Here is a 288,358-nt window from a genome sequence, read left to right as displayed (position 1 = left end):
ACATTCCCGCTTTCAAGCTGGCCGCTCTAATTAGTCGCACATTACGCGGCTGCTAGATGAAAGGCGCGCTGCTTGGTTTTTCAAAACAAAGACCACCACAATGGCTGCTAGAGATCATAGCGCTGCTGATGGTCCGCGCATTTCATTTGGGAAGCGTGGGGCTTTATTACTCCCAAGCTCAGACATGTACCTGAATAAACTGCGCACACACTTGTGTTCAGTGAAATATAGATGTAAAAGCTACATGTGCGAAATGTTTTATTTATTTGTTTTTTCGCTCTGAGCTTACGCTGCCCTGACATCATGATCAAAGGTGAGAAATGCGTTGCCTTGGCAGCAGGGTCTTCCAGGGTCCTCCACGTGCGTGCGCGGTGATCTGTGAGAGAAATGGACTGAGAGAGGGAGCTCGGCATCTCCCACGCTGTGGATGGCTGTGGCACATTCGGCTTGAGCGTGGAAATGCAAGTATAAGAAAGCTGTTCGTAATAGAGAATGGTAAAGATCTTTTTCCTTTTTGCGGTGTACACATAGAGACTGCTGCTCTTGTAGAGCAATATGATTTTTGGTTTCCTGCTCTCTCTCTCTCTCTCTGTATCTCTCTGGATATTTTTTTTCTTTTGAATGAAAGCGAAAGAGCATGGCTAACCAGCTGGATCCAAGAACAATCAACACCCCGCGCCATCAGGGCCTGCTTTCATGATCCCATCGCCTCAAAAATCTCTAATGATGCCCGATTATTTCTTTATTTATTTCCCCTTTTATTTATTTCTTTATTTATTTATTCATGGTCTTCTTTTTGTGCTCCTTTGAACTCGGCTGTTGCGGACAAGAACAAACGCATGCGCGAGTGCTCTCTGTGTCGTAAATGGTCTGTCGATCGGCCTGGAATTTATCCGCGAGTGGGGGTTGCCGGTAGCCTTTCATCTCATCTTATCTCATCTCTCTCTCTCTCTCTCTCTCTCTCTCTCTCTCTCTCTCTCTCTCTCTCTGCACCATTTACTTTTCACGCTCAGCCTCCCACACAGCCCTAATGGACTCCTCATTATTCTGGGACGAAAGAATTCAGTTCCTCCGCGTAATTAGGAGAAAGAACCGTAAGTCAGAATCGGCGTGCGATTCTCAGTCGCGTTGAAACTGGATCTGCTTTAAAATGAGGAAGTGTCTGCCATATTTAATACAAGAATACAGGTGTTTTTTTATATATACTATGTGAAAGTCACATTGAATAACACGGATTATATTATTACAATGGCCCCTGTCAAGGGGTGGAATATATTAGGCAGCAAGTCACCAGTCAGCTCTTGAATTTCATGTATTGGAAGCAGGGGCGATGCCTTCATAAAACAGAGTGGGCAAAGCGTACAGTATGAAAACTGCTCGCCAGGTTACCTTGAAAAAATATTATGAAAAGAGTCTAATTCAAAGTTTCTAAAAAACTACTCTGTAAAACAATTCCACTTTAATTATTTTTATGAGTTTAAGTAATGTAAAAATATGTGTTACCGTGACTTATTGATCATTTCATTTTTTACAGTGCATAATAAACGCTTTAAAATGACTCTTTTATTGTGTTTGTCATTCACTGTAAAATCTATAAACATAGTTTATACAGTATATATACATTGACAAAATGTTTGTACATGTCCTCCTGCAATATTAGTCTGAGACGACAGAACTTCTGCTTAAAAACAGAGATAAACTCATCATAATAAAGTGTCTCTCTCAGTTCACGTTAAAAGAATTGGCCAGATTCATTGCTAGACTTTGTTTCTTGCAGCAGTCCAATTATATCCAATTTAGGCTTTTTAAAGTATTAACTGATTGATATTTGCTGTGCCATTTTGAAATTCAACTCCACAAAGGAGCAACTCTTTCTATTACAAGTTTTACAACCTTGCGTGGTAAAGATAACATTGTGGACGGGACTATCAGAAATAACGAAAAGTGGATGAAATGCACCTATAGGAAGAGGGAAAACTAGGAAACTGCATTTTACCATGGATCTTGTATCTAATCCTTCTTTTAACTAAATAAATACATTTATAATTAGACATTTATTATAATTACTATTGTTTATTAAATTATTTCATACATCTAATTGGAAAATGACCAACTTTTGATTGGGTGAGCCATAATTCAAAATTGGTGGGCCCATGCCCATCTGGGCCCACCCGTAGCTTCGCCATTGGTTTCGAAGCATGAATAATGGGCAAGCTAAAACAGAGTGACTTTGACAAGCTAGGGCCATATATTACTTGACTAGGCAAATGTGTCAGAGCATCGCCAAAATGGCAAGTCATGCGGTGTTTTCCCAGTATGACTTAGTACCAACCAAAAGTAGTGCAAGGAAGGACAACTGGTGAACTGGCGTCAGGGTCAATGCACATTGATGAATGTGGGGAAGGTTTACCCATCTGGTCCGATCACACAGAAGAGCTACTGTAGCTCAGATTTCTGAAAAACTTAATGCTGCCCATGATAGAAAGGAGTCAACTAGTCAGAGTGGCCATGATGCCGAAAGTGCCTTGTTTACTTAGTTACTGAGGTAAGGTTTACGGTGCCAATAAAAATCAATGCAAAAAGTGTGAAAATAGTTAAATGACTGTATTTAGGATACGTAATTGCTACCTATGAAATTTGCCCTATCAACACTGAAGAAGTCCATTTTAATCCAAAAATGCCATTTCCACCACAGAATTATTAAACCAATTACACAATTTGCATGTATCCTCTGGACATTGTTGGTTGACAAAATGAGTTAATGGAATTTACTTGCTAAAAGTCCACAGAGACAAAAGTGCTCATGAAACACTCACGTAATGTACAGTACATGCTCACCACAAAGCAAGACATTTTTTTTCTCTTAGGTGTTAAAATGAAAAGGCACTTAGATGTCACAGTGGTCTAGCATGGCATGTCCCATGGATACTGTCCCTATTTCAAACCCCAGTGATACAATGCTCAGGTCAGATGATGCTAGAAATAGATGCCCATGTTTCTGAGTGTGAAGCAATCTCAATCACTTTGGTTATTCCCACGAAGCACCTTTTATGTAATCTGAAGAATATATTGTAGCCTGCATGTTTGCTACACTCTCCTGGTGTCATTCATAAGCAATAGCTTAAAAGAAGCATATGGCTGCCTTTATTTGCCTCAGTGGAAACAATCTAGACTTCAAATGGGAAAAATACTGCTAATTATCTCCTACATGTTTCTATTGTTGCTTGCAATGGAAGTGGAGTGTGAAGATGTGACTTTTCATTCTAACATGTGCTGTCTTTCTCTATCGACCCTCCAGCCCTGAAAGATGCTCGATTCCAGCTGGTCAATTTCTCAGACAACGAGCTGCGTGTGTCGTTATCCAACGTGTCTCTCTCAGACGAGGGAAGATACGTGTGCCAGCTCTATACAGACCCCCCACAGGAAGCCTACGCCGACATCACTGTGCTAAGTATGAACACTCTATCATCTACCTATCTGTCTATCTATCTGTCTGTCTGTCTGTCTGTCTGTATATCTATCTACCTATCTGTCTATCCATTTATCCGTCTGTCTGTCTATCTCTCTGTCTGTCTATCTGTCTATCAATCAATCATTCTATCAATCTATCAATATATCTATCTAATCTCCCCAAGGTTGAGAACCACTGGACTAGACAAACTGAACCTTTTGTTTTGACCATCAGATTTCCCTTAAGGCACTTGCCGCATCAACAAACACCCACAGATACAAACATGCAGGGCTGCTTTGTTTCCTGAGGAATCCTTTTATGATCAATCACTAGAGCTGAGCAGCTTTTATGAGATGCTGCAGCAGTGTAGAATCAAGATATAGCCATTCATCTTCACCGAACAGAAGGCCTGAGACGCGGCCAAGCCAGATCCTGAACGTCGAGTCATTCATATTTCAGAATGGAGCCAGTGCCCGACATGTGCGCACACACACGTTCACTGCTGTTTGGAGGGGCTCCTGAAAGCTCTCTAAAATCTCAACAAACACTTCACCTGCTTGTTTCTTTTGAGGACTCAGCTGCATGTTGGGGCCATTCAGTGGAATTATTGTTTATGTGTTTGTGTGTGTCTTTGTGTACATGCGAACACTTTGCTACGTTCTGCGTCTTGACATAACTGCATGGAAAAATCACCTGCACTTAAAAGCGATTATTCCATTTTGAGAGCAGAGTTTAGTGTGGGGTGGATATTGAGGGAGCGGGATTGTAGAGAGCTTGCTGAATACTGTTGAGTGGCTGGTTCCAGAGCTTCAGACGCCCAAGCTGAATGCTTGAATGGAACCCTGCTGCTCAGGGGGTACAAGAAACCTCTGCTACTGAATTACCCTGTCCAAAAAACATTCACATTTATGTCAGATAGCTCGAAGGTTTTAGGATAAATGTGACCTTTTCAGGTAAGCATTTTAGACGTAGTGACCATTCTGGAAGTAAGGACCACTGAATACGAGCATGCTTTTTTGAAAACGCTGTTATCACAGCATATCCAACTGAGCGCCAATATAATTGATAAACTGATTCCAGCAACAAGCAATTTGTCTGTCCACACCAGATGCTTACGCGATGAAATCAATCGAATATCACAGCCAAACAGAAGAGCGTATGCACTTTGCACTTGCAATAAAATGAATAAATATTAAATCAGTTTAACATTAAAGGGATAGATCACCCAAAAACTCTCTCATCATTTAGTCACCCTCAAGTTGTTCCAAACCTGTATAAATTTCTTTGTTCTGCTGGGGATACAATGGTAGTCAATGGGTGCCAACGTCTGCATTTTTGGTCGAACTATCCCTCTAATAAAAATAAATACTTAAGTTACTGAAACAATCTTTGAATTTTAAATGGTTTGTTTACAATGAGTTCAAGGTTTGAACATTCTTCTTTTTTTTAAGATCTAAGGTGAATTAACTCTGATTAACATGGAAAAGATACATCGGACTGCTGTGTTGCGTCATGTCTGGTTAGAACACAGTGTTGCAGTACTTGAAAAAAGGGTGTATCCTTGTTATATTATGCCTGTGAGCATTCCCAATTATCCAGGTCAGTGTAGAATGTTCTAGTAGATTTATTCTAGTCAACTGGCTGTGTTGCTTTCTGTTGCACAAGATGTTCCATCACTACCCACGTTGTAGTCATCCTGATTCATCACAGTATGCACTTTGTTTAGGTACCTTCCTTTATGTCATTTGTAAAAGAGAATGAATACACTCACCCTTTCATTTTCTATGATGTGTCAATCCCTCAGTGTTAGTGCCTGTATTGGCTCCCAATGCACCCTGGGCTGAATGTGACTGTAGTGGTGCTTGATTTACAGACAGCCTTGTAAAATCTGTCTGTCCTCTCTCAGTCCCACCAGGAAACCCAATCATAGAGTCCCGTGAGGACATCGTCAGCGAGGGCAACGAGACGGAGATAACCTGCACCTCCATGGGCAGCAAACCCGCCGCCACGATCAGATGGATGAAAGGAGAAAAAGAGCTGAAGGGTGGGTCAAGTCACATTGTGTACGCACAAATGAACCAGGTGTTTACCAGGTTTTCTCTCCACTTTACAAACCACAGTGCAAGTTTTTCGCTGGTGCACTTTCCACTGATAATTTATATATTGAAAAGTGATACTTTAATTAAAAACACCATGTAAGAACATTCATTAATACTAGCAACACAAATTGTTACATTTATGTAATGCTTAGCAGATAATTTGTTAATGTACACTACTGTTCAAAAGTTTGTGTTCATTAATATTTTTTTACGAAATTGATTTTATTCGGCAAGGACACATTAAATTGTTTTAAAAAAAGTGACAGTAAAGACATTTACAATGATTTCCATTTTAAATAAACGCTGTCTTGAACTTTCTACCCTAGTGAAATGTATTTAAAATATATTTATTTTATACTAAGTAAACATGTACTACAAACCATTAACATATTTACTGACATATCGCTTGAGACTTACTGATTTAAATATTATAATATTTTTTTATTTTGAGTACTTCTTTATTGTACAATGCACATTTCTTAATATTACGACTAAAATGTGCCTAAAATGTGTTTTAATGGCACTATTATTAAGGATAGTATGATCTCTGTATAATGTCAGTCTTTAAAGGTTCAGTGTGTAGTATTTATGAGGATCTATTGACAGAAATGCAATATAATATACATAACTATGTTTTCAGTGGTGTATAAAGACCTTACATAATGTACCGTTATGTTTTTATTACCTTAGAACGAGCCATTTCCTTCTCCATACACCACGGGTCCCCTTACAGTGAACTTTCCATTTTGCACTGTCATGTTTCTACAGTAGCCCTAAACAGATGACGACATTTTTGTCCTGTGTAAACACAAACACACCAGGCTTGTTTGAGATGCATCGGTGCTGCGCAGACCAATCAGCGTATGATATCAAAATACAGCAAGAGCAATTCAAAAGCATGAAGAGTCGTATGCTCTCGTACTTTGATGTCATTCGGTCTGCAGAGCCCCGATGCATCTCGAACAAGCCTTCCATCAACAATGGCAAACGTTGCATTACTATTGATGCACATGGCTTCACGATCCTACATCGGCATCAAAACACAGCGAATCCAACGCATTCGTGCAACTCGCCGTAATTTGTATAGATAGAGATTACAATCGAGCAGCTATTAGCTCAATTAGCTGCTATTTCAAAAATGGCGGTCACAAGTTTGTGTTTGTCTTGTTGGTCATGGTAACCCTGCCCCCAGCCCCTGACTCAAGCAGTTCTTACTTATAGACCAGCAATGTTTTGGTGCTACTTAAGAACCACTTTTACTGGTTCAGAGCTAGTGCTTTGGGTGTCAAAAGACAAAGAACTGATTTGAAACTAGGCTTTGGCTCCGAACCAGCACTCCAACTATCAGTGCTCCGAAAGGGAGGGGGGGATGCAATTGACCTATCGGTAAGCCCCGCCCCCCTTAGTTACTGTTGCTAACTCGGACAAACAAACGGAGTTGCTATATCTTACAATGACAGCTGTCAGTGTGAAAACCTTATCCCAAGATGTTTTTGGACACAGAATGTAGCGGAGCCCGTCTGAAAGATGGCCAAACTTTACTGATGGTTAATGAAGTTTATTATGTCCTTTTTCACTCAAAAAATCATCATAAGAGCTGAACAAACAGAGCATAAGAAGTGCGCATTAACGTCTCATTCACAAACTATCTCACTCTGTTGCATTACCATTAACACAGCAAATTACACAAAAACACTCATACAACTAACAGTAAACAAACATACACACAGACCGTATGCCTTTTCGAGGGTGCAGTTAATAACTGGTAAACTTTGTATCTGCAAAACAACTCCGATAAACTGCGTGCGATCTCTCCCTTTCACTAACTTACCCGCAGACTATAATACCCATCAAAATAGGAGTCCTCCTAAGTAAGACAGATAATGTAGACCTTAAACATATCTAAAATTAAATTAATTTACATATAACCAGTTTAATATGGAGAGGCACTGAAATGTAGACCTTCGTGTTTTTGACCTACAGTGTTACATGACATGAGAACAGTTAGTTATTTCGGTTTGTATGTTAGCAGGGACTTTAATCGTAACTTAACGAGAGTATGACAAACAGAAAATCCTCTCAGGATACCTGGAATCGGTGTTACAGTACCTCAGGCACGACATTTTAGCATTTTTGTAGCATAAACACCATCAAATCGATGAGAGCTTCGGATTTTCCTTCGGATAAAGATGTCCGAGTTCCGGTCCCAGCGCAACTGATACTCAACTGCAATTGGCTCATCTGCGTTCAAGGGGGGGGCTTACCGATAGGTCAATTCACAACCTCACCGCTAGATGCTGCACTGCACACTGCACTACACTGCACCTTTAAATGCAAGATATTTAAAGTGTCCCTAAATTATACTGGACCTCAGAACATTAAGTACAATTTTTTTTTTTTTTTTTTTTTTAAGCAGACTTTAAGTATACCAATTTAGTATATCAAAAGTACAATTGCAGGGTATTTATTAAGTACATAAGTATGTAAATGTATTTGTAGTATACTTAGTATTAAATAAATGTATTTCAAATACATTTTGGCATATTTATTTTTCACTAGGGTGTTCTTCAACGATTCATGACCATCATAGTTCCATGAAAATATTAAGCAGCACAACCTACTAAGTGTTGAGCGTAATGCATAACTAGTAACACAATTTATGTCCTTTACAACAAAACTTGCATTACTTTTTTTAAGTAATGCAAGTTACTTTGTTTTCCCATTTATAGACTTACACCTCTCCAGTCCCGATGGGAGTAAGTGGCAGAGGCGTTATGTGCGCTGTGTAAACATAGTGGTTATTGTAGTTGTAGACTAAATGTGAGCATGCATTTACTCATCACACTTGCACAAAAATATTCCGTATTCCTCAAAATGAATAAAAACAGTGAAATGCAAAAATAAATCACAAACCTGCAATAATTCAATGTTAAATTGCACAAATCTACTTTATGCATTTAATCTCACTTTATTAATCAATGTCTTTGCTGCTGACCTTCATTCAAACACACTAATGAGCAAAAAATGGCTTTATATAAACATCACGTGGTTTTATTGCTGAAGTAAGAGTGTTGAATTTTCTTCTTCTGCATCCTATTCTTTTGCAATCCAGAATGGCAGCACAGCTGAAAGGTTTGTTTGAGATGCGCCCTCTGCTGGACAGGTGTGGATTTGCATTTTATTTCAGCTTTAGGCTAATTCATTACACATTTGGTGTGAAAGGGCCATTACATTGGCCAAAATATAATTTTTTTTTTTAGTTATAAAAAAAACCCAAGCAAACCCTGGCATACCCCCTTCCCACATACTTTAGTCCAAAGTTTCTTGATCTTTGAATGTCTTTTGAAAACAGATAGCTAATTTTGACAACAGTCATAATTATAAACTCACCAGCTCCTTTTCAACATCTGTTTACCTGAACGCTTCTCACAGAAGCTCGGCTCATTTTCCATATTGCTCCGTAAGGGTTAGTGAGAGGCCATACCCTTTGACCCGCAGTCGTCTAGACACAGGCAATTTGTGTATTATTATGTACAAATTACTGCATATAAGCTGTCCTAATAACAGCTACCCAAAATGAGACGGCTAAATTGTAGCCCTGGACGGATGTTTTCTTTTGGTAATTAGCGATAAGCTCAGTCAGGGGTCTCCGTTTCTCTCCGCTGGGAGTTTCAGCAGCTATTACAAAGCATTTTTCTGTTCATTTGTCAGTGGGTGTTTTGTTTTTCTGTAACATCAATATATTATTGGACAGTTGGACAAATGAAGCGCTAAAGAAGAACGAGTTCGCCTCAGTGAGATGGACAGCAGGACATGAATATTCTGTTCTTGTATAGCGAAATGGTTTGAATGGAGGAGGTGAAAGCGATTGAAGAAACCGAGGGACTCCTTTCCTGACAGGCAGTACAACGCTGGCTCTCACTGGCTGGAAATTGCTTTTGGCCTCTGCGCCTTTTCGGATTTATTTTTAATTAAATGTCCTCATCATTCAGCCTAATTACCTCTAGGATAATCAGGCTTTTTTAAATATCATTTAAAGGTTACACCCATACAGCCCCGGAATGTAAACTCAGCCGCCCCCATGATGTACCGCCTCATTCTCCCTCTCGCTCACGCAAACACAACCTTCCCAGTCTTATCCGTGTTTTGTGCCGTGTTTAGTACTTCTGTTTTACATCCTGCTCCATTGTTTATACACACCTGTCTCATAAGACTAGCTGAATGAACATCGAGAAACAATAAGTTGTTAATTTCCTCCTGTCAGACGACGTCGGCTTGCTCATTGTGTCATTGCTTAAAAATATAATCTCATTTCAATTAGCCAACTAAGCTCAGCTGAAACACAATGGCTCGATTCTAAATTTTTAATGGCTTTAAGGAAGTTTGCTAAATACTCGTTTGGCCCCAGATCTCCAGACTGCCCTCTTCGAGCGAGTGACTTTCCAATGGAAGGTGTTGAATAATGGGAAAAGAAGGGGAGGGCAAATTATAGAGCAAAAAAAAAAAAAAAAAAGTGATGAAATGGTGAATTCAATGGGGAACAGGATCTCTTTTTGATATTCAGCCCACTGTATCGCTGCAGATCGGGACTAATCAGAGTTCCTTTGCATTTCAAAAAGGGAGATGTTATTGAAATGAAGAAATGCCTGAATGACAGTGATTGACCTGTGATTATCTCTTTATCAGCAGTGACTGTGGCATTGTGAGGCAGAATACAGGCGTGCTTCTGGGCTCTCAATGAGCTCTGTGTCTTCTCTTATTTGAGATATGATTGTCTGACTATCCATTCATTGCTGATAATGCTGAATGCAGGGAAAATGAATGCTCAAGGGGGGGGAAAAAAATCTTGAATATTGAGATGTCCAGATTTCCACACTGCAGTGACATTGCTGGGCATTTCTATGATTTATTGTAAAATTAGCATTGTGGGTTATTGATAACATTTATAACACGGTCAAAAGATATATGTTATCTACACATAAATGGCAAAAGAAAGACAGAAACCACACGTAAATGGCAATCATGGACCAAGCAAGTGTTAAAATACCTTACCACTTTATTTATGTATTTTTTTCTGAAAGAAATTAATACAGAGAAAGGACAACATTAATTTGGTCAAAAGTGGCAGTAATAACCTAAAAAACCTAAAAAAAGATTTTTAGTTTTAGTTTTTTTTTTACTTTCTATTCATCAAACACATCAGTTTCCACAAAAGTATTAACCAGCACAACTGCTTTCAGCATTGGTAATGAGAGCTGTTTCTTAAAGGCACAATATGTAATATTTTTTTATTAAAATATCCCAAAAACACTAGAACAATGCTATATATTATGTTGACTTGTGCACTTACATTATCCAACAATGTTTAAATCCAGAGAAATAAGCGACTTTTACCAGGACCATGTCAGCGCGTCACCTATCAATGACACCATACCCTCGTTTTCTTTATTTTGTAGAGACCATTGAAACACCAAAGCTTTAATATGTGTATCTAATATCTCAAATTTATCTAATATGATAAAACAGTGCTGCGTTACCCCACATACGCATGACCGGATGAAGTATCAACAAATATCAATGTTTTTTTACTGTATTTTGTTCAAAGAACAAAAAGCATAAAAGACCTCTTTCAAAAACATGAAACAAATCACACCGACCACAAACATTTGAGCAGTAGTTTGTGTTTTTTTCGCCATGTTGTTCCAAAACTTCCCAAGCAAAAGAAGATATTTTGAAGAATTAACTGTTTTTATCCATATAATGAAAGTCAGTGGGGTCCAACAAGGCTATCTGCTGAAGGAAAAGGGTCATAATATTTGCTTTTCTGTTTGGTGCCACTAGTGGCACATAAACAACACATTTCACCTATAATAAAGCGCCATTTGTTTACCCTCCGTCAAACTCACCTTTTCGTATTTCTTTTAGTCTGTCACTCCCACATCTAATTCATTTTTTAATGGTCAAGTGGAATTTTTTTCTTTACAAAAACACAAACAGGACAATAGTTCCCTCTCTCTCTTGCCTTCTCGCTCACCCCTTCTCTTCTCCTTTCTCTCTTTCCTCCCACGCCTGTTTCTCTCCACAAGGCCAGAGCAGTAATTGAGTGATGGAGGTCTGTGCGGTGCTGCGAGGCTATTGTCTGGAGCCGCACAATGACTTCGAGTCTTTTGTGTTCTTCATGCCCACTTGATGCTGCTGAAGGAGGGCTGCGGGTCAGATGCGTCCACTACAGCCATTATATCTCACTTCATAAAGCACAAACACACCATCACAGCCCACACAGTTGCCAATGAGTGACAGCTGCATAACAAGCCTCGACAGGAAGCGGTTTAGGGCTGATTTTCAACCACATGGCCCCTCCCATATGGTCACATTTCAGGTGCTGCTGCAGGGGCCCGTTTACAGTACACATGTCATTGATAAGCTACAGTGAGCCGCCATATGTCACATATGTGCAAGACGTTAGGGGATCTGCTTTGTTATGTGGCTCACAGGATGTAGCATATACTGTGGCCTTCAATACATTTAGCCACCTGTGGTTGCTTAATAGAGATGATAATGAAAGTGATTAATTTTGAATTCTGTCTCTCATTGGTTTCTGTTTCTCACAGGCAAGTCTAAAGTGGAGGCCACGTACGACAAGATGTTCACTGTGACAAGCTGGCTGAGGTTTACCGTCACGAGAGAGGATGATGGGGTTCCCGTGGTTTGCATTGTCGACCATCCAGCGGTCAAGGACTTTCAGGCGCAGAAGTACCTAGAAGTACAATGTGAGTGAGCCGACACTTTAAGGGCCAGATTTAATAACAGCTTGCGCCAGTGCACCACTCTTTTAAAAAACTGCTGTCAGGATTAACTAAAGACACACTGTGAAAAATTAGCGCTGAAAAGGCGAGGACGCAGTTCTTTTTGCGGCTGACCTTATTGCATATGCATTTGTAGGGGAATTTAAATTATGCAAAGAGATTTACTAAGGGTTGCACTAGTCAATTTGCTGGTGTTTGCACCATTATTTACCGCCCAAAAAAGCATGTCTTAAATCAGACTCTAATTTGCGCTGCTTTTGGTAGATTGTGTTGGTCATTATGGAAATGATCCGGCTGCTTCTGTGTACTTTAATTTGCTTAGTAGAATATTAAATATTAGTAATTTAAATATATTTTAAATTATACACTGATAAGCCAAAACATAATGACCATCACAGGTGAAGCAAATATCCACAAAGCCACATTTTAAGGTTTGGGTAGATTAGATGGTAAGCAAACAATCAGTTCTCGTAATCAGCGTGTTGAATGCGGGAGAAATGGGCTGGGGTATCTGAATATCTGGATTTGAGGAGCTGAGCAGCTTTGACAAGGGACTAATTGTTATGGCAAGGCGACTGGATCAGAGTATCTAAGAAACGGCAAGGCTTGTGGGTTGGTTCTGGTCAACAGTGGTGAGAATTTACCAACAGTGGGCAAAGAAGGCTATCCCGGGTAGGTCTGAACCGACTGAAGGTCTACTGTAGCACAAGTCACACAAAACTTTAATGATGGTTATGGGAGGAATGTGTCACACTCACAACACAGTGCATCGCACTCTGCTTTGATGGGGCTGCGTAGCCACAGACCAATCAGAGTGCCTGTGATGACCCATCCATCATCTAAAGTGCCTACAATTGGCACGTGAGGGTCGGAACTAGACCTTGGAGCAGTGGAAGAAGGTCGCCTGGTCCGATGAGTCCCTTTTTCTTTTATATCACGTGGATGGCCATGTATGTGTGCGCCGTTTACCTGTGAAAGTGATGGCACCAGGATGCGCTATGGGTCAATGGCAAGCTGGTGGTAAGAGTGTGATGCTCTGGGCAATGTTCTGCTGGGAAACCCTAGGTCCTGCCATTTATGTAGATGTAAATTTGACACATGCCAAGTACCTAAATATTGTTGTAGGCCAGGTAAACCCCTTCATGATAATGGCGTTCCCTGGTGGCAGTGGCCTCTTTCACCAGGATAATGCACACTGCAAACATTGTTTAGGAAAGGTTTGAGGAACATGATGAGGAGTTCAAATTCTCCAAATTCCCTATATCTCAATCCAATTGAGCATCTATGGAATGTGCTTAACCAACAAGTTCAAACAACCTCCAGTTCAAGTCCACCTCACAACCTTGAAGGACTTGAAGGATCTGCTGCTAATGTCTTGGTGTCAGATACCACAGGACACCTTCTGGGGTCTTGTAGAGTCCATGCCATGCTGTTTTGGCAGTTATTTTATGTTTTTTGAGTACAATGTGAGCTGAGGACAGCATGACAGCATTTTAAATATATTGATATAGAATTAGTATTGTTGAATTAGTGTTATGGTAACATTATTATTAATTTAAATATATTTAATGTAATAGTTTTGACTAGATAACGGTGTTCCCTCTCTCTCTCTCTCTCTCTCTCTCTCTCTCTCTCTCTCTCTCTCTCTCTCTCTCTCTCTCTCTCTCTCTCTCTCTTGGATTTTTTTCATTATTATTATTTTTGTTATCTTTGTCCTTGTGTTAGAAATCAGTCAGGCCTATCCTTTCCCTTATGAGAGCAGACATTAGTCCAGCCATGTCACTTGGCCTGTGATGAAAGATTGTGCTTTGGTAATTCAGTCGTGACACAGAGATCCTGCCTCTGATTAGATGAGAGCCATGAGAGTCTTTATCCTCAGATACAGATACAATTTTTAAAGATGTTTAGGTCCTCAAGCATATTTTTCTTGAGGTTATTCTTGCCTGCCTTGGGGTTTAGAAGATCACTGGAAAGGCTGCCTTTCCTGACCTTTATCTGTCAAAGACAACACATCTCTAAAAAAATCTGGTACCCAACTTACAGCAGAAAAATGTAAAACCATTTTGTCTATGCTATTTAACTGGATTTCGTGCTCACGGGCAGCCTTTGTCATGCTCTGGGGAGAGCTGGTGCAAGAGTCATTGTCTGTCTGACTCACTCTTCTTTCAAATTGTGCTGCTGAAACTGGGAAAACAATCAATGTTAAAAATCATTGAGTGAAGGCAGCCTTAATGGAGTTCATTTTTACAATTGAAAATAGAAAAACATTGCTGTGGATATTAAATAAGCCAGAAATATTGATATCTACACCATGCAAACAGTTTGTGCAGTTCAGCAGCTTGAGGGAAATTAAACGCTCCGTGGTGGCGGTGGTAAGAAATGACAACAATATCTTCTGTCAATAATTGTGTTATTAGAATTAGAGTGACCTTTTCTGTCCGGCACACCAGCTAGTAAGAAACCGGAGGCCGGTGGCGCTGCTTTCCGTGGATTTAATGCTTGTGTGCCCAGGAGAGAGAGAGAGAGCTTTGGAAAGGAACTAATGCAGAGGAAGCTTCAAAGCAAGAAACTTTCACTCAGAGCCTTTCATGCGAAGAGTTTGAAGATGACAAGGGGAGAAATGGAAGGAGTCTCCATAGAGCTGAGACAAACAGGTGGATATTCCTCTTACAGAACTTCTGAGCGGACCACTCTTTTTCACTCTCTCTCACTTCAGACCAGGCTGTCCATCATGGACACAGAAATGTTAGCTCTGACAGGGTGTAATTTGGAAAGATAGAAGGCCAACAGATCACTTTTTGTTGATAGAAGAGGTCAAACAGGAAAGCATCAAGTGGACAAAGCACTCAACAAATTTAGCAATTGCCAAAAAGCCAGTTGAAACATCAGCCCCGTAATAATGTGATAAATCTTGTCAGGACATTGACGCTTTTTTCCCCTTGTGCACTTTAAAAAAATCCAAGATAGTGTGAAATCTGTGGGTCAAAGTGAAGTCACCATTCACTCAGGATCGAGTCCATTCAAAGTGCCGTAAGAGGCGGTGAAATTGAAAGAGTGGAATCGGGGGGTTATTGTGGGCGACTTTGACGGTTTCAGAGAAATAATCTTTTACCCTTAGAGTCCACAGGGACACTCAGCATCTCTCTGTGTGGATTTTTTGTAAATTCCTTGGCCCTTATGCATGACCTGCCTCCAACGCAAGGTCTGTTGCTTATCCTGATTTACGCATACTAATGACTCTGGACTATTTACATTACAAACCCACTGTTTTAGATCAGTGCATGTCTACTGTTTGACCCACATTGCTTGCCAAAGTGAGTGCAATGATGTCATTAAAGTTGCACGTGGGAGCAGCTCTAATGTCTCCCCCACGTCCGTGGAACGTACACACAGCGCTGTCGCATAACCATCTGTGGAACGCCACTTCAAGCTCCATTACTGGGAGAATATTAGATTTCGGTTCCTTTGAGAAACTACAGGGCTGGATTCCAGCCAGCGCTGGAATGGAGCATAGGACTGGAAAGGCATAGCTCAGCCATTACAACCTGTCAGTTTGAGAGGATGAATACCTCCAAGGAAGCAGCAGGAACCTCTGAGTACGCATCTCCTGTGGAGCCCACTTACATAACCGGGGTGGACTTGGCAAGCACACCATGGCATTCTATGAATCTTGGGAACTTTTAAAGGGATAGTTCACTCAAAAATGAAAAATCTGTCATTATTCATGTTCATTTTTAAGAATATTTCTTTGTTTTTGTCCATACAATGAAAGTCAGTGGGGTCCAATTGACTGTTGTTTTGGACTCCACTGACTGTCATTGTATGGATAAAAAGAAGAAAGTCATACAAGTTTGTTTTTGTGACATGAGATGAATGAGATTCATTCACAATAAAACCAAGAACATTCATCGAGAAAGTAAATGGGGTCAATTTTGATTTCAAGTTCAGTCCAAAATGGTCCTGGTATAGTCACTAATAGGTCTGTTTTTCTTATAATAGAATTACTATTGGCAATAGCTGACCTGGCTGGGTTTCTTCTTTTATTTTGGCACACCTACTGTTCCTTGGATCCATTATGCTTAATGAAAGGCCAGTAACACTTCCTTGCCTCTCAGTACTTTTATGTTTTATTTTCTTGCTACACTCTCTTTAACACAAAGGTTGCCATTTCCTGTTTTTGCCTGTCGTGCCTTTGTATGTAGAAACACTCTCAAACAGGAACCTATTTAGTATTTGCCTGATATTAGACACATTCTACAAAAGCAGCAGCGCGACAGCCTTGTGTAGTCCATTAAATGCCAAGGGTCCTAAATGCCTTATATAAGCTGTTTGCCATTAAGTTTCATCATGTCATTAGACTGCCAGACAGACCGAAAAATCTTATTAGACATCAGAAATTGGCACACAGGTATAATATGGTTATGTAACTGTTCGACACAAATGTGGAGTGAATGACCGGCCCGCATGGATGTGAATGTCAGATTCTACCCTTCGATGTTATTTGAGACATGCAGTGCTGGGTATTTCTACGTGAGAGAGTGTTAGTTATGTGTCCGACGTCAGTTTGAATGTCACCCCTCCTGCTGCACTGTACAAACACAGCAGGAAGTCTAATCCCAGCTGAATTGGAAAAGAACTGAGACTTGCCAAGGAGAAGTGCACATTTCATGCTAAATGTAGCTGCTACGGCTGAGAGGCAAGGCTGACGCAAGGTGCAAAAAGCCAGCAGGCTACCTGCTGCCAGTCACCGGAGAATAGAACCATTGAGCGGCCAGTCGTTTTAATAGATATGAGAAAGGGCAGTACTTACAGAGCAGAAAGGTCAATGCTGAGAGCAGAAGAGGAACGAGTATGAATATGGACATTCGTGATGTCATGACTTCTGACTGTATACACGGCAAACATCAGGGTGTATCGATTATGTTTAAATGACTCTAAAGGTTAATAGATAAATCATGCACACATTTTGCATCAAACAATGGTAATGCTGAAGAGTCGACTCAAACGGCTGAGAACAATCCAATAAGCATTGAACAAAGCCAAGGCTGTTTAAAGTTTCATGCAGCCTGGGGGCACAAGGCGCTGATGTGCTTTATTTTTCTCTTCCACAGATAAACCTGAGGTAAAGATCGTGGTGGAGTTTCCTTCGGGCCCGATTAGAGAGGGCGAAAGTCTGGAACTGACGTGCCAGGCTAAAGGCAAACCAGAGTAAGATGCATCTCTCTGCTGTATGTTCTTTCTCTGACTATGTATGTTGGCAACGTTTCAATGGTTTGTTCTGATCCGGATCAGTTTGTGTCATGGGGCTCTCATCCCTGAGGAGAACAGTCCTCTAACAAAACCCATAGCGAAACGTGTGACCACCATCAATACAATTTAAAAAAAATTATAATAATTAAAGCATTCACTTAATCATACAACAATTCTGGTCCTGATCTGATTAAGCAAGCTGCATTCCATGATATTTTGGGATATTTTATAATTGCATTTGAGCTATTTAATCAAAAAAACTTATTTAGCCTTGTTGTATGAGATTTCATTTAGCTTTCCTACGCAATGAAAATGAGAAGAATGCTGAAAAAAAATCTGAACTGAATTGCATCATGTGCACATGCACCAATACATTTTTTGGCTTTTTACTAAATATTGACTATTGATTTTTTTTTCTGGCATGTAACATGAAATTAATAACTGTATTTTAATTTAGTTGAGTACTTGGATGGGCAATACATGGATGGGCAATATTAGATTAAAAAAAACGTACGTTTCCAACGTATTTTAATTTGGATTTCTATACATCCGATTAAGACCAAAAGAAGAAAGTCATGTAGTCTCAACGCAAAAAATAATAAAAGTGATTGAATTTTAAAAAGAAAAGATTGCCATATTTTTTCCAGCACTATTAATTATTTATTTGGGTCATGATTGTGTCAGTTTGCATACAGTTGCCCCAAAATTTGCTCACTTAATCCAACTCTATGAATGTCATCACATATATCAGTATATCAAACTAAGTGGCATTTATTGTACATACATTAAACAAATACTTTCCAAGCTGAATATTTCACAAAAAGAAATTTGTAAAACAATAGATATATAGTTTCAAAATTAAGTTAGTTCTTAGAAAAGCTTTCTTAGCAATCTCTCTCTCTCTCTCTCTCTCTCTCTCTCTCTCTCTCTCTCTCTCTCTCTCTCTCTCTCAAATATTTTTGGGGGGCACTGCCCATGAGCCTAAAGTAAGTTATCAATGTTAGTTCAATGAGAGTACATGTAATGGAAGCCATTCTGGTGGTTTTACATTCAACAAGCCCCATAACATACCCAAACTGAAATGCTGCGGGCAGACGAGACGTCACCCGAATTCATTTAATAAAGATGAAAATACAATCAATACAGTGAGCAGAAAATTGGAAGTCATTTTCATTAAAGCTTGGAGAGGGGCTGCAGTCATTACTGTCAGACAGTGCAGGGCTTGGCTTGCCATCCCATTTGTATTCTCCGCCTCACGCCAGGTTCTCTGCAGCCCCTCCACTGTGTGTTTTTCCCCATGCCTTCCTCCCAATAAGGCACTTTTTCTAGGTCATTTCTCCCTTTCCATATCAGGAACGTCTGCATCTTTATGCTACGCATGTATATTTAACCTCAGATTGAGACTCTTTGAGATTCCCCACTCGCTGCTCACCATCAAATGTTGTTTTGCCGTCCTCAGTGGCCCGGGGATCAACTGCTATTGAACGCGAACCAATCCTTTGTTTCGAAGCTGTGAAGGTTTTGTTTTGTTTTGTTTTTTGTATTTTTCCCTCTCTCCCCTTTTAAACAGAGAGTGGTAAGTTTAAACACAGACACAAAAACCAGAACAACAAGGGAAAGCCTCCTCAGATGCTCTTGGGAAATAACTACACTGCAGCAGTGCCATTGAAACTTGTGAGAGCCGGCAGAGTTTAGAGCCTCTTTTATTTTTCCACAGTAGGTTTAGCTCATTCTGCTCATCACTGTGAAAGTAGAATGGGCTGTTGTGTGCTCGGCTCAGGTGTTTAGAGAACAAAAGGAGATAGCTCGCAGTGGCAGTTAATTGAGGCAGACAAGAGAAAATCACAGCCTTTCGCTTTTTGTTACTTTGCCAAAATGTTGTTCATTTGCCAATGCCGTAGGCTGCGACATTGGTCGAATCCCACAATCTGTGTTACTGACCGCAACTGATCATTTTTTTCTGAGGGTAGGGCCTGTTTTCAGCCTCAGACAACACACATTGCACATATTAACATGATAACAAATTGCACACAAAAACCATCAGTCTGATTTGCTGGATTCAGTCACAGTGCACAGGCATTTCATCTGCTGGAAAATAAAATAATCTACACAAAATCCAAGGCTGCTATAATTGTTGTTTCCAAGGAATTACTAGCAGGGTTGCCCACACCTTTTGACCAATACATTTCCATGCTTTTTCAGAGACTTCAGATTTTTAAATCTGAGGTAGTTGTATTGTTTTTCATTAATTACCTTAATTTGATTAATTCCATTGGATTGGTGTTGATTTACATCTAACAAGATATGAAAATGTTGAGTAATGTAAACAAAATCAGTGAGGCATTTTTATATATACACTCATCGGCCACTTTATTAGGTACACCTGTTCAACTGCTTGCTAACGCAAATATATAATCAGCCAATCACATGGCAGTGCATTTAGGAATGTAGACATGGTCAAGGTGTTCAAGTTTTAAACTGAGGTGATTTAAGTGACTTTGAACATGGCATGTTTGTTGTGGCCACATGGGCTGGTCCGAGTTTTTAAGAAACTGCTGATCTACTGGGGTCGTCACGCACAACCTTCTCTAGGGCTTACAGAGAACGGTCTGAAAAAGAAAAATTATCCAGTGAGCGGCAGTTCTGTGGGCGAAAATGCCTTGTTGATGCCAGATGTCAGAAGAGAATGACCAGACTGGTTCAAGCTGATAGAAAGGCAACAGTAACTCAAATAACCATTCGTTACAACCAAGGTCTGCAGAAGATCATCTCTGAACTCACAACACATCAAACCTTGAAGCAGATGGACTACAGCAGCAGAAGACACTCCAGGTGCCACTCCTTTCAGCTAAAAACAGGAAGGCTTCAGTTTACACACAGGCTCACCAAAATTGGACAATAGGTTGTTTGGATGTGACGTCACTGCTGTGGTGCGAAATGCAGATAGAGGGCAGGAAGTGATTTTCTACAGAGGAATCACTAACACAAACTCAAAATGCCTATGTTTTGTGTTGTTTATTGTTGCTCAAATCGATCAAACCGAAAAACCACAAAGAGCTTTTATCATTTATGTAACTTGTATTGCTTTACTTTAAACGTTTTTTAAACAGCCTTTTAATGCCGTTTTGCGTCTGCTGATAGTGAACTTAATACGGATACCGGCTTACCTTTGTTTTTGACTTGTTTAAACATTCACATTCTTCTTGGTATCGTTTGCAGTGAAGAAAATATATTTTATTGCATTGCATGTTCATTTGATGTTTTCACTGAAGTTTTGAAGAATCCGGTTCACAATGTTGATCTGTTTACCGTAAAAAATCAGTGACATTATTACTAGATTTGCTATCCAGCATCTTACATCATCTCCTCAACCTGTGTTTTTACACGAGGAAAAGGCGGAAAAGTGTATTACATTGTCCAGTTTTCCACCTGAACGATGATGTGAGTTCCTATGGCAATTCTCGATGCAGCATGAATAACCTACAATGGTGACATTTTTCACAATTACCAGTCGACAGAAAATCAAAATGACCTAAATTCACTAGCTGAAAGGCAGCACGATATAAACAAACCAGACCGGAACTCAACAAGGCGTGACAGCAGCTTCACGTTCTCTATATCAACTGTCTAGATGGCAGGAAAGTCTTCCAATTCTGTAAAAAAAATCGCTCCTCTTCATAACATAAGGATCACGTCCAACACATGTTGTGATTTTCTGCTCATAGCTTTCTAAATTTCTAATTTCCTGCCCCCTATCTGAATTTTGCGCGTAATCAGAACCACGAGATTGCAAACAAGCTATAGAAGATTGGGAAAACATTGCCTGGTCTGATGACCACCGTGTACCCATCTTCTGATGGCTACTTCCAGCAGGATAACAACGCCTTGTCACAAAGCTCAAATCAACTCAAAACTGGTTTCTTAAACATCATAATGAGTTCACTAATGGCCTCCACAGTCACCAGATCTCAACAGAGCACCTTTGGGATGTGGTGGAACAGGATATTCACATTATGGATTTGCAGCCGAAAAATCTGTAGCAACTGCGTAGTACTATCATGGCAATACATCTGCTATTTACAGCACCTTGTTGAATTTATGCCACGAAGAATCAAGTCAGTTCTGAAGGCAAAAGGGAGTCCAAACCTGGTATTAGCAAGGTGTACATAATAAAGTGGCCGTTGAGTGTATATGTGTATATATAGTCTTTTTTTCTTTTTCTTTTTTTTAAAGAAGTTGCCATGCTTTGAGTTGTTCATGATTCCAGAATAAATATTTTAAAATTTGTTTTATTTGTTTGTTCATTTATTAATCATAGCTAGAGCACTTTCCCAAAGAGCAATTTCACAAAAAAGCATTTTCCATGACTTATGCAGTTATTGTATATTTACATATACACATTTATTTACCATTTATTTATTTACATTTAATTTTCAATTAACACTGATATTTTCTAGAAATGTCCATATTTTCCATGGCCATGGCAATCCTGCCTAGACACTGGTTCATGGCATTGAAACTTAAAAAAAGACTCAGCTTTAGTTTATGATCTTTATTTTCTGCTTTGCTATCAGGTTTATGTACAAGTTTGGATTTACCTGCCGTAAAATGTCCCATAAGACATTACATGTTGGTCAGACAACCTCTTTGCCTAAGAGACAGGTCCCTTGGCCAGAAAACGATGTGATGTGAAGTAGACTTGATGGTCTTGCTAGACAACACTAGGCCTAAGTCATTTCTGCTCTGTCTCTTCATCCAGGCCTCAAAATGTGAATTGGGTGAGGGTTGAGGACGATGTGCCATCTCACGCGGTTATCACCGGCTCAGAGCTCTTCATTGAGAACCTGAACAAGTCCTACAACGGCACTTACCGATGTGTGGCGTCCAACTCTGTGGGTGAAGCCTATGATGACTACATCCTTTTTGTGCGCGGTAAGTCCAAAGTGACCGAGTAGTTCTGTCTCTTCGACCTCTTGCTCTTTCACTCACTTCACCGCTCCATCTGAGTCACGGGTCAATAACATTGATCTCAATGACATTTCCTTTCCTCTAGGACACGTTCTAATCTGACCATTTTCCTCCTGGAATTTACTTCTGATATCTTTTGCTGCTCTAAGTCTGTGGTGAAATTGCTGTCCTCCATTTTCAGAGTGCAACAATGGACTCAGAGCTTTTTTAAAAATGATTTGTGCTGCAATGAAGATCTTTAAGTGAACAGATATACAGTTTATGTCAGTAGCGAGGGAGGCAAAGCCCAACTAATTCAGATTCACTCCAAGTTGTTTTATCAAATGATACTGTGCATAAGCTTTAAAGAATCCAAACTTTTTTTGTGTGAGTGTGTGTTTGTGTGTGTGTGTGTGTGGGAACATTGCATGTTGTCGGTGGGTCGCCACAGAAACTTGGCTTCGCCTGGGTTGTGCGTGTTCCAAAAACTTGCCCCAGCACGAAGTGCAAATGCGCCAGTAATTGCGACAGGCTTTTCACACGTTTCTCCCATGAGTGGCTTGGCAGTCATTCCACGAGAAATTCATGACAGTTGAACCAACAGAATAGAAGAGAGAGTGACATAGCCACGTATGGTGCTGCGAGAGCTCAAATCCCTCCCCTATTAAAAACAGTGTCGCATATAACACTCTGTGTCTGATGCTGCTTTTAATATCTACTCAATTCAACCACATATCTTACATTAGAATTGCTAATGCATAAACGGGACTGCGCGACTGGGCTGTCAACATTTAATCTAGCATCATGCGTCTCCGTTGTGTTAACAGAGTGACACTCAAATATATTCAACACACACATACATGTGCACTCATAAAGACAGGCGCTGGTGACATCTGGATACTCTATAGTCTTATAATTATTCTTCCACAAATTAATAGGATGACATCTGCGTATTACAAACACAGTGGCCCTGACACATTCAGCAAGACCCACAGCGCTCCTCGCATACTTGGCATATTACGCCGTTCTGTCGAGGCACTGTTCAATTAAACGCTCTACTTTATAGAGATGTTAAAGGGAAGGCAAAATGAGCGTTTAGCAAGCTGTCTCAGTAAGGACACGTTTTCATACATTCGGCATATGTAACGCATGGCATATTGGAAGGGTAATTGTGAAGCTATTCATGCATGGCCTTATGTAACCACTGTAAGGGTTGTTAACTCTTTCAGCACTTGTATATGATAATAAATCTGTATATCTAGATGTAATTCAAGTGTCAAGTGGCACCATTCCATCACACGTCAACACTGTCCCAGCCATTTTCCAGCATGATTAGTTCCAGGAGGTCATGCACATATTTTGAAGGGGCGCCAGTACTGGTCCTGGCTTACTTAGTGCCCTAGATGACTTTATATAAGAGTTTTTTATTATTATTGTTATTTATTATTTTTGACAGCCAGTAATCACCAAGCATATATTTGTTTTAGTTGTTTTAACTTTTTAACCCACAGCGGATTGTGGGCGGGGGGTTTGACATGAGTGGGCGTGTCTGTACTTTTATTAACTTTTGTTTTATACTAAATATTCAATCAACTATCACAAACGATGCATCATTTTAAAGCTAAAACACTCAAGATTCATGTTCTGAACTTGTTTTTGCAATAAATAAACACCAGAGAGGAAAGGGTTAAATGAAATGTTGAAACACTCGCTATTTAAACATGGATATAATAAATGCATTACTCATCTTTCATCTCTTATCGTTCAGATCAGATCAGACGAAACCAAGAAACAGCAGCATACATGTCAGTGTAAGGGTCCACTCTTCAAAATGCATCCCACTTTTTTATCCAAAACAACAAAAAAATAGGGGAAAAAACTAAAATTCCTCCTTTGTTTGCATGAGTGTTTTGAGTTAGAGTAATCGATCATGTCCATTTTCAATGAAATATTGATTCTAATCCATTTCTGGCGATATCCCCTGCAAGATTAGAATCTTCCAGTATTGTTAAGCCCTCCCTCGTCTCTCTCCTTCAATCACAGGCTTTCTGATGACTCATTATATCCAGGAAGCACATTACTGGCTCGCGAGCTGTCAATCATTGCACCCGTGGTTTTAAGTTGAATAAAGGCAATCAATGCCTAGCCAGCAAAGTTTTGATTGATGGACCTAGTAACCAATCAAAAGGCATCATCTTGCGCAATTTTTTGTCAACAAAAACTGCTAATGCTTACGTCTTCATTCACATTCACAAACAGGCAGGCGCTTCTCAGTTTACGCACACACCGGTTAGGAGCGCACAGACTCTATGACAGACTGTTTTTATCAACTAAATGAGTTTTTTACACTTTGTAAATTCTATAAATAGTTGCTTTAGTTGTTCAGTAACTGTATATCCATTATAATTAGCAGTTTATTGCAGATCTATTTGAATGAAAAACTACTCTTTACAATTACAAATGTTCTGAAATAAAGGGCCTTTTTGAAAGGACGCCTAGACTTTTCTTGACATAAAAGCTTACAGAAGCTACATTTTTGAGAGTATCGTCCTCAAATTGGAATCAAAACATGATCAGACATTCAGTTTTATATTTAGGTTATTTTCAGGCCGTTAACATTAAAGTCTCATAGTTTTTTCCCTAAGTGAATTTCAATAAAAAATTCACATGTATATGTTACCTTGTTTTACTCACAAAATGTCAAGTGTCTAGTTTAAAATAAGACCAGATTTATAAATATAGACCATAGGGTTTAAGAGCTGCAGACATTTTTATTTGGATATGTCGTTTTCAGAAAATTCTCAAAAATAGGGGTGCAGGTTAAAAGGTTAACAGCAGGTAACACTTTAGAATACTGTTCCATCATTAATGAATAACTACACAGGAATAAATGTGCAATGCACTATTATCATTCTAGTAACTACTATTACCTAACAAGAAACTCTGATTAAGGGATTAGTAAGTAATAGCGCTCAGCTGAATGTGGTAGTTCACTGTTAGCTAATCAGTGACTACTATTTTTTTTTTCACTCCTCCCAGAGGACTACTAAATGTGAATAAAGCATAATTCAATGCATTCTAAAGTGAAGGTCATAGTAACCCATTAGTAATGACTCAAGTATTTCCACATTTCCAAAAGGAATTACTAATTATTTGGATCAGTATTCTAAAGTGAAAAACACGACTCTCCTATTGTCCATAACTCTCTAGTAATGACTGAAGTCATTGTAAACTTTTAAGGTTTTTGTAAAGTTTTGGGTAGTAATGACTGTTACTACATCCTTCTGAGTTAATTACTAATTATTTGGATCAATATTCTAAAGTAAAGATCGTGGTAATACACTAGTAATTGCTCAAGTGTTACCAAATCAGTCAGAAGCCATTTTCTCCAAAAACGTACAAACATCAAAAGCTTGAAAAACTTCAGTCATTACTTGAGATCTATCATGTTTTTTGCTTTTTGTTTTACTTTAGAATACTGATCCAAATAGTTAATTACTTCTGAAGGATTTGGTAATACTTGAGTCATTACTAATGGGTTACTATGACCTTCACTTTAGAATTAATTATTTATAATTCTTAACTATTATAATTATATATAAAGTTATATAGTTATATAGCTATTATAATTATATATAACACTCTAGTAACTAATATTAACTAACAAGAAACATTACTCATTTGTTCCTGTGTAGTTACTCATTAATGATGGAACAGTATTCTAAAGTGTTACCCAAGAGCAGCTTCAAAATAAAAAATCTTGAGCGTCATGCAAGTGGGTAGGTATAGAGTTTAAAGCAAGTCCCCCTGGTTTCACAGACAAGGCTTAAAGGGTTAGTTCACCCAAAAATGAAAATTCTGTCATTAATTACTCACCCTCACGTCGTTCGAGACCCGTAAGACCTCCGTTCATATTCGGAACACAAATGAAGATATTTTTGTTGAAAGCTGATGGCTGAGAAAGGCTTCATATAGGCCTCCATTGGCATTCAGTACACTTATACTCCCAAGACGGATAAAAGGCACTCAGAACATCGTTACAAGGTCCATCTCACCACAGTGACTCTACAATAATCTTACAATGCGACGACAATAGTTTTTGTGCGCAAAAAAAATCAAAATAACACCTTTTTCCAACTTGTTACTGCCTTCCGTGTGTGCCTCCACGACGCATGCGCGAGAATATGACGCAGATCCGGCGTTCGGACAGATGACCCAGAAGTGATTTGTTTACAATCAGAGGAAGACGCGCGTATCTCAGCTGTTGGATTCTACATTGATCATGCTTAAGGTCTCGGCGTAGTGCTCAAAATGGGGTTAGAGTGTGCATTTCATAGATTCTCGAACCCCGGCGCTACGTCATATTCTCGCGCATGCGTCGTGGAGGCACACACGGAAGGCAATAACAAGCTGGATAAAGGTGTTATTTTGATTTTGTTTTGCGCACAAAAACTATTGTCGTCGCATTGTAAGATTATTGTAGAGTCACTGTGGTGAGATGGACTTTGTAACGATGTTCTGAGTGCCTTTTATCCGTCTTGGGAGTATAAGTGTACTGAATGCCAATGGAGGCCTGTCTGAAGCCTTTCAGAGCCATCAGCTTTCAACAAAAATATCTTCATTTGTGTTCCGAATATGAACGGAGGTCTTACGGGTCTCGAACGACATAAGGGTGAGTAATTAATGACAGAATTTTCATTTTTGGGTGAACTAACCCTTTAAGCCTAGTCCCAGACTAAAATGTTGCTCTGTTTTAACTACAAGTAACTTCTTATATATCTTAAAATGCCAGTGCTATTGTTCTGTCACAAGATGCACACCAGTAATGTTTTTTTTTTCACATTTATAAAAGCTACTTAAATGCCCTAATTTGAACTAAGGCCTAATCCTGGCTTATTCTAAGCCCTGTCTGTGAAACCGGGCCATGATCTACAGAAGATGAGACTCAGTTGGACTGACCAAATTTAGACATGTGTATGCATGATTTATGCTACAACGTTTTAGATAAGTAACTTTATTATCTACGAAATTTGATCAGATTTATTTATTTTCTTTTCTTATCAAATTATTGATAAAAGAGATCAACTTTAATCAGTATTTCAAAGACGTTGGAAAATTACATTTTGTTTATTCATTCATTAAGTTATCATAATCATGTAACTTTAATTTTCAAACATCTTTTTATTTTTTATAATTTATTTATTTATTTATTTGGGTGTTTAAAATCTGTGCCCCCTCAGTTTAAAAGGGCATGACTCTTCTGTTCCACAGTGTCCACTTATGAATGAGCTAAAAAGCGTTCAGCACATTAGAGTCGATATCAGATTCTTGATTTCTGGTAGCAGAGCTTCCTGGGCCCTCTATAGACAGCCAGAACAGATGTACTGCAGAGGCAATTTTTCTCTAATGCGTTTGTTCCCCAACTGTTGTGAAGCTAAGTGATGGAGAACACTTGGAGGGTGGCTGGCACTAAACTGGTTATGGGGAAAAAATACATTCCCTGAGACACTTTTCCAAGGCCCCCATCCCAGCATGCCCCTGCGGGGGAATGAGATCTAACACACCAGCCTGTAACAAGTTTACAGAGCGCCTCTAACCTAATAAAGACTACCTTTGCCTTCACAGCCCTGGCCTTTAATATTGCGCACTCCTCCTCTGCCTGTCACCCTCGCTCACGTTTCCGCTCCGTAACAATTCCTCCATGCTTAGAGGGCTTTCCTTTGGTATCTCACAGCCGCCCAGCAAAAATCGATCACGGCAATACACTTCCTTAACTGCGTCTTAAGAGTGCCATACTGAACCCAAACATGATTTTGTTCTCTTGATGGGTCAAAGAATCAGGGTTCCCACAATAAAGTGTTTTCCAGGCCTGGAAAAGTTCATTTTTTTCTAATTACGTTCTGACCTAAAACATTTAATTGGCTAAATATTGCTCTTGTGTAGAGTAAAACTTTCTTTGCGAGTCGTGGTCTGATTTGTATCTATATTTTTTGGGGGGTTTTTTTGAGTCAGTTGTTTTCAATGAGTCAGTTTGATTGTATTGTAGAAAATGTTAGATGCAACTTGACAGTTGTCAGTTTTTATCAGTTTGATTTTTAATGATTTTTAATCTTAACCAATATTCTCAAATGATTGAAAGGTCTGAAAAAAGAGGTCAGAAAATGTGTGACCCCTGAAGAATGTGTTGTAGCCTTGTGGTTATGAAAAAGTAAGGCTAAAGTAAAGAATTGTACTGTGCTTCTAATGAGGGAATCCCCTGTGTGGTTGTGCAAATGGCAAGAATAAACAGATATTTGTTTTGGAGTAAACCTAAATTCTCAACCCTCACACACATTGTAGATTCAACACAGCTTGCTGAAAAAAACACATTGCGTAGAGATTGATAAACAGCCTGATTGTGTGACAATCCTCAGACTTGTTTGAGGCACCTAATTGTCCCTTATATCCAACAACATGTGTAGCACAAGAAGAGTACTGAGAGAGAACAGCTGGAGGAACAGCAGTCTTTCTAGCAGTGCATGTAACTCGAGAAGAATCCAGCCTCGGTCCAGCGAGCTCAACATATGTAGGGAAAGAAAAAAAATACAATACACTGCTGTCACTGTGGGTCCAATCCCATCCCTGTGCTGTAATAATGGAGCCCGTAAATCACTTCTCTCCATACTTTCCCTCCATTCTTAAAGCTTGCTTACTTTTATTCAATTTGCCCCATCAGTGTTTCCCTCACAATTCATCGTATTGGTGGGCGCGCACATTTAAAAGTCAGATTGCCCTAATAAATTTGGCTGCTGTCAAACACGGCCTCGGCAGCCGGCCGTTCAAAAATCTAGTCATCTGTGAATTCAGACATGCAAATATGTTGTATTAGAGTTGGCAATGTAAAATGTCCTACTGGATGTGTGAAGATGAAAGAATGCATTGCAAATGACGTGCATGCTTGCGTATTTAAGCTAAAACTAGAACATCTAAACTGTCATTCACATTGATTGAAAAATATGAAGTTTCATAACCATGGATAATTTGTCTGAACTCTGTGAAAGAAATAACTATACAATAGTTAGCAAGCAGCATGAACTGTGCGTACCATTATTGTGTGTGTATTGTATTATTTTATATTATTTTGTATTATTATAGATTATATTATTAATTATATTGTATTATATGATATGATATGATCTATTAATGATATATTATTATATTATATGAATTATATTATATTAATTATTAATCCCAATTTTCTTTTCAGTCAATAATTGGTCTGAACCTTGTGAAAGAAATAACTATTCAATAGTTAGCAAGCTGCATAAACTGTATGTACCATTAGTGTGTGTGTGTGTGTGTGTGTGTGTGTGTGTGTGTGTGTGTGTGTGTGTGTGTGTGTGTGTGTGTGTGTGTGTGTGTGTGTGTGTGTGTGTGTGTGTGTGTGTGTGTGTGCGTGCGTGCGTGCGTGCGTGCGTGCGTGCGTGCGTGCGTGCGTGCGTGCGTGCGTGCGTGCGTGCGTGCGTGCGTGCGTGCGTGCGTGCGTGCGTGCGTGCGTGCGTGCGTGCGTGCGTGCGTGCGTGCGTGCGTGCGTGCGTGCGTGCGTGCGTGCGTGCGTGCGTGCGTGCGTGCGTGCGTGCGTGCGTGCGTGCGTGCGTGCGTGCGTGCGTGCGTGCGTGCGTGCGTGCGTGCGTGCGTGCGTGCGTGCGTGCGTGCGTGCGTGCGTGCGTGCGTGCGTGCGTGCGTGCGTGCGTGCGTGCGTGCGTGCGTGCGTGCGTGCGTGCGTGCGTGCGTGCGTGCGTGCGTGTGTGCATTATAGCTATATTATATTAATTATATTATTAATCTAAATCATGCAACTTTTAATTTCAATACAAAATTCAATAAAATATTTTTTTTATATTATTTTTATCATTAAGTTGCATTAATAGAATTGATGAGTCTTGTTTTTTTAGTTAAAAAAATAGTTTGGCTTTGGCTAACTTTTTTAAAATGTAAATAAAAACATATTGTTTCATTGTATGATAATAATAATAAGTTGTTACATTTATATAGCACTTTTCTGGGTACTCAAAGCGCTTTACATATAGAAGGGGGGGATCTCCTCAACCACCACCAATGTGCAGCATCCACCTGGAGGATGTGACGGCAGCCATATTGCGCCAGAACGCCCACCACACACCAGCTTATCAGTGGAGAGGAGACAGAGTGATGTCAATCAGTATATGAGAATGATTAGGAGGCCATGATGGACAGAGGCCAATGGGCAAATGTGGCCAGGATGCCGGAGTTACACCCTACTCTTTTTTTTCCGAAAGACATCCTCTGATTTTTTAATGACCACAGGGAGTCAGGACCTTGGTTTAATGTCTCATCCAAATGACGGAAGAGATAATAATAATTATTATTATTATTATTATTATTATTATTATTATGGTCATTTAGTTGATTCCAATTTGTGTCTGCTCCACTTTAGAATCATTAAAATTGAATATACTTATTTACTAAAATACATTATTTACAGTAGGTCACAAATTACATTAAATTAATTGAACTTAAAGGTGCAATAGGTGATCTGGGAAATGCTAACTTTAGCCTGCTAGCTTTGAAAGCATAATCCCACCTTCCCTGCAAATGGCCGTCCAAAGCCACGCCCCCCTCCAAAACACATTACCGCGCACAGACCAGAAGCGAGACGACCAGAGACAGTGTTTTTGGATTACATCATGTGTGTATTCACCGGTGAGAGAACTTTACAGTACAATGAGTAACAGTACTACAATAACGAACGTAAACAACTGTTTGCCTGCCATTCTCGCCCTGTCTGCACAGTGTATGTGAACATGCTGATGACATATGATGTCTGCATGAACAGGCTGCACAGTGGTATGCAAACACACATTGAGTGACAGGGAACACATGGTATCATTTCATTTGAACCGAATGCAATGATTGAAACAAGCATTTTATGGTCCTACGCTTTCCACAGACGATACATATTTATAAAAAATACATTTAGACCACTTAACATAGTGATTGCTATCAGGATATGAGTAGACTTTCAACCCGCATAACAAAATATGTTTCTTTAGAGAATCACCATCATGTTTTGTAGGAGTTATCATACTGTGGGGTTGCTTTGTAATTATTGAGAAACATTTTATAAATCTCTCATAACGTGGTTCAGCTGGCAGATTGGATGGGTGCTGTTTTTAAGTGCATTCATGTCTCATGGCTCAAAGGCAGAGGAGCCTCTCCCATCCACACCCATTTCATCCCGTCTGCCAGAGTCATTAACAAGGGCCATCTCCTAAGCCCTCCCTTCATTAGCCTTTCATTGGAGTCGATCACTTCAGTGCTGCTGCCAGTGTCAGGTTTGCAGGTACTTATTGTTATTTTACGCTGTTCACTCACCTCTCATCCATTGATTCTACAGAGAGGAGGAATGTGCAGTCTATGGAGGAGGAATTCACTCTGGTTGAATGTATGCTATAGTAAGGCAAATGTGCCACTTCTGCCATTTATTGATGTAATTAAATAGTAATAATAAACAGTTGGAAGCAATTTCCATGCATATGCTTTTGCATATGTTTGACACCCCTGGAAATAGCATTTGATCGCCATGTTTTTTTGCTACACTTTTTTTTCTCCTTGATCATATTTGAAATTATGACTGATCTAATCAGTGCGGCCACTGCAATTTTGGCATGTAAAAATACTTTTTAAGATTATTTTTAAAAGATTGATTTTTCTTTTTTTATTGATTTAAAAAAAAAATTGTTTTCAGTCATTTGTTTCAAGTAACACCTAGAGGAAATGCAATGTACAGCCTCTGCTTTAGTTGTTAGTGTGTTTGCATGTGTGATTGTACTTGTGTTCCAAACCTAAAACTGCCGTATAGCCCTAAAATATCATCATATTTGGGTTAAGCTCCCTCCCCTCCTCTTGCTAGTTTTGCTACAGCAAGCGAAAATCTCCTTGAACAAACACGCAAAGCTGCCTGATGACAGAAGGTTGCTGATGGGCAAATCAACAGCCCTGAGCGCCCATTGCTAATCACACTATTACTCATGTGTGTTTTTCCCTCTCTGTGTCGTTCCTAAATGACTGTTATCCTTTAGGAGTCCCAGGACATGGCAGGAAATGCCATGCCGATTAAAGTACTCATCTAGTCAGCTCCTCATATGTACCTCGCTCTCCTGATACCCTTCTATGTCTCTGCGAGCCACTCATGCGTTGGTCCGCATCTCATTTGGGAGATGCAGCGTTTTAGCGAGTGGCTCAGCGAGGGAGAGAGTAAAATATGAGTTCTCGTTCTAGCGTTAGCCTTTGCGTATCTGGGGAATCGGTTTAACCGGCAGTATTTTGTAGTGTCCCGGGTTTAATGAGCCTGCTACACACACACACACACACACCCCGGCCCGTTGCTATAATTCATAATGTGCCGTGATAAACACACGCTGGGATGACATGGTAGGTATGTGCTGTGAAAGTCAATAAGCCTTGATACACCAAGGCATCGGTTTGCCTTCTAAAAAGACACCCTCCGAAAAATGTACAAAAACGGGCTGTTTCTAAACGCGGTGAGTTATAGATCCAATCGGCCTGCCAAGTTTTTAATGAGCTATTGACATCTGTGATCTCAAACATCTGTTGGGCATTCACAGTTCATAACGGAGTGGCTCCAATAAAGTTGCCACTCCGCTGAGTCGGATATGCCGAGTTAAAATGAACGTGAGTTAAAAGGGGGCTTCACTTTCTCCCGTCTTTCTTTATTAAAACATTTATGTATCTGCTAGTTCATACAACATTAAGCTTCTCAGACTCAGCTCACATTATTTAATGCAAATGTAGTCTATAGTGGCTATTGATCAAATGTGCTGCTGCTTTTAAAGTGAGCTCTATAGCGCTTCGTTAGTCTGTATTTTCCATGCTTGACTGCTCACTGAGTTTCCTTGGTCAGCTGTTTCCTTTTCCCTTTTTGCCTTAGAATATTAAGGATGACCAAGCATGTCAAAATATTAAACATTTTAGCCCATGTACTTTTAGAGAGATGCATGATTGTGTTTAAATCCCGCACAATTTGGCAGGTTCACTCTGTCCGCTGGTGTGCGGGCGCCAATTCTTCATCGCCGGCTGGAGAAATCAACATGGCTTTGCACTTCTGGAAGATGTCTGGGAGAGAAATTTTCACCTAGCTGCGATTTACCTTGTGAATCAGTGTAGTTTGAGACAGGTAACATTTTACCGCTGACGTCCTGTGATCCATTACGGTTTTTTATTGGCATGCCAAACATACAAATCTTTGAAAGTACCTTTTCCGTCACAAAGTGCAGTAAAGCCGTCACATCCGCTCCTGTCTCTTAAAGAGATGGACAGAGTGCAGTAGGGTATGCTGTAGTTTTTAAGTATTATAAAGAATAAATGTGCTTGCTTGTTGTTTAATCATTTGGTAGTTCATTAATTTTTTTATTCCTGTTATATGTCATACTTTTACTTTTGTTAAAAAAATTTGCTCAGGAAGAATGGTTTAATTTTTTTAAAAGAACAGAACACTACTTTTATCAACGATTGTCAAAGGTGACAGTAAAGACATTTACAATGTTACAAAATATCTGTATTTTAAATAAATGCTGTTCTTCTTTTTATTCATCAAAGAATCCTGGTGAGGATCTTTGAAAAAAAGCATCATGGTTTCCACAAAAATATTAAGCAGCACAACTGCTTTCAACATAAGAAATGTTTCTTGAGTAACAAATCATGATATCAGAATGATTTCTGAGGGATCATGTGACACTGAAGACTGGTGTAATGGCTGCTGAAAATCCAGCTTTTCCATTGCAGGAATTATTTTGCACAATGTATTTTATAATATAGTCAAATAGAAAACCGTTATTTTAAAATTGTAATAATATTTCACAATATTAATGTTTTTACAAAACAAACGTTCCCACTTTATATTAGGTGGCCTTAACTACTATGTACTTACATCAAAAAATAAGTACAATGTACTGATTATGTTCATATTGTATTTCAAAACACTTTTGCTACTATGCAGGTGGGATACAGGTAAAGGTAGGGACAGGTGTGGTGGTATGGGTAAGTTTAAAGGTGTAAGGGAAGTGTGGGAAGTGCTAATTACAGATGTAATTACATGCAAGAATTTTTTAAAATGTAAGTACAATGTAATGCATGTACACAATAAGTGCATTGTATCAAATGATTAATTTAAGTGTTAGTACATAGTAGTTAAGGCGACCTAATATAAAGTGGGTCCAAACAAGCTATATTTTTGTATCTCAATCTTGCTCTCTAAAAAATATATATATATACAAAGTTCTCATGGATTGAAATGATCACATTTATTTTTCTCTTGACCAAGGTAAATGTAATCCTGAGTTTTATTACTCCATGTTTCACACCAAATATGTTCCCATGCATTTCCACTAGTACATTAAAAATAATATGTCTTTTTTAAATGTCATGCAAACACCTTAGTCCAATGTGAGACAATTAAACATTGTGCAGTCTATATTTTGACGGATGCATTGAGACTGTATTCCAACTGCACATCTATCGACTGTGAATTTAGCAGGGGTAAAAGTGGACTTAGCAAGTGTTTAGCGCAGTGGTAAAAGGCCTGTAGTAGCATGACACTCAATACATAGCTGCCATTTTCTGAGTTATCTGTGTATCAGCAAAGGAGATGGAGGCAGAGTTCCTCTCTGCCCGCGCTTCATCCTGCTGGATGTTTATCATTAGAGAGTGGAGGCGTTTCTGGGCTCCCACCGAGCTCTTTTGATGGAGCACAGACAACAAAGTGGGGAGGGGAGACAGCCGAGCAATTTCCCCCACCACAGATGTTAACACAGTGGTATCTGTCTGGACGCGCTGGGCAAACAGTGGCGCGGGCCGTGTCACTTTTCACGCCTGTTATCTCCCATGCCCGCACGCCCTCCTTTCCATTCCTCATTTCATTAATGTTTGCCTGTTTGTCTCTCCGTGAAAAATCCTGATCACCCCACGCTCCGGACTGGCTAAAGCTCACGCTGGGTTAACTTGCCGACATCAAACACACTAAGCCTGTCACGACCGCCGCTGCTGCCTCTGGGTTTTATCAATATTGCGTCCAGCACTCCACACTACAAATTGCTAAATCAGAAGCAACATTAGTAGATAGAAGGGGGAAAGCGACTAATGAAGTGTGAAAATTCAAAAAACAAACAGGAGAATGTATGCCAGGACCCCTTCTGTGTGTCATCGCTATGGTCATTTGTTAGCATGGGCATTTTTAAATGCATAACCATCTGCATTTTATGTTTTCCTTCATTTCCAATCATTCCCTCATGTCATCATTTCATTTTTGTTCAGTTTCTTTTTAATTGTTGTTAAATGCTGTTTTATTCTATTTCCCAAACATTAAATCAGCAGTAAATGTTTACACACACAAGAATGTCACCACAGTACTATTCCCACAGTTACCTTGTGTAATGACTTCTTCACCAGAGAGGAATATTTCATTTTGTACAGTAGTTATGCTTGATAATTCACCATTAGTTTATAGACTAATTTGCCATCTGTGGAGTAAAGCTACACATAATACACAACACAAATCTGTCTCTCATTGTTGTTGATTTGATCATGTTTGGTTTCGTTTTTTCCTGATTTTCCCCGTATGTCATGTTTTTTTTGTTGTGTTTTTCCATCTAGATGCCCTTACCACAACCCCTAAACCCACAACCACCACCACCACCACCATCTCCGCCACAACCTCCCCTCCAGACATCATACAAGGTATGGTATGACCTCCATCCACCTGCTCAACCTGAGTGTGTTTGTGTGTGTGTGTGTGTGAGTGACAGAAAAAAGAGGGAGACGGATAGACCGCCAGCAGCTAGCCAGTCCTGATAAGATTCTCTCACTGATTATGAGAGGACCGTGTCCCATATGAGACCGGGCCAGGGCTGGGCCAGGCTCGCAGCGCTGTCGGTGCCACATGTCAGAGCTGGCTCTCTTCACAATTCTCTCAAATTTTAGCCCGGTTCGCTCCTTTAGAGGCCTAATCTTATCAGGATCTGGCGCTGTATCCAGGCCTGTCTGGTGCGGGGATTACAGAACCCCCTTTATGTTTCCTGTGGGCTGACAATGACGGCAGGGTCTTTGTAGCCAAGAGGAACCAGGATCAAGCATGTACATGCTTGGATTTCTCATTTACCGAGCCAACTACATCCGACTGCACAGGTATAATGATACAAAAATCATGTTTTTTCGTGTTTGTTTCATTATATCAAATTGCTGACCGTGCTACTCTTTTACTACTCTGGTATCCAGTGGTGTATTATCACATTTTGTTTTTGTTTATTCAAAGCGACTTAAGGTGTATAGTCCCTCATTATCTAATAATCCCACATTCTGGGGCCAGTTGCATAAACATAGCTACTATTAGTGTTGTAGTCAAGACCACCTAAACCGAGGCCATGTCAAGAAAAAGACCAGTGTGTATTGAGATCAAGACTTTGAGGGGTTAAGACTTAAGACCAGACCAAAACTTCTTAAATTCATCTAAAAAATACACATTTACGGCCTGAGAAATGTCTTATATTTAACTCTTTTCCTGCCATTAATGACATTTTTCTGCGCTATTACGCATCTTCAGAAAGAGTACAGAATCTCCAGATCAAAACACAGGCGAAAAAGAAGCATTAACAAGTGATAGCATATGTAAAACAACGCGATCATCAACATTAAACAGCATATAAATCAAAACTGCCTAACATTACCAAATGAAATGTTGACCCAGGACAAGGTATAGGACTGATCAAGCTTTGGGGGTGTTGATGGAATCTATCTACTCCATCTATGTTTTGATCATCATTCTGAATCTGATCTAGTCTTTGACAAAAATGCGTTTTTCTCAGCTTTTTGCACAAAATGTTTTTTTTTTTTTACTTACCCACATTCAAGTGCTGATAAAAAAAAAACAGTACATTAAGCTTGAATAAAAGTTTTTTTGTTTGTTTGTTTGCTCGCGGGGTTATAGTTAATACAGTTAGAAGAATAAGACACTACATAGAGCTGTTACCAATCAAATTAAATCACTAACAACTAAATTTATTGCTCTTGTGATATTGCTTCATTATATCATTTTATAATATTAAAAAACAAGATCCCATACTTGTACTTTTTTGCAATCATATCTTGAATTTTGTGGGCATTTGTATTGATTTTTATGTTTATTATTTGACAATCCTTCATTGATTTCTGACCCGGCACAACAGTAACAAAATAAATCATATTAGAAATAAGTTATTGATTGCATTTGAAGCAGGAGGTTTTGCATTAACCTTCTGAGGTCGGCAAAGTCGGCAGCGACCTCACCTCGTTTTTTTTCTTATCAGTGGGAAAGAGACTCAAAATATGTCTAATGTCTAAAGAAACGTTGAAATGTCAGATGTTTTAAATCATGTAAATCAAATTGAAAACAAATATTCTCTGTTAATGTAATCTGTTTGAAAAGAGAGATGTCAGTCGTTCGTTCTCATTATCCACTAATGCGGCCACGCCCACGGAGTGTGCATTCTTTTGAGATTCAAATACTGAGACGATCAATGAGAACAGTCAACGCCCACATCAACTCGAATAAACACATCAAGTTTAGAGAGATTCATGTAGGCTAGTTTACGTCGTTTTGAGACGCGGTGATAAATAATCCTGGAATAATTTACCTCGTTTATTTCTAAGAGCAACAAGGATTGTGAGGTAATTTTATTATGTCTGTGGATATTTAAACCGCAAAATACTGTTTAAATATGAATCCTGCTGCAACATAAAATGTCATAGACGTAAGAATGTTTAGACAATATTTCTTTGGCCTGTTTTGGACAGATTATGAAGTGTTTACTGTAAAATAGCCTAGTGCCACGTCAATAAAGCTTTTGTTCACAAATTATTGCTCAGATGCTATAAATACAGTAGCCAGTAAAACGTTTTGTCTACAATAGGCTTCTTCTTGTAGCCATTAAAACGTATTTTGTTGCATGTCCTGCATGTTCATAATTTGTTTGATTATGAAAAGTGAACAGTGCACGAGTAGAGAGGACACATCATAAGATGTGCAATATGTTGGGAGACATGGAGTTTGTCAGACATGATTTTGACCACTTCATTAAGTTTTGTTTTGTAGAAAGCCTTTCTTTAAAGTGAAGTTTGTATAAATTGTGTCTTAATTTTAATCAATGTTTCATCAACCAATTGCCTGGATTTAATAAATAAGACGCAAATATAGCAGACAATAGCCTATAATAGACGCAGGCACGATCATGCATTGCACGGCGCATGTCATAAATGAACCGAAACTCAAAATGATATTTGAGTATTGTGTATCAGATAGTTTACCAAATCAAATTATTCAGAACATTTTTGCCATTGAAATGACTGTGGAAAAAGTGTCCCAATCAACCTGAATTCACCCTATACTCTGAAATCATAATTGCATTGTTTTAAATCCCAAATATTTTACTTATAACATTCATCATTACTAATTATTCGGTTATTTGTATTCACTGAATACTGAATTGTGTCCAATGTTATTACTGTAAAGTTATTACTGTTTTTTTAGCATGAGACTTCTTTCAAAACCATTAAAAATAGTAATGTGAAATCTTTTGATAATTTAAAATATAATATGCCTTTGTAATGTGCCTTTGGCTCTCACTTTATAATGTTAAATATATTCTAAATAAACTACAACAAAATATATTTATTTTGGAAATTTTGTAAAGAGTTCCCTTTCTGGGTCATCTAACTCAAAGGCTCATTCATTATGCAGCTCATTATATGCCTCATTATGGGTTTTATTTTCTCCTCAGGCGAAAATCACAGCATTATTTATGATCACTCACACCCCTTTGCATACAGGCTTTGTAAAGAAAATGTAAATCAATATATTGTTTTATGTGAATGAGCAGGCACAATGATTCTGAGGCACAATGATGAAGCAAAAACTCCAGGGAACAACACCCATTAGTCAAAAGTCTTGGGGACACATATCTTTTGTGGCCTTAATTCAGTGACTTAATAATTTATGCATGGTATTTGAAAAAAAAAAAAAATTGTATCTCAGAAATACAAGCATGTACATACATGTTGCTCACATATTATGGTAGCCCAGTTTGTGCTGAATACAGTGTAATGACACTTTTGACATTAATATGTTTCTGTCAGAAGCACTATCGTCAAAGATGATAGACAATTAGCATATAGTTTAGATTGGCAGTATGGTGCTGTTCTGGGCAAGAACTCCCTGTGCATCCATGCAGCCTGGATAAGAGCAGGAAGAGCAGTGATAAACCCCCCTAAGGGTAAATAGAACAGAACCAACAATGTATTGCATATAGCATTGATGTCAATATTAAAATGTACAACCTAATTCGGGAATTTAGTCTGATTCAGGGGGACCCAGAATGCCAAATTCTGACTGATGAGAGGAGGAGCTGGGGATGGAGGAGGGTAATTAGCTCTGGTGAAACGTGATAGCAGCTGATAATACTGAAGAAGCTTATATATGTATGTGGTGATAGACGTTGTATTCCTATAGGTAGACGTGATCAGCAGACAGTCAGCTGCTGCGAGCTTGACTAACATGACCTGCCAGAACTAACGCTACGCTTGATTTATAAGCAACTGAAAAAGCACAAATGTCAGAGCATGTCAAAACTTCTAAAGGGCCCCAAAACTGTGCAGTCCTCTAGGGGTTAATGATTTTCACAAATAAATCAGAAAATGCACTGGCAATTTTGTGATATCCCTGCAGTTGTGGTATTGACAGGACTTGAGATAAAATCTGAGTACTCATAGTCTGAGGTCGAGACAAGACAGAGTACAAAAGCGGTCGAGACCGAGACAAAATCAATACCTTCGAAAAATGTTCTTGAGACTGAAACTGGTCTCGAGTACTACAACACTAGCTTTTATGTTAAGACTGTGTTTTCAGAACTTGTCTGACCAACTAGCAGTTAACCAAGGGGTAATCAGTCTTACATTTCAGATTCAAATTAGAACCATCTACCTTTTTATTTAAAAAAATTAGATGACTAACTTCATTCAATCAGTTTATGCAGCCGGCTGATCAAAGGGTGCTTTCATGCTCAGGTTGCTGCGGTCCGAATCCGAGTGTGATTGTTCCTGGTGCCCCCCGCAGTCAGTTTTCACACTCACTTGATTATTTTGAACCATGACAGTGCATTTGCGTCATTTTACGTTATTACAAATGAGTGTTGCGCATGAGAGAAAACAGAACGCCTGTCAATATATTGTGTTTTTTATTAATATGTTGGCATTATGCACAGAAGAGTAGTGCAACAACACTACCGTCTACTCTGTATGTCATATGAATGCAGCTTTCTGCTGCTTGCAAATAAACTCTTTTGAGGCGACAGCTGATTGCGAGCCATTCATTTGTTGCTCTGACTCCACTCACTCATATCCCATGTGTCATCCCCATGTGTCGGCTAAAATGCATACACATTACTTCCTCAACATGTGCGCACCCAAGTCAGAGTTGCTTTCACATTTACGCAAATTGTGCTACAGTACAAACAAACTCAGAACGCCTCCTACATGTAGTCTCGGGTTCGGTACTCTGGTCCGCATGACAGCTATCAAATTACTATGTGAAACCGTGCCCTGTTATGAACTAATCTGCCAGTGAACCCAAAATACTAGGTCTCAGAGAGTTTAATTTCATCCATAGGAATGATGTATGAAGCGGATACATAGTCAGAAAATGTTTGTTCCAAATTCTTAAAGGTCTCAATCACAGAGCGTTATGCAATGAATTGCTGTGTAAACTGATTTTGTGAAAAAGAGTAGAGCTGCACTCCTTTCCAGGTTTATGTCCAGTGGCATATGTTTGGAAGGCGTATGAGCAAAAAGCTTTACTTTGTTCTATTACTAGAACACATTAATGTTTTTCTTGAAACGATTTAATGTTTATATTACTTGCAGAGTTGTACATATGTTAATATACACTATCGTTCAAAAGTTTGGGCTCAGTGAGATTTTTCTTAATGTTTTTGAAATAAGACTTATTCTCTGCATTTATTTGATACATTAATTAAAATTATTATTTTTTAATTAATATATATAATCTATATATATTGGATATAATTATTCCTGTGATGCAAAGCAGCAATTACTCCAGTCTTCAGTGTCACATGATCCTGTGCGGATTTGATGCAAGACACATTTCTTATTATTATTATTATCGATGTTGAAAACAGTGGTGTTTAATATTTTTTGTCGAAACTGCTTTACTTTTTTTCTTTCTTTTTGGATTCTTTGATGGAATAGTTAAAAAGAACAGCATTTATTTGAAATAAAATAAACTTTTGAACAATTTAATGCATCCTTGCATAACAAAGAAATATTTATTTCTTTAAAAGAATCTTACTGACCCTTTAACTTTTTAGTGGCTGTGTACCAAGCACATGGCTGTATGGTAATATTTAGTCAATTTGTTTACATGCTATGATAAAGTGCCCACTGTTAACCCTTAGCAATCATTTACAAAATTGGACATAACCTGCAGGACTCGTGCTTCATTTAACAGCATCTAAATAGTTTGTGTGTTGATTAAAAAAAGACAGATGCATGACTGGGGGGGACAAATCTATGCATATGGCCAGGCCACGGACCACACTTAGAAAACCGGGCATACGTCCACAACGTTGTAGCTACAATTAACTGTTTTTGCACCGGGTTCGTCCGAACCTGCTTGTTTTATAATTGAGTAAACTCTGAATGTAGGGCCGGCTCTGTTTCCGAATGATACCAATGCCCCTGCGATACTGACCACCGCAAGCTCATTAGCTACTCTAATCCACTCTACTCAACATAAAAAGCACACAAAAGCTAATACGGCCCCAGATGATGGAAAGCTAAATCAATGTTGCTGCTGGTTTCAATCTCTAAAAGAGACCCTGATGTAATTTGCCCCATGTAATGATTGTGATATTGAAGCAACCGATTGAGATCGTTTTACTCTCTGTTTTTCTCTTTCCTCAAGGCAATTCTTTATATTACAGTGAAAACCGTGCAGATTGCTCGAGATGCGGCTCCGAGCTTTGTTGTGTACTCAAGAAACCGAGTGGGAGCGGCCGCCGGTTACGCGAGCAATCAAAATCTTGGACTGACTTGTGCGGATGATTTGAGGGAATCTATAAAGGGCTGAGAAATGAATCGGTCGTGATTAGGCTACATGATTGTGTTTAATGAAAGAAGCGATGACGCATACAAATGAGACACACCCTCTTTCTTCATTAGCGAGGTGAATGAATCTCGTTAACATCGCTGCCTGCTGCACACATTGAAATCCTCCAGAGGTCCAACCCGCAGGCATCGCTGTGGATAAATGGCCCTGATAGGGAAAATATTATTCAATTACAGTCATATTGCGTTGTTTGTGTGAAATAATTCCAGCTCAGCCTCAGCTCCAGATACGCTTTCCAAATGCCGGGCCGCGCAGACCTATAGCTCTGCTATATCAGGCTGCATTTTTATCGCATTTCCCTTAAAGCGCATCCTATTATGCCCATGTACTTCAATAGGAAGAGTGGGTCCTAAGCAACCACACTGCTCCCTCCTTCTGCTGATTTCATTTATCCTTTGGCTGGATGTGTATAGTTCAGGAACACCACATGGATTTATCAGTCTGCAGAGGTGGAGGCCACTTAGAAATTTAATACATTTTTGATAAACTGGCTATAAGAGAAATGGAATGGGCTATACTGCACTTTTAAAAAATCTATTAAAGCCCTAACGCAAGGCTAAAGTGCTCCACAGCTTCAGGAGGTGACATTTAGAGATGACTAAATTGCCATTTACACTGAAAAATAAATGGCTAAATGGAGAGGCCTTGCTTGCCACCATACGCAATGGGGACAGATGTCATTAATTTCTATTTGTATTGCCTTTTTTCTCCGCTAAACACAGCTCAGAAATGGATGTTTATCGATATTTCTGAGAGCTCTTTTATTTCCCACAAAGCTTTTGCAAATTTGATCAAAGATGAGGCATTTCTTCCTCTGCCGTGTTCTCTGAGGCTGACAACACAATCTTTCCTCCATCTCTCTTATTTCTCCCTTCTCGTCATTTACTCCATCTCTTTCTGTCCATTTATCTATCTGTGACTTTGAGCCGCAGTGTAAAGGGAAGACTGAATGAAGATTCTTTAGGTGTTAAGTCCTTACATATCCCTGTTGTCCCCAGACTGTTGTTTATTTTTGTAGCCAAGCCCATACAGTGGGGAGAACAAGTATTTGATACACTGCCGATTTTGCAGGTTTGCCCACTTACAAAGCATGTAGAAGTCTGTAATTTTTATCATAGGTACTCTTCAACTGTGAGTGACGGAATCTCATATTATGATTTTTAAGTAATTGATTTGCATTTTATTGCATGACATAAGTATTTGATCCATCAGAAAAGCAGAACTTAATATTTGCTACAGAAACCTTTGTTTGCAATTACAGAGATCATATGTTTTCTGTTGTTCTTGACCAGGTTTGCACACACTCCAGCAGGGATTTTGGCCCACTCCTCCATACAGACCTTCTCCAGATCCTTCAAGGTTTCGGGTCTGTCACTGGGCAATACGGACTTTCAGCTCCCTCCAAAGACTTTCTATTGGGTTCAGGTCTGGAGACTGGCTAGGCCACTCCACAACCTTGAGATGCTTCTTAAGGGGCCACTCCATAGTTGCCCTGGCTGTGTGTTTCGGGTCGTTGCCATACTGGAAGACCCAGCCACGACCCATCTTCAGTGCTCTTACTGAGGGAAGGAGGTTGTTGGCCAAGATCTCGCTATATATGGCCCCATCCACCCTCCCCTCAATACGGTGCAGTCGTCCTGTCCCCTTTGCAGAAAAGCATCCCCAATGATGTTTCCACCTCCATGCTTCATGATTGGGATGGTGTTCTTGGGGTTGTACTCATCCTGCTTCTTCCTCCAAACACAGCGAGTGCAGTTTAGACCAAAAAGCTCGATTTTTGTCTCATCAGACCACATGACCTTCTCCTATTCCTCCTCTGGATCATCCAGATGGCCATTGGCAAAGTTCAGACGGGCCTTGCGCTGCAGGATTTTAATCCATGACGGCGTAGTGTGTTACTAATGGTTTTCTAAGAGACTGTGGTCCCAGCTCTCTTCGGGTCATTGACCAGGTCCTGCCATGTAGTTCTGGGCTGATCCCTCACCTTCCTCATGATCATTGATGCCCCACGACGTGAGATCTTGCATGGTGCCCCAGACCGAGGAAGATTGACTATCATCTTGAACTTCTTCCAATTTCTAATAATTGCGCCAACAGTTGTTTCCTTCTCACCAAGCTGCTTGCCTATTGTCCTGTAGCCCAGCCTTGTGCAGGTCTACAATTTTATCCCTGATGTCCTTACACAGCTCTCTGGTCTTGGCCATCATGGAGAGGTTGGAGTCTGTTTGATTGAGTGTGTGGACAGGAGTCTTTTATACAGGTAACGAGTTCAAACAGGTGCAGTTAATACAGGTAATGAGTGGAGAACAGGAGGGCTTCTTAAAGGGTTACTTCAGTGATTTAGCATTAAGCTTTGTATTTAAACTGGGTCATTTATGCAGTAGAAATTTGAAATTATTTTTGAATTTGGTGCCTTCTAGACTGAGAAAAGACAGAAAATGTATTGTTGTCTCATGTGGATGAAAGACAACAATTCCCAGAATGCACTTGCTTCGCTGTCCTACGAGGCCACTCCGTACACCGTCGTTTTGATCTTCATAGTAATACAATCATTTCGTTCAGTTAGAGAATAAACACTACAATTAAAAACTGAACGTGTATTTTCAAAGTGTGAGTGAGCTGAACGAAAGTCACGGCACAGACACAGCAGTGTCAGATTTCATTCATCACGAAGAGCTGAGCAGAGCTGAGGTAACGTTAAGCGCCAGTCTGGCACGTATTCAGATCGCATATGGAAGCTAAACTATCACAGGAATTCATTGAAAAGTTGAAACACTCACTTTACTCTGCACCGCGCTCCGTTATGATTGTCCGTGCGGCCGTCTGTGTCTTACATTCTGTGCGTGAGATCTCTCCCCTATGGGCGGGTTGATAACATGCGGAACAGCTCCATCTAGTGGCTGTAGTCTTTAGCCTCTGGCCAAAAAATCCTCCGATGATGCAGAATGACGATATTTGCGTCATCGGAGGATTTTTTCCAGAAATGAAATGCATAATTATCTCGTCTCAGGGGGATATGTGGGGGGAAAGTACCATAATTTGAATATACTACCAGGTTTCTACTGATACAAAGCCTAATGCTAAATCACTGAAGTTACCCTTTAAAGAAAAACTAACAGGTCTGTGAGAGCCGGAATTCTTAGGGGTTGGTAGGTGATCAAATACTTATGTCATGCAATAAAATGCTAATTAATTATTTAAAAATCATACAATGTGATTTTCTTGATTATTTTTTTTAGATTCCGTCTCTCACAGTTGAAGTGTACCTATGATAAAAATTACAGACCACTACATGCTTTATAAGTTGGCAAACCTGCAAAATCGGCAGTGTATCAAGGAACTGAGTACTAATTGTACTCAATTAGCAGCTAGATATAACTAGAATAGTCATCCTTGCCTTTGTAAAAACTGATGCCTAGGTTTCTTACTGGCCCAAGATAAAAGATATGATATTCTGATCCATATGGCTCAGTCTTATCTTCAATATCTTCAGTCGGTCACACTTTAGTTTGGGGAACACATATTTAACTATGACTTTGCCTCATTAAACTCCTAATTTAGTACTAATTGTTAGTAAGGTAGTTGTTGTAGAGGTGACATTTTGGGATTAAGGGATGTAGAATATGTTCATGAATTAGGCATTAATATGTTCTACTAAATAGCCAATATGCTAGTAATATGCAAGCTAATTAGCATTCAAAAGTTTGTTTATGATGATTTCAGATAAGTGTGAGCAATAGTATTAGTGATAATTGCCCTAACAGCTAATAACAATATGGAATTAAAAGGATTTTTTAACAGGTAACACATTTTCTGTAAAATATTGTATATTCCTATATGTACCAATATAAAGCAAATGCCATATTCTGGATACATGGGCAATACAAAAGGCACAGCTAAAACAATGGTTGCCTCATTAATGGCATGCTTGGCCTTGCTAATAAAACACTGGTGAATAGATTTTTCTTGGCTTTTTTTTTTTTGTTGTAATTGATGAAAGAGCATAAATGAAGTCGGCATTCGATTCATTTTAGCAAGTAACAAAAAAACAGAGGGAGGAGAAAAAAGTGCTTTTGTCAGGGCTTAAATTGCATAAACACCATCTGGTAAACTGATTTTGGAATTGAACAAATGAATTGCCGAGCAAAAGCACTTGCGCATAAGATAGAAGTCCATTTCTCTCCCTGTCTGATTCCCGCCGCAGAATACAAGCCAGACAAAGAGAGATGGCTCGCTGGCAGAGAAAAGGCTAATTCACTAAAGGTCAATTGCATTACCACAGGGAAAACAACCACTGCAGTGCTTTGATACACAACCCAGGGAGACCATCCCCTAGAATTTATTGCACTTAGCGTCATGCAAACACAGAAATGCTCGCAATAAGTCTTTTTTATGTAGAGGTATATTGTTATGGGAGCTATGATTACATTCTATGATGGCTAACTGTATATAGGCTGGTAGAACAGCAGAGAATATTCAGCAAGCCAAGCCTGAACCTGCCTGACATCACAGGCTTCCTAAACACACACATATAAATAATACACTCTTAATGAAAAAAATCATACACCTTATGCATTTGCTCATTATTGTCCCAGTCAGTCATATACTTAAACAGGTGCTTAATATATCTTGCTACAGATTATACCAAGAACGCATTCATTCTCCATTTTGTTTAATGGGATATAAAATGTAAATATACAGACCATTCATTTTGCTAAGAACTCATGATAGGTGTCCTTGGACGCAATTGCCTTTGGAAACAATTGACAATTGCCCGTGGAAAGCAGATGACAAAGTAAACTCAATGGATATATTCATGAATAGATGAAACTTCACCTTCTGTCTCTTAGTAGTAAGTTTTAAAAGATTGCTAATGATATGTAAAGGGGTAGTTCTCCCCAAAATGAAAGATGTCATAATTTACTTAACATGTCGTCCCAAACCTTCTTCTCATCATAGATAGGTACAGTAGATGGGTATACAGACATATTTATATTTGTTTATAATTATTTTTATTATATTTTGCATTTGATTTGGAATTGTTTAATTGTAATAGTATTTTCAGATTTATTTAGCCTACAACTTTAAAGGGTATTTAGGGGTTTACATAAACAGCTTTAATTAAGCCTTCTTTGCACAATAGATTCATCACAATATGTTACTCTAATATATTTTTTTTCACATTTTCCATGAAGAGCTGTGTGCTGCTGAGATTCAGCAGTTGTGCCCTTCCCCTGGGCATCGGGCGCATGTTTCGCTGTCGTCTCCTGTGCCACACAAAGCTGTCGCAATTAGCCACGAAGCTGTGTGCCTATTGTCATCTCTGCTGATATCAGCTGCTGATGTAAGCAAGGACACTGCCTCAGGTGACCCACGCTGCAACAAAGGGCCCTGCACGAGGGGGAAGGCCATTGCTCATCAGCACACTTATTGACGGACTTCTGCCTGGACTAGTAATGGGCTTAGCAGGCTTCCAGAGGCCCTCTGATGATTGAGAGTTGGAGGACAGCTTAAAGATTCTAATACTCATTTTGGATCAGATCCCCTATATTTTTTTTCTGTCCCTGGACAGTAGTAAATAACGAGTACAGCTCCCTTACGTCCCTCCTGCTTTCTCTGTGTCTCCTCCCTTCTCAGCGAGAACACGCTCCAAACCATCTGCTTGATGGGAATCGCAGCATGCAAGGAGTGATGGAAACCCTCCACTTCCCTCTTAATGTCAAATAATAACCTGAAGATATTATTGCTCATTTTGATTGTGTTGTATTTGTAGGCCCATGCTTCATCTCAGGACTCTCTCCTTGAACTGTTCGCCTCAAGTACTCAGTGCCCACTTTAAGAGGAGCTGACAGTTAATGTTTGATAATGTTTCAAATATCTCTCCCCAATGGCGCAGTGGCTGGAAACTTAAACAAAGGCTTGCTGTGCAGCAGTAAGTGCAGTGTTATTCAAGTCTGATGGTGGAAGCCTTTTTGAAGGACCTATCGGCAGCGGTATGCTGAGAAGTTCCTTCAGTGATTATATTGAAGGCCTTGCTGTGCTTTTGTGCCAGATGAACGACTTTAATGATGGAGAGAGTTTTATATTTTCAGACCTAAAGAGCAGTCTAACACTAACACAGTGTGCTGATACGGGTCCCTGACTACCTGAAGGTTCTTTACCTAAGGCCTAACAGCAGGGATTGCTAGAAAAACTTATCTTGCTAGTTCTTGGCTATATGACAGCTTTTCTATGATTAGAGCATGGCTGAAGCATGAGAGCCTTTCACAAACCTCCTCAAAATAAATGCAGCAAATTTAAGAATAGAAAAATGTGCTTTTTTTTTTATCGAGTCATAGACTGTAATAAAAGACGGACGTTTTTCCATTGTAGTAAGTGAAGCAGCCAGTGTCCCGATATGGCGCTGACATCTTGAGTCTTGTATCTGCGCAGTAGTGAACTTGTAGCCTGAGCGTGAAGTGGAGCCGCGCCCGTGATATCAAGGTCCCGCCCACACTCAGAACAACTCATAATGTCGGTGTGAAATAAACAGTTGCTCCAATCTCCTCGCAAAGATCCAGAAAAGAGACCGTTGGCGCATCAGTCACTACTTCGCTCAGAGAAGCTGTCACATTATTGACTACAAACTATTACATTTCATGGAGAGGGCGGGGTTTATGACCTATACTGCTTCCAGCCACCTGGGGGCGATCGAGACTCTTTGGCTTGACTTTTCAGGACTCGTGTGGCATGCTTGGTTGAATAGAACTTGAATAGTTTGAATAGAATTGGCCAGGTGTGTTCATTTACATTAATTTGATCAGTTTCAAATGTGGCTTTTCTCTTTTCAGTTGACTGAGATAAGATACTAATTGAATAAATAATAATAAGTGCTGTCAAATCGATGAATCACAATTTAATAAAAAAAATTATAAAATCAATTAATAATAATATTAAAATAAGATTTGCTGGACTCTATCTCACACTCAAAATATTTTTATCAGTATTATTCTTATTATTTAGTGCTGTCTAATCGTGATTAATTGTGTATTAATCTGTATTAATATATATATATATATATATATATATATATATATATATATATATATATATATATATGTGTGTGTGTATGTGTATATGTGTGTGTAAAAGTTTACAAACTTTTATGTTAGATTAATCACGATTAATCTATTAGACAGCACTAAATAATAATAAGAATAATGATGATAATAGTCATCATCATTATTATTATAAAAATATTTAGAGTGTGAGAGAGTCCAGCAAGTTTAATCTTTTTGGTATGTTTAAATTTTAATATTATTATTCATTTATTTTATAACACATTTAATTACACATTTGGTTTATTTGTAGTTAGTTTCAGCAATAGTTTTGTGGCTTTATGTTCATAATATGATTTTATATTTGTTAAAATATTACTTGTAATCTTTCAAATGAGCTTTCTCCTTATAGTTGACTGAAACAAGATACCAATTGTTTTATTTTTTTATTTTAATACTATTTTCAACTGTAATTTAACATTTTAGTTTAGCTGGTGTTCATTTCAGCAATTTTATTGATATTAGAAGATGCAAAATGATAATATCCTTCTAATGTATATACTAATTTTATCACTCGTAATCGCTCACAGATTTTCTGATTTGCAGTCGTCTCAGTTTTTAGTCAAGAAATATGACAGATAAAAATGCTTCATTCCAGTTTACGTAAGAATAATGATCAGTACATTTTTACCACTCTATGAGCAATTTTTACAAAAAAAAACCCGGAATGCTCCAGTTCATTCCCATGCAATATTCTGTAAAATTAAGAAGGGCTGAGCTATGGTCAATTGAGGTTCACAACCCTCACCTGCATTGGTTAAAGATCTCATTTTGAAAACCAAAGGTCACAAGTTCAAACACTGGAAAGGGCAAACTTTAAAGGCCTGGGCCTGGTTTCCCAATAACGATGTATCTTAGCTCTAAAGAGCGTGTTCTACGAGCGAAGTTACGAACACTCGCAGCAATTCCACATGCGTTTCCCAAAAATGTACTTAACATGAACGCGCGAGAACGCGCTCTAAGTGCTACTTAATAGTCGCTGTCCATTTGCGAAGTTCTGAAATATAACCTTATATGGAATCGTTTCCTCTGAACGTTTCACCTAATAATTGTCATCTGATGTGGATTAGCAATCAAAACACGTCTATATAAAGCAACTACCTTCAGGCTGAGGCAAAAAAAAAACTAGAAAAAAAAACAAAACAAGAAAAGATACCTTTACAAAAGACGAAATAAATATCCTCATTTAATTCAGATGTTTATTTATAATTTTTTTTGTTTGTAACCTGCCCTCATAAAAAAATAAATAATAAAATCCAGTGATCATAAAGTCAGTTTCCACAATAATATTAAGCAGCAGAACTGTTTTTTTAATCAACATTGATAATAATGAGAATATTAAAATAAAAAAAATAATAAAAAAGTGTACAATAAAGTACAATCAAAACCTTATAGTATTATCACAATGCACTTGAATAAAGTTAAAGGTGTAATCTGCCGGTTGTCCTGTAGGTGACCTCATAACTCTGTCTTCTTACAATACACTTAGAGCTTTACGATTACTCCAGAGCACTCGTAGATCTACGATCATTTTCAAGTGCTACTTAAGTTACGATGCTTTTGGGAAACAGACCTTAATATTAAGATCACTCGTACGATCGTTTTTACGATCAATTTAGGCTTACGATGCTTTTGGGAAACGCAGCCCTGGTTAGTTCAAGGCCTAATTCCCCTGTCAAAAGTGCAGAGCAAGTCGCATTGGATAAATAAACAAGTAAAAACTAAAATGTTAATTCAGCATTCATAAAGTAATTCCCATTTGAACCTCTCCATCCAAAAGCACCCAGATTCTTTGTAGTGCTCTTGATCACCACCTTTTGATCCAATGAACGTGCATCACTCATCTACCTTTGCGAAGGAATGTCTTGGTATTCTGGGCACCCTCAGCACCACTTCTATCCATCAATCTCTGATAAATATTGAGGAATACTCAAATGAACCTGAATCATCAAAGCCAACAACTGGATTAGGACTAGATCCTATCTAATCGAGCCGAGAAACACCAAGTTATGCTTTAAGGGCAAAATTTGTGTTGCCTTAACAGTGATTGACATCTCTAATGTTTCTTCCCATAACGAGCACCTCTGCATCACGGCTCTCCTGGTGTGTTTGAAGTGCTCTCTGCCCTAAGGTAATGCACCAGGATAAGGGCTCACATTCCTCATGTTATGCACTCGCTTCCATATTTCAGTCGAGGCATTTCATCAGCTCAAAGCAGAAAGGCAGTCAGAATTCCTCTGTTATATCAGAGGAATTACCTAGAGCAGTAATACAGGTTTGCGCTGACTTAACATTTCAAAAAGTCTGTGGTCTTTTGATGCGATTTAATGACTAATTACGTACGATAGTTGTAAAGGCGTTCAGTGGGCATTCATATATTATTCTGCATCATATCCATATGTCATACACTGTATAATGGTGATTGTGGCAGTCCATGTGATTTGAATTTCCCACACTCTACTTTTAACTCAACAGCTGTGTCTGCAGGGAAGGCAAGCATATGAAAAGGTCATTTTATGTAGTTATTATTTATTGAGAGTTCTGCGGTCCCGCTATATTGATTTAGGGTGCCCGTAGTGATTGTCTGCACCATTCGAAAATGATCTACGTTTACAATGCAGCACACTGATTCAAGCGTGTCCAGTTTAGAAATTTTATGATTTTTGAGACCCGATTCTCCCTGCAGAATCATATTCCCTTTCTTCAATGCCAAAAAACTATGCTGTTATAGCTAATAGAAAGCGCTTCTTAATCACTTAATCACTGATAGGCTAAGCTGTTAACTAACTGAAAACAAAAGTAATTGAAATTGGAATAATATGACCAGTTAGATTTGGTAATATAATGTGAAAACCCAAAAATTTTAATTCTGCCGTCATGTATTAGTGTTTGATTAGAAATGGTACACTATGTAGGTTTTTATCATGAAAATATGGTATTTAAAGGAGAAAATATGATCAAGTATAGAAGCTATCTTTCACAGTATTTTCTTTTTTGGTCCATGCAATGGTACTCTCTGGGGTCCAATGTAGTTTTGGCCACATTGATTTTCATTGTATAACATTATTTAAAATAACTTGTGTGTGTGTTTTGCATGAGAAAGCAAGTCATACGAGTTGACATGAACAGGAATGGCATGAGGGTGAATACATTTTCATTTATGAGTGAACTATCCATTTAATTGCCATATTTTTAGGATTCAAAATATATTAACCATTTCTAATCAGGCAGAGTAGCCATAGAAATCTGCTAGTGAAATGTCTATGATGTTGAGGAAGGTGGATTGGATTCGGTGGGATGATTTGTACCAAAGTACCGCTGCTTTTGACACCCCTAGTCTTAGCTGTGAGTGAAAATGCCTTATTTGTTTGATGTGCAAATCATTTGATTTTGTTCTCTTGCCATTCTCTTGTGAGCTTGTTTCAAAGTGTTGGTCATTGTTGTAATTGTGTGTGTATATGCTTGCTTATCAGTTCCATTTGTTTTTTCCCCCATTTCTCCTTTTTTTGCATGCTGTTCCTCCTGTTTCCCTCCTCCTTCCTCCACCGCACCTCTTCTCCTCGTGTGCTCAGACGCTGCGCCCAGCACTGAAGCCGCAGCTCACGGTTGGTACCTCTCCCTCTTTCTTCTGCCAGCACAGCATGGCATTCTCTGCATGCCAGCTGAGTACAGTACAGCACGTAACGGAAACATGCACGGGATTTGGGAATGAAACTAATGTGGATTTGCTGTATTTGTGTCTGTCTGTCTGTCTGTCCGTATGTCACATCCTTTATCCCTATTGCCATTCACCCGTGAAGACCCACCTGTTCGCCGCGGCGCTCCTCTGGGAGTTTTAATCAGAGCATTCGCCGTGTAATTCCAGGCCACGTCGCACATCCATCTCTTCTGCATGAGCCCTTCTCGAGTCCTTGTTGGCATTTTTGACTTCTTTTCAAGTCCTCACACAGCTCCCAACAGACACTCGTAATCCGCCCGCAATCATTTTTCATGAATTTAAATGACGTCCAAATGGCTGTTTTTGATTTCTGAGAAATGAACGGAGAGCCTTTTCTCTACATGACGCAGATGGCATTGTACTCCACCTTGGTGCGCCAGCTCCGCACACAAATCACAGAACGGGGACCATTTGCATAGCTCACGGGCTTTATTGTGTTTTACGATATACCCCGAAAGCGCTTTCTCAATTCATTAAGCCCTTTATCCTAGCTCTCAGTTTGCAGCGGCAGATGCTTGTGTAAATGTGTTAGATTTAGTATAAAGGCTTTTCGTGATACTGTGTAATTATGTCACCTGTGCCTTGTGAAACACCCTCTAATGATTTAATTAGCCGTCATGTTGTGTGTCGCACCGGATCACACCTCAAAATTGACACTTTTCTGCACCCCCGGCCGACTCGCGAACGGCTCGATTTGGGGTATCGCCGTTTGTTTACATCTATCCGCAACTTTCCATATAGAAAAGGTTAAACCAAATACATGCGGCAGAACATCTAAAGGTTAGGGCTATTCTTTTGCATGTGCATAATTTGGACGTGCCTACAGAACGTGGTCAGGCTTGACTGTGTAGCAGAGCTATAATTGAGCTTTTGTACAGTTCACTGCATTTCTAAATACCATGTCACAAGGCCAGTGTTAACCTTGTACAGTTATATCAGCCTGGCAGTGATGTATAACTGAATCACTGTACGCTTTCCAATAATCCAAAGCAGTTTTTGATCCTACAAAAGGTAAGCGAACACAAGGTGAACCCAGGGGGCTTTGTCTCATGAAACAAATTGCTTTTAAATGTAGTGACTCTTATCTTTGTGTCGTCCAGGTGTGACATGGAGCTTTTTTAGTCTAGCTTTTATGTTGTTGCGGTACAGTGAAAAGGGTCATCTCAATGCTTCCTGTCTGCTCACTCCTTTTCGAAATGGACAGGAAACGCCTTGTTTGTAAAATGTCAAGCATGCTCCTTCAATCTTTAATCCGACTGTGGAGTTGATGTCCTAACCTGTTGCAAATACGAGTTTCTGCTAATGTTAAGATGCTTGTTTGTGTTGCAAACAGCATTCCACACCCTGTCGTATAAAATGAGCACATTGCACAAGAATTAAGTCACATTGTTTCCGTAATAAAGACATCTAGTCTAGTCTGGCACAGAAAGCAGCTCGTGATAGCAGAGCAAAGCATCTATGTTCCTCCTCAGAAGATCCTCTCATTTGCATCTTGTCACACCTTGTGTTTTTTATTTGGTTCACTTTTGTAGCTGATGCACATACACTGTTTATCATCTTATTTTCCTGGGTGTGCTACTCTCACTGTTCAGGAGATTTCTCTTCTCTCTGATAACAGTCTTTTTTACCCTCTCTGGTGTAGCCTAGCAACAAGCTGTTCAAGCAATAAGTGGGGTTTTCAGCAGAGGTTGAGGTAGGAGGCTGACATAGTGGGCAAGATTCCTTACTAGAACAGAAAGCTACAGCAATACCACGTCTTATTTGTGTACTATTGTGCAAAATGATCAGTGGAATTTGACAACCTAATAATTTAGCAAAATAGGTTTGAATATATTTTATTGCTGCTTATGATAGACAGCATCCAAAATGTATTCTGTTTTCATAGTCATAATGGTCTTATTTTGCACAAATTAGCATATTATTAACTAATCTTTTATTATGTTTTGTTTTGTTCTGTTCTGTCTTTTTATTTTCTGCAAAGTATAATAAAAATGAGAACTTATTGATAATATTATAAATAATACTATTATTATTAATCTGTTCATTTAATAATTGATATATTAAATGTATTAATTATAAATACACCGATCAGGCATAACATTATAACTAATGACTAATTGAATAGCAGTGATTATCTCTTCATCACAGCACCTGTTAGTGGGTGGGATATATTAGGTGTGTTAGAAGCAGGAAAAATGGGCAAGTGTAAGGATTTGAGCGAGTTTGACAAGAGCCAAATTGTGATGTCTAAACGACTGGGTCAGAGCATCTCCAAAACTGCAGCTCTTGTGGGGTGTTCCTGGTCTGCAGTGGTCAGGATCTATCAAAAGTGGTCCAAGGAAGGAACAGTGGTATACCGGCGACAGGGTAGCTCAAATTGCTCAAGAAGTTAATGCTGGTTCTGATAGAAAGGTGTCAATACACTGTGCATCGCAGTTTGTTGCTTGTCCATCGCTTACCTGTGGAACTCCATTATGGGAAGAAGGCAAGCCGGCGGAGGCAGTGTGATGCTGTGGGCAATGTTCTACTGAGAAACCTTTGGTCCTGCCATCCATGTGGATGTTACTTTGACACGTACCACCTACCTAAGCATTGTTGCAGACCATGTACACCCTTTCATGGTAATGGTATTTCCTGGTGGCTGTGGTCTCTTTCAGCAGAATAATGTGCCCTGCCACAAAGCAAAAATTATTCAGGAATGGTTTGAGGAGCACAACAACGAGTTTGAGTTGTTGACTTGGCATCTCAATCCAAACGAGCATCTGTGAGATATGCCAATACAAACAAGGCAAACCGTGACACCCCCCCCCCCCCCCCCCCCCCCCCAATAATATTAGCCAATATAATGATAGCTGAATTTTCACAATCCAATTAAATACAATTGCTAACATCAACATTTTTCCCACTGAAATAAGTTTTCCTTGAAATGTGTCCAAGTATGGAAGTTACATGTGTTGTGACAGCCATTTCATGTTGTCTTTAGCGGGACGTGCTGTGTGGTGTGGTTGAATATGAATTACACTGCAGACTAGAAGAAACATGCTTGGCAGGGTCAGATAGATCACATTCTTATCAGCGTGTCAGCAACCCTGTCAAACTCTTACTGTATCATCACACACTGGCACCCTCATATTAATCACACCTCACTTCACCTGACCCATTGCGTGTACGGTCACGCTCTCTTCTGCCTGCCGCTCCTCGAGCTGATTTATTGCCATCATGTCACTGTTTTCAAAGCAATATATGTAGATCCCCCCCTCCGAACCCACATTATCTGTAGTGAATTCAGATAGTGAGAAGCCCATTCAGTAGGTCCTCCATCTGGCTTTCTCTTTCTCTTTTCTCTCTCTCTGTATCGCTCCATCCAGGCGTACTCCTCATTCCTGTTCATTTCCAAGGAGGATGATTGAACACACTTCACTTCTTCTTGTCATTTCATCATCCTTTGTCCAGTGTCGCACCACAAAACATGTTTGAGGCTGGGCTCGGTAAACATGACGATAGCGTCTTTTGATGATGTGCTTTAAGTGACAATGCGGCAAAGAGCCTGTAAGAAACCAGGTGTAAAATAACCGCTTTGTTTGCCCGTGATTGCGACAAATGGAAAATCACTCCATTTTGGCCAACCGGTTTTGGAGGACTATTTGCTCGCACTTATAAAAGTAAAACTGTTCAGTCCTCGTTCTCAATATGACTGAGTCTGCCTTTTCATAAAGGAGCGGGTCTTTTCAGTAGGGATGTAATAATGGCTTTCATTTTTCCATTGCTGTGGCCACACCTCTGTCACACTTTTCATAATAGCAGAAATGAATTAAATCTACATTTTTGTCCTATAAATGCTAAAGAGAATGTATTTTGTGAAACAAAGCCTGTAAAATAAATAGCAGGCTTTAGAAAAGGATGAATGGAAATCTGTGAGTGTCACACATGGTGCCAAAATTAAGCAAGGGCTTATTTAAGCCTATCTCTCCCTCACTCTCTCACCGGTAAATCTAAGCCGCTGTTTGACATGAACTTAGCCACCTCTGATGTGAAGCTGTTTTATATGCCAATGTTAACTGCCTCTCCCTCATCCTCTCAAAGCAGTCGCCATGACGATTCCCCTGACCGTTGTGGCATAGTAAAGCCGGTTACTTAATGTCTTGTTTTCAAACACTCTGATCTGAATTCCCTTCATGCATAAGAAAAGACGGCACACAAGAAAAGGTCTGAATCTGAGAGGATGTACATGGAAATGAGAATGTACATCTACCAATTGCCTTTGCAAACAATTCTCTTTAGTTCTTGTCCTCTAAATTGATTGGGCGAGAGGTTTTCTGATGAATGGACTTGAATGTTTAACTTTGTATCACTCTGCTCTTTCCTGTCTGTGATGTTGAGCAACATGTAGCTGTTAATTCCGCTTCGGCGTTGACTCTTTTCATTAGTGGATCAAAAATGGACCAATAGACTAAATACCTATATTCTAAAATGCTACTCAATAATAAAGGGGTTAGTCCACCTAAAAATGAAATTTCTATCATTTATTCACCATCGTGTCTTCCACTTGTGGGAATTTATTTCCCTTGTGAAACATAAAAGGTAGTTTGAAAACAATTTTTTTTTTCAATGTTGTTTTTGACCCAATTGGCTTTCACTGTATGGACAAAAAAAAATTGAAACATTCTTCTGAATATCTTTTATGTTCCACAGAAGAAAATAAGTTTGGAACGACTTGAGGGTGAGGAAATGATGAAATAATTTTCATTTTCGGGTAAACTATCCCTTTTACATCTTTTTTAACTTATGAATCACAGTCATTCTGATATTCAGTTCAGTTATTAAATATTGTTGATACTTTTTGGCTTGTATTCAGACCTTTAGTGATTTTGAATGTTTATTTTCACCCCCCTGTGTCAAATGCACAATTTTTGCATCTTTGCTGTGATTATACTCATTGATGAAGCTCTGACAGACGGGTTAGATGTAGTGATCATCTGAAGCCTGGTCTCCTTGCGCCATCTCCAAAGACAAACATTTCTCTTTCTTCGCTCATCTGTTGGCAGGGTAAGAAAGGGCAGGGCCGTTAACAGCTCTGGAGCCGTAGCTTTAGTCGATGCCCCCCTCACTCTCTAATCCTCCAGTAGTCAAGAGGTGAACGGGATGGAAAGGACACACCTGCCAACATGCCTGTCAGCCTTAGCCCAGGAGGAGAAGATAATTGAGCAGATTCTAAACCACAGGGAGCACCGTAGCAGAATACAGTGGGATAATGACCACTTTGTTCCCAGCTGGACTGAAGCAGGTGAAGCAGAAGAGTTGGCGCCTTTAATGTCCCTGAATTGTCACATTTGGATGCCATCACGGCCAGGGCTTTCATCAATCAACAGGAACGAGTTCTTCTGCAGCTTCAAGGGTCGCCTCCTTTGCAGACTTTCTCTGCGTCTGCCTTTACTCCCTTTTACTCTCATATCTTTCCTCTCGCAGCCACACTTGCTTGGTTTGAGCGAGTGATGTATGGCTGTCAGTGGTGCTTTGCTGCGGTGTGTAGTGTTTCTGATGAGCAGGGTTTGGAGTAATGCTGGCGTGTGAATGGCTGAGGCAGGGCTCCGAGGCGCCTTCAGGACTGCCTGCAGGGGCCTCACAGGTGACGCGCATATGCTGCAGTAATTAGACTGAGTGTTGCACAGCATTAACAGAAGCAGAGGGTTTGGGATAGCAAATGCACACCTTTCTCCACTCTGCGCTTTTCTCCGCTGACTAGTAAATAGGAACATAGGGACAGCTCACATGGGCCTATCTGGATGGAAGAAATGACATGGGTCTGATGCGGCTTCGATCTCCCAGCAGACACAGACCGACACAGTCTCTCCAGCCTAATTGGAAATAACATTCCTCATTTATGCAGCAGGGCTCAACAATAATGATTTTTTTCTCAAAACAAAAAAAATTATGTATGTATATATTTATATATACACTGATCAGGCATAACATTATGACATTATGAGAATATCTTTTTTTTGCCCATATAATGAAAGTCAATGGGGTCTAATGTTGTTTTTTAGACCCAATTGGTTCTGATGCTCACGTACTCACTGTTGATGCTTTCGGCGGTGGACAGGGGTCACCAAGGGCACCCAGACTGGTCTGTGGCTATGCAGCCCCATACGCAACAAACTGCGATGCACTGTTTATTCTGACACCTTTCTATCAGAACCAGCATTAACCTGTTGAGCAATTGAGCTACAGTAGCTCGTCTGTTTGTTCGGACCACATGGGCCAGCCTTCACTCCCCATGTGCATCAATGAGCCTTGGCCATGACCCTGTCGCCGGTTCACCACTGTTCCTTCCTTGGACCACTTTTGATAGATCCTGACCACTGTAGACCGGAAACACCCCACAAGAGCTGCAGTTTTGGAAATGCTCTGACCCAGTCATGTAGCCGTCACAATTTGGCCCTTGTCAAACTCGCTCAAATCCTTACGCTTGCCCATTTTTCCTGCTTCTAACACACAACTTTGAGGACAAAATGTGGCCCCACTTTATATTATGTGGCCTTAACTACTATGTACTTACATCAAATATAAGTACAATGTACTTACTGTGTTTATATTGTATTGCATAACACTTTTGCTGATATTGAGGTGGGATATGGGTAGGGTTAGGGACAGGTGTTGTGGTGTGGGTAAGTTTAAGGGTAGGGTAAGGTGTAAGGGAAGGGTCAACTGTGAAATTACAAATGTAACTACAGAAATTAATTACAGATGTAATTTTATACAGGTATATTTAAAAATGTAAGTACAATGTAAAGACATGTATGTACACAATAAGTGCATTGTATCAAATTATTAATTAAAATGTTAGTACATAGTAGTTAAGGACACCTAATATAAAGTGGGTCCCAAAATGTTTTCTTGCTGCCTAATATATCCCACCCACTAATCGTAATCAATAATCAGTGTTATTCAGTTTACCTGTCATAATGTTATGCTTGATCGGTGTATAGTTATATATAGTACTGGTCAAATTGATTTATGTGATGCAAAGCTGAATTTTCATCAGCCATTACTCCAGTCATCAGTGTCACATGATACTTCAAAAATCATTCTAATATGCTGATGTATTATCAATGTTAAAAAGAACAGCATTTATTCAAAATAGAAATCTATTCTATTCTATCTATCACATTTTATCAATTAAACACATCCTTGCTGAATAAAAGTATTAATTTCAAGCTTTTTAACTGTAGTGTATGTTGTTGCAAAATATTTATATTCCCTAATATTTCACAATATTACAGTTTTTTTCTGTATTTTTGCTCAAATAAATGCAGGCTTAATGAGCATAAGAGACTTTCAAAAACATAAAAAATGGTTATGTTTCCAAACCGGTACTATGTATATATAATTTTACATTTAATAATATTTACATTTATATTAAGCCGTGGCCATGACACATTTGCCCATTATTTAAATGCTGCGTTTTCCAGTTTTCCCTTCCAAGAGTTTCCTGCAAAAATTGTTTGCCCAAAAGGCGCATTACCACTATTATTAAGTGAAACTATTTTGTCCATCCTGCCTCTTTTATCTAGCAATTAAGTGTCCTTTAGCATCAGTTAATCACATGAAACATTACTCTTAGTAATCCAGCTGGCTGAGGAAAAAATAAATGTTTGAACATCTATAATCTCCTCCCCGCTGTCTATATAACTATAGCCGGCCAGAAATCTCACGCTGAGCGCAGGGAAACTTTTCTCTCTCCAGCCCATGCATTGAAGCTAGAGGAAACTTCCCTTTTCATGTGAGAACTGTATTAGATGGACACCTGTACAGGCTTCCTCCAGTCAACCAGCCAAAGGTTTTCATTTACACCATCAGGAAGTGGTTTACCTGCTGCGTTTAGAGATACAGCATCGCTCCATTAGCCCTCAAAGCAACAGAAATTCGCTAGGAGCCACACAAAATGAGGTTCCAGGGGGCTTTGCCAGATACGTCCCACTTACAAGACATCGTATGACATTTTATTCAACACTTTCTCCCTACCGTCGCAAGGCTCATTGTGGATTTCAAAGCTATTTATTCACCGGCTCTGATAAAGTCAGCGAGAGGGCGGAAGGCAGATCTCTACTCTGTGGATGACCCCAGCCTGTTGAGCCGAGTTTGCGCCTGCGCTCTGCCCGAGGTGAACGGAGGCTGTCTAGCTCTGTCGGTTTGCTGGCGACTGAGGGGGAAGAATTAACACTGATCCCTAAGCTCGAGGGAAATGAGGGAAGCGGCATCTGAGGAATACACCCATCTCGCCCATGGCTTTGTACGGTTCCCTGGAAGGGACATCTTATCCTGGATTAGCTCTGACAAACTTCACTTCCCCTGCTTCTCACAGAATGGAACAACGCGAGTCCCTTGTGTCAAATGTGTTGTTCCCAGATTTGCATAATGCTGGATTGTTGTGAATGCGAGTTAGTCCACAAAAGCAGCCGAAGCAGCCTGAGGATTTATTGATGTTTGAAGGGCAGACGAGGAGAAGCCGAGGCAAAAACATGGCCCTACTGAAAGTACAAATGATCAAGCATCTCTTAACCAGAGGACCTGGTTCGTCGTCCACGAGTATGCCTCGGGCGCACATGTCAAGCTCAAAATCCATGGCATCTAAGCAGCTTGTAACGGTTGCCCTCATTCTATGTCCTGCCTCCGAACACCCCGCGTGGCCCAGTTCTGTCCACCTCTGTGTATTGTAACTATAAATCTGCTGAGGCTGCCGTATACGTCAGGGCTGACAGAGCTTGAGGCGGAAACTGACAAAGAGGAGTGTCCGCAGTAGCGGGGATGATAAACAGACTCGACCTGGAGATGTTCCTCAACTCCTCATGGGATGTTTCCAACCTATGATGCTTTTGACTCTCCAGACTGTTGCCATCATGAAGTTTATTTTGAAATAATTACATTAATATGTTTAAGTGGAAACCTTTCGGAATGGCCCCGGAGATTTTAGCAGAGGAAATTGAATGGAAATTGAATTGAATATAACCGGTGTTTGTCATCAACAATAGGCCACGCTTGAGTGTAATCGCTAATCATAATGATTTGTCTGAAGGAACCCGAGACACCCTTTATCTCAAGTGTCTCCATACAGGCCTTGCAGGAGGAAACAAAAAGTTTATAAGAGAGAGAGAGAGATTAAATCTTTCTGTTCATGACTTTGACTTAATTTTGTCTCTAGCAACATGATTGATTTTTTTCATTCAGACATTGCTGTGGAAATTCGGCTGGACTATGACTAGAGACTTTTATGTTTACCAAGTAGAAAGCGTCTTCTTTGATATGCCGATATCCATTGCCCTTAAAGCACAAAGAAACTTCCTGTTTTCAGAAATACTAAAATACCTCCAGGTAAAATACATTCAAATCCAATTTTATCGTGCAAGACCACTTCATATGCATTAGCTATAGCAAAATTGAGCATTATACATAAGCCTCCGATCAGGGTGACGGCAACACAGGGGGTCAATGAGATTTTTAATTACATTTCCATTACAGCACAGGACTGCTGCTGCTGGGCTGAAGGAACAGGTAAATATAGACAGGGTTTGCAATAACACATCTGTGATCCATCTGACCACAGGCCCAAGAGCAGAGTCTTTTCATTGCAATCTGCTCACACTTTCACCATGGCAATCACTTTTGCTTAATTACAAGATTAGAGGATATAATTAGAAGATCTGCTGTCTTTGAAATCAACACATCCTTTGAAATGAGACACTTTCATTGCCCAGAGGGTAGACTTTCCCTCCTTGTCAAATCGATTGCGCTTGAGTGAGTGCGATGGGTTCTGTTTGTTCGTGGATGGGGTGACCCTTCAAAGATTTCATTGTCTCAATACAGAAAGAAAACGCATTGATACAAGGCATCTTGGGAAGTCCGTCAACAACCACCTTGCACACTGATAGCTGTTGTAACATTATTCTTTTTTTGTAAGCCACCAAAGCCGCCATTCAATCTAGCACATATTTAATTGACCTATTACTTAGTCTAAGAGCAATACTTTGAAGTAAAAGTAAAACGCAGTGAAGTGCAGTATTGTATCTCCTCGTGTAGAGAGAGGAATCATGGAAATGGCGTATGGAGAGAAAAGAATTAAGAAAATTGCCACAGACGTTCCTTCCTTTTCAAAGTCAAAACATATAAGCCTGATGCAGAGTAACTGCCTTTTTTATAATGCTTCCATCTGATTTGAGGCAAGATTTTGGGTGTTCGGTTTTTGTCTGTCAGTATATTTCAGTGATTGGAAGCTTATTGAATATTACCTCGCTGCTTGTGTTTCTCCCAAAAGAGACATTTTGATGTGGATGTTTTGTGAGTGAGTAAAAGCTGGTTGAATTTAATGAGATTTCTGAACACAGCGCTTTATTAAACTTTATTAAAACGTGAAGGACAACACACAGAGCAACGATTGTCCTTTTACATAGCCATTAGTGATGTGAACTGCCAGCTAAATCATCACAAATCACCTTGCAGGTCATTCATTGCAGATGTTTGATTATGAAGTTCTTGGGATTACTGACCAAACTGTGAGGCTTTAATTGAGATTCAGTATGATAGTTATAGAGAAAGGCATGCTAAGACTTGGATCCATGAAATTAGACAATCATGTGATCACAAGGCTCTCTAAAAATTCATTATGTAATATTTTTAATGTTTTTGAAAAAAAAAAGTTGCTTATGCTGACCAAGGCTGTATTTATTTGATCAAAAATACTGTAAAAACAGCAATATTGTGAAATTTTATTACAATTTAAAATAACTATTTTCTATTTGAATGCATTTTTAAAAAAGTAATTTTTTCCTGTGATGGCAAAACTGAAACTAAATGCGGAAAAATTGCGTCACAGCAAAGTTCATTTCAAATCACAGTATCTGTTGCGGCTTGGGCTTCTTTTGAGAAAGTTATTAGAAGTGGGCAATGACCGCCTGAGTCCAAGACGATAAAACAACAGAAGCTTTTTCCTGAGGAAGTGAGGTAATTGACTATGAGTGCAAGATCAAGTGTAGCCACCGGCTCAACACATGAAGAAAACGGCAGCATATCTTCTCCTCGCACCTGTGCTAAGAACAGTAAGGCGTAAACCGACAGCGTTTGGCGTTCTCCAGCCGCCTTTGAACATTTTGAATATGAGCTGTGCACTTCGAACCTTTTGTCATGGCCAAAAGAATCGAAATCTTTTCTTGTCAATGATTGTTGTTATTCCTGTCTTCTCTCAAAAGATGAACTTGTACTGGTTTGAAAAGGAAGAGATGATACAATGATAGCGTGAAGACACAAAAGAGGCTTATTTTGGGTCATTCTTTAAAAAGTCTTCCACTCTTGAAAATGTCAACACTGGTGGAGACAAAAGGAGTGGAATCAATAACTGCTGGTACAGTATCTGGGTGTCTACACAAGAGACGACGTTACTTGTGCCCTAGTGGCCACAGACTCATCCATACCTTTGTTTTTGACTGAGAATCTTCCACAGTGGTGTTGATGGGACAGATGACCCTTGGAAGTCAATCCAGCTATCACACTTTATTGTCTTGGGAGATTTCTTCAAACCAGTAAGCATGACTTCTGGAGGAAGAGATGTGTTGCGGTGCTTCGGTCCTTAGGGTCCTCACCTCAAACCCCTCAGAGACACGTCCTGTCCTCCTTCAGTCCAGATTGCTTTTGCTGTGGTATTTCGCTCATAACTCAAGGTCCTGGCATCATGCAGAGCTTTATTTGCTCTCATTCTCTTTCCTCCACCTTTTGTCTTCATTTAGACTTTGAACGCCAGAATTAAATGTCAGCTTTGAGTTTTGGTTCTGCTGGGTGAAACAGGGCTAAGCAGTGATGGAAGGATGTTAGGCATGCCTGTTACATCAGTATTCTTTGATTTGTGTTTTCCGCCCAGTGGCTTTACTTTGAAACTCTGCAACTGAAGCAATCCCACAATTGTGATTTTTAATTGATTTGAGGATGAATTAGAGGATGTAGAATAAATTATAATAATACTGCTCTTTTAAAAAAGTAGCAACCATTTAAGCTATTAACAAGAAGTAGCTAACTTCTGATATTTAAGGTGGGCAACATATATTTTTATATATCATTATAAATATATATTTATAATTAACATTAATTTATATTAATTTATAAATAACTTATTATATCAACAAGAAGTTAACTGCATTGAAGGTATTTAAGGTAGGCAGTCCCACTTACATCAAAAGTACGTTATACTTGTATTCATATTGTATTGCAAAACACTTTTTCTGCTACTGAAGTGGGATACGGGTAAGGTTAGGGATGGGTTTGGTTGTATGGGTAGGTTTAAGGGGTAATGGAAAAAACATGTATATAAGTGCATTGTATCAAATTATTAATTTAAATGTTAGTACATGGTAGTTAAAGCCAATTAATATTAAGTGTGACCAGGTAGACACATTTTTGTTATTATGAATATACACCGATCAGGCATAACATTATGACGGGTGAAGTGAACAACACTGATCTCTTCGTCACGGCACCTGTTAGTGGGTGGGATATATTAGGCAGCAAGTGAACATTTTGTCCTCAAAGTTGATGTGTTAGAAGCAGGAAAAATGGGCAAGTGTAAGGATTTGAGCGAGTTTGACAAGAGCCAAACTGTGATGGCTAAACGATTGGGTCAGAGCATCTCCAAAACTGCAGCTCTTGTGGGGTGTTCCCGGTCTGCAGTGGTCAGGATCTATCAAAAGTGGTCCAAGAAAGGAACAGTGGTAAACCGGCCGACAGGGTCATGGGTGGCCAAGGATCATTGATGCACGTGGGGAACTGGACCACGGAGCAATGAAAGAAGGTGGCCTGGTCTCATGAATCTCGTTTTCCACATCACGGATGGCCGGGTGCGTGTGTGTCGCTTACCTGGGGAACACACGGCATGGTATGGAACACCAGGATGCACTATGGGAAAAAACCAAGCCGGCGGAGGCCGTGTGATGCTGTGGGCAATGTTCTGCTGGGAAACCTTGGGTCCTGTCATCGATGTGGATGTTACTTTGACATGTACCACCTACCTAAGCATTGCTAAAGAGACCATGTACACCCTTTCATGGTAATGGTATTCCCTGGTGGCTGTGGCCTCTTTCAGCAGGATAATGCGCCCCGCCACAAAGCAAAAATGGTTCAGGAATGGTTTGAGGAGCAAAACAACGAGTTGGAGGTGTTGACTTGGCCTACAATTTCCCCAGATCTCAATCCAATCGAGCATCTGTGGGATGTGCTGAACAAACAAGTCCGATCCATCGAGGCCCCACCTCGCAACTTACAAGACTTAAAGGATCTTGTGCCAGATACCACAGCACACCTTCAGGGGTCTAGTGGAGTCCATGCCTCGACATGTCAGGGCTGTTTTAGCAGCAAAATGGAGACAACACAATATATTACACCTGATTGGTGTATATATATTTATTAGTGCTGTCAAACGATTAAAATATTTAATCGCGATTAATCGCATTAATGTCATAGTTAACTCACAATTAATCACAATTAATCGCACATTTTTATTTATTCTAAATGTCCCTTGATTTCTTTTTGTCCCATTATTTTTTCTTATTTTAATGCTCGTATCAACATAGAAAAGTGGATCGGCTTGCTTTGTTCAAATGTTTGTTTTATTGAAAACAACATTGGCATACTTTAGTGTTCGATTTCACACCAACATTCTCACTTGGAGCAAATAATCTCACACAATGTAACACTGCCCATCAATAAAAGGGTGAAACAAATACTTTGTTGCACAAACAGCCCCTTCAACAGCCCTTTCTAAGGGATCAAAACAGGGTGATACAAAATAAAATTACAAAGTGCACATGCAAGGTAAACTAGGACTCCGCCTATAGTGCAGTTAAACCAGGGGTCGCCAACTAGTGAACTCCGGTCCGAATCCGGACCGCGAGATGCGTCCATCCGGACCGCGAAGCCTTTTGACATAATGAAACAGTTAACGTTGCAATGCTCACTGTTACTACGTTCAGACCCAGACGCGCGGTCATCCGGTCAAGCATGCAGTGAAGAAGAGACTGATGGTGCGCTCACACCGGACGCGAATGACGCGACATGCACACCGCTTAATCCGCGCCGCAGAATGTCTATTTGCGTCTTTGCATTGACTTAAATCACTCGCGCAAAACGCTTCATTCGCGTCTGGTGTGTAGGCTACGCACCATCAGAGCAGAAAGCAGCGCTCAAGACAAGCACTTTTAGTTGAAGACCCCTGAGTTAAACCATGGCTTAATACGTTTCTCATTTCGGCGTCTCACGCTTGCCATCCACGTCTACTCTTTTAATGGCCCAAACGAGTGCGGGCAGCCGCAGCGTGCCTGATGTTTTGTTTCCGGTCTAGCTACATCCGGAGTGGTGTTGTAGTTTTTCTAACGTTACTAGTTGTTGCAACAGCATGTGAAAAAACTACAAAGTTTGTTAGACCAAAAAGAACGTTAATCTCGCGATAAAAAAATTGACGCCGTTAAAATAGGTTTGCGTTAACGCCGTTAATAACGCGTTTAACTGACAGCACTAATATTTATGCATAATTTTTATTTACTCTATATAATTTTATTTATAAATCATTTGTATTTATATTAAAGGGTTAGTTCACCCAAAAATGAAAATTCTGTCATTAATTACTCACCCTCATGTCGTTGGACACCCGTAAGACCTCCGTTCATATTCGGAACACAAATGAAGATATTTTAGTGTAAAGCTGATGCTGAGAAAGGCTTCAGACAGGCCTCCATTGGCATTCAGTACATTGACACTTCCAAGATCCATGAAAGGCACTTAAAACGTCGTTACAAAGTCCATCTCACCACAGTGACTCTACAATAATCTTACGATGCGACGACAATAGTTTTTGTGCGCAAAAAAAAAATCAAAATAACACCTTTAACCAACTTGTTCTCGACTTCCGTGTGTGCCTCCACGACGCATGCGTGAGAATATGATGCAGATCCGGCGTTCGGGAATCCATGAAATACACACTTAAGCCCCATTTTGAGCACTACGCCGAGACCTAAAGCACGATCAATGTTGAATCCAACAGCTTAGACACGCGCGTCTTCCTCTGCTCGTAAACAAATCGATTCTGGGTCATGTGTCCGAACGGCGGATCTGCGTCATATTCTCGCGCATGCGTCGTGGAGGCATACACACAGAAGTCGAGAACAAGTTGGATAAAGGTGTTATTTTGATTTTTTTTTGCGCACAAAAACTATTGTCGTCGCATCGTAAGATTATTGTAGAGTCACTGTGGTGAGATGGACTTTGTAACGACGTTTTAAGTGCCTTTCATGGATCTTGGAAGTGTAAATGTACTGAATGCCAATGGAGGCCTATCTGAAGCCTTTCTCAGCATCAGCTTTCAACTAAAATATCTTCATTTGTGTTCCGAAGATGAACGGAGGTCTTACGGGTGTCCAACGACATGAGGGTGAGTAATTAATGACAGAATTTTCATTTTTGGGTGAACTAACCCTTTAACAGGTATTATATTATATATATATACAGTATATATATATATATATATATATATATTGTATATATTTTTTCCATTGAAGCATTTTAAGGTGCACAAAATATTTTAACATTCATATTATATGTTTTTATTCATAACAAAAAGTAGTAGCAGCTAACTGAATTGGAAAAAAATAAATAAATAGAAAAGTCTGAAAAATAGGGCACAATGTACTGTGTGATAATATGGAGGGTTTTTCCTTATAGTTTTTTTTTTTTCTTTACACGTATTTTGAATTATGCATTCCGTTGTGTTGATCCATAAACTTAACGGATAATGTCCAGGCAGAAAAAAAAGGGGGAAAAACTCTATATACCCATATACCTATATAATTTTTTAATTATATATTGTATATTTTAGTTGTATAGGAGAGTGTTTTATTTTTTCAAATTATTGCAGAGATAGCGTGTTACTGGAAGAGCAACAGTATTTTTTAAGAAGCTCAGCTAGTAGTGTCACTACTTTTAGTTAGATACTCCCCAACCATGGAGGCTGAGGCTGTAGATTAGATATTCTTTTCAATTTGCAAGCCAAAGCTGTAAACTACATTGAGGCAAGAAACAGGGAATCTAATGAAAAGTTACATAATGGTCTGTGTGTTAGAGTGTGATAACTTCATCTTAACGTAACTGGATTAGAGTGCGCCCATGCAAAATGAGAGTTTTTTTTATTCAGGTTTTCTGTATATCAGGTACCGAAGAATTACTGCATCGCTTCTCCTGGAAAAAACTGTTCTGCGGAACAGCAAAACTGATAGGATCTTTCATCATGTTTTCTCACTGTAGTTCAGCAGGTGTCCACTCCAGCCAGGTGATTTACCCCTATTTCAGGCAAAACAAAAAACATGCTTAGTGCATCGTCTTGAGACTGATGAAGCTCTTTCCCTTGCTCTCTTTCTCTCTCTCCTATCTCATATTCCTCAACACCACCTCCAGCAGCCTTAGGTGTGAACCCTGAGAGCTCACAGCAATCCTCCTTCACCACAGGAGAGATATTTTAGAAACTGGAGACTGTGGACTCTTGGATGAGTGTCAGACCCGACTAGCGATTCATTGTAGCTGGAGGTGCAGTACGATGCAACGGCACACTAAAAATGTAAGTTATCCTTTAGTGCTGACCTTGAATGAGCTTCCCACAAATGCCAATGCACAAAAATTGGACCCCATCTCAGACTTGGTACGTTTGGATCAGATCAAAGTCGGCTTTTATCAGTGCCCGATGGCACTCACTTTCTGGAGAATGCTTTCCATCTAGCTTCAGTTAATCATTCCTTCACTCACTCCCTTCACTTATCCGACTGGGTAATTGGGTATTCCAGTCTCCTATTCTGCAGTCATAAACGTTAAACAGGAATACTGTTTATGGTAATGATTCTTCCATAAGCACCACGCAATTCGTGTAATTATGTGACTCCGTCTAGTCAAATTGAGATGAGAGCAAATTTCTAGGGTTTCATTAAGATGGCAATTTCTTGGAATTACTGAATATTCCGGAGGCAAAATGGCTGCTGAGATTAGAGGAGGTTGCTTGAGAATTACTCATTTCTAAACCATCTGCTTCTCGAATTACACATTAGCCAAACTGTTGGTTCACAGTGGACTCTTATTGAATTACGGTTCAGTCATTGTGTTAAGGGTGGCCCGACACACCAGCGCACCTCTGAACGTGGCGTGATCACGGGCCTCAATCTTCTTTCTCATTGCTGTGGCTGAGCTCCACACACCCCTTCATTTATCTTCAGGCTGTAGAGGGTGGAAAGGAGAAAGAGGACATTAAAATCACTTGAAGCTGAATGGGAACAGACAGTCTTGTCCCTGTCTTCACTCCATTTGTTAAGTTATGTTAATTCCAATCAAATCCATTCAGTGAGAGAATGACCCAAGTAGGCAACAAGCCCATCTGCGTCTGTGGACAAACCAGCAATGGTATCTTGGAGCAAAGTGGATGGGGAAAGAGGTTTAAGAGAAAAAGCGATCTCTGCCATTGCTAGTCTGTTTATCCCTCCGTCCAGTACACATTAACATCTTAATAGGAATGTGTGTTAAAGCACGTCTTTAGACCCCTCCCTTCCTTTTGACAAGCCTGAATTAGGTGTCAAGCAGATTCCCTCTGCCTTTAATTGAATCTGCCTTCTCTCCGAAAAAAGGGAAATCTGAAGTCAAACTAGCCTATTAGGTTTATCAAGTCATGTTTTGTTGGGTTTGGCAGCATCATCCCTACATCCCACCCCCACCCTTCTCACATAGGAGTTGTTTATGAGGTGAGATTGGGTGGGATGTTGTACAAGCACACCGCTCTGTGCTTTCTCGCTTTTCGTTATCCTCTAATAAGTTGTGGCCTGCCGTTTTTGTTTTTTGAACTCCCCCAGGAAATCCCCTCAGCTCTCTGGCTCAGGCCACAGATGAGAGCGGGAGATTGCCGTGGGTAAACACGGGAAGGCTGATCAACTCCTCGTGACTGGATTACCAAGCGTCGGATTGCTCAGTCGAGACATCCTTCCCCTCGCTTCCTTTCCCTTCTCATCGTGTTTTTTTTTTTTTTTTTATCGAGTGAGATGTTTGGAGTGGGGATGAGCCCGTGGATTGATAAAACAGTACATGGACCGTGAGATGTAGCAGAGAGTGAATATGCTCTCCTCCCTGTTGGATGTTCCCAGGACTTGATTTTTATTAAAACTAAGAGATTTCAAGTTTTTCTTTTACGCTATGTAAAGGTCACATTCTCGAGTTACTCTTTATCATTCCTCCATTATTTATATTTGTTACTTTTCAGATGCATTTTATGTATAGATTTGATTATTTTACTCCCGTTCCAGACCCAGACTTTCAATATTAAAATATAAATCATCTAACTAAAATATTATACAAATTATATATATATATATATATATTAGTGGTGGGCCGTTATCAGCGTTAACGTGCTGCATTAACGTGAGACTCTTATCGGGCGTAAAAAAAAAACATTGCCGTTATTCTATTCTCAAAGTTGGGTTGGGAGCTGGGTCTATACTACGCAAGCTGTGATAACTTTCACCTTGATATTTTAGCGCGGATGGTCAGGTCTTAAAGGGACAGAAGTTATTTATTATTCAAACTACAAAAAGACAAACAATCACTTACAAGCACACATATCCTGAATGCCTTCGGCAGAATTCAAATGAGCCATTTTAATCTAGATTAATTCCAAGATTACAGTGAGATTAATCTAGATTAAAAAAATGTATCTATGCCCACCACTAATGTGTGTATGTATGTATGTTTAAAACTGTTATAATCTAAACAAATAGTGACATACAGTAAACATTTCAATAATGATTTGTGAAAATTATTTGTCAGTTTTTAAAAAAAAAATATTGCTAAGTCACTAAATAATTTTCTTGCAAAAAAGTATATATATATATATATATATATATATATATATATATATATATATATATATATATATATATATATATATATATATATATATATATATATATATATATATATATATATATATATAAACTTATTTCCACCTCACTCAACAGTAAAGAGGATGCTTGAGATATGAGAATAGTGATGTGTGGCGAAAAAAATAAGTTGTTGAGTTTTGAACTGTCAAGAAATGTTGTGAACAAAGTATTTTTGTGTCATTCCCTGTAATTGTCAAATGATGCAAATTATAAGTGTAAAAATATTGAATTGTGTGTATTTAGGATACATAAAATGCTAGAAATTAACATTTAATGTTAAACTGTCACTTCCACAACACAGTACATCAGTAAGGTGTGGTGGAAATGTTTAATATTATCAGGAAAAAAGACAAAAATTATCATTTCTAAAAATCGACAAGGCCAAATGAGCCAACAGTTAAAGAAACACCCCCTTGATCTAACCAGAAAAGTGTGGCGCAAATCTCAAATGTTGATAATTAACAGTTTTAGTGACATGAAAGATCTCCATGTCTTTCTTTGGCCGGCTCTAGAGCGATGTCTCCTGTCTATTTTCTCTCAGTACTTCTCTTCAAACACTTTAATTTCCGAGCCGAGTGCGAGATATTGATGAAAAATTTTGCTCCTCCTTTGCTCTGTGAAGAACCAATCAAGTGCACAAACCAGCATTAACTTTGGGTTGTCATGGATCCCTACACTTGATCAATAAACTTCACATATCATTACGCCACGCAGCCTCAGAGGCCTGCCTTGTTCTCTGGGTGAAATGGAATAAATCTTTGTTAAAAATCACACTTTTAGTCTTGAGGGCAAAGTGTATTTCTTTAGCTCTGGCTCCAGCTCACAGTTTGTGCCAGATTCGTTTGAGTTGTAGTCAGAACTGTAGTTGACACAAGAATATAAACAACAAGGCCTGTGTCTTCAGAGCTCCACTGTCACACTCGTAAATGTTTAAACTATTTTCACTCTCACGCTATCTGTTTGCATCAGTTCTGCTTGTTGGTGCCTGTCTATAGTTTTGAGGTCTTATTTCAGAGAGATGGATTTCAAAGATACTTGAGTTCCTATTGCAGGCTGTATTTAAAGTCTTTCACACATCTCACAAAACTTTTCTAACTACATACATGTTAATTTAACATGCATGCTGCTTAAATGTTTTACTATACGATTAAATGTTCCTCTTTTCCTAACTTAATGTTTTTATTTTACTAATGATTTACCTATTTTCAGTAGTATTTCCAGTTTCTCATTATAGCTATTCAAAATGCTTCTGAGTAAGAGTCTTTGTCAATTATGAAATCGCAAAATGAGCATACAGTGCATTCGGAAATCTATTAAATTAATTATTTTCCTCAAAATTCTACAAACAATACCTCATAATGACAATGTGAAAGAAGTTAGTTTGAAATCTTTGCAAATTTATTAAAAATGAAAAAAATCACAGGTACATAAGTATTCACAGCTTTTGCCACCTTTGCCAAGGTGCATCCTGTTTCCATTGATCATCCTTGAGACGTTTCTACAACTTGATTGGAGTCCACCTGTGGTAAATTCAGTTTGATTCTTAGACATGGTTTGGAAAGGCACACACCTGTCTATATAAGGTCCCACAGTTAACAGTGCCTGTTAACAAACCAAGCCATGAAGTCCAAGGAATTGTTTGTAGACCTCCGAGACAGGATTGTATCGAGGCACAGGTCTGGGGAAGGGTACAGAAAAATGTCTGCAGCATTGAAGGTCCCAATGAACACAATGGCCCCCATCATGTGTAAATGGAAGAAGTTTAGAACCACCAGGACTCTTCCTAGAGCTGGCCGCCTGGCCATACTGAGCGATCGGGGGAGAAGGGCCTTAGTCAGGGAGTTGACCAAGAACCTGATGGTCACTCTGACAGAGCTTCAGCGTTTCTCTGTGGAGAGAGGAGAAGCTTCCAGAAGAACAAACATCTCTGCAGCATCCACCAATCAGGCCTGTATGGTAGAGTGGCCACTCAGTAAAAGGCACATGACAGCCCGCCAGAAGTTTACCAAAAGGCACCTGAAGGACTCTCAGACCATGAGAAACAAAATTCTCTGGTCTGATGAAACAAAGATTGAACTCTTTGGCCTGAATGGCAAGCCAGTTACTGCTCATCACCTGGCCAATACCATACCTACAGTGAATCATGGTGGTAGCAGCATCATGCTGTGGGGATGTTTTTCAGCGGCAGGAACTGAGGAACTAGTCAGGATCGAGGGAAAGATTAATGCAGAAATGTACAGAGACATCCTTAATGAAAACATGCTCCAGAGAGTTCTGGACCTCAGATTGGGGCAAAGGTTCATCTTCCAACAGGACAATGACCCTAAGCACACAACCAAGATAACAAAGGTGTGGCTATGGGACAACTCTGTGAATGTCCTTAAAGGGATAGTTCACCCAAATATGAAAATTAGCCCAGGATTTACTCACCTTCAAGTCATCCTAGGTTTATATGACATTCTTCTTTCAGACGAATACAATCGGAGTTATATTAAAAAATGTCCTGGCTCTTCCAAGCTTTATAATGGAAGTGAAAAGCTGTTTCTGTTTTGAAGTCCATAAAAGTGCATCTATCCATCATAAAAGTGCTCTACGTGGCACCGGGGGGTTAATAAAGGCCTTCTGAAGCGAAGCGATGCGTTTGTGTAAGAAAAATATCCATATTTAAAATTTTACAATCTGTAATCTCTAACTTCCGCTAACTGTCGTTCGCGTATTCACGAGACTGGCGTTCAAAACAGAAACAGCCATTCACTGCCATTATAAAGCTTGGAAGAGCCAGGGCATTTATTAATATAACTTCTATTGTATTCGCCTGAAAGAATAATGTCATATACACCTAGGATGACTTGAGGGTGAGTAAATCATGGGCTAATTTTCATTTTTGGGTGAACTCTCCCTTTTAGTTGCCCAGTCAGAGCCCAGACTTGAAACTGATTCAACATCTCTGGAGAGATCTGAAAATGGCTGTGCACTGACGCTCCCCATCCAACCTGATGGAGCGTGAGAGGTCCTGCAAAGAAGAATGGGAGAAACTGCCCAAAAATAGGTGTGCCAAGCTTGTAGCATCATACTCAAAAAGACTTCAGGCTGTAATTGATGCCAAGGGTGTGAATAAATTTGCAAAGATTTCAAACAAACTTCTTTCACATTATCATTTTGGGATATTGTTTGTAGAATTTTGAGAAAAATAATGAATTTAATCCATTTTGGAATAAGGCTGTAACATTACACAATGTGGAAAAAGTGAAACGCTGTGAATACCTTCCGGATGCACTGTATGTGGTGTACCTTGTCTAAAAATGCCATTTGGTTGCACTAGAGCCTATTCTTATAAATAATGCATTAAAATATTTACCTAATAATTCACCTCCTAATCAGCTGTATATTATTTAACCATATTTATAATACAAATTATTCATATGATATTTAGCAAATATGTATCCAGTAGACCAAAAGCGACAGTCAAGACATTTATAATGTTACAACATATTTCTATTTTAATAAATGCTGTTCTTTTGAACAAAGAATTGTGAACGTTTTTTATCAAGGTTTCCAGCAAAACAGTTTTCCAACATTGATAATATTTTTAAATATTTCTTCAGCACCAAATAAGCATATCAGAAAGATTTCTGACACTAAAATTCAGCTTTCCCAACACAGGAATAAATGTCATTTTAAAATGTATTAAAATAGAAAACAGTTATTTTAAATTGTAGTGATATTTCATAAATATTACTGTTTTTACTGTATTTTTAGTCCAATAAATCAGCCTTGGCAAGCACAAGAGACTTCTTTAAAAAACAACAACATGAAAACATATTACCGACCCCAAACTTTTGAACAATAGTATACAGCTTTAAGATGTTATTATAATGCATTAAACATTATATACAGGCTTCATATGCAGTGTTGCTTACGATTTTCTGTTTGTTGTAACTGTTGCAAGTGACACATCATCTCTTGGCTCTTTCTCTCAGATTCACAAGCAGGAACAGAAGCACAGAGATCATTGGACCATGCGGTTATTGGAGGCGTGGTGGCCGTCGTGGTCTTCGCCATGTTGTGTCTTCTCATCGTTTTGGGACGATACTTTGCAAGACACAAAGGTAATTCAGCCCCCAGGCAGTCTTTCGGCACATTTCCAAGGTCAATAGACTTTCTAATTATTTTGGATAAGATTCTGGATAGGCGCAGAAGTCATTCTGCTGTCGAAGCTCTGCAGGTGCTTTGAATTGGCCCGTGGCTACAACCACATTAAGGCCACTATCCCTCTGAGTGCACCGCGCTGTTGTGTTCTGTAATATAAAGTGGGCGCAGCATCTCCGCTTTTCATCAGGGCTACTGCCTTCATTATCACGCCACAGACTGAGAGGATGAGAATAATCCCACTCGGAAATGAAGTTTGAAGTGGATTGCTTATTCCCACCACCTTGTAACACTTTCCAAGGTTAATTCTAAAGCACAAAGTCAAACCGAACCCAAACCTGGAGAGGATGATATGGAAATTTCCTGAATTATAAGCCACAAATAACACTACGTGTCGTCTCTTTCTTATTTGTTTTATCTAATAGCGCTCGATCTAGAGGGTCAGGTTTCATTTGCCGTGCTGTAATCAAAGTGTCTCCATCATGGGGTATTAGTTTGGGAACGTATTACCTGTTGTTCTCACACATAAAAGACAGTATAATGCAACCAAGTGCAGTGTGGGGAAATGAATGCCTTATTTATGGGCAGGTAAAGTCCCTTGAATCGACCCTCACTCTAAATTAGAGAAGCTGCTCCAGATGGTCTTTAATCTCTCTTTTTTTTTTAAACCCGCAATTGCATCAATCAGAGGCCCTGAGGTGCTGGAGATATTGCTTTTATCAACACGCTTTTCTTTGAAACCCACACAGGCACCTACTTCACACACGAAGCCAAGGGGGCAGACGACGCGGCGGACGCTGACACGGCCATCATCAACGCCGAAGGGGGCCACAACAACTCGGACGAGAAGAAGGAATACTATATCTGAGTCCCGAGGCCTCTGTTGTTCTTAATATTTTCTTCTGTTTTGTTTTTGGCGGGAGGGGGTGGGGCATGGGGGAACTGAGATTATGGAGTTTTTGTTTATTTGTCAGTTCGTTTGATTTTCTTTCCTGGGGATTGAATGACGTAGAATGCTACACGGGCAGCTGAGAAGATGTAGGTATTTGTGTTATACAGCGGGATCGGGGTCAGGGATGGGGTTTAGGGGTGGGCGGGATACCAGACGTTGCCAGATATGAGTGTAGAAAGCGTCACCACACAGCACCTCCCCAACTGCTGGTATTTTTCGTTCATTTCTCGACCATTTGCAGAAAATTCTGTGCCTTGTTCTGAATTTCTTTTCTTAGTCATGCTTTAAACGCCATCAATCACACCCGAGCCCCCCTCCCAAAACACACACACACACACACAGACCACCATCTCTGATTATCGACATGTTGTCGGCTTTCCTATGAAGGTACATGAGTGCACACCTCAATACATTCCCCTACACTGTGGGCATCTCTTTCAAAACATCATATCCTCTGTACTAAGAGCAGGCCTAGTCACATGACAGCGCTTTGATTTACTCGATCCCAGGTCATCAGCATCATGATCGGAAGTACAAGCAGCTTCCTTCCTTCCTTCCTGTCCCCCAACAATTTAATGAGACCGGTGGAGAAGTGATCCTGGACGTTGCACCTGTTTTCATTTTGACAGGCCGCGTCTGCATTGCTGCAGGCTGCTTTTATCCTCTGTTTACTTCATTTCCTTTTTCTTTTTTCCCCCTCAATTATACTGTATGTGCCAGTACATTTGAAGTTGGGAACGGGCAGAGGTGCAGACGAACGGTTCCTGCTACTCTGCACCTACGGAGGCTTATCGTCGTGTTCTGCTCAGCTAGACACAGCCGGAAGCCCTTGCAGTTATTTATTGTTTCAATATAATGATGTCTTAGGTTCTGTCTGCATTTCCATTCAGAAACGCACATGCCATAATGACGAAAGAGTCGCCGTCACTGAAAAAGGTCTAAATGCTGTGGCATACGTTTTGTTTTCTCGTCTTATGCTGTAATTTCCCATGCAGGGCTGCTGAAGGTGACCCTCTAGCACACGTAAATGACTACCTAAAATTGTGTCAAAGCGAGACGTTTTCTGCTTTTAGAGTCTGTTTTGTTCGACTCAAGGAGGAAGCGCCACAACCATCATGTTTGTAGATGTACAGAGAGGGAAGATTTGGAAATGATTTGATTACCTAAACTTTACTACCTTAAAATGCATTTTAACAGCCAAAAAAACCATCTGCATTTGTGTATCTCGTTTGTAGGTGAGTCAGTGAGGATGTGACATTGATGTTAAGCAGTCCAACAAGTGTGTAATGGTATATGATTGCCTGTCAAGTTAATTGCCTGTTTGTTCTTCCTCAGAGGAAACGGTGGCAATTGCAGCTAGCTTATCCTAGTGATATTAGTATATGAATATAAACTGCCCAAATATCCTAGACTCCATGGTGCGAAAAAGCACCACAGCAAAATAATTTCCTGTTGAAGTGTAAACAATGTATTTTATTGTTTATAATTGCTGTGATTTGCTCCTCCGGGTTCCTGTTTATGCACAGTAGTCCCGGGCTTGAAATGAGGTTAGTTTGAATGGAGAGTGAAACAGTCTTTATTACCAATAATGTTAAGTAAAAAAAAAAAGTTGAAAAAGCTTTTAATAACATTCCAAATATTTTCTGAAAACAGTCTGCAATGTAATTAGCCGCAAATGTGGATTTTCCCCTGTATTTACAGTCGTTGTCAACACATGACGCTAACCAAAAAGCTCTGCCGACACGCTCAAGTATCATGCTCTCTTCGCTCCTACGAACACATTCGACATTTCACTGAAGCCTAGCTACAAACGTAGCACCCGTTAAGGGTACATCATGTAAGGTGGTTAAGATGTCTAAAGTACTTTTCCTAAAGAGAAGTATTTCTTCTCATTTCCTCATGACTCTCACTGTAGTGTAAGTGAATTTAGATGCCATAGTTTAGACCCTGCTGAAACCAACCTCAGTGTGTAAATAAAACGGCGAGGTTGAGAGGGGAAAACACACTCTTGTTTGCTTTTTCTTATTCAAAAAAAAAAAAAAAAAAAAAAAACACGAGCATTCACTGAGACGTTTTAGAGTATGTGCATTAACCATGAGAAACACTTTGGACGCGTTTGTTTTTACGTAGAATACAAATCCGAGGGAATGTCTTGCAGCTTGATGGTTACCGTTGCAGTTGAGATATACAGTTGTGTGGCTTGTGCTTAACTAGTGAGCATCATTTAGCTTTGGTCTGGCAGCTTCTGAACAGGATTTAAGACATCCCTTCTCCTCTTTTGCATATGTGAGAGACATGACATCAGTATACTAATTTGTGGTATTTAGACTGGGCTGATGTACATTTTGTTCAACTTGTTATGTTAGACCTGTTTTAAATGTGATTTAATGTGGTTTAATCCACTCTACTAGGCGTTGGAGGACTTCAGATAGACGGTCGATGGGACGACGCAGTTATGCCAGTGATCTATTTCGTCATCTGTTTCTTGTACAGCAAGTCGAAAAAGGTTTAATTGAAAGTGTCCAAATATAACGACTTGTTTTGAGATGTGAACTGGGTTCGGTTTTAGTTTTGTCGTTGTGTTTGTTGTTTTCATTGATTTAATATTGCCCCATGTTTGCTAGTGCAACAATGTTAGTGCTGGAACTTGATTTGATTTCTTTTATTTGAACTTGACAGTTTCATTTAAACCCTGTCTCAGGTTCACGTACAACAAAACAGTATGTTTGCATCTCAGGTAGAATGCAAAGTCATGGCCCCCGATTAAGAAAGTGGAAAATAAATACAAACCGGATCAAGCTGGATCTCAAATCAAATGGAGAATTTGACATGTTTTAATTTTTGTTGTTGTCCTTGTTTGTTTGGTGCACTATAAAACATGTACGTAATGTACATGCTATGTTGAGTATTATCTTTTTTTAGACCTACTTCACACAGAGAGGACAGTAAAGGACCAACCCGATCTTATGAGAAAACGTAATTATTTCACGAGTTTTAGAAGGAAAAAAAAACAAAAAAATGATAGTTTACCCCTAAACCTGTCCCTCGGTGGGGATTATACCAATTCACCAAAACGTAAAATAGTTACGAATTGCCATGAGAGTGTGTTGGGGAAAACAGGTACCAATTTGAATTCAAAGTTGACATGTTTCTCGTTTTGGTTCCAGATGGGTTGGAAAGTTTTGAACGTTTATCATTCATTGTTTTTAGGTTGGTTATTTTTTTGTCTATCTGCTGTACTTGGGCAATGTTACTGTGTATTAATGAAGAAAAATGATATCCACATTCCCATACACATTTTGTATTTGTTCATATTAGACATTTTTACAAAAAAAAATGGAGAGTTCTTGTCTTAATAAAAAAAGAAAGATATTAATGTTCAAAGTAAATTTTGGTTTTGGTGGTGTTGTTTTTTTTCCCTGTGTTACATTAATCTTTTGAAGGTAAAATTCTAAAAGCATGACTGAAAAGACATCTATTTTGCTGTCGTCAATGATCTACACAGCACTGGGAACTGAATCCATTTGAAAACTGACAGCGTCTCTTCAGGAAAATGCGCTACGTTTATCTTACAGGATGCTTGTGACATTAATATTTGAGATTCACCATCTTCCATCTTTTTTTTTCCACAAGAGATTGTTACATCAAATATTCCTAGAATACCTTTAACAATTTGTCTATTCTCAATGTCCTGTCTAGTGAACATAACACCTACATAATAAAGACGCAAATACTTATATCACGTGATCATATAGGATTTCTGCGCACAGTCTTTGTGATGTATGCCACAACAAAGAGTGTTGAATTTGCTTACACATATACTTAAAGGTGCCATAGAATGTATTGATACAATATTTTAAATTGTTCTCTGATATCTACATAGAAGGTATGTGGCTTAGGTAAGGGCAAAAAATACTCCAGATAATGTCCATTTACAACCCTAGGATTTGGAAGGGCCATGAATGATAATCTTGAGCTCTGCTCTGATTGGCTGTTTCACGGCAAGGCTCATTTCAGTAGCTCACCCCTTATTTACTAGCCTGACGTCATCATACTCAGATTCTAGTCAGAATATGAGTCTGATACTGCTCCATTGGGCTGTTATTATGAGGCGTGTTTCAGGCGAACTAGGAAAGAAAATGCCTCTGCACTCAATTGACTGTTCGCAAAGACCCACCCCCTTTAGTTACTGTTGTTATGTCCGACAAGCCATGGCGCTCTCACATAGAGAAAATACATCGCTGAGCAAAGAGGACACTGACAACACACCGAAAGACAGGACAGAGCAAGTTACTTTTGAAATGAAACAGTCTCAACTTTGAAATTGTTTTTTTTTAAAGAAATGTAAACAATAAATACAGTTTTTAGCTCTTTAATGTGTCGTGATCGCTGTAGCGCCTCAGTTAAAGCTGCTTGTGAACCGATTATCTCTTCCTTCTAGTTCATTGATAAGCATCAAATAAACATGAATGAACACTAAAAGAAATGTTGTTTCAACCGTGGAAAGACGTCAGTACACACTGACTTTTATCCAAGTTCAAGTCCACCGACGTTAATCTACTAACTCTCCTGACTGCTCTGTCGGACAAAACGGTAGATTGTGCGATGTGATTGGTCAGATCGCCTGTCAATCAAACTTGTGGCGAAGGGTGAATTGGATAGACCTTCAACCAATCATAGCAAGTGATGTATGTTGAGCAACGCACGCTGGAAGAAGTAGAAGAAGAAGATAAGTGTAAACGATCTTTGCCGGTGTTGTAAAAAGAATTTACACTGAGTATTTTCCAACACGATCATCATTTTTGAGAGAAATAGTAAAGGTGAACGCATATACAAACAAGTTCTCCGTTTGGTAAACAAATTCAACCCAAGCACTCTTTCGTGACGTGGATGATAATGTTACTGCTTATCATCTGTCCATCATCGTATAAAGCCCGCCCTGACAATTTTGATTGATCTGAACAGCTCTGGTTTGAGCATAGTTGCTCCAGTTCGGGGCTAAGTTCGGCTGGCATCTCGGCTACTTATTTACGGCAAGTCAATGCTTGTGTTTACACCAGCCGCGCTGCGCCTATTTTTGACGGAAGCTGCGCCGAATACAAAATAAAAGTTACAAATCCTGTCAATTTTAAAATAAACACCCCGTGCAGACTCCGTACTCCGTCAGTTTATCAGTTCACTGTAATTAATACAACAGTATACTTTAGCATTCATTAACAAATTGTTGTAAATACTATAATATATACAGTATACTAGAATTTACTAGTTTTACACAGCAAAAACTGTAGTATATTTTCGTGTGGGATAGCAAAAACAATAAACAGAATTAAACTGGATAAAACAAACACTTAATGTTAGAACAAAAAAAAATCGTAATCACGTGGTCTCGCGAATCCTGTCGTTTCGCTTCTGAAAAGCTCCCTGGTGTGAGTTGGCATCGCGTAGAAGGAACAAAACCTCACCGCAGACGCATGCAGTGTTGATAAGGGGTAACAGTTATTCAGCAAACACAATCGCAAATAGTCGAGAGATCCATGCTTGGGTTTATTACAGCTCATCATGTAAAATGTCAAATGAAATGCAACTTACTTGTTTACTGGTGTTTTTAGATCATCCGCGGAAACGTTTGTGTCATCTCGTCTTGTCTTAGTCATTGAAAAAAAGGTTGTCATTGAAATTTTTCGAAATTAACACTAGTCAGAGCAAACTAACAACTTTGAATAAAATTGGTGCAGTATCCTGTTATAGATAAACATAAACCATGCCTGTGGGAAGGGTATGAAAAGTACTCATCCTCTGCACAGGCTGGAAGATAATATTTATATCCATGATCTGCCATTTTTTATATTGTCCTTATCTTCACAATACCTGCAGAACTGTCTGATGATTCTGCTGTTCCTGTCCACGTTAATACTGCCTGGCCTTGAGCATGGGCTGGTATATGCAAGTTTTGGGGGCGTAAATATTAATGATCCCGACTGTTACGTCAAAGTCGATGTTATGTTGGGATTCGCCCTATTTTCACTGTCCTTTTGCAAGCACAAGATGTTTGAGGCTCATGGTATGTCAGTTCCATGTACAAACTCTTATTATTCAACTATGCCAAGGTAAATACAGTTTTTCATTCTATGGCACCTTTAAGTAAGCTCATTTTATTTCTAAATACATCAAGACGGTTGCTAAAACACCCCAGGATCATTTACCAGCCTTTAAAGTTTACTTCTGCTTTAGAGCGAGTTCAAGAAATCCAGTCGAGGCTCACGCTTTCCCGTCTCCTTATTATCCTTGGTATTCTCCAGCTCTGTCACACTTTTGCATTGTGCTTTTATTCAGCTGATCTTTGACCAAGGCAGCCTACAGAAAGAACATCCCTCCAAGGTATAGCACGCTTCCCGCCGCTTCTTTCTCAAGCTGTCTCATGCCCGCACCCTGACCTCGCCGCCCAGTGGCAATCTCAGCGACACACTCTGCAGATGCTGACCTTGAGTTGTAGCTTTTCTTCTTTTTTTCTACCTCTATATGATGCCTGGTTTTTGATTGCCTGAGCAGGAGCTCAGCACCAGGGTTGTCACACTGCCAAGGCTCAAAGTCACCCTCTGCTCAGATAGGATGGATCTCAAGGTACAGGCAGAGAGGAGCACAGATGTCACGTGGAATCATCTCCATTCCAGAGAGAGACAGAACCAGGTCTGGGGGAGAAGAGAGCGCTTCGTGGCTCAAGGCGATGACAGGATTTCATCATGTCCTGTAGCTTTGCTACATTACAACAGAGCCTGTAAAGTTACACTATATCTGGATTAAAAATCACATAATACTTTTTGACATTTTCTTGAGCAAATTGCTGCGATTTAATGTGATATTTCACACAATTATGTCATTTACTCACCCTCACGTCATTCCAAACCCTGATGCTGTTAACTTCCATTGAAGACAAAAAGAGATTACTTGGGATACTTGGAAGCATATAGGTCCTGGTTATTATAAAAACAATGTTTGTCTGTTTTCACAACGATTTCATATTTACAACTTGATGTTTTTTAATACTACTAAATTTTGACTAGTGATCCTAAACTAGTTACCCCTCATCCACATCTACATTCAAACCAAAATGTATTCAGACACCTTCAACATTTTCTCACATTATCACGATGGCATTTCTATAGTTTAGAAAATGGTCATACAATATGACAAGAACTCAGAGTTAAACTGTGTCAGAGCAAATTCATCCTGATAATGGCAGAGAACTTTGATAGAAAGGTATGTAATGGATTACAATCAGCTGTCAGCTGTTAAATCTAAGTACACAATTAGATAATACCAATTTAGGTCACCCAATTACCAAGCAATGCTTCATTCTGTTCAGTCTGTGGTGTAAAAGGTCGCATTAGCAATTAAAGAAAAACACTTAAGCAAAACATGGTCAGGTCAAAGTGTCTGAATAATTTTGGTCCCACATTTTTATCAATTTGACTGGTAGTCCACTGTATGAGGAATTTGTGGGTATAAAATGTCACAGTTTACTTTATTTTGCTATCCTCACTTACATAAATGAACTATAGTGTCCTGCTCCCACTAGTAAAAAAATATATATCTGGTGTCTGAATAATTTTTGGTTTGAATGTATGTAAATCAATAACATTTGTTCACATCATTTATTGTCATAGTGATTGTGGTAACACTTCATTTTACAGTCTCCTTGTTACACGTTACATGTAGTTACTATAGTAATACTGTAAAATGATGCATAATTACAGTACGTGCAAATAACCCTAAACCATGTTTAGGGTATAATTACAGTGTAACAAGGACACCTTAAAATAATTTGTAACCTAAATAGCTGGTGTCCGCTGCAATCTTATAACCATTTTTTTTTAACTTTTGTTTTGTTTTGTGCTTTAATTTGAAGTGCAAAAGCATGATAATTTCTGCATGTTTAATTTCTTAAAAAAATGTCATCTATTGGAAGATTCTCTACATTTCCTACTATGGTAACTTCATTTTAAGATACAAGCATATGAAAAGAACTGCTTGCAAATTCACACTGAAGCAACAGCATACAGGTCTGGAGTGACATGAGGGTGAGTAAATAATGTCAGAAATGTAATTTTGTGTGAACTGATCTATTGCAATCTCATAGAGAGGAAGAGCTCACCTTTACAGAGTCTAAATTGATCCATTGAATGTAGTTGGAAAAGGGAAAGTCATTCACAGCAACAATAGTGTGTCTTAATAGCATTGGCCCTCCACTCACTGCAATCTGGGTCCACAGTTGAGAAGGGGACTGATTCCTGAAATTGCAAGAGATTTACAAGGATAGAGATGGAAGGATAATCCATTAAGGCCAATATGGGTTTTGTCTCAATACAGACTCAACAGACTGTGTGTTATGACATCATTTCTGACTCATGAAAAAATCTGATTCAGAGATTAATCATATGTTATTCATCTCACATTCAAACCATCGTCAGCATGTAACTGAAATCCCAAAATATGTTTTCAAGTGGTTCTGGGTCCCAGTTGTATGGATGTCCAAAGCCTTAAATCCCACAGTGGTGCCAAAAGTATTTGGACAATTGCGTCACATTTCAAACTTTTATGAAATAAAATATAGAAGCAAATGTCATTCATTTCAAAGAAAAGTTGCACATACACTCAAGCAAAATATCTCACAAAAAATAGTTCATTATAGGGTTCAATTATCAATTATAAAACAATAGGTATACTGTTTAAAATGAAGTACCTGCCCTTTGCTTGTCAAACATTAGTGGATGATGTTCATGGTTAATACGATGAACTGTGTGAACATGGAGGAATTACTTCATACATCCACTCAAAACCAATGTTAATGTTAATTGAAATTGTAATTGAAAAATAATGCAAAGACTTTCAGACATTTTTAAGTGTCCAAATACTTTACTCTAACAACTGGTAATTACATGCATGCAATAATAATGACCCTTCCCATGCCATTTAGAATGAATTACACATTCAGTTATAAATGCTACAACAGCGAAACATGGCTATACATTAAGATGCAAACTAGCATATTAGATGCTAAGAGGTAACGATGAAACACTTGCCCTCAATGTGATTTGCATATCTCCTTTCGTTCCTCTTCTTGCTGATTGAAATGGATTTTAATTCAACTGCTGATCAAGCCAGTCAGCAACATGTCAAGAAACTGCACACTGTTAGCAAAGTTAAGTACAGCAGACTTGTGTGAAGTCTAAAGCAGAGTTTGTGTACAGCATCCATTATTTCTATTTAATAAAAGACAAACAAATCCGAGCTGGTGTCACCTAAAACATCTCGCTAGTTGTGTCACAATGAGTAATAAGGCTGCTATCAGCATGTAAGCCACTGTGAACCTTATTTATGTCTTTGAAGTCTTTTTGGCTTGACTTTCTTCTCATCTCTTGTTAGCGGGATGCAGAGATTTCTGCCATGGCGACAGCCTCTCGGGGGGTCTGGGGAACAACAGCTCTTTTCTACGACTTCTTAATGATCTAGGATCTGTGAAACAAACCCCATATTCTTCTTATTAGTGCTGTGTTGTGCTCTAACTGCACCAACCTGCTTGCAAACTGCAGTTTCCCAGATGGCAAACATTTGCTTTGATTTTAGCCGAAGCGAGAGGGCGTTAATGAGACTTTGATGAAGGTAACAGTGTTTGTTATATAATACACCTATAGTACACCTACAGCAGTATAGCAGCAAATACTCTTCAGTAATCATCCTTTCAAGCTGAAATATGATAAAGAGCGGTGTTTGCATTTGCATTGCCGGTATGGAGTCCTCTCTATCAATCTTTCAAATGGCTCCGGATATCCAGATGCAAATGCTTCCTAATACAGCCAGCTCCATTTTTTTTTCCAATAACCTTGTAACTGCATGAATTTTTTTTTCTTCTTGTTTTTTTTTTACAAATGTAACATTCCTTAAAATCTATCTTTTGGACCTATGATATGATGGGTGTAATGGGTGCAATCCTGTTTCAGAAGTTACTATAAGAAAAAGTGATCAAACAAATGTTTTTTTTATTCATGGGATATTTAACTTTAATAAAATATGATAGCTGGATGACAGCTTGATTTTGACTAAATTGTCAACCCTGTTACCATTAATTTTGTCCTAATAACTTTTGTCTGTTTCATTTGGGTGTTTATTTGAAGCTAGGGTAGGCAATTTCCGAGAGGCTAGCAATAGCAAGTTAGCTTTGAAAGCATGAGACCCCCCCCTCCCCCCTCGCTTCAGAGAGTCTCCAAAGCCACACGTTGTCTAAAACATGACCGCATACATCAGATTCTGCAAAGCATCATGAGAGGCAACGTAAAAACGACCTCATGTCTCAAAGCACTAACATTACAATAATAATGAATGTAAATAACTTACCGAGCTCCAGTTGTACCACCTGACTGCTGCAGATTAATTTTGCCATTGATACTGTTGACATAGAAACGCATAAATCCTGTCTGAGGACGGGAACAGCTGTAATTATGGTTAGGACATGGCGTGAACGCAGCATTAAGTCATTGTTTTGGTTCAGGAGGAACTGTAAAAGGTGGCTGCTGTTTGTTTGTGGGCTTGGTGACTGTCTGTCTACAATTCTGCCCAGCCTTACAGAACACACTGGTGATGTGTGATGTCTGCGCGAGCAGGTGCACGGAGGTATGGAAACACATATGTTGACAAGCAGGTAGAATGTCGTATCTGAACAATTTTTGGTCCTGAGACGTCCACAGAAGATATATGTACATGTTTTAATATTTAGACCACTTCTATCATTGATTGCTATCAGGATGTGAAGAGAGTTTCATACAGTAAAGCAAAAAGTGTTCATAAAAACAATCGCCTACCCTACCTTTAATGTCTATTGATAGAAAATTACAAAATCACACAAATCAGATATGTTAACTGCTTTGATGCTGCGTTCCAGGCAACCCGTAACCTGTGTTTTTCCAACCTTCTACCCATAAAAGTTCACTGGAATGGCAGTCAAACCTGTGACTTCCCACCCGTGAACTTGTTCTAGATCGATGTACTCCCAGTTACGAGCTCTGACGTCACATAGCCCGCGAAACAACAATGGCAGCCCCTACGGATGCTGTATTTATGAAACAAATATACAAATTACGCAAAATAAAAGGTATGACAGCTTCTCTTGCCTTGTGTGCCGTTTTTTCTCCTCCGTTCCCCTCAAATAAGCAAGGAGTAAGCACCTTTGGCTATATCAATTATTTATAAATGATCTAAGCACCGTACGGTCTGCCATGCTTTGTTTACATAGCTACCACAATTCCTCGCGCTCAGGGATTTTGGCGTGACTTTGCCTGGAACGCTACAAAGTCGTGAGTCGTGGTTTGAAATTGTAACTTACGGGCTCAAAAACCTGCCTGGAACGCAGCATAAGACACATCCTCTTTTGGTAACAATAGCAATAACAATAGTAACAATAACAATTTCCACCGCAGGAACTTTCCCCAGGAACTAGGGTACTCGGTGTGTTTCGACCATAGGGACCAGGGTCTCAATGAAGTTTCCCCCTCGCAAGGTAGTACTTTTTCACAGTTCAGGAATGGGGGGGGGGGGGGGTGCTTGGGCACTGAACATGCTGATTGGTTGAGTTCACACTGTTCACCACCATTTTTAAAACTACGTTGCAGTGCGTGAGTAACCCCTCAACTCAGATCCTACTCGGCTCACTCTGCACGGACCCCGAACCCAGATCTCCGGTGTGTGAGTCAGAGACTCTAACAAGGAGGCTAAGGCCGTGTGTCCACCAAAGTGTTTTTTCACGCGGCTATCTGGCATATCTAATTGTTTTCAATGGGAGCTATTTCACGCTCAAGAGCTGAGCGATCTGCGGTTTTTTTTACTGGTCGCAGAGAGTTCAAGAATGTTCAGCTTCGAGTAAAACGCAGAGCAAATCGCTGTCACTTTTTACCCAGCCGACCAATCACAATGGAGGAGGGGTGGGACAAATACAACACCGACCAACCACCAAATTCTGCTTATACAACGTCAACAGATGACAACAAGCTGCATTATAACGGAACAAAATAATTTAAAACAAGAGCCAAAACAAATACTTTACATTGTATCAACATTTTTATATAGAATCAATACAGAAACAAACTATCTGTGAAATGAGAAGCGAGTTACACATCTGTGGATATTCCATATCATAGCAAGCAAGGAGTCTTAATCTCTCATGCGCTCACAGCAAGGAGTTTTCAGCAGAGCGCATAGCATTTTCAGCTGGCTAAAAACACTTTGGTGGAAGTCTACAATCTCTAGCGTTAGTTGCTAGAGCGTCTCTTGAGATCAGAGTGAGGTTTACTCGCACAGCCACTATAGCTGGCCTCCTTTTCACGTGCAGTAAAAGTTGTCTGTTATTCGAATCAACATTGGAGTTTTAAAAATACGACTGATGGACTGACAACAAGGTTCAGGCTTTATAAAGCTTATATGCGGAGGACGAAATCCAGCGGGAACTGGAAAGACGCGCGCAGTCCTACATCACCGGACTTATCTTCAAGGTACTTTAGAACGCAGTGGAAACACAGACAGCAACAGGTCTGTGGGGAAAAAAGTTCCTGGGCCAAATTGTTCCGGGTAATTTCGATGGAAACATTAATGAAAATTAAATTCTTAGAAATTATCAATTTGCATGGCCATTTTTTTTTTGCAAGGAAAAAATTACAACTGCATATTTTTATTTTAGTTTTAGGGCCTGTTTCGCGCTCTATTCATGGAAAGTGCTTGCCGTGCTTGTCACTGAAAATGTACTTCTAGCATAAGCCTCGCTAAAAACCAAAAAGATTCATTATGGGTTTTCCAAAATCTGAAATTTGTTCATGGGAAGCTTTCACTGGAAAAGGAAACTGCATTTTCATCTAGAAAAAAAGGTCCCACTTTATTTTAGGTGTCTTTAACTACTTTGTGCTGACATTTAAATGAATAATTTGATACAATGCACTTATTGTGTAGGTACACGTTTTTACATTGTATTATATTTTTTAAAAATACATGCATGTAATTACATCTGTAATTACTTGTGTTATTACATCTATAGTTACACTGTTGACCCTTCCCATACACCTTAATCCACCCTTAAACCTACGCTGCTACCCATAAAACCAAACCTGTCCCATAACCTTACCTGTATATCCCCTCAGTTGCAGAAAAAGTGTTTTGCAATACAACATTAACACGTACACATACTTGACAACATTACGGATGATGTATTTACATAGTAGTTAACGACACCTAATATAAAATGTGACCAGAAAAAACCCCATAATATTTATTTTTTAAAATGTTGCAGTGATGCAGTTTATTCTGTCCTAAACAGCTCACTGGTGAGGCTAGTGCATTTATGTGAAAGTGTGAAAATTGAAGAAATGTACCTCTAACCCAGTCATCCTACAAGGATTTATGTTTATCCACCTCCACAGAAATATAGCTTTTAGTCGCTGATAAGTTTGCAAATAATACAGCTTGCGCTGAGTTTTCGTTTGCCCTGCCAGTTTCAATAGAGCAGCATTATTAGGAGATTCCACTACAGCATCTCAGTGATGATTGGAATTGGCGTTCTCCAATGCCGCGGGGACGGTGAAAGCTATCGGCTGGATCCTGTTATAACAACTCAAATTGCGTTGAACCGCAAAGAGTTGACTGGAGCAGAATTGATTATTTGTCGAGGTGCTTTGAAGAATTACACTCTTACTTTGTTATACAGCGTTTTATTAAGTAACGCACTGTGAGTAAATATTGTTGTCTTTTATTTGTCAGTATTACACAGTGTGATGGTGCCGTTGATGCACTTCACGCTGGTTACTGGCAGAAGTAACTGCATATGACTGGCCATTGATAGCAGACCTAAGCCATTGAGAGCTCATAATTGGCTGAGCCTCAGCATTGGAGCATTTGCAATCTCAGGGGTCCCTCTCTGTGTGTCTTTCTCCACACACACACACACACACACACAGTCCATTTATGGAGGTTCCCATTGGAGCTCTGGGATCTCAGTAATTGTGGTGTGTAATAGCAGATGCCCCTCTGTCAACCCTGAGTACACATCACTTTCACAACAACCATGTTTTTTTTGCCTTCTCTCGCAGGGTTTTATAAGGTCAGATCGCACTCATGTTCTTGCAACAACATTTTTGTATTTTGTTGTTTGTATAAATGTCACCCAGTGAAAAGGTTTTGGTGAAGGGAAGTGGTACGGAATCAATTAATCTGTTCACCTGGTGGTGGAGCGTTAATCTCTCCTCCGGCTCCAAAGAGGCGGATGCAAATGAACTGCCGTGATGACACTTGGCGTTCTGTCTCTGAGACTGCATTGCTTTCTATTATGTTTTGTCAGGAAATCTACTTTAATTTACGTGATTTGCGCTTTGTAATAAAGCCTCACCCGGGTTTGGAATGCGTGCACACGTTCACATTTTTAATTGCCTGTCTTCACAGCGGTCACAACTCACGGTGGTCAAGTCACAAATAACATAAAAGGTATTTTTACCATCTTTTTTTTCAATTCGTTATTTTTAAAGTGATCTTTATCCACTGAATGTTTTTAAAGAATAGTGTTAATTTGGAAAAAAAAAACAACAACATTTGATGTGTTCACCATGGAGACACAACTTTCCCAATTATTCTAGAGTGAAAAGTTTGTGTCTCTGTGGGAGTGCAGAAATGGATTCTGCTCAATATCATTTCATTCCAAGAACAGCATCGAACAGCGTCTTCATTTCTTTCAGGCTTCATGCTTTACTAATGGTTGTAATGGTAAGACGTGTCACTTCCTTAATCTAGAAAACGGCATGATTTTTTTTGCTATTTGATCACGAGAGATTTACATGAAGAATGTTAGAAGCATTTTTAATACTACAAACTTGCATGTCAGTAAAATAAGTACATTTAAGATGCTGAAAATGTACTATTATGAAAGGACAAATTGAGAAAAAAACATACAGCTTACCCCACTCTCCTCATATGTTCATATTATTGTGTATTTATTAATTCATTTATTTAATCTCTTGTTAAAAATATGATGTCTTTATATGAAAGTGTTTCAGACTTTTATTGTGGTGATCTTGTGCTCATTCGTCCATGATGAGCAATCCGGCTGTTGAATGCTAGCAGTCATGGCTTTGGTCAAAACCATTTTCTGCTCAACAGAGTGAAATATTGATGATTTCTATTTATTTGTTACTGTTTCGATAGACACGGGAGGCATTTTAATGGACAATCCACGTCAACTAAACAAAAAGGGCATCACATTTCTTGGCAAATTTCCTGCAAGCATTTTATTTGAACTCACTTTTGACTTTGTTTTGCCACATTTGCAAAGTGTTCTGATGAAAATTTCATTTAAATATGACTAAATTTTAATTATTTTGGAACTGAGTTTCCTCTTCATTCCCTTGGAATATTTCCGTTTTACATATTACAAATTCAATTTCGATATGCAAGTTTCCACTGGTTTAAATTCAAGTCATGTTTCATGTAAGCAGTTCATTCAGAGATACACTTTTTTCCCTACAGCAAGGCACTGTGTGCTTTCTAAAAACATAATTATAAAGCAGAGGACAATCTCCACCATTTTGGTGCCTCATCCATGCAGTCTGTGATACATTCAGCTTCTAATTTACTCAACACAGATATGTCATAAACCACATGGAGGATCTGGAGTAAACTGCATTTTCACAGACCACCTGTGATGCAGTTGTCTTTTGCCCATCAGTGAAACTACTTTGAAACTGAAGCTTCGGCAGATTTAAGCTACTCATAATTTAAAGTTGGTAAACTTCATTAAATATTAAAGGGATAGTTCAGCCAAAAATGAAAATTCTGTCATCATTTACTCACCTGCAAGTTGTTCCAAACCTGTATGAGTTTCTTTGTTCTGCTGAACACAAAAGAAGATATTTTGAAGAATGCTGGTAACCAAGCAGATAGAGCAACCATTGACTACCATAGTATTTTTTTCCCGTTATGGTAGTCAATGGTTTCTCTCTCTGCTTGGTCTGTCAGGTTAGGGTTAGGTGTTAGGATTCGGTTGACATGACAGTTTCCAAAAAGCGCAACTGGAGGGACGTATGACGTCAGGTTAGTGTAAGCGTTTTGAACTGCGAGAGGTGTTACACTTTCTTTGTAAGTTCAATCCGGAAGGCGGTCCGCCTGAAGCTAGATATTTTACTTTATAACGTGTTAAATATGGATATTTTTCTTACACAAACGCATCGCTTCACTTCAGAAGGCCTTTAATAACCCGGATCCATGTGGAGTATGTTTATGATGGATGGATGCACTTTTTTAAGCTTCAAACTCGTGGGCTCCATTCACTGCCCCTATAAAGCTTGGATGAAATCCAATTGTGTTCATCAGAAAGAAGAAAGTCATATACACCTAGGATGGCTTGAGGGTGAGTAAATAAGGTAATTAAGGTAATTTTCATTTTAAAGTGAACTTATCCTTTATATTATACATAAGGGACAATATTTTTAAGATTCAGTTTTAAAATTATATATACATGTTTTACACAGATACATTTAACCATTCTTTTTCTGTTTAAGTCAAAAACATTGTGATGAACAGCATCATTTATCTAAACAATTTACTAACAAGAACACAAAAAACAAGACGTAAGTGGTGAATCAAATAAAATCATAAATTTTTTTTTTTTTAACCACTCGATTCACATGATCTATCCTAACGAATCGATTCTCTAAAATAAATTCCGGAGCAAAGTTTAGGAAAGCATTTTTTTGTTTTTTTTCATTTGTTTATCTGCAAAGCAAAAAAAAAAATAGGGTTTTGTCACACTGAGCCTTCATGGGAGTTGCTGGTTACTGTCATGCTGCTTAAAACTAGTCAGGTTAGTAGCTTTCTACTGTTAGTTAGTTCCTACCCAGCACTAGCCCTCATTACCAAGTCAAATCACATCAAAGGTCACCCAGAACCTCTTCTTATCTAATCAGAATGGCAAATCGGCATCTCTCAATCTTCTGGCCGCGGATGATAAGTGGAAGGCCGGTGGAATTAGCAGCCGAGGCAGTTAATGCCTCCATGAATCCTGTGCTGCTCACCCACAGGAGCTGAGAGAAGGATTTTTCGGAGGACTCAGAGGCCTGATAAAGGTAATGAGCTGAAATGCAGGAATGACGAGTCGGGGGGAAAAAATGCATGCGCGCCACTGGCTGAAACTTATCTCTGTGCCTCACAAAGCAGAGTGTCTCCACGCACACCCCATGGCCTAGCAGCAGACGCCTGTGAAGTATCGGGAGAATGCTGAGCACAGCCAGACTGTATGCAGATGCTCCGTGCAGCCATGAGAGACCGACTCATTGTGGAAGGTGCTGGGTGATGCAGTTACAGCTGCTTTATTTCATATGCTGCACTTTACTGCACTAAAGCGGCTGCAGAAGGAGTAGGTCCATCCATCCTGCACGTGCACCCTCAGATTAGAAGAAGATTTTTAATATGACGTAGATTGTTGATAATTAAAAACGCTTGTCTAAAAAGCGGTCACGCATCGACTATAAAAAATCTGGTCATGTGTAAATTGTTACAATCCAGATGCGCCTTCCACAGATCATTTATTTAAAGTTCTGTTATCTCCTGTCAGCCTCATGTCGCTGCAAACTCAAAATGGCTCTTTTTCAAAAATATTCACTGCTGTCATTTTTTTCTTGATTTATTAAGAATATTAAATTTATTATTTTTTTATTTAAATACAGTTTTGGCTAAAAGTGATGGCCAGAAAGGAACATTTCTTTTCAATGACCTGCAACTTCAATTAGGCTAAACCATCAAAATATGAGGATTTTTTACATTGTTCTATGTGTCAGTATTATTTATTTATTTGTTTGTTTATTTATTTATATTCTCTTATCACAAGTACAATAACAGTAGCCTAGAAATCTAGACGCACCCTAGCGGCAGAAAATTTATTTTGCCGCGAGTGTAGTCTAGCAACTCTTGGTAGACCTGAGAGCTGGAAAAACCAAACTCTGGTCAGGCCAATCACAGCGCGTGTAGAGTCGATGGGTGGGCTTAACATAATGACGGCACGTCACGGCAGAGTTGCGGAGGTTCTGCGGGTTACTCGTAAACAAAGCTGGCGAACAGCGGTCTTTTGAATCTCTTTGGCGGAATCGCGACTCTGGAAGACTTGGAGTTAAGCTTTTCTTTGAGAAAAGAACAAAGAACGGCACTGAAGTCATTCTTAAGAAAAGAAGATATGTTCGAAGTTTTGCCTACCGGATACGGCGAAAGTCTATCAACTAACGTTAGCTCGGCTTCACCTTCTTCTTTGCTCTGGTTGGTTGTGGCGCTCATGGCGCTATCCAATTGCGTGCAGAGGGAATTTGAAAGACAACCGTTTATCTCGCCCCTCGGATTGAGCCCTGTCAATGGTGAGTTTCCAGACCCAATATCTTGATGTGGGTCTGGCTTGTCAGGCTACAATAACAGAATATGTTTACAAAATTAATTTCTAATAATATTAGAATAAAAGGTCAAAATGCCAGTTGTCTTAGGGCGGACATTTTGGCCACTTGTATATTATATTATATTAATTACATATAATATTATATTAATTATATTTGTTATGTTATATTATAATTGATTATATTATGTTATACATATATTTATTTTATGAATTTGTTTACATAAATATTATAATAATTAGTATTAAAATAAATAATAATTAGTATATTATTATGAAAATATAATAAAAAATACTGTAATATAAATTATTATTAGTAGTAGTATTATTAGTATGAGTATTAGTATTAGTATTATATCTAGGCCAGGAACTGAACCTTGCACACTGAAACATCTCACAGTGATAAAACTCACAGGGGTGAAAATATAAAGCTACATTAAATATGTTATTTTTGTTTTATTTTTTTTAGCTTTGTTGATCTTTTTTTGTATTAAATGTACTGTTTCTCTCTTTTTCATTTACATTTAGTATAATATCTTAATACAAAAAGCCCTTCTAGGGACAGGTGTTGCGAATTAGCCTTTGGCTATAAACACTATGATGCTGGCATGGGATTGCTTAAAGAAGATAATCTATGTTTACTGTATCTGTCCCTATTAAATAAACTATAAATAAATAAATAAATGTTGTGTTCCGTATCAAGTGGGGATCCTCATCCTTGGATTGCATGACCTCTGTTCAGTCTGTGCAACATAAAGACACTGTTTTGTAGAATGTTATGCCATAATTAGGGCTTAAAATGACCTTCAGTACAGTAACCTCCCTGAACAGCATTGCTTGATCATGTAAACATTCATGTCCTCATAATGGTATCATTAAGAATATGGCATTTACAGTTGTAAAGCATTCAGCTGTATTTGTGCTGTCTAGAGTAGTCACACTTTGCTCTATTGTCACCTTTATCGGTCATATTGTCAAAATGTCAGCGTGCAGCAGAGTATAATTAGCGATCAAACAATATGCAGGAAAGAGATCTGTGAAGGAACAGTAGACACAAGCAAATACAGTTGTGCTCTTCTCTAATCTCTGAGGGACTGACTCATTCATTTAGCGCAGATGTATTTGAGGGTCTGTTATGTGGTTGTCATTCACCGTGTCTTCTCCCTCCTCCCCACAATGTGGCTTGTGCACTACAGGAACCTGAAATCACACAAGCGTTGGAGCAGCTCCTAGTGGAGGCCCTGAATACAAACACATTTTACCCTCAGTATCTGCAGTACTTGAATTACACACGCTGCCTTGATGCCTACGCTATCTTAATTACCCATGCTGAATAAACTCAGAGAATGGCTTGACACTATAAAATTCCAAATGAGGGCTGTGGGGGTGGTTTCCTCCATACTAAATATTAGGGAGAGGGGTTAGGACAGGTCACATGAATGAGTAGATGATGAAAAGTCAATAAAAGTACATTTCTTTTCCCTTCTTTTCTCTCTCACTCTCCTTCTCTCGCTCTCTTTTTCCAACTTCAAAAGACAACACCTGGCTTTGATCCCAAGATGAAAGAGCATTCATTTTAGTAAAAGACCGGACCAGATATGGCGTTGCATAATGGTGCTGTTTTGTTTTGCTATATGCCTTACTGTAAATTGAATAGATAGATCCATAACTAGTTTAGTTCGAGTCGTTTGTCCAGCTCAGAGATGTTGGGATGGTTCGACTACAGTAAACATGCAGTTATTACTTTTAGTCCGTAGTTTTGGTGGCGTCTGTCTGTTGACAGTCAGCCCAACATAGACCTATATAACAATCACTTGATAGATCTCGCAATTAAGCACGTCCTCAGGAATGAAATTAATCTGAGTTGACTGGCTTCTCTCTTTTGCTTCAGCCCGCATGAGGCTGCTGACATTCTTTTTGTGCTTTGATTAATGTCGAGCCCGGCACCCAGCACAACAACACCGGACTAAGAAAAATAGTCCCATAGATAAAGAAGGGCATGATCCATCCATCCCAATTTAGCTCCTTCTCTTTAAAGCCCTGCGAACAGACAGTGGTGCAATTAGAATGTGGTATTTCTCATTTCTTTATTGAATAAGCTGCCCGTGTCTCTTCACGAAGCAGACGAGGATGATGGGATTTACAAGCCTTTTTCTGACCTTTCACTGATCTGGTTGGAAGACCGAAAAGGTAAAAGAGGCTTCAAGTTCTTTTTGTTTTGGCTCTGCTGGGCTTAGGGGTGTGTCTGCATTGCGGAGAGAGGTGTTGGTTCTCGATGTGACCGCTCCACTTCATCTATCACCTCCCAGTCCCTCTGGCTCCTGCAGTGTTCACATACTCACAGGGGACCAGAGCGTCCCCGCTAAGCGAGATGAGCTCTATTTTTCAATTATTCCAGCAGCCGTTGGCAAGCTCCACAAAGGCATCAGGCAAAAGGCGGCATGTTGTTGGACATCTGGTTAAGAGGCTGGCACCGAGATGAAAAAGAGGAAGTGTTGAATCGCATCCAGGTTGCGACTTAACTCTCCAAATTCTCTGCATCTTTTGCATTCAAAATTACTTGCATGGGTAATTTGCGCCCTCCTTTGTTTTGACAATGACCACTGCCTAGGCTGTAGAAGCCCAGTTAACTCCAAACTCCTTGATCCACATATGGTCTTCATGTCTGCCCATACAAATCTGGCACCTGAAGAGGATCTGAGAGCTATTCATGTGGAATTCCAGCACGGTGATAATATGATGATGTTATAACCTTGAACTCAGTAAAACAAGATCTTGACATTTTCCGGGGCGTAAGAGAAGATGCAGAATTCTGATGGTCAGTGCACTGAAACGCTAAATCTGCACTTAACATTTCCAACTTAAATTAATAGAGTTCCTGCCAGGGCTCCTGTAGACTGGTGAAATCTGAATGATCTTTTCCTATATTGCATCCGTAGTGCTGCTCTAAGAATGATAAACCAAGTTTTAATATCTTTTAAAGGTCCCGTTTTTCGTGTTTTTTTGAAGCTTTGATTGTGTTTACAGTGTGCAATATAACATGTGTTCATGTTTCGCGTGTAAAAAAACACAGTATTTTTCACACAATTTACTTATCTGTATACTGCTGTTTTCACTGTCCTCAAAACGGCTTGAAAGAGTTCCCTGTTCTATGAAGTCCCTCCTTCAGAAACACGTAACGAGTTCTGATTGTGCCAGCGGTTCCCGTGTTGTGATTCGACAGCAGCTTAGGGCACGCAGAGCACACGTTACCGGAAAGGTCACGCCTCTCACCATAACGGGGATGCATGCGCTCAATGATCTCTAAGTACAGCGTCCCTGGGAAAGCCAAACAAAGATGACTTGACTCCGGGATGAAAATAACAGCGTCTCGACGACATGGCAACAAACAAACTATACGAACGCAACCGAACGCAACACTTCCTATTCTCCACGCGGGAGCAACAAGACCACGCCCCCTTTTTCGCGTGTTCTTGTGGGCGGAGGTTAGTCGACAAACTGCTCTACTGACGTAATTAAAGCAGGAAATACCAGGATGTAGTCCTAACCAGCCGTTCGCTGTAGGCTTTGAAAGGGAACTTCTGTTAAATAAAATATCTCGCTTGGCATTGAACTTTGAGCTTTATAATTTTACAGGTATTATAAATGCTCTAACAGCAACATTACACACTAACTAAAGTTTGAAAAATGGGATCATGAAGAACAGGACCTTTAAGACTTTAGTTGTCCACATTTTTTTTTTTTCATTTGCCCAGTATTCCAGAGTATTTATTCACACACACACACACACACACACTGGTCTGGTTCACTATCTCTGTGGGCACTCTCCATAGATGTAATGGTTTTTATACTGTACAAACTGTATATTCTATCCCCTTACACTAACCCTATAGCCCTGAACCCACCCATCACGCAAAACTTTCTGCATTTTTACATTTTCAAAAAATCTAATTCTGTATTATTTATGCGCTTGTTTCCTCAAGGGGACCTCAATTTAGGTCCCCACGGAGACACAAGTCCCCATGAGTCAGTGGGTATTCAGGTTGAAGACCCCACACACACAGTATGAACACATAAACAGTATGATTTATAAGCTGTTTTCCTCAAGGTGACCAAAAAATGGCCCCAAGGTCAAGGATTTTGGATATTGCCATCTTTGTGGGGACATTTTGTCCCCATAACATAGTGTTTACCTGGGCCACAGACACACACACTGACTGTATGGTGTTTCATTCCTGAATAAATCTAGCCTGGATGCCAGCCGAACTTAGCCCCGCCCACAACATTTGAGCTCGGGCAGTTCGGTCTGGACTTGATCCGTAGAGGAGTAATTATGCCCGAACAGAAACTGTTCGGACGAATGAAATTGTCAGGGCGGGCTTTAGACGATGATGGACAGATGATAAACAGTAATGTAATCATCCACGTCATCAAAGGCGCTTGGGTTGAATTTTTCTAATCCTTAACGGAGAACTTGTTCGTATATGCATTCACCTTTACTATTTCTCTCAGAAATTATGATCGTGTTGGTAAGTACTCTTTACAACACCGGCAAAGATCGTTTACACTCATCTTTTTCTTCTAACGTTACTTATTCCAGCCTACGGACAGACAGGGTTGCCAAGTTTTTACAACAAAACCCGCCCAATTGCTACTCAAAACTAGCCAAAAACAAGCGCAATAGCTTTCCGGGGGGGTTCTCTGGGAAAAAATGGCATTTGGGGGGTAAAATATGTGTTAATTTGGCAGGGCTGCCTGCTTAAATTTGCATTCCTGGGTCTGTATATCACATAATTGAGGTCGCTTCAACCTGCGGACATAGAAAAATCCGCAGACTTAGCAACATAGTGTGCAGTTGAGTTCTGTTGACATTTGACAACTAACGTTATGCGTCGTTCCGTTACTCTGATTGGTTGTAGGTCTATCCAATTGACGTCTTTCCTGATTCGGTTGAAACAAGCCCCATAATCACAGCCCAACGGAGCAGTATCAGACTCAAATTCTGACTAGAATTAAGTATGACGACGTCAGGCTAGAATAAATCTATATTTTTAACAAGTCATTTAAATAAATGATTCAATGACTAACTCATTTAGATGGCCAATATTTTGTTTCTGAACAAATCAACATTTTTGAAATGTTGATGACTCTGACTCACACATAGGCCTTGTTTACATCAGGTATTAAGATGCATTTAGGTTGATCAGATAACAAGTGGATTATGCTAAATACAGGTGTAAACAGGGTCTAAAACGTTTTGAACTTATCCACTTTCGACCACTTCCAGAGGTAGTCGAAAACGCATTTGACCGGATTGCTTTCGTAGTGTAAACTCTCATGTGGTCGAAAGTGTTAGAAAAACCACAAATGACCGCATTCTCTTCGACTAATGACTTAATTTGTAAACATTATGGTAAGTGCGCTAGCCAGAGAGGATATAAACTCTGTCGGCTGGAAAACAAAGTTTGATTAAAGATGAAAAATGTACCGAGCACAAAGTTCTCTCACCATTCCAGATTCTAAAACGCACTCACCACATTCACCATGTTCTTGCAGCTGTCAGAGCAGAACCGAAAGCTGCTGCTCTCCATATGTTTTTCCGGCGTATCTGATCGCGTTCATATGCAAATTGCACAAGATTTTTTTTTCTCCATTAGTTCGAAAGATCTGAAAAAACACATACATTTACACGCCCATAGACCGTCCCCTCTAGTGGTGGAAAGTGGACAAAAGAGACACCAGGTGTAAACAGGTATGTGTCTCCCTCCTCTACTTGTGATCCGATCGATCAAAACGCATCTTAACAACAGGTGTAGAGGTGGTCATAAAGACAGTCACTGGTCGCCACAAGAGATGTCAATGTACACAAATTCCCATGATCGATTGTCGTTTAAATTAACGATATCATCATAGTCAGAATGCATGACTCATGTTGTGCACTGCACGCAATGTTTTATTACAATGTTGTTCTCTTTATAATGTTATGTATTATGACAGTCCCAATCATAGTCATTACTAGTGCATGCTGTTGGAGCTGCATACGCTAAAGATGATCACCGGCACACTTCACTACTGCATTCATTCTTAACCAGATGATAAATACAGATAAAGAGAGATAAATGAGATAAATACACAAAATAAACACAATATTACAACTTACATTTGCACAAATCAAAATGCTGCGAATGCACACGCAAACTTGTAGTCAAGATGGTGTAACTGCATCTGTAAAATGGTCCCAAATATAACTCCTGCGCGCTCGCATCTTTTTTCCTCGTTTCTGATTTACGTTTCGCTGTTGAGCAGCACGTATGACCCTGATTAATCGATGAGCGATACGTTTTATTGATTAAATGTATTATCGACAATTAATCGATCGTCGATTAATCGTTAACATCCCTAGTCGCCACCTACTGATGTGTTTTTCAAACCAAAAATCCCCATTAATACACACATTAATTAAAGATACTAACAGTGAAAAGTCCCAGTGCTATTGGACTGTTGCATCAGTGCTCTTGGAATGCCAATGACAATCATATTGAGAAGTGGAAGTGTTGATGATACTTTTGCAAATGTGTAATTATGAAGTAGTTGTGTTCAAACGGTCAAGAGATATATCTGAGGATAATTAAAGCAGTGCTCTTCAGATGCTCAGACTTTGAGAGCATGTGTAATAGCATTTCCTTGCTTCCCTGTGCATTTAAGGCTCAGAAATGACCGAGCAGGGGATGTTTTAATAGACTACAAGAGAGATTTACTCTTGAAATGTACTTAGGGTAATTAGAAGACCCATTTTGTAAAAGCGTCTAGTGAGAGTGACAGTTTTCCGGGAAAGATTCCAAAAATGAACTTTTTTTTTTTGTGAGAAGGGGGAGAAATATTGTTGCATTTTCTTCCATTTAAGCTTCTCAAAGGTTCAGTCCAAGACCTTGTCAGATTAAAGCCTTGACAAGTGATAGAGCCACCGGCCTGCCAGCCAACAAGGTGAGTATTGAGAGAAAGCAAAAGCGAGTGAAGGTGGGGTTTCAGCAGAAAATATGCACTAAACACATCTGTTGTTTGAAACCACTTCCCACTGGTACCCTTAATGTCTGTATCATCAAGAAAATAGGTTTCTTAATTGCCTTCATTAGTCAAGCTGGTGCGACAGTAAAAAATCAATAATGGTAAAGAATTACTCCAATTCCACCTGTTAAAGAGACCTGGGTATTCATATGGCACATAAGCGAAGGCATCAATTGTGTGTACACACAGGGTGTCATCATAATTATAGGTTAGCGCGGAGGGTTTTTATACACCCGCATGCACAGATACAATATTTTAATTGAGTTTTGGTCAACGGTGACTCACTCCTTCCACGAGATTACTTTATCTAAGGATTTAACCGGCCTGCCTCCTACACCCACAGATAAGCTTTGTCACTATCTGTGTTCTTTTCTCCTCCTTAAATGCCAACATTCACCAACTACTATTTATGTGTCACTGCTTCCCCACAAACCCCTTTCCCCTCTGAATGCCCAAGGAGTGGAGAGCAATTGCATGCACCAAAAAACCTGTATTTATTGGAAACCTTCAGAAGTGGCACAAGGGGAATTATTTTTACCAGGCATTAACACGGGCTGTGACAAGAGCACTTTGACAAAATGGGGAGCTGTCAGTACCCGCGTCACCAATCACCACAAACAGCAAGGTCCTCCAGACGTGTGGGACAGCCAGACAGTCACTGGACCTCAGCTGGGAAAAGGACAGGAAGGCAGTGGCGGTAATTTGTAATCTTCCTCAGAGAATACTACCTCTGTCTCTTTGTCTGAAGACCCTTTTAGTCTGCTTTCAATTCCAATTTTATGATCCCAATGTCCTTGATATAAATTAATATTAGACTATTTCCTTTCTGTGCTGTTGCTTTTCATGAGAAAAAAAAAATCATATGCAAATATATTGAAAACGAAATGTATTGTAAATGTGTAAATGTGTGTTGCGATGTATTACTGTGAAACAAATTATGTTCCAAAATGCAGGCAACTTAGTAATTACACTGCCTTCTCAGAAACCTTGTTTAGCAAAGGCAGCATCAAAGGCATGTATCTTTAACAAAGAAGTAAACCCAGAGTGCAATGTGATGATTTGTCAAGTCAAAGCACCTTCATTTACTAAATAGCACTTTATACAATACAGATTGTTTTAAAGCTGTTTTACAGTGGTAAACTGTAAATTAATGATTCAATGATGCGAACAGAGATGAATTCTGCTGTAAAACAATAGTAAACTGTCATTATTCAGTTGAAATCTTGATTCAGTTTTGTTCAATAACTCTGTAAAGTTCATCAATTATGGAATGAGTTCAATTAATCTATAAAGCCGCTCAGACGAAAACAGTTATATCATCCAGCTCAGTTCAGTTCTCATCCAATAGTGTCAGTGCATTCCAGTTGAGATGAGCTCAGTCAAAATAAAATGAGTCCAAGATAAATTGGGCAAGGCAATAGAAATGTTGAGAATTAATTGCCTTTTTAATTAAAAGTCAATTAAATATGAGCCCTTTCACCAAGTATATGTCAATATTTTAGGCATATTAATCATGCAGTTTAGCAAAATGCTAAATGCAAACTAAATACAAAAGTATTAATTATAGAGGGTATGAACGTGACGTCATCGTCGGCTGGAGTCACTGCAAAAAGACTGAGTGGCAGCATTGGTTATCAGCGTGAATGCAGTGAAAAACACACAAACACACATCTAAAATGGGAAAGAGCTTTGAGATTGACTGTACAAATCAAGCCTGCAGCAGTCCTCTCAGAAACTGAAGCCTCCGCGCCTCGATCAGAGATTCTACATTTCTATAACTGTTGAATGAATTGTTCTGCATCTGTGAGAGTGTGGGCGGGGTTTTGATAATCGCGCCTCTACTTCCTGCTCTCTACTGCGCAGACTCCGTCCCAAGATGTCAGCGCCGTGTGTGGACCTACGAAAGCTTCAAATCTGGTCAGCAGAAGTCAATGAAGTCGCGTCGTCCATATTTTTTTACGGTTTATGGTACAAATAGATTTGACAAGAAATCTGAGGTACATTTTTAAAGACTGCCGAACGTTACAGAAAAGAGAAGCAAATGGATCACTGCAGTTCACAGAAACAACTGGACTCTAGGCAGCATAACATGGATTTGCAGTTATCATTTTGTGTCAATGTGTTGAATATTGGGGTAAAATCATACCCTATCTATTTTATTGTCATATATTGTATTGAAAATTCATCAATTAAAGGGGACCTATTATGCAAAATTCACTTTTATAAGGTGTTTGAACACAGATGTGTGTCCACAGTGTGTGTAAACAACCAGCCTATAATGGTAAAAATCCACCCAATACTTTTTTTTTATAATTCTCATCAGTCATTATCAATCTTTTCTAAAATACTGTTTCCCATTTCCCCCTACTCCTACGTAAGAGGTGTGTCTATGCTAAAAGGGCAGATCATCAACAGTCATGGTCTGGGTTTCCCTACTGAGTGAGTGAGAAGCACAGGGACCGTCCTTTCTGTTTACTCGCTGTATCAGCTAGCTAGAGTATTACAATGTCTGCGCCAAAAAACATTACAAATGTTCTGTTGTTGGATGTACCAGAGAACATGCAGGTCTCCATAGACTCCCAGCATCCGAGCCACTGAGGACACCGTGGTTACATTTCATTTTTGAAGGAAATGTGCCAAAGAATGGCGGTAAAATGTTATATATTTGCACAAATCATTTTACGCATGATGGCTTTACCAACGCTGGATTTGCGAAAAAGTTGTTTCTGAAGGACAGGTCAATATCCAGAACTTAATATCCAGAACAAGTAAGGATGGCACTTCATATTTTGTGAATGTTTGCAAATTTCCTTTCTGAATGAGCTTTCTAGAATGCTGTACGGCTAATGTGGCTAAAGTTACCATAGTCTGACTGTATTCTCAGAGACTAGCTATGCCATTCGTTTTATCCCGAAAACGCTCATCGTAATTCATAAACGCACATTTATTATGCATTGTATATGCATGTGGTGACGGATGTCTTACATTCCCACATGAGCACCTATACAACGATTTATAGATTAACATGACGGTACATGCTAGTCGATGAGTTGAATCAACGTAACTCCACAGCAACTAACGTTACATAAATTTATCCACTAACCATTCAGAAACATCCAGCTGCAGTCTAAAAGTTGCAACCTCTTCCTGAGTCTCTCCATCTGTCTCCGACTCCGGTTCAAACATGAATGGCTGCTCTCCACAACTGGCTATAGTTTTGTTGTTGACGTTGTATCTGAGGCCACATCCACACGAAGCCAGAGCTTTCCCTATCCAATATTTTTTTTCTTTGTCTCAAGAAATATCTACATACACATGAAACCACTGAACCTGACTCAAAACAATGTAGTATACATGTCAGACCAGTATGTGTATGCAATATACAGCTAAACGCCTCTCAATGTGGATGGTGCCTGAAGCTTGTGTAAAGAAGCCGCTGGAAGGGGGGCGGGGTAGCCTGACAAGCCAGACCCACATCAAGATGTTTGGTCTGGAAACTCACCATTGACAGGGCTCAATCCGAGGGGCGGGATAAACGGTTGTCTGTCAAATTCCCTCTGCACGCAATTGGATAGCGCCACAACCAACAGAGGCGGAGCTAACGTTAGTTGATAGATTAAACTCTGAATACATCTTCCTTTCTTACGAATGACTTCAGTGCCGTTCTTTGTTCTTTCCTCAAAGAAAACTTAACTCCAAGTCTTCGAGAGTAGCGACCAAAACAGATTTGAAAGACGCTGATCGTCAGCTTCTTTGTTTACCTGTAGCACGCAGAACCTCCGCAACTCCGCTCCGTCTTTATGTTAAGCCCGCCCACCGACTCTACACACGCTGTGATTGGCCTGACCAAAGTTTGGTTTTTCCAGCTCTGAGGTCTACCGAGAGTTTCTAGACTACACTCGCGGCAAAATAAATTTTCTGCCGCTAGGGTGCGTCTAGATTTCTAGGCTAGGGGCGGGGAGCAGGCCAGCATCATTTGTATTTAAAGGGACACACACAAAAATGGCACGTTTTTGCTCACACCCAAATAGGGGCAAATTTGACAAGCTATAATAAATGATCCGGGGGGGGGTATTTTGAGCTGAAACATCACAGACACATTCTGGGGAAACCAGAGATTTATATTACATCTTGTGCAAAGGAGCATAATATGTCCATTTTAAATATTTACCATCTTCTATTTTGCATAATTGGATGTTTTTAAATAAACGCAAAAACCATACAAGTTTTAGGGCTGCTCGATATGACGATATATATAACACTGATATGAGTGATCTACCATTTCGATCAACATTTGATAAAAAAATGAGCTATTTCACTGTACAGTGTATTTTTTTTGGCATTTTACTCATGCTCTTAGCTTAGCAAAATGCGAACCGCAAACTAAATGCAAAAGTACTGATTACAAATTATAAATTAAACATGCAATTTCAAGTAGCTATTTATAAAAAAATTTTAATAGCTATTTGACCTGTATATTTATTATCAGCAACATTCTTTACATTTGTTGAGTTGCTGCTTATGTGTTCCATATGTGGTTCCATGATAGTTAGGGTCCTACCTTAGAAGGCAGAGATACACAAATTTCATTTTTTACATTTCTGTAGCTGACATTACGGCGCTCATAAATGTATCCATTAAACATCTATTAGGAATACAAAGGACTCTGAATGATGCTTCCTGCAGACCAACGTTGTGTCACACTAGCCTCAGTGGGGAAAGCAGGCGATGTTTAAGGGAAGAACAGTGCAATGGTTGCTTGTGCAAGGCAAAGTATTTTTCCCTTATTAATTCTCCTTCATAATATGTCTTGACAGAGCCTCCCAAAGCTGATCCATAATGCAGTCCTGCAGAGAGCTTTGCCCAGGCTTGCCTTTTGAAGAAGTTATTGCTTTGATGTATGAGGGAACACATGAAACAGTGAGGGGAGTGAGGAGTAATTGCGTTGTGTCTACGGGGGGACAGTATTTAGCCCACACAATGACTTCAATCTCTGAGCTTCTCAGCCAAATGGACACTGCATCATACTCAGACTGCGGCAGAGGAATCCGGACGGAGTGATTCCCTTTCACAGGCCAAAGTTTAATCTCTAGATTGAGACGTGTAATAAAACTGTCGATTGTTTTGTTTCCCCTGCAAATGACGGCAATAGTATGGCGACCGTTTCTGATGAGATAGGTGAACAGGGGGCTTTTCTATTGATGGGGTAGTTCAGCACAAGGTCAGGACGCTTTGTGGTCCTCATTTTTGGGTCAAATCCTTTCCGTTTGATGGCCTGTCCGCCACGGAAGTGTTAAATGCGACTTGAATGTCAATAGTACCTGTCGGTGAGGACAGAAAAAGAACTGCTCCAGTAAACTACACATGCCTTAGCCATGACAAGGAGACGTTTTTTCTTTTTTTCTTTTACTGTCTGTCTATCCATCCATCCATCCATCCATCCATCCATCCATCCATCCATCCATCCATCCATGGTATTTTGTCCAAGGAGGCAAATGGATGAGAAAATAATAATTAATAAATAAAACCTGTTATCTATCCATTTTAGGACTATCTATCTATCTATCTATCTATCTATCTATCTATCTATCTATCTATCTATCTATCTATCTATCTATCTATCTATCTATCTATCTATCTATCTATCTATCTATCCATCCATCCATCCATCCATCCATCCATCCATCCATCCATCCATCCATCCATCCATCCATCCATCCATCCATCCATCCATCCATCCATCCATCCACCCATTCACCCATCCATCCATCCGGGGTATTAAAATAATAATATTTTTAAAATGTAACAAATATTACGAAATACAAGAATCAAGTGTATAATCATGTAGTCACAAATCATGTGACCACTGAACTTATTTTTTTTATGTCTATATATTTTATTGTATTTTATCCCTGCCTTTTTGTATTGTTGCAAATACTTTTATCGCTGTGGCATTTTGTGCTAGAGAGTAAGAAATACTTCAATACGTCAAAATGTTATTTGCACATTGTTTCTCTTTTCTCTCTCTTGTTGAAAAGCATCAATACAAATTTACACTACACATTTTTCTAAGGTGCCAACAGCAACACTAGTGGATTCAGAGGGAATCCTATGAGACCAGCGTGTTCTCATTCAGGTTTTATTGCACAATCATAAATGTGAATGGGGAAAGTTGAAATACCTCAAGAAATTGATAAATGACAATGTGAAAATGCCAGCCTACCATGTCTGCAGACACTTTGCAAACTGGCCTGAATAAGTCAAACTGGTGGAAAGGAAGACTGATTACATACAACTTTATTACAAAACACTTTCGGTCATGTCTGAATCCAAACAAAGTCAAATTTAAATAGCAATCACTCCAGTTGGTTAAAGGTACAGCTCCATTTTTGACTATTGGTCTGAAAGGTGGCTCTTAATAATAATGACAGAAATAAGTTTGTATTAATAAATAAACACTTTGAAATGCTGTTAAAAAATGTGTGTCTGATACAGATTTTGCCTACATTGTGTAGCAAAACAAATATGCGTGAGTAAAAGGATTTAAGGGAAGCTTCTCATGGAGAAGACCTCTGATGTACCTCTGTGCTCATTTCTACCCAGCATCATAATAGCGGTGTGTGTGTGTTTGTGCTCACAATTCACTGGCTTCACATAGCAAAATCTCTGCTTACAAACTCCTCCATCAAAAGCAGTTGGAGTTTGTAAAGCCAATTATACTCTCCGTTGTCTAATGCTGGTGTGTGGCTTTGTGGGCGATCACTTATAAAAAGATTGAACTGACATTAAGTGAGACAAATTTGACATTTTATATTTGCTTCAAAGTTAAACAAAGCATTTTAAACAGGCTGTATTCATTTTAATTGGCTGTGATCATGCTGACTATGGTCCAATTATGTTTAATATTCGTGCATGTACTCTTTAACTTAGCAGCTAATTATTAAAACACTTGCTGCATCCATATTGTGTTGCAGGGTTGTGTGCCGGCAGCTGAGTTTTTCAATCGATTGGTCCAATGACATAAACGTAAAAAAAAAAGAGGTCCATATCCAATACTACAAGTATGAACGAATTTTAAGAAAACCTATATATAACAACAGTCATTTATATAACAGTTTTTGTACTTTTTGTAACATCTAACTATTAAGGAGAACATTCAAAGTGAAGTAACCTCAGATAGATAACTTTAGCTGTTGTTTTCAACGAAATGTAAAGAGAGATGGCATCTGATTTTTTACCAGGACACTGTATATATAACCCTGTTTATTAGACATACAGGCCTAGTTGTTCAAAAATAAGCATTCATATGCATGATGGGAACCTGTTGATACCGTATGAATCCTTGTAACTTTGTCTGTCAAACTGAAACTCTAAAATCATAAGCAGCACAAAATTTCCAGCTCGGAGCAATATGATAAAACACAATTAGCTCAGGCAGAACAAAAAGTGTGCGATAAGAAGCTCCCAGTACAGGTTTTTTCTTATGTTGTTGTTGTAAATCTTCATTGACTGAGCATCTAGGGTACGTAGAGATTAAACTCACTACGCCACAGTGAGTATTAGCAGCCGAAGCTTAAGCAACGGGTTGGCAGTGAAGTGTTTATCACTCGCCAGATTTAATTAAATAAAGAGAGCGCGGCTCTCACGACCTGAACGGCATAATTGGATGAGCGCTTTCCATGCTCTGAGGTTACCAACTTGTGACTATCTCACAAAGAAGATGACACGATGCAGAGCAAGTTTAGGCCATTTCCCTCTCCGAGCATCAGTGGTCCCTTCTTACCTCTTGTTTCATCAGCCAGCTCTGCTGCAGTGGACCTGGGCAGCCCTCAGTGGCTCCACGTGTGACATGCCTGTCAGTCTAACCTCGAATCATTGCGAGTCACCAGCCAACCAGAGGCAGCCGCTGATAATTTAAAGCCGCAATGTGCTGTCACCAAGACAACCATGCAAAAAAAAAAAAAAAACGAAATATGATATGGGACGGCAAACTCTGGTGTTGCCTGTCACTGTCGCGGAGTAGCTATAGAATGGTGAAAATTGGCATCTTTGAAACACGATTGAATGAATGCACAACGGGGAACCAAGGGAGAAAGTCATGCCCTGTTAAAATTCAACAATATTAGACACTCTCTGCTCGGCGGAGCAAAGAAAAACAGCCTTATATAGTTATGGAAATTTTGTGAAATTGGAGGGAAACAAGCCTGCCTCGCCATAAGCTGAGGATTGATTCGGCTTTGTGTCTTCATCTTGAGCAGACCTGAGTCTCATGCAAAGTTGAAGCCAAATAGTGGTTAGAAATGAAGGTAATAACCACTTCGCTTCAAAAAGAGCTTTCCATTTTAGTGACTTTTGAGGAGCTTATGGTGAAATTCGTAATCAGGCTCAAATCTAGCTTGAAGAGAAAAAGAAATCTAATTTGATAAGGAGGTAATGAAGCCTCACGGTAATTATCCAAGATAACCTATTTTGTGGCACTGGTTGAGCAGTGATGAAAATTCTATTTAACATAGTTGGGTGATTTCTCTATTTTGATCAGTGCAAATCAAGAGACGGTGTGCTTTATAACCCTTGCCAATTTACTTTGAACTCCCCAAGATGCCAGGGATCATTACTTTAAGGATCCTCAAACACCCTCCTGTTACTAGGTAATTCAAAGCAAGAGGTTTGAAGTCACAGCTGATAACTTGGGTATTGTAGCCAAGGTGCTGAAGTATTGTTGTGGAGCATGCATATGAAACAGGCACTTCAGAGTGGACAGTGGAGCAAATACTTCACTTCTGCGTGGCCAGGGCTGTTATTTCCCTCTGATTTCGCCTGGCTTGTAACAAAAACAGAAGAAACAGAATATATTTTCAGTCTGTAAGCCCACAATTGTAAATATAGCAGCATTTCTGCTTTTGTTTGATTTCTGTGAACAGAAATAATAGCAAGCATCCACGTTAATTTGATAACTCACGCATTAAGAGCTCCGGTTCAATGAGTGTTTAGTGTTTATGGAACTGCACGGTTGCCATAGAGGTACACTACCTTCACCGCCAATAAACCTGCACCGATCTCCGTTGTTAAATGAACAGAGCTACTTATTAGAAGTGACATGATTAATTAAACAGACATAAATTAAAACATTACGAATCCATCAGATGAAAAGCGATGGCATGTAATTAACTGCAGAAGTTAAACTGCATACTGGTTGCAGTGTATTGTGTTGGCAGGGAAACATGTATAATATTGTATTGGAAAAGCACAAACTCTGCTCTGGAACTGTCTAACACTCTGTTCTCTAAAGACCGAATTATCATCTCAAATATGAGCAGCAAAAAGAACCTTGACTGTTGTGTTATCTCACTACATAAACCCTTAATCCTCATCATTGGAGAATTAGTTTAGTTTTTAAAAAAAAAGCATCTTTTCCACTAAGCAAGGATTTGTTACTCAACAGTTTCAGGATGTTCTGAATGGCTCTTGGTTAAGAATCTTGAATTTGGTTTCAACAGCTTTCTTCTCATTTACCTGCCCGTTGTTTTTATTTCGCCCCAGTACAAATGTATTCACTACCAAGTCCATTTAAATAATATAAGGGAGCAAATATCTTTCCGTTTTCTCACACATACCAGGCTGGGGAAGTTACTTTGCCAAGCTACATGTCAATCACATTTCAAAGTACTAGAACTCTTTTGATAACCACATTGACATAAGGGAGCATTATCTTTTTAAATACATAACTAGGATTAAAAACACATAGACTACTGTTCAAAAGTCTGGGGTCAGACGTTTTCTTTTTGTAAAGAAATTAAACTAAACTAAGCATATATTAAAATGATCAAAAGTGACAGTAAAGACTTATATATTGTTTCTGATGAACTTTCTATTCATCAAAGAATCCTATAAAAATGTATCACAATTTCCTCAAAAATATTAAGCATCAGGCTACTGTATTACTGTATTTTTGATCAAACAAATGCAGCCTTAATGAGCATAAGAGATTTAAGCCTGGTTTATATGTGCCATGTCAAAAATGACATTTATGACGTATGTATACCCAGACATAGTGTATGCATGTGCATAATGGGCCCTGGCAGATTGGGGTACACATCCATAAAGCTATGAGGTCATCTGCTTCATTACTGTATGGCTGCATGCGCACACATACATTCATACAGTCACTCGCACACAGAGATCACACACAAACACAGAAACATTCAGGAGTCAACTCTGCCCATGACTTCATTCAAATAAATGTAATCTTTTCGAACTACTTTATTTCAGATTTAAAGCTGAACTATGTAACTTTTCCGTCCATTAGAGGTCGCCTGTTCAAAACAAAGGTGTAGTTTGATGACGGCAAGTTTGAGCGCAGAATCTTGGGACGTGTGGTCTTCGCCTCAACCGGGGGAAAAGAATCGGGATAGGACTCGGGAAGAAATCATGTTCATGGATGCGATTATTAACGTTACTGTAGTATGGAAGCAGAGCAGGACCGAGTGTTGTGGAGCTGAGCAAGGCCGCTGGAGCGATTGTTAATAAGATGAACGCAACACACGCCTCGCGAGCAGCGGGACTTTAATTATGACACAGTCGCCGACGCTACTTCAGCTTTTCCAGTCATGAGTATGAGGTAACTCAGCTCTGTTTATCACATTAGATACATTTGAGTGTGCTGATGTTCTGACGTTACTCTGTTTGTTCGCTCAGAAACCGAGGGTAACGCAGATATGACGCAATCGTCAGGCGACTCCCTCACACGTCCCAATTCCTTGGTTAAAATAGCAATTTCTCACGATTTACAAATAGTTGGAAACATTTGGGATATTGTAAGTACTCAACTGCACAAAATATATAACACTGGCCTAGTGGTTTTTGGATATTTTACTGAAAATCTTTTACTTTGTGCACCTTTAATTCGCTTAATGCACATCTAGGAGTGGAATATCCCTTACTTATGTTAGTTCCGTTCTGGTTGGGAAACCGTTTTTGGATAGGGGTATATCACTTAAAGTTGCGTTTTATGCAGCGCTCATTGGTTTATTAAATGTATTAGGTAACTTGATTAATAGACCATTTTTGACTAGAACTACTACTAGCCTACTCTTGTGTTGGATCTGGATTGCCTGTCACTTTAAAGAGAGTATGTAGCCTATTTATCAGATATAAATGCCCTTTGCGAAGCAATGCGTTTGGTATGGTATTTTCCGATATGCTACATAAACGCCTCTTCATGGCACTTGTTTGTGGTCCCTTACATTTTTGCATATGGGCTCAGACTTGACATGACTTGCTACATCACTGGTCATCGCGGTGTGGGCGGTAGTGCATGTTGAGCGTGCGAGACCCCATTTCACATAGCAATGTGCACAACATTTTTTGTAACTTCGCACACTAGCTACTTCAAGGCGACTCTGGCCTCAGAGGTAAGTTCATGTTTAATATAAATGTTCATGAAATGAAAATGTTTAATAAAATTAGAAAATATTAGGAATTATTGTTTATATTATAATGTCATAGTTTTACTGGGTTTTGAACGATTCTTTTATAGTGTGGGTTTGGAGAACTGTACTAAAAATAAATATTGTCATGTGTGTCCTCCAAATTGACCGACAACCTAATCAGTTTATATGTAAAGAAATGTTAGCGTCCTGGACAGAGATGAACAGCTTAAACAGAAATGATAGCTTTTAGCATAAGTTCTACCAGGAAGACTCTAATGTCATGCCATTCATGCATACTAGTAAGTCTGGCTAATAACTGCTTAACACCTGGAGTAAATAAGCACTGAACTCTGTTTTACTTTCGCAGGTGATGACGCTGATGTTCCCCTCCATTCTCCCCACCACCAAGTTGGTCCCTGTCCATCCATCTGGGTAGGCTCCGCCCGCCTTCATCTTCAGGCAGGATCAGCCGAGTCTGCATCCCCCGGGATTTAGACTAAGTACAAGGCTGATGCCCAAAAACGTTTCTATACAACTAGACATGAATCGTAGCTCTCTACCGTCTGTTCATACTTTACGGAATAAATACTATGCAAACGGTCACCTGCTCTATGACTCTTTCTGACAGAACTATGATACGATCAGGGATTGTTCTATGAGCATTTTGGTACCTTTTATATAACAAGAGTAAATATAACTATAGGTTTAAGCTTTGTTTTATTACAAATGTTGTTATAAGGACTTTTACACCAATAAAAACATTTTAAAGCACAAAAAATAGACAGACAAAACAACAACACTGTTAAATTACTTTGGAGTTTGCAGCATTGACAGCTCTTTCTGATGACTTTCAGATGTCCAAAAACTTAAGAATGCTGCCTTCGGAGGACGCATTTCAAGGTAAGACGGCATCAAGGAACATCTGAATAAAAAGTTAGCTTCACTTCCTGTCTCTTTAGATACCTTCATCTGATGGATTATGAAGGCAGCATAGATGTATCCTTCGCTGCCTTTGATATTCCACAATCCTGTACTTTCTAATCTGTGAAAGTTGAGCTAAAAAAGAAAGATCTGAAAGTTGTGGTTGGTGGTCAGTTTGTGTAAATGTCAATTTTTTACCAATACTTTCCACTTCTGATGTCATTAGTAATTAAATATTTGCTTAGATTTTACAAACGCTTGCTCTATTTTGCTGTAGATCATTAATCTGTTACATTTCCTGCCTCAGGATTTTATCCGAAATCAGTTTTGTTAAGTATCTTCGTGCACAAATGCTGCCTGCAAACTCATTGTCTGATAGGGCAGCGAGGCAACAAGTCAGTTGTAGTGATGGGGAGTTGACTCCAAAAGAGTCGATTCCTCGACTCTGAATAGCCTAAGATCCGGGGTCGACTCAAGCACAGGAATCGACTCTGTTGCTGTGTCTGAAATCGCTCACTTGTTTACTGATTCCCTAATCCCTATATAGCGCATGGCAGTTGAGTGCAAGAAGTGAACAAAATGAAGCGAGAAATTCAGACACTGACGTAATACACCGTGTCAGAGAGCTGTCGCAGAAACGTTGTCGCAATCATTTATCTGTATGTGTACTGTATAGCTCACTTTAGAAATAGATAACATCCATAGAGACTTTCATTTGTAATTATACATAACTCCGTGCCAGCTTTAGTTTAATTGATGGTATATTAATGCAATAAATATAGATTTGGTTTTCCATGGTTAACCTTGTGTTCATTATCATAAAAAATAATAATGATAATAAAGTCATAAACTCACATAAAGAATAAATATCAATAAGTATTCATTATCGTATGTATTGTATACATTTTTAGTATCTTTAACTCTCCTGTCCACGCACCATTTAAGCTTTTAAGACAATGATCATGTGCGTTTAGTGCCATCACCCGACCATTAGCCTATAATAAGAATAATTTTTGGGAATGTGCGCGGAGGCTCGCGGTGCTAGGTATATACGTCCTAGCTGTGTGAGGACAGCAGCTCTAAGCCAGCAGTCTCAAACCGGTGTTGGGGTGGAGCTTATCACATTATTATGGGTATGTTTAGTTGTGGTGTGGGGTTGGGTTGGGTATTCGTTAAGGTAGAGCTTATAGTTATTAGTGCGGAGACAGGCGAAAGTATAAACAAGGCTTTAAGAGAGTACAGTAACGCATATCCCCATAATTTATTTTAGTATGTTTTGAAGTGATGAGAATGTATTTTAAAATATATAAAAAAATAACTTTTTTATTGTATTTTTGATTAAACAAACTATAGCCTTTATATGTATATAAAGCTATTGTAAAAACTATAGTATTTTTTAAAACATTTGAGCTACCGAAAACTAGTTTAGCGCTACTTTTAGACATTCGCAACACTGCAGACACCCTTAACTAGTTTCCATCCCATGAAACATATCAGTCCTCCAAGAATTAAGCCCAACTCACTGTAATATTACTTATAGGTGTTAAAATGCAATGACCTGTTTCAACAGAGTATATTTGAGATGGCCACGGCAACGTTCCCCCCCCCAAAAAAGGATTTTCTTTTTAATCCATTTCTCTTTTGTAAACGGACTGATGAAGTGGAGTCCCTCCACCTGCCAGTGTGTCATGACTGACTGGTCATGTGTCACAGTTAGAGCCAGCTCAAACACACTCACCCGGCAGCATATCTCTAATAGCAACCAGCTGTCTGCTCTGTGCAAAGAGAAATATTGACAGAAGTGTCTGCTGGAAAAGTATGCCCGTCTTATTATCTGCCCGTTGGCAGGAGCTGAAGAGTCTTGTGGCTCGAGGAAAGCTTCATTGCCCATATTTGTTGAGCTAACAAATCTGGAAGCTCAGTTAGTGCAGGATTCAGTGGAGCCACTATTGTCTGTTATATTTCTATGGCTAGCCCTGATAGCATACAGCTAGGCTGGCTAGGGAGCAGAGAAAAGATTGGATCACAACAGAAAGCCAAGTCCCTTCACAAACCTGGATCCCCCTGGCATAAAATGCCCCATGAATAGTCCAGTTTGTGTTTATTTGTTTGCATTTAATCATTCGAATGAAAGCTCCATGGGGCAACGTGACTGAAATACCAAGACTGGCTTTCAAAGTGGCCACACTTTAGCGTAGCCGAATGCCTCCATACCTTTTGATTTGGGTTCGAGGCTGTTACCGCATGCCAAATTTAGCCCGGCCGGGTTGTTTGGTTGCTAAATGAATGCACGAACATGCGCCGTCTTTGCTGCGGCAGGAACGTGATGTGGAGTGTGCTGTTCTGACATCGAGCAGGAGTCTACCTGTTATTTTCACTATATTAATATTCAGCAGAGCTTGTTGCTCTAGTGCAGGCAGCCAGTCAGAATGACAATGTAATTGGGGAAATATGGGGATTTTGGAAAGCGGCTAGGACAAAGTAATTCCAAACTGACAACTTTGAGGAAGATCAAGGTGTATTTCCTTGTTTTGGCAAGGTTCAAAAAACAATTGCGCATTTAGAGTTTCCATTTTATATCAGTTTAGTGAGAATTACAGTGCTTGCCCGACTAAACATCTTAGGCAAGGGGGTGTTTTGTCACAGCTGTTTGAGAAACTGATCTGAACCTCTTGACAAGACAAACAAATATCAAAACAGGGCTTTGTGGCGTGCGTGACAGGCACGTTTGCGCAAGACAACAAATGACAGCGCACTCGTTCTCTGCGTCTTGAAGCGAGACTGTGATTGTGCATAACAACGTGCAGAAAAGGAATCGCAATAAAGAGGTCAGTTAACGCGGGAGAAGATGAAAGAGAGAGACTGCTCGTTTAATGTCAACTGAAGGAGAGGCAGACGTATGGATGATTGAATTCTGCCATTACTGCATCTGGTCATGCTTGATTTCAAATAATGACAGCAGGTGCTTGGATATCAGCAGGATATATCTGCTGTTTGCAGTCTGTCAGTTGACAGAGGTGGAAGACAGTGACGGGAGCCAAACCTGGACGACAGGTCAAGCCATTTACACATGACAGTCAGGGCAATGACATGTGGGAGAAAGCGACCATTAGACAAAAAAAAAAAAACTTTCTTTCTTTTCATATGTGGGAATTTTGTATAGGAACCTGTCCTGTGAGATGATACACATGTAGATAATTAAAGGATTAGTTCACTTTAAAATTAAAATTAGCCCATGATTTACTCACCTTCAATCCATCCTAGGTGTATAGGACATTCTTCTTTCAGGTGAACACAATCAGAGTTATATTAATAAATATCATGACACTTCCAAGCTTTATAATGGCAGTGTCCATTGAGTTTGAAGCTCAAAAAAGTCCATCATAAACATACGGCTCCGGGGGTCAATCTGAAGTGAAGCGATGCGTTTGTGTAAGAAAAATATGTATATTTAAAACTAGTGTTGGGGAGTACTTAGCTACAAGTAGCGAAGCTACTAACTTAACTACATTTTTCAGTAGCTTGTCAGTAGCTCAGTTGCTTTTAAAACAATGTAGCTTTTCCAGTAGTTAACTACTTTTTCCAGCAAGTAGCTGTGTAGCGCGACCAAAAGCTACATTCCGTTTTGTGTTTTGACGAGCCTGCAATGCATTGAAGCAGCACAGCATTTTCTTCTTATTTTTTATCACATACGAAAATCGTGCGTTACCACTATCTATTGTTTCATCGCGCATCTTGCGGCTTTACGGTTCACAGAGAAGAGATTGTCTGATGATTATGTAAAGGACGTACAGGAGTGGGTTGATAACTTCACACGAATCGACTAGTAAAGGTTACACTTGATTTATACAAACAAAAGGTTAAAACGCTGTCTGCGTCGAAGACTTCAAGCACATAGAGGTTAATAATAGCCTTTTTAGATTGATTATCCTGCTATATGTATATCCGCCAGAGTTTAATCTGCCCCACCAGTCTTATAACGAACCTCCTGAAAGATCACTAATGTGGTGTTTGCGTCATTGCACTGGTAAAGCATCTGTCAATTGAACAGAAAACAATATTGCGATATAGTTTAGTGCACTTATCCCACGGCAAAGGTTCTGATCAAATTAAATAAGTTGTGCGGGTTTCAGAATGAAGTGCACTATGTTCACGCAAGCAGCGCATGATTTGTGTCTCAGAGCAGCTCTGATCACACACCGTATGATGCATCACTGCACGTGCTGTGAGTTTACCTGCATTTTTGTCTACTCCTGTGTATCAAACTTACAAAATCGCTACAAATGTCATGTCACATCAATGCAAGAACAAAATATAAGTAACTTGGAATCCAAGTTGCTTATATTTTGTTCTTGCATTGATGTGACATGACAATTGTAGCAATTTTGCACTTTGACAGTCAGTTTGAGAAGGCTACATTTGAGTATCGTAAATTTGGATAGTTTACAAAATAAAACTTTACTCTTATCATAATTGTATTGCATTGTGTTGTTTTAAACCCCGAACATTTAACTTAAAACATTCTTCATTAACGATTATTCAGTTATTTCATTTGTAAATATGCAATTTAATTGTAAAAAAGAAAAATTCAAAGTAGTTTCGATGTAGCTAGCTACATTTTGGTAGTAACTTGTAGTGTATCTAACTACTTTTTCAGAAGGGTAGCTTGACTGTAGTTTAACTACTTTAATTTATAGTTTCAGAGTAGCTTCCCCAACACTGTTTAAAACTTAATAAAGTAAAATATCTAGCTTCCGCCAGAACACCTTCCATATTCAACTTATGAAAAAAAGTGTGAGTGGTGCGATGTATGACGTCAGACGTAGTGGAAGCGTTTTGAATTGCGTGAGGTGTTTCACTTTCTGCGTAAGTTGAATACTGAAGGCGGTCTGGCGGAAGCTAGATATTTTACTTTATAAAGTTTTAAATATGGTTATTTTTCTTATACAAACGCAACGCTTCGCTTCAGAAGGCCTTTATTAACCCCCCGAGCCCCACTTCTCCTGAATGAGCGCATGCGAGAACCCATCAACATGCTTTGTTCGGGTTACGGGAGTTTCAACAATGTCAACATCAACAATGTCACTAAAGAAGTATGTTTCTGGTTGTGAGGGAAAGATAACCTTGTTCAGCTTCCTAAATAACCCAGCGTTAAGGAAACATTGGATGCAGTTGGTTTCTCCGGAGCAGCAATGGAGTTCTGCAAGTGTGTTTGTTTGTTGTGTTTGTTTGTTCCCTGTTACGAGTCGAAACCGCAGGCGGTGAGTGAAACTGCATCAAATGTCTGTGTTTTGTTGGCAATCGCCCGTAAGTGCATATAATGTAAACAACACAAACGTATAGTGAATATAGAAAGTTATCCAGGGAGGGATAATGACATTAATGTATTTTGTGTGCGTATGTTTGTTATAGGTGTGTGTGTGTGTGTGTGTGTGTGTGTGTGTGTGTCCCTTTAGCTCCGCCCACTGCACGCCTCCATGAGTTCGGCTGTTTTCGGAAAGAGTCAGTACATCTTATCTGTTTTTTAAAAATCTAATAAAACTAAAGACTATTTTGAGAAATGAAGGATGCAATACTATTCTGTACTCAAGGTACTCAAGGTACTCAAGATTAACATTAGATTGGCTGAAACTGTGTTACCCCCCATGGAAGAGATTAGTTTTCAGCTGTCTTTTGAATGTTGACAGTGATTCTGCATTCCGGATGGAGGTGGGAAGATCATTCCACCAGCAAGGAACAGTGAATGAAAATGTTCTGGAGAGTGATTTTATGCCTCACTGTGGTGGTACCACGAGGCGTCGCTCCTTTGCCGAGCGAAGGCTTCTGGTGGGGATGTAGACTCGTCGGAGCGAGTTAAAGTATGCGGGTGCTGAGCTTGTGGTGGATCTGTAAGCAAGCGTCAACGCCTTGAACTTGATGCGAGCATCAAGTGGTAGCCAATGCAGAGAGATGAAAAGAGGTGTGACAATGTGTCACAAGACAAGACGTGCCGCTGCGGAATCATTTGAAGCGTTTTGATCGCACACGATGGAAGTCCAGCCAGAAGGGCATTGCTGTAGTCAAGCCTAGAAATGAACAGGGCCTGGACAAGAAGCTGTGTTGCATTTTTCTGATGTTGTGCAGCGCAAACCTGCATGACCGAGCTGTCTTTGAAATGTGGTCTTTGAAGGACAGCTAGTCATCAAAGGTTACTCCAATGAGAAGCCATGTGCCTGTATGCTGGGTCCCAGTGATGTAGTGTAAATGGAGAAGAGGAGAGGTCCAAGCACTGAGCCCTAAGGTACCCCCGGGGTCAGTTGATGTGCTTTGGATACCTCCCCTCTCCAGGCAACCTTAAAAGACCTACCTGTGAGATAGGACTCAAACCAGTGGAGTGGAATTCCTGTGATGCCCAGTGATGAGAGGGTGGACAGAAGGATCTGATGACTCACAGTGTCAAAGGAGAGGAGAGAGTTGAATGTTCTAAAAAGTGTGCGTGTGTTTGAGGTGCTGTTGATTTTGTTGTGGTAATTTAGCCGTATGGACTTCATTTGAGAAGGATGAGAGAAGAGATTGATACTTACACAGGTCAGACGGGTTGTTTGATTTGCGCCATTTTCTCTCTATTGCCCTGAGTTTGGTCCGGTGTTCACGAAGAACATCAGATAACCAAGGGTTAGAGGGAGTAGTGCGTGCTGGCCTTGAAGATAGAGGACAGATACTATCTAGACAAGAAGTTAAGGTGGAACATAAAGTGTCTGTTGCAGTATTTACATCCATAGATGAGAATTGTGGGGATGAGGGAAGAGAGGATGACACAACAGAGGAAAGACGAGAAGGAGAAAGTGAGCACAGGTTTTGTCTGAAAGTAACTGGTAGAGGGACTGGTGGTGCACAAGTAGTAAGTTGTTGATGAAATGTGATGAATGAATGATCTGAGATGTGTAGAGGTTTCACCTAAATGTTATCTGTAATGCAGTTGCATGTGTAGATGAGGTCAAGTTGCTGGCCAGATTTTTGGGTATGTGTAGTGATGAGCCGTTTGAGATCCAATGAGGCTAAGAGTGAGTGGAAATCTGTGGCATAAAGGCCTGTTCCAGTGTTGGGCACGTTACTTTAAAAAAGTAATTAGTTATAGTTACTAGTTACTTCTTACAAATAGTAACTGAGTTAGTAACTGAGTTACATCATTATAAAAGTAACTAATTACCAGGGAAAGTAATTACTGCGTTACTTCTTTTTTTTTCCCCAAATGTTCAAATATGTCAAATAACTTGGATGCCCCCAATATTAGATATGTTAAATGAATGAATTGGACACTAAATAGAATAAATTATTATTAGAAAACATTGTACATTAATGTACACTATTGTAATGTTGCTGTGGGACAATGTGAGAGACACCTATCAAATTTAATGCATTATTGTAAACATTATAAGTAGGCCTACTATAGTGTAAATATTGTGTAAATATTATCAGTACTATACTTTCCTTTGGTAGTGGAGCTCACGTTACCACCTGGGTTTTTAGCCACTCATTTTGTGGCATATGATGATGTGAGGCGCTTCAGAATCACTTGCCACCGGCGTGGAGAGACTCTTTCTTCCTGGGCATAAGTTGCACATTACATAAATATTCTTACCTTTCACCTCAACAAGGGAAAAGTAGCGCTTATACTTCCAGTTTGCAAAAGCTACCTTTGAAGTCGTTGGACCATCGCTGAATGTGCATATGCCTGTGCGTCATAGGTGTGTGTGTGTGTGTGTGTGTGTGTGAACCATAGACCGTGAAAAAAATAGGTGTGAACTCAACCTATCAACTTCAACCTTGTCTCCCACCCACCAATCATCATCAGTTATGTGTACCACCGCACCCACCCCCAACACGCATGGCTGGTGCGCGCGCACACGCACACACACACACACACACGTTGCAGGTCCGACTGACAGAGAGCCTGTTCGGATGAAAAGCGCTTCAGTGAGCTCAATTATAGTAACGCGACTAACGCCGCATTTTTTTCCTCAGTAACGCTAACGGCGTTGTAACGGGAGAAACAGTAATTCGTTTGATTACTCGTTACTGAAAAAAATAATTCCGTTAGTAACGCCGTTTATCTGTAACGCCGTTTATCTGTAACGCCGTTATTCCCATCACTGGCCTGTTCACACCGGGACGATTTTCGCGCGTGTTTATCGCCGACGTTTAACGCCTCGTGACTAAACAAAGGGCGCCAATGTGAGTGTTCACACCGACGCGTAAAACGCCAGGCGTAAAAGCGTCATTTTAAAAAAAACGCCTCGGGTTCGTTTTTTTATTTTGACGCGGCGCGTTAAAAACTGGCCAACCAATGAGATCAGCGCTTTTGTTCACGTGCCTGGAGCTGCTGAAGTGACAGTAAAACACGACTTGGTGGCGCTCAAGCACAAAATCGGTCTTGCAGAGCACACATTGATACGAAGAAGAAGTAGTAAGTAGACAAAGAAGAAGATGGGCTGCTAATGCTGATTGCCAGTTAGCAAAAAGTGTGTGAATGGTTTTGCCATAGACAAAATATATCTGTGGTTTTGGCAAGCACGTAAATACTGTCTCTCCTTTTCTTCTGTGTGACAAGCGAGTGTCAGAAGTGTAAAGTGCCGCAGCACCACCTTGTGTACCGGGAGCGCATCTACTGAATGTGCACGTTCACTCGGCGCATCGCCAGTGGAAATCGCTTGGGTGTGAACACTCAAGACGCGCCGAAAAACGTCACGAAAAACGCTGGCGATAAGCGCGTGCGATATTCGTCCCGGTGTGTACAGGCCTTAAGGTTTGTCTATGATAACTATGATTGTGTTCATCAGAAAGAAGAAAGTCATAGGATGGCTTGGGGGTGAGTAAATCATCGGGTAATTTTCATTTGAACAAATCGGGTAACTAATCCTTTAAGAAGGTTTTCAGACTTATTGCTTGTCCCCTTGCAAAGGACTGATTTATAAAATGTAATATTCTCTCTCACTATACAGTATATAAAGCAGCCTGTATATTGTATAAAGACCCTTTAAAAATTTACTGAGATATTATAAAGTCAACATGTGTCCAACTTTAAATAAGTGATTTTTAAGGATAATATATTATTCAATATCATCTTCATCAGATATTAAAATATTAATTTACGGTTAATATTATTTTAATTTGATATTCATATTAATATTATATGTTTTGTACAAATTTTAAAGCATATTATTTAAATATGATCTGGAAAATATTTACCTCTGATCAACTTGATAAATGACCAGAACATTTTTCAGTTCATGCAACTGAAAATCTGTATCTTTTTAAGGCGGCAAAAGCGTCGGAAAAGCACAGATCCTTAAAGCTTTAAAGTTTACTTTTATAAACTTGTGTCAATGACACAACCAAGAGGTTTATCTTAAATACTAACATATTTCCCATGCGTCAAAAACGTCTGATTTTATAAATGATTTCATAAAAAGGCAGATATAATGGGTTTTCCTAGTAATACAAGCTGATCGTCAATGATATTGGATTGCTTTACTTCTCTGTGATTTGAGTCACTCAGGGGACTGTTTTTCTATGAAGTGTTTAAGACAGCTGAGAGTGTCCTGCCTATAACACAAATCCCGTTCCCTCAAAACACAACTTCATTGTCAACAAATACCAACACGACCCACACAACTCCTCACAGAAGTTAGACACAAGAAGTACTAAGAGTAAGTATTGCATACTATATCTATATAAAATTTCATGTGTATACTTGCCGACTATTTAATACAAAAAAATAAAAAATAATCATTCAGTACTTTATGGTTATAGTATCTAACAAATGTGGCATTACAACAGTTCCGTCCCCATTGTATTGGCTGAGCGGCGTTCCAAGTGTGTTTATTTAGTTCAATTTATTCACTATTTATTCACTAATTAACTATTATTCAAAAATAGACAAAGTAGCAGGCAATATTGTGTCTAAAATGTTTAATACTTAATATTAAAGGTACACTATATAACTGTTGACCCTCTAGCTGTCTAGCAGATAAAAAAACTGCATGCATTTTGTGGAAGAACATTGCTTTGGTTGTGCTTCAGCTCTGCGTGACTGTGTGAATGAATATAGTTCTTTATCATTATTAAAATAAAGAGAGACCTTATCCTACTGCTCTTAAAACATTCACTACTAGGTCTAAGAAATATAACCAGTTTAGATGGAAAGGATATCAAGCTGACTAGCTGAATACATTACTGTGGCAAAGCCCATTAATAGGCACGGTACTTCTTTGAAAATACATTTCAGCAAAGCACTATAACAACCATAATGAACTGAACCTTCACAATAGATAATGCTTTACAATGAACTCTATTAGAGAGCTACATATGGCAATTTATTTGTTCAATAAAATTCCTTACTCACCTGTTAATTAATAAAATGCCATTTCCGTGTCGCTTTTACAATGTCAAATATGAATAAAAATGATTCTGTGGTGAAGTAAATATTACAGAAAAAAACATGCAGTTTCTACATGAAAAAGTTAGTTCAGGCATGAATTAAAAAAAACTAAAATTCTATATTACTACTCAATTCTATATTACTACTCAATTCAAGGTTGTAGAAATTAAAGTGTAAATATAAAAGTTATAAAATTAAGTAAAACTACTCAACATTTCTGATACTGTTGTTCCCATCATGCACTTGGGCTTGAATCATTTATAATCATATATATTTAGATTTTTCGCTGTTTTCCAGCTGTATTTACACTGTTTTATCATTGATTTTGTTGTTAGGTTTAGTAACTTACCATTGTGTGACATTTGGAGTTCATTTTCTACTCAAAATGACAGAGTCATACCCATTGAATGTTACTGTCATTGTGTATTGTGTACCAAGTAGAGATATCTGTGTTCATATAGTGTTACGTCTAGTATGTAGATATGGGGTTTTACACAATATCTATCGTATTATTTAATTAGATGTTTCATACACTTTAAAAGTGTGGTATAAGTCAGTGTTATATTGTTTGGGTAAAAAGTATAGCAAAGGAAACTTCAACTAAGTAGAAATTACTCAACAACCTTTTACTAGCCAAGTTAACATTACTCATTTTCTTTGTTACTTTTACTTAAAGGAACACTCCACCGTTTTTAGAAATAGGGCTTATTCAACTTCTTTCCTACATTTAGATATGTGGGCAAATGCATTTATGTCTCAGTGCATGCATTGTTTTAGTCTTAATCTGCATCACTATTTGTACTCGTTGTGAATAAGCAGGCAAGAAGTAATTAGGTGGTTTTTTTTTTTTGATCACTTTTACTCGGGACATGCTAGCTGGCAACATAGGATTCCATTCATTATGCTAAGCTAAGCTAGCGGCAACCCTGCCAAATTAAAACAATGCATGCACTGAGACAAAATTGCATTTGCCCACATATCTAAATGTAGGAAAGATGTTGAATAAGCCCAATTTCTAAAAACGGAGGAGTGTTCCTTTAACTTAGTTAAATAGAGTTTACTTAATTCCATATGTGAAATTCACTTATCCACGTACAGAAAAAAAAAATCTGCATAGTAAAATTATTTTTACTTGTTTTTGTTTTTTTCAGTGTATGCCAGTGTATCAACACCATACACGTGTGTCAAAGTACACATTTTTCCTGCAAGGTCTAAAATATAAACACTTACAATAGGCTTACCAGAGTGAATCAAGGTTCAAGTTTTGGAAGAAGAATTGATTATGTATTTGAAAAAAAATATCAACAGTCAGCACAAGCTACACTTTTCTGTATTGCATAAATGTGACACTTAAACCTTTTAATTTTGTCCATTATTAAGCTATTCACATTTTTCTCAAGCTTAAAGATATTTTTAAAAATGCAGTCTCAATCCAGGTCTACTTAGGTTATCATTTTTGTGCACTTCACTGACAGCACTCAGGTATATAACCACTGACACCCTGGTCAGTTTAGATAAACCAAAATGAAGTCCATTGAGGAATATTATCAAACTTGAGCAGCTGTGCTCTGTAAAAGAGATACCCACACATATCACTCCATTTAATTGCGTGTGTGAGAGAGACTGTTTCCATGCCACCCTCCGTAATTTTCAGTGTGGCAGTGCCAGTGTAATCTGATGACCCCCAAAACAGATATTGCGTAATGTATAGTAATCTGTAGAGTGGGCAAGATGTGATTCTTGAGGTGTGTGATTGACAGCTCTTGAGCTTAGCTTAGCTTGGCTCCAGCATTTATTCAGAGCCCAGAGAGCTGCTCTGACTGCGCTGGTAACGGCGCTCAATGCAACTCTCTGCGACTGCTAATGATTTACAGAGGACTGCATGTATTCATCCTGCTATGAAAGAGGCATCAGGATATATGACATGACAGAGACTTGAGTATTCTCGCTTAATGAACACACTCCTTCTTCTTTTTCGTCGCGGTTTATCTTCTCATGAATAGTTCCATGTGAAGTCATAAAAATAATAACAGGGTATATATTTCCCCCCCATTGCGTCATCCCAAAATATCAGGGAACATTTCCATTTGAAAGATATTTTTCTCAGGGATTGGTGTCACTGAGTGTTTTTCAAGTGACAAATAGATGAGACATAGATAAAACATGTAGACTATCTCACCCCATCACACATCTCTGTCAGGGTTGAGCGAGGAAAATTACAGAATGAAGAAAACCAGACTTAAACTACTATAAGGTAAAGCTGTGCCCTTATGACAAACATAATTGTGAATTATTTCCATTGATGCTATATTGGGGATAATTCATTTAAATTAAAAACATTTATGTTTTATTAATATTTACACTTATTTTGTGTACAGAAACAAGAACTGTTCATGATTCTTCAGCATTCACTGTGAAAAACAAAACAAAAAAAAACAGAAAAATGACTGGCAGCTTATTACCAGGACATTATCCAGTCATTTTCCGTTAGCCTAAAACACAACGCAATGAAGTTCAAAATAAAAAAAAACAGGTAAAACGCCTGTAAAAAAAAAAATTTAAATAATAAATACAGAAAATTCCGTCAAATTAATACAGTACATTGTGCCCTATTTTTATGGATATTTTTGAGCATTTTTAGATATTTTTTTATATTTTTTAAAGCAAGACGTATTTTTTCACACAGTATACTGCATAAAAAAGTCTTGCTTTAAACTCATTACAACAGCTTACTGATTGGCCTACAGACTAATTTGAATATGATGCTCAACAGCTCCAAAAAAAGTGTAAATGTAATGCTGTATTCAACTATTTTAATTTTAACTCTTTTAATTTGATTAATTGTGCATCTCTACCGTAGAGGTCGTCTTTCGTCATGCTTTGATTTAAAGATGTCTTTGTCAATGCACGATCAATTCTCAACTGTTCGAGTCTGGCACTTCATTTTCATTTCATCTTCCATCTGAAGATATTTGAGAGCCACTTCAGACTTCACTCGCTTCCTTTTAAAATGAAATATCACTCTCACATAGAGCATCCTGGCATGTTCAACCTTTAAAAAAAAAAAATTCTGAGAACTAGAGAATATTTTGTTGAGTTGTTAGAGACAGAGAACCAAAAAAAGCAGCAATGCACGTATTCCTCTGAAATGATCAGGGGTGCTGAAGACTTCTGCTCTTTGCTGTGCTCTTCCTCGTTTTTATACCGTTAAACACAAGCCTTGTTGTGGGACGTGTTTAGCACTGGCACAGAATTCAAGGCAACTGGATGTCCTGGAGCAAGACTTGCATCCACAGAGAAGCTGAATCATTTTCCATACAGAGCATGTGAGCTTTCAGATGTGCAGGATCTAATTAGAATCACCTCCTCTGCCTTGTCAAGATTGGTTTGTGTTTGGGTGTTCAAAAGAGGTCTTTTCACAGTTTGCCAGGTCTGAGAAGCCAGCAGTTCAGGAGCCAATGGACTGCACACATGCCTAATCAAAGATATTCTCTCTACTGCAGCCAAGGAGGTCTATAATACCTGGAGACAGCTATCTGTTCATCTCAACAGCAGTTGTTCAGCTGGCGCAGGACTCCAGGAAGTACGTGATTTGAAATCTGCCATCTTTGCCGCCGGTTTGTTTTGGGCCAATCAGCTGAGCCGTGACTAATGAATCTAGAGCAACAGGAAAATGACATCATGGCAGCCCTGACTGAGCTGTGACTTCAAAGCAGGGCTATTATAGTTTTGAACTATAATTGTCTTACTTTCAGTTTCTTTTCTTTTTTTCAGTTGAGTTTTCTATTTTGAGTGTATTTAAGTTTTAACATGTTCATGTTTAATACAGACTGGTTGTAAAAGTTGGTAACACTTTAGTTTGTTAATAAAGCAACCTGGTCTCACAGAATTCCGTGAAATGAACACGGGCCCCTTAACTCAAAATCTGTGTCAGTTTCACGGAATCGCCGAAAATTCTGTGATGGGTCCACTGAAGTGATTCCTATGCAAGTCAATGACAGTAAAAAGTAGACATGATTTTATGAATATTTATAGGCTACTTTTATATTTTGGAGCAACTAACTCCACTCCTACCCTAAACCTACCCACTCTCAACAATATAAAACACATAACAGGCAAATACAAGTACAGTCACAGGTATTTATTGCAAAAACTTACCAAACAGTACAAAAGTACTAACTCATGTTGCATTCCAAGTCTTCTGAAGTCACATGATGTCTTCATGTAAAGAACAGAGTTGATCTTAATGTTTTAATCGCTAAAATGATGATCCCGCCGCTCCGTGAACACACTCATTCATATCTCATTCAAATAATACACACGACTCTTTAGCATGACGCTATCTGTCACGAGACACACGAGAGCCAATTGCATTTTACAATCAAAGCTGACGTAATGACGCAATTGGTCACGAGACATACGACAGCCAATGCTGTCAAAGCTGACGTAATGTTTCTCCCGGCGGTAAAATTTGAAATGTGTTTTTGATCTTTGGCGGGTGGACTCGACGCTGCTGATCGCTTTTGGGGATTTTCTTCACACAAATTAATCGTTTGGCCTCGGAACACTTGGAATATTTGTACTTTTTGAATAAATTGTGCCTGCAGTCGTATCTGCCTGTTATATCCTGTTTTTTATAATACACTTTTTTTTTTTTTAATAATTGTAAATAAAATTATGCTGGCTGATTAAATCGAGAATCACACTCCATGTCATAATGGCAAAAATCATAGTTTCATGATGATAACCATGCCCAACGCGTCTGTATACTGTCATTGGCTTACATAGGCATCACTCCCGTGGACCCATCACGGAATTTTCGACGATTCCGTGAAACTGCCACGAATTTAGAGTTAAGGAGCCTGTGTTAATTTCACGGAATTCTGTGAGATCTAGTTGTAATAAAGATTTCGATTTCAAATAAATGCTTTTTTTTGTACTTTCTATTCATGAAAAATGTATCATGGTTTCCTCAAAATATTAACTTTTTGCCCCATATTGATAATAATAAGAAATGTTTCTTGAGCACCAAAGAGCATATTAGAATGATTTCTGAATGAGTCATGTGAGAGTAATGATGCTGAAAATTCAGCTTTGCCATCACAGGAATAAATTGCATTTTACAATATTTCACTTGTTTTAAATTGGAATAATATTTCAGAATATTACTGTTTGTACTGTAATTTGATCAAATCAATGCAACCTTAATGAGACTAACTTCCCAAGGAACTAGGGACTTTGGGATGTTACTTGGTGTGTTTCGACCGCAGGAACCGGGGTCTAAATAAAGTTTCGGGTAAAAATGTCCCCCTCAAAATGGCCCTGCTTGTGAGGTAGCACTTTTTCAAAGTTCAGGAACTTTCTGCGGTGGGACTTGGGCGCTGAACATGCTGATTGGTTGAGCTCACGCAGCATTTTATTTCAACCTAAAAGTCTATTTTATTCTGTCGGTGCGTGCAGTAAGGGTTGTTTACTATTCGCATCAACAATGGAGTTTAAAAAATACGACTGATTATCCGATGACGAGGTTCAGGGTTTATTAAGCTTGTATGCGGAGGACGAAATCCAGTGGGAACTGGAAAGTCGCGCACAGTCCTACGTCACCGGACTAATCTTCACGGTACTTTAGACCGCGATGGAAACAGGCAGCAGCAGGTTTGGGGGGAAAAGAGTTCCTGGTCATTTCGGTGGAAACGGGGCTAAAGAAAAAGGGTATATGGATACATGGATATTAGATACCTTTGAATGGTTGCCAGTGAATAAAGATGCTTATTGCAGCTGAATGGTGTAGTTACAGCAATCAGCCAACAGTGCCATGCTAACCAGGCAGGCCTTGAGCCCTTGACTCCAGCTCACAATGTAACATGGATCTGCAGAAAAGCATCTGTCACAATAAATAAATAAATAAAAATATTATTTTGCTTATTCACTGATTTATTTCCTAGGCAAAGTATGAGCTCCGAATCAGTGGGGATTAGATTGCAAGACATGTCTGCCTCTTTCTCATTCCTTGAATGGGGACTCGAGGCCCCCTGATTATTGCATGTCCTTTATTCAGCCTTGAGCTCGCAGTCATGGTAGGACTTGTACATCACTCTTTTCTGATTTTGTAATAGAGACACCGAAACACTAAAGAATCCGTTTGATACACCATGGACAGGGCACATATGAGTAGCAAAAGCAGCGAGAGACAGGGTGCATTTTAATGAGAACTGAGCGGTGTCTCAGCTAGAAATTCAGAGAGAGACAGGGCCTGTTTGGCTCACTCTTCTCAGCAGTGCATTGCTCTGACAAGCTCCCAGTTTTACTGAAGTGTGCACTTGTAATAACAAAGCCCCATTTCTATCCAGTCACTTGGTGGCATGAGATCTGCCAGACTTGATGTCTCGCTGCCTTCACCTTTTTTCCTTTCTTTTTCCTTTTTTCTTGTAGCTCTGTGTGCGATACGACGTGTGCCGGAATCTCTGGCTATGCTTCATGTTTCTCCTATGTCTGCGCTGTCAAGTCGACACTGACAAACAGGATTTGACAAACAAGTGATACGTGAATACTAAAATCTGTGAGACAACTTCATGTGCCGATGAGCAGCACTTCCACTCAAAGCGGTGGAAAAAAAGATGTCATTTGCTGCATGAGGTGATTAGAAACCCATATAAAGTAACAAAAAGGACAGCAATCGAGTGACAGATTGAATACCGTAAGTCATTATTTCACAGAACATTACAGCACAGAGAGATGCGAAAATGTCTGTAATTTCTGATATTTATTCATTGACGGGAGATGACTTCCTAAAGAGAGCAGGAAATTGGAATTCTTCATGTCCTCACTTACATTAAATATGGATTGAGGAAGCGTATGATAGGGCTGCTATTTAAGTGGCTGGGGTTAAAGTAGGCAGTGATTGACCACCTCCTGTTCCTGCCTGACAAAACTCCATTTACATGCCACATCTGAAGACACGCTGATGTCTGGACAGAGACACTAATTCTCCACTTTAGCACCAGCAAATGACAGTAACATAAACGAGGAGATAAATGTCATGAGCAACATCTCGTAGACATTCCGTCATGGCATTTAGTGCACTATTTCGACCACACCAGTTAAGTCATTCAGACTCCCCCTGCGAGACCTTACTGGATTGATAACACTCATGGGCAGAACTAATATTGGAGATTGAACTAGGATGAAATTGTGTACTAACAGCAGGGAGTAAGAGCGATGGAGCGGATGGCTGAGGAAGACAGACAGCGAGAGATCAAATGAGACATCTGAAGATCCAAGGCCAACAATCTCTGATTTCTACCCCCGAGCGACTGATGATTTGCCAAGTCAAAGCAAACCTTCTCATCTGTGAGCTTAGTTAGCTTCCAAACCAAACCCTCATTTGGACGTCAGCAAGCCACTGAAAAGCCTATGAAGGCTGCCATTTATGGAAAAAAGAGATGCTGGTGGATACACGGCTTGAGACTTGTAGTTTTGCTCCTACTTTTAGCCAAGTCAATGAGAGGAAACAAGAGAAATCCCAGAGCATTTGTTTTCTAGAAGACTGTTGGTATGAATGAGGAAATGAGGTGCATTTACGTCATGTCGGAATTAATGTAATTACAAGATTTTAACTTGTAAAGGTATTCATGTCCTCATAGAACTTGTTATTACAACATGTAAACTTGTAATTTTCTGAGAGCTCCGACCTGATGGCTTCTGCAGTAAAATGTAGTTAAGTAGTTGTCTTATACCGTATTGTTCCAAATAGGACAATTTCTTAGAAATACATCTGAAAAAAACGGGTTTGTCTTATATTAAGGGTCTAGACTTTTACGTCAATGATAAAACAATGGGTGGTGCCAAATACGCGTAAAACGAGTGTGCCAAGAAATACAGTGTCAGAGTGTAATGTTATATCACCACAAGCACAAAAAGATAGTTTTAAAAATGCTAACAGTCAAAGAAAACCATCTAACAGCTGCTTGCGTGCCTCACTGACGGGACCAAACTTCCCCTGTACGTGATTTTAAAATGTAAGACAGTACCCAGATTTCACTGGTTACCACAATAAGATTTCACTTCTACTCTTAATGAAATGTTGGTAGGCGAAATGTTTTTCGCTATGAGATGGATAGCCTAATTGTTATATAATTCAGATGGGCTAGGATATTTTTATGGAATGCCAAAAAGTGTTTATTTTTAAATGTGATCATTTGTACATTTTAGCAGTATTTACCATACTTTCAATACAAAAATTTAAATATGCTATATGAAAAAAATAATTTCAAATAAAAGCATTGTCTTTATAAAAATGTTCTTTATATAACACAAGATTTGGTCTTCAAAAAGCCTTTTCCCAAAAGGTACATCTTGAAAAAGGGGGGTCGTCTTATAATCAGGGTCATCTTATATTCAGAACAATACGGTAATATTTCTGTATAATTCCTAAAATGTACTATTGTTATTGCCTAAATAATGCAGGAATAATCTGGAAAAAAAAAACATAAAAGATAAAGTATACAGTTTAATGTAGATAGCACAGAGTTGAATTAATATCTAATGTCCTGCTAAATAAAACCAGAATACAATAACATTTTTAAGTTGATTATAGTTTATCTATTGATTACTCAAATTATGCTAATCATTTTGGCGATAATAGTGATGCCACAGAAACGCATAATTCCGAGCAAGAGGGCATGAACAGCTGTCAAGGAGAACATCCAGGTTTATATACTAGATGCAGTAAATGCGCACAGCATCTTTATATAATGTGTAAAAACCGTATGCTAAAAGTTCATAAGAAATATAATTTAATTAAAAAATGATTGAATTCAGAAATGCATAATTCCGATTATTTGCTTCGATTTATAAGAAAATATAATTAAATTCAAAAATCATTTAATGTGCTCCAAGTTTAATTTGCTAAAGTTTTACATTGTACATTTCAATAAATATGCATCTATAGTTGCATGACATGTCGTAATGGATTAGAAAAGGTTTATTCTGGTTAGCTACCCATGCTGGTAGGATCCATCACTATACAGTGGTTTGGACCCACCCATTTATGGCTGTGAAAACTTTAAGAGTGGGGGGGCAAGAAGACTCACCGGCAGATAACACAGTAATTAAACATGGAACGGAAATGACAATAAGTAAAATGATCAGTACAGTAGACAATGGAACAACAACGCTGGCAGGACACACACTGCAAAGCTGCACTTGTGGATGGAAAAAGTTAACATCGAAGAAGGGTCTCAAGATCCATCAGGGCCGTAAGAAGTGTCTAAGAGAGCTTAGCGAGGGGGCTCGCATTGACCAATACTTCTTTAGTGGTAGGGAAAATAAGTCGAGTGAAGCCCAGTGGCAGGACAAGCATCACAGTCCACAGGGCATCAGAACCCCAGACAAAGCTACAACTAGTACAACACCACCTTCAGTCCTAAGCCCAGTGCCCAACTATTCATAACCAGCGTTGGAACGAAGGATGGATGGGCGTAAGGCTCAAATCCTGTGGCCTAAATCCTGCCAGAAAAAAGAATGGGTAACCATCGACTCAGACCTGGTCCGCCTTCTAGAAGGGCTGAAAGGAGATGTGGAAAGAAGGCTGGAGAGGATGGGGGAGATCATCTACAGCTACAGAGTGGAGAGATTTGGAGCAAGAAGAAACTGAAGACGACCAAGGAACCACCAGCTCATTGCAAGTCTAGAAGACAGCTAGAAATCGAGAGGCTAGTGAAGGAAAGTAGACAGCTGAGGAAGCAGTGGAAGAAGGCCACAGAATGACATCAGACAGAGCAGGGCAACGTTACGGTGAGCAGAGTGCTTGAGGAAGCAGCGGAAGAAGAAGGAGCGGGTGAGGGCTGCTTTTAACAGAGACCCATACAAGTTTGCCAAAAGTCTTTTTGTAAAGGAGAAGACCGGTACCCTAAAAGTACCAGTGAGAGATCTAGAGGAGCATTTGAAAAACAGCTGCTCCGATCATCAGAGGCATCCAACCACCAGTGAACCAGATGGATACAAGGCCCCCTACATGGAGCGAAGTTGAAAGCACGGTAAGGCGTGCAAGGTCAGCATCAGCCCCCAGACCCAACGGCATTCCGTAAAGTGTATAAAAATACTCCTGGCCTTCTGAAATACCTCTGGTACCAAATGATGTTGGCATGGAAAAAGGTCATCCTACAAAAGGATGTCCCCAAGTCTTGAGATGCCTAGCCTCTGCAATTGAGCATAAGATAGTCACAAACAATGCCATCCCAAATACCAAGAGTATCCTCCAGAAACCAATAGCCTTCATCCGAGAAGGGGAAATGAAGCAGGCTAACCCCGCACCCTCAGGTTCTAGCCCATTAAACGTAGCCAGGGACTGGGAAATGCGAGCCGACTTAGACCAGAGACTCACTTTCCCACCATCGATCGCTGTGACTAACCTGCGCTCAAACCTAGTGCTGTGCATCTCCTCCCATTGTGTTTTCATTGTTGAGCTATAACGGTCCCATGGGAAGATGCCATCGATGAAGCATATGAAAGGAAAAAGCTGCGCTTGAGGTAGGCTGCAGGGGCTTTATTTCTAATTATAATGCAAGGCTTCTAAAGGAAATGGGCATTAGAGGGCAGGCCCAGAGGAAGGCCATCAAAGAACTTGCTACATTTGCTGAAAAGAGCAGTCACTGGCTGTGGTTGAGAAGAAAGGAGATAGCATGGGGAATAAAAATGACCACTTGGTCCCCTTACGACACACAGCCTGATCAGTCTGTGGTGGGCCTGCCTCTAAGGAAGGTGTCTTGTGATAAATAGCTGAAACACCCAAAGAAGCCAAGGTGCACAAATGCACAACTGAAGATGTGTCGTATAGGAGGAAACCACAATAAGTGGTCACCATTGAAACCCTCCAACTTAGATGGTGCCTCAAAACCCACTCAAGGCAAGTATTGGACTGAATCATTTGGGATTGCAACATCTAGTCCTATTACGCAATCATAAAGCAGGTTGCTTCATACTTATTTATGTCAAACTGACAACTTGCCAACTTGTTACAGAGTGCACTGGTTAACCTGCATTAAAATAACAGGGTAACATCACGCAATGGGTGCTCCAGAGCTGCTGGGGGCAGCAGAGAGGGTAATACTGTTGTATTGGTTGCTTAGAAAGAGTGAGACATAAACATGTCACTGCTAATCATAAAGTAGTACTGTAGATAACATAGTTGCACTTCAGCAGTCATTGTTTATCGATATAGTGAGGCAGATCACTGAAGCTGTTGCATTCCTTGCACTGCTCTTTCGCATTTTGCATCATGCAGAGCAATCCTAGCCAAGCTTTCGGTCAGTCTGACAGTAATTTCCACAATGAATGTGTATGATTGCACAATTGAGCACTATGGTGTCATTCTCTGATATGGTGCCATTCCTATTGTATGTCACAAAATCCAGGCTGTTCTAAAAGATACAAAACAAATTGTTTGTATTTTAAAGCAGAATCTGTCTTGTGCTGGAGTGAGAGAAGGACGCAATCATTATCCACATCACCACATTTCATTGTGTCAATCACAGTAAATGTGAGCCCGCAGACAAAGCTAGAGAACATTTTAGTCATGGTGCAATGCTGGGAAACCATTTTAAAGCAAGGACAACTTTTGTATGTGCTATTAAATGTTATTGAATCCATGTAGTCAGTGTACTTTGAAAATGTGGGATTCAAAGTCTAATTTATAACTGAAGTTATTATTATTTTATGGTGATAGAAAATGCATCAGTAATATACTCTGTGCAATTGTAATGTGGATACTACAATTTTTCATTTAAAAATGTATTAATGCAAAACAGAATCATTTTCACTAGTGACCATTTTCACTTTGTGTGTTACATATCTGGTCATGCAATTGAGAAAACACAAAATGTGACATTTATATCACAAGCAAACATTGTCTTCTTAGTGTCAGATCCATAAGGGATGTCTTTCACCACTATAAAAACAAATATTATCTGAAAATCTCAGGCATGCATAGGTCAGAGAGTCAGTCAAAGAAGCTCTAGCTGACATTTAGTTGCACTGATAAATACCATGACATTTTACAAGATGGCCTTGCCTTAAAAGAGGACCTCCAATAAGGGAGTGTATCAGTCAAGCCATCACACTATGCTCAGCATGTAACAGATTTAAGTGTGTTTACACTGTATCCTGTTATTTACAAGATCAGGAGAGTGTTCCCTCCAATTACGGACAAATCAGCCAACACGCAACGCCTTGAAAGTGACGGTTTACTCCTAACCCGCTTCCCTTGATCAGAGAACAGCCCAGCTTTTATCCACTTTGGATTCACAAACAATATGCAAACTGCATTCCCACATAAAAGCAGTGCGGCGTCTTTGTTCTGTCACTTCTTAATGTCTTCCATAAAGGCTTCGCTTATTCATTAAGAAGGTTATCTCGCCCGCAGCAGAATTCCCTCAGATTGAGACTGCCACCCCTGCTGTGAGGAAGCGCGCAACTGACGCTGTGGATAGATCATTTTTTTAGAGTGGATATTAAAGAATGATGTGTGCCTCACAGGTTTCAGTGTTGACTGGAGGAAATAGCCAGAATTCCCAGGCTGATCACGCACTCCTGTAAGCTAATTTATGTCACTTTTATCCTCTGCTAACTCAAAATGCTGTCAGAAAATGCTCAGAGTGAACAATGAATATGAAGGTAGGTATTGATTATTATTGGTTTAATTCAACTGTTTGAATGGGGAAGTTGTCATAAATTAGTATTTTTTTCTCTCTCTTAGGACACACTAGACGATTTTCAAATCTTTAAAACTGTGGGAGACCACAGACATAAAGGCAGTTTCAGCCAATTTTTAGCATTATAATCAATAGGGCTGAATTCGAATTCACCCCCTATACCCTCAAATAGAGCATTATTTGAAGGGACAGCCATTTGCAGTGGTGTCTGAAACCATAGTGGACGTTATCGAGTGCACTCATTATATCCCACATTGCACCGCATTAACGAGTGTATAGCTGATGTACACTCAAAGGCTATATCGAATTTGCTCACTCGTTTTCATTCACTCCTTCAAATGAATTGTATAAGTGGACTAACATAGGGAATAGTGATTGAGGGTTTAGGGGGGCGATTTCAGATTCAGCCTTGAAGATTCGTCCAGACCGTGAGACCACACGTGTAACATTTTCACAGTGAGACGAGATCTCACAGAGACCCACAAGATCAAACGTGACTTGAGAAGAAAAAACTGCAAAGTTTCAGCTATAGAAGAACTTCCGGTTGATGAAGCCTCCCTGCTCTCATTGGCTATCACGAGTATCACGTCAGAGGCAGCGCGACCAAACATGTTTGATATTTAAGATTTGAGATCATGTGGGCTCTGATGCGATCGGGAGCAGTAAAATAATTGTAATGACGCCCCACAATTGAGGATTTTGTTGGACAAAAAGTATATAATTGGGCCACACCCCCCAGATCATTGAGGGTTGCAAATCGGGCCCATAATCTGGCTCAAAAAGTGTGGGGCCAGCCTTAGTTTATTTTAAGAGACTTTTATCTCTAGCGCATTCCAACTGCACTTGAAAAAGTGAAAAAATATTTAGGCCTAAATTTAAGATTTATGTGTCTGAATTGCATATAAAATTGGCATCCATTTTGATAACAGTTTTACAAAAACAAACTTAAAGGCCGTTTACGCTGCACCATTGACAACTAAACACAGAAAACTTTTTAGCCGTTTTGACCATTCATTTACACGTCAATGGCGTTTTGGGGCCTGAAAAAACTTTTGAAAATGATAACTGTAGTAAAGCTTGTTTGTACGGGAAGAAGGAGGCGGGAACCGGCGAACAGTCAAAACATTTAATCAAAATAAAATGGCGGCGACAGCCCCTCACGGTCGACTGCCGCCTACATACAAACAAACACAATGAAAATAAAAAGCTGCAGCCCCTCACGGTCGACTGCAGCAACACAAAACAAAACATAAATAAAACTCAACATAAAATCCAGGCCTGGTCCTCTCTCGTCCCTCACTGTTGTCGCTCCTCCTTTATAGTCCCTCACTCCTCCGCAAGGGCCGAGATCGCTGCGGCGCGCAGCTGGCGCTCATCCTCCCTGATGAGCGCCGCCTCGTCCCGCCCTCACGGTCCCTCGGCCTCGCTGCCCGCCACAATAACGTTATCATCTCCGTGTAAACTACAAAAACACGAATTTGTGAAAACGGTGACATCATGCGCATTCATAGTCCACATTCAGTCTATAGGCACGTAGTGTTTCTTTACAAAGTGACATTGCCATCTACTGGCTTGGCATGCATAAATACAGCATTTTTTATTGTTTTCACCGATCCATGTGAACGAGGATCGTTTTGACAATGTTGTCGTCTGTACGTGAAAAACTCAATGGAAAACCTTTCCATTTTTAGTACATCATTGTCGTGTAAACGTACCCCCATAAACTTAATGTGATGCAGTAATCTGGCAGTCATACATACATGAAACAGTAAGAATATGTTATTTGTGAAAAAAATTAAAAGCATTCAGTAAAAAGCAATATTCAATCACTTAAAATTAGAATTATTATCAATGATAAATATATAACCCTCATCCCTCCCTCGCATTTTGTAACAAATCCTTTCCTCGCGGGTCAAAATGATGAATGATTTTATTTACAATAAATAATCATTTAAGCACATTCTTCACATTCTTTCAACTTAAATACAAAATAACTCACAATTTCATGCATAACCCTTTCAATTCAGATCAAAATATCTTAAATTGGGTGTCTTTGCCGACAGAGTAGGATTGTTAGTTTGAATTTCAACTCTTTGTGTGCGTATGTGTGCGAGTGCGTGCGTGCTTATTCGTGGTTCAAGTACAACAAAAGTCCTAGGGTCTTGGACCACTCCGATGAGAAACTTTTTTATTTGGGATGAGGGAAAAACATTTTGTGTATTTAAAACAGTAATATATTTCATTTATGTATGACTATGCATCACATAAAGATTATGTTGTTTATGTTAAAGCAGCGTAATCGGAATGGATGGAATTTATATATGCAATTGTAAATAAATGCCTTTCTTGAGTGTGTGCACAATATTGCATTCCAGCTTTATTCAATCAACATGAATCATCTTCATTACTGATTTTTATCTTGATGCTAATTCATTGCAATAGTTGAGCTATTTACTGCAACAGAAAATGAAACATTACCTGTGGTTTTAATATGTAGATTATTTATTTATTGTTTTATATGGAACTAAGATATATTGATTGAATATAATGTTATTTTGTAAATAGTATGTGTAAATGCTGTTCTTTCCTTATAACTCAGTCTTTTATGTTTGTGAATACAATCAATTATCAGTCTAGCAGCACCGTTCTGTCTGGGTAGCACAGCATGGGCCGCGGAATTGATTTTAAAGGGAGGTCATTAACTGAACTATTAAATGAATTATGGTTTAAACATTTTTGCAAAATGCAAATCTGCACTTTTAATTATGAATCCACGAGCAACATGCACCCTCAGGGATATCACGATAGTGAATGTTACCCTCTTTATCAGTAGTTCAGCCCGGTGCTAGCAATAAACAAGCGTGGCAGTTCATTTCTAGTATATTAGATGCTCACCGACTGTATCAGAAATAAAAGTATACAACTGTGAATGCAAACAAACAAACAAACCCCCAAAAGAGGCCATTCCGTTTCAGTTTGATGCTCATAATAAATTCAAAATGACATCTCCAATTTCTTCACATTATAAAAGCGCTGCTAAAAAAGGAAGAGGAATTGTTCTTCATCTAAGTGGAACTGATAGACAACCTCAGGTGTTTGCTTTAGGCCTTTCATTTTTGATGAAGCAGGCAGAGCTAAAAGAGCTTTTTATACAATCCACTAGGGAAGAAGGCAGTCTTTTACATACAGTAATAACACAAACATGATCATAATCCTCAGGGATGAATGCCATCAGCACTTGTCACATTGTGACAACAGTAATTGTTATTTTAAAAGGCACCGTTGCCTTTGAAGTCTTAAATTAATACTTGATTGCTTTTAGAATAGTATTTATAGAAATGTTCACCCCCGCAAAAATGCTTTTTATTGTGATAATTTAAGACAAGAACTCAAAAACTGAATAGATGCCATTATTTTCCTCTAAACTCACATTTAGATTATGGAGCCATATATATTGAGTCTTCAGTCACATTGTGTGCAGAAAGTAATTCAGTCTTGTCCACGACTGAACATACTGTTGACGAACATATATTACAAGAAAAAACAAGATACAAAGAAACAGAAAGATGCTAAAAGTGCACTAATAATGTTTTCTAAAGAAAAGTCTAAAAGGACCATAACTGTTTGAAATAATCCAATCATAAATCAAAATTATGAACTATATGTGCCAGTATTTTTTAAGTCTTCCTGGGCATGTTTAAATCACTTTGGCAGAGCAAGATGATGATGATGATGATGTACATTTAAAAAAAAATAAAGCAAACCATGATAAACAAAGTACATCAAATTTGCTGTTACATTTTTATGTTTTTAATCAATTTATGGAGCCACTGTAAACTAAATTGTTACATAATTTCCAACACTCTCATATTTTGTGCATGCAATATAGCAATACAGAAGCTGCATCCATATGGCGTCCACCATGTTTTCTCACTGACACGCTCCCAACAGAAACTCAGGGCTCAAAGAAAATCCAGTTTCCTACTCGACTGTGGACTCAACTAATAAATACAATCTTTCCACGATGAATTTAATGCCCCATAAGTCATGTTATCAGGTGAATACATTCTATGAACAACCCACTAAAGCACAGACAGTAAATACAGTGGGGAGAACAAGTATTTTGCAGGTTTTCCTACTTACAAAGCATGTAGAGGTCTGTAATTTTTATCATAGGTACTCTTCAACTGTGAGAGACGGAATCGAAAACTAAAATCCAGAAAATCACATTGTATGATTTTTAAATAATTAATTCGCATTTTATTGCATGACATACGTATTTGATCACCTACCAACCAGTAAGAATTCCGGCTCTCACAGACCTGTTAGTTTTTCTTTAAGAAGCCCTCCTGTTCTCCACTCATTACCTGTATTAACTGCACCTGTTTGAACTCGTTACCTGTATAAAAGACTCCTGTCCACACACTCAATCAAACAGACTCCAACCTCTCCACAATGGCCAAGACCAGAGAGCTGTGTAAGGACATCAGGGATAAAATTGTAGACATGCACAAGGCTGGGATGGGCTACAGGACAATAGGCAAGCAGCTTGGTGAGAAGGAAACAACTGTTGGTGCAATTATTCAAAAATGGAAGAAGTTCAAGATGACGGTCAATCTCCCTCGGTCTGGGGCACCATGCAAGATCTCACCTTGTGGGGCATCAATGATCATGAGGAAGGTGAGGGATCCGCCCAGAACTACACGGCAGGACCTGGTCATGACCTGAAGAGAGCTGGGACCACAGTCTCAAAGAAAACCATTAGCAACGTCACAGATTAAAATCCTGCAGCGCACGCAAGGTCCCCCTGCTCAAGCCAGCACATGTCCGGGCCCGTCTGAAGTTTGCCAATGACCATCTGGATGATCCAGAGGAGGAATGGGAGATGGTTGTGTGGTCTGATGAGACAAAAATAGAGCTTTTTGGTCTAAACTCCACTCGCCGTATTCGGAGGAAGAAGGATGAGTACAACCCCAAAAACACCATCCCAACCGTGAAGCCTGGAGGTGGAAACATCATTCTTTGGGGATGCTTTTCTGCAAAAGGGACAGGACGACTGCACCGTATTGAGGGGAGGGTGGATGGGGCCATGTATCGCGAGATCTTGGCCAACCTCCTTCCCTCAGTAAGAGCATTGAAGATGGGTCGTGGCTGGGTCTTTCAGCATGACAACGACCCAAAACACACAGCCAGGGCAACTAAGGAGTGGCTCCATGAGAAGCATCTCAAGGTCTTGGAGTGGCCTAGCCAGTCTCCAGACCTGAACCCAATAGAAAATCTTTGGCGGGAGCTGAAAGTCCGTATTGCCCAGCGACAGCCCCGAAACCTGAAGGATCTGGAGAAGGTCTGTATGGAGGAGTGGGCCAAAATCCCTGCTGCAGTGTGTGCAAACCTGGTCAAGAACTACAGGAAACGTATGATCTCTGTAATTGCAAACAAAGGTTTCTGTACCAAATATTAAGTTCTGCTTTTCTGATGTATCAAATACTTATGTCATGCAATAAAATGCATATGAATTACTTAAAAATCATACAATGTGATTTTCTGGATTTTTGTTTTTGATTCCGTCACTCACAGTTGAAGAGTACTACCTATGATAAAAATTACAGACTTCTACATGCTTTGAAAGTTGGAAAACCTGCAAAATCAGCAGTGTATCAAATACATTTGCGCAACATTGTATCACAATTGTGACCTTATTATAATGTTAGGAGCTCTGGTTATTAAAACAAAAATGGTTTAACAAGTGGTGTTTTTGGTAAAGTTGTTACATGTTTAAATTTATATAAAATGTTTGAACATTTGTCTTAAAGGTACACTATGTAACTTTTTTTGTTTGTTCATATTTTGTTAATCAATAATGAGTTAATGCGTCATTAATTCTTCTTTCAAAATGTGTCTTACCCTGATTCACTATGGTAAGCCTATTATTATTAAGTATTTATGTTTTAGAATTGACTGGGTGGTTTTCGTGGGAAATTGCATACATACAGCACTCACCCGTCTCGTATATATATATCGTCATATCCGTAAATAGAGAAAAGTTGTTCTGGTCAAAAAGGTTGACATGGAGCACAATAAAACTTAAACCTCCGGGGATTCACCTGTTTAAAAAAAAAAAAAACACAGGACAGAGGAGAGTCATCTGGCAAACGCGACGTAGCTCGTAGTAAAATGAGAATCAGCACTGTCTTGGCTTTTCGGAGATGGCGAGAACTGAGGGATCTAAAATGTTGTAAAAGCGACATGGAGGTGAGGTGACTCAACAGGTGAGTAAGGTATTTCACTGAACAGATAACTTGCCATATAGAACACAGTTCATTGTAAAGCACTATTGCGAAGAGTCATATTCATCCGCAGAGCCGAAGCACAACCAAAACAACCTTTTTTAGCCGCTAGAGACAAAAGTTACATAGTGTATCTTCAATTCCTCATCAATTAAAATGATATATTCGTAGACTAAAACTAATGAATAGGACATGACATTTTCATTAAAAAACAACACCAAAAAACCTTGACACAATGACTTTCCGCTCAAAACAAAAACAAATCAGCATCAACCACCGTACTACATCTTAAATAGGATTTCATACAAATGAAATGAAAAGATTTCCTAAAGGTTTTACTTTATCTTATTAATTTGTGTGGAAATACATTCTGTGGAAGGGACATTTGTAAACAGCCTGGAGATATCATTAGAAGCCCAACAGAATGAGCATTGGTCTGTGCTGTAATTGAAAGATAGTGGCCGCAGCTGCAGTACAGCAAATCTCTGTTCAGCATGCAATGATACCGATTCAAATAAAGGGTGGAGATTATTCCAGGTAGACAGAAATACAATGATTAATTTCCTCTTTGGGCTCCGCACGATCATAATAATGGGTAAGAAAATGTGGCATTGTTGTGCACAAAGCAAAAGTGCTCCTGGTGGTACCCACAGTGTGAACTTTGAAATGATGTGTTCCTGTACCTCAGTTAGCAGCCAGGATACAAATGAGTCACCCAGCAACCCACGCCTGCATGCACATCCACCGTATAATAAAGCCATTTCACCCAGCATGAAATAAAAGACCATTTTCAAGTTCAGTGATTGGGTTCATAAACTCTCTCACTGCCTAAAACACACGCGCACAGAGTTCGCATATACACGAGAGCGTGGTTGCAAACTTACACACTGTGACGCCAATTTTAGACTAAGGGAGTAGCTCAAATAATCACATGCGAGATAAGCAAGAATTGCTACATAAATTAATCAAACAAAACAGATACATAAATGATGTGCTTCACTTTATATTAAGGAAATTCATTAAAAGCATAATGCCATCTGGTATTCACAGCATACAACCTGAAGGAACGCTGCTAGCCCACCCACTTCAATACATAATAAAGCTGCCAATTTCAACTAGTATCCTTATTTCTCTTCTATAAAAATGACTCCAACGGTCATGTGCCTTTCAGATGTGGTCATGTGTATCAAATGATCTGGGCTGACATCTAAACAAAGGTAAACACACCCAAGTTTGCGAGCATTTTCAACAAGTGATTCCACCGCCGTCACATCTTAGTTCAAATGTGACCCTTTGTGGCAATGCATTAGTCATAAAAATCATAAACTGTTACCATAGCCACTAATTAGCTTGCCAGGATGTTTTTAACAGGAGCTTGAATTCAATTTGCCTAACAATGCATTGCCTAGAGGTTTCTCTCCTCATTTAAATAACGAAGAACAAATACGGTTAATTTGAGTTTGTTTGTTTGACGTTTATAAAGTTGTATGATTATTCCTCCCCTCACGTTATTAACAAGAAATAAAATGGTTCTTTTGTGATGGAAATGTGATGGAAACTTGACAGAAAAACGGGTTATTTTGGCAATGTTGTCCTTTTCACTGCTTTGGTTTGTCAATAAAACTACATTTCTTCTGCACCTTTTGTTACTTCAAATCACAAATACCTGAATAATGTGTGATTCAACAGCACCCTCTTGTGTGCGCCACGATGCTCTACATGAACTGTTGCTATGCTGTGAAGGACAATAAAATGCCAGAGATTTCAAAGCTACAAAGTTCTGCATCAACAATCATGTAACACAAGCAATATTTGCTTAATTACATGACCTGACCTCAGATTTCCATGCACAATCGTACAACACCAATGAAATATACAGATACTTTTTTTATTTGGAAAGAATGTGCATTTCATATCAAAAGCAAACCACAGAATCTCTTTTAAAACAAGATTCACACCTCCTGGTCTCTGAACCCTTGAGAAGTTCATGGGTAAACAGAGCTATGGAGGAACTCGAGTCTTGTTTACTTTAACAATGGCATACAGTTAATAGAAAGGTGATCTGAGGTGATGTGAAGGGATGGTCCTGTCAATCTTTATGCATTCTTTGAATGTTTATGACTGCGAAATTATAGACGCTTACTTGACAGAAGCCAGTTCATTTAAGTCATTCGTATTAAGTTACACAAAGGCAAAAATACCAACAGGGTAGTCATAGTGAATGTTTCTATTTGGCAAAGATAGATAAATTTTTTCCCCTTACTTCCTTTAGGCAAGCATGACTGATTATTTTAGTGCTAAGTAGAGTCTCTTATGAATAGGGACATATTTTAAGAGCAGAAAACTTACCTTGAAACATACTCATGATGCTTTTATGTGCCTACCTACTCTTTCTTGACATGAATGCCGTTTTTATTATTATTAGTGTGGCCGTTTATGCTTTTTGAGCTCAGCTTCCCTTCTGCCACCAGTTTATTGATGTGGTCGTGCGGCCCGTTTCCCATCATGGCTGAAGGGTAGCGGTAAGAGCCTCCGATGCGGTCCCACAGGGTGAAGTACTGCCCGTAGTTGTAGTCAAAGAAGAGGTGGTGGTCAGTGTGGTGAGCTGAACCGTTGATGATTTGTTCTATCAGGCTGGGCACGCGGTAGTCCCCGTCATGGATGGAGATGGTCCATACGTTGACAAACACGTATAGGGCTAAGTACAGAACCTTGTGTAGAGGGAAGAGGAAGGGGTAGATGTGGTACGGTAGGCCCTGAAGAAATCCGTCCACGGGGTGGAAAGCGTGGCTGGCGAACGGAGAGGGAATCTTCCACACGTGATGTGGTTTGTGAAAATACTGTATATGAAGGAAAAAGGAAGAAAAAGCATGAGTATCACATATTAATGGGGACATATCATGAAAATCGGACTTTTTCCGTGTTTAAGTGCTATAATCGAGTCCCCGGTCCATTTACCAACCCAGAAAACGTGAAAAAGGACAACCCAATAACTTTGTTTTGGTATGCCTTTTTCAACAAGCACGTGAAAAACGAGCCACTCAGATTTCTCTCCCCTTCTGACGTTGGAAGGGGATCTTATTATAATATTACCACCCCTTAATCTGCACGTTTCCACCCACGGCGCTGACAGACTGTTCTGTATTAGCATAGTTTCCGCCAGTTGTACACTGTCCACCATTTTCTCCGCACTCAAGCTAGCGATAATAATGTCTTGTGAGTAGTACCAACTATTCATGATCCAGCTTATAGTCTCTGCAGAGATCCTGGCCATGGCAGTAATGAAAGGGAGAGTGTGCACTTCATAATAGTTTATCTGAGTTGTTTTACGGATATAAGGTTTACCAGTTTATTAACCCCCTGAAAAGGCATAAGGTCTGTATATATTTGTTTACTGTTAGTTGTAAGGAGTGTTTTTGTGAAATTCGCAGTGTATGCTGATGATAATGCAAGGGAGAGAGAGTGTTTATGGATAAGACTTTAATGCGCACTTCTTGTACGGGTTTTATTCAGCTCTTACAGTGATTTTCTGAAGTGAAAACAGACGCTTCATCTTTTGTGTGATAAACAATAAACTTCATCAAATTCATCAGTAAAGTTTTGGCCATCATTTGGACAGGTCCGCTACAACTTGTTTGTACTAATAGTGGATAAACGCAAGATGGCAATATAAGTTAAAACTGGAATTAAACTAAACTACACCTGGTCTATCTCCATGCAGCATATATTCTCTAGCTCTGTAGGCATTATTGTCAGAGTCTGGTTCAAACTGAACACCATTAGTTTCTGACATGTTCTGTTGTTGTTGTTTTTAAACGAGCTATTGAAGCTTCTTGAAAGAACAGGCAGGGAGCACTAGCTCATTTGCATTTAAAGGGACATACACAAAAACGGTGTGTTTTTGCTCACCCCAAAAAAGTGTCAATTTTAACAGGCTATAAAACATGATCTTTAGCTAAAACTTTACATACACACTCTGGGGACATCAGAGACTTATGTCATCTTGTAAAAAGGGGCATACTACGTCCCCTTTTAAGAAGGAATATACACCTTTTCTGAAGGGGAAATCTGAACAATTATAATTAATTGTATTAAATATGGGAAAATGTGTTATATGGAGCACCAGAAAGCAAATTCAAAAGCAGAAACATATATAGGTGTCATATTTTGACCCGTGCAGGTGGGTCATTCTTATTGGATGTATGGATGTTAAAATGGTGGATAAAATATACAAATTCACCATAAAATATAAATATCAGATGAAAAACGAACTGAACTGAAATAAATCAGTTGATGAACTAAAATGAGTAAAAACTAAAGCTTTACAGAAATTAAAAAAGCCAATATTAATAAAAATGACAAAAAAATTTAAATCACAAACTAAAACTGTAAAAATAAAAGCGAATTCAAATATGAATACTATAATAGTAAAATAACACTAATGACAGTACTACTAATAAAATAATAATACTAAAATAACACTGTTCTAACTTACAAATAGATTTTTTCTTTAATGTTTACTTTCTCATCATTTTCAAAGCATGTTTTCTTGGGTTAATATTGTTTTAATTGGTTAATACGTTTTTTTCCTGTGTCTATCTGAGCTCAACCAGAGCATACTTACTAAAGTTGTCTACTGCCTTTAATAGAAAAAACGACCATAAATTACAACTAAAGCATATTCATTGAACCCAGGCCTTGCGCTTTAATTATATATGAACTGCCTTGCATTAACATAAATACATACCTTATATATCAACTTGTGGTGAAGGAATCTATGGATCCAGTAAATGCACATGTCAGTGAAAAACAGGAAAGAGACCATGCTGAATATCAGCCCCGACCAACCTGGAAAAAACAAGCATAAATAGTATGAAAAAGTTTATGCCCATAGCAACATGATTATCTTAAGCATATCTGACAGGCTGCATCACCGGCGCTTTCTAAAATTAGGGCTGTCAGTTTGCTGGATCCAGATTCAGTCATTTTTAATGTGTCTGGTCTAGTTTTGTTTTAAATTTGAAAGCCAGTGGTTTCCACATAACCCACTTTTTTCTGTGAATAACTATGACCCACTTGACAAAGTAAAGACTTTGTCAATGCAGCATTTGCTTAGCACAAACTTTGATTGAAGCTCTGTTCTCTTACCAAGGGGGGATTCATCGACACGGTCATACAGTTTGCTGTATCCTCTGACCTCCGCGAAAAACAATGCTACTGTGGGTATGCTGATATAGGGCAAAGACCACAAAGCATACTTTATTTCCCGTTGCACCTGGTTCTGTGGACAAAATATATAAGAAAATCATATATATATTTATGCCTCTGATCCTAAACATGTGAAAAGACACCATAGGTTGCTAGATGCATAAACAAACCTCCAAAAATTGAGGGTGTTGCATTAATTTGTGGTCAAAAACGAAGAAGTAGTTTAATGCACCCAGGCCTAGATATAAGATTGCAGCACCAAGGTTGGTGACCACCATTAAGCCGATGATCTGTCGCAGAGGCTCATCTTCAGGCCATGATGAGGGATACACATATGGAGTGAAGAAGTAATCATCTGCAACGTTCAGCACAAGGTCCATCTTTGACCTTAAAAGATGACCAGAAGTGTGATATTATCTGTCTACAATGTGAATAAAGAAGGTAGATTCAAATTAAATAATTTGACCATCATTGCTGTATTGTAAAAAAAAGAAAAGAAAAAAAAAGAAGAACGAAAAATGATTACAAAGAAATATTCAAGTGCACTCTCCCCAATATTGTAAACAATAACTTTGTACTTTCCTATGACAAAATTATTTAGAAAAAAATTATACAGAATGAATGTTGTTGTTGATAATAGATATTCATATCTAAAAGCAAATGCTGTAATTGTAGGAAATTAGCTCACCTGTAAAGGTGTTTTGAAGACACGCCAGAGAAGAAAATAACTGAGGTTTAACTGAGAAGAAGCTTCTGCTCTCACTGTAAAAACACAAACGGACGCAGCCAATAGCAGCTCACTTCCTCACAGCGCGAGCCCGTTTCTTGACATCTCATTGGACAGATGTGAGATCTGGTCATGGCGCTAGTAATAGGAAGTCCAACTCCTTACCACGAATCGGTTCTTTTGAACAAGAACCGGTTGAAAAGTACTAATATTTCCAGTGCGTCTTGTTGGATTCGATCAGACGAGGTTTATGAACCGGTTCAATAGATTCAGTGAAAAGATCTGATCACAAATCGTACATCGCTATATGGCGTTACAGATGAATCAGAGTAAATGAAAGAAACACTGTTACTGATTACTTGGTTTTATGAACCCAGGTGCGTCATTGACTACATGTTGTATGCATAAATATATGAATTTTAATTGCAGAAAAGGTACAATGAGTAGGATATGTCGTCATCAGAGAGCGCCATAACAAACGGCTGCGCTGGGCACTAGACTGCAGGGGTTTGTATTATTGCGTACAGTACTACTGTCACTGTTCACGATTAGAACTGCATTCCATACACAACATAACTTACGATACAGTTTTTTTAAACGTAGTTTGGTCTTTTGATTGTGTACTAAAGTCTGATCATGGATAGTGAAGTACAGAGAGATGGAAGAGTTCTTGATCTTACCGACGATGCCTGGAGAGAAGACAGACTGCCATATGAGGATGTGACAATCCCACTCGTGAGTCTTCATATTTAGTTTGTATGTGCATTTCGAAGTATGAAGTACTGTACGTCAAGTACTGCAGTCAGCAGTGGAATGCACGTCAAATTATATTTTGTACAGTTTTTCCTCCCATTTTCATAAGGTAAAGTCAGATTAGCCTCATTTCACACGTGAAAACATTTGAATTAGACTATTTGAGCACTTTATATTTGTATTATATAATGTTTTGCCTCTAAGCCTATCGAATGGTGATTTTATTGTATTCTTTTTTTCTGAAAGAGTGAACTTCCAGAAGCAGAACAAGACAACGGCGGATCAACCGAGTCAGTCAAAGAGCAAGAGATGAAGTGGTCCGATCTCGCCTTGCAAAGTTTGCATGAAAACACCCCAAACATCGGCACTTGAGAAGAGAAAAGCGCTCTGTCCTCTCCAACAGATCCCCAGCCGTTTATCTGCTTGTGTGGGTGACTGATCCAAGATTTATTTATAATAAAAAAAGAACTCGAACTCGTTTCTTAAAATATGACATGAAATAATTGTGCCTCACTGCGATTTTCCTTGTGTTTTGATATCAAAATAACTAAATAAAGAATTGAAAACTGAAGTGCAGTATCAATCAGTTTGAGTTGTGTGCTGCTGACAATTGCCATTGTAACAGTTCCCATTTAAAATGTTCAAGGTTTCAGATTAGCCATCTAAAATGCACAATACTTCTTTCATAGATTTGTTAGTTACCACCTACAATTGATAAAAATTGGCAGTAAAGACAGTTATGTTTGAAAATATTTTTTATTGTAATTTTCTACTCATCATAGAATCCTGAAAAATTACTGCCTTCAACTGTGACTAAGATTTTTTAAGCAATAAATCAGCATATTGGAATGATTCCTGAAGGATCAAGTGAGACAGTAATGGATGCTGAAATCACAGGAATAAATTACATTTTAAAATATAAAAAGTTATTTTAAATTGTAATATTTCATATTACTGTTTTTACTGATTTTTTGATCGAATAAATGCAGCCTTGGTGAGCATAAAAGACCTTTAAAAACATCTTACCGACCCTAAATCTTCGAAAGGTAGAGTACATTAGACTGATTTCAGGAATAGTCATTCTTATACTGCAGTTGTATTAGAAACACACATTAAACTTCAGCAGAATTTTTTTTTTTAAATATAGTTGATATTTGATATGTGATATTTAACTTTGTACTATGCTAAAACCAAACACATGCTATTAGTTACTGGAAATATAATGTAAGAAAGCATGAAATGGCTAATATTTTAATTAAATGTATGCGCAGTAAAGAATGGAATCAATAAATCATTCCTTCTCTCAGGCTAAGCTTAATTTTATTTGGGTTCAAAGGTGACACTGAAATTCTCCAAGTGTTATCACAAATATATTTGAACCATGGCTAACTACGAGCATATTATGTTTCAGTCATAGCCAACATGTATGATAATACTTTCTTAGTATTACAGTCAGAAATATGTGTTCAGCTAGGTGGGTCCTTAAGCAAATGTGTAGAGGTTTGGGGAAATATGACCAAATAGCTATAGACTTGCAGTACAATGGCTTGAGATTAACATATCAAATGCTATCTTGGAGATCGATTTTTTTTATTTTTTTATTTTACAACAATCCATTTTGCAGCCAAATTAAATCAAGACTGTAGCTGTAGAATACTAAAAAGAAAAAAAATATTGATAAAGTTTATTCATTTGTAAGCTATCCTTGAAAAGAAAACGGTCTTCCCCAAAAATGTGCATTCAAAGACTAAATGTCATGGAGGCCATAAGAAATCAGACTGCAGGTTGATACAAGCTTGATTAAATTAGGCCATGAGGCTTTAATGCTAATGTTTTGGGTCAAGTCCTCATGAGGGTCCCAAGTCCCAAATTTCAGTTTGGTCCCATAAAATAGAGGTTACATATGAATGCCTTTATTTTTTGCACACTAGCCAGCCAACCATTTTTTTTCACAGTCTATAATAAACCAAACAAAAAACGAGAAAACAGCATATTAAATGTCAATCATAAAAATGCTGGCAAAATGAAAAAAAAAAAAAACTTCATAAGACTTGGCAAAACACAAAAACAGATGTTATCAGGGAATCGAGCACGAATGTACAAATTATGCCATTGTGAGCTTGGGCTCATTTGAATACTCAAACATGAATTTTAAAGTTATCGCTACGCAATAACAATTACTGTCTGACAGAACGGTAACATGCAATGACTTGGCAACAGAACAAAACTGGGTCCACTGATCATAAACTGTCCTCTTAAATAACTAAAATATAGGGTTATCTCCATCTGACAGAATAATTCTGAGAGCAATGTACATTGTCCTCATAGTAAAAGCACATATTGTTAAGCAGAATGAAATGAATGGCACTAGCCTTCTTATAGAAGAAAGTTTATGGATCTATGTGAAATTTAGTAATAGTTTGTTATAAAAATGTAAGTATGGCGCTGGTCTAAAATCAGTCAGATACATATTTTAATCACTAAATGTATCAAAAGCTTCCAGTCAATAACAGCCTTCTCTGAAAGAGGGGAGAGAAATGTGTCTGAGTCACTTCACACAGGCACTCTCGCTTTCAGTCATTCTCAACACCTTAATGAATACTTCTGCAATCAAATCCACATTCATTGTTTGGTCCCTCAAACAACAAAGAGCAACCCATCCAAGCATAGTTCAGTCAAATCTTGTCAAGTTTTCAAATGAAGAAAGAAATCCAGTTGCTTATGATTAAACCCTATCATACGTAATAGTAATGGCACAGTTTGGACACAATGAAAAATGCACATTTTGGGCCCCCAACCTGAAGGCAGAAAATCAAGAATTTCATGTACCACCTAGTTGTGTACACTAGGTAGGGTGACTTAAACAGGGGTTCCTTTCCACTGTTACTGTAACATCCAGAAAGTACACAATAAGGTACACAGAACTGTTCTGTAAAAGATAGATTACATGCATTTCTAAAATGCAAACCTTTACACTTCATTTATACCCCATCCCGGACCTTTTCAAAGTAATGAAACAGAACTAAAGAATCCCTTATATCCAGTAGTACTTTTCAGATATACATCATTTCAGATATACATCTGGTTATGAGTCAATAATCACAGAGTATCTACAGTATATAACAAGTTATATCTCCATGTTTAAACAACCAAAATTATGGTACATTCAGTTCAGTAAAAAGTCTTAAACATTTCTTTGTACATTTAAAAAAATGAAACTGAATGTAAACAGTCAGGCGGCAGTCCACTGTCCCGCAGAGGCTGCTGAATTATTATAATTATTATTGACACCTACAATTATGTTCCAAATCTATCCCATTCGTTGTTAAATGCCTGTTCACTCAGCATTAATCTCTGGCTCGGGCCTCTGCATTGAAAGCTCAGCTTGTATGAAGGCGCCCTGTCCTAAGGCTGTGGAGTATGCACGATTACTGTGTGGAGTTGAGAAACCAGGGCTATGACAGGAGCTGGAACCCCCCTGATTAGCTAGTGAGGTTTGGGACTGAGGTGCCGGATGGTAGTCATCCAGGTTGTCGTAGTGTGACTGTAAAGTAACGTTGCTTTGTCTTTGCCCCTGTGACTGATTGGAGTAGGATCCACTATGGTCTGAATTGTCCGGCAAATGTGCGGGAAGACTGGACTGGTTGTAATGCTGCCGCTCTCGAACACTATGGGATCTCTCAGGCTTGGGTGGAGGAGCCGGCTTCACAGGAGCTGCTTGTTCATCTTCACTGGCGCTACTTGTGGCTTTAACCCTGCATATGTGGCGATCCAAATCAGGCCTTTCGTAACGAGGTTGGGCACTCCTGCTCTCCGAGTGTTCTTGCCAATGTTTACTGCTCCGTTGCTTTTCTCCTGGCTCAAACTTTGGGTCAAGATGGCTGCCCTCTGGTAAGTGCTGCAGACTTCGTGGTGGAAGTTGCGATTGATGTGAATGGATGGACGAGTAGGACCTGGAGCTACCTTGTTTGGATGTTTTGTCACCCACCCCATTTCCTTGGCAGTGCTTCTCGGTTTCCATATACAACAGGACATCTGGATCAGAGATCAAGTGCCTGGGAGCATGCTGAGATCCAGGAACAATATTATATCTGGCCTCCTTGCTTTCAGCTGCCATCAATACGGTTTTGCCGGGATCTGATTTGCTGTGCAAGTGTAACATGTCTATATCCACTGGCATGTAGGGTCCCACATTGTCATACTGAGACATAACAGAACCCTTCACCTTTTGCCTCGCTCGGCTTTCCCTGCGGATGGAGTGTACGCGAAGCCTTTCTGCTTCCTCTGGGTCCCACGCAAAGTAAATATTCCCCTTTGAACCACCGTAAGGTGGCATGTCCCTGCTTACGAAGCTATGCTCCTTTAAAGGAATAAAATGCCGTGAAAGGTAGTGGTAGCCTCCAGATTTGGCTCCAGATCGAAGGAGAGGGGCACTGTCCCGACCACTGAAGGAATGGACATGCCGTAATCGGATCGTACCATAATGGTCCACATCGTAGAAAGGGGCATCCAGAACGTGAGAACCGGAGTAGGGGCTGTAGCGGTACTGAACTCTTCCATTCTCAAAGTAAGGCTGCAGTTGTGTGACATGATAGTCAGCTTGAGAGGGCGGTTGGTGAGACTTGCAGTGGTAGACTGGGCGCTGGTAGTAAAATAACTCATCATCTGGTGGAACCTCGGTTCTTGTGACCGGCGTTGAGCGGATAGCCGTGGGTGCCACATGTAGGGAGTGGACTCTGCGGATTGTTGGGTACATGGTAGGTCCATCTACCTGGCTGTAGCCATGGGAGTGGTGCACTGAACTTGGAGAAATGTACTCACCTCTCGGAGGGCCACGAGATTTGAGGGACTGGTGATAGGACCTGGGTCCAATCGTATTGTATCGGCCATCACCGTGGCCTCTATAAGAAATCTGTGGCTCCGATTTCGATACGTAAGAAACATGAGGTGGAACACTCTCTGGCCGGTAATGGTACCCCATTGTAGCCTGACCAGAAGCAGTTACTCGCTGATGGTAATATGCCTCTGCGGTGGGCTCCAATAGGGCTGCCTCCCCTTTTGAGTGGTAAACATAACCTGATTGATGAGTGGAAGTCCTGCGGTGAGGTGGATGAGACTGTGGGGGAGTCTCCTCCACTGAGCCCCTCATGGATGTATCTAAGATGGCATGAAAGTTGGCGGGGTTTGCAGCCTCAGTGTTGCAGAGAGCCGCCATTGCTAGTTTACTTTCAATTGAGCGAACAGGGGGTGTTGGCGGTGTCACTCCCTGAGTGTGGTGTTGAGGAGCGCTATCTCCCTTTGGATGGACAGGCTTTATGGCTTCCCATGGTTTTTCCACAGGATCAAGAGGTGCTGCCGGGGTCGGCGCTACTCTAGCATTGGGCTGCGGTTTGGGCTGAAACTGAGGCTGTGCTTGTGACTGAGAATGAGGCTGAACTTGCAGTTGAGACCGAAACAAGGCATTAGGTTGAATCTGTATTTGAGGCTGAGGCTGAAGAATTGCGACTAGCTGATCTGTCGCCTTTGTGGATTTTGATGGCAGGACCGTTTCAGTCATACGGATCTAAGGATTAAACCCAAACAAACACTGTTAGGTGTTTTCCTTTGATATTTACATGTGCTGTAAATGTAGTTACTGATACCAATTCCAGATTGATTTAATGATCAAATTGTTCTTGATACCAATTTTGATACAATATGATAAAACAGAAATGTCATACACCAAAAACAAACAAACAAAAAACATACGTATTCTAAAAGTTCACATAAATACAAAAAATGTTTTAATTCAAAATGCTTCCATGGTTCTTTATGTTTTTATTTTCCTTAGAGGTACTAGCAGACAAACAGCACTTATGCTTAAGATGAATTAACAATGGTGAAGGCTTGGATCATGAATATAAGGACTGCACGATATATTAAAATGTCACAAGCGTACATATCGTGATATGCATATCGCAATGGCTTACGATAACTTTTAATACGTCAAAAGATTACGAAAAGTCTTTCGTAATTTTTAGGTCGACGCAGACAGCAGAGAGTAGACTGGACACATGATGGTTACATACATGTGAAATGCTTAATGTTATTAGGCGCAATAAGCGAAATAGGGCCTACTCACGGGTACAGGAAGCCGCCTCTCGGACAGCGTGCAATCCCAACTCCAGTTCTCTTCTCCAGCTTATATAGCCATATACACACAAAATTATGTCAACATGTCTTGGTATTCATGTAAACACAGTTATGTCTTAAGTGGAGTAAAGCACGCATGTAACAATATATTGGATCTGTGCAGCTCTTAAAGTGACAGCAGCCTAATAAACCTGTGTCCGTCTGTGTGCTTAATGTTAATCAAACAACAAAAGACAAAGAGACTTACTGCTTTTGGCGGAATAACTTTTGCAGCTTCAATAAGAATCAGTGTATATTAAATTCATACAGTGAAGACTAAGCAGTGTTTTATTTTTAAAATTTGATTATTCAATTTCTGTTGGTACATAAAACTATTGTAGGCCTACCTGAAATCCTAAACACCCCTGGTTTACACTGACGTTAAAATGACACTTACTTTTTATGTAGCTAATGCTAGAGTAACTGCTGTTCACTTTCAGAAGTTGTAGGAATGCTTTCTTCTCACAAAAAGAATGTAAAACATGTATGTTGGTTATATCATTTTCTGTTTTTAAATATTCAAATATAATTAAAATTGATTAATTTTTACACAAGATTTATCGTATCGCATATCAAATATTGCATTATTTATCGAGTTATTGCATATCAGACAATACTTCATATCAGACTTCAATATCGTGCAGCCCTAATGAATATTTATAACATTGTAACGTTTAGCCTTGGTACTGAAGTACTAGTGCGACTGACATCCCTGCATGTGCCACAGCTTACCTCAGAGCTGGGTTGTTGAATGACAGCATCCTTGCTGCTGACAGTTGGTGTGGTGGTGGTTTTGGCTGTGCTCACAGGTGTCTGGCCCACAGCAGGCTGCTGCCTCTCTGGGCTTTTTTGTGTCTGGGAAACTTGAGAAGGTTGACTAGAAGGCATAGAATTCTGGCTTGGGGTCCCTGGAAAGACAACCTCCTGGTTGTAGGAAATGCTGGATGGCTTCCCACTATCAGCTGTGCTAATGTGCAGACTGACTGAGCGAATTAGTTTTTCAGGTGGGGTGGACGGTGGTGAAGACGTAGGAGCGAATATCTTTGACACTTCTACTGCAGCTTCCTCCAGCGATGGCTGTGATGGCAAAGGAGGAGGCGGCGGCCAATCCAGGGTCTCCAGTAACTCTTGTGGCTTAAGAGGGGACACTGGTGTAGGGGGTCCAGAGGATGGCCTCTGAGAGAGAATGGAGGCCTGCTGGGCAGATTCAGCTAGAGCTAGTGCAAGCATGCGGGCAGCGTTCTTTGGTGGGGGTGGGGGAGGGATGAGGGACACAGAGCTGACAGGGACATTGCCATTTTGTGAGTCCAGAGCTACGGCTCCTACGGATGGACAAAACAGAGGGTACTCAAACAAGAAGGCAGGCTAATATTCATGAGAAAGGTAAGAGGGAAAATGTTAAATTTCTACAGATTGTGGACAGATTTCTCTACATTGAGGGCACTCATGCAAAGCGTTACTGGTAAAAGCCTGGTGAACTAACCCTGAAAAATCAAATAATTATCTTATGAAACCCAGTGTACTTTAGAGGTTAATTTCACTGTAGCAAAATAGAGTAGTTTTTCAAATAAAAATGGCTTATATGAGATGACTGTTTAATGTTTTCTTCATTATGATTTTGAAACCGCTTTATCACCCTGATATTTTAAAAACATGCTCATCATAGATCATGTGTATTTAAGTAATTTAGGACCAAAAAATGTCAATGACTCAAGAAACATCATGAATTTAAGCTATCATGTCCCTATGTTTCAGTTCAGCTTACCTGGCTGCTCTTGAGAGCAGGTGACCTGTGGTGTCTGTGAACATTCAATGCTTGATATGTCTTTACTCTCAAAGGTAGCAGCTTTAGAAAGAAGCTCTTGTTGAATGGCTTCACTCAGGGGCAGATCAGTGGTTCTTGACAGAGCGCTCAATTTTGCAGGAGAGTCGAGAGGAGATGGAGGGGAAGAGGGCTGAAGCACAGTTCTTTCTGGTCCTTTTCTTATCATGGAGGCAGCTGATTCAGAGATGCTTGGAGGAGCCACAACAGCTGACTTCTCACTGCTCTCAGTGGACTGAACTGATGTTTTCTCAGATGCAGGGGGCAGTTTATTTCTATCCTTTAAGGCTGGACTGTGGTCTGGAGAAAAAGAACAGCTTGTAACTTTAGCTCTTACTGGCGAGACCTGCTCTGAGCCACTGCCCGGACTCCTCTTTAGACTGCTTCTATCTGCATCAAGTGACAAAATGGAAGTCTCTGCCAGAGGAAGGCTACATTGAAAAGACATGGGGTCAAAGTCTAAAGAGGCCATGCCAATGTCAGGGGGGCTCAGGTCCACATCATCAGCGGAACGGGGCGGGGAGATGAGAGCAGGCACACAAATTGGACCATCATCCCCATCACTGTCCCCTTGGCCCAGGTTGTCATATGAGTTACAGTGTTGTCTGCTATCGAGCAGGTCACCGTTGAAAGAAGCAGAGAGAGCATCACTGCTGGAGCGAGGTCTGCGTGGCCTGTAAACCTTAGACTCTCCTGCGTTAAAGGAAAAAAAATAAATGTCGTCATTGCACAATGGTTCAATTTACAACTTTATTCTGAGCTTTTTTGATATTTAGAAATCGGTTACCTTCAACGTTATGTAGAGAGGTGAGAGATTCCTCACTTTTGGCAGACCGAAGAGTACCGGTGTCTCCTCTTCCTCCTGAGCAGGGAAAATAAAGTGACAGAAGTTAATACAAATTGCTTTTAGAATCAGAATCATAAAGAGATTTATTGCCAAGTATGTTTACACACACAAGGAATTTGTCTTGGTGACAGGAGCTTCCACTGCAGAAGGGAAGTATAGACATAGTTCAGACATGCATACGAATGACCAAATATAAAATATAACAATAATAATAAGACATTACCACAAAATTAACCCCTTTGGCATGATGTAAGGCCTGATTAACCATTGGGTTATTTGTGATAATGACCATCTGACATTCGGAGATGACAAAATGGCACAACACTTACCAGCCAAAGCCATGGCCTTGAGTTCATTTGGTTCACTGGGATTGCGGTGTAGTTTGCGTTTAGACATCGAGGAAGACTTGCCCAAGTTGAAAAAAGACCGCCAACTGCCAACTGGAGACTTTTTAGACTTTATGGGCTGCCTTTTCCTAGGAAACAAATGATAATAGGCACAAAATGTATCTCAACGTCTCTTTATGACAGAAAAACGGTCATGGTTATAGATTTTAAATCTTGCATTATACCTCTCAGTTGGGAATTCAATGACTGTGTGGAATTTTCCCTGTAAGGCTGCAGGACCCTCTCCCACCTCTATGTACTTGCTGTCTGCAGTAATGGGCGAGTTGATCTGGGCCTGGGTACGTGCCTGTGCCTCTTCTAGTGTTAGCAGCTTTGTGGATGGAGAGGGTACCAGCAAAGATTTCGGCCGAGACAAAGAATTGTGCCCTAGGAAGACAAAGAAATTTGTGATAGAAATTTAGCAATTTAAATGTTTAAACATCCGTTGAAATCTGTCTGTCCATACCTGTTCCCTCTCGTATGAGTGAGCTCAGTTTGGAGCTGAAGAGAACATCCACATGGTTGAGGATGAACTCCACCACAACCGATTGAATTCGGACCTCCATGAAGGCTGCCGTTCCGCTGAAGCAAGCAGATTCTATTTGCTTTGACCTTACAATAAAAATCAAATATTAGTTATAAATAGTAGGTTTTTATATTTGTAGTTATATCCAGAAGTATATCGGTTTTCACATTGTAAAGTTGCATCAAGCAGAGATCTTACCTCAGTAAGTTTGGGGCCCAAACAATGGCCAAATTCTTTGTATGCATGTTTGTTACATAGCTAAAGGTTGCTAAGTGGGAAAGATGCCTCATAAGAAACTCAAGGGTCCTACAAGAGAAACATGAATACTAAACATTAAACCTACTGATGCATTAAAAATCAGACGCTTACTAAAATTAGCATAATGCACTTGATTATGGAGCAAGTGAACAATGTTGTAATAACAGCCTACATTTTTCTCAATCATAGATGAACTTGAACTGCATTAGTAATATAATTAGTACGCTTAATGCAGTAGATTAATAAAAAAGGCTCAAACATTAGAAAAATGTGGCTGTGTTGAAGAGAGAACTGCGAGTCCTCTTGCAATCAACAGAGGGCACTGTGGTCATTTACAAACCTATAATGTGGAGGCGGCAGCTGCTGAATGACATCATGTATTTTGATCAGCCTTTCCTCATCAGTGGCTGCTGACACAGCCTCCTAAAAAGGAGAAGAGTGGGTGTAAATCAGGGTCACTGCATCTAGAACAGCTCTAACAAACAAAATATTTTCAAACCCGTGTTCACACTGTACTGCGGAGAGAACAAAAGCACATGGTCAGTCCCATTTCCTGTGCGTTATAGTTTTGTTGCTGCCATAGCAACCAGAAAACATTTATGCAGTATTTACTCTGTCCTTTTTTTCATTAGCAGTGACTTATCACAAGATGCTGTAAATGTCAGTACTGTGTTTGGCATGCAGCTGAACTCCTTGTGAAGGGCTCTAAGAAACAAACCATTCATTTTGTATGCTCATTAAAAGCAATCAATAGAACAAATAGTCTCAAGCCTCCAATGACTAATGCACAGTTTTACCAGTTTAATCACACCAAAGGTTTTGATATCATGGTTGTACATAATAGGTACTCTCAGCTGTAGGTATTTGTATGACAAAGTGTGTATCTGAGAAAAGGCTCTTCAAAAAGGCCTGTCGTTCTGGGATAAACACTTACCGAGAATTTCTCATAAAGCTGGTAGGTGAGAAGTGGGTTGGGAAGCTCTCGAAAGTAAAGCTTGCACAGGGAGCCCACGCAGTGTATGTCCTGAATATAAACATCTTTTGTCAGATCTGGGATCTGTTCAGAGTCAAATTCATGCCTAGAGAGAGAGAGAGAGAGAGAACATTTCAGGTTTGAAGTATTCAGTACATACACAAATGACATTGTAGGCTATTTGGTGAGCTTTAAACTTCAATTTGAACCAATTTGGAAAATATGAAGGAACTGACAACCAATATTGGTTATACAATTGTAACATCTGATGCAAATTAAATGCACACAAAATTGCTGAAATAAAATACACTTATATTAAATATACTAATGCACAAATGTTTTGGGTCAGAAATTGATCAAAAGTGGCAGTTAAGACATTTATAATTTCACAATATTACTCTTTTTACTGGATTTTTGTTCAAATGAATGCAGCCTTGGTGAGCATCAGTGACTTCTTTCAAAAACATGCAAAAAAAATCGTACCAACGTCCAGCTTTGCAAAGGCGTGAATAGACATTCTGCAGTGCGATTCGCGCGAATGAGGTGGTGCAAATTGAGCGTTTGACACGTGATTTGCGCGAAGGGCAGGAATCGCCAGAGTTGAAAAATCTGAACTTTGGCGGATATTCGCGCCACGTTAATCAATCAGGAGCTTGCTCTAGCAGTGACAACAATGAGGAGAAAATCTGGTTTATTTTAATCATATATTAATATCTGGTTCAGACAAGTGTGCATATGATTATCACTGTGATAACATTAAATGACATGAAACACTTTTTGTTAAATGCAAGTTTATGTATGATCAATAATACAAAAGTATAAGTAATTTAAAAGGTACAATAAGCTATACATGAAAAAGCAAACAATTCAGTCAAACATTCAAAGTCAGTGCTAGTAGGCTACAACGGTAACGTAAAGTTAAATAGCCTAAAAATAAAAAAAGTAATGAAACTTCACTTTGCCCTCAGCCTAAACAATTTGCCAGGGAACAAATTATAGATCCATGAGACCAAAGATCGGCCGTAACATATACATAAGACGAATTATAGCTCGAGACACCACAGAGACATCAGAGCCAGCGGCAAATGTCTGAAGGACTAGCCGAGGAAAGGCTGCTCTCGCCGGGGTTAACGAGCGTGGAGCGCCGCTGATCCACTGGAGCTCACAACTCCGAAAACGGCAGATAAAATGTTCAAATAGGCACTCTTTTTATAAATAAACCACAGATTTGAGCTTTAAACAACTACGTTATTGCCTGAAAAAGTCTTAAAACTACGTTTTGTCACACATTAACAGTAGAATTTGAACAAACACAGCCCATGTCAGCCATTTCTCAACGAGACGAACCGCCCGGCAGAAGCCCCTCCCATGGCGCAAATTTGCGTCTGTTGTGAAGTGAATGTCACGCGCGAATGAAGCGAATTTCAAGCACGAATGAAGCGTGTAAACTCAAAATGTTCAAGCATCCAACTTCGCGCGAATAGCGCGATTTATTTGCGTCCGGTGTGAACGCTACATAAGCACGTAGAGAAGCTACAGTGGCCGACACAGGACAAAGATGTCGTCATCTGAGACAGCAGAGAGTAGCTAGCGCTCTGTAGAGCAGTTTGTCCGTTTACTACAGAAATATGACGGCGCAAAATGGCAATTGCACTGTAAGGGGACCTGCAGTGTATGTGGATAGAAATGGCTCATTCTAAGGTAATAAAAACATAACGGTACATTATGTAAGGCCTTTATACACCACTGAAAACATAGTTATGTATATTATATTGCATTTCTGTCAATAGATCCTCATAAATACTACACACTGCACCTTTAAATAAAAAAATCAAACAATACATTTAGAAACAGAGGGGAGGGAATGCTTGTTAATTGGCCAAGTGAACAAGTCAACTTATCCTGGACGTTGTAATAAACCCCATCTAATCTCTGTTGGTCCACTCATTTCCTGCTGTATTTAAGAATACAAAATTCCCATTACAAAATGTAGTTAGCAGCAGCTTAATGTTCAGCCATTGCATTCAGAGTTTCTCAAGCAGTATGATAAATCCCTATCTCTGCAACTTACAATTAGGGAAGTGTGTTTATGTCTTACCGCAGCTTCTGAATGTTGGAGGCAATCCCAGAGAGACGGTACATTCCATCAACCACTCCATGCTTCTCAATGAACTCAGTGCAGCTCTTGAGTACCTGGGGGACTAGAGGTTTAGACAAATGTTACTGGAGCATCCTTTTTGGCACATAATGTGAGAGACTTGTCAAAATGCCAATAGAATAGAATGCCAGATTCTTTGTGCAGTAAATCTTTGATTTTGTAAGCTATAAATAACTTTGTTGCCGTGTTCTCCTATATAAGCAGAGGTAACGGATTCACATTTGCTCCAGTGGCATTAGACAAACTCCAGACCTCCGATGCAACCTTGCAATGTTTCACCCAGAGGAATCATAGTCACAGACAACCCTGTCTGGCCTCTAGTCTTGACAAACGTTATCCGACAGATAAGTGATTCCAAGGCTCATAGAGGCCGCTGTTCATCTTCATTCCTGACATAGCAGTCTGAAGCACAAAATCCTTAAAAATGCAAGAAAATTCTGTCTCTAAGCCATCTCAAAAATCCTTCAGCGCTTCACAATAAGGATGACCTGGGGCCATTGTGAGTGTGTTTCAGGGCAGTTGATGGAGCTGTCACTTGTCCTATAAGGCCAGTAATATGTTGACAGTATGTTTTATGTTCATTGATCATGTACATGCATTTTTATGCCTAGCACACAAACATTTGGTCTCCTGATTTAAATAAATCACTAAGCTAAAGTTGTCACATATAAATACAGAAACATTGTCAAAATTGTGAATGGCTTGGATAGTCTTGGAAGCATCAGTCAGAATGGTTTGAAAATGACAAACAAAAATATTTTGGTGTTCATGAATTTATCCCCCAGTTTTACAGACAAGGCTTTATGTTTGTTGCATAAAAAAGGCTTTTTTTGCAGTGGGGCCAGTGGTAACATCGACAAACAATAAAACGAATGGTTTGATTGCAAAAAATGCAAAGCCCTTTAAAAAATGCTTACAATTTACAACAGATGCAAACATCCTAATGGCACCAACTGAGAAAGAGAAAAAAAATTGGATTAATATGTTTAAGTGCATTGCAGGGAGGTCTGCAGAGCTTTATGTTAGTATGACTGATCCATACTAATGATTCACTCACTACTTGAACAAAGTGTTTAGCCATGTCGTCTCACGTTCCTCTGAGATCAGAGTGTCTGAGACGAAGAGTACACAGTCTCCCATTACCTTTTTACAAACACATTAACGTTGTATGTGTTCATGGGTGGGAGAGGGCAGTGAAAGGAGCAAAAGCTTCAGATCTAGGTAGTAAACTTAAACAGTATCATCTATATAACCCACTACAATGGGTGACCTCTTGTAGCTAACATTTTTAAAAAATTCCAGGAATTTCCAGTTTGAGGATACTTGCATCCTCAGGGAAGGAATGTCCATTCTTAAGCATTTTAATAAAAGTGATGTTTTTTTTTATTCCCTTCTAAATGTAATGGTCGAGCAGTCGCACCAAGTTGCGTGGATCCTGTTTGAAAAGGACAAGGCTTAGATTGTAAGGGCAGGCAATAGCTCAGGGAGGATTTGAAGTCAAACAAATAGAGCAAATGTTGAAGGCTGCCAGGGAGCTTTGAATCAATGGGGAAGAAATCTCCAGACACGGCCCCCTAACTATTCTTACTGACCTTTAGACCCCTTTAAGCCAATCCGTTGCTACAGCAACCCATGCAGGCAGATCCAAGTGTGACTCTAGGGGAGGGGGTTAGCTATGCTTTCCAGCCCACCCACACAGTGTCAAAGAAACTAGTGTCAAGCACCGTCTGGAGCACGGTCGTGAGTTTGAGTAGGAGCGGAACGGGCAAAGCTCACCATCATGGCCGGAGTTGAGAAGATGCTCTCCTAGGTCACAGCCAAACACCCTCTCCCTGAGGATACCTCTTTGCTTCAGCTTCTGCTTGGTCGGCCTGGACTTCATGAATGTGCGCAGAAAAGTGATCAGTTTCCCGTGCTTCTTGGACACTGAAAGATAAAAAGGAAAATATGCAGATTTAAATACACATTCATGTCAGGGAATACCGCAAGCAGCGCAGCGATAAATTACCCAAAGAAAACCCAGTATAACAACACAGGCCATTGCCAGCCACACCATGTGAGTGAGCGAGCCGAGATCTTATGAAATCAAAAAGTAAAAGCACTGGTTTGTGTGAAAATAATTGGGTTTATGTATTAACCCTGTTCCTTTACTGAAGGAATTTTTCAAATCCTACATTGTAAGTGTTGCTTGAATTTCGTCAACCGAACAATTACTGGTAGAGCAAAATCAAACCACTTTATTCTCTGTGGATCAATGTTATAGAAACCAAAGTACAATATAATATAATCAACTATGAATGATGCTGAAACTTTAAACTAAGAGCTCAGTTTTGGAAGAAAAAAGCCAGATGATGAGTGGCTGACATTGAACATCTGTGAAAGTCTTCTTGAAGTAATAAATGCTTCCTTTCATTTTATTTTTGAAGGAGGCCAAGAAGCAGGAAGGACATCTCAAGCTGTTTGGTCTCCAGAGTAGCTTGCGTTGACATTACACCGACAGTAACCGCCTGTCAGCGGTCAAAAATCAGCAGCCTGACCTAGAATTTGCATGAGAAACACTTGGACGCCACAGAGGAAAAAGTATCAAACGAGAAATTCCAAAGATTTGACAGGAACACACAAACCAATCAAAATTATTCCACTGGATTTGCTATAAAACCCTGTATTGCAATTGCTCATTTAACTTTTAACATTGTTTCTCATAAAATATTAGCAAGCTTAAATATTACAAACCCAAGAACTGTTTGCATAATGAAGCTGTATGAATCAGCAAACAATCTGTTGCCGGAAACAATTTCTAAGCCATTACAAATGCAGCTGGGATGCCTGCAAACCATAAACTGGTTCATCTGTGTTGATGTTTGTGAGGGCACATGTGGTGGATTTAGCAGTAAAAAATATTTGCAAAATAATTGCAAATATCACACTCTTGATTATTTCAACAAATCAAGTCCCTGTTGATTTTAAAAGATGTGTGATCCTTTGCATGCTGAAACCACAGTGGACGTGGCAAGGGGACATCTGCCAGCTGTGATCTCATCTGTTCCTTTGTGCGTCTTTACCTTTTTAAAAAGGCACATTAGTCAGTATTTTTCTTCATAAAAGTTATTGAAATTTCTCCAACAAGCAGTTGCAACTGCTCTGAAGGCAATTAATCCTTTCATATCCAGTCAAGGTTGATAATAAAAAGAGCTGTTGTAGGAATTTCCTGTTCTACTTTTCAAGAGCCAATAAAGTAACTGCCAAGCATATAACAGATCCTCTTATTCTGTGCACCACAACAAACCAAATACAGGGCATGTGTTGAAGTTCACAGAAGCGGCAAGACAACGGTATGTTATTGAAGAATGCGTTTCCTGCAGGCTGCACTTTACCTCTGCTGAGGAGACACTGATGACGTCACAGCGCAACGTGACTGACTGACACATTATAGGTTTTTTTCTTTTTTACCTCCAAAATCAAAGCTCAGCTTTGTTTTGAAGTTCTTTTTATGTGAATTCAAATGACTTGCCACACATTTCTTTGGTTTTAGTAATAAAATCACTAAATTATACATACAAAAATGATTTTGCTAGTGTACACAAATCTATTAAGACGATTAGAAGAGAACAAAAGTATTCAAGGCAACGAAATGCATGTAATCAAACTGTATAAGCACTAAAAAGGCAACTTTATAACTTACCTCAATGTTAAATATCCATAAAAAAGACCGAAAAATAGTGCTTGAGTATTTTTACGTTTGTCAGGCTGCAGCTGCTGTAGAGAGCTTGAGACACTGCGGTGAAGGATCATCACAGACTGCTTTCTCTCTAGCTCTCCCTGCCAGCCGGTAAAAGCTAATAGTCAGCATGCATTCTTTCCTCTTTGCTTTTTCCCTCCTCTCTGAGTTTGGCCAGCCCCTAATATCAACTTTCAACAGCGTTGGCTTCTAACTGCAGAGATCGGGGTGTGAGCAGCCGCACAACCCAGAGAATGTCAGTTTCAGCCTGCAGGCTGTTGCATTTATCAAATTTCCAATGTCGAGTGATGAATGTGGTATAAAAAAAAAATGGCAGTACAACACAGCTTTCTCCTGTGATGTTCTAATAGGCTATAACCTATGCAAGACTTATAATAAGCAAATTATAAATAAAACCGTAACAAAGCAATAAGTCAGACTAAGATACATATATCTCATTTGACTACCCCACCAGGGAAACAGCAATTCACTCTTTCTAAAGAAACTCATTCATAGCCACGATCATGTTCCATTCGGCTTTTACAACCCAGACTGACACTATACAGCCATAAGGAATTGACAAAGACAACCTTGTCTGAACTCTAAAGCAACAGGTTTGAGGCTAAACTGTCAAATAACACAGATACGTGTTTTGCAAGGAAACGCTGACCCAGTGATGTTATCACTGTGATAATCACACACACACACCATTCAAAAGTTGTTGTTGTTTAAATATTTTTGAAAGACGTTCCTTATACACACCAAGGCTGCGTTTATATGATCAAAAATACAGTAAAACCGTAATAGAGTGAAATATTACACTTTACAATAACTTTTTTCTATTGTAATATATTTTAAAATGTAGTTTTAAAAGCTGAATTTTCAGCAGCCATTACTCCAGTCTTCAGTGTCCTTTAGAAATCATTCTAATATGCTGATTTGGTGCTTAAAAAAAATTATAATAATAATTCTTATCAACGTTGAAAACAGTTGTGCTGCTAAATATTTATCCCTGATACTCTTTCAAGATTCTTTCATGAAAAGTAAAAAAAGAAAAAAAGAAAAAAGGAGAACAGCTATTTGAAACAAATCTTTTGCAACATAAATAAACACATATAAATGTATTTACTGTCACTCTTGATCAGTTTAACACATTTTTTCTAAACAAAAGTACTTTTCTAGTAGTTTCTAAAATAATACTGACCCAAACTTTTGAATGGTAGCTATACGGATATACACACACACACACAAGAACAAAGGGATTTGGCGAACAAACAATCCTTGGACACTACATGCTAATCATAATATCTGCTAACTTCATAAACTATTAAAAGAGTAATAGGAATGAATGTGTAGGAGTACAACAAACAACAATAAACCAGACTCCCAACTCAACAGCTAAAAGTTCATATAAAAGTCTCTGTTTTCATAACAGGCCACTAAGGAAGTACACAATCCCAGAAGGACAAATGAACACGTATTGCTATGCAAACCTAACACAGTTTCTCTCACAGTTCCTTCCAGCTGTCTTGGCTTGTTCACAGAGGCAGCTGCCCTTTACTCCACAGAGAGGAAGACAGTGTTGCCCCTCAAGAAAGTTAGGAAGTGAGAGGGAGCTAAGGGAACTACATCTGGAGCAGCACCTGCTATGGCTGAGAATAAGGGAATGAAACTAATGCAATTTATTTAGTGAATGTGAAAGTACAAGAAAGAAATGGTTATACTTGTACATTTTCATAACCTAGAATATATGCCCTTGCATGCTATAAAACTTACAGCAACCTTTATCACGGTTACACTGCATGATAGGACGTTATGAGGTTAACCATTTACATGGGACATTTGCTTAATGAGGTGAATGATTCATAAGGTGTTGTGTTATGTGATAGGCGTTTGTTGCTTGGCTGAAGCTCTGCAGGGGAGCGAAGAGGTATGCTGTATTTGAGCATGCACAAAGGCTGAACACAAGAATGTGTTTGAGTCACCATGGAGAGACTGTAGTTCATATTGCCAGTGGACAAAGCTGGGATTATTTTATAGCCTTTTTTTAACCAGGGTCATGTAAATCAGCCAACAAGTGTGTTGCGAAATAACACAATGGGGCTTTCTGGAAAACACAATGTGGTGCACTTGAAAGGGCAGACAAACTATGCCATAAACTGGCACAAACCTCTTTTCAAATAGAGATACACTGAAATGTAGACTTAGTCAAAGTAGAATGCTGAATGCTAGACACACTGACATTATAATTCTTTTTGATACTGATAATTATTTTCATGTTATGGCCGATACCTGATAAATAGCAGACATTAAAATTCTACACCATTTTGCCTAAATAAAATAAAAAAACAAAAAGCTAACAATTAATCAAGTGATATTTACACTTAATAGCATTATAGTGTATGAAAAATTAATACACTCTTATATTTGCTAAAGATTACATTTAACAATGTTATTAAAAGATTAGTGTTTTCAAAGATTCATTTGAAATGCCTGTTTAATGATGGCAAAAATATAAATGTAAAAATAGGGACAACGAGCATGCACAATGAATAATTCATTATAGGCTAATACTTCCATAATAATGTCTGATAAACCAATAAATGACAGAAATTAAAAACTCCATTATTTAAAATAAATTAAAACCCAAATCTAAAATCAATCATGTTATGGGATTTAAGTGAAATTAGCCATCACAACACTACAATAAAAAATATGAACAACTGAAGATTACATTTAACAGTATTATTATTATTATTATTATTATTATTATAAGTGCCCCAAGTGCATTTATAAAGATCATTATTAAGTGAGCATTCAATAATTGCAAAGGTACAGGTAATCTAAATGTAAAAATAGGGGAAGATAGCATGCACAATTAAAATACATTAAAAATTGTCTAATTCTGATCAATTTAAATTGATTCTCTAATATTGTTCGACAGCCTACATATCATGCATCTCTGCAGAAAGAGATTGATTGGTGGTATGGCAGCATTACAGTAAACTAAACTGCAAAAACACTGACAAAATAATCACATGCATTCAAATGCAGGTCAAAACAGAGAGAGAGAAAGAGAGTGCTATCAGGGTAAATCTATAAGACATGGGTCAAAGTCACAGACACCAGAAGAGTGTGAAGTGAAAAGGGAAAAACAAGACTCCATAATTGTTGTGCTTGCACCAGATCCTATATAGTTAACACGTGATGTTAGGAAAGACCAGTGAAACTACATAATTCTAATGCTATGGAGTGCCAGTAGTGTTCAGAGCACCCGTGAGCAGCAGGCGACTGTGCGGTGATGCACAGGAGAGTTTGGGGTTAGTCCGTGTTAGACGTAGTACATGGATAAACAGTTTGGTCTACCTGAGCTCAGCCTGTAGGGGTTTAACGGGTCGGGTGCCCATGCACTGTCCTGCTTTATACTCTCCATCTCCAAATCTGCACGCCGGGGGGTAGAGAAAGGGAGAGGGAAGGAGGGAGGTACCATGAGTAAGAGAACATGAGAACAGCAGCTGCACATGCAGCTCTATTAGCTTAGCAATGGTTTAGGAGAGTTTTCCCCCTCACTCCACATTTCCTGTCCATTAGGAAAACAGTTCTGAAGGTGCCATAAATGATACAAGCTGGTGCAGTAAAATTCATGTGAAGACAAACACTAGTCTATCATGGATGAGAGTGCTCTAAGCTGCAATGCAAGAGAAAAACTGATGCATACTGCGAGAAAGTGTGATAAAAAAGATAGTATGAAAATGTGTGTGAATGAGAGAGAGAGAGAGAGAGAGAGAGAGAGAGAGAGAGAGAGAGAGAGAGAGAGAGAGAGAGAGAGAGAGAGAGAGAGAGAGAGAGAGAGAGAGGGTGTGTGACTATCTGTTTGTGTGTATGTTTGGAGGAAAACAAAAGTAAAATGGTCATCATTTACTTGGCCTTATGTCATTCCAAACCGGTATTACCGGTAAGTCTTTCCAGCTTTTAGAAAAAAAAAAACTAAAATAAAAAACTAAAATAAAAACAATTGGGTAAATAAAAGCATTTTAAAGGTTTCATGCAAAAAAGAAAGTCATACAGGTTTGCAACAACATGAAGGTGAGCACATGATGACTGTTTATTTTTGGGTGAACTAGCCCTTTAAGGCAAAAACGGGAGGCGTTGGGGAGAATATACCAGCACGCACAGGGTGGGAACAGACTCCAGGAGGCCGGCCGCAGACCAGAGCAGGGGGACGCTGAGGGAGCAGTGGAGGAAGCATGGTCAAATAACACATCACGCATGCAAAAAGTGCAAAGCAATGCAACATACATTCCAAATACATACCATAGAGTCAGTAGGTGTACAAGCAAGCAGTAAAAAGGAGCTAAACCCCAGCAAAACGCTTCTGCAGTGTCAAAGCTAATCATATAAAGTCTGTGTACCTCATTTTTTTTTTGTGTAGCCCTTAATCATGAAACAGTAAAAAGCATTGCTGTAATTACGCCTGAGAGCACTTTTCCAGGCTGATTGTGCTGTACCATGTCATTGCATCTCTGGGATGATATTGCTCCCACAAAATGTATACCACAGAGCCCCCCCACCCCCTTACTGAAAGCCAGCATTCTGATTGGTCTGATGAGTCATGATGATGATTCACCCTTCTGCAGATGCCAATAAGTACTGATTTCATACACAAGGAGGCCGAAACCAAACAGAAACGGCTGAAGGTGATGGATAAGTCTCCTGAGGGCTTGGTAGGCCGGTTAGTCCAAGTTATGATGTAAACTGACCGGTCATAAAACGATCCGCATGGTCCACAGCCACTCCAAATATGACTAAATAGATTACTCTTGTTAGGATTGTGAAAACTAGCAACATTTTAGATGTCTATTAATCAAGTCGTTTCTTTTGACATTTCAGTACTCGGCCAGTGAGAAGTTGTTGGATAAACCGTACCATGCTGCACCACAGTGTGTTTTAAAGGCACATACACACTCTCAAAACCATTAGGAATTAAATCAAACAGCACAACAGATTTAACTACGAACGTGATAAATGAAGAGGGTCAGAGGGTTCCTATGCGAGGAAGGGGGAGAAAAAGAACGTAGACTGGGTGTGAACCACAAATTTCCCATGCAGTGTGTTGGCGACGTGCTTTGAGATCTGAAAGCCTTGCATGTCTCACACCGAATGTGTTGAAATCTGAAGTGACACTTTCTTAAAAAGCAGCTGCACCCTTCCCAAGGACGTCAGGCTCCAAAACATCAAATCGCTGCTTGTAGTCTTTTCTTTATGGAGGTTTGAAGATCTGTGATTCATGCAACAGGTCCCAGAGGCTCCAGTCAGCACCTGTTCCAGTTCACACAACCACACAGACTGGATCCGTGGTTTATCCAACACGTCACTTCTTGTACACTTTGTTCCCATTCACTGTCTCTTGCTCTCAAACATGATTAATATCTCACTGAAACACATGAGTAATAATCTAGCCTTCAAAACAAAATCTTTTCAAAGGCCCAACAGCCTTGGGAGGAATCTTAATGCTTATGCACAGCAAGTATGACCTTGTGTTTTGTTTCCAATGTTGATGTTTGCTCAGTTGGTGCTGTTTATAATGCCTTGCAGTGGAAGTAAGCCGTTTGGGGTGGTTAATATAGACATGAGCAGAGGAACTGATGAGCTGTCCCAGTAGGATTTGAGGTACTGTATGTGCATGTGTGTTTTGTGGTACCTGGTTTTGGCACTGAGTTGGTGACAGACTGTGGGACCTTGTCGTTTATCAGCTCCACACACTCGCTGGGAAAGAAGCCAACCTGTGGAGAGCAGAGAAGGTTTGAAAAACTCCCTTTTTCTCTGCAGACAGACATGCCAAGGCTTCATCATATCACTCTGGGTCCTGCACTTAATCACATTCAGAAAATAGCATGTTGTCATAACACAAAATATTACAGAATGTCAATGTTATAATTCTTCTTCTTGAGACAAACTACAGTACAAAGCTAAAATAATGAGAAAAGCAAACTTTTTAAATTGGACATTTTAATGGACAGTCATGCGACAATATATGGTAGAAGATGCAGCACAATCTAGTTTAAATTATGGCCATATTTTCAGCCCCTGGAATGATCAAGAAGTGTACAGCAGAAACAGGTCTATTAGTTGGGATGAAATATTGTGCCGAGACATTTTTGTTTTGGGCATTGATTAGATTCTTACATTGATCTAAAATCTTAATACTGATCTAATTTTATGCTTGCAAACTTAAACGTTTGGTTTCCTGTGATATATTCTACAGTGTTGTTGCTTATTATGATATTTTATATCAAGACAATATGATTTAATAATTAAAAAAACAACCTTGCTGTTGAGTCCTGCCTTATGGGTATTAATAAAGGAGCCTTAAAGGGATAGTTCACCCAAAAAGGAAAATTACCCCATGATTTACTCACCCTCAAGCCATCGTAGGTGTACATGACATTCTTCTTTCAGACGAATACAATCAGAGTTATAATAAAAAATGTCCTGGCTTTTCCAAGCTTTATAAATGGCAGGCCAAAATTTGAAGCCCAAAAAAGCATATTCATCCATTATAAAAGTAATCCATCCGGGGGGTTTCTTTGCAAGTTGAATACGGAAGGCGATCTGCAGAAAGCTATTTTACTTTATAAAGTTTTAAATATGGATATTTTTCTGACACAAACCCAATCGATTTGCTTCAGAAGGCCTTTATTAACCCACCGGAGCGGTGTAAACTACTTTTATAATGGATGGATGCACTTTTATGGGCTTCAAATTTTGGGTTTAGGATAGCTTGAGGGTGAGTCCAGTGCTGTTACTGAGGTATGTTTTTTTTTTTTAGGTTTAAAACAAATCCACATCTACCCCATTGTAACATTCCAGTATTATATTAAGGGACACAATCTTTGAAAACACTAAGGTGTATACATTTGAAGGGCCGTCCACCTTGTAAACCTACAGATAAAAGAAGATGAAGTTTCAAAGTTCAGCAGTTGCTCACGCACAAACATGAAAAAAATAAGCACACACAGAGACTAACTAACATGCTTACTATGTTTTACAATATATAGTTTGATTGTTGTCATTCAATCATCAACAAACCAATTGCAGATGAATCAAGATCACAACAAAAGCCTAGGTTTTCTATGTCATAAGAGCTTATCTTGCAGAAAACATTAACCTATGTCTATTAGTATAACCCTGACTTTGTCAACAATCTCAGACCTTTTTTAGCAAAGCTCAGTCTCTTCAACACCAGAGCTTGATTACATCTCTGACATTCCCTGAGCCCCTGCTGACTGTGCAATCATGCTCCATCCAGACAGATGCTGGCTACCTGACTCCGCTGTAGCCTCCCAGAGCTCAGTGCCAGACTGCCCCCCAATGGATCCAGCACACACCAGCCACCATGAGCCAGTCTCACTGCACAAGCCCAAGCAGTGACTCAGTGGAGAAGCAAAAATGGCATAACATGCCAAAGCACTGCATACTGACAGGGCAAAACAAAGACGGCAATGCTGGACATATGCTTGTGGGGCAATAAGAGATAATGGGTTGGCAGTTTGGCATGAATGTGAAGTGACTCACAAGTGTGTTTGTGTACCCATGCACACAGGTGAATGACCAAATTCATTGAATATAATATAAAAAGTCATTGAATATAAATACTTTTTTAAAATATAATAATGCATTTTAAATGCAGCTCATTTTAAACAATTAATCGTATTAATTATCTATTAATCTCAGAAATAATCTCATTAATTATTAACTCATTCACAGTATGTTAGTTTGTCAGTTTGAAGTTAGTTATTTTATATTAATGTAATACTAGATTTAAAAGTAATTTCAAGCATGAATTAAATCATTTTAAATATGTATATGTGTTTTAAAAATGTTTAAAATAAAATTTCATTTCTATTTATTGTTCATTTGAAAAGTGACGATGCATAACTAGTTTTAAAATTTAATTACCATCAATAACCATTTTGAATATTTATAATTATTTGTCAATATGAAAATTAAAAGACGTATCTATTTACATAGTTTTTTTTTGTTTTTGTTTTTTTCAAATTAATACACTTTTTTTTTTTTTCATTTTATCTGAGTAGCACTGCAAGTTCCTCCATAGCAGTCAACTGATTAAATATCTGGGTTGGCAACACCATAGTTTGCAGGTTCAGAGCTATGATCAGAGCGCTATGATCACTGTGAAAGCACTTAACCAGCTGCTGTTCCAGGGGGACTCTACCTGCAATTCAGATACCTGCACTTTAAATAGAGGACTAAATCACATGGTACAAACCTGGAAACCGTGCTTTCCTCTCCACCAGGTGGTGTCCTCTTTGGGTGGCATGTCTATTACGGAAACAATATCCCCCACCTGACAGAGAAAGAGGAAATTATCAACAGCACTTATCAACATATTAGTATGGCAATCACAGATCTTCGATACAGCATTAATCCGTCTTCATTTTTAGCCCAGTCACCTCAAATGACAGCTCATCAGCGGCCTGGGCAATGTAGCGCTTTATCACGTGGGCCGCTGCAATAGCTGGGACATTTATGGATGACTCCTCATGCACCAGCAAGTGATTCCCTTTGTTGTCAACCTGGACAAAGAGATGAATTATGCTCAGTGAACATTCCTCATCCTCACTGATTATTCATGTAAATAATAAGCGACCAATCAGCTCTTTCAGCTGGCATCAAATCAGTACCTCCATCCATGTGAGGGCTGGGCCACAGTTGATCTTGTTATCAGCAATCGCTGAGAAACGGGAGAGGTAAGCCATCAGCATCTGGGAAACTGCCTGTTGGGAGAGGAAAAAAAAAAAAAAAAAAAGGAGCAAGAGAGGCAGGGTTAAGCAAGTGTAACAGCTTCCAAGGGGGTAATTCTATAAATACAGAGTATTTTTACAGGGAGGTTAAAGACGCACATAAACTTGAAGAACGAATGGTTTGAGTTTGCATACTTTCTCATTATAAACTAGAAGGGTAGCTGTAGGGAATGCAGCTTTCTGTTTAGAAACTACGTAGTGTTTCGGCATAGCACACATCAAACATGTAGAATTAAAATCTATATGTATATTCAAGTATGCAACTCATGAAAACAACTGTTCATGTTTCTACACATTTTAAAACAATGCTAGTCTCTTCAGTGAAAGACGCAGTAAAGGGCTTGGCACATATTTATTAGCGGCATAACAGTCTTTCTTTGTTTTTTGGAGAACATGTTCGGTGACTGTGGTTACTTTAAAAGGGCTGAAGTTGCACTCTGAGATATAAAATGATCTGGATTACTTCCACACAGCTTGCATAAAAACTAATATAGCAGGAGGAGAGGTGGAGCTGTCTTATATTTATACAGGTCAAAAGATCCGTCTACTAAAAAGAGCTCTACCACACATTTCATTCTAAAACATTTCATCCCATTTAAACCCCATTACATACAGCTCAGTCTAAAAATACAGAAGTTATAATAAAGTCTGTCCTAGTGGAAAATAGAGACAGTAGGATGTCAGCTCATCAGCAAAGAGCTAAAATGTTAAAACCTGCCAAATTCACAGCACTAAACCTACAGAAGCCCTAAAGAAAGCGTTTCTTTGTGTGTTTTATAGAGGATTTTTTTAGACAGAAAATTAAAGAGAGCATTTCTTAAATCTCAGCTTCCAGAAACATAAAACATGAGCATGTGGGTTTGTGATGCTCCACCTCCCAGTTTGGTTCTACTTCATTTGTTTTAAACATCATACGGCATCCCTCTGTATTTACAATGCATAGTAAAGGCTATGCTAAATACAGACAAGGAAGGTCAAAAAAACTAATTCAAATCTAAAAATCACTAATCAAGGTACAGATGTCTCCGTTTCAGAAAAAGTCAAATTGATGCACTTTGATACAGAATGGTAAAAGTATATTTCTCAAGTCACAGCATATATGCATATGGCAAATATTGGAGGGTATTTGTCAAATTTAAACCATAACAATGTACAAGACATGACCAAAGACACACCTACTGTTTAAATGCATTGAATTGATCAAATGGGACAAATGTAGACATTTAAAATGTTAAAGAATATTTCTGTTGCTGTAAATGCTGTTTCTTAACTAAACTTTATAAAATCACCCCCAAATAAGGGGTCTGATGACAGTTTAAATATTAGTATAAAAAAATATGAAAAGCTAGTGTTTTTGTGACAAGAAAACAGAAGATTAAAATGTACCAGTGAAAGCCCTTAAGAGTTTAAGATCTACAAAGAACTGATGGGCTCTGTTTCAGCTGAACATGTCCCAGGATCCACACTCCTGTCAATTCCTTTCCCAGACATATCCTGGCACAGACTCACCAAAATCTAAAACTTTGGCCAAATGGGGCTGCAAAGGAAGCATAATTAGGTCAAAGAAGACCGTATAGACAGCTGCGAGATTTCTCATGTTCGGTACGGCTTTATGCACCTCTCGAATCCAAGGCAACTCAGCTTGTGTTGACTACACTAGAGAACAATGTGAAGAATGTATGTAAACAGAAGTTGAACAGCGTTCTCTAATGATACGGTTGCCTGCTTCAGTTATTTGCTCATGTTATGTTGTGCTCATGTGCTAATGAGGCTCATTTGTGTGAGACATCACATTTAATGCATAGGCAAGCCTCATAATGAGATTGTTTGAGGTGTTTGTTCCTATAAATCAGAGCCAGTTAACCTTTTAAGATCATCTTACGGCTTGTAATGTTGAGTTCCCCTTTCAAGATTCAGATCCATTTATACTAAGATCTCTAAATTGTCTATCTATAAATACAACTGCACAATCCAATAGGTGAAATATGACCTTAAAGCCATTTTCCTGTATCAAGAAGCTCAGCGCGCCTGGTTATACAGAAAAACCATCATGGGAGCTTCCACTTAGCTGCTTGGAGAGACTTCCATTACTGCAAAACATAATGGGCGGCATTATCAGCCACTCAAACTTCAAAGCAGATTTTCACAGCTAAATTAATATGCCACAGTTCAAGTATACTACTGTGTGAAACAAATGCTGGTTATGCCCAACACAGCAGGGAGAAGTAGTTTTCCCGTACACTCCAGGGATATCCATCTGACGGTCTGAAGGGACACCATTAGGTGCTGTTAACCAGCCTCACTGAGCACACTCATCACAGATGACTAAAACTGCTCTAAGAAGGGCATCTTCCAGGATTAGCACCTTGTACACTGGGTATAAAAGGTCTGACCATAACGCATTTACCTTTTAAAAAAGATCCTAAAGTGAGCCTAAAATGGCTCATTGGCCGCAGGGGAGTGCTAAAAGAAGTGTGCTTGGGGGTCTTACCTCTGCTCTCTCCCTCAGGCTGTCAAAACGGGGAAGCTCAGGGAGCTGGGAAAAGCGGCGGTCATAGATGCAGAGATGAAGATGCTTATCCAGGACTCGGAAATCTTCATAGCTCCGCCTCACAATCCAGCTTCGTCCCTGCGGGGCGATAAAAGAGGGCAGTAACCCAAAAGGTAAACAAACAAGTGTTAGATCGTGTTAACGTTTGGTCTGCTGGGTAAATATGAGGGCTTGGTTTTTGGATAAACTTCATCTGGCCAGTGTAGCACCTAGATGACCACACACAACAGCCACTTCAGAGCAGCTGTGTGTGTGTGTTTAATTCTGGACATAGCAGCATTCAAAGCAATGAGGAGAGGAACAGTGACCACATTTTTTTATAGTTAGAACTAGATTGCATTTCCTGAAGGTAATACTAACATTTTTAGGGTAGATAAAGAATAGACTCCAATGTTTATTCTGGATGTTTGATAAAGGCAAATACCAATTCACTTCAGATTTTAGAACGTATTTTAAAGCATCCAGAAAATTATAGGGAGAAGGGAGAGTATTGGGTCATTCTTAGTGGGAGGAAAAAGATTGGACCAGATTTTTTCAATGTTGCATCAGAAGATTGATATGTTTAGTGTTCAGAAAACAACACTGGCTGAGGTTAAGCAGGCGAGTTCTGGATTTTATCAGCTAATACGACAAATTATAAAAGGAATGTTACATATAAGGGAAGTAGTTGCATCACAAAAGTTGGGGTCAAACTTTAAATAAAAATATTGAGCAGCACGAGAGTTTAACACTGATAAAAAATGTTTCTTGAGCAGAAAATCTGGATATTCTAAAAATATCTGAAGGATCATGTGACACTGAAGACTGGAGTAATGGCTGCTAAAAATCTTAAAATAGGAAAAAGTTGTTTTATATTGTAATATTTTTCAGTATTACTATTTTACCATTCTAACCACTTTGAATGTACTGTGTATCACAAAGTGAATCAACTCAAATTTGTAATCTCTTAAAGGGATAGTTCACCCAAAAATGAAAATTTGGTCACGCTCAAGTTGTTCCAAACCTGCATAAACTTTGTTCTGCTGAACACAAAGGAAGATATTTGGAAGAATGTTTGTAACCAAGCAGATCTCGACAGCCATTGATAGTGGGAAAAAAATACTATGGTAGTCGATGACTGCCAAGATCTGCTTGGTTACAAACATTCTTCCAAATATCTCCCTTTGTGTTCAGCAGAAGAAAGAAATGTATGTAGCAGATGACAGAATTTTCATTTTTGGGTGAACGATCCCTTTACAAGGGCTAAATCAACATAACTGCTGTCTGACAACAGGATGCATTTCTGATAAGAGCATCAAGCAGCTGTATAAAGCACTTGAGAATTCCCAATTCGAAAATATTAATGAACATGAAACTGAATATGCTAATGAGATTCTATGGAGAAGTGTGGGAATAGACAGAGTATGCAGACTTTCTGTTTCATGCCTCTTATGGTGGATTCCTTTGGCCTAATGCCTTTCTGGCTGCCCTGTGTAAAGCATCAATCATCCTGACAGTGCTGTGCCGCTTGACTAGAGCACATTGTGCACTCCTGTAGACCCACGGTTGACCACAGCCGACCAATGAGATTTTCTAATTAAACGACATACAGAAGCATGGTGTACATTTGTTAATTACAAAACAAGTTTTTTGGTGAGTATATAGGCTAGACCGACAAGATACTAATCCAGGATTAAAAATAGCTGAATACAGTTTTGTGGCTAGTAAAAATACTTACAGTGATACATTTTCTCAATGTGAAGATAAGGCACAAAAACTAATTTGGTCCCTTGTACCAATGTGATAAGACCATATTGAATTCTATTCTCACTCAATTTGCATTGTATAGACCTATTATCCACTCAAATGAACCTCAAGTCAATTTATGACACCACCCCTTTTAAAAACCATTTAATATTTTTCCTCTCTCTTTTGGAATATCTACACTTTTCCCTTCATTTCTCCAAGCCACAGTGTCCATATCCACAGTAAATGGAAAACCTCAATGTCTTTGATTCCCCCTAAACATAGGAGAAAAGGGCTGGGAGAAAAGTGGTGTACTTGTGCAGCACCCATAGGGAAAACAAACAGTTGTTCGGCCTTCCTGCTTCTAATGCATTTCATAAGGGACTGAGTAGTGCACTTGTTTGGAAAAACTGCAATGAGAGTGGAACTAAAGTGCTTTTCCTGTGTGTCTGATCCCTGTTCATTCAGACTTCTCCTGGCCAAATATGCACCCTCAGTCGTTAATGTTTTTTCTTTTCTTTCTCATTTCAAACACACAGGAGCAGTGCTGTGGATTTGGATGACTTCTCACACGCCAGGATGGAATGAGGTTTCCACACACAAACCGAGACTTCAGATATTTTTCCACTGAGTTTTCAAATCAGATCTGCCAGTGCACAAATCAAGAGCACAAGCAGCCAGCTGCCTGATTTCTGTACCAGATTTAGGTACAGTTAAAGGGACATTTCACTTAAAAATAGAACTTATGTCCATTTTAGTTTTTGAGTAAACTATCCATTTAAGTAGCTACTCTTTTACTTATTTAGCAAAAAAAAGGAGTGTTAAAATTTTGTAACAAACTCATGCGAAAATGAAGGTCTGCATCACAAATTTGTAAGCAACAGCTTGGGCGTATTTTATAGCTTTACTAGGGTGTCTCAAGTGGATGATTTCATCTCTTCCTTTACTGTGAGAAATCACTCTTGCATTTTGGTACTAGATTCTGATAAACTTGTTTTTGGAAGTTATGATTTTAGACTTGGCAATCCAAATCCAAACGCTGAAAAAAAATGGAAAGATGCAATGAAATCGCACAAAGATGCTCATGTATGGAAGCTTGTTTTCCTCTACGGAATAAAACACTTTTTTTACTCAGAATTGCAAGATAGATAAAAAACTCACAATTGTGAGAAATAGTCAGAATTGCGAGATATCAAAAAGCTCTCTGTAAAAGCTCTCAGTGTGTGTGTGTTTATACGTTTTTCTTGCAATTCTGACTTTGTATCTTGCAATTCTGAAAGTCACAATTACCTTTTTTTTTTTTTTTTTCAGTGGCTTTCATACCCATGCGTGTGTTTATGGACAAACATAATAACACAAGATTTTCTGTCTTACCTGACAGTAGATGTGAACCAAATACACAGGCTCTTTTGATTCCAGGCCATTCCGTGTCACTTCAGTCTGTTCATCTGCGAGGCTTAACTATAAAGAAAGATATGAAGAAAGGAATGAACAGAGAGAACAGTGCACTTTCTTTTTTTAGTGACAGCTGTAGGCTGCTAATGCTGAAAACACATAAGACATCTATCATATCCTGTTGCTATTATGAGAAGCTTTTTTGCTATTGGTGAAAAAATGACTAGCAGCGTGTGTCTCTGTTGTCAGGTGACAGCGACTGTTCCTCGGGTTTTAAGATGTATTAAATGATGCGTCACCAGCGGAGCATGTTGTATGTATATTATAAATAATAAATATAGAAGTTCTGAAACAGTGAATCCAGTGACAGACGAAGCACAGACTGAGCCATTCATGAAAAGAAGTCACTCATATTCTGATCACATTTTTTCAGTCCATCCTAGCTTTTAGTGATAATTCACACAGTGAATATCAGTATATCAGCCAGAATTTAGTCTTGTGTGCAGCATTTAAGAACTTTATAATAATTCAGAGACATCAAAAACAACAATTGTTACATTAGATTACTTTTATCAACATGGTGTGTTTTTATATATATACACCGATCAGGCATAACAGGTGAAGTGAATAACACTGATCATCTCTTCATCACGGCACCTGTTAGTGGGTGAGATATATTAAGCAGCAAGTGAACATTTTGTCCTAAAAGTTGATGCATTAGAAGCAGGAAAAATGGGCAAATGTAAGGATAAGAGCGAGCGAGTTTGACAAGGGCCATATTGTGATGGCTAAACAACTAATCTGCATCTCCAAAACTGCAGCTCTTGAGGGGTGTTCCCGGTCTGCAGTGGTCAGTATCTATATCTATCAAAAAATTGTCCAAGGACAGAACAGTGGTGAACTGGCGACAGGGTTATGGGCGGCCAAGGCTCATTGATGCACGTGAGGAGCGAAGGCTGGCTCGTGTGGTCCGATCAAACAGACGAGCTACTGTAGCTCAAATTGGGGAACACATGGCACCAGGATGCACTATGGGAAGAAGGCAAGCCGTCGGAGGCAGTGTGACGCTTTGGGCAATGTTCTGCTGGGAAACCTTGGATCCTGCCATCCATGTGGAAGTTACTTTGACACGTACCACCTACCCAAGCATTGTTGTAGATTATGTACACCCTTTCATGGAAACGGTATTTCCTGGTGGCTGTGGCCTCTTTCAGCAGGATATTGCGCCATGGCTAGGGGTGTAATGATACACCAATGCCACGGTTCGGTTCATATCACGGTTTTGGAGCCACGGTTCGGTTCTGTTTGCTGTGGATGCAGGGTTCATGGCAGGGCACCAGCAAAAATAACACTTCACACCCTGAAGAAGGCTGTCTGTGCCGCTATGCGTGGGTTGCTTTTTCACCATGTCTTTTAAATGTTCTATAATGAAATAGGCAGTAAAATAAAGGCTTTTTAATTAATTTGAAGAAGAGTGCCTTGGATTTTCTTTTTTCCACATTCATTTGAATTCCTGACCCCAAAGAGCACCTTCAAACATCTCCCTGAACTTTTTTGCCTTTCCAATAATAACACTAGATTCACTTTTAACTTAACTTAACAACAACAATAATTTAACTGATTAACTTCATACATTGGCTTCACATTTTCTTTAGAGCTGTTAGCATACCTAAGTAAACTAAAATTAAATAAATGCCTCCACTGTAGACTAGTCAGAAATAATCTACTCAATTTTACCATTATGTAAAAAAAAAAGCAAATTTATTTTATACAAATTGATGACACAAAAACACAAGTAATGTCCCATTTTAGCCTCCTTAACAAACACATACATTGTATGAATATGACTAATACTGATGAATAAATAGGCCTATAAGTTAAAGCTAATAAATAGCAGATTTTGTTAATACAATAAAGTAGCCACCACACTTATTAAAAAAATAAACAAAATAACAGTGAAAATAAAGTGGCACTTGGGGTTATGGAAACAAGAGTTGCCATGATGAATACACAATACATCGTATTGTATTTTTAAAATTCAGATTCAATACAATTGAATTTAAAAATTGTAATATTAATAAATTATTAAAAAAACTAATTTATCTCTTTCCCCGCCACTGCCGCCAGAGTTTTTAAAAAAGTTACCAGCCACAACAAAAAGCTGAGAAAATCACGTTTTTGTCAAAGACTACATCCAGATCAGATTCAGAGTAGATCGAGTCCATCAACACCCTAATGCTTGCACAGTCCTATAGCTCATCCTGGGTCCACATTTCATTCAGTAACAGTAGGCAGTTTTGATTTGTATGATGTTTAATGATCACGTTATTTTACATATGCATCTGCTTACATACGATTGCTTGGTTTTTTTTGCGTCTTCCTCGCTTGTGTTTTGATCAGGAGATTCAGTACTCATTCAGAAGATGGGTAATAGCGCCCCCCTAGCGTTTAACAGTGAAAACAAGTGTTTGGCAGGGAAGCGTTTTCTCACAAACAATGGAAAATTCCATGTTTATGGAATAAACGAGTTATGAGTTATAATAAGAAATTTATAATTTTTCGGTTTCAGTTTTCGCCCAAGTGCATCCAGAATTTTTTTGTCTCGGTTTCGGGTCAGAGGTGCCAATCTCTTTTTTTTATCCATCCGAAGCTATAGCAGCAACATTTAAAACGTCAATCTCTGTATTTAGCGCCAAAGTGCACGATTGCTGCCGACTCGCCATGCAGTAGCTACAGTCATGTCGTGTACCAATTGTGTATGTGTCTGATTATCAGGACTTGTAATGTGTGCAATGGCTCACAAGCTCCCGAGTGTCTAAACTCACAAAGTGTACGCCCGGCCTAAAAGTAATTACACACAAAGTATCTGTTTGTTGTCTCAAATGCTGTACATAACAAAAGGACTCTTTGTTGATGGGTTTTAAAATACTCCCAATTCATGTTTACAAGGGAACATGAGAAATGTACCATGTCTAACTATATATCATTCAAATAAAACAAATCCTCTTACCCTGCTCAGAGTATATTATATTCAGTGTTGGGCACGTTACTTTAAAAAAGTAATTAGTTATAGTTACTAGTTACTTCTTACAAATAGTAACTGAGTTAGTAACTGAGTTACATCATTATAAAAGTAACTAATTACCAGGGAAAGTAACTAATGTGTTACTTTTTTTTTTCTTCAAATGTTCAAATATGTCAAATAACTTGGATGCCCCCAATATTAAATATGTTAAATGAATGAATTGGACACTACATAGAATAAATTATTATTATAAAACATTGCACATTAATGTACAGTATTGTAATGTTGCTGTGGGACAATGTGAGAGACACCTATCAAATTCAATATATTATTGTAAATATTATCAGTAGACCTACTATAGTGTAAATATAGTGTAAATAGTATCAGTACTTCTTTACTACTCCTCTGGTAGTGGAGCTCACGTTATCACCTGGGTTTTTAGCCACTAATGTTGTGGCTGTGATGACGTGAGGCTTCATTAGATTAGAAATATAATTACTTGCCACCGACGTGGATAGACTCTTTCTTCCTGGGCACAAGCTGCACGTTACATAAACATATCTTACCTTTCACCTCAACGAGGGAAAAGTAGCGTTTATACTTTCAGTTTGCGAAAGCTACCTTTTTTGAAGTCGTTGGACTGTGCATATGCGTGTGCGTCATAGGTGTGTGTGTGTGTGTGAACTCAACCTATCAACCTCAACCTTGTCTCCCACCCACCAATCATCATCAGTTATGTGTACCACCCAACCCAACCCCCAACACGCATGGCTGGCGCGCACACACACACACACACACACACACACACACACACACACACACACACACACACACACACACACACACACACACACACACACACACTCGTTGCAGGTCCGACTGACAGAGAGCCTGTTCGGATGAAACCGCTTCAGTGAGCTCAATTATAGTAACGCCGCATTTTTTTTTCAGTAACGCTAACGGCGTTGTAACGGAAGAAACAGTAATTCGTTTGATTACTCGTTACTGAAAAAAGTAATTCCGTTAGTAACGGCGTTTATCTATAACGCCGTTATTCCCAACACTGATTATATTACATCATCTCAGGGTGTTCACACTGACTGTGTTGTGTGAGTGACAAATTTCTGCAGTGACTCATTTGAGTGAGTTCATACTGTGAGATAGGTGATGACCTCAGCGAGAGACACAAACATTAAAATAAAATCTTTGTCTTGCCAAACACAAAGGGTGACTACATTCTGTCAAGTGCAACTAGCCACACTCCCACATAAAAATAAACATCATGCAAAAAGCCTCTATACTAGACTAACATCGTAAACTCCATTTAAAGAGGAACAGAATGGCACATGTATCTGCTCTTTTCAATAAGAGCTTTGACAGCAGCTACTTGGACTTCAGTTGGTAGCAAAAGCATTGAGCTGGAAGGTTGCGAAACCAAGGTTGTGTATAAAAGGTTGCATCCAGGTGAATCCACTGATAAATAATTTAATTATTTATACAAATTTACCTTGAATAGTGCCTCCTCTCCATACAGCTAGTTAAATAGCTTGAATGAATGAGGTTTACACAGCACACGTACAAGCAAAAATAAAAACTCTCTCTAACCACATTGTGTTTGTTTACAACTGATATTCTGGAGATCTGATCATACGTTTTCAGGCAAGACTGTGTCAGTGAAAAGGTTGGTTATTTGCACGTAGTGTAAACGGACACTGCCAAGATTTTAAAAGGTCCCGTTTTTCGTGTTTTTTTGAAGCTTTGATTGTGTTTACAGTGTGCAATATAACATGTGTTCATGTTTCATGTGTAAAAAAAACACAGTATTTTTCACACAATTTACTTATCTGTATACTGCTGTTTTCACTGTCCTCAAAACGGCCTGAGAATTTCCTCGTTCTATGAAGTCCCTCCATCAGAAATACGTAACGAGTTCTGATTGTGCCAGCGGTTCCCGTGTTGTGATTCGACAGCAGCTTAGCTCACCGGAAAGGTCACGCCTCTTACCATAACGGGGAGATGAACGCGCTCAAACTACAGCCCCTGAAGGCCAAACAAAGGTGATTTGACTCCGGGATGAAAATAACAGCGTCTGAACGACATGGCGACAAACGCAACCAAACCAAACCGAACGCAACACTTCCTCTTCTCCACGAGGGAGCAACAAGACCACGCCCCCTTTTTCGCGTATTCTTGTGGGCGGAGGTTAGTCGACAAACTGTTCTACTGACGTAATTAAAGCAGGATGTACCAGGATGTAGTCCAAACCGGCCGTTCGCTGTAGGCTTTGAAAGGGAACTTCTGTTAAATAAAATATCTCGCTTGACATTGAACTTTGAGCTTTATAATTTTACAGGTATTATTTATGCTCTAACAGCAACATTACACACTAACTAAAGTTTGAAAAATGGGATCACGAAGAACAGGACCTTTAAACCCATGGTTTGGTGGAACGATCACATGTTGGATAGCGTGCTGTTGTCCCGGAAACATTAGGGCATATTGGCACTTACACTGCAAATGTGTCACATTAGTTTTTGATCAAAACACAATGTTTTGGACCGATCTTAAACCTGTATACTTGCAGTATTTTAATGCTGCCCACTTACCTAGTTGTTTAAAACACTATGCAGTCCTTTGGGCCAGAAATGTGCTTCTACAAGAGTCTGATAAAGACAGTCTCCATTTTGTCCCTGAAGGCTCAAACCATATAAAAAGTACCAAATGTTCCTTTAAATTAGAAAAAGACTGTGTGAACCCCGAAATCTCACCTATACGAGTGTACGGCAGTGTTAATTACACTTGAGTTCAGAAAGCAGCCGTTAGGTTGTATTCCTGTCACGATGAGTGAAAGCTCGGTGGCACTGCACTCTTTAGAGCGAGAGGATTATGCCCTTAAAGAAGGCAGGGTTACAGAGAGCTGTGAAGTATTAAATATCTGTCTCAGTGTGTGTGTGTGCGCGCAAGTGAAACTTTAGACATCTTAACAATACCACATGAAGGCCCGACTGAGCCACGGTCTGAGACTTCTGTTCATTCCACATCCTTACAAGTGAAAAGTGAAATCTAACGCTGCTGCTCTGACGCTAGCAAAGAAACAGACCTCTGACCAGCAAGGTCTATTTGAGAAGAGTGGGAAGAGATTAGAGAGAAGCACAACCAGGTGTACGTGAAATTTGGAAGCCGTGTGCTTCAGCAAGGTCTGGTCAGCAATGCAGCTCCTCGGAAAACCCTGGGTAACGTGAGAAGTAATGACCCAGTTATTCACAGCACAGTTTAAAAACCAACTCTTGAACAGCTTGCCAGTGCTGAGAAAGAGAGGTACCCTCACCACAAATGCCAGGAAAATTAACTCAGATGGGCTTCCATAACCTGAACAGTAAGGGAAATATACTTTAGCAGTGACCACAAAAGGTTTTTGATATTAAGTCCCATGAGACGCACACACAAATTAATTTGCAGACGTGGTCAGCGATCCTTGCTGTGACAGAGCGGATGGAACACTTATGAAAAGCATCTACCCTTTATGGGGATTCTTCAGCTAATCATTTACAAGCACTCGCAGGTACGGAGGTCCCTGCAAGAGTTGTTACAGAAAATCCATTTAGTGGTGTAAATCTCTATAGCGCATGGTTATGCAGCACTGATCTGAAGTACAAAGCATGAAGTCAATGGCCCTGGTGAGACTTGAAGACATTAGGTGTCTCTTAAAAGCACATCTGCAGCTTTTAAGTGTAAATAAAGTGAGATAAAAGTGAAGGTATGTCCAAGAGCAGAATAAAAGGATGGGAAAATAAAACAAGCAGCAAGCAAAAGGCGCAAAGACGACTTACAGAGGCACAACATCCCGTCTGCTTTGATTAACGCAGCATCTTTTGTTCACCCCGAGATTCCGGCTGCACGCTGGAAGCTCAATTCAGAAGCCGTACTCCAAAAACATTCAAGGATTCCCGCCTTCGACATCCATCAGTAAAGCATGTGAGAGAATAACCGGTTGTTTTTGTCCGACACAAATCCACTCGGCAGAACACAGATGTCAGTTGAGTTTCCCACCCCCTCCAGAGTGCCGTCCCGGATGAGTTGTTGTGAAGCACAAGGATTGAGGTTCCCCCTTTGGTGCTTTCCTGCAAATTTACACACAGTGAAGCGCTGGCTGGCTGGCTTTTTGCAGAAATCCAGTTTTCAGGGACTTCATTGCAGTTGTGTTTTTTTCGAATTTGTGATTAAATGCTTCAGTCCTTCTCACTCCATGTTATCTGAAATTCACTCACTTAGTTTGCTGGCCAAAAGTGGTCTGGAGAACGCATAGAAGAAAGTATGATGAAAAAAGCAGTTCTCCCTTTGCATCTGTTGTGGTGTCCTTTCACCACACACTCTCGTTTTGCCTGGTCTCCCCCCGTTCCCAACCCCCAACGCCTCCCCCATACGCAAGCTCTTAGTGGTACAGTCCCTGGGACAAAGCACAGGGCCGGTGAGCCAAAAGAAACAGTGGGGAGAGCTGTGAAGAGGGGGTTGCCCTTGTAGGAGCAGAGCGGTTCTCCAGCATGTGCCCTTCACTCTCTGCCCTGATCCTCTGGGACCAGTGCAGTCAAGAGCGAGAAGAACAGAAGGGACAGAGAGAAATGTTAGCGCTGCATTTAGAAGGTCTGGAGAATCCTTCATGAACGACAATGGCTGCTTGAGGCAGCAGGGCTGTATTGTCTGATAATCACACTATTGTAGTAGCACAAAAGACAAAGAACGGAAACAAAGAGCCTCCATATGTCTCGTACTTTGGCAGGGGGGCGTTTTCTGTTCACAGCCATTTTTAATGACCTAATTATTATGTTCGTTGATGAAGACAATAAAGACAGGTTAGGATAGTGAACTAATACAACAACTTACTATTCAAATGGTTGACCAATTGATGCAACTTAAAAAAAAAAAAAAAGGATAGCTTACCTCAAAATCATTTCCTCACCCTTATGTTTTGTCCATACAATAAAAGTCAATGGGGTCATAAAGAAAAAAAAGTTCTAAAAACAAAAACATACGTCGGACCTATTGCCTTTTATTGTATGGACAAAAAATAAATAAATAAATTTGAGAACGTAGAACAGAAAAAAAAAACAATAGGAAAGGTGAGAAAAGAAATGCCTATAGGTTTAGACATGATGGTGAGTTATTGGTAACTATTTTAATGGTGGTTAAAGGGGCATTGCATTCACACATCAAAAATTACTGTCAGTCTGCTGTCAGCAATGTGCCAATTATAATACATAATTCAAATGATTGTCCATGAGAATTGTGGTAGTTTTGTGTAATGAAAAGTTATTTAGCCTATTTGTTGAATATCTGTCCGCAAACTGATTGTAGGGCTGCGTTTAGCGTCATAATCATTAAGGTTTGATTCTGTTGGACATGATCGCGATGAAAGTTTTTTGGCTTTTAGAATGAATATTCTTACTGTTCACCTTACTGTTATCTATAAGCTAGTGTGCTCCAAAACAATGACAACATTTGTATTTAGAAGATAGAAGCGTTCAAAACTTACAGTCTCTCACTTCCGCCAATATGGATCAATGATTTTAATGACATCACGCTGCACTTCAGTTCCTCATCAGATTTTCTGTCCAATCAAATGCTCTCTAGAATCTAAAGCGTCCCGCCACTGCAATATAAATAGATGCTTAATCTGTGGCTAAAATCGCTCACTTGTTCACACATTTACTATTTTCTACATCGGTGGTTCTCAAAGTGTGGTACGAGTGCCACTGGTGGTACTCAGGCTGCCTCTAGTGGTACGCAGAGGAATCACTAAATTAATTAATGTTAAAACACAATGCATTTTAATGTATCCTTTATTTGAGTAAAGTTTTTTTTTTTTTTACATTTAAGTACAGTACAGTTTTAATTTACCTTTACAACACATTTTAATTTAATCATTATTTAATTTACCTGTATGTAAGCACAGTGCAGTGTTAATGTACAATATGTGTATTTACAATGTTAAAGTGGCTGACAACAATAAATATTCTTAGGAATAAACTGCCTTGTTTTTGAACTGTGCAGAGCTGTAGCTGAATAGTTAGGCCTACTACGCAACTGTATTTTAATGTTGGTCATTATGGTGGTACTTGGAGAGCCAAATAATGAGAGGTGATACTTGGTATAAAAAGTTTGAGAACAACTGTTCTACATGGTGAATGGCACATAGTGCACTATATAGGGGATAGGGAACAATTCCGACAGTGTAAATATGCTTTCCATTGGATTCTGGTTTTACGTTTATGTCACACGAACCTCCGCTAGTTTTTAGTTATTTGCCTCCCAATTTAAATTACACCTTAAAATAAATTTAAAAAGAAAACAATTATTTTAAATTGTAATATTTCACAATTAGGGATGTTAACAATTAACCAACGATCGATTAAATATCGATAATACCTTTAATCGTTAAAACTTAACGATCATCAATTAAGCAGGGTCATGTGATCATGCTGCTCAACCGCAAAACACACACAAGGAAAAATTAAGCAAGCGCACCGGAGTTATGTTTGGTTTCAGAGACATATTGTATTAGAGGTTATATTTGATCATTTAATTAAATAACTTTTTTAATAATCAATCACATTGACTCATTTTACAATCCTACTAGCTACTACTTTATTCAGATTAAAAACCCTTCTCATTAATTTGGTGAGGAACATGGCGTTTTGAACAGCATTTACAATGTCATGCTGTTGACTAAAAGCCACTGCTGTAGACTCATATTGCAGTATTAAAGCTAACAATTAATCGATCGCTAATTTAAACGATGATCGATCATGGGAATTTGTGTAACTTGACACCTCTATATTTCACAATATTACTGTTTTACTATATTTTTGATTAAATAAATGCAGCTTTGGTGGGGTATTGGAGTTGTTCAGACAAAATCACTAAATGAGTCTAAATATATATTTATAATAAAGCTAGAGTGGGCCAGATGTTGTCCGATTAATGTGTATACATGCGGGACAAAGCCAAGCTACAAAGAAATTATCTTGGTTAGTCCAACTTCGCAAAAACCAGATTGGCACGATTTAAGATTACACATTTTAAAATTATGGCTTTAGTCTGACTGAAATCAAACTTTTAAAGTACATGCAACTGTAATTACCTGTATTTGGTTGTTTTTGAAAGTTTAAGGTCTAATGATGATAAGATGTGGTCTAAGGCAGTGACTGTGACAGAAGTACAAAGATGAGCACACAGATACATATTTACACATCTTTCAGCCGTAAATCAGTGGAGGGAACAGAGAAAAGCAATGGGTCACTCCAAATTACGTCACTTGTGCCATCACAGCACATCTGAGGGTGATTAAAAAGATTTTCCTGGAGTGTTGTGAAATGCGGCAGCCAACCACACGGAACGCAAGAGAGATCCAAGAGTCCTGCTATTCAACCTGCAGAAATGAGAAATCCTTCCCTGGAGTCCCACTCGCTCAGAAACACATGGCTGCTTCAGTGTGAATGTGTGGGTTTGAGGAGGGAGGCTGGCTGGTATCAGATGTGTTTGAATGATTTCATGGAGGTGGAAGAGGTCATGCAGACCAAAACAAATATGAGCGTTTAGAGACTTCAGCTGAAATGCGAAGATGAGTTTAAAAATGCCTTGGTTTAAATCTATGACATATGATGTACCATTTGCTAGGATAACAGAGTATGTTCCAGCAAGATTAGAAACGCATACAATGCAAGTTAACAAACAAATCATTCTCCTGCAAAGTTACACAACGATGACCTTTGAAAGGGCCAGAATTGTGGTTCCACTGAATAAAGAAATGCCAAGTCGTATGATTATTAATTTACTCACTAATGTGTCTGGATGAGCTGCAAAAGAGCATTCTTAAGGGTGGACACATTCCAGTGGAAGATTTAACACCCTCAAGAATCCATTTCCATAACAAATCCAGAGGCCGAGTGTGGAAAATACACATTCCTTAAATGGAGAGGAATTCACTACGGATGGGACAGGATTAGTCAATTAGTGAGGTTAAATCGTTTATTCTATATTATTCTACTTCAGCATATAAATGTTGAAACTGAGCTAGTCAAGAATTGTTTTCCATAATTTGACACTTGGTAAAATAATTAATGATATTCTAAATTATGGGTCATTTCAGTCACGTTTCACCACACAAACAGTTAGCATGCTAAAACCCTTTCTGCAAGGACTGCAAAAACAGGTTCTGTATCTGTAAATTTCAAAGCTCAAAAGGACCATGTATAATACAACATTTGTAAGAAATACCAAAGATAATATCTTAAAATTCATTCCATTTAAAGCGTCATGAACCTACATCAAAGTACTGCTTTTGTAACAAATTGCAAGACAATTTCCATTAGACTTTAAAATGAGCTGCTATTATGCATAATCTAATAGTTTTGTGCAATAAAATCTTATAGTAATTCTGTTTATGTGTTTGTTGAATCAGAATATATCGGTTATTCTATTGAAGGGCTGTGATTAGTGTACACTTGTTGCTAAGAAACATGTGTGATTAGTGTCTATAAAAGTGAAGTGATGTGAAGGGCAAGTATGATAACCCATTCTCATAATTTGTCCTCTGCATTTAATCCATCTAAGCTAGTGCACACACATTAGGAGTAGGGCTGGGTATCGATTCAGATATTCGGTTCGATTTCGATTCGCAAACTCTCAAACTGATTCGATTTCGATTCTCAATTCAATTTAATTTCGATTCTTGATTTAACTTAATGAATATAGATTTAATACAAATACTATATTTATAAAAAAGAACAGCGAACAAGTTTACAAGTGGGTAATTCAAAATAAATTAAGAGCCACAAACCTGTATATTAAACTCTTTTCATTTTAGGTACACTTGTGTACATTAAAACAAAACCCATCTCTATATTTCAAATGCATACGATTATGTTAAATACAATACAATTGTGTTTTTATGGATATTTTGATACATTTATTCTAAAACATAGAAAGGATATTGGGTGATTTTCAGCAATTTTCAGTAAAGGACAAGCATTTCTTGCGATTTAGCCGACCATCATTCAGACTCTGTCCGGTTTTATGAAGGCTTTTTCCTCCAGGGGCGTCTGTGCTTTGATTCGTGCCCCGGATGATGCATTATATTTCGTCACCATCTCTGTTATTTGCGTGCCTTCCTTAGATGCGATTGCCATTCGATTTTTTCTTTGCAACAAGCAAATATGCGATACCGGGCAGGATTGACTGGAAACCCCCGGGACAGAGAACCAGGGCAGATGGAGCGAGACCAGTTGAAACTTTAACCGGCTATATCTCGGAAACGCGCCGGCGAAACCGTCTGTAATTCGGGTCGTAGTGCCTGACGAGGCCTTTCAAGGATCAAAAGTCTGGATCCCTCTGCACCACTCGTTACTTTTCATACACAAGAAGCGCATTCCTGGACACAAGAAGTTGCCGTGGTAATTAACAATACCTTAACGTGCTGACTTATGTGGACTAACTTTTATTTGAGGAAATCAGTTTATAATATAAGCTAAGCTATTAGGTTTGAATTTTTGGTCCTGCACTGTCTATTGACTGTTGATTTTTCATTTGTGAGGCGCCATTTAAGCACTGAATGAAGGAATGACAGGCGCAACTCTCGCTCCTTTGTAACATTGCGCAAGGCCAATAAGAGGGTGACATCTAGTGGAGAAGACTGGTAATTAGATTTACGTTAATTTTATGTTCAATTTTTACGAAATAAATATGGAAAAAAAATTGATTCTTGGCCTTTGAGAATCAATTTTGAATCGACCACATTTTAAAAAACGATTAATCGAAAATTAGGCCCTAATTAGGAGCAGTGAGTAGTAAACACAGCAAACCGTGGACACACACACCCAGGTTCAGAGAAGTGGGCAACCATTCACTGCAGCGCCCGGGGAGCGATTGGGGGTTAGGTGCCTTGCGTAAGGGCACATCAGTCATTTCCTGCCGGTATTGAGAATCAAATCCACGAACTTCAAGTCCGACTCTAACCATTAGGCCACAAATGCCCCAAAAGATAACCCTAAACCAGCCTAATTATACAGTGGTTTCTTACCACTTTTTTAGCCAGTTACCTCAGCCATACACATCATGTGACTAATCACTTTGGAGTCACAGGTTTGGCTGATGGAAACAAGAACACTAACTAATTAGTCCCAAATGAGCTGAAATGTTCAAGACAAGTCCACACTTGAGAACCCTTGGTTTTACACATCCGCTGAAAAATTGCTGCAGATAACCAATCATAATTCCCCCTGAGTAATAAATTACCTCCAAACCTACATTTTAGAGCAGGAAGAAATCAAGAAAAAACTGATTCTGTGGCCACAGTGCCAACATGAACTATGGCACAGGACACAGCATCATCCACTGGATCATACATTAAAACAAGACTCTTTCTCTCTCTGAACAGCTATAAATATTATAACATTAAAATCCACTAGTGACCTAGATCATCCAGATCTGCCTGAACAGAAGTTGGGCATCCTTCCAGCCTTGCCATGGTAAATCCTTTACATGATTCCACAAACCACACTTTGAGAGGACATTCAAGGAAATGGGATGTCACTGAGATGAACACTTCCTGTGAGATCAGTCAAGAAACTGTACCATAACCTGTGGCCAGATTAATACATTTCATATTCTAGAGTGATAATACAAACAAAATATTACTGTGCTGAAAGAAAAAAAAAAGTCTTTTCTGTGGATAGGGCGGGACTGCAGAGGTAAGCGCAGGTCTATGCGTCTATAGTGGTCTTCCCACACGCTCTCCAACCTAAGGGGGGGGGGGGGGGCGGAACAAGTGGTATTTTTGTCAGGCTGCAGAGTGGTTGTGTTTTTGAGTGCTATGCCCTGTGGGCAATAGTGGAGTGCTCCATTGTTTCATTGCAGAGGAGGGACCCAGATACAGCAGTGCCTCAGAGGATGACATAACCAAGCAAGGTAGCGTTGAAAGAGTATAATTTGGATGAGAGATTGAAGTCGATAAGATTATAAAACACAGAAGAGGGTAATAAACTAGAACTATAAAACGTTGTTGGATGACCAGTCATGACCCATCTTAGTGAAGTTGACAAATATTTCTTATATGTACACTACTGCTCAAAAGTTTGGGGTCTATAAGTCACTCAATTTAAAGGACAACTCCAATGAACCTAGGGGTAATTAACACATGGTTACCGAGTAGATCGTTCTCTGGGATGTGTTTTCATGAAAATCGAATGTAAAGAGTTTTATCTCTAAAAACAGATTAGCTTATAACGCTAGTTTATGGGGCACAGAATAAGTAAAATTAAATTGCTAGTTAATACCACTAACAAGGCTCAAAATAGCCTCACACTAACACGGTAGCATAATGAGGGTCCCTACATGCAAACCAAAGCATTGAGAACTTTGTAAGTGTACAAACAGTTTAATAAGAAGATACTTTATAAAGACAGTACATTACGCGTATACAGACAGGAGCAATCTTGGAAAACAGTCTCGACTTTAGTCGCAGTCTTTAGTCACATTTTATCAATTTATAGCATTTAAAATAAATAAATAAATAATAGTATTAATTTCAATCAAAAAAACAAAAACAACAACAACAAAAAAAAGTTTGAATGGTAGAATTTAGATCGAGTTTTAGCATCGTTAAAGGGTAAAGGCCCTTTCACACCGGACTTTCAAAACACTGATTTCAAAACAAGGCATCATGAAGCTTCGAAGCGTTATGAATCAGTGAGTCGATTCAGCGGTTTGAATTGCCAAAGTCACGTAATTTCAGCAGTTTGGCGGTTTGACACGCGATCCGAACCATGATTCAACTTGCTGATTCATAACGCTTTGAAGCTTCATGATGCCTTGTTTTGAAATCGGTCATCATGATATAAGTCGTATATTTAGGGTTTTTTTGCGCACAAAAACTAATTCTCGTCACTTTATAAAGTTATTGTAGAACCACTGTAATAAGATGGACTTTGTAACGACGTCTTTAGTACCTTTTATGGAGAGTGTAACGTGCATTGTGCCAATGGAGGCCTTTCTGAGCGATCGGATTTCAACTAAAATATCTTCATTTGTGTTCCGAAGATGAACGGAGGTCTTACGGGTGTCGAACGACATGAGGGTAAGTAATTAGACATAATTTTCATTTTTGGGTGAACTAACCCTTTAAGTAAAAGCTCATACATAGATTAGTTACGGTTATTATTTATCTGTAATTTAATCAAAGGATTAATCAACTATTCTGGAGAAAAAAAAAGAAAGAAAAAAAAAAAAAAAATCAATAGATTAACCAGGATTAATCGATTGAAAAATTTTTTTTTTTGTTTGTTCCAGCCGTAGTGACATTTTATAATGTCTAAATATAAATCAAACAGCAAAACGTGAAAATAACTATATTAGGGAGTGAAAACGGCAAATGAGCCAATGAGTGATCCTCTGCAGCCCTCTACTGGTTATAGTGGTCTTTTAAAATGAAAATGACATGTATGTTTTCCACCAGGTGGCAGAAATCTTCCACTTAAGCATGGAACATTTTCCATGAATTATCTCTATTATCAATAAAAATTAAAGCAGATCTTCTTTAAAGTGAATAATACATATAAATGTTCCCATTTCATATATAAAAAAATAAATCAATTACAATAACCAAAACAAATGATCATAAATCCCTTCAAAATTGATTAACTAAAAAGTGAGCAAAATTATATGTAAAATAATTTAATGTGTAAGTAAATTACCTCATCATCCAGATATAATTTAATAATTACAGCGGGTAAGTCATTGACTTGCATAAAGTTGTTTTCTGTAAGGGTTAGTGTTAGGAGATAGTATCAACTACGGGGCTTCAAAACTGATCTTGCACATCCCTCAGCAAATGTGCGAATGCGTCCCTGTGTGTACTAAAGAGCTTCAGACTATCAGGAACAGTTCCGCACTGTTAATGATTTAGGCTAGTTTGTCAGCTCAGCCCTCAGACATATAAAGGTGCTTGCACAATGAAAACAAATTGTACTGCACAGATCGATAACAAAGCCAGCTCAGCAGCTAGTAAACATCCCAAAGAGATCTTACAACATGGTTTCTTCAAACAAGGTCCACACCAGTACAAGAGCAGAAGCTATCAGAACAGCACATCACGTGACACAGGTACAACAGCGCAAGGTTAAGCCAAACATGTATTCTAGTTGCATGCCGCCTGCGTGACCAGTGTTTCTACAGAGAGGAAGTGGCTGCAAGTATCTATTTACAAGCAGCAATGCTGAAATGCCATTAGATGGACTGCATGGGGTGAATGGGTTAGTCTGGTGCTTTACAGAGACATTCTTCAGTAAAAGGCCCTCTTCTGAGACTGCTGTCAATTGCAAAAGCAGCTTGATTCCTGAATCAGCATTGTTAATGAGTAGAGGGCACGAGGCAGGGCTAGAGGGAGATTGGAAGGGTAGTCGGGATCCCTTCCTCCAAGGTTTATTTCACAGGCCATTTCCTCCTGAAATCTCTACCCACAATACCAGCTGAGGCATTTTGTCATTAACAAAGCATACATGGGGTCAAATGACTGACATGATTTATGAGGCCACACATGCACACACGGTTGGGCATATATGCATACTGCAGTCTGAGATGCTCTGATGGAGAGAGGGGCAGGCCACATGGGACGTCATGGCTTGACTGTGCACAACTCTTTGGGGTTTGTGTATCCACAATGCTGACTTGGCAACTGTTATGCAAAAAAGTTAAAAATGATAAGAAACCCAGCTTGCAAAATTAATACATTTTAATGCAAAATCTCACACTGGAGAGCTTGCCAAATATTAAGTCACAAGCTGCTTTCCACTTCACAGGGTATTTATGCAGTGTTTTCTGCTACTACACACCAAGCAAGGGATATGTAGAAGTTCAAATGTACAGGTTTTGCAAAATAAAGTGGAGTGCCCTGCAACACCACACACAAATAACACTAAAGTTGCGCAAATTAGGGATTTCAAGTATGAATGTACATCATTAGGGGTGTAATGATACATCGTATATAGAAATATCAAAATGTGACAATATGTTTAGTTGATTTAAACAATTTGATTGCTGCGATACGGAGTTAGTTTTATCCAAGGCTCAGCTTACTGTATTTATAAGGTATAATTCACCCCAAAATGTAAATTCTGTCATCATGATCATGTCGTTTCAAACCTATAAGATTTAACTTCAAAACTCAAATAAAGATATCTTTCAAGAAACCAGAGAAAGCTTTCTGTACCTCCATTTCTATTTCAAGTCCATTCCTCTCAAACTTAAAAGATCAAAAAACAAAATGTCAAAGGCATCATAAAAATAATCAATCGAGTGGTCAAATCCAAATCTTCTTAAGAGACCGTGATGAATAACAGATTTACAACAAAGTGCATACTGTAGTGAACACGGACGTTCAAATGCTTGCGTGAAACGCTAAAACATGAGTGAGTAAATGCAGAACTAATCACTTACAGTTTGGAAATAGTCATTCTGACTGAACGGGTATGCTCCATGAGATTTGGATTGTCACTTAAAATAGCTGAATAACCTCTGAAGTCTATTTGCCGGTGCACTACTGGAAGACTGGTACGCACTCAATGTGGCAAGCGATCAATTTATCATTAAACAGGATAGGTTAAGGTGTGCAAATATGCATAAAAGCCTGTTAAAAGAAATAAAACACAAGAGAGTACTCTGTGAGAGAGTGCCTACAAATATCAGACCCCAACAAAAATTGGAAAGAGAGCCATGCATTAAACAACCAAGAACTAAACGGTTGGAGTTTTCATGTGTGAAAATGAACTCCTGGAACAGATTAGTTTTATGCTGGAACACAAAATATAGATACTCAGTCAACTATGAGGCAAAATTAAACAAAATATTTCCTGTCTCATAAATCTAGCAATGTTAACAAAGCAGATGCTATTTCCTATAACTTGCCCATTAGCACCAGATGGTGCTGATCAACACATCAATATTGCCCTAAAATAAACAGCTGACTGGTCCAAAGCAAGATGAGAATCCAAGCTTTCATGGTCTGTGGTGGGAATGAAAAACAAGCAGAGAGTTTTGTTTTAGTATTCCGTTCATTCAAGAGCCTTTAGTTGCAAACACAACTACCACCCACTCCTTATTAAACTAGTTGATTTGATAAAGAGTGTCATGCTCTGGACTTGCTGTTACGTGACTCAACTTCAGATTTACATTGGAGGGCATAAGCAAGTGCTCATGTCACTGTGATGGCTGAACAGTGACAGCAGCCATACTGGCCTGTCTGACCTGTGGGTTAGAGGCTGTATCGCTGCTCCAGGATGCCTAATAGCTCAGGAATGAATGTGTCATGTGCACCAGCTGAGGGGTAAGAGAATTTGACTTTCTCCACAGGCAATATAAATTGACTAAGAGATGTGATAGATTGTTAGAGAGACAGAGAGGGTAAATAATAATAGTCAAGCTATGGACGGTAATTCAAACAGCCTGAGACAGAGCCGAGAATAGCACAATATGAGCCCTGCTGTTGAGAAGCACACAAGATTGATGTATAACTCGCCGGCAACTAAATTTAAGAGGATGAGAGAGAAAAAGTGTTTTGTGTCATTTGAACAATCCAGCTTCTGATGGTAGCTGGTTTTACATACAGCTAGTCAAAACTGGTCTTAACCTGGTCCTAGTTGCTTTTGGTGGCTGATCAGCCGGTAGACCTGTACCTGGCTAAGCTAGTTAACATTGTAGCAAAAAAACAGCTTAGATTCCTTGACTAGCTAGTATGACCAGGTTTCTTCCAGCAATGGACTGTTTAGCCCTAAAACTAAGGATGCACGATTTAAAATTTTTGGCAGATACTGTATTTTACTGAATAATAATTTTCATCGTATGGCCAATTAGGGGTATTAGCCAATATTAAAATTTTCCATAAATGAATAAATAAAACAAATCTAAAAAATGTATCGTTTTAAATGCTAAAAGTTAGTTGAGACATTGTAATGCATAGTATGTAAAATGGATATCCAAATATGTTCTCAAATCATTATTATTTTTAATAAATAGTGTTATAAAAAGTGTTAGATGAGGAAAAATGTAATTTAAATGTATATAATTCAAATGTAAATGTGGAAATAAGCACGCACAATTACTGTGACTTGATGACTTGTATAGGATCAATACGCCATGCACTCCTTGCTAAAATACCATTTTAAGACCATTTAAAGAAAATTAAGGAATAAATTAAAGGGAACATAACATCAATATGTTGTCTAAACGTAAAACTTTGAAAATACAATTTCCAACAGATCTCCATAACTTTCAACTTATTTTTACAAAAAAATTGCTTAAAGTTTGAGATAAGAAATCTTGTGAATGTGATTTTTATGAACCCATTGGCAGATATTTGTTGTTCTTTTAAAATCATAAAATCAACTTAATTCAAATGCAAGTTATTTTCATTCCCATTGACATGATATTCGTTCTGGTTTTAAGCATAAACGTACTTAATTTTGTTTAATTTCTCAGATTTTTTTAATTCCATTTTTATGTATGGATTCTGTGGTTCCGTCCACAATTTCTGCATCACAGAAATCATAGGGCCCTAATTGAATGCCATGATATTGAATACAAGACTTTCTGCTCCAATTTAGGACATTGAGGCCTTATATTGTGGAAGGTGAATTTAAGACTTTAAGACCCGTGGAAACCCTGGAAAGACTTTAATATTCTAAAACAGGAGCAGGTGGAACCGATTTGAGACAAGCAAGCATACATTATAAAGAGATGCACGATGGACCACAACAAATACTGGGCATTGAGCACATTCCCTGGCACAGGCCCGACCCAACGAAAGCTCTGGGTCGAGGGGTCGTATATCCAGAGAGTATACTGAGTAGCCTGGAGCAGAAAATGGGGGAAGGGATAGTGGCACACTAAAAACACAGCCATTGCCCTCACTCATTCACCAGCAGGGAGGGCTATGGAAACTATTTCCTCCGGTACCAGTCTCAGAACACTGGTACAACAAACACGTGTCATCCACACACATTTCCGAGCGGCTGGTGAACTTAAGACATATCTGTAATTGAATCCAAGTTGTGCTTTTGTCTTCAACTGGCTGTGGTTAGTGGACGGTGCCAGTTACCACACTGCTGCAGTACAAGGCTGAGCAATGGCCATGAATGGCTCCAGAAGACAAGCCCTCCATTGTGTGCAAGAACAAACCAAAATACAATTGGCGGCCGTATCCAACAACACAATTTAGACAAATGCAAAGTCACCTCCAGAGCTTTAAAACACAATTGTTTAAATGTCATGCAACATAAGCAGAGGAGGGCACAAAGCATTTAAGAAAACCTAAACCATGTTTTGCTAAAAGCAATGTCGTATGACCATGACCATGTACAGCAATGTAACAGTAAAATCAATGAGTGATGCTACAGGCAGAAGGGTCAATGCCACGTGAGCAATGCAGCGATTATTGCTAAACGTTTTGCTGTGGGGGACATGAACAGTGGCACACATTAATATGGGCCACAGCTTCAACAATCGTTCAACCAAGGCCTAAAACTAACACCAGCCAAATGAGAGTAAAAATCAGCAATTGAGAGAGTATATAAAACTGTGTCACTTGGTTTTGTGTATGTACAGATCCAAAGCGCACCCAGAAAGCCAAGTCTCAGACAACGCTTGACTGAGGCTAAACTGAGCTCTCTTTTACGTCCATAAAATTATGTAAAAAAAATAGTGAGTATCCTAGTAAACATAGTCAGTTATGACTTAAGTGAATGTAAACAGTTGAGAAAGTAAACGCATGTGTACAATATCAGTAGCCTGACAAGCCAGACCCACATCAAGATGTTGGGTCTGGGAACTCACCATTGGCATGGTTCAATCCGAGGGGCGGGATAAACGGTTGTCTTTCAAATTCCCTCTGCACGTAATAGGATAGCGCTACAACCAACCAGAGCAATGAAGAAGGTGAAGCGGAGCTAGTTGATGGATTAAACTTTTGCAATATCCGGTCGGCAAAACTCCGAACACATCTTCCTTTCTTAAGAATGACTTCAGTGCCGTTCTTTGTTCTTTTCTCAGAGAAAAGCTCAACTCCAAGTCTTCCAGAGTCGCGGCCAAAGCCGATTCGAAAGACGAGTAGCACGTGGAACCGCCACAACTCTGCCGTCATTATGTTAAGCCCGCCCACCGACTCTATAAACATTGTGATTGGCCTGACCAGAGTTTGGTTTTTCCAGCTCGCAACCCAACAAAGAGTTGCTAGACTACCCTGGCTGCAAATTAGATTTGCTGCCGCTAGGGTGCGTCTGGATTTCTAGGCTACAATATCAGTATATTAGATGCTGTTTTTGAACTTTCTATTCATCAAATAAACCAGAGAATCCAGTTTTCACAAAAATATTAAGCAGCACAACTTTGTACAAATGTTTCCAACATAAGAAAGGTTGGTAACACTTTACAATAAGGTATCATTCGTTAACATTAGTTAATGTATTAAACAACAAGAACTAACAATAAGCAATATCATTTGTTACAGTATTTATTAATCTTTGTTAATGTTAATAAAAACATAGTTCTTCATTGTTAGTACACTGTGTTAACTGTTAAAAACACCTTTAAATTTAATAAAGTTAAAATCAAAATTGTTAGAGAGACAGAATTTAATACATGTTAAAATTAACAAACTAAGATTAATAAATGTAGTTCATTCTTAGTTTATGTTAAATAAAGTTGACCTCATGTTAACCTCAAAAATTGTTGCTGAAATGTTTCTTTAGCAAATTAAAATGATTTCTGAACAATCATATAACACTGAAGACTGGAGTAATGGCTAATTAAAATATATTTAAATAGAAAACAGTTAATTTAAAATAAATTGTAATAATATTTCACTATTACTGTGTTTACTGTAGTTCTGAACAAATAAATATAGCCTAGGTTAGCATACAAGATCTTACCAACACCAAACATTTGAATAGCACTATTTTTAAATCAATGTTATTTTTTTAAACCAATGTCATACTCAATGTAATAAGGTAAATGAGCATGCACAAATACATCTCAAATCAGCCGATACCAATACATTTTTAATTATAAAATCACTGATATATCTATATCGTGCATCCTTAATTAATCAAATCAGGTTCATGGCTTTAATTCAGTAAAAAGATGTGTGGACAACAGTGTTTCTCTTGAGCCATTTCTGAATGCAGAGAAACCCACTCATTCTGCTGCTTTTTTGGGAGTATCAGTGAATGATCTGCCTGTAATTACAAACCATTCATAAATCACCAGCAGAAGGATGACATGCTTCTGGTAGAATCTCAGCAAATACGGCTGATGTATCCGTGCCGGCTGATGTATCCGTGCCAGCTGTTGTTGTACAACTGCAAGCTCCTTCATTCAGGGATGTAAAGGACTTCTCCGAATTTAATTGTGTTTTGTGCATAAACCATGATTATGAAGCAGAGTAAAGAGAATTTTTTATGTTCTTCATTGTCGCCATGGTACCCTGCTGCACTGGTTGGTACGAACTGGTACAATAAGAGAAAGGAGCTGCCGCCCTCTACTGGACGCCAGTGTGGGCTACAACCTGCTGCACCTACACAATGATAGAACGACAATAATCTATAAAGAGCATTGCAGAAATGACGACGCTGCAACATGTGAATGCAAAATAGATGCCTCATATTTCAGTTTTCCCAGGGCAATTCCTCCAAAAGCAGGATTACTCTTCAGTGTGAAGGCCCCCTGAAGAAACCACAGCTTCACTCCCTCCCAATTGTCTGGCCCTCGACACCATGCCAATCTATTTTCTCATTCTGTGAGCGCTCCATTATACCCTTAATCCCAAACACAGAGGCACAGAGATCTCCGACACTGTCGCACCACCCCACCTCCTGTCCCTACACAACAAGGCGCTATTCAGCATTCCCACCAATCCTTTTAGGCTTTCACTGAGCCTTGATACAGTTTATAATGAGAAATGTAAAATATGTGAAAGGGAACAACAATTCTGAAAAGACACTGTGAAGAAGCTGAATCTATTCACCTAGTCTGAAGAACAAAGTTTTCCTTCCAACATCAAAAGATGTCGCAAGTAGGAACAGCATATTGGGTATTATAGGCTCGCTGCTGCTGCTTTTTTTTTTTTTTAGCATCTAGCAACATAAGCGTCATGTTCTAAAATGTAGTCAGGTTAAAAATAGTTCTTCAAAAAACACCCTGTTTATCTGTTTTTGAAAGGGAGAACGTGTCCTGTGAATGCCCTCTAATCCTCTCCAGAGTGTCAAGCTCTGTTACTGCCTCATACCGAAAGTCATCATGCACAGTTCTGACCTAAGCTGTCACACTTCTCTAACCTAGTGGTTCCCACCCTTTTTCTCAGGGGACACAAGTCATATGCTTCACGAGTCATATGTTTCACAACAAGTCATATGCTTCACAACAAGTCATATGCTTCACAACCACACCTTTAAAAGTAAACTTATGCGTAGATAGGCTTTTGAAACAGATAGAAGTATTAATATAAATTTTGCTTATCCTGTTTAATTGCTTGCCAGTTCATCTTTACCAGGAACCCTATGTCTGCATTTTTTTCGTTGTTAAATAAGCAGCGATTTTATGAACATAATTGCAGACTTTCAATCTCGCATGTGCATTTGTTTTGATCACAGCCAGTTCACTGAACAATAAGAATTTTTATTCAGTCTGATATTTTCTCATGGTTCTTGCAGCTAGATTGAGCTCAGCAGAATTGAACAGAACACAAGGGACTTTTTAGAAGTATAAACTACTTTTAAATGGAAAATTACACAGGAAAAAGCACCCTTATTTTGACCATCTATGAAAGACATTCGTTTATTAGCCTGGATTTGAACATGATTGAGTAAAATCATTAGCTTCTCTAAAATCAAATACACTCTTCGACCCCTTGGACAGCCCTGATGGGGGTGACAAGCTGATCTAACCAAGCCGACCTCAAAGTATCTTGCAAAAATACCTCAAATTAAAAATGAGGCCACATTTTAGTCTATTAGTGTTTAGCTGTTACTAAACTTACATCAGTGTGAATTTTTCTGTGAATATTTAAGTGAATATCATTGATCATCTCCTAACAAGGTCACATTTTAAGTTCTGGGTAGATTAGATGGTAAGCAAACAATCAGTTCTCATAACCAATGTGTTGGATGCAGGATTAAAATGGGCAGGAATAAAGATGTGCGCTACTTTGACAAGGGCCAATTCGTTATGGCAAGTCTACTGGGACAGAGTTTCTCTGTAATGGCAAGGTTTGTGGGTTGGTCCTGGTCAGCAGTGGTGAGAATTTTCCAACAGTGATCCAAGGAGGGACAAACTATAAACCCGCAACAGGGTGTTGGGTGCCCAAGGCTCATCAATGCACGAGAGCAACAAAAGCTATCCCGGGTAGGTCTGAACCGACTGAAGGTCTTCTGTGGCACAAGTCACACAAAATTCGAATGATGGTTATAGGAGGGATATGTCACAACACACAGTGCATCGACACTCTGCTGCGTAGCCACAGACCAATCAGAGTGCCTTTGATGACCTGTCCACCATCGAAATTGCCTACAATGGGCAAGCAAGTGTTGGAACTAGACCTTGGAGCAGTGGAAGAAGGTTGCCTGGTCCAATGAGTCCCATACATCATATGGACGGCCGTGTACGTGTACACAGTTTACTTGGGGGCATGATGGCACCAGGATGCACTGTAGGAGTGTGATGGTGATGCTCTGGGCAATGTTCTGCTGGGAAACCATGGGTCCGGCCATTTATGTGAACGTAAAGTAGACATTTGCCATCTACCTAAACATAGCTGTAGGCCAGGTGAATTCTCTAAAACTCTTTCAGCAGGATAATGCACCCTGCCACACTGCGCACATTGTTCAGGAATGGTTTGAAAAACATGATGAAGAGTTCAAGGTGTTGCTCTGGCCTCCAAATGACCCAATGATCTCCAATGATCTCAATCCAATTGAACATCTATGGGATGTGCTGGACGAACAAGTTTAATTAATGGCGGCTCCACCTCACAACCTACAGGACTTTAAGGATCTGCTGCTAATGTCTTGGTGTCAGATACCACAGTACATCTTCAGTGGTCTTGTAGAGTCCATGCCTCGCAGGTCGGCACTGTTTTGGCAGCATACGGAGGACCAACAGCATATATACAATTTCCTACATTTAGTGAAGATGGATGTCACCTAAATAAGAGCAAACTCTAAAACCTTTTTTTCTCAGTGTGAGACACGGTGGTGGACAAAAGTGAATAGACTGAAACAGATGCAGAAAATACACACTCTTGCCGTCACAGTGAGTCTTTCTGTCACACTTCTGGTGCAGTTTCAGTTGAGATTAGGGGTGTAACGGTACACATATTTGTACCGAACCGTTTCGGTACAGGGCTTTCGGTTCGGTGCACGCGTGTACCGAATGCAATCTTTAACAGTTAACAGTCGGCTTGTTTTAAGGGCGGAACACATTTCAATCCGAGTTCCCACATGAACATATTAAGTATTCAGTCCATTTTATCACGAAATTCAAACGATAAATGTCGTTTTGACGCTCTTTAATGTGGCGTGACTGATCTCTGATGATCACAGTTCAAGCGGCCGCACAACACGCCTGAACGCGATCATCTGTGAACGCAATCAATCATCTCTTCCATAAGAATATAACATGAATGAACATCTGAAGGTATGTTGAGAATACATTACAACTTACTGTCACGTATCATATGTGGTGTAATCGCTCAATCAGTGTTTCAACCGCGGAAAGACCATATAACTGCTTGTAAACGAAACAATGTCATGTAACGTTAGCATCACATTTACCTCAGGCAGTCATTCAGTGTCCACAGAATTGTATTCACTAGAGAAATCAACTCTTTCACTAAATATATGCACTATATTAGCCTATATTCATTATATTCTACTTAACCTGTTAGTGTCTTGATTATTTCATGTATGTTTAAATAAACCTGTCATGAAAATGACAGACACTGTGTATAAATGATATTTCAACAACGAATTGGAAAAAAAAACTATTTCATAATTAGATTTAGAAGTTATTGAAAAAACTGCCTTATGTGAAATTTACATGTTTGGGTACTATGTTATTTGAGTGTTAATTGTTATACCTAAAAATAAATAGCAACTGAATTTAGGCTAATAGTTTGGGCTCTGTTGTTAACCTTTAATATTAATGTGCAAGTAAGGGCTCCGTATAGTTACAGCAATATCTTCAATAAACTTTCAGTTATAATATAATTAATTTAAGGAAAGACACTTTTTTTTCAGTAAACCACTGTTTTAATAAAAATAAACAAAAAGCAATTTTGTAAAACTGCTGTACCGAACCCGTACCGAACCGTGACTTCAAAACCGAGGTACGTACCGAACCGTCAGTTTTGTGTACCGTGACACCCCTAGTTGAGATCCAATTATGATATAGCGATGTACCACGACTGAATCGTGACATATGTATCAAGGTGTATTGTATGGTGAAGTAGTTGGCGATGCCCAGCCCTAGCAGAGTAAATAGTCATCTAGTGCTACTGTTGCTGTAGGTTTGAGAGCGATGTTATATCACATTGATCCTCACTTTTCAATTCCCTGGAGCTTTGCATTAAAGACACTGCTGTTCCTCTCCCAGCTGTCGCACTCTGGTCTTATCTGCACACTCTTGACATTTTATTGCACACAAACACGCATGCACAATAGAATTGAATCCCCTTTGCCTCATTTTTAACACTGTCCCTTTCAAGTCCGGTCACTAAGAGCCACTCTAGTTGAAGCAGGTTTATTGTTAGGGCTTAAGATCTTACCTGTATTGTCCCAAAGTCAACATTTTCATAGTGGAAGTGGGCACATTCGGCTAACTTTGGGAAGTGACCCTTGCTGAATGAGAGCCTGAAAAGATCACAGGTCGGTGAGTTTAATATTGAGCTTTTGGAAACATGAGGATAATATTCTCAAGTAGCATTCTGCAGGAAACTTTGTGACTTTGGGTATGTAAATGTTTGACACTTACTTTTTGACATTCTTCACCTTCATACTAGCGGTGCTGCTGCAGGAGCGCATGAGAGGCTCAGAGGTCAGCTCTGGAATTTCAGCACTTCGTGCCTGAAAGAACAATCAGCAGGTGATCAGCTAAAAGGAGGAAAACCTAACACCCACCATCCAAGACAAAAAATAAAACAAAAACACGTCAATATTTAAATTTTTAACGCTCCTATTCAAACATAAGTTTTGTTTCAAATGTTTTTTGTTTTAATGATTAAAAATCATTTAATTAAAAAAATTATACATTTTAATCTCTATTGCTATGACTAAATTGACCATAAACTTCTGTGTTCATTAGATATCAGTATCACCATTTAAAAACCTAATCGTTCGACTAATAAACGCTTTTATTTATTTTTTTTAAAATTATATTTAATTCAGACTTTGTGAATAGCCTTTTACAATACCATCACTAAAGCCGCGTTTCCACCGAGATTACCGGGAACAATTTGTACCAGGAACTTTTTTTACAGGAACTTTTTTCCCCCCAGACCTGCTACTGTCTGAGTTTCGACTTTGGTCTAAAGTACCGGGAAGATTAGGCAAATTAGTCCGGTGATGTAGGACTGCGCGCGGCTGCTCCTCCCAGTCAGCAACGGACAGTAATCAGTTTTGTGCGACACTGTCTGCAACAATATGGAGGAGATGCAAGCAGCGCTGCTTTTGCTAGTTATGTATTGGTTTACTAAAGAGGTCATTAACAAAACTGCGGAAAAGAGACGAGCTCTGATACTAAAGTGTATTCTGATTTAAAATAAGACAACGTATGTTATTATCAGCTATTACGGATATTGACCGTGCGATTGCTGAGACGAACGCGCGCCATCGGACAGAAAGAGCAAGACTGATATTTACTGAACGCAGAACGAACCTCGCGAAATAAATGCCGGTTGAAATAAAATGCTGTGTGAGCTCAACCAATCAGCATGTTCAGCGCCCAAGTCCCACCCCCGAAAGTTCGCGAACTTTGAAAAAGTACTACCTCGGGAGCAGGGCCGTTTGGAGGGGGAAATATTTACCCGGAACTTCATTTAGACCCTGGTTCCTGCGGTCGAAACACACCGAGTACCCCCCCAAAGTTCCTAGTTCCTGGGGAAAGTTCCTGCGGTGGAAACGTGGCCTAATACTCATGCATTATATGGGCAGGGGCTTGGCACAAATGATAAAGAACTTGAATATAGTTTTTAACAGTAAAGAACAGGTCTCCACCTAAATCTTTGTGCAAACAAGAGCTAAAGAGAGACCAATCCCTCTCACCCACAGTGCCATCTTTAAATTGCACAGCACAGTATAATAAGAATATAATTTAACACCACTGAGCACCTGTAGGCATCATAGAACAGATCTGCTGAGTAATGTAAGGAAAGAGAAAGCTACAACAGGGTCAAAGATAGGCTAAATGGATATGGCAAAAAGCTGAATGACCCTAAACAGTGGTTTACAAAGGATAAGCGTGCGTCCTGCCGCTGAATCTTTTGACATCTGGTATGCTTTATAAAACTCTATCACCAGTCTCTTCAATGCCTAGCCAAATGAGAGAAAGTCACCTGGCAAGGCCAACCAAAACAAGCTAGTGATTCAGAACGCCCATGAAATATGAATAACACTTTGAAAGTGTGGCTCTTAGAAGCCAGACACAGGCTTTTTAAAAGTCTCTTGACCATGCAGCCTTCAAATGAGCCATGCGGCTGAACAGACCAGTTTCTGCTGGTGTAAAACATGGTGTGAAAGCTCGACTGGGTCTGGTCCAAATCTAGTTCCGTTTCATTATTTGTAACACCCAGTCTGTTGATCATCACAGTCTCACTTCATTATAAGTGACAGCAAAACTAGGTCATGACAGTGAAGAGACAACAGCGACTGGAGCTTGATGACCTTGACTGAGAAATTAACGAGTGAAATTAATACCCTGGTAGTGGTACACAATGGTATAAAACTTAGCCAAAGAGCATTAAATTAATTTGTCATAAGAGTGAGCGGATACATGGTGATTCCCTTGATATGTTTCTAATCTGTTTGTGCTCAAAACAACATCAGCCAACAGTCAGGTTGCCATGGAGACAGTTTTTTTTTTTTTATCAGCACCACTGAATGCAAGTATGTCAGTGCTGGTGAAATCATCATGAATTCAACTAATTTAGTATTGAGGAAAGAACGTTATCGACGGTGTATCGTCAAAGCAGCAAAATACAGTCATCTATTACTTCACTGCTCTCTGGAATACTCCATTCTAATAGGTCAACCGGGGGTCTTCTGCGATATATGTCATCACTCATTGCAAGAGTCAGATGATGCGTTTGATGTTTCATGATTTCATGTTTTCAAGTTTATTTTACATTAAAAGGTCACATTGTACACCTTTCTGGAGCTTTATTTTAGATTTTGATGCACTTAAGAATATATATTTGTGGTATAAGTACCGAAAACCATCTCAATATATTTGTAGAGCTCCACTCTCAGGAGCTCTGCTAAGAACAGGTCAATTTTGGCATGTCTAAGATTCATGAGCCTCTCTACTGATTGGCCAGTTGTTTTCTTAGTGACCCACAGGCAGGCCAACCACAGGTAAATAGGGACATGTATGCTGTAGCTTGGTGATACTCACAAGGTAGAAACAACAATAATGATGATGGTCACTGCTGAGGGAAATGTTGTCCGGTCTTACATGTTTGAGCCGAACTCAGACCCCGAATCAGCGACAACAGGAGACAACCAACCACCTCCTCAAACGAGCTTACAACAGGATGTTTCAAAAATGGTAAGTAATTGTTTGTTTGTTTTTTTACTTTCAGAGTTTTTCCTACACGTTAGCGTTGCATAACCGTTTACAAACTATAAATTTCAGATTATGCTGGCTCCATGTGTGTGAGAAGTTTACTTAAGAGTTGAGGATTTGAGGTCGGACCCAACACTGTAGGTACTGCATCATCTTTGATGAGTAGCTTATTTGAAAAACTGGCATTGAACTGTGCCTGATTGATGAAGCAGTCACTTGTGAAATGTGTAGAACAGACGGTTAAGGTTGAACTAAATTGCTGTGGTATTTCCGAATAAATAAACATTAGCCACTGGTCTCTTATATTAATGTTGTTCGGAAGCCTGTGCAATGATGTAGTTTCCTGCCATCCATCGACGTGTTTCCGTGTTGTTGTTGCTCAGCAATGGCATGGACGAAATGTTGTCTGGAGGTTTGGCAAAAGGAGAGTGGGACGGTGGGCAGTGCTCGGGGTGGTGACTGAAGGTGGTGACTTAGTAGCTCTGACGTCACATTTTTACGGAAGTCCCAACGGCTTGTGAAAAGGCCCAGCTACTTTATGCAGGCTGTGTGCATTTGACTGTGGATTGACTGTTTTGAAACTTATATGATAGTTACATAGGCCCTAGACCAGAGTTATCATGAAAAAAGCCAGGAAATTTCAGTTTTGACAATATGGGACCTTTAATGAATGACTAACTACATTAATGCTTTACATATTTGATAGCAAAGAGCCATGGGTGAACCCTCAGAATCAAGAATCATTATGTGGTATATTAACATAACTACCCGTTAAATACTGTATATGGAAACTATTTTTTGAGGGTCAGTAAGATTTTATATTTTAATGAAACACTACAGTTCAAAGGTTTAAGGGCAAGTAAGATTTTATATTTTAAAAGAAATTGATTAAAAGTGACAGTATTCTTTAGAATGTTTTACATAATGATCACTAAACTTTATTATTGACCATTACCCCAGGCAACCGGTATCCTCTTATATCACTCACTTACATAAAATAATTCTCAATAAAACTCAAATCTACATGTCATGTCCATTCAATCTTTTATTTCATAATACATTAATTATATAAATAATTCTGCTTTGTGTCTGCTTTACCAGATCTACATAATCCCCGTGCAGGCATCTGACAAGAGCATGTTCCCACGTACAGGTAATAATGTATGTCAGTCTACTGCACTAATATGGTCTTATATAAAAATCAACTACCCAAAAGAAAACTATTATTAATAATTATCCTTCAGAAATGTAAATTGTTGTGTATTGTCCCTATCGGCAATAACCAGTCAGTCTTTAATTTTCACAGCTTCAGGGTATGCTATCTGCTCTCTTTACTACTGGAATTGTAAACATAGGGTGTGGGAGGGAGTCGCTGAATTTGTGCGAGACGAGTACTTGGCTCCTCACCATTGCGCTGATGGTTTCCTCCCAGTCAGGTCGCTCTCGGGGGTGGATGCTTCTGGCAAGCTCTGGCACGATATCGTCTTCTTCCGGGTGTCGTCCAGGTCTCAGGCCCCTGAGGGGAGAGGGGAGAGGATTGGATATAGAGGGAGAGAGAAGAAGCAGGGTCAGTCTGATAGCCTGTGAACTAACCGGATATAGCCTGCTTTGCGCCTGCCTCTGAGAATTATGACAGTGGAGCTGAGTGGAATACCAGATAGGCGGTGTGACAGCAAAAATGACACATCCTCTATGTAAGGCGGTGAATTAGAACATCCCATCCTTCACAGAGGTGTTAATAGAAGCATCATTTCAATTATGCAAGATGTCGAAACTAATCACAGTGACACAAAAGGGAAAAATAATTATCCAGCATGCACAGCAGGGAATCAAAGCGAGATCCATACAACAGCATGTAGGGATATCTGCCAATTTAAGTCAAGGGATCTTCAGTTTCTTTGGAAAATGCCTGCAGCCTAGAAAAGTTGATGCTGTTGATTTGCTTTTTTTTAAAAAAACAGAAAAAAGTCATATGGTCTAATGGGTGATATGAAAGAAAGCAAATATATTATTTCCTTCCAACCCTGATGAATGAGAGGGTGGGAGAGACAAAGTAGCAGTCTGGCTTGTCTCACATTGGCAAAATGAAAAACCACCGCTGATCAGAGATGAAAAGCATAGCGCGGTCAGTGGTACAGTTACACTTTCCAAAGTGGGGGATGTTCTGACAGAACAGAAAATTGTTTCCATAAAAAGACATGGAACGAACTACATAAACGTTATACGATATGGATTAAACCAATCTGGATGACCTGGAAAATGGCTTTGAATGTTTATTATCTACTTTAAGCAGATACTTGTGTTGGAGTATAATACATGATCCTGCAGTTTACAGCACAATAGTGGCACAACAGTACATTCAGTAAAAGTCATTAACTGTGAGAATGTGCCTGTATTTTAACTATATGTTGCCATTTTACAATAAACAAGAACTTGACACCACCACACAAATCTGGGCTAAATTAATGACACTGTTTGCATCCCTGTAAGACCTTTAATTACGCTTCTGATTTATGGAGCACTGCAAAAATGGTTCCCCATAAGGGATGTGCCAGGGAAGGTACTCAAGATGATTTGACGACTGGGAGCAATGTGCAGACATGAGTGCCATTTAAAATCAGTGCCATTTATTAAGTTACAGACAAAATTATCTTGAAGACGACCAGAAATGAACATTGAAGGAGGGCCTTAGACAATAATGTAAAAAACGTTGTCTTAAAGCAAATTATCTATTCTACAGGTCTGAAAATGCCCTGTTTCAAAACAGGGACTTCTGTGTTACAAAGTTGTATCTTCTTTCACAGGGCAACATTTCAAAGCGTACCAAAACATGTTTATTTAAGTCACATGAGAGTAAAACTGTCCTCTTATTGGTCAGTTTCCTGTGCGTCATCCATCAAGATGATTTGACAAGTTGGGACGTCTGCCTTTACATGCACATGAATTTTAATGATATCGCATTCTTAATCTGTAGGGTTTATTGTGGAGTTGGCCCACCCTTTGCAGCTATAACAGCTTCAAGTCTTCAGGGTAGGCTTTCCAAAAGGTTTAGGACTTTCTGGGGAAATTTTGACCATTCTTCTAGAAGTGAATGCGTAAGGTCATGCACTAATGTTGGACAAGAAGTCCTGGCTCGCAGTCTCGCTCTAAATTATCCCAAAGGTTTTCTATCAGGTTGAGGTCAGGACTCTGTGCAGGCCAGTCAAGTTCCTCCACACCAAACTCGCTAATCTAGGACCTTTGCTTTGTGCACTGGTGCGCAGTCATGTTGGAACAAGAAGGAGCCATCCCCAAACTGTTTCAACAAAGTTGGGAACATTAAGAGCATTATTAAGAGATCCTTTCACTGGAACTAAGGGGCCAAGACCAACCCCTGAAAAACGACCCCACACCATAACCAGATGTTAGTTCAAGTGTTCGTTCTTTAAGTTAATTATTTGATGCTATAAAAACAGGGGTGTGACATTATGATTTACAGCTGAGATTGATGGCTTCTTTGAGTCACGTCAATGGAAGAAAGTGAAGGCACGTCGTCCAACTTTTTTTACAGTCAATGCTCTCTACGCACTGCTCTTGAGCTCATCTGAAAGCCACACAAAGTTTGGAGGTGTGTAGCTATTGACTCTGCAGAAAGTTGGCGACTTCTGCGCACTGCACCTCAGCATGTGCTGACCCCGCTCTGTGATGTTACATGGCCAGCCACTTTGTGGCTGAGTTGCGGTTGTTCCCAATTGCTTCCACTTTGTTATAATACCACTAACAGCTGACCATGGAATATTTAGTAGTGAGGAAATTTCATGAATAGACTTCACAGGTGACAACCTATCACGGTACCACGCTTGAATTCACTGAGCTCCTCTTATACACCTTTGGCCAAGGAAGTGATTGGAACATCTGAAGTCAATGATTTGGAGGGGTGTCCCAATACTTTGGCAATATAATATACACATACATATGTTCACACACACGCACACGCACACGCACACACTTTAGTAGGTACACCTGTTCAACTGCTCGTTAAGGCAAATATCTAATCTGCCTATCAAATGTAGGCATGAAGACATGATCAATACAATCTGCTGAGTTTTAAACTGAGCATGAGAATGGGGAAGAAAGGTAATTTAAGTGACTTTGAACGTGGCATGGTTGATGGTGCCAGACAGGCTGGTCTGAGTATTTCAAAAACTGCTGATGTATATTCAGTGAGCGGATGTTCTGTGGGTGAAAATGCCTTGTTGATGCCAGAGGTCAGAGAAGAATCAGTGGCCAGACTGGTTCGAGCTGATAGAAAGGCGACACCGCAACAGTAAATCAAATAACCATTCGTTACAACCGAGGTATGCGAAAAGCATCTCTGAACGCACAACACATCGAACCTTGAAGCAGATGGGCTACAGCAGTTCCTGAGGATACAATTTGCACAAGCTCAACAAAACTGGACAAGTGAAGATTGGAAAAGCATTGCCTGGCCTGATGAGTCTATATTTCTGCTGCGACATTCAGTTTTTGGCGTAAACATGAATGTATGGATCTTTGTATCAATTGTTCAGACTGGTGGTTTAATGGCGTGAGGAATATTTCCTAGGCGCACTTTGGGCCCCGTAGTACCAACTGATCATTGTTTAAATACCACAGCCTACCTGAGTATTTTTGCTGGCCATGTCCATCCTTTATGACCACAGTGTAACCATTTTTTGATGGCTACTTCCAGCAGGATAACACACCTTGTAACAAAGCTCAAATTATCTCAAACTGGTTCTTGAAAGTTCTTGAACAATGAGTTCACTATACTCAAATGGCCTCAACAGTCAGCAAATCTCAATACAACAGAGCATTTTTGGGATGTGGTGGAATGGAAGATTCGCACAATGGATGTGAAGCCGACCAATCTGTAGCAACTGCGCGATGCTATCATGTCAATATGGACCAAAATCTTTGAGGAATGTTTACAGCACCTTGTTGAATCTATGCCACAAAGAATTAAGGCAGTTCTGAAGGCAAAAGGGGGTCCAAACCTGGCACTAGCAAGGTGTACATAATAAAGAGGCCAGTGAAATGTACAATACCGTTAGAGCGGGAATCTTCGTCGGGACAGCATTTTTGCAGTGCATGGAGAGCAATTATACAACATTTTAAAATAAAGAGGCGCTTTTTGGTTTTCAACTGTGATAACGAATTATGCTCACTCACAGAAATCAGATACAGCTGCTTTTTATATAACACGTTGTCTCATTCAGGCGATCTCAGAGTGATAGAGCGCAAAGCCGTGTTCATATATGCCTAAACGAACCAAACGAAAACACACCAGGTTTCAAAACACACTCCAAACGAGCCAGGTGTGAAAACAACCTTAATCAATATTTTATTAAAATTTTCCAGTCTAATAATATCTAAATATCCTTACGAGATCAATTCACTTGAGAAGCAAAACTGTGACCTTAGGGAATATATCTTAAATTAAGGTCTTAAGTCATTTTTGCAGATTTCTGTTTAAAACCAGAAAAAAAAGTCAACAGGGTAAAATTAAACATCCTCAAAAAAAAAAAAAACACGTCTTAATAGTGTACACAGTTTTACTCCAAGCAAATTGATCTTGTTTTAAGGGTGTTTAAGGGTTTCAATACAATATTGTTACTGGAAAATAAGCTGGGGGAAAAAATGAAATGATTTTGTGCAGTGTATGCATCAAAACAGCATGGAGGATTCCTCCACGTCTCTGTAGTACACGAACATATCTGATCTCTCTCCTCCTCCCTCTTGCTGTCAGTTTCAGGCTCACATGAACACAGATCTAGCTCTTCAAAGGGGAATGGAGGTTGGGTTGTCTATACGTTGATGACCTCAAACTGTCATCCTCCATGCAATTCTGACACAGCATAGTTTGTATCCATAATCACCAAAATGGAGGATGTCCAGAAAGGAACAGTGTGCTGCATTATGACACTGCTGCCAGGACTCTTCGCTGATCCAGGTGCAACCAACTGCAGTGCTTAATCAATAACATGATTCATCTCATTTGCTTGAACTACAATGCACAGCGGCCACAGGCCTGTGTGTATTTTGGTTAGTGAATCATTCACGGAACAAGAGCGCTCAATGAGGCATGGCGTGATGGAGCGGGAGATTCCATCACGTACATGTGGAGATGAGCAGGGTATTCTGGAGTGAGGTTAGAGAGATAGGCTAATGACAGGCCCACACAGAATCTGCATCCGCAGAATTGAACCTCCTGCCAATCGGAAATTACTACAAATCCACCACACCCTGCATGCTTATTATATTGTATAATACTTCAGTATCAGCATCAGTTATGAGCAGCAGTTATGAGTGTTGTACTATCAGGTACTGACTAGAGCCTGATATGAGATCGCTTGTTTCTGCTTCTTTTTCACCTGTTTTTGATCAGGAGATTCTGTACTCGTTCAGGAGATGTGTAATAGCCTCCCCCTAGCATATAACAATGAAAACATGGAAAGCAGGAAAATCTCGTCAATGGCAGGGAAGCGTTTTCTCATAAAAGATGAGAACACTGCTCACTGTTCTTGACTGAATAACTTTAATAAGAGTTAATCTATATTTATACAGTGAAGACTATGAAGTGATATTTTACATTTGATCACCATTTCTGTAGCCTACCTGAAAATCTAGTTTAGACCTAAATGAAAAACCTGATAAGAACGGTTTTCCAATTGTATATTTGCTCTGTTGTATTTATGTACTACTATACTATACACATATATACACACACACACACACGTATAGGACACAACAATGGGAATGTGTGTCCAAACCTTTGACTGGTACTGTACTATAATATACACAAAAAAATAAATCGGCCGATATAGCGATATCGGCCCCCAAAAACCCATATCGGTCGGGCTCTAGTACTGGCAATTTGACATTACACAATGATTTAGAGCTGGAGAAAAAAAATGACAATGAAAAATTTAGGAGGCAAATGACTCCAGTTGACTAATTACATACCAGGTTGATAAAGGTGGCATTTGAAAAGTGCTTCAGTTCATTTTGAGTAGATACCTATTGGACTTCATATGCTAATGTAACGAAGGCCAACTAGTAGTCGCTGTGAGAGTAAAACCTCAAACCTCTGATCTCAAGAGGTGCTCTAGTGACTGACTTTTGTCTAGCGTTTGCAGCCTTTAGCCGTGGGCGGTTTGAACAGGAGGGGTTACACTAAATAACAAAAAAATGTGTGTCTAATATTTGAATGTTTTTTAGAATATCTTTTTTAAAATAGCATTCATGAACAAAATGACTCACGGAACTCAGTAATGGTTCTCAACGATTCACTGACTGAGCGCGATTCAAACCTCTTACTAAGAAGAGAGTTTGAAGTGGTTTCTATTAATCTTTTTGACTTACTCGCTAGAAAGAACCATGTCATAAGAGTAATTTATTTAATTAAACACCGAAGTGCATAAAAAACTGGCACATGCTTTAATTAAAAATTTTATCTGATGAAAAATGGCATGCATTTTTTATTTTGTGTCACATTTGCGTCTATTTTAGTTGCATTAAATTTTTTCAATTTAATTAGATTTTCCCTCAAAATCAGCATATTGGCGTATGGCATATGGTGAAGATGTTTCTTAGGTCGAGATGGAGTGCTCGCCATTGTGTTGTCACAATATCCTCATCACATCCCAATGGAAGTCATTAACTCCTGGAGGCCACTGCAGTTCATGGTGGGCCTTCATAAAGCACGAAAAGCACCTCTATTCAGAGTCAGCCACTCATTAACGCTGATTAGAAGGAAAAAAGATGGCAAAATAACGAGAAAAGATTATGTATCAGAGCTCCTCCTCTTCTGAATATCCTGTCTGAGCAAGCTCCAGAGACTTCTAAATGTTGAAGTAGGTCTCACACTGTCAGCACAGATTCCACTAAGGCAGTGGTTCCCAAACTTTTTAGAGTGGCATTTAACATCCTTCTCTTAATCGCCTCTTCCACTTAGACTGCAGTCACTTTTTCCATTAAGGGACAATTTTCGCCCCCTTAAAGGGGTGGTAAACAACGATTTCACTATTCTAACTTTAGCTAGCGTGTAATGTTGCTGCTTGAGCATAAACAACATCTGCAAAGTTACAACGTTCAAAGTTTAAAGCAAAGGGAGAACTACAGCAAACGGCCAGTAGGCGACTACACACATTCCTCCAGGGTTGGTGACATCAACAGGCTCAATATTTACATAAACCCCTCCTCCGAGAATATTAAATAAGGGGGGGTGAGGCCATTTTGTATCGCGGCGCTGTTGTGGTATAGTCAGGCTGGAGTGTTGTTGCCGCAATGCCGAGGAAACGCTGTTATTTTCATCCGGATTGCAGGTCTGGGGTACTTGCTCTGTTCAGCTTTCCTTGGGACGGGGGTGCGTTGCAGAGCGTTTAACATACAGCATGTTATATGCACGTGTGTTTGAGTCAGCGGGGAATCAGGCACGCGCAGGGCTGCAGCACATCTAACAGAGGAAAACATCCACCGTCTTCGCGATTTCAAATGCCAGATTTGCACAACGTCAGCTATGTGAAAAAAACACTGCCGGTGCGTGGATGCACGACGCGCGCGCTGCACATTTCACGGAGGACAACACAAACTTCCACAAACTTCGCGAGTTCAATACAGGATATGCACAACGGCTTGTCCTGAAAGCTGGATTTACAAACAGAAGCCGTTTACGGGCCACAACCTGTAAGTCTGATTTATTTTTCTTCGATGTGTTTTCCTGTAATAGGTTAATTGTACGTTGTAGCAAGGAAGTAAACAGATGACAACGCTGTTCTGCAAACCAGTCTGTTAAATGCTCATTCATACTTAACGTTATCCGACGAACACCTAACGTTACAAACACTAACGTTAAAATCTCAACAGCGAACCTGGCATTAGTGGAAATGATTCTTTGATTAGAGCTTTAATGTATTGTTTATCTACAGGCTTGCTAAACATGCTTCTGTGTGTGATTTGGCTAACTTACTAGTTAAAGCCAGTGCTTAGTGTTCGTTTTGGGTTAACGTTAGTTCTTGTGACAGATATTTGGCTATAATCGTTCTAAAAATACAAAAGTTAAAGTGCCATTCAGTAGCGATCATTATAGATCCGCAGTCTTTACTCTTGAGGACTGAACAGGTTCTGCTCGATCATCTTCACTCAAATGTTCTGGGTCTGATTCGAGCTCATATGGTTTTATTGACGCCGTTGTTTCTAATACTGAACAGCCTCCGGTAAGGGGCGTGACGTTTCCGACGTGCACTGCGGTTAGCGAATCACAACACACTGGGCCAGCTAACCAATCTGAGCCCACTGCGTATTTTTGAGGGACTGGCTTCATACAACCCGGAAAGCATCAGACCGTTTTACAAGGAGGGACAGAGCAGTGTAGAATAAAGGTCAAATATATGAAAAATAAGGCAATTTTTTTTAAAAACGAAGCATGAACACATGTTACAGTGCACCCCACAAACACAGCCAAGCCTTCAAAAGAATGTGTTTTACCACCCCTTTAAATTGATTTTCAGGTACATTTTATTTTTTTACTTTATAAAGTACAAACATTAAGTATAATGTGTCATGTTTTATGTCAAAATCTTAAATCAATGATTTTAATCAAATGAAACAACAAAAAAAGCTATCTTTGCACTGCATGCATGCAATTACAATGGCATAAATAATGTTATGAGACAGATTTAAATAAAAACAAAAAATGAAATATGAAATGACGGAAAAAAAATGATGTTTTTAAATAGTAAACTAAACCACCAGTAGGTGGCCGCAAGCCACCTTCTTAATGAGCGAGTCATTGAATTTATTTATTCCAATTGATAGATGTGCGCGTTTATGTCACAATCTATGTCACAATGTCACAATCAAATATGCAGAGTTTCCAGCTGTTTGCGCATAATAACTAATCTCCTACTATGTTTTTTTATTTGTTTTAAACAGCAGACTTAATATATCCATTTCTGGTCATAATTTGGAGACAATGAGCATATGAACTGCTTTGCCGTGCTGCTTATATTTATCATGCAGTAAAAATGCCCCTCCCCACAACCAAAACCAGTCATCTGTGGATGAGCATCTGAAACAAGGACTGGTGGGACCATTGACCTGCTCCACTTCACAGACGGATAATTTTAGAATGATGGGACACTCATTTATAATGACACTTTATTCAACAGGAAGAACAGCTCGTTCCACGCATCATACGTCATTGCACAATTTCTGCGTCATTGCACACGCGCAGTGCTTTCAATTTCGGTTTTCAATCCAAACTTATTAACCTATGTCCTAGGTTATGTCCTATCAAACTGATTGGATTTAAAGGGGTGGTTTATTCCTTTTCTAATCTATTTCTAATTACAATGGCATAAATAATGTTATGAGACAGATTTAAATAAAAACAAAAAATGGTCATTAGAGAAATATGAAATGACGGAAAAAAAGTGATGTTTTTAAATAGTAAACTAAACCACCAGTAGGTTAACCTATGTCCTAGGTTATGTCCTATCAAACTTATTGGATTTAAAGGGGTGGTTTATTCCTTTTCTAATCTATTTCATTAATTTCGGATCGAGCTCATTCAGATCGATTAAGGTGTTTACATGAAGGCTTTTTGGGCCGATTGAGCCGTCAATCCGATTACTAATGAATTATTTGGTTGCATGTAAATGTAGCCAATAAGGCATAAAATTACTCAGTTAGAAAAATAAATACAACTAAAGCTATTTTTATTTTGTTACATAGAGCAAATAATATATTGACAAAACGGTTTAAAATGTACAGCATTTAATATTACCCTTTTGTTTGTTGAAATGTATAAAATCAGTCACATTTGCAATCGTGTGGATTGAATGCATTCTTGCTTGTATAATTTATCAACATTAAAAACAAGAACTCATAAAAAAGGTATTTTTCTGCTTTGAAGAGAGTTTGAGTCTTAAATCGATCCTTATGCACAGTCTTGTGTCTATATTTGTTTTTCATGCTAGTAAGTGCTAAAACTTTTACAAAGTTACATTGTCGAGAACGGCAGTAATGTAGAGCAATTTGACAAGTAAGCATACTCAGCATGCAACCTATCATATGCACTCTACTTGTGTGGATGCAGTCAGTTTTTGACAACAAAATAAATTAGGCAATTTGATTGGATTGGTATGGATATGACCTTTAACGACACTACCACTTCGTTGTTTTTTCACTAGATGCACCATTTTGCCTGTTAGAAATATATACCCAGTTTTAAATGTTACTTTAGGGATAGTTCACCCCGGAAAAAAAAACATCCTTTACTCATCCTCAAATTGTTCCAAACCTGTATCAATTTCTTTCTTCTGCTGAACACAAAAGATGATATTTTCAAAAAGGTCAGTAACCAAATGGTTGATGGACCATATTGACTTCCATAGTATTTTCTTTTCCATACTATGGAAGTCAGTGGAGTCCATCAACTGTTTGGTTACCCATATTCTTCAAAAATCTTCTTTTGTGTCCAGAAGAAGAAAGAAAATCATACAGGTTTGGAACAACTTGAGGGTGAGTAAATTATGACATTGAATTTTCACTTTTGGGTAAACTATCCCTTTAAAAGGTAGGGTAGAATTAAATGAACAGCTAAACTCAGCAGTTTGTTTATGTGTCCCACTCTGTCATCGCACGTACCCCAGTTTGGGAACTACTGCTCCAAGGCAACTTCCCCTAAAACCAATTACTCTAAAACGTTTTCATTAGGTAGCTTGTTCTACTCTCGAGAGAAAATATCAGGAGGATTCGGTCTAAACGAGTGCACAAAGACACCAGTCCTAGATTTCGCTGTCCCCTGCAAGACACTTTCTATCTGCAAACTCTAGTGACAATGTCAGTGAAGTAATGCAAGTTAAACCAGCCCATACAGACTAACTACTATAATATTTTCCTATTAAACTCCCATTTCAAAAATGAAATCGTTAACATGAGAGGCTACTGGCACTGAACGGCACAGACCATATGCTTCTGCAACTCTTCGATCTTGAAGAGGGATTTGAGAAATGAAATGATTGTCTACTGGAGGACTAGTGCATCACAATCAGATGAAGCATTCTTGCTTGCTTTCACATGTGATTTTTAATCAATCTCTGGGTTCAACATGAACAGACTTTGCATTTAAAGGAATATTTTACCAAAAACAAAAACAGTCATTTACTCACCCTTATGGATTTTTTTCTTTTTAGTAAATAAATAATATCCTTCAGACCACTTTATGGCATTGTTTTTGGGAAAAAGATACAGTTCACTTTCAATTCAAGTTTTGTTTTGTTTTGAATGAATAACAGGTTTGTGACGACGAGAGATTAATAAAATGACAGAATGTTAATTTTTGGGAGAAAATGTACTGCTTTACACGTAGTACTCGGTCTCAAGCAGGGGCAAGTCCTGCAGGAATGCTTCGTCACTGTGAGGACGAACAAATTGTCAACTGCTAGAAAAATGCTGATAGAAATGCACTCTGTCAGCTTGCAATATTTCAGGAAGCAGAGAGCTCTCCGCTGTTTACTCAGTATTACCCAATCACTGACACAAGAAGATTCTGGGCTAACACAAGTTTATTTTAATGAACACAAAAAGCAAATATGTGTGGCTTGTCTTACAGAGCACTCCAATAAAGAAGTCACTTTTCCTGTGTCACTATGAATCTACAGTACCACATCAAAATAAATTATATTTTACCCATGTTGTGAATTTGCAGTATGAACTGAATGTGATAAAGAGACAATATAAGAAAAATATAGAGACAATAAATAGACATCACATCTTTGTATTGCACCGTGTTCACTGGCTGGAAGCAAAGCAAACATGCAGCACTACAATTGCAGATTGACTACGTTAACCTGCTAATAAAAGTCATTTGTACACCAATGACCCATGGGTTATCAGTTTAAATCAGTTTAACAAATTACTCACTGATTAACTAGCAGCTACAAAACACAAATCATTCGGATGAAAAAAAAAAAGTCTATCAAATAACCATAATGTTTCACTGTGCAGCAAGTTTGTAAATGTTAATAAGAGACGATGAAATACATTGTTGTCATTTACATTGTTGTTATTGTTCAATGTGGTATTGGTAGTTCATAATGCATTCATGTTCATGTACAACTACAGTAGTGTACAGAGTAGGGATGTCACAATACCAAAATTCCAGTAGTCAGTACCAATACCATTAAAATTGTATGGTTCTCGGTACCAATTTCGGTACCACAGTAAAATCTGTTGGAACTCTTTTACTAATTTATGTAACTATTTGATTTTTTTTTTTTTTAATTCAATGAGTTTATTATTTATGATAACCATTGTAAGTAAATAATACATAAACATTTGAAGGCAACACGCTGTTTAAAAGTAAACATTGTTTATAAAAAAAGATCAAGTGAAAAATAAGCAACCATCTAGTCTAGTCTAAAAATAATACTTTATTTAATTAACATTACAGAACAATAACATTATATATATTACATGACGGAATAAACAATAGCAAACAGTATATATAGAAATTAATATTAAAGCATGGTCATGACAACTAACGCACTAACTGATGTTAGAATTATAAAACCTTATTGTAAAGTGTTAACTAACAATCAATAAATGGCTAGTCACACATTCATGAAAGCTAAAGTATATATCAATCCTAAATTACGACTACACAATTAACTGCTTGTCAGTATCAGTATCTCCCAGATAGCATTTGCATGAGAAAAAAAAAGATATACTTCAAAAGTCCCACTTAACCTGCAAGCCTTACATGGAAACGGTGACCTAATTATTAAGGATTAAGGCAGTGGTTTAAAAATCCAAGATCACAAACCCATTTTATCACTTTAGTGCCCTTGAGTGAGGCACTAAACCTCCAAGTCGCTCAGGGCAGACTGGCCCTGCAATCAGTGCGCAGTAAGCCTCGGATAATAACGGTCTCTTAAACGACAAGTAAATAGCCACGCGACCAACTGATCTACTTCAGAGGTCTCGCACTGCAACCTAGAGGCCATCGATTAGAAAGGTAACAAAGTTTAGTCAACAAAATTAACTATTGCATACTCTTTGCAGAATGTTCTGCACTTTAAAAAGCAAGCTACTTGCCTAGCTGGAGGCTATTCAATGTCAGTCCTACTCTAGAGGCTGCTTATTTAAGATACGCATGTGGTGCAGCGGCAAGACAGCATATTGAAGGATCGCAGAGCTCTAGGCCATCAGAGTACCAGGGACTGTGAAAGCAAAGCCTCAGCACAGCTTAAGCGTTTCCCCTAGTGACTATGAATCATAAGCATGGGTGTGTATGAAAATGACCACCAAATCTGGAATGCTTTCCACAACAGCTGAGAGAACACGCTGCCTCCCCTTGTCCTTTTCCTTGCCTTCTTTCGCTGATGTTGTGCTAATATTTAATATATGCTAAGCTGTGGCTGCCATGGCAACCCTCAGCATACCAGATTTGGACTGTTTTCAAGTGAGGCTGAGGGCTAAAATGGCAGGACAATAATCCTCAAAACTCAGGACAATCGTTGTAGAGCCCAAAACCGTTGGTGGGAAGGTGATAGGAGAGGGATTTAGGGCAGAATTTCCGAGAGGAAGCCAAAGCATCCAGGCTCTCGTGAGTGCTGCAGATCACGTGACTTTAGCTCAGAGCTCAGCCGTGAGAGTGGGTGGGTGGGAGTGTACAGGCATTGTAACGCTTTTTATTGGCTGCCACGGTTTTACTACTCAGCATCGTGGATTTTCATACAGGCTGTGCACTCAGCACCATGTTATCTGACTGCAAAATTTGGGCTTTGATGACAGCAGGGATATATATATATATATATATATATGAGAGGAAGTTATTCCGAGGAAATTAATGACCTCATGTTGGGTATTTATCAGTGCTAGCAGCTTGGAGATGTTGCTCTGCGTATAATATGTTGGATATATGAGCGCAACTCTCCAAAAACCTTTAGCTTACATTGTTTCTGCTGCATCTGCGCGTATCTCCTAGAGCTCGCACTTCTGACATTTCTCCTCGAGCCCCTGGAGAGGAATAGGATGTACGTGCCCAAGCCTTCGCTGCGCACACATGCTGCACACAGAAATAACCTCTACAGTTATGAATGAAACAGCAGGGAAGCAAAGGGCATGCTGTGACAGGGACGCAAACACTCACACAGGAGCAAGAATGCAACACGCACATAGAAACAAACAGGTACCTTAAACGGGTAAAATAACCCAGGTGAGATAGAAGACCCAGGGAGGTCTGATGAGGAAAGACAGTGAGTCTTACCTGTCACAGATGTCATGACTTCCTGTGGCTCCGAGCAGTCCAAGAGCTGCACTTCCCACCACTGCAGCAGCCCCACTGCCAGCCTCCATGATACTGACTCACTGCAGGAACAGCCTGCCAAAGAGAGAGAGAGAGAGAGAGAGAGAGAGAGAGAGAGAGAGAGAGGTAGGTAGGGAAGGAGAGAATGAGAGCAAGGGAGAGAGAATAAAAAAAAGATATAGAGTTAGCACAGAGTTAGAAATGAGAGACGAAACAACATGGACAGGGCGAACATGAGAGTAAAACAAGCAGAGGAGAGTGGCAACACAGTGAGATGGTGTGTCTGGAAGATAACAGAAACCTAGACAAATCTCTGATCTTAAACTATTGGGTACTTTTTCAGGATTATGCTTAGACTTTAGGAAAATGTTTTTAATCTGCTTTCAAAATGGTGATGTGATATATACACAATAAAAAAAACACAAAAAAAAAGCATATGAACCAGGTTGCTTTGGGGGTTTTTTTAGAATATCACATGACATCAGCTAATATTGCACCTGTGCGCATGTGCGGGGGGCGGGGCATGTCCGTCATGGAGATAATGAAAATACTGTTATGAAAATTATTGTTGACAAATACGTGGCATGGAAACATGAACATATAAAAAGAAAAAATACTGGAGCAGTGCTGTCTAACGCTAACCAATCAGACCTCAGGTGCTCAATGCCTCAATGTACCTCATGCTTAGCCTGGATGCCAGCCGAACTTAGCCCCGCCCACAACATTTTTACTCGGGCAGTTCGGTCTGGACTTGATCGGTAGAGAAGTAATTATGCCCGAACAGAAACTGTTCGGACCAATCAAATTGTCAGGGAGGGCTTTAGACGATGATGGACAGATGTTCAACAGTAACGTAATCATCTACGTCATCAAAGGCGCTTGGGTTGAGTTTGTTCTAATCCTAAACGGAGAACTTGTTCGTATATGCATTCACCTTTACTATTTCTCTCAGAAATGATCGTGTTGGTAAGTAAACTCTGTGTATCCTTTTTTTTTTTACAACACCGGCAAAGATCGTTTACACTCATATTTTTCTTCTAACGTTAGGCTACTTACTCCAGCGTGTGTACAGGACAGGTAACGTTACAGGGTTGCCAAGTTTTTACAACAAAACCTGCCTAATTGCTAACGTTCCTCAAAACTAGCCAAAAACAAGCCCAATAGCTTTCCAGGGGGGGTTCTCCGGGAAAAAAGGCATTTGGGGGGTAAAATATGTGTTATTTTGGCAGGGCTGGCAGCTAAAAATCGCATTCCTGGGTCTGTATATCACATAATTGGGGTCGCTTCAACCCGCGGACATGGCAACACAGTGCAGTTGAGTTCTGTTGACATTTGATAACTAACGTTATGCGTCGCTCCGTTGCTCTGATTGGTTGTAGGTCTATCCAATTGAGGTCTTTCCTGGTTCGGTTGAAACACGCCCCATAATCACAGCCCAACGGAGCAGTATCAGACTCATATTCTGACTAGAATTGAGTATGACGACGTCAGGCTACAAAATGCTGCAATAACCAATACATTTTATTTTTTTTTTAAATACTTTTTTTTTTTTAAGTCAGGGCGATAGGGCTGAACGAATTTGGAAAATAATCTAATTGTGATTTTTTTTTTTTGTCAATATTGCGAATGCGATATAATACGCAATTATTTTTTAAGCTCTTTATCAACTGTATTTTTCACAAAAGACTAACAATAAATCAGTGTATAGTAATGGTGGGAATCTTTAGGCACCTCATGATCCAATTCCGATTCTTGGAGTCACAATCCGATTCCAAATCTTTTTTCTTAATTAATCTTGTTAATAAAACTTAAAATCTTTTTTTTATTGTATATGTGAGAACTTTAAAAAAAAAAAAAAATTTACACATAAAAAAAAATTTAAAGCTGCAGTCCGTAACTTTGCGCTTTTAGCGGTTAATAAACAGAACTGCATGCGTCTTGCGAAAGAACATTGCACCCGGAGCTGCTTCTCTCTGTTTATGTTTATGGTGAGTCACGCAGGGACTGTGCTCCTCCGCAGCGGTTCCTCCCAGTCCGGTCTGAAATAGTCCCAATATAAACACTTATTATAAGTGTACCATAATGATTCAGGGTAAGAAAAAAAAACACGGTTTGGAAAATGGATTCATGTTGTACATTCTCATGATATAATTTTAGTAAATTGATTATTAATGACGACATCATAGACAGCGGGAGATCTGCATTCACACTAATGCACAGATCTCTTTTGAAATATAACGTGCTTTGTCCTGACGGTTTAATTCCTTTAAGACATTACCGTCTGTGTCTACATTAATTTTGCGTCATAAAAGCATTTTGAGACGTGCACAGCCGCATGCACGAGCACTCTTCACAAAGTGCGGCGCGAGCATTTGAAAATGTCAGTGAGTTTCTTATTTTTAATATCTAAGCACACTGCATTCCAAATGACATAAAGGAAGCCTTCGTAGAGTATTTCTAAGGAAAATACCGGCAGGCGAGAACAAACACTGTAAGCGTAACATCAAGCAAAGTGCAGTTAAAATCTAAAGCTCAGAATTTATCCAGAATCATTGGAGAGGGAATCTTTTCTCCCACTCCTATTGTATATTATGACCAACAATATTAGATTGATTAAACACAAACTGTTCTTTCCTGTAGGCCATGCCTGTAGGTGTAACGTGCCACGTTGATGCTTCTTCTGCAGACTGCTTTACTCTCGCGTGTCACGTGACCAGAGTGTAATCGCAGCCTTTGCGGTTAAAAGTCGTGTTTTATCATATTGCGATGATATCGCAAATGCAATTAATCATTAAGCCCTCATCGTTTTCATGATTGATCATTGCTGTCACGTTCGAGTACTCGTAGCCATCCCTAATAGGAACAAATCGAGGGAACCAGTGGCGTATTAAGTCTTCTGAGTTTTGACGTCATTCCTGCAGCACTCTATAGAGATGCCAACTGAAGGAAGCACAAGTGTAATCTCTTAGAAAAATATTTCATTTTAAACAAATCAATTTAAAAATCATAGAACTCCAATTTGTTTGTTTTTTGACCATTTTTCTCATCTTTGTCTCTTAATATCGCAATCGGCTGTTAAAGATCCTGTATCAATTGTCAATAAATCAATAAAAACATCCAGTGTAAGGCGGTATAATGTGCCCTTCCCTTGTGCAAGTAAGTGGAGGTTATTAAATCATGTTAATAGTACCATTGACGTTGCCACCCAATCAGACACAAAGCTAATGTTTGTCACAGAAAAACTCCCACCCCAAAGCTCTGTGTGGATTTAATTGCAGAGACCGGAGATAAACGACAAGCTGAACAAGAGAACATTCCTCATCCATTTAAAATAACAAACCCCTAAACCCACATAGCCATCCTCCTTTAGTAGCCATCAACCACCGCCATGCGGCTTTCTTTGTGTCCTTTGAAGCAGACAAGGGGAAATTTATAAAAGACTGGCAGGCAGAAAAATTGTAGGAAGCGTTGTACACCCACGCACGCTCAAAAAGCAGCATCATGTCAATGAGAGGGATGAGATGTTGTGAGGGTTTGGCTCTGGTAGAGAAGAACGTGTAGAAAGTTTCCTTTGCAAACGACTCATTCAATATTTCAGTGTTGAGCAACTGGTTGCTGTGACTGTTTAGACTAACTGCATCATACAAGATCATTACAAAAATCATTAAGGATGCTATATTCTATATAAAAACAAATGCGAGTACTATGATCTGACCAATCACACAATAGTTGTGTTTCGTAACAAACTCCAACATAACCATCATAGAGTGACAGAACTTTAACAGCGCTCATGTGAACCACAAAAGAGCCTGGCTGACAATTCTTTCAATACAATCTGACATTAAATTATCACTTTGGTAGCTTAACAAAATGCTAAACAAAAACACCAAAGTTAGTCCCAAATGATGCACTACACTCTAAAAAAAAAAAAAAGGTTCTATATTGCACCAAAAATGGTTCTTGGCTCGTAATCATAGGGGAACCTTTTTTAGTGCTATATAGCACCAATTTTGGTTCTTCAGCGGTTCTTCAGCGGTTCTTCAGAGGTTCTTCAGCGGTTCTTCAGAGGTTCTTCAGAGGTTCTTTGACTAAGGTGCTATATAGCACCTCTGAAGAACCACTGAAGAACCACTGAAGCACCAAAATTGGTGCTATATACAGGGTTCCTACACAATTTTCATTTCAAAATTCCATACTTTTCCAGACTCGAATTTCCAGACTTCCTACAGATGTTTCCGATCATATTTAACTTGTTCTGATAAAATGTTTTCAAATTCAACTGCTAACAAGTGTTACATTCTAAAGATTTAGTATTGGCGTTTTTGCCTTTGATTAGGATAGGAATGTAGCTAGACAGGATGTAAGGAGGGAGAGAGAGGGGGGCGGGATTGGGAAAAGTCCATGAGGCAGGACTCGAACTCGGGTCTCCAGAAGCTCAACAGCACTACATGGCGATGCACTTACCCACAATGCTATCGGCACCGACAAGTCTGTTACACTCTGAGTCAAAACCTCTATGTAGGCTATCTAATATTTAGAAATCCTATATTAAAATTGTGCCTTTTGTGACCTTAATGATCAAAATGCTATTTTAAATTTTTTTTTAAAGGGGTTTTATTTCTATCATAATTTACTTACCCTCATGTCATTCTAAACTAATAAGACTTTTGTTAATCTTGGAAATCTTGGACACATGAAGATATTTAAAGGATTGGTTCACCTCAAAATGAAAATAGTCCTAATCATTTACTCACCCAAATGCCATCCAAAATGGCAACCAACTCAGTTGGTTGCTCAAAAACTTAATTTCTCTTTCACTGAAGAAAGTAATTCATGGATATCTTGGATGGCATTGAGGAGAGTAAATGATTAGGACATTTTCATTTTGGGGTAAATAAAGGGACTGAAATCTCTGATTTAAAATATTAAAAATGTTAATATAATAAAGTGTTATGGTTTTGAAAGACATGGGGGTAAATAAATGACACATTTTCATTTTGGGTGTACTATTCCTTTAAGGACTCCACTATCGACTCTGTTTTATCCTCAAACCCAACTTGCTTTCTCAAACTACAAAGTGCTGTGTTAACCACTGTTGAACTGTGAAAATGAAGGAACACACAGGTCTGACCTTTACTGCCATAGCTAGGCTACAAGTTTTTCATTCATTTAAAAAAAAAAAAAAAGATTGTGTATATATTTATTATATACATTTAGAAATTCTTAATTTTATATATAGAAAATGAAATAGGGACAATAGTCTGGAAACATAAATATTTTTCCATACTCTGATTTATTTTTCCATACTTTTCCAGACCTGGAAATTACTCAAATCAAATTCCATACTTTTCCATACTTTTCCAAACCCCGTAGGAACCCTGTATATAGCACTAAAAAAGGTTCCCCTATGATTACGAGCCTTTTTTTTTTAGAGTGTACGCACTTATGCACCATGTACTCAACAGTGTAGTGAATGTAATTTTGTCATTCAACACCAGAGTCTGACAGGCCCTATGTCCGATACGTAATTAAAAGCTGCAAAAGTTGAGTATATGACGTGTCCACAGATTACCCGTGTCCGAAATCGCTCACTCATTCACTAATCCCTATATAGTGTAAGGAATTTGAGTGTACTCTAAATCAGCAAGGAGTGAATAGAAATTAAGTGAGTTAATTCGGACGAGATGAAGCTGTCGCAGAAACAGCTTAGTCAAAGCTTTTTTTTTATCTTACATGTCACAGGTTACATGCTAGCTGCAAAAAAAATAATGATGACACATTCTTTTATTTCAAGGGTAATGTTTTCATTAGCTATGCTTAACATTTGAATGCAGCTCCTGTCAATCATTATTGCTCCTAATGGCTTTTCATTTATCAAATATGAGTATAAGGGTTATGTAATTATGTGATGTATATTTTTTCCTGAGGTCCCCTCGAAACGATAGGTCACATCTCAAGGGTTTTTTTCCTCTTAACAAATAAATTCAAACAATATGAACTGTTCTTCATGCGCACAGTAACTTAAATTTAAAACTGTTAAAAGAAAAGGCTCAATAAACTGCTGCATCGATATAATACACCAAGCATAAATATCTCTTCCCTTTGTGCTTTGAACTTTTCAATGCAAAGCAGTGCACGCTGTGACTATGGTTGCAAAGGGGCAGAAAGTTTCCGATAATTTTTGGGAACTTAATCGGAGGAATTTTGCAAATATTCCTATTTGGAAACTTAACAGGAATTTACGTGAATTTATAAGATTTTATATAATATATAATTTATATAAACTATCATATACAAACATAAATAATAAGCATAAATATAAACATTTTGTTTGGTCATAAGCGGACAAGTTATTTTTTGCATATATATATATATATATATTAAGCATGCTTGGAATAACAAGAGAGGAATAACATGGATTTAACTTTTTGGCAAGGATGTAATGCATCAAGTCAAGTAACGTTAAAAGGGAGACGACGGCTATAGGTAAGACAAAAGTTATATTTTCCGTAACTTGTTTATTGACTTGTTAATATCAGTTATTGTGGAATATGTGACAATCGGATCCAGTCGGGTCTATGTCTTCACGCCAGGTTCGGTTGCAGCTTTTAAATAATAGACGGGTCCAGGTCGGTTCCGGGTACTACATTTTTGGCATTTCTGGGATCTGCACGGGTACGGGTCAAGCTTTTGAAATAATAGACGGGTCCTGGTCGGTTCCGTTAAGCACATTACGGGTCTCTTCGGGTTCGGGTATGAATTTTTGGACCCGTGAAGACCTCTATTCGGTAGTAAATCAACACCGAATATTCGAAGCTTCGGAGGGAGGGGGCTGAACATATTCTTCTCTCTAATAAAGGCAGGAATCTGGAGAAGCGGCGCGACTCACGCAGGCAGAGCTTAAATGCTCCGAGAACGGACACTGCACTAGTGATACAAAACACACAGGTCTGTTATGTCCCAGTAAGAAGCTACAGTAAGAGTAGATTCATTTAGATTGATAACAACAGGTAACAATAGTCGTGTTAGTGTTCAGGCATAACACCGGTTACATCACTTGCCCACCGCGGCACCGGCCCAACTGTTTTCATATTTTATAGTTGTAAAAATAATTTAGTTCAATAAGAGAACAGATTAACTACAATTAAAAACTGAACGAAGAACAAAGTTCGTTCTGGCCAGTACATTCCATACTTCACGAGAAAAGCAGGTGCCGAACATCTCAGTTTCTCTGCATTAACCTAGCCCACTTTAAAATTCTGACCAATCACACAATAGTTCTTGGACACCCACAAGAAAAAAAAAGTTCTGCTCAGACGATGTGTCGAGAACAAGCTGAGAGAACTCCCAAACCAGGGCTCAGAGAACAAAATGACGTCATTTTGTTCTCGCAGCCCTGGGAGCGAGAACTTTTTTTCTCTGTTCTTGCGGAGTATGTAGCGGCCTCAAGTTCATGCAGTTGTGTGCTCAGACAGAGAATACTCAGTTGCAGTGAACACTAAGAAGCAGCAAATATATTTATTAAGTATAACAAGGTTGGATTCATATTCAACTGTTGGCTAGGCTATAAGATAATTGTAAATAAGTTTTTTTTTATTATTATTATTTATTTCGCCAGATTTTATAGTGTAAGCATATTCAAGTGCAAATGAGAACCGTTTCGAATATTCGAATCCCAAAATTGAAAATTGAATACCAACCCACAGAACGAATATTCGAATATTCTGGTACAGCCCTACTGCAGGAGGCAGGTGTTGGTGTTGATCCTCAGCTCTCCATCAAGGTGTTCACAAAATTAATCCCCCTCTTCTTGATATCATCGTTTTGGTTTTGTAAGCCGTTTTGTAGGGTTGTGCCACCGACATCACGATGGAGCGCCACCATCGTGATGCCACACCCCCGTTGCGAGTCTGTTTTGAGTGCGACACACACTAATCCTCTTCTATAGTATTAGTTAAACTAAAAACTTAGCAGGGATTGCTCTGTAAATTAAATTGAGAATGTAACTAATGCATATATTCTATTTAAAAAAACTGTAGACTATGCCAGATATAGATATATATATAGATATTTATAGTGATTTTAGTTTCGTCCTACAGTGTTTTTTATACTTTACCACAGTAAAGGATGTGAAACTATATTTATATATATATATATATATATTTATATATATTTATATATATATATATATATATATATATATATATATATATATATATATATATATATATATATATATATATATATATATATATATATATATATATATATATATATATATATATATATATATATATATATATATATATATATATATATATATATATATATATATATATATATATATATATATATATATATATATATATATATATATATATATATATATATATATATATATATATATATATATATATATATATATATATATATATATATATATATAAATATAGCCTACATTTTGAAATCATTTGAGGCTGAAACATCCATAAGCATGCTGTTTATTTTAACACATATATATATACATATATATATATGAGCTGGATAGACACCTTCTCGAATATCTTCATCTTCATGTTTTCTCCTGATTTTCGCAAAGCAACACTTGTTGTAAAAGGTCTGAAGAGCGGATTTTATCTTCCACAGGGTCAAGACATTTAAGCAATGTTTGATTATTCACTGCCAGAGAAACCGAAACTAAAATCACCGGTGTGTGTGTGAAATGCGGTATTCAAATAAACCAAATTTGATGCGCCTTACCAAGTTTAATAACAAGTAAACAAATAAAATTTGAAGTAAAAAGGTATTCGTCCTACAGTGTTTTTTATACTTTACCACAGTAAAGGATGTGAATAGTTATAATAGACTTAATTATAAGCAAACGAAAGGAAGAAACGTTTATAATCCCCTGCGAACATGGGTGCAACGTGAGTGAAGATTTGGGAAAAGAAACAAGATGTCCATGTCCATTGGGATAAAAATGGACTAGGCCTATTGTTAAAATTCACGGAAAATCGAGTGACCAGGTCCAGATCGCAAAACAGAATGAAAAAGTGCTATCTGACCATTATTTCCCTTCTAGGCTAAACAAAGCTTTGTGTTTCACTCCTGTGGTAATATTCACGTGAAACAGCTTTCACATACAAAACACTGGGTTAGTAAAATAACGAAGTTATTTTTTTTAAAGTAGAAAATAGTATTTATGTAAAGAGATGTATTAAAATAAAGAGCTCAACTCTTAAGTGGAAGGAACCTATTTTTTCCCCCTCACGTGCAACCTAGTGGATGAGTCATTATTTGGGTTAGTAAAAAAAACGAAAATGATAGTTTTAAGTAGAAAATAGTATTTATGTACAGAGATATAGTATATTATTTACCTAATTATTTACCTAAAATCCTGAACACAAATGGTGAAAAACTGTTTAACAGTCTAACTTCACAATTCAGTACTACCCAGTTCACAGTCTTTGTAACGTGTTTCAGCAATACATTTCTAACATTTATGTGTTTAGAAAAAAAATCTCAGAATTGTCTTTTGATGATTTTAGATGATTCTTGGGTGGGGAGGTTTAACCACCACAAAAACACAGCATGTGTTTTTAGTGCTAAGCTGGTCTGCAAGGTAGCCAAGACACACATAGCCTTAGGTCACTAGTGTGTTAAGCCGGTCGGCAAGGTAGGCTGTACAACCTGTAACTTATCTGATTAGATGTTTGGGTTGAAGAGGGCTCTGCCCTTTTCTACGGTCTCCTGCTTTGTTGGGGGTTTAATTCATGTATGTTACATGTGCAGCAGCAGGAGCATGTCTTACATGCTCACACAGCAATGTTTGTGAATGTATCGCCAGGTGTTAGTAATCTGTCCTTAATCGGTTTCAGAAAGCCATAATGAACTATTCTAGATTAAGGCCTACTCCTGTTTTAATTTAAACCCTGTCCGGGAAACTGCCGTTAAATGCACACAAAATGTCTCAATGTGAGCTCAGTGAAAGACCTTCTCCACACCTCCCACCATTCAGCAATGGGGAATAACTTCTGACATTTAGACATCAGAACTATTCAGTGTTTCATAAGATTCAAATTACTGTATGGTCAGCTAATTCAACTGAAGAAGAAAACATTTCAACACTTGACGCTTGTCATTGACAAATGAACAGCTCTCCGATCAGTGTTATCCAAACACTCTCAACACTGTTTATGCAAAGCCGTTTCAATATTATCAGTAAAATAAGCTGAAAAACATATACCATTTTGTTCTTGGAATAGATCAAGACCATGAGAGGCTCTCATTTTTGTTGTTTTGATTTCAAATTGAAAATGTATCTTACACATTAATGTATCTGCTTCACTTCATTTTCAGGCAATAGTTGCCAGAGGAGATATACATTTTACAAGCTTTGCAAGCTTTGCAACGGCAAAAAAGAGGACAAGTAAATTTTTAAACCTAACTGTTCCAGATCTCTAGAACCCCATAATGGAGCATCAGCTTCATGAAGATCTGGTTGAAATATGATCTCATTGACAGGCAGACAATCTGTCTGGTGTAAGACATGGTGGCCTGCACTAATATGAAAAAGATGGGATTTGTTTACATGCCATTACATCAGAGGGCAAAACCCTGCCTCTGCAGAGCATTACCTCAACAAATGTAACACGAGGCCGGTCAGGGAATCTATTAAAATATCCGAAGGGATACACAGCAGTTTAAAACAAGGAATTATGTTTCTCCCCCATTTCTCACAGCTGTCAGGCAACATCTCAATAATACAAGATTCATATCTTTACATTGTCTGCTGCTGGCAATAATATGCATTATTTCTGAGGGAAAATGCGCAAGCATGAAAAAAATTAATCAAATACATGGGGTGAATGTAAGGATCTGTTCATCAAACAACAGATTGCTTGCCACATCGAAACTAATGTACACTCCAAGGCAAAAATCTGTGAAATCTGGTGAACGGTCCAATAAATCACAAAGCGCAGACTGAGGTCTGGGCAAACAGCTAAAAATGATTGTTTTCGACAAAAGAAAAAAAACATCTTTAAAACAATTTACTTAAGTAGCAAAACTGTAAAATATGACTTTTTCCTGAGAATATAGTTTGAGTTTATTTCTTAAAATAGTTTGGATTGTTTGTCTGCCATAAGCTAACCTGTGGCACACCGGTAATCTTGAATTTGAACGCCTGTACGCGCTGTGCATGAGAGGGGTGTGATCTGCGCACACACAAGCTTGATTGACACTGCTAAGACACTCCTCCTGGCTCTGATTGGTTGTTTCTTACCGGGAGCAGTGTATTTCTCCAAATGGCAATAGGACCACTGGGAAGAGCCAGAGGAGCTTGATTTTTTCACAGATTATCTGTCTCATATTCTATTGTCAGGACATAATGACAGGTTTAACAAATATGTAAAAAATACATTTCTACAAAAGTTACCTACTGCAGCTTTAAAGTGAATTTAGTTTTGTATAAATTGTATCTTAATTTTAAAACAAAGTTTCATCAGCCAATTGCCTGGATTTAATAAATAAGAAGAGTCTCATAAATGAACCGAAGCTCAAAATTATATTTGAGTGTGTGTATCGGATAGTTTACAAAATCAAATGATTCTGAAAATGTGTGCCATTGAAATGACTGGGGGGGGGGGGTGATAAAGTGTCCCAATTAACCTGAATTCACCCTATAATCTATGAAATCATAATTGCATTGCATTGTTTTAAATCCCAAATATTTTACTTATAACATTCATCATTACCAATTTTTCGTATTTACTGAATACTGAATTGTGTTCAATGTCACAATATTACTGTTTTTTTAGCATGAGACTTCTCAAAAACATTAAAAATAGTCAAATATGTTGATAATTAAAAAATATAATAGGCCTTTGTAATGTGTCTTTGTTAACTATATTCTAAATAAACTTAACCAAATATTTATTTTGTCCTGTTGCTTAGCTCCCTCAGTCACATACCTGACTCAAAGGCTTATTCATTATGAAGGTCATTATGCAGCTCATTATGGTTTCTATTAGGGATGCACCGGTTGACCGGTTTTCTTTGTATTTTTCTGCCGATTTATCCGGAAGTGCGCCCGCGTGCACATACGCCTATATTGCAATAATTCGAGAACATGTCACTTGTGTGTTACAAATGGAACCTGAAGAACTGAGGGAAGAGACGAGATACGCTGAAGGCAATGAAGAGCCGCTTTCCTGCGCGAGCTGAAGTTGCGCAAGCTTACCTCTCCGCGCCTGCACAAGCGCAGATAGTGAGCGTTTGTTCAGCTCAGCTTCTCGCGTGTTGGATCGGATGGGAACAAAACAGACTAACTTGTGAAAAAGCCGAAATACTTCTTTTTGTAGCCTAAAGAAGAACATGCATGCACTTTAGAAATGAAATACTATCAGTTCTGTAGCCTATAGGATGATCATTTTTATTTGGTAACACTTTAGAATAATGGTCATTAGTTAACATTTGTTAACTACATTAGTTAACATTAACTAATAATGAACTGCACTTATAAAGCGTTTATTAATCTTTAGTAAATGTTGAAATTAACATTAACAATGAGAGATAACTGCATTATTAAAATCTTGTTAACGTTAGTTAATGCACTGTGAACTAACATGAACAAACCATGAACAGCTGTATTTATATTAACTAACGTTAACAAAGATGAACAAATACAGTAACAAATGCACTGCTCATAGTTAGTTCATGTTAGTCAATACATTAACTAATGACCATTATTCTAAAGTGTTACCTTTTATTTTACATTGACTTAATTTGATTTAAAAAGCACCTGCTGTAGCATCTTAGTTTTTTTCGTTGCACTAAACATTATTTGATTTAACATTTTGGAACAATTATATACTTTGGTTTTATTGAATTTCACTGGTAAAGACTTTTTCTTTACACTGAATTTAAAAACAAATGCTGATTTAAGTAACATCTTTGTTTGGATTGCAGAATATGCAGTTGTTGCCTTTAATTTCACCTTTCAGCCTTTTAATATTTCAGATTGCGGACTTGTTTTCATTAGCCAAAAGTAGGGGTGCACCGATCCGACTTTTTCAGTCCCGATACCGATACCGATGCCTGGGCTTTGTGTATCTGTCGATACCCGATACCGATCCGATACTATTGTTGAATTAATAATAAACTGTATATCTTCCACCTTATACCTTCCTTGAAGAGACTAAAGGCACCAGACTTTACTAACTAAACATAACTAAGACAAAATAACAGATGTATGTAAGGTGTTGAATTCTTATTTATTTAAAAAACAATTGTGCATTCAAATATAAAATAGAATGTAATCAAACTTCTTTAAATAAATAAAATGTAGCAGTGGAAACAAAAAACAGTGTACAATAGTACAATACAATAGTAATCTGACAGTTACCAAACATTTGTTACACTACAGATAATTGTTTTGGTATATAATCATATCAATATTAAAAAGTAGCATTACAAATTAACAAATAGTCTTAATTTTCTGCCATATGCAATTTTATGCAATTTTATGCTAATAACAACTTTGTTCTGGTTTCACCTCACTCTAATGAGATAATTAAAAATAATTCTTACTACCTACTCTTGCTTAATTGGGTAAGCACACTTGTGTTCTCATTTCAGATGCGTTCTGAGTAAATGATTAAACTGATTCGTGAGTTCAGTGTTGGACAGATCAGTTGTTCTAACCAATCGTTAAAATGATTTGGTTCAAAGGAGTCATTAGGTCACGAATCGGACATTAGCAGACGCGTTGTGTGCGAAATCTGCGAATCCCGCCTGTTAGAACATCGCGAAAGATGTCAACACACAGAAAAAACTTCATAACTGAATATAATTTGTCTCCCATTTATTGAAAGTATGCTTTATGTCAGCTGGTCAGAGAAGAGTCAACATTTTTTGAGCGCAATTCACAAACAGCGGTAATTCAAGGACAAAATTGTCCGAATGTGTCACGTGCAACATGGTTTCGGTCTTCCGACCTTTTGATTTGGAATTGGATTAATTTGTGAAATATGAGAGAGCTAACACTGATTATTTTGAAGACCCAGAGAGCGCGCGCGGGGGAGGAGCTCTCTGTCACTCAGTCACAAGCGCAGCATCTGTTCTACATCACTCGTAAATCACAATAACTCATCAAATTAGGCTTTGGCGGCCGTCAAAAAACGTTCAATGCAGGAAAAACCCTGACTTTGCAGTAATACCACCTCCCCTCGAAACATTTAAGTTACTTTGCAGACATTGCAAACAGCCGACGAACTAGTTGGCGTGGCAAGCGTGAAATATCTCCTCTCTGGCTCGCTCCATGTTGCTTCTAGCATGCGACCCACGTGAAGCTGACGAATGACGTAGGTTCTGCTGCGACGGAATAAAACACCTGGATCGGCTTGTGGATCTGTTCATTTTTCCGATCCCCGATCCAGCTATTTTGTCAGTATCGCGGCCGATATCCGATCCTAATATCAGATCGGTGCACCCCTAGCCAAAAGCCAATTTAGCCTGTTTAATACCAAATAAACATCTTGTTCATGTATACTTTCATTCCTTTATTGTGTAAAAAAATAAATAAAAATAAATCGGAAATCAGTATCGGAATCGGCCATGTAAAATCATGATCGGTGCATCACTAGTTTCTATGGTCTCCTCGGGTGTAAATCACAGCATTATTTATGATCATTCACACCCTTTCGCATACGGGTTGTGTGAAGAAAAAGTCTTACAAAATTTAAATCAATATATTGTTTTATGTGAATGAGCAGGCACAATGATTCTCACATCAGTTTGAAGCTAAAAATCTAGGCAACACCACCCATTAGTCAAAAGTCTTGTTGACACATATCTATTGTGCGTTTCGTGGACTTAATCCAATTACTTACTTTTTTTTCAAAAACCACGCATAAATGTTATTCTCTCAAAAATACAAGCATGTACATACATGTTCCTCACATATTATGGTAGCCCAGTTTGTGCTGAATACATTGTAATGACACTTTTGACATTAATATGTTTATAAGCAACTGAAAAAAGCACAAATGTCAGAGTATGTCAAAACTTCTAAAGGGCCCCCAAACAGTGCAAACTTTTATGGTTTAAAGAGAAGAGCATCTCTATAAATCCAGTGAAGAGACCAGAGATAAGGTAAACAGCATGTAGCGTGTGAGTCCATGAGCAAAACACTGCCAGAGCTCTGATGAAACCCTGCCTCATTCAATCATATGCCAGGAATACTGCAGCTTTGAACATATTTACACAGGATTTGTATTGTTAGATATTACATCTGAGAACAAGAGAATGATAAAAAAAAAAAAAAAAAATCCATATTATATCTAGGTTATTTTGAGCATCGCTGACTCTGTGAAAAATGACTGTGCTGTAGGTCAGATGCTGCTTTGTTTATCAGATGAAAGTACAATTAAGACAAATGAGAAAAACAGCCACTCAGCCAACACCAAAAAAGGCATAATTTCAAGCCAAACTTGAAAATGAGTACAATACATCATGTGGCAGATACAGAGGGATGCGTTTTGGAAATAGTGCTATAATATCAATTTCTGTGAGAGGTGACTCAGCATGTCCTGCCCCTTTCATTTTAAATTCGTGAAACTTCTAAAAGCCCTGCCAGATTCAATACAGTGTCCTGCCAACTTCGCAAAGAGGAAATACTGTATGTGCAGTCACTAAAAGAGTAAGAGTTAGGAAAACAGCATCATCAAGGTGAGACCTGTCAGCGTGTTATGATCTATAAGGTTATCACGTCACTGTCGCTTTAGCTTGGAAATCTTAGACCCAAAAACCTGTGTGAGAATAATTAGCATGCTTTGAAACACTTTGTTGCCTACTCTGTGGGTATCGCTATTAGATGGCCGTTCATGACAGTTTGTACTGTTAACCAACCTGAACTTACTATATTTAGACATTCCTCATCCAACCGCCCACCCCTTAACAAATTTAAAGCAACTAACTAATGAAAAATCCTAGCTTGTAGTATTACCTATGGACATTTTAAGTAAGGAGGAGGCTGTGTGTGTTACGTTTATACAGTGCAGTGTTATTTAAAGCTGCAGTCCGTAACTTTGCGCTCTCACGGTTAATAAACAGAACTGCATGCGTCTTGCGAAAGAACATTGCAGCCGGAGCTGCTTCTCTCTGTTTATGTTTATGGTGAGTCACGCAGGGACTGTGCTCCTCCGCAGCGGTTCCTCCCAGTCCGGTCTGAAATAGTCCCAATATAAACACTTATTATAAGTGTACCATAATGATTCAGGGTAAGACAAAAACATGGTTTGGAAAATGGATTCATGTTGTACATTCTGATTATATAATTTTTGTAAATCCTGAACACAAAAAAAGTTACGGACAGCAGCTTTAACAATTTGTTTTGTAACAAAATTTGTAACAAAATAGCCTGGGCTCTGCTTATATTGCTGGATTACATGGGAAGTATGCAGCAATCTGAATGAATGGGAACGAGCAAAGACTGCTGGGCAGTGAGACTCGAGCCTGAAAAAAACTAAAAAACAACAACTGTGGCTTAGTGGGCCCACAGAAGAGACTCTCCACTCCAAACAATACTGGCCGGAAACCTACGGCTTCAGCAGATCGCCTGTACAAATCCAGCAGAGTGGGGTCGTAGAGAGATCAGCCCAGAATCCCACAATGTGGCCCCTGCGTGGGCTACAGGTCACTATCAGGCCAGACTACAAAGCTGGGAAAATGTATTCTGCAACTGTTTGTGAATCTAACACTGTACATATATAAAATGAGTGATAAACACATGGAAACTGATAATTATTATAATGTATAACAATTGAATTGAATATATTATATTATAGTAAATATAATCCACATATCTAATATGTGGGGACTAATCCACATAGCCTATACTAAATGAAGCAAGGGTGTAGAATTACATTCAAGCTATTTTAAGGCATGAAGAAATAATTTGCACAGGAAAAAGTTTATATATTTAGTAATTTTGGTGATCAAAGATTAGTTTTAAGGGATAGAATTATTGACTAAAGGGGGACTTTTAAACTCAACAAGGCTGGTGGAAAAAAATAAGAAAAAACAATACTGTGAAATATTACAACTTAAATTAACTTTTATATTTTTATTAGGGATGGAATGACGCTTCGGCATGATCGAATATGAAAATGTTGATTTGTGTGGAATGAGAGCTCAAATAAAAGGCAGTAGTCAATTAAACGCCGGGCCTCTAATAGTGGCCGGGGGCGTGGCCAGCACGAACAAATAAAGGCCGGTCTCAAATTAAAGGGTTAGTTCACCCAAAAATGAAAATTCGGTCATTAATTACTTACCCTCATGTCGTTCGACACCCGTAAGACCTCCGTTCATCTTCGGAACACAAATGGAGATATTTTAGTTGAAATCTGATGGCTTTGAAAGGACTCCATTGGCACAATGCACGGTTCACTCTCAAGACCCTTAAAAGGTACTAAAGACGTCGTTATAAAGTCCATCTCACTACAGTGGTTCTAAAATAACTTTATGAATCGGCGAGAATAGTTTTTGTGCGCAAAAAAACCCTAAATAACGACTTCTATACTGATGACGATTTCAAAACACGGCATCATGAAGCTTCGAAGCGTTATGAATCAGTGAGTCGAATCATGATTCGGATCGTGTGTCAAACCACCAAACTGCTGAAATTTGGCGATCCAAACTGCTGATTCGCTGATTTTATCGATTAAAGGAACACTCCACTTTTTTGAAAATAGGCTCATTTTACAAGTCCCCTAGAGTTAAATAGTTGAGTTTTACCGTTTTTGAATCCATTCAGACGATCTTTGTATCTGGCGGTAGCACTTTTAACATAGCTAAGCATACATCATTGATTCTGATCAGTCCATTAGCATCTCATTCAAAAAATGACCAAAGACACTTTCAATATTTTTCCTATTTAAAACTTGACTCTTCTACAGTTACATCGTGTGCTAAGACCAACTGAAAATGCGCTGCCAACTGGCTGCAGCGGCGCAATGATTCGTTGGTATTCTGTGAAACATGGTGGTAGTATACACATTCTACTTACTATCACAGCCCTTAACAACACACAGAACCAGGTAAATCCACAACACAATTTGTCGGCTGCAAGCCTGAAACTTTCTCTGCAACTACACAAACTTAGTGCCGGTCACATTGAAAGTTACCTAGCTGGGGGCTACTTTCAGGCGCTGCGTAATATCATTGCGCTGCTGCAGCCATGGTACGGCCACGAAGATCCGCGACTATTACGCAGGAATGAGAAAGTAGTTCCTAGCCATATAGGTGTAGAAAATCATAACTTTTCATTTTCAGTTGGTCTTAGTACACGATGTAACTGTAGAAGAGTCAAGTTTTAAATAGGAAAAATATTGAAAGTGTCTTTGGTCATTTTTTTAATGAGATGCTAATGGACTGATCAGAATCAATGATGTATGCTAAAAGTGCTACCGCCAGATACAAAGATCGGCTGAATGGATTCAAAAACGGTAAAACTCTACTATTTAACTCTAGGGGACTTAGTAAAATGAGCCTATTTTAAAAAAAAAGTTGAGTGTTCCTTTAAATGTATTATCGACAATTAATCGATCACTGATTAATCATTAACATCCCTACTTTATATAGATTAATCGATCATCGAAATAATAGTCAGTTACAGCCAAGCGGCAACCTTCCGGTCTCCAATACAGAAGGGACTTCAACTGCAATTCATCGACTGCCCACTAGAGACAGGCTCCAAAAGAGAGTCAATCCCATAGACTCCCCCCCATGCTAAAATGCCCAACTTTACAGCAGAAAAAAATTATATGTTTACAGCCCTCAGAAACCTACGGGTGACGTAACGGACATTGTTTTATATAGTTATGGTTACAGCTCTGATTTTAATATATTTTAAAATGTAATTTATTCCTGTGATGGCAAAGCTGAATTTTCAGCAGCCGTTACTCCATTCTTTAGTGTCACACGATCCTTCAGAAATCATTCTGATATGCTTATTTGTTGTTTAAGAAACACTTATTATCAAAAATGTTAAAAACAGTTGCTTAATATTTTTGTGGAAACGTGATACATGTTCTTCAGGATTCTACGATGAATAGAAAGTTCAAGTGAACTCTTTTGTAACATTATACATGCATTTCCTGTCACTCTTGGTCAATGCAATGTAATCTTGCTGAATAAAAGTTAATAAAATAAAACAATGTACTAACCCCAAACTTTTGAATAGTAGTGTGATAAACCAGAGATTTTATGCCAAAATAGCACGAATAGTAATAATTTATTTTCACAGATTTGACCACCAGTAAAACAAACAAAAGAAAAACACGTTTGATTTATTTTCTTGCGCAATAACGCAGTTCATTCAAACTGATTACTGCAGAGGTCTATTAAACAGCAATGCGAGAAGCTCACGAAAACAATGAGATGAGATTCAAAACAACAGGGGAGAAGCAGGAACCAAAAAATTGAGAACACGAAATGACTCAGACTGAGCTGGGCACTGAGGCTAATTTTCTATATGGCCTCTGCAGAGCTTCTGTGGAACGGTTTAGTGATTTCACTAATGTAGTTCATCACTATTTTTTACAGAGCCAGGTTCAGAGCTAAATAAACTCTACAGAAGTTAAATGAGGAAATTCTGCCAGCCTGATGCAGTTTCACACGTCAGACGTTAAGCCTTGAAGGCCAAACCTCATGGAACCTTGTGGAGTGGTACAGAGAGATAAATTACACCTCTTAGACTGTTTATCAACTAGATAGAAAGCAAGCATATTAAAATGGCCTTCAGAGGACTCTAAATGCAATAACTGATAATGAAGACTCCTTGTAGTTATTGTCCATCTACTCGCTACTTATCAAACGTGGGCAGTTAGCACTGAGTGTCCTATTTATCAAGCTTAATTTCAGTGGCTGTACACGTTTTGTTTCCTCACCCACTGTGAAATCTCATTGGCCCAAAATCCTTCTCCACATAACTGTACATTAACATCAAATATCGTTTGACTTGCTGTGATTGTCACATTGTGCAGCAGCATCACGTTCAGTATGGATGAAGTGGTCAATCAAAAAGACCCGCTGGACAGCGGTGAACACAAACTGCGTGAGGTCCCTGCATGGATTAAATTCTTTGTGAACTGTCTCGATCTCATCATCATGCCTTTTACTTTGATTAATGAGGCAGAAATAACAGCATGATAATCCTGTCAGTGCCATCCCGGCACTAAACAGGAACAGCACCTCACCTAAGCTCTTCCAGAAGAGATTCACAGGCCTGATAAGCATCCCGCTCTCTTAATAAATGCAAAGAATTTCCTTCTCCTCTTCATCCCCGTCCATAAAAAAAAAAAGAGAGACAGAGAGAAATCTAGGCCGTCAACCACCAGCATACGACATTAATATTCATGAAACAGAGGCTGTGTGTTTCATCAGGGCCTCACTTTTATTTCACCGGCATCTTTGCTCAAAAAGACAGAATGATGCACTACCTCATTACATGGAGAAGTGAACCAAAAGCCTGTTGCCTAAAGTATGTCTGCTTGCAAGGCCAAAACACAAAATCCTGCTCAGGCTCTGAGTCATCAGCAACAAGGCTGATTCGGGAAGTGAAAACCGGCATCATCTCATTGTCATTTGAATGCAGCACTGGAATGAATGCACTAGTTATTTTCAAATGCACAATCAGATCCATACCCTGTGTCGCTGACATTAATTATCCCTCAGTGTGCAGGAAGAATAGGTTATGTCTGCATGCATGGATGCATCATTACGCTTAATTGCTTCACAAATTGTGGCTAACCTCGTTTTCGCTTCGACAGAAACTCAAACCATGGATATATTTAAAATAAACGTAAAGAGCATACTGCATACTTTTCCCTCCAGCAAGGGAAAAAAAAAAAGTGAATTAATTTCCCGACTGACCTTTCTTATGCATGCAAGCTACAAATAAAGCTTCAAATGAAATTTCACAAACTACAAAGTCCTATCCTGTTTCCTAAAAATGTAGGTTACTCATTTGTTGGTTTGTGCATGTTGGTGCCATAATAGATACACATTTGCATACTGAAAGAAAGTGAGTTGAAATGTTGAAGATTCTAGGTTCTCAAAACAAGAGCAAAAAAAAAAAAAAAAATCCCTTTTGCAATGATGTCCAGAGATGACAGTTCTTAAATGGCTTTCAATAATAATGTTGATTATCGATTTCTCATTTGCTATATATTATCTTCACACCATTGTGGAGCTTTGCGGACAGAGGGACACAGTAGTAGTTAATTGAGAAGTTTAGCTTGTGTCATAATACCCCTATTATACAAATAAAATAAATAAATAAAAAGAGCCGCTCATAACGTGTAGTTTACATCTCTGGTTTCTGGATTTAATTGAGAAGAACAGTAGTCAGTAGGAGCCGATTCTTCAGTTGAATCCCTTAATTAGGACCCAGTATAAATAGAAAAGACTTTTGAAGAACTCTGCATGTATTGAGGGGATACAATTAGTGGCCCAACATCAGAGGAGAAGAACATGGCTCCACTTGACTTACCAGCCAGTAACATGGAGACACAGGCTTGTCTCAAACCAATGATAAGCATGAAGATACTGAAACAGAATGCCAAATTCAGCTCTTTGCAGTGTGGATTCCCTGGTAAAGGCCTCCAGTCTATAGGGGTGGGAATCTCTAGGCACCTCACGATTCGATTACGATTCAGAGGGCTGCGATGCGATTATAAAACGATTATCGATGCATCTTTTTCTCTATACAGATTTTCTTTTTTCTCTATTGGTAATTTTAAAGCAAAGTATTTGTAATGACCCATAATGAATTTACTTCCAATATTTTGTATTAATAAAACAAATAGAATTGTTACAGAAAGGTTACATTTGCCAGAATATGTCCCAACATTTGAAGAACCAACAGGAAACGTGTAGCAGCATACTTGTAAATTAATACTGACTTCAGCATATTCTAAATCACTAACATAAAGTAATGAGCAATACCCTCCTGTTATGTGCAATGAATAATATAATCCTTCAGACATACAAATAAAATAAAAATGTTGCTGTACCAAAATCACAGATTTTATAAAAAAAAATATATAGAATTCTGTACTAGCAGCTCTCATACAAAAGTAATGCTTGTGGACTTCAATATATTCTGAATAACTAGTAACATACAGTTGCTCTTATACACAAATAAAGTCTAGCACAGGCAATTTTTTACTCTATACCACAATAAAAAAATATTTTATGCAACGAACATCTGAACACTAAATTATTATCTGCAGAGAATACGGACGCAAATCCTTGACCATCAAATTAGCGATTGAGTTTGTGGTCCTCTGGTTGGCAGCGTCTAACGTTACCGGTTCAGCCAAACGTTGGAAACGTGTGATATGGTTTTGCGTGTTTCGAAAATATTTTAGTTTAGTTTGACACAACTTGCATATAGTGTGGCTCTTGTCCAGGTTATTTTCCCCTTCGACTTATAGAAGCCAATATGCTTCCATACGCTAGCTTTTAATGCAGAGGGTGCCGGTCTGATGTCGCTCAGTTATCATGCGTCTCTGTTATGTGCACGCTGACTCCACAGGCGGTCCGGGCGCGCACTTCAGAGTTGCGTCTTTTGCGTTCCATCAACATTTAGAAAATCGATTTTTTGAAATTTGTGAATCGATTCAGAATCGTCCACGTCCGCATTGCGATGCATCTAAGAATCGAAATTTTCCCCCACCCCTACAGTCTACTGCAATTGCATGCTACACTGCAATTTTTTTTAATGCAACTCGTTTTATAGGGTGAGAAAATTCTGGGGGGAAAAAAAGCTTCTGAAAGCAAAATATATTTTTTTCCATGTTATGGCTGATAACTGATCAAATTGTACAATATATATTAATAGAACCTGAAGTGTCATTAAAAACAAATATTGTGCAAATATCCCTCTGGACATTGCTTTTGGCCACTACTGTATATATTTTTAGCCACTTAAAAGTAACACTAAAATGAAATATTTTAAAGTGAATTTAGGCATCACATTATCATGTACAGTATGAAAAGTGGATATTAATTTTCAGATTTGCTAAAGATTTTTCATTTAACAGTGCTATTCAATCCAGAAGGCCAAAATATTCAGTATCAGATTATTAAAATTAGTAACAAAACATATTATTATTGATATTAAGTACCAATATATTGGGCAATATAAATTCTTGTTTATAGACATGTTACTGTAAAATAACACAATGTTCACATTTTAATCAAAAGACAAAAGTCTATGGAAAGTGTGGGATGGTGTAAAGTAGAAATACTGCTAAAATGGAATTGGATTGGAGAGCTACATGTTCCTGCACTTGTCCAGAAGCTTCCACATTTTGATTTCAGCTGCACAATGGCAGGATTCTATCTCAGTGTTTGCACCATCTCTCTCATCAGACAGACCTGTTTGATCTCGCTTTTTAAGAAGCCTTGACCCTAATTCAGCAAGTAGCATGCATTCATGAGGTAATTCTTACCAGAGCAGTGGAGGAAATAGGCCACCGCTCCGAGGATTGCAGCACATCTCAATGAGGTGCCACAGCAAGACAGTCTGGGTTTCAAATGGCAGAATGTCTAAAGCCTAAAGCATGAACAAATTCACAAAGCATAAGGGCGAAACTGTTTTAGACTAGGATGACAGTTAAAAAATTTTTTTTTTATTTTATTTATTTTTTTTATCTCATACATAAACACTGGTTGTAATAACAGGCATTAGTTTATCAACATGAATCATTTTTTGACTCCACAGAAATCTGACTTTTAGGAGTGAGATGCAGCATAATGCCTCTCTAATGCTTGACAAAACATTACAGGAAAGATTAAATATGATAAAACTTCTCTGATAAGTGCTGTCAGACAAAACAAATCTGTTCAGTATTTCGTTGGGCTCAACCGCAACCTTAAGCAAGATCCATGTGACCTTCTTTGTGACTATGAGACCCACAGGAGATAAAAGGAACCTTGAGGATCCTGCATCCAACCATTCCAGCTGCCACGGCATTCGACACTAAATCAATACCACTGCACCCATGAGGAGAAATCTGATCTTTCCTTCTGCAGTCTCGAGGGCAGGAACATTACACTTGCCCATAATATCTAAATCCATCCTCTATTAACCAGCCAATTGGCATCAAGCAGAGCAACAACTTGGTAAATAACATTCAGTTGCTCCAAGAGGAAAGGGAGCCTGGCTGAAGACTCAACAAACGTGAACTCCACTTGACGCCTGTCAAATATCTTGGCATGAGTATGATGAAGTATTATTATAGTGAAGTTAGTAGTTTTGAGGGAAGCCTATTTTACATGACAGTATAAAAAGCAATGAAAGTATCTTCAGCAAATCAAGAGTCTCACAGATCAATGTGTCAGCATTAATCAACCCTCTACGGACACACTGAAGCTTGAGTTGCTATTGGCTAGTAAATGTTTTATTTAACTCACCAGAATTTTTACATGGAATGCAAGGACGATGCAAATGAAAGCATTCTAAAATCTAATATAAAACTGGCTGTCTCTTGCTTACGCTGTCTACCGAGTCCAACACATTGGCGTAACATTTTTCATGTTAATCATGTCAATTTGGATCAGAACAATGCACTGTGGCTGACCTGATTAACATGAAAAATAACACATTTCACCATGAAATCATATAGTGAAGTGTTCCCTGTGTTTCACAATCATGTGAAAAAAATTATACAATGCACGAAAACACAACACTGCCAGAAGTTTTTGCCCAAACTTCAAAGGCCTATTTAAATTATTAAAACTAGAAGCATATCTTAACTTTAATGTTACATTTATCATATTAACTACTTGTATACAACATGTTATTTGCATGTGTGTTTGGGACAGAGGGGGACACTGTCGCATTTGCAGCAGATATATGCTGCCCATCATAAATCAAAGCACGAGACAGACAGGGGTCGGAGGAGAACACCGGAAAATGTGACAGAATGGACAATATTAGTCTGTATTTGCAATACACGAGCCGCGGTTCAGCTGCGCGAGACAAACGCTGCCAGTGTGTGAATGCACAATGGGCACGCGCGGCTCCCGCTCTCCATAAGCACTGCTTCTGCCCTACCAACGCACTGCTTGCGCGTGCGGTGTGAAGCCAGCATTCGCTGGCGCATCCTCCAACTCCAGGCAGCCTTCCTTTTCTCTCCCACTTGCCATTTCTACACGTGACGTGACCTGCAGCACTCCACTTTTACTTCTTTTACTGCATGTCCACACACACTTCTTATTTTGCGCGAAAAGGACACCCACTGTCTGAGGTAACATACAGGCACGAGGCTACATTGCGCATGCGTCAAGCCGTGCGCACAAACACACTCCGAACCGAGACAAGCGGACCGAACGGTCCGGATGTTTTTCCATGTACCGTGCCACCCCTAATGGTTGGATGCACTTTTTTGGGCTTCAAAATGGTGTCCCCCATTCACTGCAATTATAAGCTTGGATGAGCCAGGAAATTTTTTAAATATATATCTCTGATTATATTTGTCTGAAAGAAGAAAGTCATATACACCTAGGATGACTTGAGGGTGAGTAAATCATGGTGTAATTTAAATTTTTGGGTGAACTACCCCTTTAAGCCTCGGTTTCTCTTACTGTGAGTGCGCGTGTGTGAGAAAGCGACAGAGGGCACTCTCAGCCATGCGACGGTGTGAAGCTCAGCAGGTAAATCATACAATTTACTAGCCATTGGCAAACTAAAAAACATTTAGTCACCTAGCGTGAAATTTGATCACATATGCAAGTGATTTACTCTGATTTTAGAGGGTTGATTAATGCTCACGTAATGCTCATATAAAATATAAAATGTGGAGTCTCTAATTTGGTCTAAGCCTCAGAAGTGACACCCATGGACACAATCCATCACTGAACATCTGAAGCATATGACACACTAAAGTGGAAAGGCAAAAGCCTAAATCTGATTTGCTGACTTCTACACATTTTCCAAGAGCTTTGTGTGTGGCGATCTTCAACTCTTTCCCTACCATTGACGAGTCATTTATGAGACAATGCTTCTCTGCCAATGACGAGTTAATACAGCTTTCCATGTTGTCAGTGTTATACACTAGTACTCATCTCCAGAACGAGTACAGTATTCCCCAGATCAAAACACAGACAAAGAAGATGCAGAAACGAGTGATCTCATCATGCAAGCAGATGCATTATGAAAAATAAGGCAATCATGAACAATAAATAGCATAAAAAAACAAAACTGCCTAATGGTGCTGGATGAAATGTCGACCCAGGAAGTGGTATATGACTGTGGAAGCTTTGGGGGTGTTGATGGACTCGATCTACTCCATCTATGTTTTGATCTTTGCTTTGAATCTCATCCGGATGTAGTCGCAGCAAAAAGCTGAGAAAAATCGCTTTTGTCATAATGTAGCTTTTTATTTTATTAAAATGTACCTGTATTCAATAGTTAAAAAAAAAAAAAAAAAAAAAGACTGCATAAAGCTAGAATAAAACAGATTTTTGCTTAAAAATAGAGGGTATGATCTTACTTTTGATTGCATGTTCCGATAGTCATACAACAAAATATTCTGGATGACTAAAAACGCTGCCATAGGCTGGAAACTTTTTATTTTATTTTATTTTTTTACCGCTGGCGGGGAAAGAGTATATTTGTTTCCTGGCGGACCATTAACTATTTTCCGAGATTGGCTGACCTTTTAGATTTGGAAGTAATTAGTTTTAGTTGTGTCTTGTATTACATTTATAATGGAAGATCAGGTGAAATACCTCACTGAGAAGGAAATATATGCAGCATATGATGGTAAATATGAAAGTACCGCTAGTCTGTCATAGCACGCCAGTCTGTTATTGTAGCAACATTTAAACACCCCATAAACATTTAACAAAATGAAAACACTGAATGGCCAGTCAGCCTCTTCCTAACTAAGTGGGCAGTACTTTGCTAACTGCAGCGGCAAGAGAGCCCAGACCTAATGTCATCACACAGTCTGGCCATGTGAGTATCTCTTGTGAGTAGGCTTGTTGCAAATATTACACAATTGCTTAATCATTTAAATATATTATAGTCATAATTGACTATTAGTCTTTAAATGATTATCATAATATATGATCGACATACATTAATCAACTTTTCATTTACAAAGTTGTTTATTCATGCACGTTGAATTCCTAATAACTGCCTAAATAAGTTTAACCATTTAGCGTTTACAACTATAACCTTTTACAATTCCAAGCTTGAAATGACAAAACAGCATATATTAGAATCTTTCTACATTATCAATAAGCCAGCCAATCTTTTCCTAAAAGAAGATTCACTGCTGAACAAAAGCACAATGTGACTGTTTGATTGACAGGTGGTTTGACACAAGGCTAAGGAAAGTCTGTGCCTCAGTGAGACCGCATGAGATAATCGCACTGATATCAGAGGATAAATCGAAGATAAAATGGGAATGCAGGCTGGTGACAGCACAGGGCATTTTCTTCCAACAGAACTGGCTATTATGCACACTAGATGCGGAGTGCAGTCGACCCTGGAGACCTTGCAAATATCATATTCCTTGTTCAAAGCAGTGTTTTTGAAAGTTGACAGCAGGATGTCCAACAGAGGGAAGTTTGAGCCACTGATAGTGGTTGGAACACTCTGACAAAGACAACTTTGCTAACTCACACAGGGCACACACTGTGAGTGAAATGTATAAAAATAAATGGAAAAATGTCCTAACCAGGAACGACGTGAAAGAAACAAGTGATAAAAGTAGTCTCCAACATAAATATGTCAATACCCACACTTGCGGTCTTGGCCTCTTGATAGTGCATGAAGTGACAAGAGGGACAGGTGTAGGACAATGAAACAAACAGCTGGTTTTAGACCACAATATATATTAGTATGATGCAGGGCCTCCTTTTGCAGCCAAAACAGCATCAATTCGTCTTGTGTCATACATCATAGGCTTTATCATCATTATCGCATGAAGACATTCTTATCGTGAGGAGAATTCTTATCGCAAACAATAGTCATCCTGTTTTCAGTTGATGAATTAACAGAGCATTGTAGCACGCCTCCCATCCAATAAATCGCAATAATCTTTGTGCTTTGTTACTATTCATATGAAACCAAGATTTCAAATGAAGTACTTTTTATTACGAAATTCTAAAATATAAATACCATTTTGGCACTGTGGCGCGAGATTGCTCTGGCGCAGCTCAGCTCAAAAGAAGCGGCAGCGCAGAACACACGTGAACTCATCCGCTTTAATACCAGTTACAGCACGAAATAAACATGAATGAGCATTTGAAAGTTTGTTAAAAGAGAGTACAACTTACTGAAATCTGTATCATGTCACATGGAATCGCTCAGTGTTTCAACCACGGAAAGACGTCAGTAACTGCTTGCAAACAATGTCATGTAATGTCACATTTACCTCAGAAAAACAATATCCAGTGTCCATAAACTTGTTAGTCACTTGAACTCTAGAGAGGAGCATTTTGATAAATTCAGTGTTTCCCACAGATTGGAAACCAATTTGTGGTGGCGGGCGAGCGGGGGCATGGGGGGCGTGGTGAGTGGCACAAATATCGATTTCGATCTTGATTCATTATCAATTCATATAGCCTACTGTACATATAAGGAAAGTTTGCGTTTTTAGCACTATTTTAAACTTTTCTTGGGTTAAATTATATTTGCTCGCATTCATTAATATCCACTTGTGTGTGCTTATACAAGTATCATTAAAAATATTAGGATGTAAGTTCTTAACTTTTTTAAATTTCACATTTAAAGAAATATAGTGTTTGACCATATCTAAATATGTATTTAAATGCAAAACCTAAAAATAAGTAAGAAGTTATGATCTGCAATACTTTGAGCAACTTGAGTAGATACATGTATATTTATTAAAGAGCCTTATAGGCACCTGGTGGGTAATGGCATTACAAATGAAAATTATTATTTTTCCAGCCACAAAAAGACTAATTTGCCTCTTTGCATTGTAATTCTCTATTTTAACCTTAATTACTACACTAATTGTAATATAAATAATAAAAAAATATTTTAAGTGGTCATTAATGGACCATAATTATTGCACAAATAGTAGGCCTAATTAGTACCAAAAGATCTCTTCAAAATATTCAATAAATATTATTAAACTAAAATATAGAACATTTATTTAATTGAAAAATAGTGTAAAAAGGTGTAATGTTCACATTTGATCACCAATGAGTATGAGTGTGACCAATTAGTAAGCAATGAGGGCTAAATACAAGAAAAACATTAACATTAATGTAACAGTGTTGCGTCTATCATCACTCTCCATAATAAAATGATCATGTAAATATGGTTGATGTAATAATCAATGCACACTATGCTGTACTGTACTAAAAATTGCTGCAAATACCTGTACAGTAAAGCTGTTGTGTATCCGCTTAAGCCATTCAAATGTATCAGCGCTGCTTTGTGTGTTACTATTTAGCGCTCCGTGAACCACGTGACCGCGCGCGCCGCCGGGAGATGAGAGCATGTCGCAACTCTGGCTTTAACTGTTATGCCACAATAGCGCCAAAACGGTATTTATTGTTTGAATTTCGTATTAAAGGGGCTATATGCAACTTTTTCCCCAAAATAAACGTAACAATAGCCTTTTTATTTTACCATTTATGACTCAAACATCTCCTGATGAGCATACTGACACCTTGTCCGCTCACAGTGGGTGCACCTATAAGCCTGTCTCCTATTTTTCCTATTTTCTGGCGGGTCGTCTTTTCCCGCGCTGTCTGCGGATGTGACGTCACCACCGCTGCGAGAGCGAGCAGAAAATGAGAGCAGTTCTGTTTTTTGGCCACAAGTGTCAGTCGCGAGTTTAAATTTCAGAAAAACGCATATAGCCCCTTTAAATTTGAAAAGCTTAGACTTTCAAGTTTCATATCAAAAGCAGGTTTGAGAGAAAGACGCATGAGTGACAGAGATGGAGGGAGAGCAGGGAAAGGAAATGAATGAATACGATGCGTGTTTTAAAATAGCGTTAAAAAGTTAATGAATAACGACGTGCAATATGTGGCGGCCGGTGTTGATTCTAGTGCACCGCCACGAATGAGTCTGTGTGGGAAACACTGAAATATTTACAATATTTAGTAGGCTAATGTAGCCTGGCTACAGCTGACTCCCATTTTTCATTGAAAAAAATTTGCCATGCATTGTACCTGAAATATATCCAAAATAATCAATATTGAATGGAAATCGAATTGCAAGCTTGTGAATCGAAATCGAATTTGTGAAATTTGTGTCAATACCCAGGCCTAATAACATTATAATTTGCGACATTACTTTTTATATAATGCTAAATCACTGTTGTTCACTTTCAGAAGTTGTAGAGTTTCTTTTCCCAGTAACAATGTGAAACGTATATATTGGATATATTTTTAGTTTTTACATATATTCAAATATAATTTTTATTGATTTTACACTCTTTAATGCAATATTCGATATGTGATATGAAAATGCTTTTTTAACAAGTTTCGCATATCGCATTTTTCATCAATATATTGCAGCCCTAATTATAACACACAACAATACATTAAACATGAAATATTGATTGGGTAATAGGATTGGGTGAGATTGACAAAATCACAAGCAATCAGTCCACAATGAGTGAGAAAATGCATCGTCAATGGCAACTTGGTTGAGCTTATAGTGGTTGTCACATAACATTTTGGGTTATGATTTTGACTCAGTATGCACTGCCAATCTTTGAAGACAGAAACATTATTCTCTGAAACAATCAGCTTGTGCTGAAAGCTGAACAATTCAAACTCACTGATTATGACTTCTCTTCCCCCATCATAGGCTGATTCCCAAATGAAATTACATTTAGCTAAGATTTATGTTATTCAATATTCCATCTCTATATTTACACACAAGGTCCAACTATGTTTGCTGTTAGAAGCAAACACTTCCAAAAGCAAAATCTCATCTAGCATCAATAAATAAAGCCACAAGCCAAAATCGCTGTTGTGAAAAGGCTCCATGGGATCCAGAAACAAGCAATACAGATCCTGTGTAATCACTCTGAAATGCTATACATTTATCCTCAGAAGCTGAAAAAGATGGTAGGTTTCATCGCATCGGAGAGTGTGAACAAGCTGGCTTATTTCGCTTGCTCGTTCCACAAATCACAAAGTCAATGTTCCTGACAAAGTACCAGCACCTTCCATTCTACTTCGACCAGCAACATCTCATCCCCTGTTACTAGGGGTAATCTTTGACATTACATTTACAATACTATGAAAGGTGTTATTAATTATAAATGTCTGAGTCAGTTCTTGACTGAAATGAACAAGAAAGTCTTTACAGGCATGTCCCCATGTTATTATTTGTATCCAGAGCTATGCAGGATCAAATGCCCGCTTGACATGCCCGCAGTGTCCAAGGACAGGTCACTGCTCATTAATTCAGCACTGCATCTGAGAGCTGACAAATCCCAGCCCCTATACCTTTGCCACAATTGTTTGTCACAATTAATAAAGAACTACCACTTCACAATTAAGTCTGGTGTTTTAAAAAAGCAAACAAAACCCCCCAAAAGATATGACTGCAAAGATATGCTTGCAACTTTAAGTCAGTAAGGCAGTGTTAAACATGTCATGTTGACCGTGCAGCATGATAGAGATCAAAGCATCACTCGGCAGAAGTCTCACAACACTTAGCCTTTTCCACGACCTCCTCAGTGGGCAAGAAAAACATCACAAGATGGCCTTGAGATAGGCCTACTGTTGAACAAACAAACAGCTTTCTATCTCCAATGTACATCAAAATACGGGAGGCACATTTCACGGCCTTTGCAGTTTCACAAAAGACAAACTCTGTGGGTGAGCATTCAAGTGAGGTTTGAGAAAAACGTGGGACAAGAAAAAGACAAAAAACGGAGAGGACACTGCAAAACCTATCAATAAACCTCTTGAGAAACGTCTGGAGGTCCTGCATCTATCAAGAACAGAATGAAATCAGTCTGATGCTCCTCACTCACCCTGGGCAGCTGGCTGGCAACAGCCTCGAGCACTTGGTGCCAGTGTCAAGTGCCAGCAGCTGATCAAAGAACAGAGGGCAGCCTGTAGCATTAGGAAGCACTCCAGAAAGAAAATAAACTTTATTCAATTGTAGTTCAAGAGCAAAGAAAGGAGACTGTATTAAGCAAAAATTATGTAACTAGACAGTAGTTTGGTCTTGCCTTCATAATCTAGCAGAGCATAAATTTGTTCCATACCCTAGTGAGCCCCCTCGCTGTAGGATGCTGCTAGTGTAGTAGGCAGCATTCTAACTAGGGCAGAACCTCATTAGTAATAGAACGCTCTACATGCAATAGATTGTGAAGCTAGAATGTTACCAAGCTAACAACACAATACTTTTTATGAATACAAATTCAGATTTACAATTTGAGTAAAATATTGCACTCATCTGCCATTTGACTAGTTGAGCTAAGTGCATTCTGGGATAGGTTACATACATGACATCCTCAAACTTAGCCAAAACAAATTATCTTGCAACAATGTTTGGATCATAATGCTCGATTTTAAATCGATTCTAGGGTTGTGCCGATGGACGATATCATCGTCCATCGTGATGGCTGACTGACATCACGATGGAGCTCCACCATCGTGATGCCACGCCCCCCATTGCGAGTCTTGTTGTCCAGCCCTACTGCAAATAAATTTGGTTGTCAGTTCAACTTTTAGTGCTTAATTCCGTTCTGTACATGCACACAATTCAGTAATTTACGGGAGTGACAACCACATTCTACAACTGAAAACCGCATTTACAAAAATTAAACGCAGTGTGTACGGAAACAAATTGAACAACTAGCTGTTAATGACGCATGACGTGATTTATCAGATCAGGGTTTTTCCTACATTGAAATTTTTTTGGCGCCCGCCAAAACAAATTTTTGTCCCGCCAAAGCCTTATTTGATCAGTTATTTTGATTTATGAGTGATGTAGAATAGATGACAGCTGGCTTGCATTAACTGAGTGACAGATAGAATGATCAGAGAGCTCCTCCCCTGCTCACACGCTCTCTGTCTTCAAAATAAGCATTCGCTTTCTAATATTTCACATATAACGTTAATCAAAATCAAAAGGTCGGAAGACCGAATCCATGTTGCACGTGGCGCTATCAGACGATGTTTTCCTTTAATTACCGCTGGGTGTGAATTGCGCTCAAAAAATGTCGACTCTTCTCTGACCAGCTGACATAAACCATACTTTCAATAAACGGGAAACAAATCCTATCCAGTTATGAAGTGTTTTCTGTGTGTTGACAAATCTTTCGCGATGTTCTAACAGAAGGGATTCGCACACAGCGCGTGTGCTAATGTCCGATTCGCGACCTATATGACTCCTTTGAACCGAATCATTTTAACGACTGGTTAGAACAACTGAACTGTCCAACACTGAACTCACGAATCAGTTTAATCATTTACTCAGAACATCACTGAAATGAGAACACAAGTGTGCTTACCCAATTTAGCAAGAGTAGGTGTAAGAGTTAGTTTTAATTATCCACAGTCTTTCAGCTTATTTATGTTCCCAATGTGTAGTAAAATAAATAGCCTATAAATCATTTAGTTTAGACTGGAGTGAGGTGAACCCAGAACAAATTTGTTATTAGCTAGCTGATAATTTTATGAAATTGTATATGGCAGAAAATTAGGCTATTTGATAATTTTTTTAATACTACTTTTTAATATTGATATGATTATATACCAAAACAATTATCTGTAAATAGAGTAAAAATAAGGTATCAAAATAAGATAAGCAAAAATTACAAACTTTCTTTGAATTTATCTAAAATGTATTGTCAGTATTGCGCTTGCAGATCACGTGGGTAGGGTCCTTTTTTACTGTGCGTGTGTGTGTGTGTGTGTGTATGGATGACCATGTCTGTCAGCCACCACCGAAGACCATTTTTGACCCAGGAAAAACCCTGGAGATGACAAATGAGAGATATTTGAACGTATATTTTAACATGTATATGCGAGGCAAGAAATCACAGGGGGGAAAAAAACGAAATAAATGGAAAATGGTCTGTGCTGAAAATAAAACCGAGATATCACGACCCACACCTGCTCACTTTAATAACTCCATAAACTTGATAGCTTTAGGAGCCAAGCTTATACAACAAACCCAAACATTGCACGCTCTATAAAACAGTCGTTACAAGCATAAACAAAACACGACGCCTCCGTCGACTGTGCTCGAGTTAAAAAATGTTGAACAAGTCTTTTGTCACTATATTATTTGGTTGGAATAGGATATTAATACGCAACCAAATACGCAAGACACCAGAACATTGCTATGGTTATAATTTAGGGGACTCACTCCCGAAATGTAAATGCGGTTGTCACTAGGGATGCACCGAATATTCGGCCACCGAAAGACTTTTATCACCGAAACAACACAAACAGAAACCGCGACCCTCACGTGCTTGTCTGAAGCAACATGTCAGCGGTGTGGACGTATTTCAGTATATCTGAGAAACACCCAGGTCTGCTCCATGCACGAGCACTGACAGCGAGAGCTCATGTTCTCGATGAGAAGAGGACCAGACTTCACCGTGAAACCGAGCGGTTTCCCAATGCAATCTTTAACAGTGGGCATGTTTTAATCGCGGAACACACTTAAATCCGAGTTCCCACACCAACATCAACATGTATCACGAAATTCAAACGATAAATGCCGTTTTGACGCTCTTTAATGTGGCATCACTGATCACATCACAGTTCAAGCCGCGGCGCGCGCGCGTGAACACGATAATCTGTGAGCGTGATCGATCATCTTTTCCTTAAAGGTCCCATGGCATGGCATTTTTCTATTATTTTATAATGTTTCCTGAGCTGTACTTATATTGTTAGTATGACTTTTACATCATAAAATGTCATAATTTAGAAATAAAAGGCATTTTTTTCTATACTGCTGTTTGCCCTGTGGCTGAATGCCCTGCTTCAAGAGGCGTGTCTGCTGTGAGACTTCAGTAAAAACGCCCACTGTTGTGATTGGCTGACATCTTTGCATTTTAAATGAGCGGAGGGGGCGTGGTTTAACGAGGTCTACGAGGCACGAGCAGGCACGAGCTGCTGCCAGAGAGACGGATGGACCTGAGTTCACTTCACATCAGTTCTCAGCATGTCTGAACTGTTGTAGTTACAGCATATACTTCAGGTTATTAGTCCATTTCTAGTCGGAGGGACTGTCACTCATGTCAGAAAGTTAGTAACTTTAGTAAATTATGGATCAGCGCTGACTGGAGACGCAAACCGTTTAGAACGATTCAGTCCGATTTGGTGAACTGATTCGGTTCACTAAAAAGAACTGGTTCAAAAGAAAGATCGTTCGCGAACCGGACATCACTAATGTACCAGAGACTGAGCTCAGCGATTGCTAACAAAGTTATTTATAGTAACTACTGAGTTATGAGAGCGCTGTCAGTCAGCGCGAGTTTATTGTGTTTGTATCTGAGAGTTCTGAATAAACACGAGTCCCAGTCACACCGAGTCCGTCTTCATCATTATTACCCACTTTGTAACACATGCAAAGTACCATTACAGCTGTCGAGATGAACGAGTTAAAAGTAAGTGTTGATACTAGCATTATTTTTAAAATAAAATAAAAGCGTCAGTGACGCGCGTTGAGTACACAGCGCAAACAAAGACACAACAGCAGTAATCGAATGGAATCCAGTTTATTGTGGGGCGCTTACCCCCCTTCTGCTTAATCTCACGCCGCGTTTGGTGCCTCCGCTGTGGGCCAGATACTGTACTGGGGGTCGGGGATGTTGAAGGCCGAGCTTCAGCGTGTGTGAGGTTTAGCTCTAAAGATGTTGAGCAGAAACTCATGACTTGTATGCACATTTTAGAACCGATAGACGCGACGAGGACGTACAAAAACACTGACTCACAAGATTGAAAACACCGTTCTGTCGGGAGAGAGAGAAGCCGCATTGTGTGCACGAATAATAAATAATTAGCTACACATCAGAAATCACTGATCACAGATCAGAAGGAACTGAAAAAAGACTTCTGTTTTCATTTGTACATCCAAACACTGAGAAACTGCCAGCATTCACTCGTTCACACGCAATGATCTCTCGAGCATTTGCATGGGCGTGCCAGATTCTCTGGGTGGAGGAAAGGGCGGTAACCGTTCCTGCTTGGACGTCAAACCAGGAGACTTCAGGATTGGCTCGTCTGGCCTGTCATGTTCTCAAAGGCAGAGAAAGACAGCCAGAACTCGGTTTTACACCGAGCAACATTTCTATCCACTTGAGGACAATATTCAGGCTAGGGGAACTCATATTAATGTTGAAAAACCTCATAAAATGAAAATGTCATGCCATGGGACCTTTAAGAATAAACATGAATGAATATTGAGGACACAACTTGCGGTCACATAGCATATGTGGTGTAATCGCTCAGTCAGTGTTTCAACGGCGGAAAGACCTAAATATAACTGAGGCTAAACTAAACAGTCATGCAAGTTAGCATCACATTTACCTAAGGCAGTCATTCAGTGTCAACAGCTCTTAGTTCACTTGAGAAATCAACTCTTTCACTAAATATATGACCTATATTAGCCGTTATATTCATTATATTCTACTTAACCTGTTAATGATGTCTTGATTATTTCATGTATGTTTAAATAAACCTGTCATGAAAATGACAGACACAAATTATCATATTTCAACAATGAATTGGATAAAAAAAATATTTTATAATTAGATTTAGAAGTTATTGCAAATACTGCCTTATGTGAAGTTTACATGTTTGCGTACTATGTTATTTGAGTGTTGATTATTAGACCTAAAAAATAAATAGCAACTGAATTTAGGCTAATAGTTTGGGCTCTGTTGTTAACCTTTAATATTAATGTGCAAGTAAGGGCTCCCTATATAGTTTACGGCAATATCTTCAATAAACATTTAGTTATAATATAATTTATTTAAGGACAGATACTTTTTTTTCAGTAAACCAATACAAATAAATAAAAAGTCATTTTGTAAAACTGCTGTACCGAACCAGTACCGAACCGTCAGTTTTGTGTACCGCTATCCCTATTCTACCGTTAACATATGGGCTATGGCAGTCTTTGCTTTGATACACTATTATGTTGAAGGCCTACAGAGAAAGTAGTTGTATCTTTAAGCAGTTGCACTTGTTCTGAATACATTTTCTTGTAGTAGTCCTACAGAGCAAATTTTTAAATGCACTAGACCTAAATGCGAGGACATTTAATTTTAAAACCTTCCTGTAGGTCTGTACATTATTATTTAATGTACACATGAGTGGGGTCAAGTTAAACATTTTACTTTGAATTTTATTTTATACTGTGCATTGTTGCAATGTGCTAAATAAATATTGGCATAATTTGTAATTGATTTATTCTTTGAAACTTTAATATTAATGTATGCAATTGCAATGCCTTGACTTTAGTAAAGTTAGTACACAGTCATAGTCATAGATGCAATGGTACTAATAATTGGCATAATTTATTTCGGTGTTTCGGTTTTCGGCCTTTGTTTCCTCGTTTTCGGTTTCGGCCTAAAATTTTCATTTCGGTGCATCCCTAGTTGTCACTCCTGAAACTTTACAGTGTGTATGTGGCCTCTGATAGTACAATAGCAGTACTTCCTAAAGTTGTTTAAATATATAAATGAAGAATCTTACAGGGAATAAACAGACACTTTAAACCAGACTGGACCAGAGATTTAACTGATGGTGGTTATTGCCTGAATGTGCATATGAATAATTAATGCATTCAGTCTTTAATGATTCATTTATGAGTCTCAATCCATAGTATCACAGGTCTTTGCCCTCAGGAAGCAGTTCAGTGTTGCAGAACAGAAAGCCGATGGTTCCTGCTTACGTGACATTTATTTTTGAAATTAAATTCAACAGTCTTGGGGAAACTTACAAGGGCTAATCAGCCTGATTAGAAAGTAAATGCATAACTTACCCAATGAAGAACTTACAAGACTAATTTTGTTAAACAATGTTTTCAGAATGTGAGGCAAGCTATGTCTGTAAGGAACGGGGGGGGGGGGGGGGGGGATAAATGGCAAAGTTAGATCAAGGACAAAAAGGGCTATAATGACAAATTTCTGAGACAGTGGTCCAACAAAAAGTACAAGAGCAATCTTCTCAGTCAGACTTGCAGTTTTAAAAAAGGGTCAGATGTGACCCAGAATGTCTTGCATATGACAAACACCTCTGGCAGTCGCAACACAAACTACACTGGGAATAAAGTGTGGAAAAAAACATTCAGCAAAGCAAGCCAGGACATTTCACCTTTAATGAAACAACTCCTAACAGAGATAGCAGATAACAGTGTTAGTCTAGGCAGTTCTTCGTTGTCTTCCCATCCTAAAATGCTCTGTGTGTCCCAATTCTGTCAGCCGTGGTTTCACTCAAGATTTACATGGGTTTGGAAAAAAAACCTAAATCAAAGCAAATGCTCTTTACCACATCATTTCAGCCAGAAGTATCACATTTTAAGTTACAGTATTTGTCTATTTCACTTGGTGTGCTGATCGACAAAGATTTCAAATAATAGCGGATCTGTCGAATAGAAGCACTATATGAACTGATGCGCCTATACAGTGATCAGTCACGTCACATTAAAAATCATCAAAACGACATTTATCATTTGAATTTCATGGTAAAATGGACTGAATACTTAATATGTTTGTGTGGGAACTAGGATTGAGTGTGTTCCGTGCTTAAAACAAGCCGACTGTTAACTGTTAAAGATTGCATTCCGAACCGTACACAGGTGCACCAAACCGAAAGCCCTGTATCCTGTTCGTCACAATTGAACAAAGATTCAAATGAAATGAGTGATTTTTCAGGTTTTTCCTGGTAGATCTAACTAGGGTTGGGTATCATTTGGGTTTTTTACCATATCAATGCCAAACCGAAACTTTTAAAACGGTACTGGTGCCTAATTGGTGCCTGAACTGATACTTAAAAGTAAAAAAGAGCCACAAAGTGACGGTGGATGACATTAAAGAATAGCTTTTTATTGGGAAGAAAAAAAATCTTTAAAATGAACAATTTAGTAAAAATTTAAAGTATACTTAAATATATAAATACAAAACAGCAAATTTACTTAAATTCACAGTGAAACCTAAGCCACCAGACCCAACCACAATAGGCCTAATTTAACACTAAATAACAGTTACAGTACAAATAACAGCAGTTGTCTGTATTCTTGGTATGCTACAAACCAGCTTCAAGGTTCAGCAATTATTTTGCAGAAAAATGGCCATATTCTCTGGCTAAATATTTTAGAACACGTCGCCATGGAAAAATAAGTTCATGCTTCTCACGTGACACCACAGTCACAATAAATTTTGTTTAATTTTCTTCTTTATTCAAAATATTCACAAACTTGTTAACTATGTCATGAACTATCTGATATTCCGATTTTCAAATATGTGTGAGCGAATGTGTTTTGTCATTTAAAACCCTTTATAATGATCATGTTATCCATAATGTACAATGGGTGTCGCCATGTTAGTTTGTGCCGTAATTCCGAGAATCGGATCTGTCGGATTTACATCACAAATTCATCCTAGTCTCACGAAATCAATAAAAGTAAGTGAACGGTGAACTGGGAGAAGAATAGAGTAAACTATATATAATGTATATATGATATAAATAAGAGTGTCAAATTATAACTGAAAGGATTGTTATTGCTGCATCAGTGCGCATTTTGTGCTAGCACTTGTGCATTTAAAGGTCTGAATTCTCTGAAACCTAAAATAAACATGTGGTTGAAAACACTGAATAGTTGTGATGTGTGACAAAAGCGCTGAGAGAGTCTGCCTCTGGCTCAGCGCTAGCCAAAGCGCAAAAGCACATTTGAATTTAAGGGGCACTGAAATGAGGCACCGAAATCTTCACTGATTCTGTCCGGTTACATGCCGGGTACCCAACCCTAGATCTAACAGTAGTTAGATACAGATAAGGTTGATTAGGTACAAAAAGTAAATCAAATGAAAAAGAACAGCATATTCTTCACTAAATTAAAAATAGGTGAATTCTTAAAGTTACAAAAGTTTTCAGTCAGAAGCAGCTTTCTGGGCACTTGCCTCGAATGTGTGCTGCGCTTGAATGTTTAAATTGGCCAGGCTTAAAAACACATGCATAATAAACTTTCATGATGATGCAGCACGGGCCCGATTGGGACAGTGACAGTTCTGTCAACTCATGGCCATCGAGCAGTCCTTATTGTCAAGCCCTGCATTTAGATCTAGCACATACAATTTACTAGCCATTGGCTAATTAAAGACATTTTTTAGTCACCTAGCGTGAAATTTGGTCACATAAGCGAGTGATTCACTTGCATTAGAGGGTTGTGACACAGAGTTACAATAAAACGGGTATCCTTTTATAAGTACACGTATGCACAATACAGAATTTACACCTGTGACTGCTTGGAATAACCTTGCAATATTAATGTAATATTAATTATAAATATACCAGGGTTTTTCCTAAATTGAAACATTTTTGGCGGCCGCAAAAACAAATTTTTGTCCTGCCAAAGCCTTATTTGATCAGTTATTATGATTTATGATAGGGCGCATGTTAACTGTGACAGAGTGAACCAGCAGAGAGCCCTCCTCCGCGTGCACTCTCTGTCTTCAAAATAAGCACCGTCTTAGCTTTCTAATATTTCACATATAACATTAATCAAAATCAAAAGGTCGGAAGTCCGAATCCATGTTGCACGTGGCGCATTTACATTTTTTTCCTCAAATTACCGCTGGGTGTGAATTGCGCTCAAAAAACGTTGACTCTTCTCTGACCAGCTGACATAAACCATACTTTCAAGTGTTTTCTGTGTGTTGACAAATCTTTTGCGATGTTCTAACAGACGGGATTCGCACACAACCTGTCTGCTAATGTCCGATTCACGACCTAATGACTCATTTGAACAGAATCATTTTAACAACATTTTAATGGTCATTTCATCTGATCTGTCCAACACTGAACTAACAAATCAGTTTAATAATTTACTCAGAACACCTCTGAAATGAGAACACAAGTGTGCTTACCCAATTTAGCAAGAGTGGGTGTAAGAGTTAGATTTAATTATCCACAGTCTTTCAGCTTATGTTGACAATGTGTAGTAAAATAAATAAATAGCCTAAAATCATTTAGTTTAGACTGGAGTGAGGTGAAACCAGAACAAAGTTGTTATTAGCTAGCTGATAATTTTATGAAATTGTATATGGCAGAAAATTAGGCTATTTGTTCTTTTTTTTAATACTACTTTTTAATATTGAAATGATTATACACCAAAACAATTATCTGTAAATAGTGTAAAAAATTAGGAATAAAAACCAACATCAAGGTATCAAAATAAGATGAGCAAAAATTACAAACTGTTTCTTTAAATTTATTTTGAATTTATTGTCAATATTGCGCTTGCAGAGCACGTGGGTAGGGTACTTTTTACTGTGCGTGTGTGTGAATGACCATGTCTGTTAGCCACCACGAAGACCATTTTTGACCCAGGAAAAACCCTGTATACTCAATAAATAGCACAACAGTAAATACTAGGGATGCTCCAGTCGATCGGTTGCAAAAAATCCTGATCTGAGTATCCCTGGTAAATACAATAAATCAAAAGTCTCAGTTGTCTAAGGAATTACTGGGCTGACCAAACACTGCTCCAAAGAATGGTAATATCTTAAACTTTTCAAACATTGCATGTAGATAACAGTACAATGGGAATGCCTTGAAACGAAGGATGCAGTCTGTTTTCACTACTAAGATTTATATATTTCAGCACTAAGCTAAATTTACAAGTTAGCGGTCATTAGCCCAATCATGACTCGTCAAACAGCTTAACAGCGTGACCTTGTTTTACCCAATCTCTACATCAAAATCCAATTAAAGGTGTAAAAGACTCTTACTCAGCACATACTGTTTGAATTGAAGCCATATTGTTCACATTACTCAGCAATGCGCAGAAGTGACCAGCAATTTGCCAAATGGAGAGGAAAAAATATTTATTCCACATATCTTTAGTCTTTTGTCTAATTAATAGCAAATGTTTTTCAGTGATCATCATATAGGGAAGTCAGAAGAGATATCCTTCAAGAAATGAAAGTCATTTTTGCTGATTGCTTGTTGTAGGCTATTAATTGTACTGTACCAAAAATTACATTCACAGGTCAGTGGAGAACATACTAAAGAAAATACAAAAAATAGTAGTATGTATGACTCCCTTTGCATTTCAGACAAATTAGAGTTAACAGGAAGAATGAGCTGTCAGAACTGAGACTGAAGATTCTCCAGAAATGAGTCATCCCTCAAATTGCTCTTTCCCACAGCTGGAGCATCAAGCCGTATGCTTGCTGTGCTTTGGAAGGTTACACTGAATATGACAATCAGAGAGGAAATTTATATCAAGAGCGATTTCAGGAGATCAAGACTGTTTGAATAAATGAAAGAAGGTCCTTTCAACAGCAACAGGTCTAATGATTCAGAAGAAAATGGAGTCTTGTGCAAACAGTCCATTCCTTTCACAAAATATCCATATTCTACAAGTGCCAATTAATATATGATACGGACAACTTAACTAAATATTTCCCAGTTGACAGCACCTTTTTGTTTCTTATTTTTGGTTCTCAATTCCTTTCTTACAATGTGTAGATACGCTCAAAGAAAACGGCAATAAAAGGTGCAAATATTCCCAAGGTATCAGTTTTATGCAGGAGAGCTACTCGGCACACCATGTTGCCAATTGAATACCGAATGAGAACTCCTTTTGTCAAGGCTTCCTCATTATCCCCCATTGTAGGAATTCCCTGGCTGTTCTCCAACAACCTCTCTCAATGTGGGAATTGTTTACACGCAAAGAATCCAATAAGAAATTCCAAAGCATCTCTACATAGTGGAGACCACTGGAGATGCTTTTCATGCCCAGCGCACACATACTCACTCAACTAGAGTGTGGAGGTCAGGGGACGGACCAATGCATGAGATTCTAGTAATCAATGAACATGTGACCTGAAATGACAAAGCACTCATTCCCGCACAATGCATCCTTAGCCCTCGGAGCTGGGGGTTAGGGTTCAGCCAAGGCTTTGTGTGTGGCAGCGCTGATTGTCAACAGACAACGAATCCTTTGATTGAACTGCAAACTTTTCAGTCTCTGAAAGGATGAGTAGGGTTTCGTTTGCCAAATGTACAAGGTTATGTAACCAGTAGGACCATTTTAAAAACAGAACTCTGCTTTTTTTTTTTAGGTTATTGCAGAATATTGATGTGGATATTGTGAAATCCAAGTATCTCAGAAAACACATACACTATTGACAAAAAAAAATTGAGATGGTAAGATTTTTTTTTTTTAAACCAAATTTAAAAAAAAAGACTAATGCTCACCAAGGCTGCATTTATTTGATCAAACATACAGTAAAAACAGTAATATTTTAAAAGAATAATATGAAATAACTTCTACTTCACTATATTTACATTTACATTTATGCATTTGGCAGACGCTTTTATCCAAAGCGACTTACATTGCATTCAAGGTACACATTTTTCATTTTGTCAATTCTTGCTTTCCCTGAGAATCGAACCCATGACCTTGGCGTTGCTAGCGCCATGCTCTACTGTTTGAGCTACAGGAAAGCTAAAATTTCAATTATATTTCCATATTTCCAATATGGCAAAGAATTTTCAGTAGCCATTACTCCAGTCATGCTAAATCGGTGCTGAAGAAATTATTCTTATTACCGATGTAGAAAAGTTACATATTGTTGATCATTTATTAATTAAGTTGTAATAAGTGAATAATAGAATCATTAATTCAACTGATCCATTCAAAGAGGCTGATTCATTCATGAATGCAGCAAGTGTCCACTGACTTTATGAATGGGTCATTGAATCATTGACTCAACCACTTGTTTAAAAACGGTTAATCATTCAAGAATGAAACTTCTTTGTTTGGAACTATTTTCATTGGCCAAATAGAGCAAAAACACTAAAAATTGACAACGTTTGAGTCTAAAAATTGTCAATTCATATCAACAGCATTGAACTGTTGTATAAAATGAATAATCACATTTTGCAATCGTGCTAATAATCGAGCACTCCCTCATGTTATATTGCTTATGTTATAAACAGAATACAAGAACTCACACAAGGGCAATTCATATATTTGATTTGGGGGGCATTTCTATTAACTCTGGTGGCATTTCCAATCTTTTTACACTATTTTACGTCAATGCCAGACTAGCTTGCTTGTTGTTAAGCTTAATGAAGGTTGCCTAAGCTAATTTAATATTGCGGTCTTTCAGAATTATTAAGAATAAGTAGTCGGGCACACGCTGATAATTGAGGTGATGGACCAAATTTAAACAAAAAAAAACTAAAATATAAAATAATTAAAAATATAAATGTGTCATGCAAAAAGTCTAGTCAGAGGCCAAAGGGGCAGGTGCCTGAGCAGCACTACGATCTGCCTTCTTGCTGAATAAAAGTATTGATGATTCTTTCGAAGTAAATTATTTACTGACTACAAAATAAATCAATTCATAATAATATTAATAATAATGTATATGATATATTAAAGATTGAACAAAGCCCATTAGTCCTGAGAAACAAGATTCACTTCTGCAGGTTTGCGATGGCAAAACATGATAAGTAGCACACAGTCGTCACACCAGTCAGCAGTCAGAATGCTCTTACACAAGCATTTTGAGCTGAGTATTCACAATGGTTAAAGAAACCGCACTGCAAAGTGCTTAGAACGCTTCTCTCTTCATCATGACGTGGACAAAGTGTTGTAAAAGCTAAACACAAACAGGTAAACAGCAACACAAGTTTAACTTGCTGACACAACCTATTGTTAGGGAGGAAACTGGGAGACAATGATAAGGTTGAGTACAGTATGCTTTCCTGTATAGCTAAAGGGGAGTTAGTTAGTTTGCACAGCACTTCTTTTACCTCATGCTTTCTCAGCGCCGGACTGATTTGTCTGTTTAGTTAAGCTACAATGCGTCAGCCTAATTCAAACATCCTTCAGCTCTGAGGTTCTCTTAAACCCTCTCAAATAAGCAACCCAATTACAGCACATCCCAGCCAAGATTACCCTATCTACAGATGGCCTATGCTTCTGCAAGTCCCTGTTGGAAAATGTAACATCTGACCGTGACCAAGCAGGGAGACCTTTACAATTCAAGCAGAACTAATTGGTTAGTTGTTACACAGCGAACAATATTTTTTTTTTACAAAAAGGTGGAAGAAGCCATCCGTTTTTGTCTGGAACACTACTTATACATATAACAGTCTAAACTACACAATTCAAATTCCTTATCCATACTACCATAACTATGTCAGAATAACCTGAATGGAATTTAAGTCTTGCAGATGTGGGCTAACTTTGCATTAGCCTTGCTCTCTAAGACAACACGTCCATTCAACTGAAAATATCAATGAAAGCATTTCAAATAGAAACTAATGTTCATTCCAGAGAGGTGGATCATATTAGTCAAGCCACAGAGTGGAAGGTTTGTATAATATATCTACCTCCCCACAATGGCTTTCTAAACAGCACTGCCTCATGTCATTCTGTTTTGCATGCGTTTGCATAGACATACACAATGCAAACTCTGTTCTCATCCAGAGATGCAATGCCATTAAACCAAACTGGCATTTTCAGCCACTAATGTATGAGAAGAGATAAAAACAGAGAATAAGATGCTTTGATATTTCAATGCGAAGATTTAAATTCTTTCCTCATTTCACAGAGCAGTGTGATGATGACCTAAAGGCATTCACCAAGTACACATGAAAAAAAAAAAAATGCAAACCACTCCACACAAGGAAAACAGATGGCTGCTGGAGAGAATCAAATACTAATATTACAACACACTTCATATCATTCTGATGTGGCTGACACTGTATCTTGAATCACATATGCACCAACACAAATTAAGCTTAGTCTACTGAGAGTAGGGCTGCACAACATTGGGGGGAAAAAAACTGACATTACGATCATTTTGTTTTTCTGCATTATTTTGCAATATGAAGAAGAAAAAAAAAAACTATGGTCTATTTAGATATAATTAATTGTCCTAGGATGATTGGGGTGATTTTGTAGGCAAGTGAATATGCATAGAAAGAAAAAAAACTGTATAGATAAATACAATAGAACACAGACAAATGAAAAACAGTGCTTTATGTTTTTCAGGTAAGTCTAACAGTATACAGTTAAAGAAATGGAAGTCAAATGTTAAAAAAACACTGCTTAGTGTACAATATAATTAATAATAGTTCAAGCTACTAAAGGCCTTTTCTCTTTGTGTTTTGTTGATTGATTAACATTAACCCTCTGACACATACGATCACAGTGGCGTGATTAGAACGTTCAGCTGCTGAATTCAAATGTGCTTTTGCGTGTTGGCTGGCGCTGAGCCTGAGACGGTCGTGCTCAGCGTGTCATATCACAACTATTCAGTGCTTTTGACCACATAATATTTATTTTAGGTTTCAGACATTTAAATACACATAAAAAAACAATTATAGTTTGTAAAATACACATTGATGTCTATGAAAATGGCAATAATCCTTTAATTTAAATTATAAATTGACGACCGGTTTTATTTCTATCAGATACACAATGTGTAGGTAACAATAAAGTTTACACTATACTTCTCACACGTCGCCATCAACTTACTTTCACGTATTTCGGGAGAAGTGGATGAATTTATGTGTTGTAAATCCAACAGGTACGACTCTCTGAATTGCGGTGCAAATTAACATGCCGACACCCATTGCTGGTTATAGATCAACTAACATGATCATTTTAAAATGACAAATATACTAACAAAATATCATGTAGTTGATGCCATAGCTAACAAGCTTGTGAATAGACCCTTTTTGCACCAACATCACAATTACATCACAGCGTAAGCTGGAGGCAAAACAAAGAAAAAACTGGAGGCAGTCAATACCAGCACAGAGTCGGAGCTCATCTTGTTGTGTTTTTGAGTGCCAGAATCGACGGAATACAGGCTCCAAATTGAAATTTCCACATACCTGCTGTTACTGTCAGACAAAAAAAAAAAAACGACGACAGCTGTGGTTAAACGCAATAAAACGAGCGGACTGGAGTGAGTGTACCAGGCGCTGACTAGGCAGAATTTCGGATCGTACGACACAAAACTCATCTGTTAAATCTTTGTATTTTAAGTCTTATACGTGTCCATTTAGCACATAGTTATAGGCATCTAACAATCTAAACTATGCGGATTCATGTTTTCACCATGAAGTATGCCTAAACTGAGAAATTTAGATATTTAATGTGAATTTTACGAAACATTTTGCTATTTTAAATAGACCTGTATATAAATAACATTACTACTTTCGGCAAATACATTTTAAAAATGCCCTATATCCCCTTAAAACTGCACAACTGTAGAGTAAAAACATTAGGCTATTAAAAAAGCGGTATGTGTTTATAAAAAAAAACTGACATGATTTTTTGTAAAAAAAAATAAATAAATAAATAAATAAAATATATCACACGGAGTACCCAGAACAGCTACTTGCTTAAAGTTTAAGGTAAAAATAAGCATTTGCCTATTCCGCGGGCCGTCCCTGGATGCCAGGCCACTCAACCGTCCATCCATTGAGTGAGCATGTACGGGTCGGTTAAAGGTGAACTATGTAGGATTTTTGCAGCAAAATATCCAGAAACCACTAGGCCAGTGTTATATATTTTGTTCAGTTGAGTACTTAGAATATCCCAAATGTTTTCAACTATTTGTAAATCGTGAGAAAATTGCTATTTTAACCAAGGAGCCGGGACGTGTGAGCTATGCGTGTGAGGGAGTCGCCTGTCGATTGCGTCATATCTGCGTCACCCTCGGTCTCCGGTTTTATTCAGTGAAACACTTTACTCTCACTGCATTGTGAACAAGTGTCATAGCAGCCGCCGAGCGAACGTCATAATTTCCTTTTCAACACACTCAGATATATCTAATACGATAAACAGAGCTGCGTTACCTCATATACTCAGCACTGGAGAAGAGGAAGTGCCGCCGGCAACCGTGTCATAATAAAAGTCCCGCCAGCGACTATGCCATAATAACAGTCCCGCTCTTCAATCGCTCCTGCGGCCTTGCTCAGCTCCACAACACTCGCTCCTGCTCTGCTTCAGACTACAGTAATGTTAATAATCGCATCCATGAACATGATTTCTGCCCGAGTCCTATCCTGACTGTTTCCAACCGGCTGTGAGGTGAAGACCACATGTCCCGAGATTCTGCGCTCAAACGTGGCGTCATCAAACTACGCCTTTGTTTTGAACAGGCGACCTCTAGTGGACGGAAAAGTTACATAGTGTAGCTTTAAGGTTACATTTTTAAAATAACAGTCAAGGTCCCGGACAGAGAGTGACCTTACATATTCAGATAAAATTACTCCAGTCATTGTTTATAAACAAGCTCACCTTAAATAAAACTTTCTGGCTAGCGTTAGTGAAGCAATCAGGGGAATCGTTCACAATGTTTACTAACTGAAAAAGGTCTATATTCTGACTAAAATGAAAAAAAAACACGAAATAAAAGCAATACATTTGTCATACAGTGCTATTGTGGCTGCTGTGACACGTGACAAGCATGACACGTCGACGTCGCCATATAAATAATAAGGTGGGGTGTTCTAAAATAACTCACGTTTGGGGATCAGTTAGAATATGAAACAGCTTTTAATGAAACAGACAGCAGTGGGTGTATTAGGCTTCTGTCACTTTAAGACTGATTGCACAGATCCAATACAATGATATGTATTCGTTTTCTTTCTCAATTTTTTTATGTTCATGTAAGCCATTAGCCACTGTGTTTATTGAGTTACTCTCTAAGATGGGCATTTTTACATTTTTGTGTGTGTGTGAGTGAGATTGTGTCAGTTAAAGCACAAATAGACGCAAAAGAGAATGTAATTCGGTGTTCACGTGCTGTCACGTGTACAGAAAACAGCGTGCAAGTTCCATATTGAGTTCTCTTTCGCGTCCTTCAAATGGTCTAAAGTTAAATGACAGGACCCAAAACATGTACAAGTGATAAAATAACACTCTCTGATGGTTAAACGTATCGATATAGATGCTTAAACGATATATCCTGCAGCCCTGACAAAGAGAGATTCATTTTCATTTAAAATGGTCTAAGGATACTACAAAATGGTCTAAACTTACTGGCTTTTATTCAGAGCATTCATTTTAGCGAATTTAAAATATACTGGAAAGCAAGTATGAATGACTGAATGTTAATAAAATGGGATCATCTTCTTGAAACAAAAGTGACATCTGCCAAGATTATAAAAAAGAAACAATTGAGGGAGGAGACGTGAGGTCACATGCATTAGAAAGCCAAGATAAACTCCTGTGATAGTACACTTCCCCATCTTCTATAGTGATAATGATGCATTGCTCCTAATACTTCAGCATCTGGATGGAATGCGTCCATATTACTCTTTCTCCATTAAGAGTAATATGTGTAACATTTTGTAATCACCTTACAAATATGCATTCAATTTGTATTCATGAAGGGAGTGTCTTCACTGGTTATGTAGGTCAGATATCAATATCTCATCCCGCACTGCCTGTCTGAGTTAAAGAACAGAAGAACTAATGAAATCAGACTTTGATATCATGCCTTTTGGGAATAAAAATCTTCAACTGTGCGCTACAAAAACTATTTCAATATGGCAGCTTTGGTGTGAATATGTTGCTTTGGACCAGGTGGGTTTACACAATAACAATTCAGTCCAATCGCATTCAGTCAATTGTGCAACCTATATGTTAACAAGTACACAGGCTGTTATCAGTATGGATGCTTATCGCTTACCTTCAATTATATCATCATCATTATGGCATTAAGCATTTTATGTTACTGCTGTTATCAGAGTCGTAGTGCAAATACAATGATTTCGAAGAGTTATGCATCATTGTTCTCCAAATCACTGTTAGAGTAGCATGGAATTTGTATGCTAACCGATGCAGGAAATTAGAAAGATGAGAGGTAATATGAATGGGATTCTACCACTGTGCCAATCAATAACAGTCCATCGCTTCAGCAGCTATTCACATCTTGATGACAATACACATGTGCGATTCAACAGGGGCAAGAATTTAAAGCACGGCACGAGACAGAAAAGGTAAAAAAGATTTATAACCATGCTGCACAAATTCAGGTCACAGCAGGCACAAACACAAATGAATTACCTGTTGAATTATGGGTAGTTGACATAGAATTTTTTAATTCAACATCAAGATGTTAGGTTGAAATATTCATATTTGAGGATCATAGGTCCTTTTTGACGTCACAAAAATGATTTGCATAAACAAAACATACAAGTATGAACTCAAATGACATGTATAATGATTATAAAAGAACTGGAAAATAGTACATCCCATCACACTACAGGAAACGGCTTAAAATCTCATGTCAAATTACCCATGTTCCTCTTTGCATGCTGCCAATAGGAGTGTCAGGAAATTGGATGTGGTTGGCCTCAGTAAGACTGCTCAAAAACAAAATTAATGAAAGCTGTATCACATTACAGGCTAAAGCCTTAGCTATACACATACATATTGCTGTAATTCCATCACCAAAATCAATATTTTGAGCACAGCCCAAGAGCACAGAGCTGCTTTAATATGCACACAGATGCCTCCAGCTGATTCTACAGGCTTAATGTCAAGTCTGGGAATCTTTCAGAGGCTTTAATATAATTTAGGATTCACACCGTTATTTTTCTAAAGCAAAGTGGCCAAGAGGAGAACATTTTTTACTGTCTAACAGGTGCATAACAACCAGACAACTGAATTCAGTTTAAGATGTTGATTCGTGACTGCAAACCCCTTTCAGAGTAAAAGGGAAAGCCAGACCTGAATGTATTGTAAACTAATAATTTTTATTATACAATAATACAATGAGTAGTAAAAAAAAAAAACTTAATAGAAACTTAATATTTTAGACATATGTGTAACATTATTTGTTTACAGTATAAATTGTGTCTATTTCAAGAATCTAAAATATGCCCTTCACGTTTTAGGATGGGGGCACAAGGATGATCATATTTGGTGGTCCTTGGCATCTAAATTATTGAAACCCTCTGGTCTAGACCAAAGAGTAGACATACAACCTCAATTTTATGTTTTAATTCGTATCAATCTTTGCACCCTTAGAGCAAAAAATAAATAAATAAACCGAACGTTTATGGCCAGATCTCATTATGAAACATGAAACGTACTGTCTTTATGAATGGCAATTCGCTCGATACGGTTGATTCGTTTTGACTCCGTTTCTTCGTACACCTTAAGGGGCCATTTAACGATAATAACTAGCGACAGCTTACGAAGTTTATGCACCCTTATAAGTAGGTTACTGGATAAACCGTCTACCTCCCAGAGAATATACAGTCATACAATCAATAACATCCTAATCGATTCAAATTTCCCAGACACACCACCTATATTGACACTTAATAGTGTAAATCGCAGAAAATGCAATCCTGAACAAGCTCAAATGCACAGCTATGCAGGAGTTTATTATAGGAAAGCACGCGAGTGCACACACGCGCGCGCGTACATTCAAGCCGCTCCACTTTCCCCGCTCACGCAAGCGTTTCACTAACAAGTTATGAATAAATATAACGGTATCCCGCTATGATTCGGTACTTACCGATTGTAGAATGAGGTAAATGATCGAGAAAATAAATATCGGGGTGTCAATGTGGTTCAGCACCGCTCTCTCCAGTGATCCTCCGCGAAGACCGCAGAAAGCCAGCCGGGAAACCCAGTGCCAGAGAGTCGCATCGTGAAATTAAGAGATTTACACGAAAAGGTCCCAAAAGTCCACACGAAACTGGATTGTGTTGCAGAAAATATAACTTCAGAGAGATGAAATTAAGAAGGTTCATTAAAATCTTCTTGTGGTAAAGGGGTTTGTCGAGCTAGCTTTGCAGCTAGCTGCAACCAACCAGCTGTTCGAGCGGCGTCCCTGACTGAACTTTAAAAAAAATTGACTGAATATGTGACTAGACTTGTCACGTATCTGATGTCCATTGAAATCTTTGCGAATATACGAAGAGTGGTGTGCTGTCCTGTCGGCTGAGCCACGCGTACCGCCACTCGCCACAGAGACTTCGGCTCAACATTCAAAAGCGTGACCGCGCAGTGGTGTTCCATGCGCGTCACCGTGACCACATAAGCGCGATTGGCGCAGAAGTCCAGCTGATTTTATCAGGGCACACGCACTGTGTCGTTAATTCATTCCCTTTTTCGAGTATTTCTTTTCGGGCTCGATGTATGACTTTTTAGAATCATAAAATTGTCGTACGGTGCTCATTCTCTTAAAATATTGACACATAAGAGCAGTCAGTCTCTGACTGTTAGCCTACTGTAGCCTACACATTAATTATGCAAGACTTCACATAGCCTACATTGGTCCCATAGTGCAATATTTGCAAGTATAAATCATGATTGTAATAGCCTACAGAAAATGTATTAGGCAACACTTTATCCGTAGGCAACTAGAAAAAAAAATAACACACAAATTACTGATTCTGCTGAAGGACCAAACAGACAACAAACCTGAAAGTAATAGCCTACTATATACAAAAATGTCATATTATATATTCATAATATTCATTATAAATAATGTCAATCTAGCATTCACGGCAGGCAGAGTATTAAATAACCTAACCTTTTTTGCACATCAGACATGTATTAAATGTTGCTGTTTTAATTATCACGTGTTGAAATTGAAAATATTACCTACTTTCTTTTTTTTATCACTGTGTATTGCCACGTTGAACTTAGTAACTTAGTAGCCTATCTGGGGAAAATATTTCCAGGACTTTTATTTTGCCTGATTTTTAAAAATTATATTGTGTTGAGCAAAAGTAGAAACACAGTTTCTGTTAAACTTAAAAATAAACATTGTCCTTCTGTCAGGACATAACAACAGAGTTTTTTGAAAATATGCATCATTTTATTTCTGTTTTTATTAAGTTGAATATAGGCCTACTTTATAAATTATTAAACTAGGGTCTGAAATGACTGATAATACTGACTGATGATGCCATAATATTGCCATAACAATAGAACAATCTTGTCTGTCCTGATGTAAAATATTTTGATATTACTATAATTTGTTTGGCACGTTTCTTCCACCAAAAGATAACAGGTACAGTAGAAAATGTAAAAATGTACAATAGCCCCCAGTCTCATATACATAAGCAAAGCTCACACGAGTATGCTGTCATTTTCTTGTCTCTTTTATTATCTCAAAATACAAAACATTTTTGAAGCAGGGAAAAAAAATACATGGGTCTAGCATCTGAAAATGTCAATGAGCTGTACCAGCACTGGGTGATGTGACCCGAAGTGATGCAGGTGAGGTCAGTATCTACTACTGTTAGTTTTTTTTTTTCTTTTTTTATAGTTATTACTGCGATTGTTTTATTTATATACTTGGCAGCTCCTCTTGTACTGTATCTATTCTATGTGAACTATATGTAAAATCTATAACCTTAGTCTTGATGAGTAAAGCAACTCTGATTCTCTTTTTAAAGCAAACAACATCCTAGCATCATTTCCTTGCTTCATTGTGTCTGAGGTTGTGTATCTGTAAGTCAAATTAGATCTACTGGAGAACGAAAAACAGTTGCAGTCAAAATATTGATTGGAATCTGAAACTCATAACATAAGGGCAACCATTAAAGAACGGTGCCATAAATAAGAGCACTGTACAAGAGATACAAGAGAGGTAAGCAGAGTTAACCCTATGGGTGCCGCTTGAAATTTCATTTATCGGAAACATATGAAAGTACATCAAAACAATACAGCAAAGCTATTGAACAGCAGTGACAACAATACAAATGGGAATAAATGATACAGAACAAAGCAGATTCCCACATTCCTTAATATGTTGTTCAACATTTTAGATAACATTCATCCTGTAATACAGAATCAAAAAATGACACTTTTGAAAACGTAGTTCAGCAAAAAATGAACTCACCCTCAATTGTCAAAGCTCAAATATCCCGTAGAACAACACCAAGGTGAGTAAATGATAGCAGAATTGTATTTTTGGGGTCAGCTGTTCCTTTAATGATATATATCAAATATCACATATATGCTCTCAGATTGCAATGTCATGTTCAATTCCTTTAGTTTCTGTGCAGGCAAATGTTGACAGTGTACACCATATGGAGAGAAACCCACATCAATTGAAAATAATGGCACAGTAATACCACTTGATTGACTCTGAATGAGGTCATATTGTGATGTGCAAATCTGCAAATGATTCTATAAATAAAAAATTAAGAGACAGTGATGGTGCAAACATGTTACATCAGTACAACATGTTTGTTGAGGCTACCAAAAGGGTTAACATTGTTGTTCTACAGTTAAATAAATATAAATAAATAAAAAATCAAATGTAGGCCAACAACAAAAACGTTGATTTGATTTTAAGAGATAAAAAAAATGGCCAAATTGAAACCACCAAAACTATTTTGCACCGTAGCTATAACCTCTTATATTTCAAATGTGTTTTCCAAGAGTGTGTTTACGTCAAGTGTCAAAGCTCATCCAGTTTTTGGTAGCACATTCATGTAACAAAGTACACTCTTCAGGTATTAATGTGTGGTTTTCTCTCATTTTCTTTGTAAATCTACAGGAAAGATCGTTCAGCGATGATACATGTGAGGCGCAGAGTTATCTCTGGTCTGGACCACAAAATAGATCAGCAATAGCACCAAGTCATGATATGTTCAATGGTATGGCTGCTTACACACCACACTGAGGTCTCTAGAAAAGGTTACGGTGATTGTTAGAATACATACCTACTACAAAAGCAGTTTGCATCATCTGCTATTTCGCTAATGACCACACCTTGCTACCAGGAGCATCTAACAGCAGAAAGAACATATACTGTGTTTCTCCATAAACAAGACAGCTAAATTAGAACAAATCTTCTCGGTTTTTCTCGCAGTACAAAATTAAAGATTCCCCAATTCGCCTTACGTAACTATAAATATCTGTTATTTATACATACAGTACACTGTCAAAATATTTCTACTGGTACAGTCTGTTGACTATAAGAATACAGAATACATATATCTTGGACTGTGCTGCTATACATATTGCAGGTGCCACACACCCTACCCCCAACAACATACCGTCAAACGCAATTTTAGTCAGCAGACACAAGATCTTGTGCTGACTGGTCAAACAGTACTGTAGCTGGACTACGTAACAAAAATCCATCTCTGCAGGTATATCGAACTGCATGATTAGACTCATCAGACAGACTTCACACTGAATTCAGTACATGGTCATTGTGAACAGAAATGTGCAAGTGGTAGATTTCTGTATGTGGCAAATGATCACGAGAATATACGTATTCCACATAGTTCATTTTACATTAATGAGGTTTTCTGAAAATGAGCATGAATCATTTATGAAATAACATTCGGCACATGCTTCCCCTGAAAATGACAATGAAGCACCTTAATATAGGTTTTATCTGTGACTGTACATTGTGTTGTCACAATTTTTCTTTAGTTCTGATTTTGTATTGCTTGAACCAGAGCTTTAGATGACAATGTAAAAGAAAATGGCCAAAAAAAAAAACTCCATCCACTTTGGTTTCTGATTCTAATAGCATGTGTGACTTTTAATCACTGTGTTTTATAATATATTCCATCTGTACTAGTTTTATAGATATCTGAAAGTGAAGGCCTGCTACATGTTTCCATAAGCTACGGAAACAGACCATAAGTGATCACTCATCCATCAACAGCCACAGTGTAGCACATAATCTCATTTACAAAAAAATATATATTGCATGATTTGCATTTTTTTTTATTTACACCTTGTGGTAGTTCTGGTATGTGTGTGTGTGTCTGCAGTGGAGCTGGTGTCCTGATAAACCCTATGTGTTTCCTGCAGGCTCATGGTGCACTAAGTGCCACGTGATCAAATGACCGCCACACTCTCTCTCATCCTCTACATTGTGCTGATTCCATGCTTTCTCCCTCTCAATCTGTACCAAAATGATGAGTAGCATGGTAATTCATATGCTTTTTGTATCCCTGATATACTATATGAGGTCATCTTTTGAGAGGTTAACTCATCAGTGGCACCATCAGGAAAAGTGATGTACATTTGTACAAAATATCTGCAACTGTCATGGATAAAAACAAATGGAAATTAATGAACACACAGTAAGGGTCATTTTAGGGGTTAAAGCATTCTGAATTTCATCCGAATATTAAACATTTTGCTAAAGGCTGTGTTGGGTGTGCAATGCATTGTTTATGTTACATTATTTTTGAAAGTGCATGTGAAATAATGTCACTATCAAACTACCGGTGAATAATTTTTTCTTTTCTTTTAAAGGCACAATATGTAAATATTCGCCACTAGAGGTCGCTTTTACAAATCAAAGGAGTAGCTTGATGACGCCTTGATTTTCTGGAATTGTGGGAGTTGTTGTCTTCACCTCTACAGCTGGTGGAAAAGAATCCGACGGGACTCGGGCATTAATCATATTCATGGATGAGCTAATGTATTTCGTTCGTTCTGCGTTCAGTCTTGCTCTTCAGAATACGCTTTAGTATCAGTGCTTGTCTCTTTTCCGCCGTTTTGTTAATGACCTCTTTAGTAAACCAATACATAACCAGCAAAAGCAGCGCTGCTTGAATCTCCTCCACTTGTTATTGTTGCAGACAGTGAAGCGCAAATGATTACTGTGCGTTGCTGACTGGGAGGAGCATCACCGGACTAATTTGTCTAATCTTCACGGTACTTTAGACCGCAGTGGAAACGCAGACAGTAGCAGGTCTGGGGGAAAAAAGTTCCTGGTACAAATTGTTCCGGGTAATTTCGGTGGAAACGGGGCTGTTAAAATCTATGCGTTCACTCGGTGGCTACTATGAAACACTTGTTGCACACAGCAGTAAGCTAGATAGATATTAGGCATGGTAAAACATGGTACTTGCGGTAAATCAAGAAAACTATAAGACTAACTGTGTTTTGCTATATGATTAGTTTTCTGTCGATGAATGTATTCAAAAAGTTGCTCACCTGTCTAATAAAACCAGTGATGCCAGTAACGCGTTACTTAGTAACGCGTTACTCTAATTTGACCACTTTTTCCAGTAACGAGTAATCTAACGCGTTACTATTTCCAAACCAGTAATCAGATTAAAGTAACTTATCCAAGTCACTGTGAGTTACTTTTTTTTTGTCATTTTCCTTAGTAAAAATATATATTTTTGCTTTCTTGTTTAGTCTCAGCAGGGGTTTTCCTGCATAGAGAATTACGAGGCGGCCGCTCCGTCTGTCGACAAAACTCAAGACAGGCAGTCACTTGTTCAGATTAGGCATGTCGTGATAATTAAATAATCATCAGAAATATATATTGTCACATTATCCTTCAGCAATCATTATTAGTATATTATTATTTGCTAGTAGCCTACAAAGTCATCTAAAGCCATAGCTGAATGTCTTTCCTCCGCTGCTCTGTCATTCTCCGTTCAGCATTCAAACTGCGCGTCGTTCGGTTCCAGTCAGCAGCAGCACGGTAAAGCTCACTCCATATGATATATTCCCGTTATAATACTTGATATGTTGATAAAATAATTTATCTTCCTGGAGTTTATCTTGCGGTTTCTGAAAGATGTTGTGCTCGCTACTCAGGTGACAACACAAGGACTATTAATTAGCATCACACGCACAATAACCAGAATTAAAAACTGTGAAGAAACAAATAATCAGTGAATGTTTGGACCGATAGGCTACATAGTAGACTAGGATTTGTGGGCTCGACGCTCATCTTCTCTTTATGCCGTGGACTTTTCAATGTGCACTCGCGCTGCACTGCGCCCTCTGATTCCATGTTGCTTTAAGCGCATCATTCTGCACCCGGGATGCGCATAAGCGCTTTGTTGCCGCTCTGTTTTGAAGCGTTTCATATATTTTCATAGTTTTGTGCACTTAAAGATTATTAAAAAATATATTGTTCTCACGGATCGATCATATATTTGTTGTCCCTTTACAGAGCTGCACATTACGTTTACAATAAAATATAAATCTTGTAATTTTATATTATTTGTGTAGGCCCATATAATTATTTACATTCATATATAAATATAAATTAAAAATTAAATATAAATTGTTTTTCATAAATGTATTTAATAAAAACAAAGTAATTTGTACCTTTTCATTAACATGTTTAGGGTTTTATGTTTAGTGTTTTATGTTTAGTATAGTGTAACATGTTTTATGTTTAGTGTTGGCAAAAACGGTTGTCATTTTTATGTTGAGGCTGCAGAGGTGTTGTCGGCAACTGATGAATGTAACTAATAAAGTAACTTGTAATCTAACTTAGTTACTTTTAAAATCAAGTAATCTGTAAAGTAACTTAGTTACTTTTAAAATCAAGTAATCTGTAAAGTAACTAAGTTACTTTTTCAAAGTAACTGTGGCAACACTGAATAAAACACATTTTATATTAAAGCGTCTTTGGTGTTTCCATAGTTTCTACGAAATAAAATCGAGGGTAACATGGGTATGATGTCATTGATAGGCGACGCACGGACATGGTCCGTGTCCTGGTTAAAATTGCTTATTTCTATGGATTTAAACATTCTTGAAAACATTTGGGATAATGTAAGTACACAAGTGAACAAAATATATAAAATTGTTCTAGTGTTTTTTTGACATTTGAATCCAAAAATCTTACATATTGTGCCTTTAATGTCATAACCTCTGTTAAGTGGAGAGGTACAGGGACAGTTTACCCCCCCAAAAAAAATTCTGTCATCATTTGCACAGCCTTATGTTGTTCCAAACCTGTATGATTTTCTTTGTTCTGTGGAACACAAAAGAAGATATTTAAAAAAAATGTCTCAGTGCTTTTACAATGAAAGTCAATGGGATCCAATGTTGTTTTGACTTTCATTGTGTGGTATACTGGTATGAAACGACATGAAGGTGAGTAAATGATGATGGAATTATATATCTTTAAGTGTATCTTAAGTTTTTTTTTTTTACAATCTTCCATAGTGAGCTATCAAATAACTGTAATAATAAATATAATTATAATAATCAAATAATAATAATTCATTGTATAAGTAAATAAATAATGTCATATCTTGTTGCACTCATATTATAAATCATTGGTTTAGTAACATTCAGCAAAATCCCAAAATCATGCTAAAAAGGTAAGAAATACTTATTATGTAAACATGTATATCTAATAAAACAGGTTTAGACTTAAAAACTTCTCTACACATCTCTAAACATAATTTCCATCCCAAACATTTTAGCTGTCTTACTCCGACTGGAAGCAAACAGCTAAAGTGCATACCAATGGTGGCATAAATCAGCATCCAAACATCTTGTGCAACCAAACAATCAACAGACCAGCTAAAACCAGCTTGCCTACAAGTAAAGCATCATTCAAGATAAATAGTAATATTCAGGTACTTGCCAGTTCTGCAAAATGTGCACTTTCTTGTAAGTCGCTTTGATAAGCAAGTGTCTGCTCAGAACATAAATGTGAATGTAATGTAAACATTAGAATAAAAAGAAAAACATTGGAAGATGCAAAGATGAAAAATGCGGCTAAATTATGAGATGATTTATTCACAATCAAAACAAAGGAACAGAGGTTTACTAAGATGTTTTTATTAAAAATTATGCACCTCAGAAAATGATCTGGAATGGAAAAATGCTAAGCTGTGATGTTTTGTCAAAAGTAATAGAATGATTTTCATCTTTGTGTAGATATAAATGGCATATAAAGTCAGTATACAGTGTAATAAATAATTCAACTAATGCTTGAATGAATCTCTACCATGGCTATAATGCTACTAAAAAGACAAATATTCATTTCGTCAAGCTCAAGAGTCTGTTACAATGAATCTCATCTGCCCATGAGTCAAATCAAGTTAGCATTAATTACCTCT

General features: G+C 38.8%; 4 protein-coding genes across 13 annotated transcripts in view; 2 read left to right on the top strand and 2 right to left on the bottom strand.

Moving 5' to 3' along the window:
- Window positions 1-81,099, top strand: part of cadm1a (cell adhesion molecule 1a) — a 354,466-nt gene extending 273,367 nt beyond the window's left edge. The window contains exons 4-12 of one of the 6 annotated variants that reach the window (XM_079834640.1): window positions 3,299-3,451; window positions 5,358-5,495; window positions 12,162-12,320; window positions 17,468-17,564; window positions 22,366-22,538; window positions 36,243-36,326; window positions 53,471-53,503; window positions 76,592-76,720; window positions 77,510-81,099. In XM_079834640.1, the coding sequence (XP_079690766.1) occupies window positions 3,299-3,451; window positions 5,358-5,495; window positions 12,162-12,320; window positions 17,468-17,564; window positions 22,366-22,538; window positions 36,243-36,326; window positions 53,471-53,503; window positions 76,592-76,720; window positions 77,510-77,628 (1,085 nt within the window). In that variant the 3' untranslated portion in view covers window positions 77,629-81,099. The remainder of the gene's footprint in view (window positions 1-3,298; window positions 3,452-5,357; window positions 5,496-12,161; window positions 12,321-17,467; window positions 17,565-22,365; window positions 22,539-36,242; window positions 36,327-53,470; window positions 53,504-76,591; window positions 76,721-77,509) is intronic. The other 5 variants (XM_079834642.1, XM_079834641.1, XM_079834643.1 and 2 more) reach the window with 5 other exon arrangements.
- Window positions 81,100-144,552: 63,453 nt separating this feature from the next.
- Window positions 144,553-151,039, bottom strand: sc5d (sterol-C5-desaturase). Of its 3 annotated transcripts, none has more exons than XM_079835127.1 (5): window positions 150,895-151,039; window positions 150,377-150,593; window positions 150,147-150,279; window positions 149,746-149,846; window positions 144,553-147,838 (listed from the first exon to the last, which is right to left on the bottom strand). In XM_079835127.1, exons 2-5 carry the CDS (start codon window positions 150,584-150,586, stop codon window positions 147,383-147,385), a joined length of 900 nt encoding a protein of 299 aa, XP_079691253.1. In that variant the 5' UTR covers window positions 150,587-150,593; window positions 150,895-151,039; the 3' UTR covers window positions 144,553-147,382. The 3 variants fall into 3 exon arrangements, with proteins under 3 accessions (XP_079691253.1, XP_079691254.1, XP_079691255.1); XM_079835128.1 differs by having other exon boundaries at window positions 150,377-150,627; window positions 150,895-150,983; XM_079835129.1 differs by lacking the exon at window positions 150,895-151,039 and having other exon boundaries at window positions 146,455-147,838; window positions 150,377-150,691.
- A 172-nt stretch (window positions 151,040-151,211) lies between these two features.
- anapc13 (anaphase promoting complex subunit 13) lies at window positions 151,212-152,207 on the top strand. 3 transcript variants are annotated; one of them, XM_079835621.1, is made up of 4 exons: window positions 151,212-151,262; window positions 151,363-151,440; window positions 151,563-151,668; window positions 151,933-152,207. In XM_079835621.1, the coding sequence occupies exons 3-4, from the start codon at window positions 151,570-151,572 to the stop codon at window positions 152,056-152,058; spliced, it is 225 nt and encodes a 74-aa protein (XP_079691747.1). In that variant the 5' UTR covers window positions 151,212-151,262; window positions 151,363-151,440; window positions 151,563-151,569; the 3' UTR covers window positions 152,059-152,207. The 3 variants fall into 3 exon arrangements, with proteins under 3 accessions (XP_079691747.1, XP_079691746.1, XP_079691748.1); XM_079835620.1 differs by lacking the exon at window positions 151,212-151,262 and having other exon boundaries at window positions 151,338-151,440; XM_079835622.1 differs by lacking the exons at window positions 151,212-151,262; window positions 151,363-151,440 and having other exon boundaries at window positions 151,447-151,668.
- Window positions 152,208-154,894: 2,687 nt separating this feature from the next.
- Window positions 154,895-280,661, bottom strand: arhgap32b (Rho GTPase activating protein 32b). Its single transcript, XM_079835623.1, has 23 exons — window positions 280,057-280,661; window positions 228,236-228,349; window positions 214,348-214,456; window positions 210,133-210,224; window positions 209,927-210,011; window positions 183,021-183,107; window positions 179,862-179,999; window positions 177,251-177,343; window positions 177,020-177,142; window positions 176,836-176,913; window positions 174,247-174,328; window positions 166,604-166,753; window positions 164,768-164,870; window positions 162,631-162,775; window positions 162,037-162,119; window positions 161,637-161,744; window positions 161,379-161,524; window positions 161,098-161,299; window positions 160,856-161,001; window positions 160,467-160,541; window positions 159,623-160,372; window positions 158,590-159,179; window positions 154,895-157,249 (listed from the first exon to the last, which is right to left on the bottom strand). Exons 2-23 carry the CDS (start codon window positions 228,322-228,324, stop codon window positions 155,024-155,026), a joined length of 5,700 nt encoding a protein of 1,899 aa, XP_079691749.1. The 5' UTR covers window positions 228,325-228,349; window positions 280,057-280,661; the 3' UTR covers window positions 154,895-155,023.
- Between the last annotated feature and the right edge of the window lie 7,697 nt (window positions 280,662-288,358).

Source organism: Gobio gobio, assembly GCF_949357685.1.
Source record: "Gobio gobio genome assembly, chromosome: 14".
In the NCBI taxonomy this organism is placed as follows: Eukaryota; Metazoa; Chordata; class Actinopteri; order Cypriniformes; family Gobionidae; genus Gobio; species Gobio gobio.
This window is presented reverse-complemented; position numbering and strand designations above follow the sequence as displayed.

What these genes read in the sequence shown, in the direction of transcription:
- sc5d (XM_079835127.1), bottom strand. Translation starts at nt 150,586, where the DNA reads ATGGACCTTGTGCTGAACGTTGCAGATGATTACTTCTTCACTCCATAT. An exon ending in AACACCCTCAATTTTTGGAG is followed by an intron (nt 150,280 to 150,376) that starts GTTTGTTTATGC and finishes TTTTGTCCACAG; the next exon opens with AACCAGGTGCAACGGGAAAT. An exon ending in TGTCGATGAATCCCCCCTTG is followed by an intron (nt 149,847 to 150,146) that starts GTAAGAGAACAG and finishes TGTTTTTTCCAG; the next exon opens with GTTGGTCGGGGCTGATATTC.
- anapc13 (XM_079835621.1), top strand. Translation starts at nt 151,570, where the DNA reads ATGGATAGTGAAGTACAGAGAGATGGAAGAGTTCTTGATCTTACCGAC. An exon ending in AGGATGTGACAATCCCACTC is followed by an intron (nt 151,669 to 151,932) that starts GTGAGTCTTCAT and finishes TTTTTCTGAAAG; the next exon opens with AGTGAACTTCCAGAAGCAGA.
- arhgap32b (XM_079835623.1), bottom strand. Translation starts at nt 228,324, where the DNA reads ATGGAGGCTGGCAGTGGGGCTGCTGCAGTGGTGGGAAGTGCAGCTCTT. An exon ending in AGTCATGACATCTGTGACAG is followed by an intron (nt 214,457 to 228,235) that starts GTAAGACTCACT and finishes CTCTCCCCTCAG; the next exon opens with GGGCCTGAGACCTGGACGAC. An exon ending in TTCAACAACCCAGCTCTGAG is followed by an intron (nt 157,250 to 158,589) that starts GTAAGCTGTGGC and finishes TTTAATCCTTAG; the next exon opens with ATCCGTATGACTGAAACGGT.